Here is a 267,162-nt window from a genome sequence, read left to right as displayed (position 1 = left end):
AACCACCAGGAAAGTCACCTTTAAAAGTAGTTTTATTAGTTTTTCTTAACCTTTCATTGTCTCTCCAATAATTCATTCAATACTAACATGGTATCATTATGGGCCACACATACTGAGGAAGATAAATACCTTTGGACAATATTTTACCAAACAAGTTGTTGAGCTGTGTTGTCTATAGCCAGTCTTCAAAAACAAAAAAGGCAAGACTTTCTCCATTCTCCCCTCTCCCTTACCCTTTCTAGCAGTTTTTATTATGTAGATTGGCTCAGTCTCTTGGCTAAATTTAAATTCTTTTCTCCAGAGTATCTTTCTACCTCCTATTCCCCATTCTTAATCTGCATTGTAAGAATCCAACGAACAGCTCTGAGTAACTGCTGCTGCTGCTGCTGCTAAGTCGCTTCAGTCATGTCCGACGCTGTGTGACCCCATAGACGGTAGCCCACCAGGCTCCCCCGTCCCTGGGATTCTCTAGGCAAGAACACTGGAGTGGGTTGCCATTTCCTTCTCCAGTGTATGAAAGGGAAAAGTGAAAGTGAAGTCGCTCAGTCGTGTCCGACTCTTAGCGACCCCATGGACTGTAGCCTACCAGGCTCCTCCATCCATGGGATTTTCCAGGCACAAGTACTGGAGTGGGGTGCCATTGCCTTCTCCACTGAGTAACTGCATAACTCTTCAAATTGAGAGGAGTGGGTGAATGTCAGAAACCATGAGCACTCACATTAATCATTTTTTGTCTTTTTATAATTTAAGATTCTAATGCAGTCTGAAAATTCAGCCTATAAAAGAGCAAGTCACAGGGTCGGAGTATCGACATGCAGCTCTTGACTTCTAGAAGCCAGCCTTTGGGGCAGGTTTGCGGAAATGATACCAAATTTTGCAGATGAGTGGCTTGTTCCTGTGCATTCAGTAAGACAGCTGTTTAAAATCATCTTGCAGTGACTCAAAAACTGTCACTAAAGGAATGTCTGTGATGTGATGTGACTATAAGAGTGAAGAACAACAACAAAAAACCTCAGTTCTCCTGTCACTTGACATCAATACACATTATAAAAGGAACCATTTTCAATGACAAAGCTAGAATGCGATTGTCATATTTCAATATGGAGATTAAGGAGTTATCAAACACATTTTCTACCTAATTCTTAGTTTCATCAATTCAGTCTTAAATAAAGCCCTTCAAAACTGGAAATAATATGAATAATGAGACAAGTACTGTATTTAACCCTCAAACATGTTGTAAGGGAAGAGAATTACTCCTTATTTTACAAATGAGGGGAAGCCTAATGATATGGCTTGTCTCATATCACATATATAGAAAGTAATTTGTAAATTAAACCTAGATACTGTTTTGACACCAGCTTCCCCACTCTTTGAAGAATCTTTGCTGCTTTGTACAGTCTCAGTAGTGATATCTTTGAATAAAAAGACACATGTTGGATTTCCCTGGTGATCCAGTAACTAAGACTCCAGGCTCCCAATGCAGAGGGCCCAGGTTTGATTCTTGGCCAGGAAACTAGATCTCGCTTGCCACAACTAAGAGTTCGTATGCTGCAACTTAACATCCCACAGGCCTCAAGCCTCAACGAAGATCAAAGATCCCATGTAATACAACTAAGACCTGGCACAGCCAAATGAATAAAAATAAATATTTTTTTAAAAGACATGTATAATCAAAAAGTCCTCTGAAACTGGTTCATGAAATAAACCACATTATTGTTTATGGATACTAGCAATGGATTTAAAGAATCTTCTCTTTTAAAGACCTATGGGAACAGATCAGCTATGTGATTTGGAGTCAATCAATTACCACTGTGCCAAATTCTATTGTAAGAAGTGTATAATTTCAAGTAACACTAGTTTTCAGTACATTCTGATGATTGACTTAGAATTCCATATAGCCAGAAAATACATACAGGCAAGCACTATGCTAAGAATTTTTTTATGTATCCTTTTTCAGCTGAGCCCTGCAACAGCCTTGTAAAGAAGATAATTATGACATTTATGGGTAAGGAAATTGTGAGGTATGAAATAACTTTGCCAGGTTCACAGGTTATGAAGTTTCAGAGTGACACATAAGATTTAAGTCTATCAAACTCTGAAATCTATGCTCTTAAACACTGTGCTATAAAGGGGAAAACCAATTTAACCATTCAGGACAATCCCAAATCTAATTTAAACATTAAGGCCATTCCCACTCACACTTTGGCCTCTCTCAAAGGATGGAACCCCTTGACAGTTTTCCAAGTTTATGATTTGCAACCTCACTGGCCCTTAGTGTCATTATTGTAGTGTCTCCCTACAATAAAACATAAGCCTTTTACAACTTAGGGAGAAAATTTTCTCCCCAAAATGATAGGGCTAAAGAGACCAAGAAGCCACCATACTGATACAGATAGAGATTACTTCAATGTGAAAATATCTGAACATGCCTTATCTAATTAGTATGGAGCTTTAGAAGAATCACCTGCAACAGACCTCATTTGTACGGAGGTCTCCAATCAAAGGGGCACTGACCTTGAGCACTGAGACATTTCCAAATAATTGTATAAACAACTTTCATCGGAACCTTCTATCCTCTGAAGCTCTAAACCAAATCCCCTGTTGTATTAAGCCAGTATGTAAACCTTTCCCCACAGCTATTCCAGGAGTTAGTTTCTATGTAGGTTATTCCTATATGTGTAATAAAATTTCCCCCTGTTTACCTACTGTCAGTTAATTTATAGGTCTCCTTCCACCTCCAACAATCGGACCTAAGTTGGTAGAGGAGTTTTTCCTCCCATAAGCCTTCACAGTAAGTTCATTAAAAAAAAAAAATTAAAACTAATAAACAGGGAGAGATAATGTTGGAATAAAGGACAGTAGTTTAAATGGATGCATGTAGTTTTATATGTATCACTTGTCCTTATTTTACTCATTTTCTGCCCTCCTGTGATAACTTAGAGACAAGAGTCTTTTTGGATTGGCCTTAGAGAATAATTTCCTTAGTTAATTTCGTTTCCCCGGAGTGGTTTGTCTTTCTTCAAGTTCACTACTTCAGTGTGTTACCTTTTACTAATCAAGTTAGTAAAGAGGGAGACTGGGGCTTCCCAGAGGGCTCAGTGGTAAAGACTTCCTGCCAATACCCGAAGAGATGTGGGTTTGATCCCAGGGTGGAGAAGACCCCCTGAAGGAGGACATGGCAACCCGCTCCAGTATTCTGCCTGAAAAATCCCATGGACAGAGGAACCTGGTGTGCTACAGTCCAGAATTCACAGAGTCAGACAAGACTGAGCGACTGAGCACAAAGAGGGAGACTAGTCAAGAGGGAGATCTCAGAACTCCAGGCTGCCCCTCCCTAAATACAGGAAACCTTTTCTTTAGGGCTGCTGATACTTTGTACTGCTCTGTGACTTCAGTTCCTTTATTTTCTAAGCAGGCTTTCTATAGTAATACAGGTTTTTACTGCTGATCACTACAATAGGAAAAATAAACCAAAGCTACAGACATAGATAAGACAAAGACTTAATAGCTAGTCTTTGCATTTTTGATGTCCAGAAAGAGACAATTGCTCAAAGTCTCAGAGCTTCAAATGACCCTTTTCCTTAGAAATTATCCTGTCTACTAGAAAACGCAAAAATGACACATGTGGTGTTGATCTCTTAGTTTTCGAAATTCGGTGAGTTTGGTATTATTCCAGAAGAGGAGGTGAAGCTCACAGGGTAACTACCCAAAGGTAAGGTGGAGATGGAATCTGAATTCAGGCTTTTTTGACCTCAGAGCTCATGATCTTTCCCCTGTATTTCATGCCAATTGTTGTTCAGTAGCTCAGTCGTGTCTGACTCTGTGACCCCATTGACTGCAGCATGCCAGGCTTCCTTGTTCTTCACCATCTCCTGGAGCTTTCTCAAACTCATGTCCATTGAGTCAGTGATGCCATCCAGCCATCTTGTCTGCTGTCGTCCCTTTCTCCTGCCTTCAATCTTTCCCATGCCAACATAGCTAAAGAAACTTTACAAGGTTCTTAAAGAAATCCAACCGTGATCTAAAGAATCTTGACTATAGTTTTCTCATTTCATTTCAGAAGTTTAATTTCTTAAGACCTTCCAGTTTATCTGTTCCTACACTATCCTTCCCCTATTTTTCAGAGTTGTCAGGAAAAGGGAGAGGAATGTCAGCAAAGGCTCTCTAAAGAAAGTGAGGTCTCAGTGAAATCTAAAGGATTAATACGAATTACTTAGTAGGGAGAGGTAGCATGGACAACAATGAATGTGCCAAAGTACAAGTCTAGAACTGAAACAATTTCACTGTATGATGTTTAAATGAGAATGGAAGGTGAAATGAAAGTGTTAGTCACTTGTGTCCGACTCTTTGCAACCCCATGAACTATGAGGCTCTTCTGTCTATGGAATTCTCCAGGCAAGAGAAGATACTGGAGTGGATTGCCATTCCCTTCTCCAGGGAATCTTCCCAACCCAGGGATCAAACCCAGGTTTCCTGTATTGCAGGCAGAGTCTTTACTATCTGAGCCAGAATACTAATAATTTAAACCAGAGATACAACCAGGAGCCAGATCGTGAAGGATGATCTAAGCCATCCTAAGAAGTTTGGATTTTATTCTGAGGACAATGGGGAGACACGGAAGTGTTTTAAACTGGGGAGAAACATGATCAGATTTGTGTTTAGGTAGAATACTCATTTTAGGTGGGTAAAATATTGTTTGGGATGTGTCTGGTAATGGATCAGTCAGGAGCATAAAATAAATCATCAGAAATTATTAAATTGAAGTGGAAAACTGGAGAATAGGTAGGGGATGGACATAGAGGAGGTTAGGGGAGGAAGGACAAGAGGCACAGTTTATGACAAAAATTTGCTCCTTGCTAAGTAGCTGCAACCTTGCTTCTGATTTTGGAGACAAACTTCCTTTTACAGCTACAATTGATTTTTTCCAGGTAGCCATTTCACATTTTTTTTTTTTCGAACAAATATTACTGGCTACCTTCTGTATGTTAAATGTTGTTAGTCACCCAGTCGTGCTCGACTCTTTGTGACCCCATGGACTGTAGCCCACCAGGCTCTTCTGTCCATGAGATTTTCCAGTCAGGGATACTGGAGTGGGTTGCCATTTCCTTCTCCAGGGACCTTCTGTAAGTTAGGCACTATTGTTTTTAGTCACTAAGTTGTCTGACCTTTTGCGATCCCATGGACTGTAGCCCATCAGGCTCCTCTGTCCAAGGGATTTCCCAGGCAAGAACACTAGTTCAGTTCAGTTCATTTCAGTTGTTCAGCTGTGTCTGACTCTTTGCAACCCCATGGACCGCAGCACGTCAGGCTTCCCTGTCCATCACCAACTCCCGGAGCTTGCTCAAACTCATGTTCCATCGAGTAGGTGATGCCATCCAATCATCTCATCCTCTGTTGTTCCCTTCTCCTCCTGCCCTCAATCTTTCCCAGCATCAGGGTTCCTTCCAATGAGTCAGTTCTTCGCATCAGGTGGCCAAAGTATTGGAGTTTCAGCTTCAGCATCAGTCCTTCCAACGAATATTCAGGACTGATTTCCTTTAGGATGGACTGGTTGGATCTCCTTGCAGTCCAAGGGACTCTCAAGAGTCTTCTCCAACACCACAGTTCAAAAGCATCAATTCTTCGGCTCTCAGCTTTGTTTATAGTCCAATTCTCACATCCATACGTGACTATTGGAAAAACCATAGCTTTGACTAGATGGACCTTTGTTGGCAAAGTAATGTCTCTGCTTTTTAATATGCTGTCTAGGTTGATCATAGCTTTTCTTCCAAGGAGCAAGCGTCTTTTAATTTCATGGCTGCAGTCACCATCTGCAGTGATTTTGGATACCCCCCAAACAGACTGGGTTGCTATTTCCTTCTCTAGGGGATCTTCCTGACCCAGGGATCAAACTTGCATCTCCTGCATCACAGGTGAATTCTTTACCACTGAGCCACCAGGGAAATCCCTTGGCACTCTTTTATACCTGGGTATAACAAAGTCTCGGAGAAGGCAATGGCACCCTACTCCAGTACTCTTGCCTGGAAAATCCCATGGACGGAGGAGCCTGATAGGCTATAGTCCATGGGGTCGCTAAGAGTCAGACACGACTGAGCAACTTCACTTTCACTTTTCCCTTTCATGCATTGGAGAAGGAAATGGCAACCCACTCCAGTATTCTTGCCTGGAGAATCCCAGGGACGGGGGAGCCTGGTGGGCTGCCGTCTATGGGGTTGCACAGAGTCGGACATGACTGAAGTGACTTAGCAGTAGCATAACAAAGTCTTTTCCCTCATGTCAGTTCAGTTCAGTCGCTCAGGTTGTCTAGGTTGATCATAGTTTTTCTTCCAAGGAGCAAGCATCTTTTAATTTCATGGCTGCAGTCACCATCTGCAATGATTTTGGAGCCCAAGAAAATAAAGTCTATCACTGTTTCCATTGTTTCCCCATCTATTTGCCATGAAGTGATGGAATGTGATGCCATGATCTTATGTTTTCGAATTTTGAGTTTTAAGGCAGCTTTTTCACTCTCCTCTTTCACTTTCATCAAGAGACTCTTTAGTTCTTCTTAATTTTCTTCTTTCTTCATATGTGTGGTGTCATCTGCATATCTGATATTATTGATATTTCTCCCAGCAATCTTGATTCCAGCTTGTGCTTCATCCGTATGGCGTTTCACATGATGTACTCTGCATAAAAGTTAAATAAGCCTTACTAATAAGGCCAACATTTGAGCAAAAATTTGAAGGAAGTAAGAGAGATATCCATGAATATAACAAGCAGTCCAATGGTGCTGGAGTAGAATAAATAAAGGAGAGAGTGGCAGAAGATGAAGTAAGAGAAGGGCATGGAAAGAACAGATTATGTAGAACCTTGGAGAACACCATCCTTATGAATCTTTATATTCTGCCTGAGATGGGAAGCTATTGGAGGATTTGAGGTAGAGGATGACATGATGTTTAAACTGATCACTCTAGTTGCTATGTTGAGAGCAGATTTTAATGGAACAAGCCTGAAATCTGGGAAACCAGACAGGAGGATATTGTAAGAATCCAAGTTGTTTCTGACAGGGGCTTGGACCAGGATAGCAGGTAGAAGAGATAAGACATAGTCCTTGGATATATTTTGAAGACAGAGTCGATAGGATTTCCTAACAGATAGGATATTGGATATAAGAATAAGAGAGAAGTTAAAAATTATTTCCAAGGTTTTGTCACAAGCAACAGAAAGGAAGGAGTTGCCATATACTAAAACAGGAAAGACTGGCAGGAAAAGCAGATTAGGGTAAGGACAACAGGAGTTTACTTTTGGACACATTAGGCTATTTTGATAACCAGGTGTATATGTTGACTAGACCACCGAATGTATCAAGTTCAAAAGCAAGGTACAGTCTAGACATAAAACATGGATATATCAGCATATAAATTTCTTTTAAAGTTATGAAACTAGACAAAATTACCACAAGGAAGAGAGATTGGATAGGGAAGACGTATACAAGCACAGAGTCTTGGGGGTACATAAAGATTTAGAACTATGGGTGATGAGAAATCAAGAAGATGAGAAGGAGCAAAAATGAAGTAGGAGGAGAAGAGAAAGCAAGGCATGGGAGAGGAGGAGGAGGAGAAGATGCATCCTGGAAGCCAAATGGAGAAAGTATTTTAGGGAAGAAGAAATGATTACCTGGGGCAAATGCTGCTGAATAAATAAGATGAGAGAAGAGTGACAACTGAATTCAGCAACCTGGAAGTTCAGAAGAATGGTTAGTGGAGTGGCAGGGGTGAAAGAAAATGGTAAGAAAAAAATTGGAGACAGCATATACAGACCACGTTTTGGATAAGATTTGCACAAAAGGGTGAAGAGATATGAGGGCAAGAACTGAATAGGTATTAAGTACTAGAAATAAGGTCAAAAGAAGTGTTTTGTTTTTTTTTTCAATTATGGGAAAAGTATCAGCTGGTGGCAATGATCCAAGAAAGGGGAAAAAATAATTCAGGAGAAAGAAAGGATGTTGCTGGATGATGTCTTTGAATAAGCAAGAGATGAGACCTATTGCAGAAGCCCAGAACTAGCCAAATTGCCAATATCCACTGGATCATAGAAAAACAAGAGAATTCCAGAAAAACATCTGCTTCTGCTTCATTGACTACGTTAAAGCCTTTGACTGTGTGGATCACAACAAACTGTGGAAAATTCTTAGAGAGATCCGAATACCAGACCACCTTACCTGTCTCCTGAGAAACCTGTATGCAGGCCAAGAAGCAACAGTTAGAACCGGACATGGAACAATGGACTGGTTCCAAATTGGGAAAGGTGTATGTCAAGGCTATATATTGTCACCCTACTTATTTAAGTTATATGCAGAGTCCATCATGCGAAATCCCAGGCTGGATGAAGCACAAGCTGGAGTCAAGATTGCCAGGAGAAATATCAATAACTTCAGATATGCAGATGACACCACCCTTATGGCAGAAAGCAAAGAGGAATTAAAGAGCCTCTTGATAAAGGTGAAAGAAGAAAGTGAAAAAGCTGGCTTAAAATTCAACATTCAAAAATCTAAGATCAGGGACTTCCCTGGTGGTCCAGTGGCTAAGACTCCAGGCTCCCAACTCAGGGGCCCCAAGTTCAATCCCTAGTCAGGGAACTAGATCCCACATGCTGCAACTAAGACCTGGTGCAGTCAAATAAAGAAATAAATAAATATTAAAAAAAAAACAAAAACTAAGATCATGGCATAACTGGTTCCATCACTTCATGGCAAATAGATGGGGAAACAATGAAAACAGTGATAGACTTTATTTTCTTGGGCTCCAAAATCACTGCAGATGGTGACTGCAGCCATGAAATTAAAAGATGCTTGCTCCTTGGAAGAAAAACTATGACCAACCTAGACAGCATAGTAAAAAGAAAAGACATCACTTTTCCAGCAAAGGTCCATCTAGTCAAAGCTATGGTTTTTCCAGTAGTCATGTATGGATGTGAGAGTTGGATGATAAAGAAAGCTGAGCACCAAAGAATTGATGCTTTTGAACTGTGGTGTTGGAGAAGACTCTTGAGAGGCCCTTGGACTGAAAGGAGAACAGACCAGTCAATCCTGAAGGAAATCAGTCCTGAGTATTCATTGGAAGGACTGATGCTGAAGCTCCAACACTTGGGCCACCTGATGCGAAGAGCCGACTCCTTGGAAAAGAACTTGAGGTGGGAAAGATTGAAGGCAGGCGGAGAAGGGGACAACAGAGGATGAGATGGTTTGATGGCATCGCCAACTCAATGGAAATGAGTTTGAGCAAACTCTGGAGATACTGAAGGACAGGGGAGCCTGGCATACTGCAGCCCATGGGGCTGCAAAGTGTCAGACATGACTGAGTGACTGCACAACAACAAAGAGTATAAAGAGTTCATGGTAATAGAATAGAAAGCCTATAGTAGATGGGTAGACATAATGGTTGGAGCTTAGAATGTTTTTTTAAAAAAATTATTTATTTATTTGGCTGCTCCAGGTCTTAGTTGCTGCATGTAGGATCCAGTTCCCTGACCAGGGATCAAACCTTGGCCCCCTGCATTGTGAATGTGGAGTTTTAACCACTGGACCACGACAGAAGTCCCTAGAATGTTCTTTTTGATTCTATTTTTTTTTTTCAGTGAAAGAAGAAACTGATAGTATGATTAGGGGAAGAGGTGTTCAAGATTTGAGGACAGAAGTTATAAAATAGTCTTAAAAAATACTCCACTATAAAGTAAAAATTAAATAAAAAAGTACACCCGAAACTAACGCAACATTGTAAATCAACTATACTTCAATATGAGGCTTCCCAGGTGGCGCAGTGGCAAAGAATCTGCCTGCCAATGCAGGAGACGCTGGGTCAGGAAGATCGCCCGGAGAAGGGAGTGGCAACCCACTCCAGTATTCTTGCCTGGAGAATTCCAGGGACTGAGGAGCCTGGCAGGCTACAGTCCACGGGGTCACAAAGACTCGGGACACACCTGAGCGACTGAACAACAACAATCTAGGACTTGTTCTGTGTCAAGCATTTTCATGTGTTTTACATACATACTTTTTTTCTTTTTGTTGCGCAGTTTGCGGGATCTCACTTCCCCAACCAGGGACTGAACCTGGGACAAGGTCGTGAAAGCGTGGAATCATAACTGTTAGACCACCAGGGAGCTTGCTACATACACTATCTTATTTATAAGGCCTTCTTATCCCATTTTACTGATGAGGAAGTTGAGCTTTAGAGAAATTAAGAATCTTGTCCAAGAGCAGGCATTCCAATGCAGTATTCAAATTCAAGGCTCCCTACTCTTAACTATCCTTTTCCAAGACATACCTTCTGTTAATTTTACTAGTGTACTAACTTATTGCTCTCTTTCAGGGTTTCTTGGAGCAGATTATAAGGGTCTTCTTAATACTTTTAGGTCATAAGAAACAAGAGAGGTGCTATTGCCAGTTCTAAGAGAAAAGTCTTTTAAAAATATACTTTAAAATGTATGCAATCAGCCCTCAATATCCATGGGTTCTCTATCCCCGGATTCAACGTCTATGGAACATGTTCAGAAAAAAATTTTTCATGAGGTTTCAAAAAGCAAAATCTGAATTTGCTAGTACCAGCAAAATATATGTAAATACACAGAATTTACATTGTATTAGTTATACTAGTATGAGCAATCTAGAGGTCATTTAAAGTATAGAGGAGGAAGTGCGTACGTTATACCCAAATACTACTCCTTTTTATAAGGTACTTCAGTTTCATGGGATTTGGGTATGGTGGACCCTGAAACCAATGCCCCTGGGGACACAGAGGGACCGCCATATTCTGTTTCCCAACTCCACAGAGCTGGTCCGTGGGCGTGCCTTTGCGGGCAAAGGGAACGTGGTATTGAACCCTAGGGCGTAGGTTTTGTGAGAGACTTGGGCATAGACGTGTGGGCAGGAGTTGAGTGAGTGGTTGGTTTCTACGGCCTGAAAGAGGTGGAATGAGAACGGTTGGATCTTCACCGGATGGAGTGGTGGGTGGCCCCGGTGGGGGTGGTGAGGCCCGTCCTGGGGGCGGGGTCTACGGTGGGCGAGTGCGCGTCGCCGCGCCCGGCATTTCAAACCTCGCGGCTGGAGCGCTGAGTGTCTGCTCTCCGAGCGGGTGTTGCTCAGCTGCTTCCTGGCGCGGGTCGAATCCACCTCTCGCGGGATCCGGGCCCAGCTCGACGGCAGCTCGCTCCTCGACGCCTCGCCGTCGCCATGGTTCACTTCTTGCACTCGGGCCTTTCGCCCCGGACCATCGTCCCTCCGGACGCTCGGGAGGATTTACTAGGCAGCCTCGTGGTGCAGGTGAGCTCCGAGGACGGCAAGGGACGGGGGCAGGAAATGGAACGCGAACCTCGGCTGGAGGCCCAGCCCGGGGCGAGCACGGCAAGTTGTCGGGGACCGTGCGGAGACACTTTTGGCTCGTTTGACCGACGCGGGGGGTTAAAGTCTGAAGAGGCTGAGCCCGTTAGGCTTCTGTCTTCAGATGCTGGGAAGTGCTTATCGGAGAGGAGTTTTCCGCCCTGGGCGTCCCAGCCTCGGGGCCTAGCGCGCCGACCCTGCGCAGCCGAGGAGTGGCGGCGTATGTCCCACCTCCCGCTTGACCTTGGGCGGGTCCTCTCCTCTGGTCCCCTTGGTTCTCCTGTGCAAGTGAGTGCTTGCGTGCTAAGTCGCTTCAGTCGTGTGCGACTCTTTGCGACCCTATGGACTGTAGCCCACCAGGCTTCTCTGTCCATGGGATTCTCCAGTAAGAATACTGGAGTGGATTGCCATGCTCTCCTCCAGGAGTATCTTCCCTACGTAGGGATCGAACGCGGCTCTCCTGTCTCCTGCATTGGCAGGCGGATTGACTAGCGCCGCCTGGGAAGACTGTGTGCAAGCGCGGGCGACAGCTATTTTGCAAGGTGGTGTTAAGTTTAGACGTAAGCACGGGGCGTGGCTTTATGCTTGGCCCGTGGCATTTATTGTCATCCTGAGCCCAAACGCCTCAAACTTCGACTGTTCCCGAACATACGTTGGGGACTTGCTGTTTCCCAGAGTATAAGACCGGTCCGTCCTGGGATTGTTAACAGAAAGAGCCCGCCTGGAAGAACTGGAACCCCAAAGAATGAAATTCGTAAAATTCCATATGTTCGTTTCGGCCCCGCGCCCCGTTTCCCTCTGAATGCCTTTCAAACGAAATTGAGCAACATGCAAACCAAAAGAGTGTGTATTTCGAGCCTACTGTGTTTCAGTTATCCCATTTCTACAGTAAGCTCTCGGATTTTTTTGTAGGCATTGATGGTCTCCATTTTACTAGTGGGTAGGAAAATTGAGAACCCTTGACTTGCCCAAGATCTTGATTCTGACATCATTTCCGATGTGATTCCATATTCTACAAAACCCCAAGGGCCACTCTTCTTAGAAGTCAAAATCTAGTGAATGCTCAACCCACAGTTAGTATGGAGGAAAGGAAATATTCTGATTGAGGTTGCACTTTACACACTAACGCCTTGTTGGCCTTTGTGTCCTGCAGAGATCTAACCTGTAATCCTGTAGACCCTTTTGGACTCACTTTTAAAAGCTTCTTAAATAATGCATAAATTTGGTTGTTATTGTTCAGTTGCTAAGTCCTATCTGGCTCTTTAGCGATCCCATGGACAGCAACACTGCCACGCTTCCCTGTCCTTCACTATCTCCTGGAGTTTGCTCAAATTCACATCCATTGAGTTGGTGATGCTATCTCATCATCTCATCCTCTGCCTCTCCCTTCTCTTTTTGCCTTCAATCTTTCCCAGCACTGGGCTTCCCTGAAAGCTCAGTTGGTCAAGAATCCACCTGCAATGCAGGAGATTCCTCCATAGGGAAGATCCACTGGAGAAGGGATAGGCTACCCACTTCAGTATTGGGCTTCTCTTGTGGCTCAGCTGGTAAAGAATCCGCCTGCAATGTGGGAGACCTGGATTCTATCCCTGGGTTGAGATCCCCTGGAGAAGGGCAAGGCTACCCTCTCCAGTATTCTGGCGTGGAGAATTCCATGGACTGTATAGTCCATGAGGTCGCATCAGACAGGACTGAATGACTTCCACTTTCCCAGCATAAGAGTCTTTTCCAGTGAGTCAGCGTTTTGCCTCAGGTGGCCAAAATATTGGAGTTTCAGCATCAGTCCTTCCAATGAATATTTAGGGTTGATTTCCTTTAGGATTGACTGGTTTGATCTTACTGTCCAAGCGACGCTGAAGAGTCTTCTCTAGCACCACAATTTGAAAGCATCAGTTCTTTGGCGCTCAGCCTTCTTTATGGTCCAACTCTCACATCCATACATGACTGCTGGAAAAACCATAGCTTTGACTGTTTGGACCTTTGTCGGCAAAGTGATGGCTCTGCTTTTTGATACTCTGTCTGGTTTGTCATAGCTTTCCGTCCATGGCACAAGCGTCTTTTAATTTCATGACTGCAGTCACAGTCCACAGTGATTTTGGAGCCCAAGAAAATGAAGTTTGCCACTGCTTCCACTTTTTCTTTCTCTTTGTCATAAAGTGTTGGGACCAGATGCCATCATCTTAGTTTTTTGAATGTATACTGTTGGGGTATGAGGTTGAAAGAGGTGAGTGAAAAAAGCTGGCTTAAAATTTAGCATTTAAAAAACTAAGATCATGGCGTCTGGTCCCATCACTTCATGGCAAACAGGAGGAGAAAAAGTGGAAGCAGTGACAAAGACAGACTGGATGAAGCATAAGCTGGAATCAGGATTGCCAGGAGAAATATCAGTAACCTCGGATACACAGATGATACCACCCTTATGGCCAAAGTGAAGAGGAAGTAAAGAGCCTCTTTTTTTTAAAGAGCCTCTTGATGAAAATGAAAGAGGAGAATGAAAAAGCTGGCTTAAAACTCAGCATTCAAAATGGTAAATAGATGGGGAAAAGATGGAAACAGTGACAGACTTTATTTTCTTGAGCTCGAAAATCACTACAGATGGTGACTGCAGCCATGAGATTAAAGATGCTTGCTCCTTGGAAGAAAAGCTATGACAAACCTAGACAGTATATTAAAAAGCAGAGACTACTTTTCCAGCAAAGGTTGGTCTAGTCAGAGCTATGGTTTTTCCAGTAGTCATGTATGGATGTGAGAGTTGGACGATAAAGAAAGCTGAGCACCAAAGAATTGATGCTTTTGAACTGTGGTGTTGGAGAAGACTCTTGAGAGTCCCTTGGACTGCAAGATCCAACCAGTCAATCCTAAAGAAAATCAATCCTGAATATTCATTGGAAGGACTGATGCTGAAGCAGAAGCTCCAATACTTTAGCCACCTGATGCGAAGAACTGACTCATTTGAAAAGACCGTGATGCTGGTAAAGATTGAAGGCAGGAGGAGAGAAGGAGTCGACAGAGGATGAGATGGTTGGATAGCATCACCAACTCAATGGACATGAGTTTGAGCAAGCTCCGGGAGTTGGTAATGGATAGGGAAGCCTGGCATGCTGCAATGCATGGGGTCGCAAAGAGACTGAACAACTGAACTGAACTGAACTTTCACCCTTATCAAGAGGCTTTTCAGTTCCTCTTCACTTTCTGCTGTTAGAGTGGTATCGTCTGCATATCTGAGGTGGTTGTTGTTAGTCTGGCAATCTTGATTCCAGTTTGTGATTCATCCAGCCTGACATTTGTTTGTAGCTAACGGAAAAGCTGAGTTGTTAATGTATGTCCTAGCACAGCATGTCAAGTACATTTTTTGTTGCCACTGACTGTAATTGAAAAGCAAGGTTTTCTTTAGAAAAGTGATCAGACTAACTCATTTCTGTGTGGTTCCACACTGTACTGGGTACATTTGTCATTTGATTAAGATTTTATTTTTACTTAATTAAAAAAATTGTACAATTCATGAATACTTTTCCTTTAGATTTCTCTCTGTTGTTTTAAATTTTATTTAGCAGTGTTTTATAGTTTTTAGTGTAAATATCTGTTAAATTTATTCCTATTTTTGTTAGTACTGTAAATATATTTTAAAAGTTTGTAGTTTGGGAGGTATATTGATCTTGTATCTTATGACTTTGCTAAAGCTACTTTAAAAAAATAGAAAAAATTTAATCAAAAGTTGGTTCTTTGAAAAGATCAATAAAATTGATAGATCTTTAGCCAGGATAACCAAAGGAAGACTGAAATAACTAATATCAGAATGAAGTAGCTATTGTCACTACTGACGTAAAGCCACATATATTCTCTGGTTATTTTTTTTGTTTTCTTAAGACTTTCTTTATAATCTGTTGTCTGTAAATAAAGACAGCTTTACTTATTCCCTTTCAATCTGTGCTTTGTATTTCTTTTTCTAAAAAATGCAGTATATAGGACCTTTTGTAGAATGTAATGGTGAGAAGAGACATCTTTATATCGTTCTAGCCCTTTGGTTTTCCCACAGATGCTCTTTATCAAATTAAGGAAGTTTTCTTCTATTCTTAGTTTGCTGATTTTTTTTTTGTTTTTGTTTTTTTCAACCATGGAAATCATGAATGTGTTTTGAAATTTGTTGAAATACTTTCTCAGTGTATATTAAGGACATACGTTTTTGTTCTTAATTGTGTTAATGTGGTAGGTTTTATTGATTGTGAATTTAACTTTATATTGTTGGACCTTAGTTCCTGGACCAGGAATTGAGCTCTCACTTTTGACAGTGAAAGCTCAGAGTCCTAACCACTGGACTGCCAGGGAATTCCCTCAATAGAGTATTTTTTTTCCAAACTGATTATTTTTAAAGTTTCATTCTATCTTTTCTGTTGATTTACTAGTACTGTTCCTCTTCTCTGAATGGTCACACAAAGATAACAGTTTTTAAAATGTGAACTCAAGACCTTTGGGGTCTCTAAGACCCCATTCTCTTTCATTAAGCCTCACATTAATGAAATTTGCAAAGATGTAAAATAGTGCTGCCATTGTCACTAAACTTTTAAAAATTCTTTTTGAGAATATAGCTCTTTAAAAAAAAATGTTCTTTGTTGGGAATTTCCTGGTAATCCAGTGGTTAGGACTTGGTGCTTTCACTGCTACGGGTGCAGGCTCAGTCCTTGGTCTGGGAACTAAGATCCCACAAGCCGCGTGGTGCGACCAGAAAAAAAAAACTGTTCTTTGTGTGAACATGTGATTGGTTTAACTTTTATTATTTCTGAATGAGTTAATATATATTTTAAAGATTTGTTAGTTTTAACTTATAATACAGTAAATGTTGATAGATGTAATCCAGTTTTTAAGAGTACTGTTGATCCTAAGACCAAAAAGTTTGAGAGTCACAGCTCTAGGTTTTAAAATGTACATGTTTGACTTACTGCACTACTTTTAAATATATCACTTCAGCTTACAACAGTATTCTTTCATTTTCTCCCCTCTTTCCTGTCCTTTGTACTATTGAAATAATACATTTTACTTTTCTAAGTTGCACAGTATATTGTTTTTACTTTTTCTTTGATCAGTTATTAAAGAAATTAGGAAATAAGAAAAATAGTTTAATATTTATCCACATGCTCCTGTTTCCAGTACTCTTCCCTTTTCTCTTTTCTCTAGATCCCAAATATTCATCTTGTATAATGTTTCTTTACTTAAAGAACATTTTACCTTTCTTATAGTGTAGATCTGCTGATGATAGGTTCTTTCTACTTTGTCTGAAAATATCTTTATTTTACCTTTATTTTTGAACGATATTTTCAACGCAGTTAATTTTTCTTCCTACTGCACTTAAGTTTTTTAGAAAATTTGACTTATTTAGCTGGATCTTTGTTGCTGCATGGGCTTTTCTTTAGTTGTGGTGAGCAGGGGTATTCTCTAGTTGCAGTGCAGGGCCTTCTCGTTGCTGAGCACAGGCTCTAGGGTGTGCGGGCTTCAGTAGTTTCAGCTCGTAGGCTCAGTAGTTGTGGCTCTGGGGCTCTAGAGCACAGGCTCAGTAGTTGTGGCTCGTAGGCGTAGTTGCTCAGAGACATGTGGGATCTTCACGAATCAGGGATAGAATCCATGTCTCTTGCGCTGGCAGGTGGATTCTTTACCACTCAGTCACCAGGAAAGCCCTCTACAGCACTTTAAAAGTGTTATTTCATTGCTTCTGATGAAAATTCAGTGGTCATATTTTTTCATTTTAAACTGTCCTCAGTACTTCTAGTTCCCCCTGCCCCACCCCTAGCTTAGGTTTTTTTTTTATCATAGGTTTTTAGCCATTTGTCGTGTTATAGTGTCTTTTGTTTATTTCACTTTGGGTCCATTTTTGCTTCCGGGATCAGTTGGTTTATATTTTGTATCTAATTTCAATATTTTTTGACTTTTTAAAAAAGAAAGTTTATTGTTTTTTGTACCTGGTGAATTAGCTATGTAATTCAATAAATATTAAACTATAAAACAATTTCATAGATTTTCAAGATTCCTTTTTTATTTTTAAGTTTATTTATTTATTTTCTTGCTGCATGTGGGCTGTCTCTAGTCTCTGTTGAGATTCCACATTTATTCCCTCATTATATTCATATTCTCCTGTGTATCCATGAATTATAATACCTATTTTAAAGTTCTTGTTTGCTAATTATGTTATTTCTGGATCTGTTTTTTGCTCTGTTTTTTTTGGCTGCATCATGCAGTTTGTAGGATCTTAGTTCCCCATCCAGGGATTAAACCCAAACCCTCTGTAGTGAAATTGTGGAGCCCTAACCACTAGGCCTCCAGGGAGTTCCCTGGATCTATTTCTGGTGATTGATTTTATTTTCTTTCCTGCTTCTTACCATTTCTTATATTTTATTGTAAGCTAAACATTATGGATCCTAGTGTGTTTAGATTTTTGTTGTCTTTTTGAGTCAGGCCTATATTTGAGGTTTTTAAAACAGATTTTTTGTCTGTGTTCTGTGGCTCATGGGATCTTAGTTTCTGACCAGGGATGAAACTGGGGCCTTTGGCAGTGAAAGCTCAGTGTCCTTACCGCTGGACTGCCAGGGATTTCTTTGAGTTTTTTTTTGGCTGAGCTGGATGAAGATCTTTAGTTGCACCATTGTAACTCTTAGTTGCAGCATGTAGGATCTAGTGCCCTGATGAGGGATCAAACCTTGGCTCCCTGCATTAGAGTCCCAATTTGAAGTCTCAGTCACTGGACTACCAAGAAAGTCTCTCTGAGGTTTTTAAAGTGCTATTGAAGGGCCTTCTCTGGAGGTCCAGTGGTTAAGGAATGCAGGATTTGATCCCTGGTCTGGGAGTTAAGATCCTGCATGTGCAAGCCACATGGTGTGGCCAAAAATAATAACAGAACAAAAACAAAAAAAATGCCGTTGTAAACTTTTAAAGTTTAATTTTCTAATTGTTGGTTGTATATAAAATATAGCTTTTTGTTTGTTTGATTTTTTACCTTATACCCATTAAAACATGTTAATTAGGAGAGTTATATAGTAGTGCTTTGTATTTTAGAAATGATGAATCTAAACCCTAGGTTGAGATGGATTGGAAAAGGATTAAGAGTGGAAGTAGAGTAATTTGGAGTTTTTTAGTATTCTTGGAAAGATATGGTAGTGACTTGGGTTGGGAATTGGAAGTGGAGGTAGAAAGAAGGGGATGAACTAGAAATTTATTTGGGAGGTTTGATAGTCATACAGCAGGAAATAGATGACACAGTCAGAATAGGGCTAATTTAATGAGAGTTTAATTAAGGGATTACTTCCAAAGATAAGGGAGAGGTATGGAAAACCGCAATAATATACTACTTCATGCCTAGTGATAATAGCTCTTGCCACCCCTAGGCCCAGAGGACCTCTCAGAAGGAATGTCTTAGTTCATTTAGGCTGCTGTGACTAAAATTCTATAGACTGGGTGACTTATAAAAAACATAAATTTATTTCTCACAGTTCTGGAAAGTAGGTTCAAGATCAAGGTGCTGGAAGATTTGGTGTCTGGTGAGAGCCCGCTTCCTGGTTCATATACATCTTTTTGCTGTGTTCTCACATGGCAGAAGGGACAAGGGAACTCTCTGAGGTCACTCTTGTACAGGCACTAATTCCATTCAGTGAAGGCTTCACCCTCATGACCTAATGACTTCCCAAGGTTCCTCCCTCCAAACATCAAATTAGAAGTTAGATTGCAGCATAAGAATTTTGGAAGAATGCAGACATTTAGTCAATAGCAAGAAGAGAGGACTAATCTTAGAGGAGTGATCGGTGTGACATAGCCAGCCCAAGATACTTTAAATGAGAAAGAACAGGGGAAATGATCTATGTGGAGTTGTAACCCCCAAAACATATATCCAAGTCTTAACCCTTAGAACCTGTGAATTTGACCTTTGGAGTCAGGATGTTTTCAAATTTAATTAAGTTGAGGATCTTCCCCTGTTGCTTTTCTGCACCACCACCACGTGGCTTATGGGACTGGGGATTGAATTTGGGCCCTTGGCAGTGAAAGCACAGAGTCCTAACTACTTACCACCAGGGAATTCCCAGGTTGAGTATCTTGGTGAGAACATCTGATCCATCCTGAATTTTTAGACCAGACTCTAAATCTAATGTCTGGATTTATAGTGTTTATAAGATAAAGGGATAGAGATTTGAGACCTAGAGATACAGGGAAGAAGGCCATATGAAGATTAGAGTTGTGTCGCCATAAGCTGAGGGAAACCACAGCCTCCAGAAGCTGATAACGTAAGAATTCTTCCCTAGAGCCTTTAGAGGGACAGTGGTCCTGCTCATACCTTGATTTTTGGACTTCTGTCTTCCAGATCTGTGAGAGAATAGATATCTGTTGTTTTTAGCCACCACATTTCTGGTAATTTATTACAGAAAATTACCTAGGAAACTAGTACGTGTTCCGGTTTTTTGAGAGTTTCATGTCGGAACCAAACTAACAGCCAGAGGGTAAGGGAACCTATTCATGGGAACCTATTGATAGGATCTATACAAATCACCTCAGCAGTAGAGGTGGAGATTGAGTGGGTCTGAGTGGGAGGTAGTTAGCAAATAGAAGATGTCTGGCACAGGTAGAACCAGTAGGATTTGCTAATGTATTGGATCTGTGTGTTGTGTGGGATGTTGATTAAAGATAAGGAAATGTCAGTAAAGATTAAACAGCTGAATAGATGTTATACCATTTACTGAGTAGGGAAAGACTGGATAAATGTAGTTTCCTACATGGTAAGTTTGAAGTATTTGTCTGACATGGTTAAGTAGATATGTCAGGGAGGCAACTGGTTATCTAACACTGGCTTAAAGAGAGATCTGACCTGAAGATAATAATGTAGAATTCATTGGATTTATAGATAATATTTAGAATCATGTTATCAGTAATCAGACATTATAGAGTCAGAGTTATTAGTCATTAGTGGTCTTGATGGGAAGTCAGTCTTTAAAACATACTACTGATTTATAAAACAAAGACAAGTAACAAAATACTATGGTATAATTCTATGTATATAAAGTTCAAAAACATGTAGAACTAAATAATATTCAAGATAAAGGTTACCTCTGGGTGAAGGGATAAGTAGCATCAGGAAAGGGTATATAGGGACTTCAGAAATTTGATATATTCTATTTAAGCTGTGTCATGAATACAAAAATATTTTAAAATATATTGTTTTATATTTAAATATTTTATATATGTTCTAAACATCATTTATGTGGATTTAATCTTTATTGTATTTTAAAAATGAGACTGCCATGTCCAATAATTTGGCAAATAATGTCATAAAGCCTTAAAAGGCGATATTCTGGATAAAATGCAGCAAATTCAATTACAGAGTAAAGGAAATCCCCAGCATCCCCACCCAATTCATAGAAGCTGGAAATCATCACTGTAAGCAGGCCCTAAAATAACCAAAGATTAGAGACTAGACCTTTGCCAAAGCCAGGTGGGAAGTTTGAATGGAGACTGTGAATTGTAATATATATATATAAACATGAACTAACAAAAGCTGATCATACTTCAGGGAAATGGTAGATCTAAAACTCTGCTTATGGAAAAGAGAAACAGGGAAACTTGTCAGTTTTGGCTTGGATTTTTGAAGAAGAAAAATATCTCCTAAAAATGTGCAGTCACAGGTCTGTCTCCAATACAGACTCATGGTTTTAATTGACATTTCTTGCTTGGTTCAGGAAATGTGTAGCTGAGAAATTATCAAAATGGTCACTGATGATGCCCCTGGGTAAATAGCATTTAGCATAACCTCTCTGATGTGGCGTATCTTCTACCCAGGTTTCACAGGAGTCTAGTAAAATCTCACTGAAGATTAACTCACAGACTTAGATTAACTCACAGACTTAAAGTCATGGACTTCCCTTGTGGTTCAGTGGTTAAGACTCTCTAATCTCAATGCTAGGGGCATGGATTTGATCCCTGGTTGGGGAACTAATATCCTGCATACTGTGCCATGAGGCCTTAAAAAAAAGAAAAGATTAGCTCACATTCTTAAATTATAAAACATGAACCTCTCTGATTAAGAATCAACAGAATCAGGGGCTTTCCTGTTGGTCTAGTGGTTGGCAATCTGCCTGCCAATGCGGGAGATAACAGATTTGATCTCTGGTTTGGGAAGATCCCACATGCCATGGAGCATCTAAGCCTATGTGCCACAATACTGAGCCCCGTGCTCCAGAGCCCAGGAGCCACAACTACTGAAGCGTGTGCTCCATACCAAGAGAAGCCACCACAGTGAGAAGCCCATACAGTACAAGTTAAGACCCAGCGGAGTCAAAAACAAGTAAACAAATAAGTAAATCTTTTAAAAAAGAATCAACAGAATTAGATTCCCAGAGACTTCAGAAAATGGTATTATTGAAACACTATGAAACAAGTGTGTTTAAAATTTATTAAATAATGAAATTAAAAAAATGAAAAAAGGGCAATGTACAGTTAGACTATGAAGAACTAAATGCGACAGAATAAAGAAATAGTGACCTGGAAGATAGGTCTGTAGAAATTACCCACAGGAAGCATAATTTCCATTTTCACATGGGCACATGAACCAATTCTGGGTTTTGAGACCCAAGTAAAAGTCTTCTAAGACTGTTTCAGGGAATTTTTTTGCTTCCCTGAAATTGATACTTCTTTCTGACATGAATTCTGACATGGCCAGGACTTGAAGCAGTTGAAACTCTCATATGTTCTTTCGGGAATGCAAAATAATAGAGCCACATTGCAAGAACAGGTGAGTACTTTCTTATGTAAAGTTAAATACACATAACATTTAGGAAGTGTGGAATTCCAGGGACACAGAAATCCCATTTTTAGGTGACTACTCAAGAAAAATGAAAACTGTGTTCCCACAAAACTTTATGTGGGAAGCCCCACCAGGGACTTCCCTGGTAGTCTACTGGTTGGGAATTCAGCAGCCAGTGCAAGGGACACAGGTTCGATTCCTGGTCTGAAAAGACCGTACATGCCACAGAACAACTAAGCTCAGCTAAGCTCTAGAGCCTGCAAGCTGCAACTACTGAGCCCATGTGCTGCAACTGGAGAAAGCCTGAGCACAATAAATAACCAGCCCAACCAAAAATAAATAATTAAAAAAATTTTTATGTGAGTTGTTATAGCTTTATTCAAATTTGTCTAAAATGCAAATAATCCAAATGCTCTTCAGTTGGTAAAGAAAGAAATTCTAGTATATTCATTGCAGTGGAGTGCTTCTCAGCAATAAAAAGGAACAAATTGTAGAAGCATGCCACACCACCAATGAACCTGTGTTAAAATGCATTATGCAAAATGAAAGAAGTCAGATTTGAAAGGCCTAGTTACTTAATGATTCTGTTTATATGACATTTTGGAAAAGGCAAGACACTGGAGACAGAGCAAAGAGGAGTAGTTGCTTGGGATTGGTAAGAGGGATTGTCTACAAAGGGACACTGGACAATTTCTGGATTATGGAACTGTTCTATATCTTTATTATGGTGGTAGTACCCAACTGTATGGATTCATCAAAAGTCATTGAACTAACTGTATACCAAAATAATTTTTTTTGCCATGTATAAATTATACTACAATTAAAAGAAAAACAATGAATAAGAAGATAGTACAGTATTCAGAGTAAATCAGAGTAAACTTACTGGAGAAATTTGGTTATGAAGAAGAGTAACTGAAGAGGATATGGGAGTCAACAGAAGGTTTTTGTTTTTAAAGCAAATAATGGAGCATAAATTATATAAGAATGATCTATTTTATGGGAATTCGCTGGTGGCCTGTTGGTTAGCACTCGGTGCTTTCAGCGCACAGACTTAGGTTCGGTTCCTGGACGGGAAAGTAAAGATCCCGCAAGCTGCAGGGCACAGCCAGGAAAATAAAGAATTATCCATTTGAGAAGGATAGTTTGAAGATGTGCATAAATGAAGAAACAACAGGAGGAGCCAAGACAGGAGGGATGAAATCCAGCCAACACATGTGGAAGTGTTGGTCTGTGCAAGGATTTGCATGTTTTCCATAGAAGAGGAGACCAAGGAAAAGATGCATGCAGTTTTGAGCTAAATTTGATGGGGAGGTGGCTTCATTTATTTCACTGAAGTGGATCAGATTTTGATATCAGCGTGAGATGGGTTTGAGGAACAAGTAGAAGGCATGAAGTAATTGTTGCTTGATAGTGGGAGAGTGCCCTGTCTAAGGAGACTGAATGATTTCAGCTACTTAGGGCTCATTTGAAGTTAATGTTCATGAAGTTTCCATGACAGAGTATGTTGTGTGAATCTTCCCCTCTTCATAGAGGATTAGCTGCTGGGTGTTGCCATAAAAAAAGGTGAATAGCGAAGTTCTTCCAGGAGAATGTCTGAAGAGTATGATGGAGGAGAAGAAACAAGGAGTTGAGGATATTTATGAAGGACTAATCTGTACTTTGGACTATGGAGGGAATTTATTCAGTAAAAAGTGGTGTGGAGGTCATTGAATGTATTGCATGTTGAAACTTTTGACAAAGATGGCAATCCCTGGCTTATCGCTCTCTTTATGTCTGAATGCCATGCCTTCCAAATGTTTGTTGAATGAACAAATGTCAGTCTCTTAGAGAAGATGTCTTATATCTCTCAGTTTGTATTCTTCTACAGCCTCCTTATTACAACAGTCTTTTATAGTGTGAACACTTTTGAGGGTGGGAATGGGCAGACCTTCTTATCCTCTGGCATGTAGTAGTCACTGAATAAATATTTGCTGAATAAATAACTATATGATTTCTACTTGTTTAGTTCCTTGTGTTGTATTGAAATTATCAGATTTATTGTATGTATTCTCTACTAAACTGTTTGGTCCAAAAGGATTAGAGCTATATCTTACTCATCCCTGTATTCTCAGGGGCTGGCACAGAATAGGAGATAAGTGAAGGATTGAGAGAACTTATTTTTTTAAAAATATACAACAGAAGCTACAACAGGTAAAAATCTTCCACATGGTTGATAATTGGAATAAGGTGGTTTCATTACATATAAATCATTAGAATGGGAAGAATGTCTCTTAAGATATCCTCATGTATAACATGATCATTTTATGTTGAGTTTTTGTAGATGTGTTGTAACAAGTTTGTTTGTTTGGGGTTTGTTTGCTAGGAGGAGGCATCTCCCTACTCTTTGGTCAACATATGCCTGAAAGTCCTGGTTGCTAACCTGGGGAAATTGTGTTCTGAAAGATCTGATGGAACACTTTGTCTTCCGGAGCATTGGCGTTTCCCTCAGGAATTAGCTGATCGATTCGTTGGGATGATGACTTGGCAAGGTAATGATAAGACCACTTTACTGTGTACATTTATAGCACTTTACTGTTTGAAAAGCACTTTTGCATCTAATTCTGTTTTGTTCCTCTCAACAACCCGCTGAGAAATATAGAAATTTGTGTGGATGTTGATTCTCAGAATCTTTCTGGGATCCCTTGATGAAAATTATCTTCCTTCTAGGCTTGTTCTGCTATTGCTATAGTCTCATCTCCCATTCTTTTGATTGTGAATATGAACCTTTAAAATTTTTTCCTTTACTTCCTTCTGTAGTAGGGCTTTCAAAGGGCTGTGTTTGCTATGTTAGTGTTTTCTTAATGAAAAATTTTGGAGAGTAACACATGATTGAGATAAAATTCACATAGTGTATAATTCATCTGTTTAAAGTATATAGTTCAGTTATTTTTTTTAGCATATTCACAGATTTGTGCAGCCATCGTCACAGTCAGTTTTCATCACCTCAAAAAAAAAACCCCTTATTTATCCCCCTATAATTCTTAGCAGTCACTAATCTACTTTCTACCTCTATGGATTTGCCTTTTCTGAACATTTAGTGTTAAATGGAATCATTTAATATGTGACATATTGTGTCTTGCTTCTTTCATTTAGCATAATATTGTCAAGGTTCATCCATGTTGTAACATCAACTACTACTGAATCTTTATGGCTCTGTAATATTCCATTGTATTGATATTTTATTTGTTTCTCGGTTGATGAACATTAGGGTTTTTTTTTTAAGATTTTTTTTAACATGGGCCATTTTTAAAGTCTTTATTGAATTTGTTACAATATTGCTTCTGTTTTATGTTTTGCTTTTTCAACCACAAGATGTGTGGGATTGTAGCTCCCAGACCAGGGACTGAACCCTCACCCTTTGCACTGGAAGGCAGAATCTTAACTACTGGACTGCCAGGGAAGTCCCTGTGTTATTTTTATTATACATTTTGGCTGTTATGATTAATGCTTCTATAAACATTAGTGTACACATTTGTATGTGTGGATATATGCTTTTATATCTTTGGGTGTATACCCAGGAGTGGAATTGCTGGGTTAAGTGGTAGCTTTGTGTTTAACTTTTTGAAGAACTTCAAATTCTTTCCCAAAGTAGCTGTACCGTTTTATGTTCCCACCAGGAGTTGGAACAGAAGAGTTCAAATTTCTCCACATCCTTACCAAAACTTATTATCTAATGACTTTGATTATAGCTATTCTGCTGGGTATCTATTGTGATTTTTATGTGCATTTCCCTAATAGCTAATTGGTTTCCCTGGTGGCTCAGACAGTAAAGAATCTGCCTTCAATACAAGAGACCCGGATTTGATCCCTGGGTTGGGAAGATCCCTTGGAGAAGGGAATGGCTACCCATTCCAGTATTCTTGCTGAAAAATTCCATAGACAAGAGGAGCCTGGCGGGCTATAGTTCATGGAGTCACAAAGAGTCAGACGCGACTGAGCACAATATAAAATATAAATATAAAAAGTACACATATACCTCTTTTATCCATTCATCTGTTATTGATATGTATGTTCCTGTTGCCATTTTAAAAATTGTTTTTATAGGTCTTTTTCTTCTCTTGTGTTTTCCGCCTAGAGAATCTCCTTTAACATTCGTTGTATAGATGGTATCCATTCATCTGTTGCTGCACACTTACATTGCTTCCATTTCTTGGCAGTTGTAAATAATGCTCCTGTGAACATTAGGATGTATGTATCTTTTCAGATCAGTGTTTTGCTTTTTCTTTTATATATACCCAGGAGTGGAATTGCTGGTTATATGGTAGTTGAGTTTTCTTGAGAAAACTCCATACTGTTTTCCACAGTAGCTGCACCAATTTTTACATTCCCACCAACAGTACATGAGGTTTTCCTTTTCTCCACCTCCTCACCAGCATTTGTTATTTGAGTTCTATTTGATGATACCAATTCTGATGGGTGTGAGGTGATACCTCATTTTGGTTTTGATTTGGATTTCCCTGGTGATTAGGGATGTAACACACACATCTTGTCATGTGCCTGTTGGGCATATGCATGTCTTTGGAGAAATGTCTGTTTGGGTCTTCTTTCCATTTCTAAATAGAATTGTTTGTTTTCTTGATATTAAGTTACATGAGTTGTTTATGTATGCATTGTGAATGTTTTATTGGTTGTATTAAGTTGGTGAAAAAGTAATGGCAATTCTTCAGACTGAATTTTAAATCATTAGAACTAGGCTCTATAATAAACACATCTTTATTAATCAAAAAAGGAACCATTACAATCAACATATGTTTTTACAACAAGAAGTAAGTTTTTTTATTCCTGTAGAATACAAATCTGTGTTTTGGGATTCAGTGAGCTCTTGGAAGGCATTTTCTGCCTCTGTTGGTTGTGGAAGCATTTTCCCTGCAGAAAGTTGTCGAGATGCTTGAAGACGTGGTAGTTGGTTAGTGAGAAGTCAGGTGAATATGGTGGATGAGGCAAAACTTTGTAGCCCAGTTCGTTCAACTTTTGAAGCATTGGTTGTGTGACGTGGGGTTGGGAATTACAGTCAGAGAAATGGTTCATTGTTGTTGGGTGGAACAAGAGAAGGAAACACTTCAAAACAATTATTTTTTTTGATTTTCGGTCACCTCATGAGGCACCCACTTATCGAACTTTTCCACCTTTCCAATTTGCCTCAAATGCCAAATGACCGCAGAATGGTCAACATTGAGTTCTTCAGCCACTTCTCATGTAGTTTTAAGAGGATCAGCTTCAATGATTGCTCTCATTTGGTCATTGTCAACTTCTGATGGCCAGCTACTACACTCCTCATCTTCAAGGCACTTGTCTTCTTTGTAGAACTTCTTGAACCATCACTGCATTGTACGTTAGTTATCAGTTCCTGGGCCAAATGCGTTGTTGATGTTGCCTGAGTTGTCTCCACTGCTTTACAGTCCATTTTGAACTTGAATAAGAAAATTGCTCGTTTTGCTTTTTGTCTAACATCATTTCTGTAGTCTAAAATAAATAACAATAAACAGCATGAGAAATGCTGGGCTGGATGAAGCACAAGCTGGAATCAAGATTGCTGGGAGAAATATCAATAACCTCATATATGACACCACCCTTATAGCAGAAAGCAAAGAAGAACTAAAGAGTCGCTTGATGAAAGTGAAAGAGGAGAGTGAAAAAGTTGACTTAAAGCTCAGCATTTCTCTCTTGAGGAGAGTGAAAAAGTTGACTTAAAGCTCAGCATTCAGAAAACTAAGATCATGGCATCTGGTCCCATCACTTCACAGCAAATAAATGTGGAAACAGTGGGAACAGTGACAGACTTTATTTTTTTGGGCTCCAAAATCACTGCAGATGGTGACTGCAGCCATGAAATTAAAAGATGCTTGCTCCTTGGAAGAAAATTTATGACCAACCTAGATAGCATATTAAAAAGCAGAGACATTACTTTGCCAACAAAGGTCGTCTAGTCAAGGCTATAGTTTTTCCAGTAGTCATGTATGGATGTGAGAGTTGGATGATAAAGAAAGCTGAGCACTGCAGAATTGATGCTTTTGAACTGTGGTGTTGGAGAAGACTCTTGAGAGTCCCTTGGACTGCAAGGAGATCCAACCAGTCCATCCTAAAGGAAATCAGTCCTGAATATTCACTGGAAGGACTGATGTTGAAGCTGAAACTCCAATACTTTGGCCACCTGATGTGAAGAACTGACTCATTGGAAAAGACCCTAATACTGGGGAAGATTGAAGGCGGGAGGAGAAGGGGATGACAGAGAATGAGATGATTGGATGGCACCACCGACTCAATGGATGTGAGTTTGAGCAAGCTCCGGAAGTTGATGATGGACAGGGAAGCCTGATGTGCTGCCGTCCATGGGGTTGCAAAGAGTTGGACATGACTGAGCGACTGAACTGAACTGAACTGAATTGAACTGAAACAGCATGTAATAAGTCATTAGCAAAAAACATAAAGTGAGAAAGGCACATTAAAATGATGTAACCACATTTATTTAAGAATGTATCCCAATATCAAATGGCAAAGTTCAACAATGTAAAACCTCACTTTTTTTTTTTTAAGAAATATTCACCTTAGTTATTTGGCTTCACCAGATCTTAGTTGTGGCATGTGGAATCTAGTTCCCTGGCTAGGGATCGAACCCAGGCCTCCTGCATCAGGAGTGCAGAGTCTTAGCCACTGGACCACCAGGGAAGTTCGCCTCAATTACTTTTGCACCAACCTAATAGGTCGGAGCTGAGAGCTCCCAGTAGTGTTTCACTCTGCCATGTTGCTGATGTTACGCCTTCTGCTCTCATTCTTACTTCTTTTCTTCTGCTTACTTTGGATTTAATTTGTTCTTCTTTTTCTAGTTTCCTAAGGTGGGAACTTAGGTTATTGATTTTAGATCTTCTTTACTAATGTATGTATTCACAGCTATAACTTTCCCACCTAGCACTGCCTTTGCTGCGTCCCATAGATTTGGGTCATTTGTGTTCTTATTTCATTTAGTTCAAAATATTTTGTAGTTTCTCTTGGTTTTTTTCCCTTGATTCATCTGTTATTTAGAAGTATGTTTATCTTCATATATTTTGGGATTTCCAGTTATTTTCTTTCTTTAAAGAAACTGGTCGTTTGTTTTGTACAGTATCCTACAATCTGGACTTTTCCATTGTTTGTGCTATGATTTGACATATTTATCTGATTCTTGTAATTCCTGTACATTGAAAATTAGAGGTAGAGGCTTGATCAAATTCAAGTTTGATGTTTGGTAGTGATGTTTGTACTTCTTGTCCTCAGTTGCTTCAGTTGTGTCTGACTCTTCACAAACCCCATGGACTGGAGCCTGCCAGGCTCTTCTGTCCATGGCAGTTCTCCAGGTAAGAATACTGGAGTGGGTTGCCATTTCCTTCTGCATTATACTTCTTACGGGTGTTAATAAAGTCTGATTGTCTGGTTTTTCACTTTTGGTGACCATTGATGATAATTACCTACCTAGATTTATTAAATCATCAGGGTTTTTTTGTATGTTTGACTTAGTGTTTATTACTCTCAACCTTCCTGGTTTGGAGTAGCTTTGTTTTTCTGTTTTTTATCCTTGGTTACTGTTCCACACTTTCCTTTGTATGCTTTTCTTTATATATGTGTTGTTTTATGTTCCTCAAGTTTCCGTCTTGGGAAGCTTTGTATATTTTCTCACTTTGTATACTCCCTGGATAATCTTCTTTGGTTTAGCTACCACTGCTACTTGAATTTCCCAGAGTTTTCAGTGCAGGTCTTTATTCGAAGCTCCAGAACCATATAAAACATAGCCAGGTATCTTCTAACTCTTATCTAGGCTGTTGAATCATCCTGTTCTTTTGGTTTTCTTCTACTTCAGTATCTGCTGCTTATCTTTCTGCCCATCTAGCTTCCCTTGAAGGACAGTGCAGAAGCTATATGATCTTAATTGTAGATGCTTTTTGGTAGTTGGTCCTTGTTCCTTTTCTTCTTACATTCTTTGTTTTAAATGCCATTCTCTATTCTGATTAATTCCAAATGTTTATGCTTCACTCTTTTGGATTTAAAATATATAGAATCGAGAAGACCTTGGCTGATTTTGTGGAAGGTCCTAAAGGTAGAATAACTACTCAGATCTGTGTTTCGTTAAGGTGTAAGGGCTGGATCTTTGTACTTACCAACACAGTCTTTGGATGTGGGTTTCCATGAGAAAGTGATATGACCATGGGTGAAGCAACTCTTTTCAGCTGATGCATTCTGCATAGATGAGGGCCGTCCATTGGTGGCAATTCCAGCAGCTCAAGTAGTAAATCCTTTCTTTTTTTTTTTTTTAAGGCATTTATTTATTTATTTATGGCTGCATCAGGTCTTAGCTCTTCATTATGGGCTTTGGGCTTCTCTCTAGTCGTGATGTGTGGACTCCAGAGTGCAAGGGCTCTGTAGTTGTGGCATGCAGGCTCTCTAATTGGGGTGCATGGGATCAGTAGTTGGAGCTTGTGGGGTTAGTTGCCCCTCAACATTGACATCTTAGTTCACCGACCAGGGATCGAACCTGCATCCCCTGCATTCAAAGGCAGGTTCTTAGCTGCTGGAAGTCCCAGTCATTTATTTTTAAATGTGGGCTTGTGTCACGTCACAGCGTCTGCTACCCTGCCATTTCCTCCCATCTCAAGATGACTTGGCCATCTATCTAGTTGTTCAGTGACTTAGGAGTCATTTTTCATCCCCCCCCACCTCTATCCTTGATGCTTTTGACACATTTTCTGCCTTCAGAGTACATATCTCAAGTGTTCTTCTCCTCAATCAGGTCAAATGTTAGTGTCCGACTCTTTGCGACACCATGGACTGTAGCCTGCCAGGCTCCTCTGTCCGTGGAATTCTCCAAGCAAGAATACCACAGTGGGTATCCATTGTCTTCTCCAGGGGATCTTCCTGACCTAGGGATCAAACCCAGGCCTCCTGCATTGCAGGCAGATTCTTTACCATCTGTGCCACCTTTTCCTCTTAGCCCCTGTCAGTGACACCTTTCTCTTTCTTCTCCCCTGGTCTCCCAAGTGGTTTTCTTACCTTTAATTTTGCCCATCACCAAGCTCTGCCATATAGTGGAGAATAGTCCTCTATATTTTAATCAGATCTGTCTGCACTTTTGCCACTCTTTAAAGTCTTCTCTTTGTACTTAGGATAAAATGCCAGTTATTTACCCTGACCTACAAGGTCTGACTGACTCTTGCCTCTGTTGATAACCTATCAGAACTGTTTCTCTTATCAGGGCTTTAGCCTGCCCCTCTATCTGGAATGACAGCTACCTTTGCCTTTCACATCCTTTTTGTCTCAGCTTAAATGTCACCTCCTCATACTGCACCGAAAGAGAAGATTCTTGTCTTCCTTCTCATTTTCCCCACTCCTGTATTATAGTCTTGTTTGTTTCCTTTAGAACCCTTACTACATTTTTAATGTTAATAGTATTTTGCTTGTTTTATATTCTTTTGTATCTGTGTTCTTCTAGGATGTGAAAAAACCCCATTATGGCAGGAATCATGTCTGTCTCATTCACTATTCTTAGCATGTAGCATAGCACTTGATATTTCTTGAATAAGAAAGAAAGATAGCAGTAAGTCGTGTTCGACTCTGCAACACTATGGACTGTAGTCTGCCAGGCTCCTCTGTCCATGGCATTCTATAGGCAAGAATACTGGAGTGGGTTGCCATTTTCTTCTCCAGGAGATCTTCCTGACCCAGGAATAGAACCCAGGTCTCCACCATTGCAGGCAGATTCGTTACCAACTGAACTGCGTGGGAAGCAGTTCTTCCTGAAAGCCTTGAGTATTGAGGTTTCCTTTTTCCTATGTTGGTAGCATAGCCCAACTCAGACTGGGGACTTGTGAATCAGCTTATATACCTTTTCCCTCAGTTCTTAACCCTAATCCATTCAACTGCTGTGTTCTGTCAGTTTAAACTTTCATCTCTCATCATTAAAATCATTAATAATCTCTTGCCCCATCCTACTCCCATCAAACACCATCTTAATTCTTTTGTATCATCGCACATAATTGGTCTTTATAAAAATATATTATAACCATTCATTTTTTGCTTTAAAATTTTGAGTTTTTCATTTTTGTTTACAGAGTGCGTGAGTTTCCTGGCTTTGTTTACAGGCCCCATCTGCCTTTTACCTTCCTCTCCACTCATTTCCACCCAGGCCTCCCCTTGTACACTGTGGTCCAGTAGCACTGACCACATAGGGCCATTCTGAGTAATCTGACGTTCTGTGCCTCCATGTCTTTGTTGTGTTCTTCCACCCTTCCCCTTCCCCTTGGGTAACTGATATTCAGCCTTAAAAACCTGCCCTGATATTAATCTCACCTGTATTCAATATCTGGTACAAATCACCACTGAATATAATATATTATTATAATCACTTATTTGCCCAACATGCTTCTAGACTGAATTCTTTGTGGTCACAGGTGTCTTATTACCTTGTATGCCTATTACTTGATATGGAATCTGACACATAGAAGATGCTTAGTATTAATAAGTTGTTTCTAAATGAAATCTAATATAACCCATTCATTTTACAGATGAGGAAAATGAGGCATAGAGAGATAAGTTGCTTACCAAAGGTCATCCACTAGTTTGGTTAAAAGTAATCATTAGCGCTATTTGCATATTATAGGCCCTATACTTACATAACTCTTTTATTTTGTCTTTTTTTTTTTTCTGTAAACAAAGTTGAAGTGAAGTGAAGTAAAAGTCACTCATTTGCGACTCTTTGTGACCCCATGGACTGTAGCCTGCCAGGCTCCTCTGTCCATGGAATTCTCTAGGCCAGAGTACTGGAGTGGGTAGCTATTCCCTTCTCCAGGGGATCTTCCCAACCCAGGGATCCAACCCAGGGATCAAACCCAGGTCTCCCACATTGCAGGCAGATTCTTTACCATATGAGCCACCAGGGAAGCCCCTGAGTACTGGAGTGGGTAGCCTATCCTTTCTCCAGCAGATTTTTGCGAGCCAAGAATCAAACTGGGATCTCCTGCATTGCAGGCAGATTCTTTATCAGCTGAGCTACCAGGGAAGCCCAAGTGAACAAGGTTGCTGTGGTTAAAACTGTGGACGCTGTAGTCAAATTGGTTTTGATTCTTGATTCTGCCACACATTTTGACCTTGAGTAAGTTCTTTAACCTCTTTAAGCTTCAGTTTCCTCAACTGTAAGATGGTAATAATCATAATTCCTTAACAATATTATTTTAAAGAGTAAATGAGATAATCTGAGTAAAGGGTTTAGAACAATGCTCAGCACAGAATAAACAGTAAATGTAGTCATTATTGTTACTGTTAGCATCTATCAAAGTTTACTGGCCACAGTGCCTCCTGGAAAAGGCATGAGATTTAGTTATTACAAGCTGGTTCTGGTTCTCTTATAGGCAAGCTGACTGATAGAACAGCAAGCATTTTCCAAGGCAACCAAATGAAACTGAAGCTGGTCAACATTCAGAAAGCTAAGATATCCACAGCTGCATTCCTAAAAGCCTTCTGCCATCACAAACTCATTGAACTGGATGCTACTGCAATACACACTCACCTCTCAATCCCAGACATCCTAAGTGGACTCTGCAGCAATAGCTGGATCCGAGAAAACTTCCGACGTCTCATCTTGAACTCAGCAAGCATCCCTCGAGATTCAAGACTGTTGCTCTTTGGTCAGCTCACTGGTCTTCGCGTTTTAAGCGTTAGCAATGTTTGTTTTCATAGTGAAGACCTGGCTAATGTTTCACAGTTACCAAAACTAGAAAGCTTGGATATCTCTAATACTCCGGTCACTAACATCTCTGCACTCCTTACCTGTAAGGATCGACTCAGATCTCTTACAATGCACTATCTAAAATGTCTGACCATGACCAAACCACAGATTCTTGCAGTCATTAAAGAACTTAAATGTCTGCTTCACCTTGATATTTCTGATCACAGGCAACTCAAGTCAGATCTAGCTTTTCATTTGCTACAGCAGAAAGATATTCTGCCTAATATTGAGTCCCTGGACATTTCTGGGAATAGTTACATCACTGATGGAGCTGTGGAACTATTTATACAACAACGGCCTGCGATGCAATTTTTGGGACTGTTGGCTACAGATGCTGGTTATTCTGACTTCTTTTCTGCAAAGGAAGGCTTGAGGGTTCGTTCTTTTCTGAAATAAGTTTGTTTCATTTGTTCAGAACATTATTAAGCTTTCTTTGTGTATCAGAATCTGTACTAGGCATTCGGGTTACAAAGACAGATTAAAAATTCTTAAGGAGTTTAAGGATTAAGAATTATTGTGTAGCTACTATGTGGTATGAGGCTGTGAAAATATAACCTTAAACAAGATAGAGCCCTAGCCTCCAATGTCTTCCAGTCTAGCGTGATAACGACAAGCAGAGCTATTTATACATTACCTCTTACATGCCAGTTGTAATGTTTTGCACATTGCTTTCTATTTTAATCCTCCCATTTTACAGATGAGGAGGTTAAGCTATTTATCCACAGTCATACAACTATTAAATGGTGCTCTAGTGGTGCTGTTTTTAAAAGAGCATATATTTAAATATTTATGTCCTAGAATACATTTTAAAAACAGTGGCTTTCTACCTCAGTTGTACATCCTAATCACTTTGGAAGTTTTAAAATACACTGATGCTTGTGGCCTATTCCCTAGAGATTCCAATGTAACTGGTCTGGGGTTTGGCCTGGGCATTAAGTAATTCCATTGTGGAGCCAAAGTTCAGAATTACGACTTCAAAAGAACCCTTTAAAAACAATGATTTATGTAATTTTTACTAGGGTGAGAGTAAAGTGATTTGCAGTTATTAGTTGTTTTCACACTGTATTCTTTTGATTTAAAAATAGCAATTGTGTCTTAGAGTTTTTTAATTTTAAATGACTTTTTAATGAAGCCATGAAGCTATCAGTTGCATCATTAGACTACAAATAGAGAGATAATTTGAGCTTTCAGATTAAATGTGTATAGTAGAGAATTGTTTACCAAGAATGTACACCTAGGCCCGTTTCAGGTTAATGGCACTTAGTGTCACAATGATCAAAGGAACCACAGCAGTTTAAAAAAAAAAAGATTTTTAACACATCAGTTCATGATATATACAGTAGTATTGCCAAGTGCTAGAATATTCTGTAGAGAGATTATGCATGTAGTTAAGATACTATCAAAGCCAGTACACCAAAAGTAAATGAGACAAGTTTTCTTTCAGTAAACTTCATCTGGTACACATGTAAGGTTAGTTTATTTTGAAAATGTTAAATAATGCATTGTATACAGTGTTGGATATTTTGGGGGAGGGAGAGGAGAGACCACAATCTTCCCAGTACTAAGAAACTCTAAAGATCTTAATCCAGACTTAGTGGAATGTAAGGTATGGTAAGTTTAAAAGGTATGTTTCAGAAAATCTTACATTTAAGAGAAATATGTATTTTTCAAATCAGATGCAAAATATACTAAGTATTTTTGTTGTTTGGGTTCCTCAAAAGTTTACTTAAAATGGATAAAATTAAGTGTTAGTGAAAACCTTCTAACAGAACAGGTATGTGTTATTTTCTTGTACCTAATGTTAGAGTGATGGGACAGATGCCATGATCTTAGTTTTCTGAACGTTGAGCTTTAAGCCAACATTTTCACTCTCCTCTTTCACTTTCATCAAGAGGCTCTTTAGTTCTTCTTCACTTTCTGCCATAAGGGTGGTGTCATCTGCATATCTGAGGTTATTGATATTTGTCCCGGCAATCTTGATTCCAGCTTGTGTTTCTTCCAGCCCAGCGTTTCTCATGATGTACTCTGCATATAAGTTAAATAAGCAGGGTGACAATATACAGCCTTGACGTACTCCTTTTCCTATTTGGAACCAGTCTGTTGTTCCATGTCCAGTTCTAACTGTTGCTTCCTGACCTGCATACAGGTTTCTCAAGAGACAGGTCAGATGGTCTGGTATTCCCATCTCTTTCAGAATTTCCCACAGTTTATTGTGATCCACACAGTCAAAGGCTTTGGCATAGTCAATAAAGCAGAAATAGATGTTTTTCTGGAACTCTCTTGCTTTTTCGATGATCCAGCATATATTGGCAGTTTGATCTCTGGTTCCTCTGCCTTTTCTAAAACCAGCTTGAACATCTGGAAGTTCACGGTTCACGTATTGCTGAAGCCTGGCTTGGAGAATTTTGAGCATTACTTTACTAGCATGTGAGATGTGTGCAATTGTGCGGTAGTTTGAGCATTCTTTGGCATTGCCTTTCTTTGGGATTGGAACGAAGACTGACCTCTTCCAGTCCTGTGGCCGCTGCTGAGTTTTCCAGATTTGCTGGCATATCGAGTGCAGCACTTTCACAGCATCACCTTTGAGGATTTGAAATAGCTCAACTGGAATTCCATCACCTCCACTAGCTTTGTTCGTAGTGATGCTTTTTAAGGCCCACTTGACTTCATATTCCAGGATGTCTGGCTCTAGGTGAGTGATCACACCATCGTGATTATCTGGGTTGTGAAGATCTTTTTTGTACAGTTCCTCTGTGTATTCTTGCCACCTCTTCTTAATATCTTCTGCTTCTGTTAGGTCCATACCATTTCTGTCCTTTATCGAGCCTATCTTTGCACGAAATGTTCCTTGGGCATATCTCATTTTCTTGAAGAGATCTCTAGTTGTTTTCCTCTTATTTCTTTGCATTGATCGCTGAGGAAGGCTTTCTTATGTCTCCTTGCTATTCTTTGGAACTCTGCATTCAGATGGGAATATCTGTCCTTTTCTCCTTTGCTTTTCACTTCTCTTCTCTTCCCAGCTATCTGTAAGGCCTCCTCAGACAGCCATTTTGCTTTTCTGCATTTCTTTTCCATGGGGATTGTCTTGATCCCTGTCTCCTGTACAATGTCACAAACCTCTGTCCATAGTTCATTAGGCACTCTATCTATCAGATCTAGTCCCTTAAATCTGTTTGTCACTTCTACTGTATACTCATAAGGGATTTGATCTAGGTCATACCTGAATGGACTAGTGGTTTTCCCTGCTTTCTTCAATTTAAGTCTGAATTTGGCAATAAGCAGTTCATGATCTGAGCCACAGTCTGCTCCTGGTCTTGTTTTTGCTGACTGTATAGAGCTTCTCCATCTTTGGCTGCAAAGAATATAATCAATCTGATTTCGGTGTTGACCATCTGGTGATGTCCACGTGTAGAGTCTTCTCTTGTGTTGTTGGAAGAGGGTGTTTGCTATTACCATTGCGTTCTCTTGGCAAAACTCTATTAGCCTTTGCCCTGCTTCATTCTGTACTCCAAAGCCAAATTTGCCTGTTACGCCAGGTGTTTCTTGACTTCCTGCTTTTGCATTCCAGTCCCCTATTATGAAAAGGACATCTTTTTTGGGTGTTAGTTCTAGAAGGTCATGTAGGTCTTCATATTCATGGGAAATAGATGGGGAAACAGTGGAAACAGTGTCAGACTTTATTTTTTTGGGCTCCAAAATCACTGCAGATGGTGATTGCAGCCATGAAATTAAAAGATGCTTACTCCTTGGAAGGAAGGTTATGACCAACCTAGATAGCATATTTAAAAGCAGAGACATTACTTTGCCAACAAAAGTCCGTCTAGTCAAGGCTATGGTTTTTCCAGTGGTCATGTATGGATGTGAGAGTTGGACGGTGAAGAAAGCTGAGCGCCGCAGAATTGATGCTTTTGAACTGTGGTGTTGGAGAAGACTCTTGAGAGTCTCTTGGACTGCAAGGAGATCCAGTCAGTCCATTCTAAAGGAGATCAATCCTGGGTGTTCATTGGAAGGACTGATGTTGAAGCTGAAACTCCAATACTATGGTCACCTCATGTGAAGAGTTGACTCATTGGAAAAGACCCTAATGCTGGGTAGGATTGGGGGCGGGAGCAGAAGGGGACGACAGAGGATGAGATGGTTGGATGGCATCACTGACTCGATGGACATGGGTTTCGGTAGACTCCGGGAGTTGGTGATAGACAGAGAGGCCTGGCATGCTGCAGTTTATGGGGTCGCAAAGAGTTGGACACGACCGAGCGACTGAACTGAACTGAACGTTAGAGTGGGCAGCGTGTACTTAATTTCTTTAAAATGGGTGGAAAGGGCACCCACCATTAGTCCTAAGAACCATATAACATTTTCATTTGCTAGGAAATCCTTACTGATCCACTGGAGGGGTGTCTCAAGAATGAGATTTGTTTTGTACTGGCATCTGTAGGAAACCCTGGAGAGAGAGAGGGTGATGCAACAGCTATCTGGTCTTCTGCTTAGTCTTACAATGGCTTATCCTGTGTTTTTCTTTTAGCTCGTACATCTAGACTATCCCAAAACTTAAAAATCTAGACTATATCCATTGTTTAGATTGTTAATAATGTGTAGATCCTTGCGCAGTTGATCAGTACTTGAAAACCGTTTTGAAATAATTTTTAATGTGGCAGATCACTAACTTTAAACATCTTGCCAAATTTGTCTTACCCTTTTCTGTCTCTATACACACCATTTTTAATACACACACACACACACACACACACACACACGCACGCATATTTGGCTGTGCTAGGTCTTAGTTGTAGAATGTGGGATCTTTAGTTGTAGCATGTGGGATCTACTCCCCTGACCAGGGATCAAATCCAGGTTCCTTGCATTGCGAGTGCCAAGTCTAGCCACTGGACCACCAGGGAAGTCCCCACACACACTTTTTTTCTTGAGGGTGGGTTGCATACAACATGCCCCTCTGCCCATTAATGTACTTTAGTTTGTATTTCCTAGAGGAAAGATAGTCTCTTTGACTCTTCTGAAAGCAAAGGTAATCTCAAGGATGACCACAGTGCAGCTGTCAAATTTTAGGAAATTTAACATTGATACAATACTTTTATGTAAAAATCTACTGTACATGTTTCCAGTGTTGATTTTCCCAGTTTAACACTGTTTATAAAATATTTTTCCTTTTAGTCCATGATTATTTTTACCTTCAGTTGTCATATGTGTGCTTAGTCATGTCCAGCTCTTTATGACCCCATGAACTGTAGCCTGCCAAGCTCCTCTGTCCACAGAATCTTCCAGGCAGTAATAGTAGAGTGGGTTGCCATTTCCTACTCCAGGGAGCCTTTCTGACCCAGGGATCAAACTAGCGTCTCCTGCATTTCCAGGCTACCTGGAAAGCCTCAGTTGTCATTGTCCTTCCTTTTCTTCATTACATTGATGTTTTTGAAGAATACAAAGTTACACTGTTTGGTTTGCTTTTTTGAAGAATGTTCCTCATTTTGGGTTTGTCTGATGGTTCATCATAATTCAGATTCTTCTAGGTCTACCCAGAATACCACATAAGGGATATTGTGCCCTTCTCAAGTGTTCAGTTCAGTTCAGTCGCTCAGTCATGTCCGACCCTCTGCGACCCCATGAATTGCAGCACGCCAGGCCTCTCTGTCCATCACCAACTCCCGGAGTCTACCCAAACCCATGTTCATCGAGTCGGTGATGCCATCCAACCATCTCATCCTCTGTCGTCCCCTTCTCCTCCCGCCCCCAATCCTACCCAGCATTAGGGTCTTTTCCAATGAGTCAACCCTTCGCATGAGGTGGCCAAAGTATTGGAGTTTCAGCTTCAACATCAGACCTTCCAATGAACACCCAGGATTGATCTCCTTTAGGATGGATTGATTGGATCTCCTTGCAGTCCAAGGGACTCTCAAGAGTCTTCTCCAACACCACAGTTCAAAAGCATCAATTCTGCGGCGCTCAGCTTTCTTCACCGTCCAACTCTCACATCCATACATGACCACTGGAAAAACCATAGCCTTGACTAGACGGACTTTTGTTGGCAAAGTAATGTCTCTGCTTTTAGACATGCTATCTAGGTTGGCCATAACCTTCCTTCCAAGGAGTAAGCGTCTTTTAATTTCATGGCTGCAGTCACCATCAGCAGTGATTCTGGAGCCCAAAAAAGTAAAGTCTGACACTGTTTCCACTGTTTCCCCATCTATTTCCCATGGAGTGATGGGACCAGATGCCATGATCTTAGTTTTCTGAACGTTGAGCTTTAAGCCAACTTTTTCACTCTCCTCCTTCACCTTCATCAAGAGGCTCTTTAGTTCTTCTTCACTTTCTGCCATAAGGGTGGTGTCATCCGCATATCTGAGGTTATTGATATTTCTCCTGGCAATCTTGATTCCAGCTTGTGTTTCTTCCAGCCCAGCGTTTCTCATGATGTACTCTGCATATAAGTTAAAGAAGCAGGGGGACAATATACAGCCTTGACGTACTCCTTTTCCTATTTGGAACCAGTCTGTTGTTCCATGTCCAGTTCTAACTGTTGCTTCCTGACCTGCATACAGGTTTCTCAAGAGACAGGTCAGATGGTCTGGTATTCCCATCTCTCTCAGAATTTTCCACAGTTTATTGTGATCCACACAGTCAAAGGCTTTGGCATAGTCAATAAAGCAGAAATAGATGTTTTTCTGGAACTCTCTTGCTTTTTTGATGATCCAGCGGATATTGGCAATTTGATCTCTGGTTCCTCTGCCTTTTCTAAAACCAGCTTGAACATCTGGAAGTTCACAATTCACGTATTGCTGAAGCCTGGCTTGGAGAATTTTGAGCATTACTTTACTAGCATGTGAGATGAGTGCAATTGTGCGGTAGTTTGAGCATTCTTTGGCATTGCCTTTCTTTGGGATTGGAACGAAGACTGACCTCTTCCAGTCCTGTGGCCGCTGCTGAGTTTTCCAGATTTGCTGGCATATCGAGTGCAGCACTTTCACAGCATCACCTTTGAGGAATTGAAATAGCTCAACTGGAATTCCATCACCTCCACTAGCTTTGTTCGTAGTGATGCTTTCTAAGGCCCACTTGACTTCACATTCCAAGATGTCTGGCTCTAGGTGAGTGATCACACCATCGTGATTATCTGTGTCGTGAAGATCTTTTTTGTACAGTTCCTCTGTGTATTCTTGCCACCTCTTCTTAATATCTTCTGCTTCTGTTAGGTCCATACCATTTCTGTCCTTTATCGAGCCTATCTTTGCGTGAAATGTTCCCTTGGTATCTCTAATTTTCTTGAAGAGATCTCTAGTCTTTCCCAATCTGTTGTTTTCCTCTATTTGTTTGCACTGATCACTGAGGAAGGCTTTCTTATCTCTCCTTGCTATTCTTTGGAACTCTGCATTCAGATGAGAATATCTTTCCTTTTCTCCTTTGCTTTTCGCTTCTCTTCTCTTCCCAGCTATCTGTAAGGCCTCCTCAGACAGCCATTTTGCTTTTTTGCATTTCTTTTCCATGGGGATTTTCTTGATCCCTGTCTCCTGTACAATGTCATGAACCTCTGTCCATAGAGGTCAAGTGTATTACAGTATAAAGCACAGAGTGCTCCTCATTGATGATGTTAATTTTCATCACTTGGTCAAAGTATTGTTCAGGTACTAGGTAAAATATCCAGGTGCAGATAAAATATTATCTATATACTCTTGTACTGTTTCTACCCTACATAGATAATATTTTTCCTTTTGAAACTAATGAGGGATGTATAAGATATTAGAAGACTATGCCAGTATCCTGGCCCTCATCAGACTTTCTGATCTAGATTTAAATCCATTGATGATGCTTACCCGAACCATTCTTTACTGCAGTGGTTGCAAAGTGATGATTTTGCAACTCTAACTCTCCTTTTTTTTTTCCAGCTCTTCTTTTTATTCAAAACATTTAACAAGTCTAACATATCTTCAATATGAACTCATTGATTCCTGTTGTTTTCAATGATTTATAATTCATTGCTGTTGTTAATTATTTTGATGCTCAGTTTGTCAAAGGGTGGCCAATGAGAGCTCCTGTGTCTGTTTTTACATGCCCCTATTATTACTGTTATTATTTTGAGTCCTTCTTTACTTTCTAGGCTTCATATACTTCCCTGTTTTGGCCTTAGAGTTAGACATTTCTCCCAAGAGCACTGGTTCCTTTTAGTGGGAAACCACTATCTGAGTGCTAGATGTGTGTTTAAGCCATTTCATCAAACAGAGCTAAGAAACAGATAAAGTAAGTTTAAAAGTGATACTTACAAATGTCCATCTTTATATTGTTCTTTGCCTTTCCACATTCTGTGTTTGTATCTCTCTTTTCCACATGGAGAACCTTGGCTTCCAACAGCCTCAGCATGTTTTCCTTAATCCTATAACCCATATGAAATAGTTTCAGAGTTGCTTCACCTATACTACTTTGAAACACAAACCCACTAAAAAAGAGTTGAAGATATATTTGCAATTCTTTCTTTTCACTCTTGACTGAGAGTATAGTCGAAGTATTAAGCCGTATATATTTAGGTTTTTAAATTTCCATTCTTACACAGTAGGTAGCATAGTACATGTACTCTGTACTTTGCTTTTTTTACTTCGTGGTATGTCTTGGAAATCACCCCATGTCAGTTCATGTTCCCGTTTTTTGGGAGGTGATGGTAAAATACACATAAAATTTATCATTTTAATCTTTTTAAGTGTATAGTTCAGTAGTTTTAAATACATTAATAATAATTTTGTTCAACCATCACCATCATTCATATCCATAGCTCTTTTCACCTTGTAAAGCTGAAATTCTGTAGGCATGAAACACTGACTCCCATTACTCCTCCCCAGACCCTGGCAATGCCAACTTCTACTTTGTGTCTCTGTGATTTTGACCAACTCTCTCATGTAAGCGGAGTCGCACAGTACTTGTCCTTTTGTGACTGGCTCATTTTACTTTACATAGTGTCCCAAGGGTTTGTCCACGTGGCATACTGCCTTTTTCCGGTTGAATAATAACTATTATGTGCATACCACATTGTGCTTATCCAGTTGTCATTGATATGTACTTGGGTTGCTTCCAAGTTTTAGCTATTGTGTTGATTATTGTGAGTAATGTTGCTGCAGGTAGGAGTACACAAATATCTCTTTGAGACTCTTGCTTTTTTTTTTTTTTTTTTGATCACTCTGTGAAGCTTCTGGGATCTCAGTTCTTTGACCAGGGATTGAATCCAGGCTTCTGCAGTGAAAGCCCGGAATCCTGATGACTAGTCCACTGGGAAACTCCCAAGACTCTGCTTTTGGTTCTTTTGGTATATACCCAGAAGTATATACTAGAATGGACATGAGTTTGAGCAAGCTCTGGGAGATAGTGAAGGACAGGGAAGCCTGGTGTACTCCAGTCCATGGTGTCACAAAGAGTTGGACATGACTTAGTGACTGAACAATGAGCAATCCAGAAGTGGAATTGCTGGGTCATATGGTGTGAAAGTGAAAGTCTTAGCTCAGTTGTGTCTGACTCTTTGCAACCCCTTTGGAATTCTCCAGGCCAGAATACTGGAGTGGGTAGCCTTTCCCTTCTCCAGGGAATCTTCCCAACCCAGGGATCAAACCCAGGTCTCCCGCATTGCAGGTGGATCATATGGTAATTCTGTTAATTTTTTGAGGAACTCATAATGTTTTCTGCAGCAGTTGCACAGTTTTTACATTCTCACTAACAGTGCACAAGTGTTCGAATTTCTTCACACACTGGCCAACACGTATTTTTTTCTGTTTTTAATTTTTTTAATGGTAACCATTCTAATGGGTGTGAAGTGGTACCTCATTGCAGTTTTGATTTGCATTTCCATACTTATCAGCTATATTGGGCATCTTTTCAGAAGCTTATTGATCATTGGTGTGTCTTTGAAGAAATGTCTAGTGAAGTTGTTTGCCAAATTTTAAATTAGGTTACTTAGGTTTTATTTTTGTTATTTTTGAGATATAGGAGTTCTCTGTGTAGTCTGGATATTAACTCCTTATGATATAAGATTTTCAAATATTTTCTCCCCTTCTCTGGTTTGTCTTCATGAAGTTCAGTTTATATTTCTTTTGTTGCTTGTACCTTTGGTGTCATATCCAAGAAATCACTGCCAAATCCAGTATTGTGAAGCTTCTTCCTCATGTTCCTTATAGGACTCCTATAGTTTTAGTTCATAAATTTAAGTCTTTAATCTGTTTTGAGGTGATTTCTTTCATGTGGTATTATGTTAGATTTTATAACTTCATTCTTTTACATGTGGATATCTAGTTTTCTTAGGACAATTTCTTGAAAATACCAAATTGTCTTAGCACCCTTGTTAAAAATCATCTGACTGTAAATGCAAGGCATTGTTCTAGGGCTTTCTAGTCTATTCCATGGGCTTCCCTTTGGCTTAGATGGTAAAGAATCTGCCTGCAATGCAGGAGACCCGGGTTTGATGCCTGGGTTGGGAAGATCCCCTGCAGTAGAAGATGGCAACCCACTCCAGTATTCTTGCCTGGAGAATCCTGTGGACAGAAGAGCTGGGCAGGCTATAGTCCATTCAGCTGGTCTATATGCTAGTATTTATGCCAGTGCCACACTGTTTTGATTATTATAGCTTTGTATTGATAGTTTTGAAATCAGGATTTGTGACTCCCTTGGAATTCTGTATAAATTCAGGGTGTGTTTTTGTATTTCTGCTAAAAAGGTCATTGGGATTTTGGTAAGGATTATATAAATGTGTAGATAATTTTGGGTAGTATTGACATCTTATCTTAACTCTTCTAATACATGAACATAGGGTGTGTTTCCATTATTTATGTCATCTTTAATTTCTTTCATTAATGTGTTGTAGTTTTCATCATACAAGCCTTTCATCTCCTTTGTTAATTCCTAAGTACTTTATTGTATTATTGTAAACAGAACTATTTTCATGATTTCCTCTTCAGATTGTTCATTATTATTGTATAGAAATTGAACTGATTTTTGTGTGTATCCTGCAACTTTCTGGATTCATTTATTAGCTCTAACAGATAAGAGTTTTTTGTGTTTTTTGTGGTATATAAGATCATATAGTTTGCAAGTAGATTATTTTACTTCTACCTTTTCAATTTGGATACCTTTTATTTTTTTAATTTAACTTTTTATTTTATATTGGAGTAGAACTGATTAACAGTGTTGTGATCATTTCAGGTGAACAGCAAAGGGACTCAGCTATACATACACATGTATCCATTCTCCCCTAAGCTCCCCACCCATCTTGGATGCCTTTTATTTCTTTTTCTTACCTAATTGCTCTGTCTAGAATTTCCAGTGCTGTGTTCAATAGACGCTGTGAAAGGGGCTTTTGTCTTTTTCCTGATTTTAAAAGCTTTCGGTCTCTCACTATGGAGTATCATGTTCATTGTAGATTTTTCATGTATGGCTTTCATTAAGTTGAGGTAGCTTCCTTCTGGGCTTTTTGTGAGTGTTTGGGGGCTTCCCTGGTGCCTCAGACAGTAAAAAATCTGCCTGCAATGCAGGAGACCCAGGTTCAATCCTTGGGTCAGAAAGACCCTTGGAGAAGGGAATGGCCACCCACTCCAGTATTCTTACCTGGAGAATTCCATGGACAGAGGAGCCTGGCCAGCTACAGTCCATGGGATCACAGAGTTGGACGCTTTGCCAGGAAAGGGTGTTGAGTTATGTCAAATGCTTTATCTGCATTAGATGAGGTAATCATGTTCTCCTCTTTCATTCTAATACTGTTGTGTATTACATTGATTTTTAGTATACCATGGTATGTTGAACATTGCATTCTGGGAATAAATCCTACTTGGTCATGGTGCTGTGCTTAGTTGCTCAGTCTTGTCTGACTCTTTGTGATTCCAAGGACTGTAGCCCACCAGGCTCCTCTGTCCCTGGGGATTCTCCAGGCAGGAATACTAGAGTGGGTTGCCATGCCCTCCTCCATGGGATCTTCCCAACACAGGGATCAAACCTTCATCTCCCACTTTGCAGGCAGATTCTTTACCATCTGAGCCACCAGAGAAGCCCAAGAATACTGGAGTGGGTAGCCTATCCCTTCTCCAGGGGATCTTCCTGACCCAGGAATTGAACCAGTGTCTCCTGCATTGCAGGCAAATTCTTTACCACCTGAGCTACCAAGGAAGCCCTGGTCATGGTATATAATTCTTTTATTATGTGGCTGAGTTTGGTTTGCCTGTATTTTGTTGAGGATTTTTCCATCTCTATAATGACTGTTAAACTCTAGTTTCCTTTTCTTGTAGTGTCTTTGGCTTTGGTATCAAGGTAATGCTGGCTTCATAGAATGAGTTAGGAAATGTTCCATCTCCAGTTGTTAAACTGAAAAGTTTTAACATGAATTCTTCCTTAAGTGTTTGGTAAAATTTACTAGTGAACCCATTAGATCTAGGGCTTTTATTTTGGGGGAAGTTTTTGATTATTGATCCCATGTCCTATTTCAGTTTTCTGTGTCTTCATGATTTAGTCTTGTTAGGTCTTATGTCTAGAAATTTGCCCATTTCATCTAGGTTATTAAGTTTATTGGGATGTAATTTTTCATAATACTCTTATAATTCTTTTTTTTTTTCCTGTTGAATTGGTGGTGATGTCTTCTGTTTCATTTCAGATTTTAGTATTTTGAGTCTTTTCTTTTTTTCTTAGTCTCTTTTTTTTTTACCCCTAGTCCATCCATTTGTCAATTTTGGTGATGTGGTCGTAGAACCAATTTTTTGTTTCATTGCTTTTCTTACTATTTTTATATTCTCTATTTTTTTGCTCTTTGCTTTAATAATGATTATTTCCATCCTTCTGCCAGCTTTGGGTTTAGTTTGTTTGATCTTTTTATATTTAAAAAAGTTACTGATTAGGAAGGACTTCTTTCTGTCACTTTGCTCATTAGTTTCTATATGTTTTACAACTTTTTTTTTTATCCCTCATTTCCTTCATTACTGTTTTCTTTGTTCAACTGACTTTTTGATGTTTTTTTTTTTGGTTGGTATTATTCTTGTTTCCTTTTTTGTGTATTCTGTAGCTGTTTTCTTTGTAGTTATCATGGAGGTTATTTTTAACATCCTAACATTATGACACTCTAATGTGAATTTATACTAGCTTAATTTCAATAACAAACAAAAGCTGTTCCTTTGGATCTCTGTCTGTGCCCCTTTTAATTGATATTCCCAAATTATATTATACATTATCTGCCCCAAAGCACAAAATAATTCTTTTTAGTGTGTTCATCACAAGTTATGTAGAAAACAAAATTTGGAATTATAGACCAAATTTATAATAGCACTAGTTTTTAGATGAATAATGATCTTTTGAAGGAACTATTTATTAAATCATGTTGAAAAAAAGTGTAGTTACAGACCACTTAAAAAATACCACTAGCTTTTGTAATTGCTCATGTATTTACCTTTGTTGAGATTGTTATTTCTTCATATGGCTTCTTGTTACTGTGTGGTGTTCCTTCATTTCACCTTACAGGACTTCCTTTAGCATTTTTCATGGGGCGAGTTTAGTAGTAATGAACTTCCTTGGCTTTTCTTTACATGGAAATGTCTTGACTTCATCCTCACTTTTTAAAAAACTTACACTTTTTTATTGGGATATAGCTGATTAATAAACAATGTTGTGATAGTTTCAGGTGAATAGCAAAGGGACTCAGTCATAAATATACATATACCCATTCTACCCCAAACTCCCTTCCCATTCAGGCTGCCACATAACATTGTGCAGAGTTTCAGGTGCTATATAGTTAAGTCCTTGTTGTTGATCCATTTTAAATATTGCAGTGTGTACATGTCCATCCCAAACTCCTTAGCTAGTCCATCTGCCTATCCTTCCCCCCCCAGCACCCATAATTTAATTCTTTAAGTCTATGAGTCTCTTTTTATTTTGTAAGTAAGTTCACTTGTATTTCTTTTTAGATTCTACATTTAAGGGATGTCATCTGATATTTCTCATTCTCCGTTTGACTTACTTCACTCAGTATGACATTCTCTATTTGTGTTGCTGCAAATAGCATTATGTCATTCTTTTGTAACAACAGAATGATATTCCATTGTATTTATGTACCACATGTTTATCTGTTCCTCTGTCAATAGACATTTAGATTGCTTCCATGTTTTGGCTGTTGCAAACAGTGCTGCAATGAACATTGGGTTGCATGTATTCTTTTGGATCTTGTTTTTTTCTGGATATATGCCCAAGAGTGGGATTTCAATGTCATATGGTAGCTCTGGTTTTAGTTTTTTAAGGAACTTCCATACTGTTCTCCACAGTGGCTGTACCAATTTGCATTCCCACCAACAGTGTAGGAGGGTTCCCTTCTCTCCACACCCTCTCCAGCATTTGTTGTTTGTGGAATTTTTGTTGATAGTCATTCTGGCTTTCACTCTCACTTTTGAAGGGCAGTTTTGCAGGGCATAAGATTCTTGATTGACAGTTTTTTTCTTTTAACTCTTTGATCATATCAACCCATTGTCTTCTGGCTTCTAAGTTTTTGATGAGAAGTCTGTGGGTCTTACTGAGGATCCTTTGTATGTGATGATTTGCTTCTCTCTTGCTGCTTCTTAGAATCTTTGTCTTTGGCCTTGAAAATTTGATTATAACATGTCTCACTGTGAGTCTTCTTGAGTTCATCTTGCATGGAGTTCTTGAATTTCTTGGATGTTTATATTCATGTCTTTCATCAAATTTGGGACATTTGCAGCCATTTTCCCCCCAATATTCTTTGCTACTTTAAGTCTCTTCTAAGATTCCTACAGTGTGTGTGTTGGCCTGCCTAACGGTATTCCACAGGGTCCTTAGACTCTGCTCCTTTGTTTTCAATCTTTTTGCTTTCTGTTCCTCTGACACAATTTCCTTTGTCCTATCTTCAAGTTTGTTGATTGTTTTCATCTTCCTGCTCAAATCTGCCTTGAAAAACTCAAGTGAATTTTTATTTCAGTTATTATACCTTTCAGCTCCAGAATTTTTTTTTTATTCTTTTTAAGGTTTTTTGTTTTTTTCTTTAAATATCTCTTGAGTTTTCTCTTTTGTTCTTTTTCTTGACTTTATCTAATTTTCCTTTAGTTCTTTGAACATCTTTAAGGTGGATGTTTTGAAGTCTTGTTTGAGTTGACCTGCAAGCAGTTCTGTTACAGGGACAGTGTAATTTGATCTCAATTTTTTTGATTTGAATGGGCCATGCTTTCCTATTTCTTTATATGCTTTGTGATTTTTGTTTTTGAAAACTGGGCATTTGAAACTAATAATATGGCAACTCTGGAAATCAGATTCTTTTCCCTTCCCAGGGTTTGATGTCTATGTTATTGTTTTTGTGTTTGGGGTCTGTGTTGAGTATCAGCCTCAAGTATAAATTTTAAGATCTCTAGGTCTTTTATGAGCCTTTTCCTGGGTATGTGCAGTAACTTTGGGATTTTCTCTGTACATGTAGTTGTTTTGAATGTCATAGTCATTAATGTCTGTCTTCTAAAAGAGGAAAAAGCAAACAATGAAGGGGCAGCCCTTGAAATTTCCTGGAAGTCATTTTAGCTGGTAAGAGAAGGGCTTTGAACAGTTGGCTGGTGAGGGTGCAACAGCAGTGGCTGCCCACCTTTTTGTACCTATTATCAGAAGCAGTCAGAGCACAGATCCCTGATATTGGAGGGTCTTTTTCCCCACCTGGACTCTCACAGGCTAAGTGCAGGCAGCTCTAGGAGCATGTGCTCGTGGTTGGGGAGTGTGGTGGGGCATGGACAGCTATTGCGGAAAGAGCTGAAATTGATGGAAATGAGCCACAGTTTACTGTTGAAACATCCTCCAGAAGTTGCAAGCATGGATATAAACTCCTTTATTTACCCTTTTTAAAAATTTTATTTATTAAATTTTTATTATGCTGGGTCTGTGTTGCTACTCACAGGCTTTCTCTAGCTGTGGTGAGTAGGGACTACTCTCTAGTTGTGGTGTGTGGGCTTCTTGTGTGGTGGCTTCTCTTGTTGCGGAGCACGGGCTCTGGGTGTGTGGGGTCAGTAGTTGTGATACATGGGCTTAATTGCCCTGTGGTATGTGGGATCTTCCTGGACCAGGGATTGAACTGGTGTCCCCTGCATTGCTAGGCAGATTCTTGACACTGGGCTACCAGGGAAGCACCCTTTTCTTTCCTTATTTCTTGAAAATGCTTGTTCACTGTTGCATTACTTTGTGTGTTGCTTGTTAAGTCTGATGACAATCTAATTCTCTAATTTGTTTTGATCTTTTAATTATTTTTAAATGAAAGAGATGAATATTTTTAATGATAAAAGGTATAATTCACAAAGATAGACATCATAAACCATTAGACACCTAACAACAAAGAAATAAAGATACACAAAGCAAAAATCAGAACAGATCTAAGGGAAAAGAAAAATACAATCATAGTGACACATATTAACATTTCTCTGAGTATTTTATCAAGTGCAAAAAAAATAAGAATAGGAACATCTTGAACAATGTCATTAATAATTATAATAGATTTCTATTCATTATTAATAATTTGTTTGATCCTTTTTTAAGAAGGCCCTGAAGGTTGTTTTTCTTTATCATTAAATTTAATCTTTATACTGTGATATGTCTTGGACTTGATTTGGGTCAATTTTCCCAGGTGGTTGGTGGGAATTCTTTCAGTGTGTTGATTTAGGTCTTTCTTTTTATTTCTGGAAGGTTTTTGTTGGTAGTAATTTTAAAAATTAGTTCATTTCTTCAAGGAACTTCAAGTATATGTGTGTTGTATCTTCTTTTCTAAATCAGCACTCAATCTTAGATCCTTTTAACTTCTTTCTTTTAAAATTTCTTTCTCTTGTTTGTTTCTTGCATTGCTTCTCCTTACTAAATTTTATTCAATTCTATTATTCCTTGATACTTTGTACTTAGTTTTTATGTTTGATATGACTTGATCTTTTCTTTTCCTGAGTTTAATCATCCCTGTTTCATCTTTTTGTTGAATGTATTTTTTTCACATCAAATAATGCTTATTAAGAACATTTAATTCAGTTTAAAGTTCTATGTTACACTTTTGTTTTGATTTGTTTTTGGTTTATGAGAAGAATTTTTCTCAGCTGAAATGTGTAGTTTTGCTTTAATGTATAAAGCTGTGCCAGGTCTTAGTTGTGGCACATGCAGTCTTTGAGGCACGTGGGATCTTTAGTTCTGGCCTGTGGTATCTAGTTCTCTGACCAGGGATTGATTCCGGGCCCCCTTCATTGGGAGTGTGGAGTCTTAGCCACTGGACCACCAAGGAAATCCCTAGATTTGCTTTTTAAAAAAATTCTTACAGTAGCTTTATATGGAATTGGTTTGAATCTTTTTACTTCTTTGCATTTAACTGACAGGTGTCCTAATTCAAAAACATTCTTCTGTCACTTTAGTGATGTGATGTTTCTTCAATGAATGTTGTTACTGCTGATCATAGTGGAATGGAAAAGGGGTTGTTTTTCTTTTCATTTTTGTGAAATCCTGAATTTTACCCCCCCGTTTTTTTTCTTTTTCTTCACTACCCAGGAATGCTAAAAACTGGGTAAAATCTAGTTTTATATTTTTAAATAAATGTTTAAATAAATAAACATTTCTTTTTAGTTATGATTTGGGTAAGTTTACCATTATTCTCCAGACCCGAAGTCTATATATAGGCTTTTTGAAATTATTACTTCAGTGGTTGTTGTTGTTCAGTTGCCTGGTTGTGTCCGATTCTTTGCAACCCTATCAACTGTGGCATACTAGGCCTTCCTGTCCCTCACCATTCCATCTCCTGAAGTTTGCTCAAGTTCATGTTCATTGCATCAGTGACGTCGTCCAGCCATCTTATCTTCTGACACCCTCTTCTCCTTCTGACCTCGATCTTCCCCAGCATGAGGGACTTTTTCAGTAAGTTGGCTGTTTTCATCAGATGACCAAAATACTGGAGCTTCAGCTTCAGCATCAGTCCTTCCAATGTGTATTCAGGGTTATACTTGAGTGGTATCAAGGAAGAATTATATTAATATTAATGAACTAACTAGTTCTATAAAAGTTCAGCTCCTTTTGCATCTTATTTTATCTGTTTTTTTCCCCTATCTTTTTTTGCCTATTTTATATGAGTACTTAGAGGACATGCGTTCATGGTTATTGGTTGTTTAAGAATTTACATGCTATCCATTATTCAGTTGAGGTCTCAACTGTAACACAGCTGTAGGGAGATTGTGTTTGAGTCTGTCTCCACTGCTTAATTAGTTTGTTATATTTAGCAATGTACATCACCTCTCTGGACCCACCATGTAAAAATGAGGTTGAGGAGAACATTTACCTACTAGAATTACTGAATGAGATCAACATTGTAAAGCTCTTGAAACATTTAAGTGAATGTTTATTGTTTCAAACACTTCACACACTCTTAAAAAAAAGCCTTCCTTGTAGATGAATGGTGAAACCTGTTGGTAACATGCTTGTTTTCTAGGTTGCTGGAGGAGCCAATATAAGTCAGATTTCAGAAGCGCTGAGCTGCTATAGGAGTAGATCATGTTTTATGAAGGAAGCCCTCTATAGGCTCTTCACAGAGACTTTTTCAACGCAAGTAACCATGCCTGCTATTTTAAAGGTAACTACAACTCAGAAATGTAATTTTTTTAAATTAGTTTATCTATTTTTAAACTTTACAACATTGTATTTGTTTTGCAGTACATTGACATGAACCCACCATGGGTGTACATGTTTTCCCCTTCCAGAACCCCCCTCCCACCTCCCTCCCCATCCTGTCCCTCTGGGTCATCCCGGTACACCAGCCCCGAGCACCCTGTATCATGCATTGAACCTGGACTGGCGATTCGTTTCACATATGATAATTTACATGCTTCAGTGCCATTCTCCCATATCATCCTGCCCTCACCCTCTCCCATAGAGTCCATAATACTGTTCTATTTATCTGTGTCTCTTTTGATGTCTCGCATACAGGAGAAATGTAATTTTTATAACTACTTATTACTTGATTCAATTAAAGTTGTTTCAAATTTGGAAAAAACAGTGGCCACAGGACTGGAAAAGGTCAGTTTTCATTCCAATCCCTAAGAAAGGCAATGCCAAAGAATGCTCAAACTACCACACAATTGCACTCATCTCACATGCTAGTAGAATAATGCTCGAAATTCTCCAAGCCAGGCTTCAACAGTACGTGAACCGTGAACTTCCAGATGTTCAAGCTGGTTTTAGAAAAGGCAGAGGAACCAGAGATCAAATTGCCAACTTCCGTTGGATCATCGAAAAAGCAAAAGAGTTCCAGAAAAACATCTGTTTCTGCTTTATTGACTATGCCAAAGCCTTTGACTGTGTGGATCACAATAAACTGTGGAAAGTTCTGAAAGAGATGGGAATACCAGACCACCTGACCTGCCTCTTGAGAAATCTGTATGTGGGTCAGGAAGCAACAGATAGAACTGGACGTGGAACAACAGACTGGTTCCAAATAGGAAAAGGAGTACGTCAAGGCTGTATATTGTCACCCTGCTTATTTAACTTATATGCAGAGTACATCATGAGAAACGCTGGGCAGGATGAAGCACAAGCTGGAATGTGTTCTCTGAATGAAACTTTTGACTTCATACCAGAAATGATTGCTTGCTGTATGACCACCTTAGGCAGCACTTTATTTATATCTCTTTCATGGTGCTTTTTTCCAGTTTCATCTTTTGACATCTCTTACAATGTTATTTGTTTACATACCTTATTTCTTTCATAAGGCTTTATGCTAAGGAGTAGGATATAAGTGACTCCTGTTATATCCCCTATAGTGCTTATCATAATGCCTTGGAGGGACTGAGGCTCGATAAATGATTATGAAAGCACAGATGAGGAAACAGGGGTCCAGAGGAAGGAAGTGAGTTACCTAGAGTCACACAGCAAATTAATGACTATGTTTCAGTTAGAAGGTATTGCTGGTGTCCTAAAAAATAAATGGTGAGGATGGGAAAAAATCTTGTTACTTTTTGTCCTGATAAGCAAGTGTTTTTGATAACACAAAAATAAGACTGTGTAAAGAATGCTAATGTTGTCATATGCCACTTAAAACAAATTCATCTTCAGCTTGTGGCTGTAGGAATGAGAAATCATCCATTGGATTTGCCAGTGCAGTTCACAGCCAGTGCTTGTGCCCTCAACTTAACACGCCAGGGCCTGGCCAGGGGGATGCCTGTTCGTCTGTTGTCAGAGGTTACCTGTCTACTTTTCAAGGCTTTGAAAACTTTCCCCCATTATCAGCAGGTAATTTGATTTTAATATTTGACTGTGCTTCTTACTTGAGGACAAATACATGAAAAATATGTTTTATTTAGTTGTGATTTTTCATCCTGAGAGAGGAAGAGGGAGGGAGGGAGGGAGGGAGAGAGAAAAATAAATGCATGATTATTGTAGAAAAAATGAGAAATATAGATAAGTAATATGGTTTTAAAATTTTGCATTTATCAGAAAACAGCTACCCGGAAACATCTACTGTTAACACTTTGGTACACCCTATAGGCTTAGCAACATGTGTGAAAATTAAATTGAATTGAGTCATAGATCTAAATATAAAAGCTAAGTCATAGGTCTAAATATAAAAGCCATAAAACTAGAAGAAAACATCAGAGTAGGCAGTGTTTTCTTAGGATACAAGAAGCATACTTCATAAAAGAAAAATAATACATTAGACTTCATCAAATTAGAAGCTTCTGCTCAAACACGCACAGCGACATTAAAAAATGAAAAGATAATCCAGGACTGAGAAAAATGTCCACTTTATATATATGACAGAGGACTTTTATCCAGAATGTAAAGAACTATTAAATAGGTAACACAAGATAAACCGATTTTTTAAGAAGGCAGAAGGTTTGAACTATGGAAAAAGATAGTGCAGGTGACAAACGAGCACTTGAAAAGATGCTCAGTATCTTTATCTATCAGGGAAATGCAAATTAAAGGCATATTTGGATACCAGTGCCCACTTAGATGGGCTTCCTAGGTGGCACTAGTGGTAAGGAATCCGCCTACCATTGCAGGAGATGCAAGAGACACGGGTTCAATCCCTGGGTTGGGAAGATCTCCTGGAGTAGGAAATGGCAACCCACTCCAGTATTCTTGCCTAGAAAATTCCATGGACAGAGTAGCCTGGCAGGCTACAGTCCATGGGGCTGCAAAGAGTCAGACACTACTGAGTACACGTCACAGCCTCACAGCACACATAGATAACACTACACACCCCCTAGATTGATAGAAATTTACAAAGTGACAGTATCAGGTATTGACAAAAGTGCAGAGAAACTGAAATTCTCATATGTTGATGTTAAGAGTGAAAAATGATAAAACCGATCCAACAGTCTGGTAATTTCTTTGAAAGTTAGAGATATATCTTTCATAATACACAGTTATTTCACTCGGCGAAATGGAACTATATAGCCATATAATGACATACACAAATGCTCATAATGTCTTTATTCACTATCCCCCAAAACTGAAAACTTAATGTCCTGCAACAGGTGAATAGATAAGCCAATAATGATATATTCATATAAGGAAATACTACTTGGTGATAAAAAGAAGTGAAGTACTGATACATGCCACATGGATGAATCTCAAAAAACATTTTATGCTGAGCAAAATAAGCTAGACATGATAAAATAGATACCATATGACTTTATGTGAGAAATCTTAGAAAAGACGAATCTTTAATGACAGTATGATTTTCTGGGGTTGAAATATGCAAGCTGGGAATGGAGTGGAAAATGTCACAGTGGAACTTTGCGGGGTAATGGAAGTATTTTTTATGTTGACTGTGGTGGTGGGTAAAGTTATACATAATATATATAAATGTGTCAGATCTGATTGAAATGTATACTTAAAGTTAAAATGGGAATCAATCTATTAAAAATACAATAACACGATCTTTCCTCACTTAAAAGAAATCTGTATTTCCACTTTCTCTTGAAAAATTGGATGATCCTTCTCAATGCAGTCTGAATTCCTACATGGCCATCATTAGTTGGAGCCGATTAACAACTGCCCCTATAAAAGGGCGTGAATTGTCCAGTTTGCCATAATTCCTCCCGCTGCCCTATTGTTTTGCACTCTTCCTTCTTCACTTGTTTATGTTACTGCCTAGTTCCTGTTGGCTTTTCAGGTTTACTACCCCTGCCTCATATATTATACTGCTGTCATGGCAGTACATGCCACTGGCCTACTCATGGTCTTTAAAAGAGATGTTATAATTTTTTATTCCCATAGCTTTCCTAGAAGTCCTTTTCTCTCTCCTAGTTCAATTCCTACTAGTCATAGGTAGAAAGTAGAAGCTCTGTCACAGAGTTAGTTATGAGATCCGGTTCAGACATAGTCCTTCTTAGATGGGCCAGACTTAGAATTGATTTAGATTGACACATAGGCAGGCAGCTTTCCACATAGATCCTTTTAGGGTTCAGGGGAAAGGGAGACTCCCTCTTTTCCAGAAAAGAGAAAGATTACTCTTTAGGCAAAGGTGAATGTTAGAGTTTAATAGTAAGATTGATACCAGAAACTAATATAACATTGTAAACCAACTATACTTCAATAAAAAATAAATTTAAAAAACTATAAAAAAAGTAGTAAGACTGAATGAAGGACTTGGAAACGACCAGATATACAGCAGGCTTTCAATAAGAAAAGCTTAGAACCTTCCAGATGCTTAGAACCTTTGTTTAGAATGGGTGTACATTTGCTCAAAATTATTTTTCTTTATTCCCTTAAAGTTACAGAAGAATTGTCTTCTCTCCTTAACCAATTCCAGGATTCTTGTGGATGTTCCATTCAACAGGCAAGTATAAAATTGGATGATCTGATTTTAGGGTATTGACCAGTATTACTCTGAGCTTTGTTGTCTTTTGGTTATTAGCCTAGCAGTGGTCTGATTGAGGCTGGGATAAAGCGTTTGGGGAGAATGTTCTGTTCAGAAGTACTGTAGTTATAAATGTTGTCTCCCAAAGTGTGAGTCCATTTCAGGGCAGTGAGTGATAAGAACATGGGTACTAGAGGTTAAATATCGAATCAGGTTCTAGCTTGTCCATTATCTTTGTGGATAAGTTCCTCATTTGTAAAATAGTGACTCTTAGAATGTTTGTAAGGTACTTATCACAGTACCTACCTTATGAGTGCAGGCTGTCCTAAATATTACTCATTCTTTGTGTTATTATTTTATTGATAATGATTTTTTTTAAAAAGTTATCATTATAGATTCCAGAAGAATTTCTCTGGAGGCCATTATAATCTTGTTTCAAAACGTTAGTAATAGTTGCTGCCAACAGGAAAAATAAGCATAGTCTGATGGACAAAGTCCATGATTTATAGGTGTACGTTTGTAGGCTCCACCATTCTCAAATTTATTGAAAGTGTATACTTACAGTGAGAGTTGACTCTTAAAAATACAGTGGGGAAGGTGAACTTTTTCATTCTCAACTCAGTCTTCCTTCCTGTATAGCATCAGTTGGAGCTGAGTAAAAAACCATGGATAAAGTGATTTATTGTTTGCTGTGGCATTTTAGCACTGCCTGCAAGCTAGTTTATGAATTACTATTTCTTGGGGAACGTATTGCCCTTTTTATTACAGTAGAAACTGAGTGCTAAAAAAGAAGTCTTTTTAACTTTTGTCCATTTTTGAATCTTGTGTGTTTTGCCCTCATTTTTTAAAAAATAGTTTAGTTTATTTTTGTCTGTGCTGGGTCTTCATTGCTGCACAGGCTTTTCTCTAGTTTCAGAGAGTGGGGATTACTTTCTGCTTGTGCATGGGCAGCACTGTGCTGGCTGCTCTTGCTGTAGAGCATGGCTCTAGAGCACATGCTTAGTTGCTCTGCAGCATGTCAGATCTTCCTGGATCAGAGATCAGACCCGTGTCTTCTACACTGGCAGGTGGCTTCTTTACCACTGAGCCACCAGGGAAGCCTTGCTCTTCTTTTTTGCATACTCTCTTTTCGTCTCTTCTTTTTGCCAAATATTCTTGGTTTTCATAGCTGAGTCTTTACAAGTCCACAACTATTTTTAAACAGGATTTGCTGGGGAGGCCGAGTGATTTCTTAACTTCTCGTGTATAGTTTACAGAGTTTATTGTGAGAAAAATACTGTTTTTTAGGTTCGAGGCTGCCAAGTTTGTTATGAGATGGCTCTGTAAGCATGAAAACCCCAAGATGCAAGCCATGGCAGTGAGCATAATCTCTATTCTAGCCCTGCAGGTATGTGGTTGCTAAATGCAAGCCTTCTCTTTCCCTAGTCTTAGCGGAGCATTGATGGAGTTTGAAACATTTCACTTCCTGCTTTTTTGTTTCTAGCTCTCACCTGAGCAAACTGCACAACTTAAAGAGGAGGTTTTCATGGCAGTTAAGGTAGGTTGTCACTTTTAGAACTTTTTTCAATAAAAGTAACAGTTTAAAAAATTAAAAACAGTTTAAAAGTCTTATAAAATGAACAATCTGTAGGACGTGCTACCTAAAAGAAGCTATTCTTTACTTTTAAATAGCTGTTTTTTCTGGTATTTACCTCCTTATTTCTAAATAAAATGCTTATAACTGCAGCTGTGCTGTCTTCATTGCAGTGGGAGCATTCTCTAGTTGTGGCATGTGGGGGCTTCTCTTGTTACAGAGCTCAGCCTCAGGAGTTGGTGGAATTGGGGTCTAGAGCACTTGGCCTCTCTAGTTGCAGTGTGCAGACACTTCATGTTTGCAGTGAGATCTTAGTGTACTCACGCCTCTCCACCACCACCAGAGATTGAATCCATGTCCTCTGCATTGGAAGGTGGATTCTTAAGCACTGTACTGCCAAGGAAGTACTGCAGTTTCTTGATTTATCAGTTTTAGATGTTACCTCCTGATTCTACTGCTGTCAGTTCAGTTCAGTTCAGTTCAGTCCCTCAGTCGTGTCCAACTCTTTGTGACCCCATGGACTGCAGCACACCAGGCTGCTTGTCCATCACCAACACCCGGAGCTTGCTCAGACTCATGTCCATTGAGTCAGTGATGCCATCCAACCATCTCATCCTCTGTCACCCCTTTCTCCTCCTGCCTTCCATCTTTCCCAGCATCAGCATCTTTTCCAATGAGTCAGTTCTTCGCATCAGGTGGCCAAAGTATTGGAGCTTCAGCTTCATCATTAGTCCTTCCCATGCATATTCAGGACTGATTTCCTTTAGGATTGACTGGTTTGATCTCCTTGCAGTCCAAGGGACTCTCAAGAGTCTTCTCTAACACTACAGTTCAAAAGCATCAATTCTCGGTGGTTAGTTGTTGCAAACTTCTTGGTGTCAGATCCTTTGTTCTTGAGGTCAGGTCATGGTGAGGAAGCGATGTTTCTGTAAATCTCCACCAACAAATGTTATTCTGTTTTACAAGAAAGGGCAAGGTCCCTAGGCAAAAATTTCACCCTCCAAGATCCAAGTCCTAGCTATGAGGCGGGTGTCCCTGCAGGGGTCAGTTACCCTGCCACAAAGCATTCATCCAGCACCCAATCTGGGTTCTCTTCCCAGTGTCCAGGCCTGGCTGAACAGGTGCATCTCAGTTGGCATCTCCCTCAGGGCCAGGTCTCCAGACCCTGCCCAGTTGTCATCTCAGGGAGCCAGGTGCCCTGGACCCAGCCGTTCCTCAGGCTCCTCAGGCTGTCCCAAGTGGTAGGGGCCAGGTCCCACCAACTGCATCCTAGATAGACTGCCACTGCTATTAGGTCACAGAGGCAGGGGTGGAGGAGAGAGTCCGCACCACCTCAGGGCCTGGCTCTGCCAGTGTGTGGCCTTGGCAAGGGTTCTTTGTCCCTATAGGACACAGGCCTCAGCCTGTGCTCTGGGCCCCCCACTGATCCATGGCTGGGTGAGCTGGAGGCTCCAGGGAGGAGGCAGAGATCCACCTCTTACCTTACTCTGCACAGGAGGACCACCACTCCGCCTACCATTGGTTGAATAGTTGCTCATTGGCAGTTGCTTGCTTGTGGGAGGGGCCTATTGCCCTGCCGACCAGTAACCGAGCAGGATCACTAATGGTCACTCATTGACAGTTGCTGAGTTTACGGAGGGGCCCACTTCACCACCAGCCCATGGCTGAGCAACCATTAATAGTCTTTTGGTAGCCATTGTCTGGTAAGGGGGAAAGTGGCGGCTAATGGCTGCAGCACTGGCTGCATGTTAAGGGCTGCATGTGTTGGAGAAGACTCTTGAGAGTCCCTTGGACTGCAAGGAGATCAAACTAGTCAATCCTAAAAGAAATCAGTCCTGAATATGCATTGGAAGGACTAATGATGAAGCTGAAGCTCCAATACTTTGGCCACCTGATGCATAGGCACAGCCATGCTGTATTACACTTTGGGTTCTTGCAGCTTTATTTTTGTGAATTCTCTTGATATATTCTCTCTGGCTGTGTAAAATATTTGAGGTGGAATTATAACACAGTGCTGCCAAGCACAGATCTTAGCACATGGCCATCACTGTGTACTATTACTATGCACCCTGTTACCAGCCATTGATTGGTGCTGCGGTGAGCCCTCCCACAAGCGGCCAGCTGTCAATGAGTGACCATTAATGGTCCTGCTCAGCTGTTGGTTGGCACCAGGTCCCTCCCACAGGCAACCAGCTCTCAATGAGTGACCATTAGTGATCCTGCTCAACCATTGGTTGGCACCAGGCCCCTCCCACAAGCAACCAACTGTCAGTGAGTGACTGTTAACAGGCCCATTCAGCAAACAGTCAGTGGAGTGGTGGTCATCAGGGGGAGAGTGAGGTAAAAGGTGGATCGGGGTCTTCTCCCTGGGGACCTCCAGCTCACCCGGCCTTGGGCCCTTGGGTGAGCTGGGAGGCTCAGGGAACAGGCTGGGGGCTGTGTCCTGCAAGGCTCCAGAACCCTCGTCAAGGCCACCCACTTGCCTTGGCCAAGGCCTTGAGGCAGCGGTGAACCTCTCCCCTGTCTCTACCTCTTGACCTAGTGGCGGTGGCAGTCAGCATAGGATGCAGTTGGTGGGACCTGGCCCCCACCATACAGGTGGCCTCAGGAGCCTGAAGGCCAGTTGGGCACCTGGCTCCTCAGCGATGACAGTCGGACAGGGTCTGGGGACATGGCCCCGAGGGAGTTGCCAACTGAGATCTACCTCTTCAGCCAGGATCTGGACCTCAAAGGGTGAAATTTTTGCCTAGGGACCTAGCCCTTTCTTGTCAGGACAGAGAATAATATTTGTTGGTGGAGATTTACAGAAATACCTTACCTCACCATAACCTGACCTCAAGAACAAAGGGTCTGATACTAGGTCCTTTGTGGAAATGGCTGTCTCTTTCCTTTTACATGATAGTCTAGCATGTTTGAAAGAAAGCATGAATACTAGCTTAACTTTGATCTAGAAATATTCTAATATGAAATGGTGTGTTGGAATCTGTTAAAGTAGTCTTTTTGCATATGCGAGACAGAATAAGAGACACAGATGCATAGAACAATTTTATGGACTCGGAGGGAGAAGGTGAGGGTGGGACGTTCTGGGAGAATAGCATTGAAACATGTATATTATCATATGTGAAACAGAACACCATTCCATGTTCGATGCATGAGACAAGGGCTCAGGGCCAGGGCAATGGGATGACCCAGAGGGATGGGATGGGGAGGGAGATGGGTGGGGGGTCCAGGAAGGGGAACTCATGTAAACCCATGGCTGATTCATGTCAATGTATGGCAAAAACTATTACAATATTGTAAAGTAATTAGCCCCCAACTAAAATAAATAAATTTATTAAAAAAAAAAAAATTTCTTGACTATACTAGCTAAACATTTTTAAAATTTTTAAAATATGCTAACTGCACATTGGTTTTCATTTGTTATCTAATTGTAAGAAATCTTAAAAAAAAGCTTGCATTTTCATTCAGTGCTTCAGTTACCATGAACTCTTACGGATAATTAAAATTTTTCTGATGATACAATTATACAGCTACTTTTAAATAGATTTAATGACTTGTTGAAATCTTTGAATGTATCACATTATGTTAATTTTTCTCAGAAAATCTCCTTATATCCTTCAATTGTATTTAATATTTGTTCTATTAATGCATTATAAATTCTTTTATCTGTGACATCTGACTATGAATAAAGGGAATACTTGCTTCAAAAAAAAAAAAAAGTAGTTTTTTCAAGCTGTAAGGACATAAGATTATAATACTAGTGTTATCCTCTAGCCATACTAACCTGCTCAGTGGCACAGAATAGACGTTTTTTCCCCTAGAATATCTCCCTGCGCCCCTCCTCCCATTCCCTGTGTCCTCATTCCTTGCTTAGCTGCCTTATCCTCTTTTTCTTCTGTTCTCAGTTTAGATGTTACCTTTGTATGTGTTGCTGAGTGCAAGCACAAGCTTATTCTGTTTGCCACACAACAGGCCAATCAGGAGATGAGTTGATGGAACAGGAAATAGTGATTTTAATCAGATAACTAGCAGACCAAGAAGATGGCAGACTAGTGTCTCAGAAACCATCTTGCCTCAGGGACTCCCCTGGTGGTCCAGTGGTTAAGAATCCTCCATGCAATGCAGAGGAAGTGGGTTCAATCCCTGCTCTGGGAACTAAGATCCTACATGCCTTGGAGCAACTAAGCCAGCATATGGCAACCACTGAGGCCTGGCACCACTTACAAGGTCCTTGTGCCTCAATGAAAGAGCCCAAAAGTCCAGCATGCAGCGACTAAGACTTGATATTGCCAAATAAATAAATATTAAGAAAATTGTTTTTAAAAGAACCAAACCCATCTCACCCAATCTTAACTGAGGTAAGATTTGGACTCCTTTTATATACAGGAGGGGAGAGGGGCTCACTTGGCACTGACCAGTGGCTGAGCAGGATCACTAATGGTCGCAGGTTGACAGTTGCTCTCTTCAGGAGAGGGGCCCACGTTGTGCCAACTGATGGCTGAGCAGGGCTGCTGTAGCTTGCACCTGCCTTGCTGCCATTACACTCTGAGCAGAACAATGCGACATCAGAAAGCGGCCAGGTCTGAAGAACTGCCAGATCACTCCAGCATGTTAGAACTCTGGGTGGGGCGAAGCACAAGGCACACAGGCAGTGGAGACTACAGTGGCCACGTGGAGGCAGTTGACATGCCCATCCCTGGGGTCGCTGTCTGAGGCAGGGGCGCTGTGGGTTCAGCCCGTACTGACTTCACTGGTCAGCTCATGACCGATGAGGCGGCCTAGGTGCAAATGTCCCCAGAGTGGAGCTCTGGCCCACCCACCGGTGCAGTAGGTAGGCGGCAGGCATGGCCCAGTGGGGTCTGTGTTGCTGTATGCAGAGAGGTGCAGTGTGGTGCAGCAGCCCCTCCCTAGATGGCTGGTGCCGGGGATGGGAGAGGAAAGGGCCCATCACACTTTGGGAAGGCTGCTATTACATTTGGTACATTTGGAGGTTTCTCACGCCTTTTCTAAAGAAAATTCTTAGGCTTTTATGTGTTTCCTTCAGAGCATTTACCAAATCTTAAAATTCTTTTATTTAGCTGAGAAAAACCAATTATCTTTTTTTTAAATCTGTCTCTCTTACCTGAATATGTGCCTGCCTTGCAGAAGATGTTGACTAGATACTCTTAATACATGAATAATGGAATAGCTAATATGTACTTGATTATGAGGTTTATTAACAAGCACGACAAACTAGATTAAGTGATTATTAAACTTTAATATTTTTTTCTTTTGAGCCTCACAAAAACCCTGGGAAATAAGTGTAACTCATTTTACAGAGAGAAGGTAGGAACCAAAGCTATTAAGTGGTCAAACTGGGTTTAGAACCTCGGTTTGATTCTAAAGCTTTTCTTAACCATTGCTTTCCTTATATTGGAAATATATGAGTCAGTCACCAGAGTATCTAACTCTTTTTCTTTTTTAGGAACTTCTAGCAATAGTAAAACAAAAGACTGCTGAGAATCTAGATGATGTCACTCTCTTGTTTACTTTGAAAGCGCTTTGGAATCTTACAGAACAATCTCCAGATGCTTGTAGGCACTTCATTGAAAATCAAGGATTGGCAATCTTCATCCAAGTCTTGGAGGTGGGAAGACAGGATTGAGTTTATCTGTAAAGTTGCTTTCTTCATGATAAAATAACCTGTATATTCTTTTCACAGACTTTTTCAGAGACAGCAATACAAAGCAAAGTACTTGGTCTTTTGGTAAGATGAATTGTTTTGAGTTAATTATAATTAACTAAACAATAAGACAACTAACAGTTATGTGTTACCTACTATGTGCTAGGCACTTTTGTAAGCAGTTTACATTAACTTGTTTGATCTTCATACCATCTCTATAAAGTAAATACCGTTATATATGAGTCAGCTATTGCTGTAAACAAACTACAGCTTAAAACAGCATCCATTTTATTTACTTGTGAACCTGTGGGTCAGCAGTTTGAACTCAGCTCAGCTGTGCAGTTCTGCTGGCCTTCTGTGGTTGCTCATGTCACTGCAGTCACCGGTGGCTGAGCTAGACCTAGGTGCTCTAGGATGATCTGACTCTCATCTCTGACAGTTGGTGCAGGTTGTTAGCTGGGCTTTACGTCTCTATGAGCTTCCTCACTTGGCGGTTTCAGGGCAGCGGTAGAAAGCAAGTCCACTGCACAAGTGCTTCTTCAGCTTCTTCTTATGTCAGATTTTCTAATGTCTCACTGGTCAGAAGCAGGTTATACAATATGGGGTGTTTTCCAACAACCACTTCTCCAGTTCTCTGACACCAGCTGGATGTCCTACAGTTCGATTCAGTTAAATTCTGTCACTGACTATTGGGCATTAGCATCAGATCCTAAAAAGCTCAGTTCCACAAGTCTGCCTCCACTTTAGTTGCCAACTGTTAGGTCCAGAGCTATCCCTACTTCTGACTGAACTTTAAGTTGAGAGATTCCACAACCCCTTCCTCAGGTTGGTAATTTGCTAGAATGGCTCACAGAACTTGGGAAGGCACTTTATTTGATATTTTTTAAAAATACATATTTATTTGACCATGCTCTGTCTTACTTATGGCACGTGGGATCTTCATTGCTGCATGCAAGATCTTTAGTTGTGGCATTGCAGAATCTAGTTGCAGTATGCAAACTCTTAGTTGCAGCATGTAGGATCTAATTCTCTGACCAGGAATCAAAACTGGGCCCCATGCATTGCGAGTGCGGAGTCTTAGCCACTGGACCACCAGGGAAGTCCCAAAGGAAAGTTTTTTTTTTTTGGCTGTGCCCCACATGGCATGGGGGAATCTTTGTTTCCCAGCCAGGGATTGAATCACTGCCCTCTGCAGTGAAAGTGCTGAGTCCTAACCACTGTGTGTTCGTGCTAAGTCGCTTCAGTCATGTCTGACTCTTTTTGACCCTATGGACTAGTCCACCGGACTCCTGTCCATGGGATTCTCCAGGGAAGAATACTGGAGTGGGTTGCTGTGCCCTCCTCCAGGGGATCTTACCAACCCAGGGATCGAACCCACCTCTCTTACTTGTACAATGGCTTGCGGGTTCTTTACCACCGGTGCCACCTGGGAAGCCCCCCTAACCACTGTACTACCAGGTAAAGTCCCCTGCTATTTTTAATTTATAATAGATACAACTCAGAAAAAGTCAAATGAAAGAGATATGTTGTCTCCAGCAAGAAACTCATATTCCTGCAGCCACAAGGAAATGAATCCTACCAACAGTCTGAGTGAGCTTGGAAGTAGTCTCCCCACCCCCACCTCACTCATTGGAGCCTCCAGATGCGAGCATGCAGCCCAGCCAGCACTTTGACTGCAGGCTTGTGAAACCCAGCTAAGCAAGGCCCATAGAAACTGTGAGAGGAAAAATGTGTGTTGTTTTAAGCCATCGAGTTTGTGTTAAATTTGTTACACAGCATTGAAAACTAATATAGTACATAAAATAATGAAACTACTACCTGCCTTTCATTGTTACCGTTAAAACTGATGTAACATATAGTGGGCCCCCAGGAATGTTAAGTCTTTGAGTCAGACCTGGACTTGTAATCTACTCCAACCAGTTGTTAGCGATGTGAAGCTGACAAGTTAGTCTTTCTGAGTGTCAGACTTCTTTGTAGGACTATCAAAGATTAAATGAGATGAGGCAGATAAAAAAGAAATAAGATAAGGCAGATAAAAAAGACATTTCAGTCTATCTAAGTTCAGTGCCTGGCACTTAGTAAGCGCTTCCTCAATGATTTGTTCTTACTAATCATCTTTATCATCAAGGGGATGGGTTTGTAGTAGATGTGAAGCTCAATCAGAGGGAAGAGGGGGGACTGAGTATTTTTACATGTATCTGAGCTGAGCAGTAAGAGAGGAAGAGGAACCAGTTCCTGATATTCTCTACTCCATCTGCCCCATAGAACAACATAGCTGAAGTCAGAGAACTCTTTTCCAAGCTGATTACTGAAGATCTGGTAAAGCATGTCAGCAGCTTGCTCCATAGCAAGGAATTGGAAGTCAGCTATTTAGCTGCAGGCATCATAGCCCACCTGACATCTGACAGACAGCCCTGGATGTCCTGTGACCTGCAGAGGAGAGCGCTTCTCCAGGATCTGGTATAAGGACTGTCCTCTTTACAAAATCTAGAGTCATCTCTTCTTGCAGAAAACTTACTTTTCTAGATCATAAGAGTTTTTGAAATATGTGTTAATTGTGGAAAATGGGAAAGATAGAGAAAAATATAAACAAAACATTATAAATCACCCACATTTTACCACCCAAAGCTAACCTCTATTAACATTTTTTGCATTCCTTCTCATACTTTCCTTTTATAAAGTTAAGCATGCAAACAGTTTATATAGCTTATTCCACTTCTGTTTCCCACTTTCAGCTCTTTTTAAAGCTGTTTCTTTTGGTGTTTACCTTCTTATTGCTAACATATGTTGTTATGCCTTGACTTTGTAGTTTTATACATTGTCAGTTTATTTCCCACTTTGGAAAATGAAAACTCCCAGTGTACACCCTTTCTTATACTCCAAGTATATGTCTCCTTTCAGTACATTCAAACATATTCTGTCCACATCAACTTCCTTCCCAAGCCTCTGTTTTTGTTCCATCTGTTAGATATATCTGTTAGATATATTTTGTTACCACGGTCGTCCCAGGAAGTTCCTTTACTGTCATCCTGAAGATTCTCTTTGCGCTCTCATGTTGGATTCCCTGTTTCCTGGATTGCAGACCTTACTGTTCTTTGGTATACTCCCTCATTCTGTTGGGTCATATCCTCCAGTAGCTTCCTAAGAGATGTATGAAAAAATTTGAAACCTTTTATATTTGAAAGACCTTTATTTTACATTCACCTTTAGTTGATCGAATGGCTGGATATAAAACTCAAGTACTGAAATATTTTCCTTTCACATTTCTAGGTCATTGCTCCATTGTCTGTTATTTCTTGGTATCACTGTTCAGAAGTCCTGTGCCATTTTTCTTTGGAAGCTTTAAGATCTTTGTCTTTATTGTTTGGAAATCTCAGTGATATGCCTTGATATAAGTTTATTTTCATCTGTTCCATTGGCTACTTAACTGCTCTGGAATCTTGTTTTCCTTCAGTTCTAGGAGATTTCTTTCTATCCCTTTCATCCCTCCATCCCTTCTTCCTCTTTTACTTTTACTTCCTTCCTTCCTTCTTTCCCCTTTTTCTCCCTGCCTCCCTCCCTTCCTTAATTCCTAGTCTCCCGATTGAAAATTATAAGCTTGGCTTCCAACAGTCTAAACACCCATAGAAGGGTAGGGTTGAGAGCAGGGGCACCTCAGCATTTAATATTTAGATTTTTCACTTTAGCTCCCTGTTTTTAGCGTGGTACTTCCAACCTCAATTGTTCATGGGGTTGCCCAGTCCAGAAATTTTTGTAAGGGGTGGTAGAGGAGATCTGGGAGTCTTGATTCTTTGGTATTTTCAACCAGTCCTCCTATTTTTAGCCCTACCTGTAATCTCACTTCCTGAAGTACTTTGTATCTGTTACGGGTTCTGTCCTAAATGGTTTGTTTTTTTTAACCTTCCCCAGTGCTGCATCTATTAAATCACTTACCATTTTTCTTCTGCTTTGTTCCCTGTGTGTTCCTCTTCCTGTAAACCATGTGTGCGGTTCCATTCATGCTCAGTCTTCTATCTTTAGACAGAGGTCCCTTTCTGATGTATTGTTTCTCACATGACTGTCTTCATATTCTACATACGCAATGGCTGTCTGATTGATGGTCGGTTAGGTATACCTAAATTTGAGGAATCAATCCTCGATTTTGAAAATTTATATTGTTTCATATGTATATAATTATAAATGACATGAAACAATACTAGAATCTTGATTTCTCTTTTTGTATAGTATGCAACCATCCAGAATTGGCCAAGTTCAAGTTGTAAGATGACAACTTTGATCACTTACAGGTAATTTCATGATGGTGTAGTGCTTCTCTTAAAGCTTGTGCTTGGTCTACTCACTATGTAGAGGCCATGGTACAGGGATAAAATATTAGAATCAAATAGCCTTTTATTCAAATCTGATTTCTTTGTGATACTGGTAAAATCACTTTAAGAAAATCTCTCAGACTTAGTTTCTGTCATCTGTAAAATGAAGTTGGCAGTGTGCAATATTGAGGGTGGAATCAGTTATTGAATGCATAGTGTCTAACACAGAATATAATTTCTTAAATGCTAGTTCCAATTATATGCTCAGCAATACATCTGTCTTAATGAAGAATTGACTCTGGGGGTGGTGGTGGGGATGTTGAAAATTATTATTATATCCCTGATGTTAGCCTGAGTTCTGAAGAAACATCTTCTTTGTACTTACTTAGATCCTTCAAGGCATTTTTCCCGCTCCTTGGCAACTTCTCTCAACCAGAGGTTCAGCTCTGGGCACTATGGGCCATGTATCATGTCTGCAGTAAAAACCGTATGTATTTAAAAATAATCGTTTTTTAGCTATTTTTTTGTGTAAGGATTAAGTTCAAGATGGAATTTTGAAAAATTGTTCCCTTATGTCCTGATTTTAACACGTTTTAAGAAGAAACTAAAGAGCTTTTGAATTAGTATAAAAATGCTACAGAATTATAATTTATTTGGGGATGGATGATAAGCAATATAGAAAGGGAAAGTGTGCTCCCACTCTTATTCCCCACAGGCAAGCACTGTTCATTAGCTAACTATAACTATCCTTTCAGGTAATTTTCTGTATATATGCTATAGTTATTATATACTGTACATGCATATGTTTTTAGACAAAATGGGCTCATTCTGTGCATGGTATTCTATAGCTTTCTCTTTTTCTCTGAATAGTTTATCATAATACTATCTTTCCTGTAAGTAATACATAGATTTGCCTCTTTGTAGTGGTTTGTGGGAGACTAGGGGGCCAGATGTCAGGAGTTGTTTCTCAGGCAAATTAAATGTTTCTCCACATTTGCTGCTTTAAATTCCTCTTGGGAATTCTTGGCTTTTTTTCTTTGCTAAGGATTATTACTAAAATTTTTGCTTTATTATAAAAGAATTATAGACTTTAATTCTGTATAAAAGAATTAAAGAATTTGTATTATAAAAAGAACTATAGACTATAATTTTATGCTGAAAAATCTAAAGGTATAACTTTTAGAATTAATGAAATGTGTAACTATCAAAAGCATAAGCTATCTTAAAATAGCTTTGACAAGTATTGGGGCCTATGTGCAAAAAACTCTAGGAAATAATTTATAGACAAATAATTATGGACATACTATACTCCTCAGTTCTTTTCTATTCACATATATAATACAGTTCAAACGAATGAGTAAGTGATGAGGCATCTGAAGATTATTCTAAAGCTAAAGTGGCAGAATAATTAGGAAAGAACTGATAGAGAAAAATGGTTTTTAGGAGCTTGCCCTAACACTTCTCTTTATTTGTTTTTGGCTACACCCACATCATGTGAGATCTTAATTCCCCCAGAAGGTATTGAGCCTGGGTCCCTACAGTGGAATCTTGGAGTCCTAACCAGTGGACCACTGGGGGAAAAAACACACACACACACTGTATAAATTTAGGAAAGATGCATATGTCTGGTGATTAAGAGAACAGACCCCAGAACCAGACTATTTGAACTTTACTCCCTGTTTCTCCATTTACTAACTGTGGGAGCTTGAGCAAGTTATTTAACCTTTCTGTGCCCCAGTTTCCTCATCTGTAAAATGGTGATCCAAGTACCTGTTTTATAGGACTGTTATGAGAATTAAATGAGTTAACATTTGCAAAGCATTTAAACATTGCTTGGCTTATAGTATTAGCATTTGCACACAGCATAGTATTAGTACAAGCATAGTACATAGTATTTGTTAAATACATCACTTTGCAAGTATAATCTGCAGAACTGAGTCAAAATATTATGAATGTTTATAATTTTGGTGGGTATTGCTAAACTGTCTTCCAGAAAGTTGATTACCAGTTTGCATTCCCATCAACAATATATGAGAGCTTGCAGTTTCTTGTAAAAACTTTTAGTTGAATTTTTGATCTTTGCCAATCTAAGGTGAAAGTGATTCTCACTTGACATTTATTTTAAGTAAGGTTAACTGTCTTTTCACATTTGGATTGTCTGTTGGTTTCCTTTGCTTACTTTTTGTTTACTGTTTTTTTGATCTTTTTCTTTTTAATTTGAAGGAACTCTTGCAAATATTTTTTTCCAGTTTATTGTCTTGATTTTATTCATTGTTATTGCTAGTCATTATTTTGTTCTGTGGCCTCTGGATTTCAGGTCATGGTTATACCTTACAAAAGCGATGAACATTTTCAGAAATTTTCTTTTAAAATATTACCCTCCAGCTATTCTCTCTATTCCTTTCTTATAACATTTATCAGAAATATCTTATACCTTCTCTCAATCAGGCCTACATATCTTGTAACCATTACAAAAAAAAGTATCCCTGTCTTTGTTTCTTTTTATTGCAGTCTTGGTTGTCTTAGTTGTGTGTTTTTTTCTTTTGAAGATTTTTATTGATGTGGACCATTTTAAACTCTTTATTGAATTTGTTACAATACTGCTTCTGTTTTGTTTGTTTGTTTGTTTGGCCATGAGGCATGTGGGATCTTAGCTCCCCAACCAGGGATCGAACCCACGTCCCCTGCATTGGAAGGCAAAGTCTTAACCACTAGTCTACCAGGGAAGTCCTTTAAATGTGTTTTGGATCACGGTTTCTGTGTTTAATTGACTGTTGCACTGATTAAGAGACTCCTTTTCAGACTGAGTTGTGGACATGTCCCTTTAGTACAGTTTTGTATTTGCTTCTGTCATGTGTTCTGGAGGTTTTCCTGGGATTGGTCTAATCCTTATATTAATTTCTCAGCTCAAGGATTCCAAGAACATTTAGGCTAGTATAAATTCAAACCCTGTACCAACTTGGGACTCAGGAAAGACCTCTCCCCAGAGCCCAGGCCAAGATAGAGATGTTTCGTTGTCTTATCCCTTGTCTTGTCTGGCCTCTTGAGCAGCCAAATTTATGCATTATTTTTGCTTCTGACTTCCTAAGTTAAAATCGAAATTCCTAGATTACTGAAACTGACAGTCCGTTTCTACTCCAGAAAAGTTACAGGTGAGGTTACATGAGCTTTAAGTGCTTTTTGTTTTGCTCTTTGTGTCTGACTCCTTGACAGTTCCTTTACTTTGTACACTCAACCATGAATTAAAATTTTTTTCAATTATATTTTATCCAGCCTCTGGTGTTTTTAGGTTGTCTAGCTCAGCATACTGCCTGAATGTGAAATTTGTATTATTTTTGTAATAAAAGAAGTGTTGATCCTTTTAGCTAGAGATATTTGAAGCATAGAGGTGTCTGGAAATAAACTTAATAAAATAATCATCCGTTATCAAATTGCACAAGCCAAGCATTCTTGGCATCTTTAAAATGATGAATGTGGTAATTGGGAATATTTAAAACACCAACTTGAACATCAGGTTTCTTTGCTTGATTTTCTTTCAGCCAGCAAATACTGCAAAATGTTAGTTGAAGAAGAAGGACTGCAGCTTTTGTGTGACATCCGGGAGCACAGTGAGGCAGACCCCCAAGCACAGCAGATTGCAGCCTCCATTGTAGATGACTTCAGAATGCATTTTATGAATTACCAGAGACCCTCTGTCTGTTGAAGGCCCTTCTTAACTTCAGGGCGTCAGAGGTGCTGCGCCCTCAGGATCAAGCCTTCTGCTGTATCAGCAATCAAGTGTTGGATTGAAACAACTTGTCATTGGAGTTTGTGAGCTGACCGCCTTGTTGGCGTTTTTTGGGATGATTTTCTGTAAGTTATAAGAAGTTTGGATTTGTGTGATAGCCATTATCTCTAATCAAGCTGGAATCATTCTTGGAATACCTTTTCAGTAGTTTTGAAAAATCAAGCCCTGTACTCTGTGGGAAGACCTGTAAGCTTTTATTAGAACAGCTATGCCAGTTAATTTTCTCTGGCCCTGACCAATTCCTTAACTGAGTATTCGTCAGAGGAAAGAAAAAAAGAAATACCTTTGAGGGACCTCGGTATTTATGTTAAATTTTATGGTTGAAAGAATCTCCTGAGTTGTTATTCCTGGTTATATGAGGCCTTTGGAAAAGAAATACATGAAAGAGTTCTAGGAAACATGTGTGTTTAAATGTCTTGTTTGGAAGGCAGAACCTCTATTGGAGGGGAGGGAAAAGAAATTTTTAATACACACCAAATTACCTTCCGCTTGTTGGGTAGAGGGAAGAGAAATACATTTTTATGATTTTTGGATAGTCTACCTTTGACCTCTTTTCCTCTGGCTTTACACATTAGACTGAATGAGCATAATAACATTGTGGGTAATTGGGTGTGCTGGTGGGGCATGGTCACAGGACTGAGAAGTGTTTAGATGAAAGATTATATAGCGAGTATAAATCTCAATCCCTCAGATTTTTAATTTGCGTGGGACTTTGACCAAAACTGAGAGGAAAAGGAAGGACTGTGCCAAAGGTTTAAAGAGATGCTCTTTACCGATTGACTAAATACCATATATATGTGTTAGTATACTGTATTGGTGTTTTTGTTTCTGGCTTACTTCACTCTGTGTAATAGGCTCCAGTTTCATCCACCTCATTAGAACTGATTCGAATGTATTATTTTTAATGGTTGAGTCATATGGTGGATTCATGTCAATGTATTGCAGAACAAATAAAAAAACAAATAAAAAATAAATAAAAAAACAAAAAATAAAGAGATGCTGTTACCTTACTTGGATGAGAAAAATAACGAGCTTTTCTGAGAACCAACCTCAACCCCAGTGTAAGCTATGAGAGGCTTTTGTTTGTGTCCTTTGCAAACCTGCTCTATGGAATAAAGCTCTTCCTCAGCTTATTATTGGCAACCGATGACACATGTTATGCCATTCATCTAAATTTTTCGAAGAAAACTTTTTAAATTGGCAGCTTATTTTAGGACTAGATTTTTATACTGTAAGCTGGCCAGATTCTTAACCGGAATGCCCCATATCGTCTTTTGAAATCAAATGAGGTTTATTCTTATTCTAAATTGTTTTTTCAAACTATTGCTCACTGGTGTCCCACTGGATAAGGGAAATTTGTGACCTGCTTCCTTCAACAGCCCTGAAACGCCACAGATTTTCTCATTCACTCTTCTGCATGATTCTACAAGTATGTCTTAGTTTCCTGACCTGGATTCCGTATGTCAGAACGTGCTGTTACCAGGTACTAGCTTGGGCTGATGTGAGGAGGATGAGTGGGAAACAGTGCCTGTTGAGGTCCAACAGTTCAGCACTGGGCCACCTCTGTACGTTTTCTCTGATTTTCAACAGTCCTCTGGGATAGTTTTATTCTCCCCATTTAACAGATAAGAAGAAGGAAGTACAGCAAGATGGTTACTTTCTTGAGTAGACAAATACTTCTCATGTGGTTGCGCTGATTCCCAAGACTTGGGTTCTTGTCTTACTTTCCCTTCCAGGAAATGAGTACCACTTTGAGGCACATTTGTTTTTAACAGCAAGTCAACAGCGACTTCACTTTCACTTTTCACTTTCATGCATTGGAGAAGGAAATGGCAACCCACTCCAGTGTTCTTGCCTGGAGAATCCCAGGGACGGGAGAGCCTGGTGGGCTGCCGTCTATGGGGTTGTACAGAGTCGGACACGACTGAAGTGACTTAGCAGCAGCAGCAGCAGCAGCAGCAACAATGTTACTGGTCTGCGTCCATGCCCATGCCCATGGTTCAGTAACTCCTGAGCCTGCCCAGGCACAGGCTTAGGAAGCTCAGATCAGTTAAAGAATGACCACATGACTGTCTCTTGCCCTGCCTTGGTATAGGAGGAGGGCTGCTGAGGCTAGTGTGCACATGTGTATATCAGCCCCCCCTTATTTCAAAGTGCCATCATCTTGCTCACTTTTTTGCTCATGCTATTCCCCTCAGTTTTCCTCTTCTTTGCCTCCATTGCCTGTTTGATCGTTCAGCCTTCAACTGCAGTATTACCTGTCCATTTCTTAATCTTCCATGTTGTCCACTTGAGTTAATCATTCCCTTAGGGCTCCTGAAAGTTATTAAATGCACCATCAAAGATTTGCCTGCCACTCTGTAGTTTACAAAAGGTTTTCACAGCAGTGATTCCATCTGGTTCTTAAAAGCACTGTACATTAATCATAACTCATGTTTATGGAACATCAGGTATTTTATTATTATTAGTTTTTAATCCTCACAACAGGTTCATTGTAGATGAGGAGGCTGAGGCAAACAGTGAGTAACTGGCAGAGAGCTGAGTCTATTCGACTGCAACCAAGGTTTCCTTATTATCTCTGTTGTACTGAGGGAGAAACAGGGCTGTTGTGGGGTGGTTCTTACAGCCTCTTGCCATCTCTGGTGAGCACCTAATAACTGAGACGCAGAGGTCAGGCTTGAGTGCCAGTGCTATAAAGGCCCAGAGGGGTCCGCTTTATCCTTAGTTTATCGTTCTATTAGGGAAAGACAGGTATGCTCCAAAGCAAACCCGACTCCGGTGACAAGCTCGCCTGGATGAGGAGTAATGAAGGGAGCAGTAGGTGGCATAGTCAGCACCCTAGTAGCGGGCACCATGCCAGTCATTTCCTATCCATCATTGTCCTTGTGAGGAAACTGGAGCCCAGAGAGGTGAAATGATGCGGGCAGAGGTCTGCACTTCTTCCTTCTGGATCGTGTTCTGTAAGGTGCGCATCTCCCTTGCTTCAGGTTAAATGGAGGTCACTTGCCAACAAATCTGGGGAGGCGCTTCTCCCTGAAGGCAGCCATGCCTTCCAGCCGATCCCGGGTTGGGATGTTCTGAAACAACATAACAGAGTATCAATTTGCAGAGACAGGTCCAGAAGCCAGTCAAGACTTGCTCAAGGTTGTTCAGCCCATGGTGAGGCCAGAATCCAAGTCTTTCACTGTCTCTGGACTCTGTTGTTGGGTCATGCAAACGTGTGGGCCTTGGTGGCCCACACACCAGCCTATATTTGTGCACAGTGTGCTGCCCCTGAGAGCTCACAGTCTCGTGCAGCAGTCTGAAATGAGGCTACTCGGTAGAAAACAAAGACTAGGCTTTGTGGTAAGAGCTCTGACTTGGAATCCTGGTATGCAGTTGGTTCACATCAGGTTCTACAAGTTCCCAAACCCCCGTTTAGGAGGATTTTGTTACTTGTTAGCCTGGAGATTAACGTTTTTGACTCACTAATGAGAAAGGGCTAAATAGGTCAGCCACAGTTTATTGTCCCACCATCGAGCATACACAACCTATAGGCAATAATCAAGGCCTTAGCATCCTCCAGCCTGGGCTCTAGGCCAGTACAGCCTGGCCTGTACCAGTAGCCACTGGTACAGAGAACTCAGAAGCTGCTATTCTTCTGTCAGGTTCCTCTGTGATTCTCTGGGCAGCAAAGTAGGGCAGGGTACAGCCCATTAGATGGCTGAGGAAACAGTCCCAGAGAGTGCTCTGTGGCTCCCCTGGGATCAGTGCAGGCTGACTGTGAGGAAAAGAGTGCCCCAAAGACCAACTGTGTGGGTTAGGAGGAACCTGTTCAATTGGTCATGTACTAATAGTACCCAAGGACCCCACTCTGGCCTGGCCTCTGCTTTCAAGCATGCAGGACTGGCAGCAGACACATACCTGGGCATAGCATATCCCTTCAATGGCCATCCCTGATGCAATGTCCACCTGCAAGAAAGAAGTGGTGCCTGGATCAGCCTTGCCCACCTCCCTGTGCACTGGATGCCAGCTTGCCCTGCTCTCTATACCACTTCCTACTGTTTCCTGGATTCTTCCAGCAAAGAATTACCCAGGCTTACTGTATGCCAGCCCATATGAAGAGAGATGATGTGATAAGGAATCCTCTACCTGGAGAGGGAACATCATTCATTACAGAGGTGAAGCAGTGCTAGGATGAATGGGGGCTGTGAGAACAACAGGGAGGATTACAAACAGCCTTAGAGATGAGGAGGGAGTGTGTGAGCTGTGCTTGCACAGCCATTGTTCCCTTCTTCCCCACTTGGCTGCCTCACCATGCCTCCTGTCACCCCCATTAATGAACTTTGCTGGCTTTCCCTTGCCCTCAGAACTAAGGCCTGCATGACTTGGCCCCTGGCAGCTTCCCAGTCTCTACTGTCCACTGCTTGCTATTACTCACTTAAAGGCACTATTGTAAGAGAAGTACCGTTCACAGCAGCAGTTATTTTCCCTACTACACAGCTGAGAAATCTGAGGCATAGAAAGGTGGAGTGATTTGTGTAAGGACACAATAGTGTGTGGAAAAACAGGTCTTGGAACCCAGATGGTCCAGCACCAGGGCCCATGCCCCTAACCTCACTGCTGTGCTGACTCACTCATCCCTTCCTCCTGTTCAGTTGAGTTGCTTATTTATACACCTCTGTGTTTTCTCTCATACTTTCCAATTTTTCTGGAATTCTTATCCAACCTAAACCCCAGTTCTAGAAAACATTCTCCAACCCAGCACTGTCCAGCCCTGTACCCAGTAGCCCCGTGGATGGTGCACCTCTACCCTCTCCAGGCTGTCTGCTTGATACTCTTGACTTTTTATTAGTGATTTGTGTCAATCCCTCTCCCCACCATTCCAGTGTCCCAGTTCAGATCTAGGTTTAGTGTGTAATGAATGAATAAGTCGATGTGTAGGATGAGTTAGCTGCAGCCAAGTTAGCATGCCTGAGCCCCGTCTGTGAAGCCACATTACTGATCACCAACATAATCCCGAGAACATGGACTGATAGCCATGCAGACCTGGGTTCTTGTAACTCATTTGCTCTGTGACCCTGGATAAGTCATTTACCCTTTCTGCACTTCAGTTACCTTCTCTCTCCAAGGGAGAGAAATGAGGATAAAATATAATTTGGAATATCACCTGGCCAAACTTCATTTTGCAGATGAGTAAAACTAAGGCACAAAGAGAGAGGTTCAGGCTCCAAGTCTATTAGAAGTGTCCGATTCCTGAGTTCTTCACAGCTGTGCTGTCCACCTGTGTGCCCTGAAAGCACTGCCTCCCAGCCAGCCTACTGATCTTAGCAGACTCAAGTTCCAACCCAGAACCCTCTCACCTCTATTCCTCGGTCAATGGCTACTTTGCTCAGCCGCACAGCAATGGGGGCCTAGGGAAAAGCAAATGCTTGATTGAGGAGGGGATCAGTCGGTGCTCACAGTTAGGCACACAAGCTCCATGATGGGGGAAGAGGTCTGGGTAGAAATCCAGCTATTCTAGTGACAGTGTTTACTTTTGTTAGTGTTATACCTACTAATTAGCTGATGTTCCTTTTCAATAATAAAGGAAGCCTAACTGATCCCTAACCCTCCTAGTCCTGACCATCTGGAATTCTTGTCATTTAATACACCCCTCCAGCATGTACAACATACTCCATTGTACAAATGCTTTGCCACCCACAGACTTGTCTAATGGTCACATGCTGTTCCCTATCCTTCCATAATGGGTTTAACTGAGGCTCAGGGTGGTGAAGCACTTGGCCACGTTTGTCCAGTGAGTCAGCGGTGAAGCTTAGATTTGATTCGCAGTCACCTTTCCCACTGCTGCTCCCTTCCTCTACCCCTATCATCTCAACAAATGCAAACCTCCACTGCAAGCACATTTTATCCCAGTAGGGTGAAAAAAGGTCAGTATTAGGAACTTGGACTTCGGAATCTGACAGGCCTGGGTTGAAATCCTGAGGGGCATTTTGTAGGGCCACTTGGAAGCAAGAGCACCAAAGTGACCATTTTTGCCTCATTGGTCTTGCTTCTAGTTATTTTGTGCCACTGCAGGTCTGGCTCTCCATCCCCCACCACACTTCCAGGCAAGGAGTGCATTTGCCTCCTATTTTGTTCATATTGTATTATTTGAAGGTTTTGTAAGACTTTATCAGGAAAAGAACAATTTAAAAAGTCTGTTAATGTTGAAGGCATAAATGAAAAACTAGCTACATAAGATAAAAGAACTTCAGACTGGGAAAGATACCACTGATTCAAGCAAAAATCAAGATCTGGGAGAATATATTTGTGATACTGTGACAGAAGCATTTCCTTTACAAAAAGCTGGTATAATTTTTTTTTTTTTTTTGGCATTCACACAGTATGGAAAGCTAGTTCACAAAAAAGAAAGATACAAGGTGTGCTCAGCTTTACTTTTAAAGAAACATAAATCAGAACAGTTAGGTGCTCCTTTTCACCTCACGCTTGGAAACTGTAAAAGGTTGGTAATGCCCATTATTGTTGAGAAGTATTTGTACACATAATTGAATGGAGAGTAAACTGGTACAGTGATTCAGGAGGACAATTTGACAAGAACTGGCAAATTAGATAGATGCCCATGTTCTTTCATGTTGTAACTCCATGTACACATCTACCCTATAGATTCACTTCCAAGAGTACACTAAGATGTACAAAGTTAATCACTCCAGCTATTTTTCAGGAGCATAAAGATGTCAGTAATGTGATGTTCCTCATTAGAGTACTGGTTAAATGATGGCACATCCATACCATGAATGAAAAAGTGTGCAGTTTAAATGAATGAGGTTGATAAGTATGTGCTGAAATGAGTAACTCTCCAAGACATTAGGTGAAAAAAAGAAGCTGCATAGTGTTGTGTATATTATTCGATTTGTGTAGAAGGTGTTGGTATGATGTGTCTGGGGAGAAGGGTCAAGAGAATGGAGAACTTCACTTTTTGTTTTATACTTTTCCATACTGTTTGAATTCTTTTCTGTGCATAGTTTATGTTTTTAAACGTCAGTTAGAACTGGACTAGTCTTTAAAGGTGTGTTCCTTGTCCCCTAAATTGTCCTAAAGGAACTTAGAATTAGATGTGTGAGTATATGTGCATATTTTACATGTACAATGAAAATTTCTGGAAGAGTATGCAAACTGTTAACAGTGGTCATCTCTGGGGAGAGTGACTGGGGAATTGAGGAATGTTTTCATGACCCAAAACATTCTTTTTGCCAGTGACTGAAGTGTTGTTTAAGGATGTGGGACGTTTCACTTATCCTGGACAGTCCCAGGATAACAGGATCACCCTACTTTTGATTTTTACTCTATTCTATCCTATTTGATTTGTTTGTCATGAATATATATTATTTAACTACTGATTTCTCATCTCTGTGTTGAAAACACACATGTTTCTGTGTGTGTGTGTGTACATATATGTAGTTGACCCTTGAACCCAGAGCTTGGATGAACCGACCATCCATCCAGTAAAAAATCTGCACAGAACTTAACAGCCAACCCTCCCTATAAAGAGTTCTACATCCACAAATTCAACCAACCTTGGATTGTGTAGTACTGTCGTATGTATTTAGTGAAAAAAAATCCATGTATAAGGGAACCTTCACAGTTCCAACTTGTGTTGTTCAATGGAACACTGTGTGAAGTAGGTCAGTTAGAAATATGATGGATCATTTTACGTTATTTGGAAATGAGGACAGTGAGTCACAGTTGCCACAGGATGTTCCATTCCTTTGATGCGCAAGTGGAAAATGTATTCAAATCCATATTCAAAGGGTAAAGTATATTTACTGTTTAAATCTGGGAAAATCTGAGTGTTAATTTGTGGACCTTGTGTTTATTGATAGGCTCTTTGGGGCTGTAATCTCTGGAGCAATTTGACTGGCCCGGTCTTGGTAATTTGTCCACTAGAGGGCAGCTGTCTACAACAGCATCTCTTGCACTCAACCCATAGGGAATCTTTTCATATTTGGCACTCAGTAACTCACCTGGAAGTTAAACAGGTTGCATCAGAATGTCCCAGCATTTGCATTAGTGACTCTAATACTAGTTTTTGGTAGGCTGTTGTTTTGGTATAGAAAGCTACTTTTAAATACTGAAATAGTAGTAATTAGTAAAATACCATTATTTCAATATATTGAAAAGTCAGAAGTCTGAATCATCTTGAGACCAAGCTCAAAGACCTAGTTATTTATTTTATGCAAAAAGACAAACCCTAGAGTCTACAAATAGGCCCCTCAATCTGTGGAAGTGTAATCAGCTACTACCCTGAGTCACTCAGAGTTTTGTTATCAGTTCAGACTTTCTGACCAAGTATAAGAGAAACATGACAGCATTAAAATGAACAGCATCAGACTCTCCATTTATATGTGATGAAACTATAAACAAGAGATGAAGACAAAACAAATGCTTTTAAACCAAACTTACCATCAGTTTTTTATAGTCCTTGTCCTCAAGTAACTAAGCAAGTAGTAAGTAAAGATCTCAAAGTTACAAAAAGAGGCAGGATTATTTGAGGGAGATTTTTTTTCCCCCTAAATAAGATAACTCTTTTTTACTTTTCATGATTAATTCAAATACTTTTCTATGTTAATAATATTAAAATGATAGAGTATGGTTAACAGTATTTGACTTTTGTAACGTGTCTTTAATTTTTTGTATTTGAAATCCAGTAAAGATTTAGTTTGTTCTTTAAAAATTTTGTACATGTTCTGTACTCTTTAAAATACTAGTTATTATATGTATTTCTGTATTATGCAGGATGAATGCCAAAATAGTGTCTGTCTTTGTGGTATTATTGCAGTCACTTTCTTTGACTTTAATGAGCAGTCACTTAACCTTGTTGGGTCTGTTATAGCACAGACACGACAGGAATAATCACCTCAATTGTTTGGATTGTTCTAACATTGGGACACTATTAAAGTACCCAGGATTGTTTGTGTCTGAAGGATGAGGGTGCACCATGTGGGCTCAGTGAGTATTACAACTTGACAGAACCTGGCTCCATTTCAGCTGCTTGCCTGTCTTTGTGGAAGCTTGGACCTCCCTCTGGCTCTCTTAGAGAAGTGAGAAGCCAGTGGAGCCTCTCAGATACTTGGTGATTACATGTAGGCAGGGCCTAACCCACTCCCTGGGTATCTAAACTTTTGGGGAGACTATGCTAATAGGCTCTTTGAGGATTAAAAAAAAATGTATGGGTCTTAACACATATCCTACATCATGTATTTCAAGTGCTTTCCTACCACGTAGTATGGTCGAAAGATGGGCTGGTGGTTCTTTATCTGTTTTAAAGAAACTTGAGTTTTCAATTTGGGGACACATTAATGCTCTACTGTCCAATACAATAGCCAATAGCCACATGTGTCTATTAGCATTCAAATATGGGACGTATAGTTGAGAAATTAAGATTTTAGTTTAAGTAATGTGGCTAGTGGGGCTTCCCAGGTGGCTCAATGGTAAAAAAAACTGCTTGGCAAGCAGAAGCCTCGGGTTCAGTCCCTGGATTGGGACGATCCGCTGAAGAAGGAAATGGTAGCCCACTGCAGTATATTTGCCTGTAAAATACCATGGACAAGAGGAGTCTGGTGGGCTACAGTCTGTGGGGTCGCACAGAGTCAGACATAGCAACAAAACGTGGCTACTGACTGCCTTAGTGGATGGCACAGATAGAGATCATTTGCATCATCTCAGGAAGTTCTGTTTTACAGGCTGTTCTGAGGATTTTCAAGCTTAATTGATCCCAGCCCCTCGGAACTTGATTTTCGTTTTAACTTAAAACCTGATTTAGTATTATTTACTAGATGGCTGAATGGAAGCAAAACTGCCAAAGACGGTTAATTTTATAAATCTGGGAAAATGGATCTTGTGTGGTTGCATGAGACAGCCTTGCCCCCTGGCCTCCCCACCTGTGATCCCCAATGGCACAGGCCTGCCCGTGCTGAGCAGCAGTCACACCTGGGGCAGGATCTCCTGGGCCAGTGCTCGTGCCCGGTGGTAGGCGGCGTTGCCCTCCTCATTCTGGGCCACGGCGTGGTTCACCAGCCCTAGAGCCTGGGCCTGCGCCCCACTCAGTCGTCGGCCTGTGAAGATGAGCTCCTTCGCCAGGGCCACCCCCAGGCATCGAGGCAGCCTCTGAGTCCCTCCTGCCAGGATGGAGTAGGGGTGGTGAATCCTCATGGAACATGCAAGCCCAGAGGAGGCCCTGGCTGGGAGTCAGCCAAGACCTCTCAGAGGATGAGATTGGGTTAGGCTGGCAGGGAAGAGCCCAGAACATAGGGCAAAAAAGGAAAGTAGGGAATTATGCCGGAGTTGAACAGATAAGAGGATGGATGGTGTGTGTTGAGATTACCTGCTCCTGGGAGGAGCCCTCGGGTGGTCTCGATCAGCCCCATGACAGCCGAGGAAGCTGCTTAGACAAAAGAGAGTGAAGCCCCCACCCTGTCTTCCAGCTCCAATCCCTGAGGAGAGGAGACACTGTGGGCTCTGCTCACCCCTCCAGCCAATCCCTTCCCTCATGGTGCAGCCACAGCCAGACTCCTCCAGTCACTGCCTTTGGAAGAGCCCTAACCTGGAAGTCAGGAGGCCCAGCACTCACCCTACCTCCACAACTCACTGAGCAACTCTCTTAGCCTTTCTGAGCCTCGTGGATGGGGGAAAAAAAAAAAGACGTCTCTTTTACCTGCTTTATAGAGTTGCTAAGGATCAAGTGAGGTCATGGTGCTTAGAACAAGGAAGGGTTCCTGGATGGTGCCTGGTACCTAATTGTAAATTAATGGATTCTCTGTCTCATGCATCCTTAGCTCAGGTCTGGCCTAGAGTGTCAGTGACTCCTGCTTCCACCAGTTTTTCCTCCCAGCTTTTTGTCAGCCTGAAATTTTCCTGTATTCTGATCCACACCCTCCTTTCCCAGTTGCATTTCCTGTGAGAAGCCCTCCTTGAGTGTCCCACCCCACAGGCTTCTCCTGAATTCCCTCAACACAGTCCCTCTGAACCATGCAGTATGGGAGGGAGGGGTTTATATTCACCCTCCTATTCATCAAACCCTGCAAGTTAGCTTCCCTGAACACAGGCAGGTAGAACCAGAGTTGGTGCTATGACCTGACCTGGTATTTTGATGGCTTCTCTTTGCTATGTATCATGTGGATATAAAGTCCCTCTGCCTGGGGCTACATGTTAAAAAAAAAAAGTTCTTGGTGGCAGGAGAAGGAGTAGTACCATTATGACACTCAGATCTTCTCTAAAGTAAGTGTTAGTCGCTCAGTTGTGTTCCACTCTACCACCCCATGAACTGTAGCCCTCCAGGCTTCTCTGTCTGTGGGGTTCTCCAAGCAAGAATACTGGAGTGAATTGCCATTCCCTTCTCCAGAGGATCTTCCTGACCCAGGGATCAAATTCAGGTCTCCTGCATTACAAGCAGATTCTTTACCGTTTGAGCTATAGGGAAGTCTCATGTCTTCTCTGATCAGCTCTAAAAAGGGCACACCTAACCACCAAGTCAGCAAGGTTAAAAAGCAATCAATTATCTTCATCCTTTCTGCCCTCCACATTTCAAAGTTCAATTTCTCTGAGCTACTAATGCAAACCTTTGTGGATTCTGATAGAACTACTACAGGGCACTGTTCCTGCCCACTCATGTTTGTGACTAACTGGGCATGTAACAGACTGTCCCCATGGCTTACCTTTGTTCACAATATGATCGATAAAGCTGACTTGGACAGAATTGGAAGACTGAATAGATACCTTTGTTCCCAACCTTTGCTCTCTGTGTTCTTTCTAGTTGTGTCAGCAGTTGCTTTGGGGTTGGTACAAGCAGTCCTGAGCTGAGGGCAGCTGACTCTGAGAAGGGACATGTCCTGTAGCAGTCAGGGGCTGGGCGGTGGGTGGGGAGCCACTACTGCCTGAATTCCTTGGTTCCCACTTTACCTTTAGTTCTGGAGTTTGTTGGAAAGCTGAGAGCAGTGGCTGACTGCAGAGTCTCCAGAATTGGCTTGTTTCATTCACTCTTCCCTCCCACCCTACCACACCTCTCCCTGTACCCAGTACCTGCCACTCGGAGGTCACAGGCCAGGGCAAGTTCCAGACCTCCACCCAAGGCAAACCCATCCATAGCTGCAATGGTGGGTGCAGGGAAGGCTGCTGTGGAGACAAAGGAGGGCTCAGGCTGCGAGGCCCTGGTAGGACCAGGACAGTGTCTCAGGGTAGGAGACGGTCTAGCTGGTTGTGATAGAAGGCTTCATTGGCCCCAAGTTTGGGGACCTTACCTGGTACCTCAGCCAGGTTATCTTAGCCGTCAGTTTTCCCACTGTGGAAAGTTGTGGGATCAGCTGGGGAATAGGAGTGGGGGGATCAGGCCTGACCAGTGATGCCTGGTCAGGCCCACCCTCCTGTGGGCCTCCCCGGGACCAGCCTTTTTGCTTTCCCTTCTCATTCTGTGTGCTGGGGACAAAATTGAATCCGACACGGGGAAGGCAGATGGGCAAACAGGTGATGATGACCCAGAGTGATCAGTGATCTGAGAAAGGAAGGTTGGATGATGGGCCAGGGATGGCTTCCTGGAGGAGGCGGCACTGGTGGTTTTAAAAAATGCATAAACAGTTCAGATGGCCTAGGAGGGATATTCCAGGCAAAAGGGACAACCAGTTATCAAAGCCTGCAAGCATGCTTGCTGGAAGTTGACTCTGGAATGGCCAGGCTTGTACCCTGAGGGCACAGGGGCTGGGAGTCAGAACTAGCAGGGCACTAATGCTGGGGAGCCAGTGCTCCCTTTGGACCCTCATGACACCTTCCTCCTTGTAGAATTCCTTGTCCCTGCCCCACTCCCTGGGAGAATCATCTCTCCACAGAGCTCACAACAGAAACCATTCTCTCTTGAGAGTATGGTGGATTGGGTGAGGCTGGGATCAGCAGGACCCCTGAATGCCCTCCTCCTCCCCACTCCAGAACCCTCACCAATCTCAGTCATCAGGCCTCGGAGCCGCTGGACAAAGACCCCCACTTCTGCCTCACTCATCTGCTCCCGCTCCTTCAGGTCTGCACCTGCAGATGCAAGGGTGACAGCCTTTGGGAAATGACCTGGCACCGAATCCCAGGCTGTCAAAGGATCCAGCAATGGGAACCTGAAGAGAAGCAGCCAGAGAGGAAAGAGAGACACCAGGAAAACTCAGTCAGGGAAGCCAGGGAGGGAGGAGGTGTTCAAAACAGGATAGATGCAAAAGCAACAAAAATAAATTGGATTTCATCACAATTAAAAACTATTGCATCAAAGGAGACTATAAAGAGAGCAAAGAAAGCCCATGAATGGAAGGAAATAACTTGCAAATCATACATCTGGTAAGGAACTGATATCTAGGATATATAAAGATTTCCTACAACTAAAACAAATACAAAGGACTTCCCTGGTAGTCCAGTGGTTAAGACTCCATACTACCACTGCAGGGGGCACGGTTTGATCCCTGGTTGGGGAACTAAGATCATGCAAGTTTTGCAGAGTGGCCAAAAACAAAGGACTTGAATAGGCATTTCTCCAAGGAAAATAAGCCAGTGGGATTTTCCCACTAGTCCAATGGCTAAGATTGGTCTTCTAATGCAGGTGGCCCAAGTTCGATCCCTAGTTGGGGAACTAGAGCTCTCATGCCAGAACTAAGAGGTGGCATGTCACAATGAAGATTGAAGATCCCGTGTCCCTCAACTAAGACCCAGTGCAGCCAAATACTTTAAAAAAGATAAGGCAGTAAGCACTGGAAAGTGTTAAAAAGGATAGAAATTCTGCAATATGTTACAACATGGATGAACATGAAGTACATGATGCTACATGAAATAAGCTAGCCATGAAAGGACAAATGTATGATTCTACTTGTATTAAATACTTAGAGTAAGCAAATTCATAAAGATAGAAAGTAAGATGGCAGTTACTGGGTGTTACAGAAATGGGGAGGAATTGCTTAATGAGTATATAGTTTATTGAGATGATGAAATTTTTCTGGAAATGGATAGTGGTGATTGTTGAATAACCTTGTGACTGTACTTAATGCCAGTGAATTTTACACTTAAAAGTGATTAAAATGTAAATTTTGTGATTAAAAGTAAAGTTGGTATATATTTGTGACAACTCAAAAAACACATTAAATAGTAATAAAAATTTATTATTTTTTCCTGTTTTATTGAGAAATAATTGACATACATCAGGTATAATTATTTTTTAAAAGAAGGGCTTGGTGGGGGAGGCTGAGAGGTCAAGTGAGATGAGTGAGTGCAGGGGACAGTGGCATGGAGGTGGGCAGGGTCCTAGGTGAGAGTAGTGACAGTGGAGGGTCATCGAAGGCCAGATGGCAGGAGCCTGAGGCAGTAGTAAGAGGTGAACATAGTGTCTGCAAGTCGTAGATTGTGTGAAAGGCAGTTGGGAGAGCCCTTGGGAGTCTGATTAGTCCTAGCCCCTCAGTGACAGATGGGGAAACTGAGGCCCAGAGAGAGATGGGGACTAGCCCAGGATTCCAGAGCAAATCGGGGGCAGATTCAGACCTCCTGCATCCCCCCCTACTTTCCTGTTCTTTGCTGGGAGGGTGAGGAGCGGGGCTAACAGTCATGAAGTGACCGTGATGGAAGACATCAGACCATGGGGGAGCCAAAGGAAGGGGCTGGAGTAGGAGGAGGGCCTCGATCAGGGCAGTGGGGTCAGGCAGACTGGTCTGCATACTTCCCTTGCCACGGCAGACCCCAAGCTGCTCACCGTGATCCTGACAGTTGAGGCCTGGGGCCTGGTCCTTGAAACCGCCCGAGAATCACTCGCCTCCCACCCTCGCCCTCCGCAGCCTCTTCCCGTCTCCCCAGTGCCCCCTCCACAGCCACCCCAGAGTCAATTCTTAGCTCAACTCTCATTCGCTTGCTCCTTGTGGGCCTGGGATGCAGCATTTCTCATCTTTGAAAGGAAGTGCGTTGTGCTTGCCCTGTTGTGAGGACCAAATGGTGCAGAGACATGGAAGAGTTTCGTTGACAGGGATTGAAATCTTGTAGGTGGACAAAGGGGCAGAAAGTCAGTCCTATCTTGGCCACAGACCTGGTGAGTGTCTTTGAACCCAGTTTTCTCATTTCCTCAATGAAGGGTCAGAACACAACAAGGATTGAGGGGTCAGAGAGGTCAAGTTCTAACTGAATTCTCACTAGCTGTGTTGCTCTAAGCAAGGAATTTCACCTCTGAGTTCACATCTTTAAAATGGGAATGAGCCCTGTGCTGTGTGCTAAGTCGCTTCAGTCATGTACAACTCTTGGCAACCCTGTGGACTGTAGCCCACCAGGTTCCTCTGTCCATGGGGATTCTCCAGGCAAGAATACTGGAGTGGGTTGCCATTTCTTCTCACAGGGAATCGTCCCATCCCAGGGATCAAACCCGTCTCCTGTGTCCACAAGTGGATTCTTTACCACTAGTGCCACCTGGGAAGCCTGAGTCCTGTGCGCTAGAACAACCTAAGTATCCCCTAAATGCAGGCTGGTGGGAGCCCTGCTGAACCCCAGGTTGGGGGCAAAGAAGGAAACCTACCTGCACAGAACACACCCTTCACTCCACTCCTGAAGATCAGGACACGTACTTGCCGGTCCTCCCGAAGCTGGGCCAGAGCTTCCAGCAGCTGCAGAGGACACCCTATCAGATACCTCCCAGCTCAGCCCCAGCCCACCCTGGTGCCTGCCCTTACTCACCTGACTGACGAAGATGTTCCCCAGGGCATTGCGGGCACTTGGTCTGTTCATCAGAATCTCAGCAATTCCTGCAGGGGACAGGGCAGCCTCGGGTGAGCCAGCTGCCCTGCTCACTCCTGGGCTGGGGCCTGGGATCTAAGCAGCCTCTACCCTTGATGAGCAGCGTGACCTGGGGTAAGTCACACACACTCAGGGCTCAGTTTTCCTACCCATAAAATCAGGAGAATAACCCTTGCCCTTTCTGCCTCATAGAAGTGGAAGGGCTTGACAACCTCGGAGCACCATGGGGAGAGGGACAAGAATGACTGCCTCAGTGGTTTCTCCCTGCTTTTGCCATTGTGAGACATACACATACACATGCACGCCCCTTCTTCAGTTTCATGTATCTCTCTCCATGTGATTCTTCTCTCTACAGCCAGACTTCTTCCTCTCGAGCTGAATGAGTTACAATAACACCACCACCCAGAAACCTCATGTGCCCTGAGCCATTCACTGCTCCCACCTCCCCTCAAAAGTCACAACTCTCCTGACTTTTTTTTTCTCCTGACTTTTTATGGTGATCACTTCCTTGCGTTTCTTTACAATTTTATCACACAGATGGTCATCTCTAGACAATATAGTTTAGACTTGCTAATTAAAAAAAGAAAACTCTTAAAAGCTTGTTAAAATCCTTAGGTTCTGCCTCTAGCCCTGTCTTTTGCTCAAAGTTATGTATTAAAGAACCTGGGGTGGGACTTTCCTGGTGGTCCAGTGGCTAAGACTCCCTTAATGCAGGAAGCATGGGTTCAATCCCTGGTCAGAGAACTAGATCCCACATGCTACAACTAAGATCCCAAATACTGCAACAAAGACTGGCACAGCCAAAGAGAAAAAAAGAACCTGGGGCATTTGACTTTTAAGGTTTCCTGCAGCATGGAATTTACTGATTGCACACTCATGGGGCAAGTGAGCAGACGCCTCTGTCATAGGAATTTAGCAACTAATCCAGAGGCTCGAGCACATTCACATTCTGTCCTCTTTGGCAAGAGAATACTTTTGCCCTACTCATGTGATATTCTTTCAAGAGTACCAGTGAAACTTCTTGAAAGGGTTTTCTGTATTCAGTTAATAATTTTCTTGCCTTCACTTAAGTCTTCTCCAGTCTAGCTCCCTCCCTGTCGCTAAGTGAGACTAGTGTAACCAGTGTAATCACATCACTAACCGAGGGACATGTTTCCATTCTGGTCCCAGGCTCAGCAACAATTAACTCTCCAGACCACACACCTGCTCCTCCTTGAACATTTTCTGCTGTGGCTTTTTTTTTTTTTTAGCAGACATTTTTTTTTCAGAACAGTTTTGGGTTGACAGCAAAATGGAGTAGAAAGTGCTTCCCTGATAGCTCAGAAGGTAGAGAATATGCCTGCAATGCAGGAGACCTGGGTTCAGTCCCTGGGTTTGGAAGATCCCCTGAAGAAGGAAGTGGCAACCCACTCCAGTATTCTTGTGTGGAGAATTCCACGGACAGGGGAGACTGGCAGGCTACAGTCCATGGAATTAAAAAGAGTCGGATATGACTGAGAAAGTGTGGAGATTCCCATAAATCCTCTGCCCAATGCATATGCATGGCCTCCCACCAGAGTGGGACATTTGTTACCGAAGATTAACTTCCATGCATGTGTCATTATCACCCCAACTTCCATGTTTACATTAGAGTTCACTCTCAGTGTTCCATATGCTATGGGTTTTGACAAATGTATAACAACATGTACCTGCCTGTGGCCCCACATTTTCCCGGCCTTCCTACCTCTCAGATGATGCCTCTGCACTTCTTTTCTAGATTTTCTTCTACCCAATTAAAAAATTCTTAATTCATTTATTCAACATATAGCTGTAATAAATAAGTCTTGAGGATATAATGTACAGCCTGGTGACTAGAGTTAACAATATTTGAAAGTTGCTAAGACTGTACATCTTATAAGTTCCCCTCACACACACAAAAATATGTAAGTGTGTGGTGATGGATCTTAGCTACATTTACTGTGGGGATTATCTCATAATATATACAAATACTGAACTGTTACATTGTACATGTGAAACAAATGAAACAAAGCAAAGGCTAACAGAGTTTTGCCAAGAGAATGCACTGGTCATAACAAACACCCTCTTCCAACAACACAAGAGAAGACTCTACAAATAGACATCAGCAGATGGTCAATACTGAAATCAGATTGATTAATATTCTTTGCAGCCAGATGGAGCAGCTCTATACAGTCAGCAAAAACAAGACCAGGAGCTGACTGTGGCTCAGATCATGAACTTATTCCAAAATTGAGACTTAAATTGAAGAAAGTAGGGAAAACCACTAGACCATTCAGGTATGACATAAATCAAATCCCTTACCGTTATACAGTGGAAGTGACAGTTAGATTCAAAGGATTAGATTTGATAGACAGAGTGCCTGAAGAACTATGGATGGAGGTTCGTGACAACTGTATAGAAGGCAGTGATAAAGACCATCCCCAAGAAAAAGAAGTGCAAAAAGGCAAAATGGTTGTCTGATGAGGCCTTACAAATAGCTGAAGAAAGAAGAGAAGCTAACGGCAAAGGAGAAAAGGAAAGATAAACCCATTTGAATGCAGTGTTCCCAAGAATAGCAAGGTGAGATAAGAAAGCCTTCCTCAGGGACCAGTGCAAAGAAATAGAGGAAAACAATAGAATGGGAATGATTAGAGATCTCTTCAAGAAAATCAGAGATACCAAGGGAACATTTCATGCAAAGATGGGCACATTAAAGGACAGAAGTGTATGCTATTTTAAGCAACAGTGTGTGGTAATTTGTTATGTGGCAATAGAAAACAAATATAGTCATAACATCCTGGGGTTGACAGGAACTTTCCTCTCTCTTCTTCACTTTCCTGTTCTGTCTTTCCTTTTTCTCTGGCTAACTCTCTCCCATATTTCATCTCTAGCTCCCTCTTACAGAATGCAAATACGGTGCTCGGCTGAAGTCACAGCTCAGTCACATACCAGCTCCATGGCCTTGGACAAGTTACTTTATCCTTCTGACCTTCACTTTCCTGATCTATAAATAGAAATACTAAAAAGGTTGTAATAATGATTAAAAGAGATAATGTCCATAAGTGCATAACCAGAGTTTGTGTGCACTTTGAGCAGGGAAAATACACAGAAGCTGGTGAAAGTCTAGGACTCAATATGAGGTGTGAGCTCTAGGATGGGAGACCTAAGGAGCCAGACAGGGTGTCTTTGGCTTTCATTCATTCACCTGACAATGTTCAACTTGTACTACCACATTCCAGGCCCCAGAGAAATAGAGGACTCAGCCGTGGTCCCTGACTTCTTAGTTGACACCCTATTCTGGGAACATTGCCCTTGCTGGACCCCAGTAATAATGATGGGTTTGCATTGCACCCTCTCTACTCTTATCAGACTCCTGTGATGGTTTGATTTGCTTAGCAGATGACCTAGCGCCACATCTATCTGGATGGTCTGGATCACAGAGTGATGTGGGTGGGAGTCGATAGAAACCACTGGAAGGTCGTGTGTGTGTGTGTGCTCAGTTGCTCAGTAGTGTCTGACTCTTTGTAACCCCTGTGGGCTGTAGCCTGCAAGGCTCCTCTGTCCATGGGATTCTCGAGGGAAGAATACTGGAGTGGCATTGCCATTCCCTTCTCCAGGGGATCTTCCTGACCCGGGGATCAAACCCAAGTCTCCTGCGTCTCCTGCATTGGTAGATGCTTTTACCACTGAGCCGTGTGGGAAGCCTTAGTAATCCCTTAGTATATAGAGGGGGAATCTGAGGCTCAGAAAAGAAGAGAATGTGCCAAATAGGTGGACACAGCTAGCAATCCTCACTCTCAGAGTTAACATGTGATGAGGAAGACAAGTCCAGACAGAAGGAATGTAAAAGGACAAGGGTGGGGGAAGAGGGTGTAATTCCTAAGTGGTTTACAAAGGTAGAGAGGGAGGACAGGACCCAAGTCAGGGGCATAATTAGAAGAAAACACTTAAGTGGGATGGCTTAAAATGAACAAACCCATGGTAGAAGAGATAAGGTGACATGGTCAGGTTGTGGTGGAGAACCTTGAATATTCAGCTGAGGAGCTGGAGTAAAGCCATGAAAGTGAGGAGCGGTTAATGAGCTAATCTCATTTTCAAAGACAACAGGCACAGTGTGACAATGCTCTGGTGCTATCATGCCAAGTGGAAGACAGAACTGGTGACTTCTAAGGAGGACAGTGGGATGGTTCTCCTGTGCGTGGGTCTCCTCCTCATGCCTTCTCCACTGCCTCTTCTTGGTTTCCTTATCTCCTTCCCTATAGGACATTCTATATGCCCTATGGCAGGGGCAGAAGCTTAATCTCCTGATGCTTATACTTTTGTTCAGTGGTTCAGTCATTTCTGACTCTGTGACCCTATTGACTGCAGCACACCAGGCTTCCCTGTCCTTCATCATCTAGAATTTGCTCAAACTCATGTCCATTGAGTTGATCATACCATCCAACCATCTTATCCTCTGTCTCCCCTTCTCCTGCATCTTTCCCAGCATCAAGATCTTTTCCAAAGAGCCAGCTCTTTGCATCAGGTGGCTGAAGTATTGGAGCTTCAGGTTCAGCATCAGTCCTTCCAATGAGTATTCCAGGTTGATTTCCTTTAGGATGGACTGGTTTGATCTCCTTGCTGTCCAAGGGACTCTCAAGAGTCTTCTCCAGCCTCACAGTTCAAAAGCATCAATTCTTCAGCACTCAGACTTCTTCAAGGGCTTCCCTGGTGGTTCAGGGGCTTCCCTGGTGGTTCAGATGGTTAAGAATCTGCCTGCAATGAGGGAGACCTGGGTTCGATCCATGGGTTGGGAAGATCCTGGAGAAGGGCATGGCAACCTACTCCATTGTTCTTGGCTGGGAAATCCTACGGACAGAGGAGCTTGGTGGGCTACAGTCCATGGGGATGAAAAGAGTCAGACACGACCGAGAGACTAAGCACAGCACAGCACAGCTGGTGGTTCAGACAGTAAAGAATCTGCCTGCAATGAAGGAGACTTTGGATCGATCCTGGGTCAGGAAGATCCACTGGCGAAAGAAATGGCAACCCACTCCAGTTATCTTGCCTGGAAAACTCCATGGACAGAGGAGCCTGGTGGGCTACAGACCTTGGAGTCACAAAGAGTCAGACATGACGGAGTGACTAACACATTGCAGCCTTCTTTATGGTCCAATTCTCATATCCATACGTGACTACTGGAAAAACCATAGCTTTGATTATGCGGACTTTTCTCAGCAAAGTGATGTCTCTGCTTTTTAATATGCTGTCTAGGTTGGTCATAGCTTTTCTTCCAAGGAGCAAGCATCTTTTAATTTCAGGGTTGCAGTCACCCTCTGCAGTGATTTTGGAGCCCAAGAAAATAAAGTCTGTCACTGTTTCCATTGTTTCCCCATCTATTTGCCATGAAGTGATGGGACCAGGTGCCATGATCTCAGTTGCTTGAATGTTGAGTTTTAAGCCAGCTTTTTCACCCTCCTCTTTCACTTTCATCAAGAGGGTCTTTAGTTCCTCTTCACTTTCTGCCATAAGAGTGGTATCATCTGCATATCCCAGGTTGTTGATACTTCTCCCGGCAATCTTGAATTCAGCTTGTGCTTCATCCAGCCTGGCATTTCACATCTGTACTCTGCATATATGGTAAATAAACAAGGTGACAATATACAGCCTTGATATACTCCTTTCCCAATTTGGAACCAGTCCAGCTCCATGTCCAGTTCTAACTGTTGCTTCTTGACCTGCATACAGATTTCTCAGGAGGCAGGTCAGATGGTCTGGTATTCCCACCTCTTTAAGAATTTTCCACAGTTTGCTGTGATCCACACAGTCAAAGGCTTTGGCTTAGTCAATAAAGCAGAAGTAGATGGTTTTCTGGCACTCTCTTGCTTTTTCGATGATCCAGTGGATATTGGCAATTTGATCTCTGGTTCCTCTCCCTTTTCTAAATCCAGCTTGAACATCTGGAAGTTCTCGGTTCACATACTGTTGAAGTCTTGCTTGGAGAATTTTGAGCATTACTTTGCTAGCGTGTGAAATGAGTGCAATTGTGTGGTAGTTTGAACATTCTTTGGTATTGCCCTTCTTTGGGATTGGAATGAAAGCTGTCCTTTTCCAGTCCTGTGGCCACTGCTGAGTTTTCCAAATTTGCTGGCATCTTCAGTGCAGCACTTTCACAACATCATCCTTTAGGATTTGAAATAGCTCAGCTGGAATTCCATCACCTCTACTAGCTTTGTTCGTAGTGATGCTTCCTAAGGCCCACTTGACTTCACATCCCAGGATGTCTGGCTCTAGGTGAGTGATCACACCATCGTGATTATCTGGGTCATTAAGACCTTGTACAGTTCTTCTGTGTATTCTTGCCGCCTCTCCTTAATATCTTCTGCTTCTGTTAGGTCCTTACCGTTTCTGTCCTTTATTGTGCCCATCTTCGCATGAAATGTTCCCTTGGAACCTCTAATTTTCTTGAAGAGATCTCTAGTTTTTCCTGTTCTATTGTTTTCCTCTATTTCTCTGCATTGTTAACTTAAGAAGGCTTTCTTATCTCTCCTTGCTATTCTGTGGAACTCTGCATCCAGATGGGTATATCTTTCCTTTTCTCCTTTGCCTTTTGCTTCGCTTCTTTTCTCAGCTACTTGTAAGGCGTCCTCAGACAACCATTTTACCTTTTTGTATTTCTTTTTCCTGGGGATGGTTTTGATTATCACTTCCTGTACTGTGTTACAAACCTCCATCCATAGTTCTCCAGGCACTCTGCCTATCAGATCTAATCCCTTGAATCTATTTCTCTCTTCCAGTGTATAATCATAAGGGATTTGATTTAGGTTATACCTGAATGGCCTAGTGGTTTTCCCTACTTTCTTCAATTTAATTCTGAATTTTGCAATAAGCAGTTCATGATCTGATTCAAGGTCAGCTCTTGTCTATCTTTTTTTTTTTTGCTGACTGTATAGAGCTTCTTCATCTTTGATTGCAAAGAATATAATCAGTCTGATTTCTGTATTGGCCATCTGGTGATTTCCATGTGAAGAGTCAGCTTTTGTGTTGTTGGAATAGGGTGTTTGCTATGACCAGTGCATTCTCTTGGCAAAACTCTGTTAGCCTTTGTGCTGCTTCATTTTGTACTCCAAGGTCAAACCTGCCTGTTACTCCGGGTATCTCTTGACTTCCTACTTCAGTCCTCTATAAGGAAAAGGACATCTTTTTTGGTGTTAGTTCTAGAAGGTCATGTAGGTCTTCATAGAACTGTTCAGCTTCTTTGGCATTAGTGGTTGGGTCACAGACTTGGATTACTGTGATACTTGTTATTTCTGGATAAAAAATTCTCCTATCTACAAGTGAGCCATGATAATTTTTCAACTAACGTACAAGTCTGTGTTCTGTGTCCCCGAATTACTAGAAGAATAGCGATGTGCATTAATAGTTGAGAACACAGGTTTTAAAATCAGACCTGGTTCATGTTGCTTAAACTCCCTGTTCCTCGGTTTATTGATCTGTAAGGTTGGAAGGATAGTTATAGCTATTTCAAGGCAAACACTGTTGCCTGTTTGGCAGTGAACAAAGAATGAGAGCAACTGGGGTATTCTCTAACACTAGCCATCCCACATGGCCAGAGAATTCTCACCAAGTGAGGAAGTTGGACGCCAGAAGCCCCTTCATGTCCATCAAAAGTGGGGGATGTTCGTAGGGAACAGTATGCAATATCACAGAGCAAGGAACAGTTCTTCAACAGCTCTTCAACTTAGTATCAAACAATAAAAAAAGAAGAAATATGAGATGCCTAGAACAATACAATCTGTGTAAACTAAAACTTGGACACAAACAGTGCTACTTTAAATGCGGGGAAGGTTAGAGGGGTTGGACCTGGGGAGAAAGTAAAGACAAGTCACCAGCTGATGACACACAGCAGACAGGGAAACGCCACTGAATGCAAAGTCCAATCATTGCCCTTCACCCGCCTTCGCAAGTAACACTACCCCCAGACAGAAACAAAACAAAATATAACACAACCAAGAAAACACAAGGCTCAATCAATGTGTTCTTGCCAGTGACTGCTGTGAACTTTCCCTTGAGTCAGCAGGACTCCAAACTCCACCAGCAGCTGCAGGGCAATGCACAGGGGGGCACCAAGCCCTCCTCTTGGCCTCTCTTCTTTCCCCTCCCCTCCTCTGTACCGCCCCCCCCCCCAGCTCCTCCTTTCCAGGAGGCAGGACACCCTAAGCCAAATTGGAACTGGCTCAGCTGCCCCAGCCCACTGAAACCTTGCCAGGACGCTCAGCCTGGGAGGAAAATCAGGCATTTTAAAGCTGTATTCGGGGGTGGGCTTGCTGGCATTTAGTTCTACCCTTGAATGAGTCCCTTTTCTTTCCTCACAGCCGCAGGCCACTAAATCTGGGGCTGAGGGGACCAATATTGACGCAGAATCCCTTCACAATTACGGTAGGGGCAGCAGGTAAGGTGGTCACCTACTAAATGATTTAGGCTTGGGGAGCCTCTACTGGGATGCAGGAACTTTGGGGTCCAATTCTCAAACACACTGAGCAACCTGCCTCCCCCTTACTGGTTTTGGGGTAGGGGATAGACGGGCCCCTGGGCCAGAGAGCTGGTGTTTGTCAGTGGAGTAAAACTGAAGCTTCTCACCCAGACCCGCCAAGGACAAAGCTAGTGTCAGTAACTGAGCTCTGCTGGAATAAAGAGGTAAGATAATCACCCCTGCGGTCAAGAAAAATGCCCTTGTCTACACATGTGCAGGAAGGCTTTTTAGGGATCAAAAAGGGTGGGGTTGCCACCCCATAGTAAGCATGGACACACCCTCATAGGTTTCTGCAGTGGGATCCATCTTAGCAGAAAGTTGCCCAGGCATGTTGGGGAGGTCCTAGGACCAGTCAGATGTGAAGAAACAAGATAATTTGCCATATATAAACACCCAAAGGCTGTCCTTTATAAGTGATTTAACTCACTTCTTTCCTGGCCTCCTCCTCGTTAGAGAGGCCACCGATGCCCTTTCTCTCTGTGTGTGTATTTCTGCCTAGCTCTTCTGACTTAAATATAACTGCTTCTCTGTGTGCTCTCCCATATATTGTGCTGTGTCTGTAATTGAAGGAGGAAACAGAAAGCTGGACTCCGTCTTAGGCCAGGCTGCGAACATTAGGCTACACGCACGGTCACCTTCCCAATGGACTCTGAACTTTGTGCCCAGTGTCTATACAAATGGCATACCAATGGAAAACCAGACCCCCACCCCCACCCCCCGCCCCGATAAAACAGCCTTAGGACTTGGACTTGGACTCTCCGTTGCCTAAAAGAATATGCTAATTATCTCTGTAACAGAACAAAGTCATAAATTCCATTACGTTTATCAGGATATGACCACAGGCCTATTGATAAATGTCCACTGTTTATCTAGTCTTATAACACATGAATGATGGGGTTATTGTGATTGTATTTACCCTTCCTTTGTTTATGTAAGTCTCAAGGAATTTGGGGTGGTGGGTTCAGACACATACACATGAGGTATAAAAGATTTTCACAAATGCTGGTCGGGGTCCTTGGCTAAGAGAAGACTCTGCTTTGGGCCCGCCGGTGTAATAAACTGCACTCCACTACCTGCATTGTCCTTCTGAGTGGGTTTGTTTCCCAGAATGCATGGCTACAACATAATAATAAGCTTTGTACCTGTTTTTACAGTCTTTGCCTCCTTGAAACATTCTTGTTTTCAAATGCCTGCTTTCCTTCTAGCCTCTCCCTGCTGGTGGTCTAGCGGCTACGATTCCTGGTTTTCATCCAGGCTACCCAGGTTCAATTTCTGAGTAGGGAACTAAGATCTCTCTCAGGACCACTCACTGCTTTCTCTCTCTGAGATCAGTTCCAGTCTGCCTCCCTGTAGTGGGAGTACTGGCCATGGGTCCCTACCGGGCAACACACCAGGCATGCCAGGCCTGCCTCTCAGCCAGCCAGAGCTCACCCCAGCCGCCTTCCGGGCTCTCAGCACTTACCCTGGTCTGGACCCGCCAGAGCGCACATCTGGATCTCCCGGCCTGCAGCCCCGGGGTTGGAGGAGCAGCCGCGGGTCTCAAGCGGCCTCCAGGGGCGCGGAAAGCGCAGGGTGCTGGTCAGGGCGCGCAGCATTGGGGTCTACTCTGGGAACGGGCTACTCGGCCCTCCACCACCGCCTCCCACTGAAAGCTCGCCGCTCTGCTCCAGGCCTTCACAAACAGCTCCTCCTATGGGCCGAGAGCCCTGCGCGGCTCCCTGAGCCTGTAGGAAACACAAAGACATGGGTAAGGAGAAAGCCCGGCTCTGCTGTGTGCTTTTGGACAAGGCTGCCAATCTCTCTAAGTGCCAAAATTTTAATCTGTAAAGCGCGGGTAATAAAAGTGATAAGTGCCAAAGATAAAGAAAGCTGAAAGCTAAAGTAGTGAGAACAGATTTTAATCAGTAATGTATTGTTGCAAAAGAGACATGTCCAGCATAAACTGAACTCTTAGCATAGTTTCTAACAGCTCAAGGACACATCACATGTTTCTGATGAATTAATTCAGGTTATGGATCACCAGGCCATCTCTCCCTGTCCCTTTTCCCCACATTACTGGACACGACTCCAATTCTGCCACTCCTTAAAGAATCACAGACACAAGGCTGCATAGAAAGATTTTTACAGGAGGTTGGGAAACAATTGTGGGACTTCACTTCTCATACTTAGAGAGGTTAAGGCTAACTGTTATGGACTGAATTGTGTTGCCCCAAATATATGTGTTGAAGTCCTATCCCTCAGTACCTCACAATGTATTTGTAGACAGAGTCTTTAAAGAGGTAATTAAGTTAAAATGAGGTCATTAGAGTTGGCCTTAAATAAAAATGACTGATCTCATTAGAAGAAGAAAAAATTTTAAACACAGATGAGTATAGGGGAAGACAAAGGGGAAGATGGCCCTTTAGAAGTCAAGGAGAAGCCAAGGCCTCAGACAGAATGAACCCTGCCATTACCTTGATCCTAGACCTCTAGCCCCCAGAACTGTGCAGAAATACATTGCTGCTGTTTAAATTATCCAGTTTGTGACTTTGTTATGGCAACCCTAGCAAACTAATACAACAAGTAAAGAAACTTCTTTTCCTAAGAGGAAATCTGGTGCCTGGTTTTTAAAATAAAAACAGGCTCCACCTCCTCTCTACATTATGATTATTTCTGGGATTCCAAGGAAGCTTAGCAAAGGAGCAATGGAGGTAGAATTAGGGTGGTAGTAACAATATGACCATAGTAATAACATTTCTTTTCTCCTTTTAAGTCCTGCCAGTTTTAAGCCAAACTCCCTCAATAATCTCTTCTGAATTTATAATATGAAGTAAAAATTATTGTTTTAGTTATTTTATTTGTTTTAGTTTCTTGACTCTTTGTTGCTGTGCACGGGTTTTCTCTAGTTGTGGTGCAAGGGCTTCTCATTGTAATGGCTTCTCTTGTTGCAGAGCATGGGCCCTAGGGTGTGCGGTTCAGTCGTTGTGGCGCATGTGCTTAGTTGCCCCACAGTATGTGGAATCTTCCTGGACCAGGGATTGAACCCGTGTCCCCTACATTGGCAGATGGATTCTTAACTACTGGACCACCAGGGAAGTCCTGTTTTAGTTATTAAGGGATATACGTAGAGCACTCTAACAATGATGATAGGAATGTCTTTAATGGAGACCAATTGACAGTTTATGTTTAGAGGTATATATTACCTCTATTTTTTTACTATGAAATTCCAATTTTAAGAATTTAGCTTACAGATATACCCACACAGGTGTGAAATATCATATATATAAAGTTATTCATTGCAGAATTGCCTGTAACAGTAAAAGACTGGAAATCATGTTAATATCCTACAGGGATTGCTTAAATAAATTATGGTTTACTTTGTCAACAAAGGTCCGTCTAGTCAAGGCTATTGTTTTTCCAGTAGTCATGTATGGATGTGAGAGTTGGACTATAAAAAAAGCTGAGCACCGAAGAATTGATGCTTTTGAGCTGTGGTGTTGAAGACTCTTGAGAGTCCCTTGGGCTGCAAGGAGACCCAAACAGTCCATCCTAAGGGAGATCAGTCCTGGGTGTTCATTGGAAGGACTGATGCTGAAGCTGAAACTCCAATACTTTGGCCACCTGATGCGAAGAGCTGACTCACTGGAAAAGACCCTGATGCTGGGAGGGATTGAGGGCAGGAAGAGAAGGGGACAACAGAGGATGAGATGGTTGGATGGCATCACCGACTCAACGGACATGAGTTTGGGTCAACTCCAGGAGTTGGTGATGGACTGGGAGGCCTGGTGTGCTGCACTTCATGGGGTCGCAAAGAGTCAGACACAACTGAACAACTGAAATGAACTGATACATTGAATAGTATGCAGTTATGAAAAAAAAACACAGGAAGCTCTGATGTGAGCTTCAAAATCTATTGTATGAAAAAAATCAACATTGGAATAGTGTGTGATTTTTAATTTAATTAATTGAAGGTCGCTCAGTCCTGTCCGATTCTTTGTGACCCCGTAGACTGTACAGTCCATAGAATTCTCCAGGCCAGAATACTGGAGTGGGTAGCCTTTCCCTTCTCCAGAGGATCTTCCCAACCCAGTGATTGAACCCAGGTCTCCTGCATTGCAGGCGGATTCTTTACTAGCTGAGCCACAAGGCAAGCCCAAGAATACTGGCGTGGGTAGCTATCCCTTCTCCAGAGGATCTTCCCAACCCAGGAATTGAACTGGGGTCTCCTGCATTGCAGGCGGATTCTTTACCAACTGAGCTATCAGAGTGTGTGAAGAAAACTAAAATTTGTGTTATAGAGAAGGACAGCATTATTTAGATGTGCATATATACACTTGTGTGGCTTCCCAAGTGGTGCAGTGGTAAAGAATCCACCTGCCAATGCAGGAGACACAATAGAAGCAAGTTTGATCTCTGGGTTGGGACGATTTCCTGGAGCAGGAAATGATGACATGCTCCAGAATTCTTGCCTGGAAAACGGCCTGGACAGAGGAGCCTGGTGGGCTGTAGTCCATGGGGTCGCAGAGTCAGACATGAGTGAGTGACTGAGCACACAAGGTGTTTCCACTCCTTTCATAAGGTAGCTACATAAAATATTTCTAGGACAGGGAAGAAGAACTGGGGAACTGGCAATAGGGGTAGGAGAGAGCAATTTTACACTTTGACTTTTTAAAATTTTTGAATCTTGATTCATGTTTCAAGTATTATCTACTCAAAAATAGTTAGTTAAAATTAAAATGAACACGATGACAAAAGTTAAAATAAGACATACTACAGTAATGACAAAAAAAGTAATACATATGTAGGATCAAAACATTCAAACAGTACAGAGGGCTATAAAATTAAAACAAAAAACTTCTCTCTCCTATATGGTATGCTTTTAAAAGAACATTTGTTGTACTTTATGCAGCATTTCTAGATATTTTGTGGTAGGAGAATTTTTGGATTATCTAGTCTTCCACATGGAGAAGGCAATGGCACCCCACTCCAGTACTCTTGCCTGGAAAATCCCATGGATGGAGGAGCCTGGCAGGCTACAGTCCATGGGGTTGCTAAGAGTCAGACACGACTGAGCGACTTCACTTTCACTTTTCACTTTCATGCATTGGAGAAGGAAATGGCAACCCACTCCAGTGTTCTTGCCTGGAGAATTCCAGGGACGGCAGAGCCTGGTGGGCTGCCGTCTATGGGGTCGCACAGAGTCGGACACGACTGAGGTGACTTAGCAGCAGTACCAGTAGCAGCAGTCTTCCACAATGGAAAGGAAAATGTCCCTTTCTAACGTTTTCAGCATTAACTGGAATGTTTATTATTTCGTCTCCACATCTATGGGCTCCTATTTTGAAACCAATATCCAATGGACAGGGAGCATTTGTTGCATGATAATTAACCTGGACCCTGTGACTTCTTGCTCTATTGGGTTGTCTTATCCACCAATCATAATGCTCTCTTTATCAGCCAATCAGAGTTTCAAGAAACAACTCTCCTCTTAATGACCTCTTCAGTGCCTGCCTTATGGTAGGCTCTAGGGATAGGGATGAAAAGGGGAGATTCTTTGCCCCTTGTCTGATCAGGTGAAGATTTTACTAAGCTGACCCATTCTTAACCCAGGAATTCTTTACCTAGCCTAGTGGAGGCTCCTTAGAATCACCTGGGAGAAACTCTAAACATTGATGCCTAGGCTTTACTCCCAGATGCTCTGATTCAGTAGAAAGTGGGCTCTGAATAATGATGTTCTGAACCTTTGGTGATTTTTATTGGGGGGTGGCACAGTATATATAAAAGTGCAATTTCTATAAGGCCTTTTGAAATCATAAAAATGGCCTATGAACTGAGAGTCCACTTGATTCAGTTTCCCTTCAGGGCTAAGTGTGTCTGTCTTTTGCAACCCCCTTGAGGCCAGTCAGCCTCAGTTTGAACATGTCCCTACCCACCCACCCCCGCCCCCAGACAGGTTACTCAGTCCCCACAGAGATAGCTTGTTCAGTCTCAGAAACACCTCAGCTTGTCCCAACTCCTCTGTCTTTTCACCTCCTGCCCAGTAACTCCTCAGCAGCCAAGTGGAGTTTCTGCTAAACTGGCCTTAAATTCTACCAGTCCTAAGAACAACTGGAGGAGGTAACCTTCCAACATTTGATGCTTTATGCCATGAAAAATCTATGAGGGGCTCTTATCATACACCCTTAGGACTGGAAGGGGCCTCAGAAATTTTACAAACACACACACACACACACACACACAGAGTCAGTTCTCAGGTTTTGGTGTTAGTTATGTTCCAAATGTTGCTATGAACACAAATTAGTGAATATTGAACAATTGCTCCTAAGGAAAATACAGGATTAGGCACCTGCAAGTCTCTGCCCACAACATATTTTGTCAGTTGATCAATAAATAAGCTGGTTTTATGTGTTTCTGTTTAAAGACATCCTGTTATTCGTATTTGAACTAAGGGCCAATAACACTATATAACTCATGTATAAGCCAAGTTCAGTATTTTCTTCACAGTGCACCTGACACCCTTCTTGTATCTAGGTATACCAGGTAGTACTTCAGGCACCATGGTTGCCGGAGATTTTTAAATGGTGAAATCAAAACAAAAAGCACAAAAATGTGAAAAACATGGCACTAAATCATGAGAAGCACATTTGTTTACAGCATGAACTGGACAGGGTCCTGTGTAACCTCAACTGAGAACAGACACGTGGGGCAAGTCACATTTTTCCCCCCACCTCCAGAGCTCTTGGAGTATTGATTTTGGGGTTACAGATACATTCTTTTTTTTTTTTTTTTTTATAATCAAAATTAGAAGTCACGTTATGTCCATAGTTAAAGTACAAAGTGTTGCATCAGTCCATTTTAGGGTTGTTAGATGTCATCAGTTTAAGAAGAGGCATCACATGCGATTGTTGTTGAAGGTATTTGCAGACTTGGAGAAAGTCTTTTCCTTGAGGTGGAGATGTTCACCACGGGAAGCCTTCCACTGATGAAGAGGGGAGCGCTCCACAGACCCAGCGGTTAGACTGATTGTGAAATGCTGCGTAGGAGTGAGCCCAGGGCAAGAAGGCATTGTCTTGAGGATCAAACAGCAGACTCAGGATCTTTGGCGTCAGCAGAAGTAGGTTCACATAGATTATCAGGCCCATCTTGTCCTGAAGAATCCCAGACGAGCCCTCAAGATAAAGGTTGTTTGGTGAATCACGAAAAGACGGCCGGGATTCTTGGCCTCTGGAGGAGAGGAATTCAATCCGGGGCCAGAGACGAGGCTTGATCGCTCAGAGCTTTTGTGCAATAGAGTTTATTAAAGTATAAAAGGGATAGAGAAAGCTTCTGACATAGGCATCAGAAGGGGGCAGAAAGAGTACCCCCAGATACATTCTTATCAGTAGGAAAATCTGCAAATTCAGAATCAGCCAATAAAAATCATCCCCTAAATATATATCCACAACATACCTACATATATATATTCCCTGTATCAAGTGCTAAAGGCTTTGCTTCTATCACCTCGCTTAATCCTCACAAGACAAAAGATCACACAGCGGACTTTCCTGGTGGCACAGAGGATAAGAATCCGTCTGCCAATGCAGGGGACACGGGTTTGCTCAAATTCCTGGTCTGGGAAGATCCCACAAGTCCCTGAGCAACTAAGCCCCAGGTTACCACAACTACCGAGCGCAGGTGCTGCAACTACTGAAGCCCGGGCATCTAGAACCTGTGCTCCCCAACAAGAGAAGCCACCACCTTGAGAAGCCCGTGTACCGCAAGGAAGACTAGCCCCTGCTCCTTACAACTAGAGAAAGTGCACAAAGCAAGGAACATCCAGCAAAGCCAAAAATACATAAATAATGAATAAACCATATTATAAACACTAAAAAAAAAAAAAAAGTCACACAGCTAGTGACAGGACTTTGGTTTTATTTTAGACATTCTTATAATAAAATCCGCCCCCCTTCCCCGTAGTGTATCTGTTCTAACTACTAAGACCGATAGGATACAGAGCAACTGCCAACCTTTCAAAATTTTTCCTCAGGCTACCCTTTCGTGAATCCGGTCTTGCCCTCAACCTCAGGCCCAGGCCTTGCTGCAGGCCACAATCGCCCTGAGTATAGAGAACCTAAACCTGAAGGACTGGTACTATGCTGTAGAGCCTTTTTCAAGGGCTGAAAGGGACTGAGTTTCCAACCAACCGGTGAATTCTCGCCTTGAACTTCGTCCACTTAAGTCCCCTAGCACTTCCCTCCCTACACCGAGGGCGCGTCGCCGTGGACTCCGCGCACGCGCACTTTCCCAGTTCTGCCCGCCCCGCCCCCCGGCCGCCTCCTTCCGCGGGCCTCCCCGCCCCGCCCCTAGGCCGCCTCCTGTCGCGTCCTTGACCCCAAGAGCTCAGGCGGAGCTGCGGCTTCAGTCTGCGCCAACCTCAGACCTGCAAGCTCTACGTCCGCTGCGCCCGCCTGTGCACATAGTGGTTCGAACAATGTCTTTGGCCGCTGCACAGTCTCTGCTCCGGAACCGGGTGTTTGTGGTGGGGGTTGGGATGACCAAGGTAAACAGAGCCGTGGGTCCCCGGAGGTGGGCTCCCTGCTCGGCTCAGCCTGGGTGAGGCCGCGGGAGCCCTGAGTGACCAGGAAACGGGGGTTGGGGTGGGGTGTGAGGTGTCAGGACTTGACGCCGTCCGTCTGTCTGCCCTTCCTACCTGAGGGCGCCACTGGCTTCCCACCGACCAGCTCGGCTCCTTGTCTGTGAGGCATCAGAGTGGCGATTCGGATGGGTTGTGATGTTGATATCTCTGCGGAATCATAATGTCGCGGTGTTTTTCTGCGGCTATATTTTCCTCCTTCTTCCCTTTTCTTCCTGGGGCGCAGTTTGTGAAGAAGACCTCAAGATGACCCAAACTCCGCACCTCCTTTGAATATGTATGGAATCCTAAGTTGTGTGGACTTGTAACTGAGGCAAGGTTTGCCCCATACCCAAAAGGAAAGCAGGTCGTGAATGTCGCCAGCCCTGCACTTCCAGGAATACTTCCTGTTGGATCCCTTCTCAGTTCCAAGTATAGGAGTAGAAATCTTAGTGATTCTCAGCGTCTTGGCACAAGTGGCAGGTTTTCTGCATCCTCCGACCTTTGCGTTTCTCACATGGTACTCTGCTTGGTACTCAGGAGGCCAGAGGCAGCTGCAATCTCATTTCTTGATATGTTCACTACCTCTGTGCTCCAGTGATGCCAAAGTACTGATAGTTTCATCCCAAACTTTTTTATGCCTCTGTTGCTTTGCTTTCTGTTGTTTTCTCTACTTAAGACCATTTGTCTTCACTTGGTTAACTTGTTTGCATTTTTAAAAGATCAGTTCAGATCTTCTAGGAGAAGTTCTGATTCTCCTGACTGTCCCATAGAGCCCTGTACTTAACCTCTGTCGTAGTACTTTATATTTTATCCTGAAATTCTGTTTATGTGTCTATATTCTTCTTTTGCATATAGCCATCTCCCAGGTTAATTAATTGCTATACCTCTAGGACTTTGAAAATACCTTCTGCCTGAAGAGCTCAGTAAGTGTTAGTTGAACACTATTCAATGGATATGCTTTGTGACAGAGAGTTCCTATGGGGAGTTCTCTTTCCACTAAAACAGCCTTAAACTTTTAAGGTCCTGCTCTGTGTTTCATAGACAGCTATGTATAGCAGAAGGGGCAAGGGAAATCTAGGGGATCTTTTTATAAGGGAAATAATCTCACTCCTTTTAAAAAATATTTATTTATTTGGCTGTGTCAGGTCTTAGTTGCATCACACAGGATCTTTAGTTCTGGCATGTTAGATCTAGCTCCCCAGCCAGGGATCGACCCAGGGCATCATGCATTGGAAGCTCAGATTCTAAGCCACTAGACAACCAGTTCAGTTCAGTCACTCAGTCGTGTCCGACTCTTTGTGACCCCATGAACCACAGCACGCCAGGCCTCCCTGTCCATCACCAACTCCCAGAGTCCGCTCAAACTCATGTCCATTGAGTCGGTGATGCCATCCAACCAGCTCATCCTCTGTCGTCCCCTTCTCCTCCTGCCCTCAATCTTTCCCAGCATCAGGGTCTTTTCCAGTGAGTCAGCTCTTCGCATCAGGCGGCGAAAGTATTGGAGTTTCAGCTTCAGCATTAGTCCTTACAATGATTATTCAGGACTGATTTCCTTTAGGATGGACTGGTTGGATCTCCTTGCAGTCCAAGGGACTCTCAAGAGTCTTCTCCAACACCACAGCTCAAAAGCATCAATTCTTCGGCGCTCAGCTTTTTTTATAGTCCAACTCTCACATCCATACATGACTACTGGGAAAACCATAGCCTTGACTAGACGGACCTTTGTTGACAAAGTAATGTGTCTGCTTTTCAGTATGCTGTCTAGGTTGGTTGTAACTTTCCTTCCAAGGAGTAAGCGTCTTTTAATTTCATGGCTGCAGTCACCATCTGCAGTGATTTTGGAGCCCCCCCAAAATAAAGTCAGCCACTGTTCCCCATCTATTTGCCATGAAGTGATGGGACTGGATGCCATGATCTTAGTTTTCTGAATGTTGAGCTTTAAGCCAAATTTTCTACTCTCTTCTTTCACTTTTATCAAGAGGCTCTTTAGTTCTTCACTTACTGCCATAAGGGGGGTGTTATCTGCATATCTGAGATTATTGATATTTCTCCTGGCAATCTTGATTCCAGCTTGTGCTTCACCCAGCCCAGCATTTCTCATGATGTACTCTGCATATAAGTTAGATAAGCAGGGTGACAATATACAGCCTTGACGTGCTCCTTTTCTTATTTGGAACCAGTCTGTTGTTCCATGTCCAGTTCTAACTGTTGCTTCCTGACCTGCATACAGGTTTCTCAAGAGGCAGATCAGGTGGTCTGGTATTCCCATCTCTCTCAGAATTTTCCACAGTTTATTATGATCCACACAGTCAAAGGCTTTGGCATAGTTAATAAAGCAGAAATAGATGTTTTTCTGGAACTCTCTTCCTCTGCCTTTTCTAAAACCAGCTTGAACATCTGGAAGTTCACGGTTCACATATTGCTGAAGCCTGGCTTGGAGAATTTTGAGCATTATTTTACTAGCGTGTGAGATGAGTGCAATTGTGCGGTAGTTTGAGCATTCTTTGGCATTGCCTATCTTTGGGAAAGGGTAAACCATTTAAATATGATGTGTTAGGACATTTGGTTAAGTATCAGTTCAGTTCAGTCGCTCAGTCGTGTCCGACTCTTTGCGACTCCGTGAATCGCAGCACGCCAGGCCTCCCTGTCCGTCACCAAGTCCCAGAGTTTACCCAAACCCATGTCCATCGAGTCAGTGATGCCATCCAACCATCTCATCCTCTGTTGTCCCCTTCTCCTCCTTCCCCCAATCCTTCCCAGCATTAGGGTCTTTTCCAATGAGTCAACTCTTCGCATGAGGTGGCCAAAGAACCCCATTCTTGCCTTGGTTAAGTATAGTAGATTGGAAATATGAGTTTGGAAATATCATATTGGAAATATCACTATTGGTGCTTTCCAAATCTCACAAAAATGACAGTAAAGAAATTAAAGTATTAACCCATCACGATGAAGTGACTAGGAGAGGAAACAGCAGAACGATGCAGAAAAACACTGGATGATTAGAAGCTGATGGAAGTGTGGTTATTGACTCAAAACAGAGAAACTCAGAGCCCAGGTTCTTGAAGAAGGGTTATATTGGCTGAGTCTTCCTGTAGAACTCGAGAAGGCTTAGGATCTGCGTATACTAGATGTCGAGTAAGGTGGGGATGAGAGGAGGGAAGAAAAACAATTCCCTGGTATAATTGGATTCCAAGATCCTTTTTACCACTAGGTGACTATCTGTTCCTTGTCAAGGTATAGGAGGCTTGTTCCCTGGAGAAACTGAACTGATGCATCTCTAGAATCATCTGACCTTTAGGTTTAGTGGAAGACAGGGGTGAGGCCCAAGTTTAAAAAAGGGAATTAAATGGAATTCTGTATAGGATTAAATGATAGTAATTACCAGCCCTGTTCCCAGAGCATTGTTGATCAGGTACATGCCAGCTTCATGGCAAATTTTAGAAATCATGTGAAAAGGCTCCAGAGAAAAGTCAGATTATCACTCTACTCAAAGGGCAAGATTTTAATGGACTTGAGTGTAGCAAGAGTATGAAAAGTTCATTGATATTCTTTTAATTTTCAACATTGCCTTTAGCCTGTCAGAAACTCCCACTTGTCACATTTTAATCTAGTATTAAGAAAGATTATCCACAACTATCTTAAAAGGTTATTAAAGTGTTTCTCCCTTTTCTAACCGCATATCTGTGTGAGGTCAGATTTTCTTCATAGACTTCAACCTAAAAAATAATGCCAAAGGTTGAATGTAGAATCAGCTGTGTCAGATGTAAGAATTCACCTGCCTCTTATGAAAGCAGATATTAAAGAGAATTGCTGAAGTGCAAAACAATGCCCCTCATCAGTTTTTCTTGGGGGGAATATAATACTTTTTCATAAAATTATTTATGTTAACATGTAATGGGTTTTTTTTTTGAGTGAATTGTTATTTTAAATGTCTTGTTATACGTGCTAATAGGGTAAATATTGGTAACTATAACCCTCATGATCAAAGTTCTGGCATCTTCAGTGATTTTTAGGAATGTAAAGCAGTCTTGAGACTAAAAAGTTTTGAGAATTACTGGTTCTAATCATTGGAGAAGGCAATGGCACCCCACTCCAGTACTCTTTTGCCTTGAAAATCCCATGGACGGAGGAGCCTGGCAGGCTTCAGTCCATGGGGTTGCTGAGTCGGAGACGACTGAGCAACTTCACTTTCACTTTTCACTTTCATGCATTGGAGAAGGAAATGGCAACCCACTCCAGTGTTCTTGCCTGGAGAATCCCAGGGACGGCGGAGCCTGGTGGCCTGCCGTCTATGGGGTCACACAGAGTGGGACACGACTGAAGCAACTCATTGAACACTAAAAGCTGCTAACAACACAAAGAGAGAAAATCATATGCTTCCAGATGAAAGAATATACCACAACTGATAATTTTGCTATAGAGATAGAGTGAGTCTGCAAGATTCTGGATCCGGCTGCCAATTTGTGGGACAGAGAACAGAGGAACAGATTGAACTGCATGAGTATGCAATCTATAAAGTCCAGACTGAGAAACTACAGTCCCAGCAGTCTGGGTTCTTTAACAGATGTGTTGAGAGGAAAAAAATGTAGTGGAGGGGAACCTGTAAAGTAAAAGAGAATTTAAAAGACCCATAATTTTTTTTTAAAGGCAAGGCTGAAATATAGTGTCCAAGACACTTGGGTGATAGAACTACGAAATACTACAAGGAAGCGATAATTATAAGGATCAGGATAATAATTACTTTGGGGGTGAGGCAGGGTTGAGGTAAGGGACAGCATGTTTAGAAGAGTATGTGGAGTGGCAGGGAAAGTTCTGTTCTGTAGTTTGCATGGTTGTTGTCAAAAATAAAGGTAGACACTAGGTTAAGTGTTAGGGCAGATTTTAATCAATAGTATGCTATTGCAAAAGTCCAATGTGAAGTAACTTTATCACAAGTGAATAGAGAAGAGGAATCAGAGAAGCTTGAATAGAATTTGGTGAAGGAGAGAATCTTTGTCAATGATTACAAGAGAGTTTGCTTAAACTTTAAAAAATGAGGCAGTTAACTCCAGGAAAAACAAAGCAAAACAAATTGCTCAATGAAGCACATATAATCATAATATACAACCTGGCCCAATAATAAGCAACATTATCTTAATAAGGTAAGCACTACATACTGATTTAATTTAAAACTTGTGTTTCTACTTTATAAGGAGGATGGAGAACTGTAAATATATAAGTGAGGTGGTCTAAGAGACCTAATTCTCATTGTCCCTTATTGGAGACTATGATATAATTTCTTAAATTGATAAGTCAAGAAATAATAGTATCAGAATATTTAGAAATGTGACATTTTATAAAATAAATATCTAAAAGGATTGAAAATGGATGTTTTGGGAGCAAGTAAGACTAGTGAGTGGAGGGTAACAGATTGCTATTTTTATTATAAGTTTTAGGATAGGTTTTTATTTATTTTTTGCATTTCTTAGCTGTGGACTTTCCTTTTCTTTCATTTACCTAGCTCCTACTCATCCTTAAATACCTTATTTAAATAAATATCTGTTCCTATGGGAAGCCATTCTAGTCCGCTGAGGCTGGGTAGTTGTCGCTCACAAATCATTCTGTAGTTAGGACCCTGTTGTGTAATTGCCTGTCTTTCCAGTAAATAAGTTCCCTGCGGGTACAAACTGTATATTATTTATTATCAGAGTCCAGCAACACTGATAGGTACTCAGTTTGTTTTCATTTAAATGACTGCTGCTATGTCGCTTCAGTCGTGTCTGACTCTGTGTGACCCCATAGATGGCAGCCCACCAGGCTCCCCCCATCCCTGGGATTCTCTAGGCAAGAATGCTGGAGTGAGTTGCCATTTCCTTCTTCAATGCATGAAAGTGAAAAGTGAAAGTGAAGTCGCTCAGTCATGACTCTTAGCGACCCCATGGACTGCAGCCTACCAGGCTCCTCCATCCATGGGATTTTCCAGGCAAGAGTACTGGAGTGGGTTGCCATAAATGACTAGATGAATGTATTTCTGTGGTTCTCTCTTGTGAGAGACTGTAACCATACTGTTTCCTTTTATTATCTTCTATATTTCTAGTTCACAAAGCCTGAAGTCGAGAACTCGAGAGACTACCCTGACTTGGCAAAGGAAGCAGGTAAAATAGAACATTTAGATCTTTGAACATTGTAGTTTATTGTGTTGTCTGTCTTGATTGTGGAGTAGCCTTGCAATTTTCATAGGAAGCTTTTTCAGGGCCAAGCAGTCTAAGCTTAGGTATCAGTTTAAGGGAAATTCTGGCTTCCAGAGATCAAATTGCCAACATTCAATGGATCATAGAGAAAGCAAAGGAATTCCAGGAAAACATCCACTTCTGCATCATTGACTATGTGAAAGCCTCTGACTGTGTGAATCACAACAATCTGTGGAAAATTCTTCAAGAGATAGGAATACCAGACCACCTTACCAATCTCCTGAGAAACCTGTATGTGGGTCAAGAAGCAACAGTTAGCACCTTACATGGAACAATGGACTGGTTCAAATTGGGAAAGGAGCATGACAAGGCTATTTATTGTCACCCTGTTTATTTAACTTATATGAAGAGTATATCATGGGAAATGCCAGGCTGATTGAATCATAAGCTGAAATCAACACTGCCAGGAGAAATATCAACAACCTCAGATATGCAGATGATACCACTCTAATGGCAGAAAATGAAGAGGAACTAAAGAGCCTCTTGATGAGGGTGAAAGAGGTGAGTGAAAAAGCTGGCTTAAAACTCAGCATTCAAAAACTAAGATCAAGGAATCCGATCCTATCACTTCATGGCAAATAGAAGGGGAAAAAGTACAAGCAGTGACAGATTTTACTTTCTTGGGCTCCAAAAATCACTGAGGATGGTCACTGCAGCCATGAAATTAAAAGACGCTTGCTCCCTGGAAGGAAAGCTATGACAAACGTAGACAGCGTATTAAAAAGCAGACACATTGCTTTGCCGACAAAGGTCTGTACAGACAAAGCTATGATTTTTTCCAGTAGTCATGTACGGATGTGAGTGTTAGATCATAAAGAAGGCTCAGCACTGAAGAATTGATGCTTTCAAATTGTGGTGCTGGAGAAGACTCTTGAGAGTCCCTTCCTTGGACAGCAAGGAGATCAAACTAGTCAATCCTAAAAGAAATCAACCCTGAATGTTCATTGGAAGGACTGATACTGAAGCTCAAGTGCCAAAACTTTGGCCGCCTGATGTGAAGAGCTGACTCATTGGAAAAGACCCTGATGCTGGGAAAGATTGAAGGCAAGTGGAGAAGAGGGTGGCAGAGGATGAGATGGTTAGATAGCATCACCAACTCAAGCGACATGAATTTGAGCAAACTCTGGGAGATAGTGAGGGACAGGGAATCCTGGTGTAGTGCAGTCCATGGGGTCACAGTGTCGGACGTGACTTCGCGACTGAACAACAAAGCCTTCCCACACGTGGAGACCTTGGAAACTTCTTGGTCCCATGAAGTTGTTTAGGTACAGTCCTTCTCCTGTGAAGCCTTCCCCTTCCTCCTTTCCCTGGCAGATTGTTGCCAGGCAACCCAGAAAAGAGTATTGTCATTTTTCATTAAACACTCCTTGTCTCTCCAGGTACCTTGTGCACTCGGTGTTCATAAATTAGATTTCATTTCAACTCCGTTACACAGGTCTGTGTTTACTCTACAGGGAATAATAGCATCTCTGCCCCCCAAAAGGAAGGTTCGTGAGATTGATTAGCTGATGTTGATTCTCTAGGTGTACAGTATTCAGTGTTTATCATTTGGTTGTTAAATCTTCTCCTCTTGACTGTTGTCTCCAAACAGCTTCTACTTTTCTTTGAAATAGGAAATGTTTTAATCAATTTTTCTATGTATTTTTTGTTCTATTTCTTTTAGTTAGTTAAAAGTGGTTACTATAATAATATATGGATAGAATATTTTGATTATAAGATGGTAATGTTGAGATGAAGTTATTAAGTTTGAATTTACCTCTGGAATTGTGTAATAACAAGAAATTCAGCTTGATTGCCTGTTTACTGATTACAATTTTCTTCTTTTGCAGACGTTATTAGGAAAATGAACTCAAGTTAAAAAAGGAATTTTTAAACTCAATAAAAAAGGAATTTTTATGTAGAATATACTTTTAAAACTTAGCTTTGTTTTTAATAAAACCCCTTGGTTCCAATTATGAGAAGTGAGAGGGAGGTGAGAAGTGCAAAAGGGTGACTCTGTTCATATATCTGATGTAGTTCTAGGCGAGTATGTTCACCTTCAGCCTACGTCAGTCATGTTTAGTTGAACATGTATCTAAGCATGACTTGGCGGGGAAACCCCTGAGATACTATAAATGATTTTGTACTCAGCCCTTTGGACTTACTTGTCAGCTGTGGTGCTGAGGCAAGAGAATTGGTTTAACGGAAGTCTTACCCTCTAATTCTCCAAACTGGTTTTAGGAGGAGGTTCTGCCACCTTCCCTGCCCTCATTATTTCCTAAATGCATACTGTGGAGGGAAGCACAACCAGCGGAATTGTGTCCTGTCACATTATTTAGAGACTTCTTACTCTTTACACAGTCCTGCCCATCTTCTTTCCCTCAGAGAAAGGTTAGGAATCCCTCTACAGCTAAATGCAAAGTGGTAAAGCAACACCATGTAACTCTCTGAAACTGTTTCAGATATTAATAGTTACTTCTGTGCTTCATTTATTTTCTAATACCTTTAACATTTTTACTTAATAATGATTTAAATCTGAAAATATATGAAGACAACCTGGTGTTAGGAGAAAATGTTCAACAAATACTAAGGAGTGCATCCCGGTCACTTGGAAGATTCAGTCAAATTCTGGTATACAGATCTCAGAGCCTTTGCCCTGTAGTATGGAAAATAAGGCAAGTTCCCATATATGGTGATAGACCATGGGAGGTGCAAGATGCTTTGGCCACTTAGAGGGGGGTCAGAGCACAGGCTCAAACTTATACCTTTTCACCATAACTCATTCTCTCCTACTGATTATAAGAGCAATGCATGTTATTTATTGGAACATAGAAATATATAATAATGAAAACAAAATTTGTAAGCCAAGCCTAGCTACTGTTAACATCTTGGTGTGTTCTATTTTAATATATTTTTTCTATGGCTATCCGGGATCATATTCTAAATGTAGTTTTGTATCATGATTTCTAAAACTTATTATTATAAGCATTTCTCCTGTCACTTAAAACTGAAATAAATTAAATTTACATGTTTCTTTGTATATTTATGCCATGATTAGAAATTTTTAAAAAATTGTTTATTTTTAATTGAAGGATAATTGCTTTACAATGTTGTGTTGGTTTCTGTCACACATCAGCATGAATCAGCCATAGGTATACACATGTCCCCTCCCTCTTGAACTTCCCTTCCCCCTCCATTCCATCCCACTTGGCTAGGCTGTCGCAGAATACCAGGCTGAACTCCCTGTGCTATACAGCAGCTTCCTGTTAGCTATCTGTTTTACACACAGTTACATACATATTTCAATGCTACTCTCAATTTGTCTGACCCTCTCCTTCCCCCACTGTGTCCATAAGTCTACTCTCTATGTTTGAGTCTCTATTCCTGTCCTGCAAATAGGTTCATCAGTATCGTTTTTCTAAATTCCATATATACACATTTATACATGATATTTGTTTTTCTGACTTACTTCACTCTGTATAACAGTATGCTATCATTTTTGTTGTATATTTGCTTTACAGCTTTTTGATATTTTAGAAGAATTATAGTGAACATCTTGCTGAACACAAATATTTGTTCTCATCACTGGTTATTTTTGAGGACAAAGCCTAAAAGTAGACTCATTGGAGCAATGAATATAAACAGTTTTATCAGTCTTGCCAGATTATTTTTCAGACCATTATTAGTTTTACTGGGAGCATATGAGAATGCTCTTTTTTTTTTTTGCTCATACATGAAGCAGGAAAAGAAAGCTGATCTGACTAAACCAATCCCATGGTCAATCATGCATGTATCTTCTTAAGTTAAAAAATCTTTAAAGTGATACATTCATTGGGTTAGAACACACACACACACACAAACACACACACACACACACACAGATGGTTTATACTTTCCAGACCTCTTCTGTGGCAACTTCTTTTAACTGTCTTGGCTTTAGTTCTTCTGGTGGTTATCTCCCTATCTCTAAATACTCTTTCCACCACAGTTGTTTTCGTTTTCGATTTATCGGTTTTAAGTATCTGTTTGCTTCTCACTACGGTAGATGAGGATTTAAGTCAACCTTTTCTCTAGCTTCCACTCTCCTCTTCTTAGTTTATTTTCATAATTTTTCTCAATTCCTCCAGTGGTCATTTCCACACCTTTGGAAAGCTTCCTTGAAGCTTCTTTTCTTGTTCCATAGACAGAGTCATCTCTTGATAGTGGCTTTGTAAAATGACCGTGAGTGCTCCCACAGTTCCCCTCCTCAGCACTGACGTTCTATCTTATTTTGCCCTCTGGATGAGTGATAGAGTGACAGAAATGAATAAGACACCTTGCCATTAAGGAGCTTTAAGACTCTTGGGGTTTAATATAGTTAGGTGTACAGTTAGAATAGAAAATGTTAAATATCAAAAAGGTGGTGTGAAAAAGTGTTCCAATAGCTTAGAGGAAGAAATGATAACTTTTTAAAAAATTATTTTTTATTGAAGGATAATTGCTTTACAGAATTTTGCTGTTTTCTGTCAAATCTCAACATGAATCAGCCATAGGTATACATATATCCCCTCCCTCTTGAAGCTCCCCCTAAATGATAACTTTTGAAAGGTAAAATAACTTCTGAAGGCTGAGATGATTTGATGAAGGATTTTCATTTGAATCAATCCCTGGGTTGGGAAGATCCTCTGGAGGAGGAAATGGCAACCCACTCCAGATTATTGCCTGGAAAATCCCATAGAGAGGTGTTGGGAGGATCCTGGCAGGCTATAGTACTTGGGGTCACAGAGAGTTGGACACAAACAGCAACTAAACAAACCAGAGTTAGAGACGACTAAACAGCAACAACACACTAGAGTTAGGTTTACTCTGGGAAAACTCTAAACTTATTTTTACTCACTTAAAGCACTATGTGATAAAACTTTTTTTTTTTATAGGCCAGAAGGCTTTAGCGGATGCACAGATCCCTTATTCTGCAGTGGAGCAAGCATGTATTGGCTATGTTTATGGTACGTGGAGACTATATATTCTAAAAGTTGTTCACTTAAGTCTGTCATCAACTACATAAACAATACAGAGGAATTTGTGAATTTTACCACTCAAATCTCAGAATTCAGGGTCTTATTTTCATTATTTTTAGAATTTCCTTATGTGTCAGCCTAGTTTAGTACACATATATATTTTGCCATTATTGTGTTGCCAGTAAAGGGGACAAATTTAAAACACTTATCTTTAAGAAAGAAAAAAATACTCATGTAAAAATTACTACCATTAAAAAGTTATTATTTTTCAGATGAGAAATTTTTGTTTTTTGTTGTCTTGAAATTTGTTTTTACTGATTTTTGTGTCTAATAAAATGTTTTCCATATGTCTTTTTTTCTGATTAGAAATATGTTGCATGTAAAAGCACAAGAAAAAATAAGTTACCTGTAATCTCATTATCCATATGTTATTACCATTAATTTTTTGGTGTAAATCCTTCAGTGAGTATGAATGTATGTGAATGCATTATGAATAAATTATGTATACACACATAATTGCCTTTTAAATCTAGGTCCTAGTTACATACATTTTGGTGACCTGTTTTTCTCATTTTTTTGTGTCCGGTATTTCCCACGTGGTTCAGTTTTCTTTCACCGTATCATTAATGTTTTTCAGTTTTTTTTCTGGAATAGATTAAATATTCACATGGTATAAAAATACAAAAAAAAGGTGGATGGTTATATAGTGGAAAGTTGCACTCTGAATCCTGTCTCCTTGTCTTATGGTTCCCTTTGCTGACTATTTCACTGATTTCTTTTTTGTTTTGTTTTTAATTGAAGTGTATTTGATTTAAAATATTGTGTTAGTTTGACATGTATAGGAAAGTCATTCAATTATATATATTTTTTTCAGATTATTTTACTTTATAGGTTATTATAGATGTTGAATATTGTTCCCTGTGTTACACAGTAAATACTTGTTACTTATCTATTTTGTGGAGAAGGCAATGGCACCCCACTCCAGTACTCTTGCCTGGGAAACCCCATGGACGGAGGAGCCTGGCAGGCAGCAGCCCATGGGGTGGCGAAGAGTCGGACACGACTGAGCGACTTCACTTTCACTTTTCACTTTCATGCACTGGAGAAGGAAATGGCAACCCACTCCAATATTCTTGCCTGGAGAATCCCAGAGATGAAGGAGCCTGGTGGGCTGCCGTCTATGGGGTTGCACAGAGTCGGACACGACTGAAGCGACTTAGCAGTAGCAGTAGCAGTAGCAGTGCCGTGTACATTAATTTTTAGTCTACCTTTTCATAGGTAATTTATGCATATAAAAGTAAATATATGTGAGTGTATAAATACCCTTCCCTTTCTTTTGTTGGACAGATGGTAGCGTAAATGCATACTATTTTGTATTTTACTTTTTTTTTTAACTTAGTAGTTCTTGGTGACTATTCCAGTTATTTAATAAAGAGTTTCCTTGGTCTCTTTTAATGATAGCATAGTGTTCCACTGAATAGATATATCATGGTTTGTTTAATCGACCCTCTTTTAATAGCCATTTAGAATGTTCTTAGGCTTTTTACACATTTTTAATTATTTCATGATATTTCTAGTCTTGGGGATTTACTACAGTTTATTTAGCAGTAGAAATGATATCCTATTCATTGACATTTTAAATTATTTAGTTATAAAAGAATATAGTAAGCATTCCTGTAGATCTTATTATCTGTGATTATTTCTTTGAGATTTCAAGATATCAAAAGAATTCTTAAAGGGAAATTTACTAGTCCAAAGAGATGCACAGTGTATTTATGAACAGGAGGTCCTGAATCTTGCTGTTTTCCTTGAAGACTTCTAGAGTATCTGTATCTTCAGGTGTTTCCATCATGCTGCTCCAGCATGTCTGCTTTGGTGGCCATGTTCCTTGGGAAAAAGAATCAAATGTGTATTCCACTTGGATTATTATTTCCTGAAATACCCTGGCATGCAGAATCTTTCAACTTTTTGAAATTTTGATATGAAGAGAAGAATCATGGCCTTTTGATCAGTTAGTTTTAAAAGATTTATTAAGGTCAGTTCAGTTTAGTCGCTCACTCGTGTCCGATTCTTTGCTACCCCATGAACCGCAGCATGCCAGGCCTGCCTGTCCATCACCAACTCCTGGACTTTACTCAAACTCATGTCCATTGAGTCGGTGATGCCATCCAACCATCTAATCCTCTGTTGTCCCCTTCTCCTCCCACCTTCAATCTTTCCCAGCATCAGGGTCTTTTCAGTGAGTCAGTTCTTCGCATCAGGTGGCCAATGTATTAGAGTTTCAGCTTCACCATCAGTCCTTCCAGTGAATACTCAGGATTGATTTCCTTTAGGATGGACTGGTTGGATGTCCTTGCAGTCCAAGGGACTCTCAAGATTGTCTTCTCCAACACCACAGTTCAAAAGCATCAATTCTTCGGCACTCAGCTTTCTTTATAGTCCAACTCTCACATCCATACGTGTCTACTGGAAAAACCATAGCTTTGGCTAGATGGACCTTTGCTGGCAAAGTGATGTGTGTGCTTTTTAATATGCTGTCTAGGTTGGTCATAACATTTCTTCCAAGGAGCAAGTGTCTTTTAATTTATGGCTGCAGTCACCATCTGTAGTGATTTAGGAGCCCCTGAAAATAAAGTCTGTCACTGTTTCCATTGTTTCCCCATCTATTTGCCATGAAGTGATGGGACCAGATGCCATGATCTTAGTTTTCTGAATGTTGAGTTTTAAGCCAGCTTTTTCACTCTCCTCTTTCACTTTCATCAAGAGGCTTTTTAGTTCCTCTTCGCTTTCTGCCATAAGGGTGGTGTCATCTTCGTATCTGAGGCTATTGACATTTCTCCTGGCAATCTTGTTTCCAGCTTGTGCTTCCTCCAGCCCAGCATTTCTCATGATGTACCCTGCATAGAAGTTAAATAAGCAGAGTGACAATATACAGCCTTGACATACTCCTTTTCTTATTCGGAACCAGTCTGTTGTTCCATGTCCAGTTCTAACGTTGCTTCCTGACCTGCATACAGATTTCTCAGGAGGCAGGTCAGGTGGTCTGGTATTCCCATCTCTTGAAGAATTTTCCATAGTTTGTTGTGATCCATACAAAGACTTTGGCATAATCAGTAAAGCAGAAGTAGATATTTTTCTGGAACTCTCTTGCTTTTTTGATGATCCAGTGGATGTTGGCAATTTGATCTCTGGTTCCTCTGCCTTTTCTAAATCCAGATTGAACATCTGGAACTTCATGGTTCACATACTGTTGAAGCCTGGCTTGGGGAATTTTGAGCATTATTTTGCTAGCGTGTGGGATGAGTGAAATGTGCGGTAGTTTGAGCATTCTTGGGCATTGCCTTTCTTTGGGGTTGGAATGAAACTGACCTTTTCCAGTCCTGTGGCCACTGCTGCGTTTTCCAAGTTTGCTGGCATATTGAGTGCAGCACTTTCACAGCATCGTCTTTTAGGATTTGAAATAGCTCAACTGGAATTCCATCACCTTCACTAGCTTTGTTTGTAGTGATGCTTCCTAAGGTCCCTTGACTTCGCATTCCACGATGTCTGGTTCTCGGTGAGTGATCATACCATTGTGATTATCTGGGTTGTGAAGATCTTTTTTGTGTAGTTCTTCTGTGTATTCTTGCCACCTCTTCTTAATATCATCTGCTTCTGTTAGGTCCATACCATTTCTGTCCTTTATTGTGCCCATCTTTGCATGAAATGTTCCCTTGGTACCTCTAATTTTCTTGAAGAGATCTCTAGTCTTTCCCATTCTATTGTTTTCCTCTATTTCTTTGCATTGATCACTGAGGAAGGCTTTCTTAACTCCTTGCTATTCTTTGGAACTCTGCATTCAAATGGGTATATCTTTCCTTTTCTCCTTTGCCTTTTGCTTCTCTTCTTTTCATAGCTATTTGTAAGGCCTCCTCAGGCAACCATTTTGCCTTTTTGCATTTCTTTTTCTGGGGATGGTCTAGATCACTGCCTCCTGTACAGTGTCACGAACCTCTGTCCATAGTTCATCAGGCACTCTGTCTATCAGATCTAATCCCTTGAATCTTATTTCTCACTTCCATTGTATAATCATGAGGGATTTGATTTAGGTCATACCTGAATGGTCTAGTGGTTTTTCCTACTTTCTTCAATTTAAGTTTGAATTTGGTAATAAGGAGTTCATGATCTGAGCTATAATGACCTCCTGGTCTTGTTTTTTCTGACTGTATAGAGCTCCGTTGTTGGCGGCAAAGAATATAATCAGTCTGATTTCGGTATTGACAATCTGGTGATGTCAGTGTGTAGAGTCTTCTCTTGTGTTTTTGGAAGAGAGTGTTTGCTATTACCAGTGCATTCTCTTGGCAAAACTCTATTAGCCTTTGCCTTGCTTCATTCTGTATTCTAAGGCCAAATTTGCCTGTTACTCCAGAGATTTATATCTGATAATATACATGAAATATTGCTTCCTTTATCACATAACCTTACCCAGATTGAGTTGTTTGCTATTACTTGGTCATTTCTCTACTTTCCTACCTCTGTGTTATGTAAATAAAGTGTATATATATTCTGTGTTTTGAGAATTTTTGTATTTGCAGAATAAGTGATGCTTCATGCTGAAACTGTTTCTGAGTAAGATGTCCATGTTTTATGTTAGACAAAGGCATAATACTGGAAAAATATAATGTAGTGTTATATTGCTTTGCAACTCCATAATTCTCATGTTGCATAGATAATTTTCTTTTTTCTATATAGGTGACTCTTGCAGTGGGCAGAGGGCTATCTATCATGGTTTGGGACTGACTGGAATTCCGATAATCAACATCAACAATAACTGTTCTACTGGCTCAAGTGCTTTGTTTGTGGCCCGGCAACTGGTTCAGGGTGGTGAGAAGTGCCTATTTGTCGAGTGTACTTAAATAGATGTGGGGTTATTGCCCTTCTTTTATGATGTTTCCATATGACCATCAGAGGGGTTGCTTTCTAATGTGTTTTTTTTAATAAAAATTTTATTGAGATATACTTTATATAGACAAAAGTGTAGAATTCAGTGTTTTTAGTATGTTCCCAGGTTTATGCAACTATCAGCACTGTCTAATCTTAGAACATTTGTATCACCCACAGAAGAGAGCTGTACCCATTAACGGTCACTTCCCATTTCTACCTCCCACAACCCTTGGCAACCACTAATTTACTTTCTGTCTCTATGGATTTACCTATTCTGAACATTATATAAATGGAATCATATAATATATGACCTTTTATGGCTTTTTTCACTTACCAGAATATTTTCACAGTTCATTCATGTTTTAGCATGTATCAGTACTGCATTCTTTTTTGTGGGCAAATAGTAATCCATTGTATGAATATACTGCGCTTTATTTACCCATTTATCAGTTGATGTACACTGTACTATTTCTACTTTTTGGCTATTATGACTAACCCTGCTATAGACATTTGTGTACAACTTTTTTGTGGCCATATGTTTTCAGTTCTCTTGGGTATATATCATAGTCTGTATTTCCAAATGTTCTAGGCTCCTTCATTAGGCCTTTTATTTTTTCTTCTGATTGTTGATTATTGCTCTGCTACTTGGTATTTTAATTGTTGGAGCTTTATAATATCTCATTGTTGGATAATACTAGTAGCCCTTGTGTCCCCTACCTTGTTATTTTTTTTCTTTGTTTTAAAGAAAAATTTTGGCAGTCCTGCTTGTTTTGCTGTTTATTTGAACTTTAATATCATTTTTAGATGCCCCCTCTTTCCAAAAATAATTCTGTTGAGATTTTGATCAAAATTCTTTAAAATTTTTTAAAATTTTATTTAATATTGAAAAATTCACAATTAGCTATTTGTATTTGTTCTTCACTGGAACATATTTCTACATTAATAAAAAGTTTTATTAACACTCAAAAATCAAAGGAAGAAGTATATGCTTTATTGATTTTTCCTTTCATCTAGAGGTGTATAAGAATTTTCTCTGTAATTTTTCACTTATTACAAATTTTATAGGACTGCACTGTTTTTACATTTTGTATACATCGACATACTTGTTTAAATAGAAGTATTTAAGGATATTTTGTTCAAGTCTAGAAATTTAATGTTTCAAGATGATTACATTTTCTTTCAAGGTCTGGCAGATTGTGTCTTGGCTCTTGGGTTTGAGAAGATGGAAAAGGGATCCATTGGAATGAGTGTGAGTCTCATTTATTCTTATTTTGGAATTGTTATAACACTATGAGAGAACTTTGCCCATCTGACTGCCATAAATAGAGCTTGCAAAAGTTGAAAAATGAGATTGTATATGTATGCATGCGTGTGTGCTGAGTCACTCAGTTGTGTCCAACTCTGTGACCCCATGAATTGTAGCCTGCCTGTCAGGCTCCTCTGTCCATGGAATTTTCCAGGCAAGAATACTGGAGTGGCTTGCCACTTCCTCCTCCAGGGAATCTTCCTGACCCAAAGATCAAACCCTCATCTCCTGTGTCTTCTGCATTGGCAGGCGGATTCTTAACCACTGCGCCACCTGAGAAGCCCATATGTATGCATAGATCCTGGTCATTGAGACAGTAAAGAATCTTAGAGATAATTTTGCTCAACACCTTTATTTTGTGAAACTTATGTTCAGACAGGTTAGATGATTGAATCTGAGATGGACCTATGTATTTAATTTGAAACATTCAAATTTTATTCATTCATTGAAAAATTAATTCCGTTTAACAAACTGAAGAGTGTCAATAAAGTTTGGGACTTCTGTTTTCCATAATGGCAAGTCAAGTTTTTAAATAATTTCTCCTAATGATCACAACTAAAATATTTGAATGGAATAGAAATAAGATACCCTGAAGACACTGAAGAACTAATAGGAGAGGAACTGCAGGTGAATGCCAGAAAATTAAGATCAGCATTAGAAGTTGTTTTTGCCTCAGAGGTCTTTGATCAGGAAGCCTTGAGCTTCCATTTTGATGGCCCCCTAGGATGAAGGGGAAAGTAGTCGAAGCTCAGGTGCACCAAAGATCAGAAATTTAATATCCACTCTCCACATTTAACTGGGTGGACTCTGTAGGGGTAAACCTTTTAGGTAAGCATGAACACAAAGTAAAACTGCCCCCCTCCCCTACATCCTCTTTTCCCCACCATCAGGAGATTACAGGGAGAATTGCCTTGGCACTGAGTAGAGCTAGGAAGAAGAAAAGAGGACAAAATAACCAGAAAACCTTTCACTGAGAATTAAGAAACCAAAGGCTATTTTCATGTGGGACTGCTGCCAAGATGCTCATTTATCTGGGTGGTGAAAGAAACATCAGGCTATGAATTGAGTCTGGACTTAGGCTCAGTCGGTAAAGAATCCGCCTGCAATGTGAGAGACCTGGGTTCAATCCCTGTGTTGGGAAGATCCCCTGGAGGAGGGCATGACAACCCACTCCAGTATTCTTGCCTGGAGAATCCCCATGGACAGAGGAGCTTGGTGGGTTACAGTCCATGTGGTCGCATGGAGTTGGACACAGCTGAGCAACTAAGTACAGCACAGCACATGAATTGAGTCTAAGTTGGTTCCAGATTGGTACCAATTACTTTCTCCCATTAAGTGCACTTAACAGAAGCAACTGCAAATTTTCTTTTGGAGGAAAGCATCTTCCTTCTAGGCTTTGAGAACTCTTCAAGTAAGTTTTCAAGGACCTGCAATTAAAGATAACCAAGTGTTAAAGAAAAAAGGTACCATAATTGAGGACCAGGAGAAAGAAGGAACAGTAAAAAGTGATCTTTGCAGACCTCTAAAGCCAGATACATTGGATACAGATTTAGGCATGCTTACTATGTTTAAAAAAAGACAAGCTTGAAAATACCTCAGGGGTATAAGAAACTGCAAAAAGGGATATTGTAGGCTTTGGAAAAATACCAGATAGGATTTAAAGAAGATAAAAATGAAATATTTAAAATTAAAAATTCAAAAGATAAGTTTGATAGCCAATTATACATGATTAAAAGAAAATTTCTAGTGAAATGGGACTAGAAGTAATTATTTAGAGTGCACTGTAGAAAGAAAAAAGATTGAAAATAGGCAAGAAGTTATGATATACAGAGAATAATGTGATAAGTTATAATAAATGGGTAATTGGAATTAATGGGGAGAAGTGGTGAGAGAGAAAATAGGGCATCGGCATTTTGTCTATCTTTACAGAAAATTAGCTGTTAGTTTCATTTATCTTTTTAATTTTCTTTTTAGCCTCTATTTCATTTATTTCCTCTCTAATCTTTGTTATTTTCTTCCTTCTAATGATTTTAGGCTTCGGTTATTCTTTTTTTCTAGTTCCTTGAGTGAAAAGTTAGATTGTTTATTTGAGATCTTTCTTGTTCTTAATGTAAGCATTTATTGTTATGAATATCCCTCTTAGAACTGCTTTTACTGCATCCCACAAATTCTGATGTACTGTATTTCCATTTTTGTTTGTCTCAAGATACTTTATGATTTCTTCTTTGACTTATTGGTTGTACAGTAGCATGTTGTTTAATATCCACATATTTGAATTTTATAGTTTTCTTCTTGTAATTGTTTTCTACTTTTAAACCACAGTGGTTGAAAAAGATGCTTTCTATGATTTCAGTCTTAAATTTATTAAGACTTGTTTGTGGCCTAACATATGATCTATCCTGGAGAACATTTTGTGTGTGCTTTAGAAGAATGTATATTCTGTTGATTTTGATCAGAATGTTCTGCAAGTCTCTGTTAAGTCTATCTGGTGTAGTATCTTGTTTAAGGCTGGTGTTCCCTTATTGATTTTCTGTCTAAATGATCTGTTTATTGATGAAAGTGGAGTATTAAAATCTCCTACTAATATTGTATTGGTATCTAGTTCCCTCTTTAGATCTGTTAATATTTGCTTTATCATTGTATAATGACCTTCTTTGTCTCTTAGTACAGTCTTTGTCCTAAAGTCTATTTTGTCTGATGTAAGTACAGTCAACCCTTGAACAATACAAGTTTAAACTGCATGGGTCTACTTTTACATGGATTATTTTCCAGTAGCAAATACTACAGTACTACAGTTGGTTGAACTTACTGATGTGGAACTGAAGATATGGAAGAGCCATGGTATGGAGGAATTGCACATATAAATTGTATATTATATGCAGACTGTAAATTATATGCAGCTTTTCAATTGCATGGAGGGGCAGTGCCCCACACTTGTGTTGTTCAAAGTTCATCAGTATATATCTACTATAGCTTGGTTTTGGTTTACAGTTGCATGGAATATCATTTTCCATCTCTTCACTTTTAGTCAGTGTGTATCCTTACATCTGAAGTGAGTCTCTTACAGGCTGCATATAGTTAGGTGTTTTTAAAAAATCTATTATTAACTGTGTGTCTTTTGATTGGAGAATTTAGTCCATTTACATTTAAGGTATTATTCTTAAGTATAGACTTACTGCCATGTTGTTAATAGTTTTCCGGCTATTTTGTAGGGTATAGGTATTATTTGAAGAGATAATGGTTAGCATATAACTTGAACTGGCAAAGGACACTAATCTATAGATTGAAATTCCAGTGACTCCAAAGTAGAATAAATAAAAAGAAACTTATACATAGACATGTCACAGTGAACTGCAGAACAAAAGAAAAAAAAAAGCAACGCAAAAGCAAAGAGAATAGTGGGGTTTAATATCTTTGTTTTGGGGCCACACTGCATGGCTTGTGGTATCTTAGTTCTCCAACCAAAGATTGAACTTGGGTCATCAGCAGTAAAACACAGATTCCTAACCACTGGACTGCCGGGGGATTCTCTTTTATTATCTCCTTTGTATGGAGACTGTTAGTACAACACAGGTTATAGACATTCGTTTTGTGTATCTATGGATATTGAGTTTGGACTCATTAGCTTTAGAATAATTTTACCTTCTATTTGTGAAAAAGTAATTAGAAAATTATTAAATGAGTGTTTTAAGCAATTTGAAGCAACTTGTAAATAAATTTTTTGATAATTTAAAGACTAAGGGTCTATAAGTTTGGTTATTGACATAATTTTAAAGAGTTATATTTTAGTTAAGAGTTTCCTTGGTGGCTCAGTGGTAGAGAATCTGCCTGCCAATGTAGGAGATGTGGGTTCAATCCCTGGTACAGAAGATCCCCTGAAGAAGGAAATGGCAATACACTCTGGTATTTTTCCCTGGGAATTCCCACAGACAGAGCCTGGTGGGCTACAGTCCTCTTCACGACACCCGCCCACCACCATTTTAGTTAAACCGTAGTCTCTTCATCTTAAAAGTAGTCTTAATTTTAGTAATAATCATTTGGTAATGGTTTCTACTTTTTAGTTTTGTTTCTCCAGTGTTAAGTGTATAATTTCATATATATATATATATATATATTTTTTTTTTCCCAAGAGGAAAGTTGTTTCTTTAATTATATACTTGATGATTCTTTAAAATATGAATATCTAGGAATTGATCTCTCTGGTAAATTCAGATTTTCTTGTAGAAGGTGCTACAATATAAAAATAGAATCATTGTTAGAAAATGAGTTGAAGATGACTTTCAGCCTTTCACTTGGGATTATATTGTACCTAATGCATCAGGTCAATCTCATTCAATTTTCTGTGTTCAAACATTAAAGGACCTTACCCCATATTAATTTAAATCCATGTAATATTATCTCTTAGAATCAAGAGAGTAGTTGGCACATCACAGGCCTTCCAATCAACAGAAGCTATTTATCATTTTCTCTTAGAGAGCACTTTCTTAAATATAATTAAGGTGTAGTAACAATTTTTTTTTGTTTTTGGTGGTGTGGTGTAGGTTTTGGGTTGTTAATTCCCCAACCAGGGATTGAACCCAGGCCCTTGGCAGTGAAAACGTGGAGTCCTAACCACTGGACCGAGAGGGAATTCCCTAAAATTGCTATATAATAAATAAGAATAATAATAAAATAAAGGTAATTAATGATCCCCCTGGAGGAGGAAATGGCAACCCGTTCAAGTATTCTTACCTGGAGAATTCCATGGACAGAGGAGCCTGCAGGCTACAGTCCATGGGGTCGCAAAAAATTGGACACGACTGAGCACATACACATACAGTTAAAGATCAAGGAAGACAGTTGTTTCTGGTTATGGGATAAAACATCATAAGCCAAGTCATGAATGTTGGGATGAGTATAGTACGTTCAGGGGACAGTTTGAAAAACTGGATTGCAGGGTGGCCACTGGAAAAGATGCAAAATAAGATGGTTAGGTGATTGCCTAACAGAGGTACTTAATATTTATGACACATGATAAATAGATGTTTTTCTTTCGTAGTTAATGGTAGGTACCTTGATAACTTGTATTAAAACTAGAAAATAGTAAAATTCATCCACAGTCCAGTGATTTTGAGAAGTGTATATGTTAAAAGTCATTTTCTGCTTGTTTAATATTGTTCAAAAGTATATATGTTAAAAGTCATTTTCTGCTTGTTTAATCCTGTTCTTCAGAGGTAACCAGTGTATTTATATGTCCTTTCTTTTTTTCATATTTATACAGATATCTAAATATATTCATATACTATACTACACACACATACATATTAACAATGTTAAAAAAATTTGACATGTTTGTGAAGAAGATGACAAATTTTATACATATTGCTTTTCCACGTTACAAATGGACAGCTTTCCTGGTTCGAACATATTGATAAACTTCCTTATTTTTTTAAGAAATTATTATATTTTTTAATTGAAGGATAATTGCTTCACAGAATTTTGTTGTTTTCTGTCAGACATCAAACAAATGATAAACTTCCTTATTTTTAACAGCTGCCTAGTATCCCTTTTCATGGCTATAAGGTTTTCAATTGATCCCCTCTGCTTTTCTGGTTAGATTGTTACTTTTAGTTTTACATGTGTTTTGTTTTTTGTTTTGCTGTTACAGTGCTCCAGTCAACATTCTTGTACATAATATCTTTTCTTTCTCAAGCAGTTCTGTCTTTTTTTTATCCTTTTTTTCCCTCCCACCATCCTCAAGCTAGTATTTCTGTAGGATAGAAATAATTTAGACAATGTTTTAGTTAGAGATGGCCCTGAAGATGTTGTGCAGCTACAGTGAAGCCATGAAGCCCAGAGTGAAGTAATTACCCAGTGCCGTAGGACCAAGTTAGCAGTTAGTGATACAACTGAGACCAGTTCTTTTGATCCAGATGTGCTTAGCTGAAACTGATGCCTACTGGCTTGTACCAGCTTGCAAGATCTGATTATGCATGTCTTTTTTTTTTTTTTCTATCTTTGCTTTCAGTGACATCATGCTAGCGTATTCAAATTGATCACTGTGGTATTATTTACACCCTCAAAATCGACAAATGCTATCAGTAAGACCTCTTTCACCCAACATGAGCCTATTAAATATTTACTAGGAAACCACTGATTTAAATCTACCATCTTTCTACTTGTTTTCTTTTGTTTAATATCTTCTTTATTCCTTTTTTCCTCTGTCTTCTTTTTAGTTCGTTGAGAATTCTTTATAATTTTATTTTGTCTGTTTTATGATCATATTAACTATACCTCTGGAGCTTTGCTTTTAGTGGTTTCTGTAGGGTTTACATTCATCTTTAACTTATTCACAAACCCCCTTTAAATAATGTTATGACTGTTCACTGTAGTATGTTACATGAATCTTATAAATTATTTTTTTGGTTGCCTCTTCCTAGAAGCACATTTTACTATACATGTTATAGGCCCCACGTCAGTTATTGATTTTGTCTTAAATAGTTAATTGTTTTTAATTTTAATTAAAAAAATTTATTTATAGCTGCACTGGGTCTTTGTTGCTGCACATGGGCTTTCTGTAGTTGCAGAGAGCAGGGGCTATTCTCTAGTATGTGGGCTTCTCATTGCAGTGACTTCTTTTGTTGCAGAGCATGGACTCTAGAGCCCAGGTTCAGTAGTTGTGGTGCATGGGCCCAGTTACCCCAAGGCACGTGGAATCCTCCCAGACCAGGGATCAAACCCCTGTTCCTTGCATTGGTGGGCAAATTCTCAGCCACTGCACCATCAGGAAAGTCCCTCATCAATTGTTTTTTTGAAAGAATTCTTAAAGTAAAAAAAGAACCCTTATATTTTTTCCCACATGTTTATCATTTTCAGTGCTCCTTATTCCTTTATTATTGATCCAGAATTTCCTCTAGGATTATTTTCCTTCTGCCTGAAGAATCTGCTTACCATTTCATATAGTACTGATTTGCTGGTGATATAATCTCTCAATGTCTGTATGTTCTACTAAGTCCTTATTTACCTTTTTTTTTTGAAAGATATATTTGCTGAGTACAGAATTCTCGGTCAGCTTTACTTTTTTTTGGTTCACTGTCTTTTTGGCTTTCATTGTTTTCAATTTAAAATCTGTTATCATTCTTATTTTTTGTTCCCCTATACTTAATGCCTATTTTACTTTGGTTACTTTAGTATTTTTCTTTCTCACTCGTTTCAAACAGTTTTATTATGATGTACCTTGGTGTAGTTTTATCATGTTTTGTGTTACTAGGGTTTGTTGAGGCTCTTGGCTATATGAGTTATAGTTTTCATCAGATTTGAAAATTTTTCATCCATTATGGCTTAAAATATTTTTTTCTGACTTTTGTCTCTCTCCATCTTCTCTTTTCCTGACTCCAATTATAATATCTCTAAACTTCTTGATTGTTGTTCCACAATTCACTAGTCTTGTTCATTTTTTTCAAGTTTTGTTTCTTCCTCATGTTTTAATTTGTTACTTGCTCAGGTTTGCTAATCTGTGCTGCATTATTTAATCTGTTAATTTCACTGAGTTTACTTTTCAGACAATGTATATTTTATCTCTAAAAAAATTTTGACTCTTTTTTGTATCTTCCATATTTTTCTTTGTCATGTTCACGCTTTCTTCTACCTTCTTGAACAAATGGAGTATGTTTGTAGTAATATTGCAGGAAGAGGGACCCCTTCCAGGGCCCAAGAGTGGGCTCTTGTCTAACACTTGGAAATGAATTATCTGAGGAGACACACCTGTTGACAAAGCAATAAGACTTTATTGGGAAGAGGTGCCCAGGTAGAGAGCAGTAGGGTAAAGGAACCCAGGAGAACTGCTCTGCCATGTGGCTCACAGTCTCGAGTTTTATGGTGATGGGATTAGTTTCCGGGTTGTCTTTGGCCAATCCTTCTTTGATTGGCCAAAGACTCAGAGTCTTTCCTGGTGGCGCACACATTGCTCAGCCAAGATGTATGCCACTGAAAAGGATTCTAGGAGGTGGTCAGACACGTGGTATCTCCTTTTGACTTTTCCCAAACTCTTCCTGTTAGTGGTGGCTTATTAGTTCTGTGTTCCTTACCAGGACCTCCTGTCGTAAAATAACTCACACAAATGATTACTGTGGTGCCTGGCCAGAGTGTGTGGTTTCAGTCAGTGTGCTTCCCCAACAGTAATTGTTTTAATGGAGTTTATTTATAGTAATTGTTTAACATTAAAACAATTTTATCATCTGTATCATTTCTCAGTTCAGTTCAGTCGCTCAGTCGTGTCCGACTCTTTGCGACCCCATGAATTGCAGCACGCCAGGCCTCTCTGTCCATCACCAACTCCCGGAGTCTACCCAAACCCATATCCATCGAGTCGGTGATGCCATCCAACCATCTCATCCTCTATCGTCTCCTTCTCCTCCTGCCCCCAATCCTACCCAGCATTACGGTCTTTTCCAATGAGTCAGCTCTTCGCATGAGGTGGCCAAAGTATTGGAGTTTCAGCTTCAACATCAGTCCTTCCAGTGAACACCCAGGATTGATCTCTTTTAGGATGGATTGATTGGATCTCCTTGCAGTCCAAGGGACTCTCAAGAGTCTTCTCCAACACCACGGTTCAAAAGCATCAATTCTGCGGTGCTCAGCTTTCTTCACTGTCCAACTCTCACATCCATACATGACCACTGGAAAAACCATAGCCTTGACTAGACGGACTTTTGTTGGCAGAGTAATGTCTCTGCTTTTAAATATGCTATCTAGGTTGGTCATAACCTTCCTTCCAAGGAGTAAGCGTCTTTTAATTTCATGGCTGCAATCACCATCAGCAGTGATTTTGGAGCCCAAAAAAATAAAGTCTGACACTGTTTCCACTGTTTCCCCATCTGTTTCCCATGAAGTGATGGGACCAGATGCCATGATCTTAGTTTTCTGAACGTTGAGCTTTAAGCCAACTTTTTCACCCTCCTCTTTCACTTTCATCAAGAGGCTCGTAAGTTCTTCTTCACATTCTGCCATAAGGGTGTCATCATCTGCATATCTGAGGTTATTGATATTTCTCCCGGCAATCTTGATTCCAGCTTGTGTTTCTTCCAGCCCAACGTTTCTCATGATGTTCTCTGCATATAAGTTAAATAAGCAGGGGGACAATATGCAGCCTTGACATACTCCTTTTCCTATTTGGAACCAGTCTGTTGTTCCATGTCCAGTTCTAACTGTTGCTTCCTGACCTGCATACAGGTTTCTCAAGAGACAGGTCAGATGGTCTGGTATTCCCATCTCTTTCAGAATTTTCCACAGTTTATTGTGATCCACACAGTCAAAGGTTTTGGCATAGTCAATAAAGCAGAAATAGATGTTTTTCTGGAACTCTCTTGCTTTTTCAGTGATCCAGCAGAGGTTGGCAATTTGATCTCTGGTTCCTCTGCCTTTTCTAAAACCAGCTTGAACATCTGGAAGTTCACGGTTCACGTATTGCTGAAGCCTGGCTTAGAGAATTTTGAGCTTTACTTTACTAGCATGTGAGATGAGTGCAATTGTGCGGTAGTTTGAGCATTCTTTGGCATTGCCTTTCTTTGGGATTGGAATGAAAACTGACCTTTTCCAATCCTGTGGCCACTGCTGAGTTTTCCAGATTTGTTGGCATATAGAGTGCAGCACTTTCACAGCATCATCTTTCAGGATTTGAAATAGCTCAATTGGAATTCCATCACCTCCACTAGCTTTGTTCATAGTGATGCTTTCTAAGGCCCACTTGACTTCACATTCCAGGATGTCTGGCTCTAGGTGAGTGATCACACCATCGTGATTATCTGGGTCATGAAGATCTTTTTTGTACAGTTCCTCTGTGTATTCTTGCCACCTCTTCTTAATATCTTCTGCTTCTGTTAGGTCCATACCATTTCTGTCTTTTATCGAGCCTATCTTTCTATTGATTGATTAATCCACTCAAATTGTACTCTTCTGTTTCATTGCATGCGTCATAACTTGTGATTGAATGTTAGACATGAATTTTACTTTGTTAGGTGTTAACGGAATTTTTATATTCCATTAAGTATTTAGGAGTTTGTTTTGGGATAGCTGTTTTTTAGAAGTGGTTTGATCCTTTTGAGATTTGCTTTTATGTTTTGTTAGGCAGAATCCAGAACAGTCTTTATTATTCCAAGGCTAAACTGATGAAAGTGAAAGAGGAGAATGAAAAAGTTGGCTTAAAGCTCAACATTCAGAAAACTAAGATCATGGCATCCAGTCCCATCACTTCATGGCAAATAGATGGGGAAACAGTGGAAACAGTGTCAGACTTTATTTTTTTGGGCTCCAAAATCACTGCTGATGGTGATTGCAGCCATGAAATTAAGACGCTTACTCCTTGGAAGGAAGGTTATGACCAACCTAGATAGCATATTTAAAAGCAGAGACATTACTTTGCCAACAAAGGTCCGTCTAGTCAAGCCTATGGTTTTTCCAGTAGTCATGTATGGATGTGAGAGTTGGATGGTGAAGAAAGCTGAGCACCGAAGAATTGATGCTTTTGAACTGTGATGTTGGAGAAGACTCTTGAGAGTCCCTTGGACTGCAAGGAGATCCAACCAGTCCATCCTAAAGGAGATCAGTCCTGGATGTTCACTGGAAGGACTGATGTTGAAGCTGAAACTTCAATACTTTGGCCACCTGATGTGAAGAGTTGACTCATTGGAAAAGACCCTGATGCTGCAAAGGATTGGGGGCAGGAGGAGAAGGGGACGATAGAGGATGAGATGGCTGGATGGCATCACCAACTCGATGGACATGGGTTTGGGTAGACTCTGGGAGTTGGTGAGGGACAGGGAGGCCTGGTGTGCTGCGGTTCATGGGGTTGCAAAGAGTCGGACATGACTGAGCGACTGAACTGAACTGAACTGAACTGAACTGATGCTGCTCTTCAAGCAGTAAACTCAGGATTCCATTGATGCTCTTTGTGTTAGGATATCTTTCCATTGTGGTTTTGAGAATAAAACTATTCCTGGCCGTATGGGAGCATTGGGAATTATTCTGCCTGCTCCTTTTCAGTGACTCTTTCCCTGGTCTTAGTAGTTTCCTCATATTCATGTGTTGATTAGATTCACTAAAGACTCAAGGGGAGCTCTCTTCAGATTTTCAGAGAGCTCTCCCTCTCTTCTCTCCATTACTCTTCTCTGTGAGTTCTTTCAGAGATCCCTGTACTAAGCTTTATGTTGTCCATTGTTTGAAAACAGTCACTTTGTATATTTTGCTCAGGTTTTTAAATGTTTAAGATAGAGAGATAAATCTGGTTTCTGTAGTCCATCGTAGTTAGAAGCAGAAGTGTATATAATTGTTTTCATTAACATTCCTTTCAACTTAGATATGAACATTTTCCGTAATAAAAAAAATTCTTTTTAGATTTCTTTTCACAGAAAAACTTTCCACTGATGGAAATCCAAACATAATTTTATATATTTATTTTAAAGATTTTGGTGTTCACAGATTCCATGGGACCCATGTATCAACTCATTTTATATTTATCCTTTGGATTGACAAGTTGCTTATCATATCTAACTAATTAATTTTCCTTGTGTAAGCCTATTCTTTCTTAATCTTATTTTTTATGTTTATTCATTTGTTTGGCTGCACCGGGTCTTAGACCCTGCACACAGGATCTTCGATCTTCATTATGGTGTATGGGCTCTTGTCATTAAGGCATGTGGGGTTTAGTTCCCTGACTAGGGGTTGTTGACTAAAAAAATGCACAATATGAGAGTTTTGAGTTAAGTTTTATTTGAGGCAAAATTAGGACTGCAGCCCAGGAGGAGGTACCTCAGATAGCTCTGAGAGACTGCTCCTAAAAGGCAGTCGGACAAGGTCAATATATGATTTCGGTGAAGTGGGAGTTCAGTGAAGTCAAGCTCTTACTCTTCGAAAGGTTTTCTGCTAGTCAGGAGGAGTTGATGTCACCCTGAAGGGATTTAGTGCTTTTCTAGATATGAAGATATGCAAAGATTGGGATCATCTGAAAACATCTAAGTATCTAAACATCTGTTCTGCCAGGTTCTCTGGAGCACAAAGTGCCTCACTCCACCCTGAACCCCCTCTAGGGAAAGTGTTAAAGGTCAACAGATGCAGCAGCACAGGTTCAGTCTCCACAGAGACAGATGGCAAATGCCTTTGTTACTGTTGTTCAGTTGCTGGCAAATATTTTTGGCAAGTGCCAGTTTGTAGTTGACAGGATGAAAGTTGGTGCCCCTGCATTGGGAGTGTGGGGTCTTAGCCACTAGACCACCAGAGAAGTCCCTCTTGATCTTTTTTGTTTGTTTGAGTTTTTTTAAATTGGAGAATTGGGAAGACCCCCGGAGATGGCCATGACAACCCAGTCCAGTATTCTTGCCTGGAGAATTCCATGGACAGAGGAGCCTGGCAGGCTACAGTCCATGGGGTCACAAAGAGTCGGATATGACTGAGCAACTAACACACACACATAGTTGATTATAATATTTTGCCAATCGCTGCTGTGCAGCAAAGTGACTCAATTATGCACATATATGCACTCTATTTTATGTTATCTTCCATTATGGTTGATCACAGGATATTGAATATAGTTCTGTCTGCCATGGCACCCCATTCCAGTACTCTTGCCTGGGAAACCCCATGGACGGAGGAGCCTGGTAGGCTGCAGCCCATGGGGTCGCGAAGAGTCGGACACGACTGAGCGACATCACTTTCACTTTTCACTTTCATGCACTGGAGGAGGAAATGGCAACCCACTCCAGTATTGTTGCCTGGAGAATCCCAGGGACGGAGGAGCCTGGTGGGCTGCCGTCTGTGGGGTCGCACAGAGTCGAACACGACTGACGCGACTTAGCAGCAGCAGCAGCAGCAGCCATACATTAGGATCTTGTTATAAACGTAACATCTACCAGCCCCAAACTCCTAGTCCATCCCCCTCCCTCCCCGCCTCCCCTTTGGCAACCATAAATCTGTTCTCTAGTTCTTTGAATCTGTTTCTGTTTTGTAGATAGGTTCATTGCACCATATTTTTGATTCCAGATATAAGTGGAATCATAGTATTTGTCTTTTCTTTCTGATTTACCTCAGTTGGTATGATAATCTGTAGTTACATCCATGTTGCTGCTGCAAATAGCATTATTTCACACATTTTTGTGGCTGAGTAGTATTCCACTGTACATATGTACCACATCTTCCTTATTCATTCATCTGTTGATGGATATTTAGGTTGTTTCCATGTTTTCTCTATTCTGAGCAGTGCTGCTATGAACATAGGAGTGCATGTATCTGTTTGAATTATATATATTATATATACTGGTATATTCCCAGTAGTGGAATTGCTGGATTATGTGGTAGTTCTGTTTTTAGTTTTCTGAGAAGCCTCCATAGTGTTTTTCATAGTGGCTGTACCAAGTTACATCTTTACCAACAGGGGATAGGTATGAGGGTACCCTTTTCTTCACAGCCTCTTCAGCATTTGTTATTTGTAGACTTTTTAATGATGGCCATTCTGACCAGTGTGAGGTGGTACCTCGTTGTAGTTTTGATTTGCATTTCTCTAAGCTGAAGTTGAACGATTCTATGAAGACCTACAAGACCTTTTAGAACTAACACCCAAAAAAGATGTCCTTTTCATTATAGGGGACTGGAATGCAAGAGTAGGAAGTCAAGAAACACCTGACGTAACAGGCAAGTTTGGCCTTGGAGTACAGAATGAAGCAGGGCAAAGGCTAATAGAGTTTTGCCACGAGAACGCACTGGTAATAGCAAACACCCTATTCCAACAACACAAGAGAAGACTCTACACGTGGACATCACCAGATGGTCAACACCGAAATCAGATTGATTATATTCTTTGCAGCCAAAGATGGAGAAGCTCTATACAGTCAGCAAAAACAAGACCGGGAGCAGACTGTGGCTCAGATCATGAACTGCTTATTGCCAAATTCAGACTTAAATTGAAGAAAGTAGGGAAAACCACTAGACCATTCAGGTATGACCTAGATCAAATCCCTTATGAGTATACCATGGAAGTGACAAATAGATTTAAGGGTCTAGACCTGATAGACAGAGTGCCTGATGAACTATGGACAGAGGTTCGTGACATTGTACAGGAGACAGGGATCAAGACAATCCCCATGGAAAAGAAATGCAAAAAAGCGAAATAGCTGTCTGAGGAGGCCTTACAGATAGCTTGGAAGAGAAGAGAAGCAAAAAGCAAAGGAGAAAAGGAAAGATATTCCCATCTGAATGCAGAGTTCCAAAGAATAGCAAGGAGAGATAAGAAAGCCTTCCTCAGCGATCAGTGCAAAGAAATAGAGGAAAACAACAGATTGGGAAAGACTAGAGATCTCTTCAAGAAAATTAGAGATACCAAAGGAACATTTCATGCAAAGATGGGCTCGATAAAGGACAGAAATGGTATAGACCTAACAGAAGCAGAAGATATTAAGAAGAGTTGGCAAGAATACACAGAAGAACTGTACAAAAAAGATCTTCATGACCCAGATAATCACGATGGTGTGATCACTCACCTAGAGCCAGACATCCTGGAATGTGAAGTCAAGTGGGCCTTAGAAAGCATCACTACGAACAAAGCTAGTGGAGGTGATGGAATTCCAATTGAGCTATTTCAATTCCTCAAAGGTGATGCTGTGAAAGTGCTGCACTCGATATGCCAGCAAATCTGGAAAACTCAGCAGTGGCCACAGGACTGGAAGAGGTCAGTCTTCGTTCCAATCCCAAAGAAAGGCAATGCCAAAGAATGCTCAAACTACTGCACAATTGCACTCATCTCACATGCTAGTAAAGTAATGCTCAAAATTCTTCAAGTCAGGCTTCAGCAATATGTGAACCGTGAACTTCCAGATGTTCAAGCTGGTTTTAGAAAAGGCAGAGGGACCAGAGATCAAATTGCCAATATCCGCTGGATCATTGAAAAAGCAAGAGAGTTCCAGAAAAACATCTATTTCTGCTTTATTGACTATGCCAAAGCCTTTGACTGTGTGGATCACAATAAACTGTGGAAAGTTCTGAAAGAGATGGGAATACCAGACCATCTGACCTGTCTCTTGAGAAACCTGTATGCAGGTCAGGAAGCAACAGTTAGAACTGGACATGGAACAACAGACTGGTTCCAAATAGGAAAAGGAGTACGTCAAGGCTGTATATTGTCACCCTGCTTATTTAACTTATATGCAGAGTACATCATGAGAAATGCTGGGCTGGAAGAAACACAAGCTGGAATCAAGATTGCCGGGAGAAATATCAATAACCTCAGATATGCGGATGACACCACCCTTATGGCAGAAAGTGAAGAAGAACTAAAGAGCCTCTTGATGAAGGTGAAAGAGGAGAGTGAAAAAGTTGGCTTAAAGCCCAACGTTCAGAAAACTAAGATCATGGCATCTGGTCCCATCACTTCATGGGAAACAGATGGGGAAACAGTGGAAACAGTGTCAGACTTTATTTTTTTGGGCTCCAAAATCACTGCTGATGGTGATTGCAGCCATGAAATTAAAAGACGCTTACTCCTTGGAAGGAAGGTTATGGCCAACCTAGATAGCATATTTAAAAGCAGAGACATTACTTTCCCAACAAAGGTCCGTCTAGTCAAGGCTATGGTTTTTCCAGTGGTCATGTATGGATGTGAGAGTTGGACAGTGAAGAAAGCTGAGCGCCGCAGAATTGATGCTTTTGAACTGTGGTGTTGGAGAAGACTCTTGAGAGTCCCTTGGACTGCAAGGAGATCCAGTCAATCCATCCTAAAAGAGATCAATCCTGGGTGTTCATTGGAAGGTCTGATGTTGAAGCTGAAGCTCCAATACTTTGGCCACCTCATGCGAAGAGTTGACTCATTGGAAAAGACCGTAATGCTGGGTAGGATTGGGGGCAGGAGGAGAAGGGGACGACAGAGGATGAGATGGCTGGATGGCATCACCGACTCGATGGACGTGGATTTGGGTAGACTCCAGGAGTTGGTGATGGACAGAGAGGCCTGGCGTGCTGCAATTCATGGGGTCGCAAAGAGTCGGACACGACTGAGCGACTGAACTGAACTGAATAATTAGTGGTGTTATTACTAATTATAATTAGTAATACATAATTAGTAGTTATTAATAATTACTTAGTAAGTAGACATATGAAAAGATGTCTTTTCATATGTCTACTTAATTTTTTCATAGCATTTGCTTTAGAACCTCATTGTGGACCTCAAGAAAAGTTCATTAATTTCATTCAACAGTTATTTATGGAATGTTAACTATATAGCAGGGCATATGCTAGGCACTGGATACATATACAGAAGTATATGAAGAATTCATATCTTCTGGGTGTTCATAGTCTAGTAGTTAAATTGGCAAGAAACAGCCTGCCCTTTGTAAAATATTTGCAGTGGGAACTGTGTTTCTCTGTTCTAGAGCCATGGAAACAGATGTGATTGCACTCTGAGTGTCACTTTATACTAATTGTAATTCACTTTTTCTCAAATACCCAAACCTGCTCCTGCCTTAGGGACTTTGTTCTTGCTGTTCTGTCTGCCTAGAATGCTCCTCTCCCCTACTTATCCAAATGACTTACTCGTACTCCTTCACATCCCTGGTGAAATGTCACTTTATCGATGTTATCTCCTTAGACTATTTTCTATAACATACCACTTCCCACTGCCAATCTTTATCCCTTTATTTGAGTTTGTTATACTATTATTATTTACATTTTAATCATTTTCATCCTCATTACTTTCTGTCCCCTCTTCCTTCAAATATGAATGCTAGATGAGCAGGGAATTTATCTGTTTTGTTTATTGTTTTATCCCCAGCACATTGAGCAGTTATTTGCACATAATGGGATTCATTATACATGTTTCTTTTTTTTTTTTACTTAAAAATTATTTATTTTTAATTGAATGACTGATTTTAGTCATACTGTCAATTTTTGGCTTGCTGCACACTTCTAATTAACAAATGTCTTAAACACTGTAATAGTTGAAAGAGATAGATACCTATCATGTCAAGTACTTATTAAATTTTTTTTTCTCCTCTCTTAGATTCTAAATAGGACTAGTCCACTTGATAAACATATTGAAGTCCTGACCAATAAGTATGGATTATCTGCCCACCCAGTTACTGCTCAGATGTTTGGGTCTGCTGGAAAAGAGCACATGGAAAAATATGGTATGTTAAAAAACTTTAAGGCTTATTTGTATTTATATACATGTATTTATTAAGGAACTGTGGAGGAAGCCAGTTTGTATAAAATATGAAATGGTTTTTCAATTAAGTTGAAATAGTCTTTGTTGAATTTAGTTGTAAAGTATTTTTGCAAATGACATCATATGGGAAATACCTAGGATGTTCCAAAACAAGACACTGAAATAGGAAAAATAACATAAATCTTCAACCATGGACTATAAATTGCAGCTTATCAGTTCTGAGTACAGTATTCTCAGTACTTGAATCCATCAGGAGTCTATCATCATTTGCCAATTCATAGTGTTTTATTTTAAATTTAATTAAATTAATTAATTTATTTTTGGCTACACTGTGTCTTCTTTGCTGCATGGGCTTTCTCTTGTTTTGGCAAGTAGGGGCTTCTCTCTAGTTCAGTGCACAGGGTTCTTACTGAGATGGCTTCTCTTGTTTTGTGAAGTGTCGGTTCTGGGGCATGTGAATCTTCAGTAGTTGTGGCACATGGGCTGCCCCATGCCATGTTGACTCTTCCCAGACCAGGGTTTGAGCCCACGTCCTTTGCATTGCGTGAATTTTTAACCGCTGAACTACCAGGGAAGTCACATAATGTTTTGGGAAAATTAAATTGCATAGCTGATTTTTATTTTGTAGGTGAGCATCCTAGCTTTTTGACTGATGATCAGTGATTGATCTGTATTAGCCAGTTAGTTAAAGCATGAGGTAGTGCAGAAAGAGTTGTGTTTTTTTTTTTTAATTTTTATCATATGACCCTGTGTTCTGTGAGATGAGAAAGAAAATAGTTGTGCTTGAAAGTACAACATTCCTATTCTTTGCAGGAAAACTATCCCAGGTTTGATAACCAAGATCAAGTAATCAGAAAGGAAAGAAGTCTTCAAGGAAGAATGGTAGAATGGCATAGAAGAGACTGACAGTTTGGGGCATTGGGAATTTTCTTCCTTGTAGCTATTTGTTACCATTTTAAACTCCCTTCATTCCAGTCTGGCTTCCCCTCTTTCTCAGTGCTACCACTGATGGCCACATTGCCATAGGAAGTAAATACTTCTCAGTACTATTTTAATAGACCTCAGCACCATTAGTCCCTTTTGATCACTTCTTTCTTAAAACGTATTCTTCTCTTGGCATTTGTGACACCTCATTCTTCTGATTTTCCTTACCTCTTTGGCTATTCCTTGTCCATTTCCTTTTGAATTAAATAATTTCTTTAAAATATTTGCTCTTACTGTATTGCAAGCATTGTTCTAGGCACTGAAATATAGAAGTACTGTTGTTCAGTTGCTCAGTCATGTCTGATACTTTGCAACTCCATGGACTGCAGCATGCCAGGCTTGCTTGTCCACCACAGTTCGAAACATCAGTTCTTCAGTGCTCAGCCTTCTTTATGGTCCCACTCTCACATCTGTACCTGACTACTGGAAAAACCATAGCTTTAAATATGTGGACCTTTTCGGCAAAGCAATGCCTCTGCTTTTTAATACACTATCTAGGTTCTTCAAAGCTTTTCTTCCAAGGAACAGTTGTCTTTTAATTTCATGGCTGCAGTCACCGTCCACAGTGATTTTGGAGTCCAAGAAAATAAAACCTATAACTGCTTCTTCATTTTTCCCATCTATTTGCCATGAAGTGATGGGACCAGATGCCATGATTTTTGCTTTTTTAATGTTGAATTTTAAGCCAAATTCAACTCTCTTCTTCACTCTCTTTTACCTTCATCAAAAGGCTCTTGAATTCCTCTTCACTTTCTGTCATTAGGGTGGTGTCATCTGCATATTTGAGGTTTTTGATATTTCTCCTGGCAGTCTTGATTCCAGCTTGTGCTTCATCCAGCTCCTCATTTTGCATGACGTACTCTGCTGCTGCTGCTAAGTCACTTCAGTCGTGTCCGACTCTGTGTGACCCCACAGACGGCAGCCTACCAGGCTCCCACGTCCCTGGGATTCTCCAGGCAAGAACACTGGAGTGGGTTGCCATTTCCTTCTCCAATGCAGGAAAGTGAAAAGTGAAAGTGAATTCGCTCAGTCATGCCCGACTTAGCAACCCCATGGACTGTAGCCTGCCAGGCTCCTCCATCCATGGGATTTTCCAGGCAAGAGTACTGGAGTGGGGTGCCATTGCCTTCTCCGCAAATAAGTTAAAAGGCAGGGTGACAGTATAGAACCTTGATGTACTCCTTTCCCAGTTCTGAACCAATCTGTTGTTCCATGTCCAGTTCTAACTGTTGCTTCTTGAGCTGCATACAGATTTTTGAGGAGACAGGTAAGGTGTTCTGGTATTCCCATATCTTTAAGAATTTTCCACAGTTTTTTGTGATCCATACAGTCAAAGGCTTTAGCATAGTCAGTGAAGCATAAGTAGATGTTTTTCTGGAATTCTCTTGCTTTTCTCATGATCCAGTGGATGTTGGCAATTTGATCTCTGGTTCCTCTGCCTTTTCTAAATCCAACTTCTATGTCTGGAAGTTTTCAGTTCACATATAGGTGAAGCCTAGCTTGAGGGATTTTGAGCATTACCTTGCTAGTATGTGGAATGAGTGTAATTTTGGTTTATTTTGAAAGTTTTTTGGCATTTCCCTTTTTTACGACTGGAATGAAACTGATCTTTTCCAGTTCTGTGGCCACTGCTGAGTTTTCCGAATTTGCTGGCAATGAGTGCAGCACTTTTGCAGCATCATCTTTAGGATATGAAATAGCTCAGCTGGAATTCCATCACCTCCATTAGCTTTGTTCATAGTTTTGCTTCCTAATGCCTGCTTGACTTCACACTCTAGGATATCTGGCTCTAGGTGAGTGACCACACCACTGTGGTTATCCAGGTCATTAACACCTTTTTGTAATGCAGTTCCTATGTATAATCTTGTCACCTCTTCTTAATCTCTTCTGCTTCTATTAGGTCCTTATCATTTCTGTGCTTATTGTGCCCATCTTTGCATGAAATAGTCCCTTGGTATCTCTAATTTTCTTGAAGAGATCTCTAGTCTTTCCCATTCTATTGTTTTCCTATATTTCTTTACAGTGTTCACTTAAGAAGGGTTTCTATTTCTCCTTGCTATTCTTTGGAACTCTGCATATCAGTTAATTGTTGCTGTGTAACAAACTATTCCCAAATTCAGTTATTTTTAAATAATGATTATTATCAAAGTTTACAAGTTTGTAGATTGACTGGGAATCAGTGGATCTAAGTCATGCTCAGTTCTTTTTGTCTGGGTTGATCATATGAGTGTAGGTTGGTTGGAGGCTCCATTTTACTCCCATTTGGCTGGGTGTCTCATCCTCTTCTTGGGACCAGAGGGCCGCCTCTGGCATGTCCTTTTCATAGTCACAGCAGAAGCAGAAGAGAGTAATCTGCAACATGCAAGGCATTTTGAGACTTGACCAAAGCAAGTCATATGAAAAACTTGGAATCAAGGGAGAAGGAAATATACTCTACTTTTTTAAAGGTAGGAAACTGCAAAGTCACGTCATAGAGGGAAAAAGAATTAGGGATATCAATGAAATCATTCACAAGCAACAAATAAGCAGGTGAGATGTGTGGTATTTGCTTAAATTTCTAGTAGGGGGAGACAGTAGCATATGAACAAAATAAAGATAATTTCAAATAATGATTAGTAGCTGTGAAGAAAATAAAACAAAGTAATGCATTTGTTGGGGGTGGGGGCAAACTTAAGATAGTCAATGATGGAGTCTATACCTGTATATCCAGTTTTCATCTTCACATCTCTGCTTGTGTATGTAACAGATGTCTCAAATTTCACATGTTCATATGCAGACTCAAAGAATCAAGGAATCACGGTGGTGACTGAACCCAGCATTTTTTAAAAATATGAAATTTGTTGTTGTGTATTATAACTCAAGTCAGAGAAATGCACACAGCATAAATACACAGCTTAGTGAATTCTCCCAAAGCCCATATCTGTAACCTAATTTACCTCCCAGGTCAAAAATAGAATGCTAACACCTAAGAATCCTCTCTGTAGATAATTTTTATCTTAAAAACTTTGTGGCTTTCCTTTTTATCGTAAAAACTTGTTTGATCCTCCCATCTACAAATTACACCTGCAGATCTCTTTGGGTCCTTTCTGAGATGGCTGAGGGGCAACCTTCTTAAACTTCTTAGCAGTCCTTTGGGAGGAATTGTGAGGCACAGCTCTTTTCTCTTTAGAGAGCTTTTTGTCTGTACGAAAAGTATTCTGAGCCTTCATCTTTTGATTTTTCTGAGTCTTAACAAAAGATTTGTCACAACCTGGGCTTCATTTTTGGACCATATTTTTCTGGCAGTGCACTGGCTTTGATCTTCGCTCGAAGACTATTTGTTAATTTTAGCATCTTTTACCACTTTGAGAGGCTGAGAATTTTCAAAACTATGAAGTCCTGGATAGTTTTTGTTTACTAGTCCTTTCTGCAATATAGCATTATATAGAATTTTACTATAAGCAGCAAGAATCAATCATGTGGCAGTTTCAACATTTTGTTTATTATCTAGTTTCTACATAACTTTTGGTAATAGTATTATTATAATTTCTGCTTCTATTGTAACAGGGGTCTCCTTTTCCCCAGTTTTCAGGAAGATTTTGTCCTTTTGTAAACTGTCATCTGCAGCATCCCAAAGTTTCTTTTGTTTCTTCAAGGCACTTCAGTCTTTTTCACTAGCAATGTTCCAAACTTTGGAATTAGAATGGTTCCAAAGCCACTCACATGTTTTACATTTTTATTCAGTATAACTCCATTTCCACTGTATTAGTCTGCTTGGGCTGATACAGAAAATACCATAGACTGGGTAGCTCAAACAAGGAAATTTATTTCTCATAGTTCTAGAGGCTGATAAGTATAAAATCAAGATGTATGATAGGGTTTATATTATACTGAAGCCTCTTTTCTTGGGTCATAGGTGACCTCCATCTCACTGTGTATTCCCATGACGTGTTCTTTTGTGTGGGTGCAGAGACAGAGGGAGAGAGAAAATTCTTTGTGTTCTCTTTTTAAGGATTCTTATAAGGGCACTAATCCTGTCTGGAGAGTCTCACCCTCGTGACCTCATATACCATAATTATTATACCTCTGCAAATACCCATCTCCAAATACCATCACATTGGGTGTTAGGACATCAACAAATGAATTCTGAGGGGACACAATTAAGTGTATAGCATTCAGGTACCAAAACATGTATTCAGTTCAGTTCAGTTCAGTCGCTCAGTCGTGTCCGACTCTTTGCGACCCCATGAAGCTGCAGCACGCCAGGCCTCCCTGTCCAGCACAAACTCCAGGAGTCCACCCAAATCCATGTCCATTGAGTCGGTGATGCCATCCAGCCATCTAATCCTCTGTCATCCCCTTCTCCTCCTACCCTCAATCTTACCCAGCATCAGGGTCTTTTCAAATGAGTCAGCTCTTCGCATCAGGTGGCCAAAGTATTGGAGTCTCAGCTTCAACATCAGACCTTCCAGTGAACACCAGGACTGATCTCCTTTAGGATGGACTGGTTGGATCTCCTTGCAGTCCAAGGGACTCTCAAGAGTCTTCTCCAACACCACGATTCAAAAGCATCAATTCTTTGGCGCAAAATATGTATTAATATTATAAATTACTGTGTTACAGTGAGACTGGTTAAAAACCATTTCTTGTTTTGATTCCTACTGTCTAATCTTCCCATATGTAAGCTCACTAGCCTTTCAGTGAGTTCAATAAGCCAAATTTATTCCTTGTACCACAGTCTTATATTTTCTTTGGCTACAGTGCTCTTTATTCTTTCAATGTCAACTCTTTTCACGGTTTAGGTCTTAAAAAAAAAATCTTATATCTACAACGCTTTACAGAAGTATTTCTGCTTGGATGTCTAATAGGTCTTTCAAATTTAATAGGGCTGAAACTGAAATGCTAATTGTCTCCTTGAACTTCCACCTTCCCCATCATTTCATCCTGAAGTTTTTCCTATCCAGAAAATGGTAACTCCATCTTTCTAGGACCTATGACCAAAAATCTTAGAGCCAGTTTTGATTTTTCTTGTACTCAATATTCAATATATCAGCAAATCTTTTTACTAATTTCTCAGAATATCTATAGATATGAGAAATAGAAATGTTTCTCTACATTTCCCCCACTTCTACTGTAGTGCAGACTATCATAATTTCTCACCTGTAGTATAGGAGTCTCCTAAATGGTTTTTCTGCTTCTGCACATGCACCTGTACAGTCAATTTTTTCTTTTGTCTAGATCAGTGCTTTTCAAATATAAACTAGATCATTTCATTCCTCTGCTCAAAACTCTATTGTGATCTTACCACACTCAGATTGAAACCTTCAGGTCTTATTATGGCCTACAAACTTCGATATGATCTGACCTTCCACCCTCATTATCTCTTTGACTTCATCTCCTACCATTTTTTTTCTTTCACCTCTCTGCCCCAGCCTCAAACACAGTAAGCACATTGTTACTTCAAGCAGGGCCTTAGCCTTGCTATTTCAACTTCTGGAACACTCTACCCTAAGATATCAGTGCTAACTTTATTACTTCCATCAGGTCTTTGCTCAAATGTCATCTGCTTTCTTTCATCACCCTCATTCCCAGAATTGCCTATCCTCTATCTTCTGCTTTATCATTTTATATAGCACTTATAAAAATCTGGCTATATATATTTTCTTATTTCTTGAATGTCTCTTCCAAACCAGAATTAAAGTCCACAGTTCAGTCAGTTCAGTCACTCAGTCTTGTTTGACTCTTTGCGGCCCCATGGACTGCAGCACGCCAGGCTTCCCTGTCCATCACCAACACCTGGAGCTTGCTCAAACTCATGTCCATCAACTCGGTGAAGCCACCCAACCATCTCATCCTCTATTGTCCCCTTCTCCTCCTGCCTTCAATCTTCCCCAGCATCAGGGTCTTTTCCAGTGAGTCAGCTCTTCCCATCAGCTGGCCAAAGTATTGGAGCTTCAGCTTTAGCATCAGTCCATCCAATGAATATTCAGGACTGTTTTCCTTTATGATTGACTGGTTTGATCTCCTTGCAGTTCAAGGGACTCTTCTCCAACAACATAGTTCAAAAGCGTCAATTATTTGGTTCTCAGCTTTCTTTATGGTCCAACTCTCACATCCATACATGACTATTGGAAAAACTATAGATTTGACTAGGCAGATCTTTGTCGTCAAAGTAATGTCTCTGCTTTTTAATATGCTCTTTAGACTTGTTATAGCTTTTCTTCCAAGGAGCAAGTGTCTTTTAATTTCATGGCTGTAGTCACCATCTGTAGTGATTTTGGAGCCCAAGAAAATAAAGTCTGTCACTGTTTCCACTGTTTCCCCATCTATTTCCCATGAAGTGATGGGACCAGATGTCATGATCTTCATTTTTTGAATGTTGGATTTTAAGCCAGCTTTTTCACTCTCCTCTTTCACTTTCATCAAGAGGCTCTTTAGTTCTTCTTCACTTTCTGCCATAAGGGTGGTGTCATCTACATACCTGAGGTTATTGATATTTCTCCTGGCATTCTTGACTCCTGCTTGTGCTTCATCCAGCCCAGCATTTCACATGATGTACTCTGCATATAAATTAAATAAGCAAAGTGACAGTATACAACCTTGACGTACTCCTTGCCCAACTTGGAACCAGTCTGTTGTTCCATCTCCAGTTCTAACTGTTGCTTCTTGACCTGCTTACATATTTCTCAGGAGGCAGGTCAGGTGGTCTGGTATTCCCATCTCTTGAAGAATTTTTCACAGTCCCTTGTGATCCACACAGTCAGAGGCTTTTGTGTAGTCAATAAAGCAGAAGTAAATGTTTTTCTGGAACTCTGTTGCTTTTTCTACGATGCAATGGATGTTGGCAGTTTGATCTCTGGTTCTCTGCCTTTTCTAAAACCAGCTTGAACATCTGAAAGTTCTCAGTTCACATACTGTTGAAGCCTTTCTTGGAGAATTTTGTGCATTACTTTGCTAGCATGTGAGATGAGTGCAATTGTCCAGTGTTTGAACATTCTTTGGCATTGCCTTATTGGGATTGGAATGAAAATTGACCTTTTTCAGTCTTGTGGCCACTGCTGAGTTTTCCAAATATGCTGGCATATTGAGTGCAGCACTTTCATAGCATCATCTTTTAGGATTTGAAATAGCTCAACTGGAATTCCATCACCTCCACTACCTTTGTTCATAGTGATGCTTCCTAAGGGTTACTTGACTTCACATTCCAGGATGTCTGGCTCTAGGTGAGTGATCACACTATCATGGTTATCTGGGTCATGAAGATCTTTTTTGTATAGTTCTTCTGTGTATCCTTGCCACCTCTTCTTAATACCTTCTGCTTCTGTTAGGTCCTTACCGTTTCTGTCCTTTATTGTGCCCATCTTTGCATGAAATGTTCCCTTGGAATCGCTAATTTTCTTGAAGAGCTCTCTAGTCTTTCCCATTCTATTGTTTTCCTCTATTTCTTTTTATTGATCGCTGAGAAATGCTTTCTTATCTCTCCTTACTGTTCTTGGAACTCTGCATTCAGATGGGTATAACTTTCCTCTTCTCCTTTGCCTTTAGCTTCTCTTCTTTTGTCAACTCTTTGTAAGGGCTCCACTGATTTTTGTTTGTTTTATTCTCCGCTCTTTGACTGTTACTTAGAAGTGTGCCTGGCATAGAACAGGTATTCTGTAATTAATTAATCTTAGAGCCCCTTTTCTTCATCATTCTAATTAAAGTGGATCCCTTCTGTTATTCTTTTTCATAAATAGCTTCCTATTGCTTTCCTTCATAGCACTCAGCACTATTTATATTCATATATTTATTGTGTGTGGTTTTACTTGTTTAATTTTTGTCTTTCTTATTTCTCTTATAAACTTGCTTGAAAGTAGAAATTATGTTTATTTTGTTTACCTTCAATCATCCAGCCTAGCAACAGTGGTTGGCATATAATCTGGCCAGAAGAAAGGGTTTTTCCCCTCTTTTTTTCTACAGTCTCTAGGATATTTAAATGTTCAATAAATGTTTTTTTTAATGAATGAATGAATAAATTTCCATACCCATATTATCTCATTCAATTCTCACAGCAATCCATTGTAGGAGATGTTATTATACTATTAAGTACAATTCTGTCTTCAGGATTTCATAGATATATTTAATATATATCTCTCATATATATGTATTTTTTTCTTTCTCTTTCATTCTTTCCTTCCTTCCTTTCTTTCTCTCTCTCTCCCCCGTTTGTTTTTTCCTTCGTTTGTCTTTGTTCCTTCCTTCCTTTCTTTCTTTAAATGGTGTTGAGAAAGTGTCCTTTAATCCTTTCAAAAGATTACCACCATGGATCTCCTGTACTTTTCTCACCCTTCCCTATAGTCATGACTTGATCTATTGCAATTTTTTTTCACTTTTTGCCGCAACATTTCAACATTTTTCTACAAGTGTTTCACTCTTGGGGGGAATCTTTCTGTTCTGGGTGGTAGTTTCAGAGCAATTGTAAGCCCGCCACTAACTCCCCACTCCTTTCCTCTGCAGTATTTTCAGATTGCCCTTCTTCCGTAGGAGGCTTACTGTGGAAGTGTGAGCTGTTACTGTGGAAGTTACTGGCAGATATTTGGTTACTTTTCCCCTTTATCTTTTTTTTCCACTTATAGGTAATTTGAAGTTCTGTGTTTTCTTTTGTCTAGTTATGCTGAGGGTATGATTTTGTGCAGTTTTATTCTTCTTGTTTATTGGTATTGTTTTTGAGGATATGGAGATTTAGGCTGCTTCCATTGCCCTCAGCTAGCTGGAAATCCTGTGTTTGGTGTGTTTTCAATCTTTTCTAAAGTTTTACATTACTCAGAGTAGTTGGACAGTTTTTTTCTAGTCTAAAATTTGAAGTATAAATGTACAGCATTTTAGTTGAAATGTTATTCTTCATCCAGTAGATTTCTAGTGAATTGTAGAATTTCATAGAGTTTTAAGTTGTCACTTGAAATTGCCATTTTTGAATGTGTCCTAGAAATGAATATGGAAGAATGTTTGTAGTAGCTTACATTCTGCCATAGAATCAGGAGATTTTTGTGGCTTCAAAGTTTGATTCCAGGAGATTGAGATCTTCTTATACCATGCATGTTCTTAAAACAACCAAAAATGTGAATTGGCAGTTCAGAATCAGGAGTCAGCAAGCCCTCTCGGTGTCCTGGCTTCATAAATACATGGTAAGTAATTGGCAGAATATTTTTCAAAGGGTTGCTACCTCATATAGATTAATTTGATCCCATAGTAAGGAAACAAGAAGGAAAGACATAATACCTACTGAGTATCTCCTATTTCAGACACTATGCCAGGTGCTATTATGTAGTTTAGCTGTCCTTCTTCCTATAAATCCATGTATGAATTACTTATAAATCTTCTAATGGATGATAGTAAAGCATTTGTACTTCCTATGATAAGAAACTTGCCACAGACACTACTCATTCCATTTTTCTGGGTGATTCCAATTGTTACAGTGCCCTTTTTCATGTTGAACTCAAATCGCTCTCCCTATAGTTTCTGTCTTCTGAGACTCATATTAATAGGACAAGCCTCTTTCACCTTATAGCCTGTCAAATATCTGAAGCCAGCCAGATCTTGTTCCTTTAACTGTTTCTCATTATGTTACCAAAAGGCACGTCCATGTGCCTGATGCACAGAGAGGCCAAACAATTCTGGAATTTTAGAGTTTGGAACAGAGAAAGGTTTATGGAGGAAATGCAAGATGGATGGTTCATGCCTTAAAACCCCAAAAGCTTTCATCAAATCTCTTTTATAGGAAAGGTGAGAAGGGATGTGGTTAGTTATTGCAAACTTCTTGGGGTCACATCCTTTGTTCTAGAAGTCAGGTCATAGTCAGTTAATGAAGTTCCTGTAAATCTCTACCAGCAAATGTTATTTTCTAATAAGAACAGGCAAGGTCCCAAGGCTCAGTTTCACCCTCTGAGGTCCTAGTCCTGGCTAAGAGGAGGTAGATCTCAGTTGGTCCCCAGACCCTGCCCAGCTGTCATGGCTGAGGGAGCCAGGCACCCAACCCAACTGGCCCTGAGGCTCCTCAGGTCTCCCAAATGGGGAGGGGGAAGTGGGTAGGGACAGGTCCCACAGACTGTGACCCATGCAGACTGCCATTGCTATTAGGTCTCAGAGAGAGGAATTGGGGAGAGGTTCACTGTTGCTTCAAGGCCTGGCCCTTCCAGTGTGTGACCTTGGGGAGGGTTCTAGAGCCCTGCAGGACATAGCCCCTACCTGTTCCCTGGGCCCTCCAGCTCATCCACTGGCCCAAGGCCAGGTGAGCTAGAAGGCCCCTGGAAGAACGCCAGGATTTGCCTTTTAATTCACTCTACACCTGACGACCACCACTCCAACGGGCTCATTGACAGTTGGCTGTTTATGGGAGGGGCCCACTGTGGTGCTGACCAATGACTGAACAGGACCACTAATGATATTGCAGTAACCTTTGCCTCCTAATGACTGCATGCTAATGTCTGCACTTGTCTGGGCTCTATTACAGTTGTTTTATTACCCATCATCACCAGACTAATTCCTATACTGTGATCGCATGTAAGCTTTTCTGGTAATCGCATCACACTGGTGATTCACATTGAGTTTATAGTGGAACAGAACCTCAGAGCTTTGCTCATGGTTGCTGCTCCTTTTCTTAGGCAGTTTTGGGTATTCAAGAATAGAACTGGGCATTTAATTAATTATATTCTGAGCCATCTCATTGATAAATCTCTTCGAAGTCTATTTGGATCCAACATTGTAGCAGTCTCTCCCAGTTTCAGATTTGATGAGCATAACTTTAATTTTCCAATCCAATTTTTATAAATATACCCAGATCATGGCTGAAATTAGAGGTTAGTAGTAGAGACTTTTCTCTAAGTTACTACATTGATCAGTGCCTTTCGTTGATCAGCGATTCTGTGTTCTGTTGGCTCTTAAAATGCTCTTATGATGTGGGTCAGTTAAGTTGGAAAATGCTTCATACTTTAACTCCCTTTTGGACAGTCATAATACACATGCAATGGTAAAGGCTCTGAATGTTTTGCCATAAAGAAATTTGTTTAACTTTGTTTAAGCAAGTGTTATGTAAACTTGACAGAAGAACCTGCATATTTGTAATAACACCTCCAAACCCCTGAAAACCAAAAGGAAATAAACCTCACATTACAGTATTTCCTCATCTTGTCCCAAAAGATGATCTTAAAGATTTTGTCCATTGTTGGGACTTCCCTGGTGGTCCACCTGGCTAAGACTTCATGTTGCCAATGCTGGGGGACTTAGGTTCAATCCCTGTTTGGGGAACTAGATCCTGCATGCCGCAACAGAAAGCTCCCGCATGCTGCAGCTAAGACCTGGCACAGTAAAATAAGCAAAAAATGAAATAAATACTAAATAAGAAACTTCAGGTATTAAAAAAAAGATTTTGTCTTTTTTATCTAGATTCTATGTTTCTTTTGATCTACTCAGTTCAGTTGTTTAGTTGTGTCTGACTCTTTGCGACCCCATGAACAGCAGCACGCCAGGCCTGCCTGTCCATCACCAACTCCCGGAGTCCACCCAAACCCATGTCCATCGAGTTGGTGATGCCATCCAGCCATCTCATCCTCTGTCATCCCCTTCTCCTCCTGCCCCCAATCCTTCCCAGCATCAGGGTCTTTTCCAATGAGTCAACTCTTCGCATCAGGTGGCCAAAGTATTGGAGTTTCAGCTTAAATATCAGTCCTTCCAATGAATATTCAGGACTGATTTCCTTTAGGGTGGACTGGTTGGATCTCCTTGCAGTCCAAGGGACTCTTACGAGTCTTCTCCAACACCACAGTTCAAAAGCATCAATTCTTCAGTGCTCAGCTTTCTTTATAGTCCAACTCTCACATCCATACATGACTACTGGAAAAACCATAGCCTTGACTAGATGGACCTTTGTTGGCAAAGTAATGTCTCTGCTTTTTAATATGCTGTCTAGGCTGGTCATAACTTTCCTTCCAAGGAGTAAGCGTCTTTTAATTTCATGGCTGCAATCACCATCTGCAGTGATTTTGGAGCCCCCAAAAATAGTCAGCCACTGTTTCCACTGTTTGCCCATCTATTTGCCATGAAGTGATGGGACCGGATGCCATGATCTTAGGTTTCTGAATGTTGAGCTTTAAGCCAACTTTTTCGCTCTCCTCTTTGACTTTCATCAAGAGGCTCTTTAGTTCTTCTTCACTTTCTGCCATAAGGGTGGTGTCATCTGCATATCTGAGGTTATTGATATTTCTCCCATCAATCTTGATTCCAGCTTGTGCTTCACCCAGCCCAGCATTTCTCATGATGTACTCTGCATATAAGTTAAATAAGCAGGGGGACAATATGCAGCCTTGACGTACTCCTTTTCCTATTTGGAACCAGTCTATTGTTCCATGTCCAGTTCTAACAGTTGCTTCCTGAACTACATACAGGTTTCTCAGGAGGCAGGTCAGGTGATCTGGTATTCCCATCTCTTTCAGAATTTTCCACAGTTTATTGTGATCCACACAGTCAAAGGCTTTGGCATAGTCAATAAAGCAGAAATAGATGTTTTTCTGGAACTCTCTTGCTTTTTCGATGATCCAGCGGATATTGGCAATTTGATCTCTGGTTCCTCTGCCTTTTCTAAAACCAGCTTGAACATCTGGAAGTTCATGGTTCACGTATTGCTGAAGCCTGGCTTGGAGAATTTTGAGCATTACTAGCATGTGAGATGAGTGCAATTATGCGGTAGTTTGAGCATTCTTTGGCATTGCCTTTCTTTGGGATTGAAATGAAAACTGACCTTTTCCAGTCCTGTGGCCACTGCTGAGTTTTCCAAATTTGCTGACGTATTGAGTGCAGCACTTTCACAGCATCATCTTTTAGGATTTGAAATAGCTCAACTGGAATTCCATCACTTCCACTAGCTTTGTTCGTGATGATACTTCCTAAGGCCCACTTGACTTCACATTCCAGGATGTCTGGCTCTAGGTGAGTGATCACACCATCGTGATTATCTGGGTTGTGAAGATCTTTTTTGTATAGTTCTTCTGTGTATTCTTGCCACCTCTTCTTAATATCTTCTGCAGAAGATATTTGATCTACTAGCCAATATGAAAAAGATATTATTAATAACTTGATATGGCTTGTTCTTACTGAACTCATACCATCTGCTTCTGGAGCACTCACTACTGTTACTGGTATGAAATAACCAGTGTAATCTCTACCTTCTTCCATTTTTATTAGAATTGAGAGAATATTTGCTCAATTATATGTGTCATTTCTGCTCTGAAGATTACCCTCTTTGATAGAGAGAAAACAGTAGTGGGAACTCTCCACATTATCGTGCTGTCTGTGAACATAATATTATCAGCTCCAATCAGTGGACTTTTTCCTTCCTCCGTCTTTCTGCTCCAATGGAGGATTCAAAATCTATTTTATTCTGTTTTGTCTCCTTAAAAGTAGTAAAAAGGATTTTTGCAGATCATGTTTCATTAGTGTGCTTGCTTTTGTTTTCTGATAGTAATCTCTAAACTTCCTGTTAATTTAAAAAGCACACACTTTTTCATTAGACTGTAACTTTTCTATAGACCCTCCTGCCTTATTATAAGGAAAAAGAAGATCAGGCTCTGGAAGTTATGAATTGTAAAATTCACTTTGTCCAGGGAATTGGGATCTTTTGGCATTGGGATTGAACTTCTTGAAGAATTGCTGGCAGTGCTTTCCTGCTTTATAACCACTGCAGTCCTAAGCTGTATTTTCTGGTTTTTGAAACTAGACCCTAGTTGTATTAGGTAGAATAGGCCAGTTTGAACTATTTTCATATCATATACTTATTAGTTGATACAATTCATTAAATATACCCATTTAATTATAAAGAAATGTTTATCTGAATGGTCTGTGCTGAAGTTTTCAGTGCTAATATCTGTGCATGGGAACATGTGGAAATATTTAGCAGGATACTGAGTTCCATTGCAACATTTGTTAATAAGCAACAGGAAGTTATTAACTTGCTAATAGAAGTTTGCTTTCTTTACAGGAACAACACCTGAACACTTTGCAAAAATTGCATGGAAAAATCATAAACATTCAGTTAATAACCCGTAAGTGTTTCAGAGACAAGTAGTGAAAATATGAGTTATGCTCCTATGTAATATGCAACTTTATAGTTGAAAAGCAAATGTAAGAACTCAAAGATGTTATTAATAACTTGAATTTTCTTAATGTTTAGTGCAGAGTCTGGAACATAATAGGTACTCAGTAAATTGTTTCTGAACTATTAAATTTTACCATGTTTAATAAACATAAAACTATGATAAGGAACATTTTATATCACAAGTGGATCATTACCACATGTGTCTAATACTTCATGCTACTTCTCATTCATGTTCTTCTCATTCTTCTGATTTTAAATTGATGTTTGAATTCAAGGCATATCTAACTAACAAATAATATCTAATCCCTTGCCCTAAATCTAAGAGTATTTTGTGAAACAAAGGGTATTTTGGAAGCCTTGGTTAATTCCCTTGCTTATCTAATAAATGGAAATTCCTTCTTTTAAGATAACAAACCTGTTATAATTTGGCCTGATTCTACTTTATTGGCCTTATTTCCTTCTTCCCTGATTATTCTCAATCTCACCCTTCACCAGATTACTTGGTATTTCCTAAGTGTACTATGTAGTGCTTGTTTCTGTGTTTTTAATTATGTGTTAGCTCTCCCCAGAATGTCCTTCTGTCTTTCTTTTGTTTGATGAATATCTACTTATTCATCAAGTCCCATTCCAAGTATCATTGCTTCTCCTAATACTTTCTTAGAACTTCTGGTCATAATTATTTTTTCTCATAAGCTTCACTGTACCATCTGTATACCTCTATTATAACATATCACACTGTATCTTATTTATAAATCTTTCTTCTCTGAGGATGATGGTTCTTGAGCAGAGATTATATCTCTGTATCTTTTTTGTATCTTTAGTACCCATTAGAGTATTGCAACATAGTATGTGCTCAACAAACTTTGCTGTTACTGAATAGTAGTTAGGATGAGCTGTCTTAAGCTCATAAATATGATCTATAACTGACTTCTTTGTCCTCAGAATTTGGAGAACCATTAAAAGTCCTTGTCACTTCCCAAAACAGGTAAGGAACTGTACGGACATATTGAGGAATTGACGGTACTGTAGTTCCTGGCTTTGAGGCTCCAAAGCTCAGCTCTTGACTTTCCCCAGAGAAGCAAAGCTTCTAAGTCTTTCTTTTACTTAATTCCCTGCCTAACCAGGCAGTCATTTATCCACTCATTACAGCATTCTTCTAAAGGAATTTCATTCACTCAGCTAATATGTATTCAGTAGCTTGCTATATGCAAGACACTCCTTAAGCTGCTAGTGATATAGTAGTGAGCAAGAAGGATAAGTTCCATGTCCTCATGGATCCTCTGCTATGTATTATAAGTTCTTAATTCTGTTGAATAGGCAAATATTATCTCAAATTTCAGCTTCATCATTTAGAACTCATTGAAACAGCCCAAGAATAGCCTTCTATTTCAGTTGCTAACTTCTTACACTAGATTTTGCTTGGCTAGTGAAGAAAGATAATTCTGTGTTTGCTAATCAGTCATTAGATATACCTTGTAATGTATTTCTAAGAAGGTTGAGTTAAGAACTATTCTCGAGTGCTTCCTCACAAATTATAAGAACACCTAAAGGCAGTGAGAATCTGTGATCAGTAAATAATAGGGTTAGGGGTAGCTTCTGCCACTTGAGCCTTCAGACTTGTGTCTGTAATTCTCTCCTAGTTGTCTTCGTTTAGATGTCCCATAGGTGCCTCACAGTCAACATGTCCACACAGAATTTCCTATTTCCCCTCCACAGTGTTTTTCCTTCAGCATTCTTCCTCTTGGTGAATCACATCGACATATATCCAGTGATTTAAGGTAGAAAACTAGAAGTCATCCTTCTTCCTCACTGTCCCATATGAGATGCAGATGAGCAGAGAAGAAGGGAATCCTAGTGATTCTGTCCCTTTACTATCTCTTGAATTCATTGGTTCACTTCATATTTCACTTCTAATTTCCTATTTTAAACCCTTGTCATTTCTTGCCTTATTTATTGCTCTAATTTCTTAGTTGATTTACCTGCTTTTGGTAATGCCTTTTAACTGTCTCTTTCCCATACCACAGCCTTCTTACTGATACGCAAATCTGGTCATGTCACTCCCCAGCTTAATATCCTTTATAAGTTCTTCACTGTTTTCAGTATCAAATGTAAACGCTATATACTGGACTTTCATGATCTGATCCTGTTCATGTCTCCTGCCCCATGTGCTGACCTTTTTGCCAGGAATTCTCTGTCTCCCACTTCCTCTTATTTGCAACCTTGGAAAGGAAGCCCCTTGGTATCTGGGTTTGATGTGTATCCTGATGCTCCCATGGCACCTTGTATAACATTTCTATCATGGCATTTATCATACTAGAATGGTGTTTTTATTGCTGTGGGTTCAGACTATAAGCTCCTTGAGAGTAGGGACTGTGTCCATATCCCCATTGTCTAGTACAGGATCTGGCTTGAATAAAGTCCTTTTTTGAAAGTTGGTGATGGACAAAGTTAACTTTAGAAGCAAAGGTATAGACAGTAGCATGCAGATCTGAGTTACATGGGCTTTGTTTCTAAACACTGGAATTGCTTGTTAACTTTCACAACAGTTGGATTTTGCTTTTGGAAACTCCCCTACTGTGTCTGTTTGTTTTTGCCAGAGCAATTTCTGAAACCATTTTATTATATTGTTAGATGCATCAAACGGGGTAAAAATAAGTTTCTTCTTTGCAGTAATCAGAAAGGAAATATGTTTTGAAAAATGTAGACATTTTATTAAAGACCCTGTACATTTATTTAGGAACTCCATTAGCCTTTATTAAATGTAGTTATATAATGTCATTACCACAAAAGTTGACTGAATTGCAAGTCATTTAGTTTTACTTTTAAGGAACTAGTATTTTTGTAATTCTCCAACTGGTCTGACGTCGGCTGGATGTATTACAATTTAATTTTGGTACTAACCACCTGGAGTTAATACACACACAACTATGAATTAAGACTTCACAAGACTGCCTTCATGTTAGATGGCAGTCTGAATAGGGCCCCCAGGCCACCTGCCATTTTGACCACGTGACTATTAATTCAGGGATTCCCATGATCCTCTCATGTCTGATAATTCAGTAGAATGACTCACAGAACCCAGAAAAGTACTGTGAAGTGAAAGTCGCTCAGTCGTGTTGACTCTTTGTGACTCCATGGACTGTGTAGTGGGTAGCTTTTCTCTTCTCCAGGGGATCTTCCCAGCCCAGGATCGAACCCAGATCTCCCGCATTGTAGGTGGATTCTTTACCCACTGAGCCACAAGGGAACCCAGGGATCGAACCCCAGGTCTCTCACATTGTAGGTGGATTCTTTACCAGATGAGCCACAAGGGAAGCCACAAGGGAAGAAAAGTACTGTATGTACTTACAGTTAGAGTATTATCATAAAGGGATTTCCCTGTTAGCTCAGCTGATAAAGAATCTGCCTTCAATGCAGGAGATGCCGATTTGATTCCTGGGTCAGGAAGATCCCCTGGAGAAAGGGATAGGCTACCCACTATCCCTTGGGTTTCCCTGGTGGCTCAGCTGGTAAAGAATCCACCTGCAATGAGGAAGACCTGGGTGTGATCCCTGGGTTGGGATGAGCCCCTGGAGAAGGGAAAGGCTACCCACTCCAATATTCTGGTCTGGAGAATTCAATGGACAGTATAGTCCATGGCATCGCAAAGTTGGACATGACTGAACGACTTTCACTTCACTTCACTTAACTGAGGAACAGCCAAAAGAAGAGGCACGTAAGGTGAGGTCTGGGAAGGTTCCTAGTGCAGAGCTTCCATGCCCTCTTCCCGTGGTGTCAGAGCACATCACCATCCTGGTATATGAAGGTACTCACCAACCAGAGGGCTTCACCAAGCTTCAGTGTCCAGAGTTTTCATTTGTTGTTGTTCAGTCGCTGTCATGTCTTACTCTTTGTGACCCCATGGACTGCAGCACTCCAGGCTTCCCTGTCCTTCCCTATCTCTTGGAGTTTGCTCAAATTCATGTCCATTGAGTTTTCATTGGGGTTTCATTATATAGGCATACTCCATTAAATCATTGGCCACTTTATGAACTTGATCTCTAACTGTCCCTTTTTTGCCTAGGGGTCACACTGGCTCAAAAGTCCAAATCCTGTGTTGGCATGGGTGGTCTTTCTGGTGACCAGGCCTCTGCCTCATCCCTTTCTTATCCCCCAGCTAACAAGGGGACCCATGAAAGTCACCTAATTAGCATAACAAACGCACTCCTTGTTACTTAGGAAATTCCAAGGGTTTCAGAATTTCCATGCTAAAAATCCAGGACAGAAATTAGACATAATTTTTATTATATAACGTGGTATTTTGGAGTTAGGAATTTTAAAAATTAATTCAAATTACTTATTTAGAAATGATTGATGAAAGCCTGTTTTTCTTTTTTGAAAAGAATATTTCCATATTAATCTCTCCTTAACTTCTAAACCAGAACATTTTCAACAAAAATTGAAATTGCTACCCCGCATTCTGTAACTATTTATTTTATATATTTAGGTATTCCCAATTCCAAAAGGAGTACAGCTTAGATGAAGTGATGACGTCTCGAAAAATTTTTGACTTTTTGACTATCCTACAATGTTGGTAAGAAAAACACATTTTAATATTCAATAGAAATACTATCCCTTCTCCCTCACTCCCACCCCTTGGTAACCTTAGGCTCTGTATCTGGATATATCTGTGTCTGTATGTGCTTTTATAGAACTCCTATGTATAGAACTCCTAAGTATAGTCCTTACACTGGAATTAGCACCCTTACTTTCTGTTCTTGTCTAGAGACAGGCTGTCTTTTCTCTTTGAAAATTATATATCTTACTTCCTTCTCTCATGCCTTCTACCTACTCTGTTCTAATAGTGTTTATTTATTTAAATGAGGCTTGTGATGCCTGTGGAATACAAAGATTTTTCCCTTGATCATTTCATTTCCTCTGTTGTATATTTCTACTGTAGGAAATTTTACTCAATTATAGTAAATAAGAATAAAGGTAAAACAAGACAAAAATCGTAGCTCTAATAATGATAGTAGCCCCATCTTGAAAATTGCTTGACATTATCTGTCTCCTAGAAAACTGAGTTAGTATTGCATAGCTCCTACCTGTGTTTGATAATCAGCTGGCTGTGTGCTCGCTTCGGCAGCACATATACTAAAATTGGAATGATACAGAGAAGATTAGCATGGCCTCTGCGCAAGGATGACACACAAATTCGTGAAGCATTCCATATTTTTGCAAAAACCACTACAATATTGAAAAGTAATTAGCCTCCAACTAAAATAAATAAATTAAAAAAAAAAAAAGAAAAAATGAGAAGCACTTTTTCACACACACACAAAAAAATCACCTGGATGTGTCCTGGAGATCCTGGCTGGGATGCAAGTAAACAAGTGGTGTTCATTTCGATCTATTGCAGTATAAGGATCTGCCCATTTTTTTTTTTTTTATATCCTTTCTTTTTATTTAATTTTTATATTCTTCTCCCATATAGGGCATTACAGAGTATTGAGTAGAATTGCCTATGCTATACAGCAGGTTGTTACTAGTTATATACTTTATTTTTTTTTTTTTATAAATTTATTTATTTTAGTTGGGGGCTAATTACTTTACAATATTGTAATAGTTTTTGCCATACATTGACATGAATCAGCCATGGGTTTACATGTGTTCCCCTTCCTGGACCCCCCACCCACCTCCCTCCCCATCCCATCCCTCTGGGTCATCCCATTGCCCCGGCCCTGAGCCCTTGTCTCATGCCCATTTTTAAAGTACAGCTCAACTCAGAGAAGGCTTCCCTGATAGCTCAGTTGGTAAAGAATCCACATGCAATGCAGGAGTCCCTGGTTCGATTCCTGGGTCGGGAAGTTCTGCTGGAGAAGGGAAAGGCTACCCATTCCAGTATTCTGGCCTGGAGAATTCCATGGACTGTATAGCCCATAGGGTCGCAAAGAGTTGGACACGACTGAGTGATGTTCACTTTCACTTTCAACTCAGAGAAAGCTTCTTGTATTTGCTACCTTCCTTCACAGCCTGCTGTAAGGAGAAGGCCTATTTTGAGATCAGTTCAGTTGCTCTGTCATGTCTGACTCTTTGCAACCCCATGGACTGCAGCATGCCAGGCTTCCCTGTCCATCACCAACTTCCAGAGCTTACTAAAACTCAGGTCCATCAAGTTGGTGATGCTATCCAACCATCTCATTTTCTGTCATTCCCTTCTCCCGCCTTCAATCTTTGCCAGCGTCAGGGAGGGTCTTTTCCAATGAGTCAGTTCTTCATATCAAAGTATTTGATCTTTGGCCACTTCACATCAAAGTGGCCAAAGTACTGGAGTTTCAGCTTCAGCATCAGCCTTTCCAGTGAATATTCAGGACTGATTTCCTTTACGATTGACTAGTTGGATCTCCTTGCAGTCTAAGGGACTCTCAAGAGTCTTCTCCAACACCACAGTTCAAAAACATCAGTTCCGAAGAACTTTATACATTCACCTTCCTTTATAGTCCAATTCTCACATCCGTACATGACTACTGGAAAAACCATAGCTTTGACTAGATGGACCTTTGTTGGCAAAGTAATGTCTCTGCTTTTTAATATGCTGTCTAGGTTGGTCATAGCTTTTCTTCCAAGGAGCAGGCATCTTTTAATTTCATGGCTGCAGTCACCATCTGTAGTGATTTTGGAGCCCAAGAAAGTAAAGTTTCTCACTGTTTCCATTATTTCCCCATCTATTTGCCATGAAGTGATGGGACTGGATGCCATGATCCTAGTTTTCTGAATGTTGAGTTTTAAGCCAGCTTTTTCACTTTCCTCTTTCACTTTCATCAAGAGGCTCTTTAGTTCCTCTTTGCTTTCTGCCATAAGGGTGGTGTCATCTGCATATCTGAGGTTATTGATATTTCTCCCAGCAATCTTAATTCCAGCTTGTGCTTCATCCAGCCCAGCATTTCGCATGATGTACTCTGCAAATAATTTAAATAAGCAAGGTGACAATATACAGCCTTGACATACTCCTTTCCCGATGGAACCAGTCTGTTGTTCCAGCTCCAGTTCTAACTGTTGCTTCTTGACCTGCTTACAGATTTCTCAGGAGGCAGGTCAGGTGCTCTGGTATTCCCATCTCTTGAAGAATTTTCCACAGTCTGTTGTGATCCACACAGTAAAAGGCTTGGCATAGTAAATACAGCAGAAGGAAATGGCACCCCACTCCAGTACTCTTTGCCTGGAAAATCCCATGGACGGAGGAGCCTGGTAGGCTGCAGTCCATGGGGTCGCGAAGAGTCGGACGCGACTGAGCGACTTTACTTTCACTTTTCACTTTCGTGCATTGGAAAAGGAAATGGCAACCCACTCCAGTGTTCTTGCCTGGAGAATCCCAGGGACGGGGGAGCCTGGTGGGCTGCCGTCTATGGGGTCCCACAGAGTCAGACACGACTGAAGCGACTTAGTAGCAGCAGCAGATGTTTTTCTGCAACTCTTGCTTTTTCGATGATCCAGGAGAGGTTGGCAATTTGATTTCTAGTTCCTCTGCCTTTTCTAAATCCAGGTTGAACATCTGGAATTTCATGGTTTATGAACTGTTGAAGCCTGGCTTGGAAAATCTTGAACATTACTTTGCTAGTGTGTGAGATGTGTGCGATTGTGTGGTAGTTTGGGCATTCTTTGGTATTGCCTTTCTTTGGGATTGGAATGAAAACTGACCTTTTCCAGTTCTGTGGCCACTGCTGAGTTTTCCAAATATGCTGGCATATTGAGTGCAGCACTCTCACAGCATCATCTTTTAGGATTGAAATAGCTCAACTGGAATTCCATCACCTCCACTAGCTTTGTTTGTGGTGATGCTTTCTAAGGCCCACTTGACTTCACATTCCAGGATGTCTGGCTCTAGGTGAATGATCACATCATTGTGATTATCTGGGTCATGAAGATGTTTTTTGTATAGTTCTTCTGTGTATTCTTGCCACCTCTTCTTAATATCATCTGCTTCTGTTAGGTCCATACCATTTCTGTCCTTTATTGTGCCCAACTTTGTATGAGATGTTCCCTTGGTATCTCTAATTTTCTTGAAGGAATCTTTAGTCTTTTCCATTCTATTATTTTCCTGTATTTCTTTGCATTGATCACTGAGGAAGTCTTTCTTATCTCTCCTTAAGGAGATCACAAAAGTCTTAACCAAACCATGCATTTTCTGGTATCTTCTATCCATCATTTCCCATTTTTCTAAAGGATTTCAGGACCGATTATTTGAGAGATAACAAAGTTGGAGCTAGTTAGGCCTAGAGTAAAATCTTTATTATATTAGTTTAGAAATAACTTTGTGGACTCCTCAGAAGTCATCAGAAAATACCTTATGTATCTGCAAAGGCAAATCTGGAATTCTTTGGAATATGAACTTTTGGAGAGAGACCCATCGAGTCTAAGCAGTGATCGGCAGCCTTTAAATTCTTGCTAGAAGTTCAATCTTCAGGTGGGAAGCATGTGTAATTTTTAACTACAGGTATTATTAGGACAGTCCAGTGACCAGCAAGCATACCCTCCCTGCCTGTCTTTCCATATTGTAAGAACTCCTAGTCTGAAATCCTAGGACTGAAGTGAACAGGATATCAGTAACTGTTTTTACCTCCTCTTAGTCCCACTTCAGATGGCGCTGCCGCAGCAGTTTTGGCTAGTGAAGCATTTGTAAAGAAGCATGACCTGAAGTCCAGAGCTGTGGAAATTTTGGTTCAAGAGATGGTGACTGATACGCCAAGCTCATTTGAAGGAAAAAGCATTATTAAAATGGTGTGTCTGAGATTCTGTTTTATTAATCAGTTGGATTTCTTTTTAAAAATTTCAAAGTGACATCATGTCATCAGCTCTGAAAGTTTATTTACTTGAAAAAAATTGGTCTAGAAAATTCAGTATTGTAACCTATCATTTAAGAATCTAAGGGAAAATCACTTATGAGAACACATGCACTTCTAACTAACTAGTGTTCTATTTTTAAAAATTTTGGAATGATTAAATATGCCCAGAACTCTAGTCTTATAGAATTAAAAAAAAAACCAAAAAACCAAGGATGTTTTGAGGAACTTTTTGACCCTTAGCACTTTGAAAATTCTGACTGCAGATTGAGTACAAAAATGGAGGAAGTAAAAGAAAATGAGAATTCTGACCTAGAACTCTAGGTTGAGTATTTGAAAATACGTACATATATACATATAAACATATAAAAATATGCATTATGAACACACATGTATATAAGCATATGGTTTACATTAGAGTTTATAAAACGACTTTATAATAATGCCTTGAAGTTTGAAATGTTTCTGTAAGTTGCCCAAGATAGGGTGTGGTAGAGGTAGGACTTAGGTTTTCCAATTGCAGTACATTTTCCATTATATTACAATTTTATTGGTTGGGAAAGTTGAGTTTGCATGTTAAGGGGTGTTAAGAGCATGAATATTGGAAAAATGATTTGAATCCTACATGATCTTCTGTTGATAAAAGAAGATTGTTTATTTTCATGTAGAAATTCACCCATATTTTTCAGTGAATCATAATAGTCTCTTGATAAATCTCTTCAATCTACCACGACTATATATTGTGGTTTGACAGAGTTTTGTAACAGCACTGGATATGGCATGAGGAATTATAAATCCTTTTTATATACCTGATTTAAAATTCTGTTCTTTATACTACAGAATTTAGTGTGTATGTCCATTGTCTCTCCTGGATATTTTATTTGGACTTTCTGTATAATACAGAATTAACTGAGATTTCAATATTTATGGACAATCCTCAACTGTAAAGGTTATACATGTATTAATCTTTTATAATCCTTACATGAAAGTCCAAGTTTTGATACCTTTAATTTATTTATATATGATTTTGGTTTTAGATTGGTTTTGATATGAGTAAAGAAGCTGCCAGAAAGTGCTATGAGAAATCTGGCCTGAGACCAAGTGACATTGACGTAATAGAACTTCATGATTGCTTTTCTAGCAATGAACTTATTACTTATGAAGCACTGGGGCTGTGTCCAGAAGGTAATATCTCTGAGTTGCAGATTAACTTACTACGTTTCACTGAGAAAATTTCACTTTCATCATTGAAGCAAAATAATTCACTAATTGATTTCTCTTCTCTGTTGGCTCTGCTACACTATGCTGAGTGACTGTAGTGTCTCTTAATGCTGGACTTTTAGAATTGTAGTCTTGGACAGTACCAGATGAGATGACAGAATATATAAATGATTTGATTTATGTAATCAAGGATACTTATAATACACTGTTAAGTAAAAAAAAAAAGATTAAAAAATCACTTATGTACTTATAGGTATTTCAGATGTGTTTGAACAAAGACCTGCAGAACGGAAAATGAGAAGACTAGTTGGGATCTGGAGGTTTTTTTCTTTTTGTTTCTAAAGTGGTTGTACCATTTTCTACTGCTACTAGCACTATGTGAGATTTTATTTGCTTCATGTTCTTGTCAACACTTGATGTGGTCAGTTTTTAAAATCTGAACCATTCAGGAGACTATATAGTGATATTTTTATTTTCGTTTTAATTTGCTTATCCCTGATTACTAATGATGTTGAGCATCTTTTCTTGTGTTTGTTGATATTTCATGTATCTTTTGTGAAGTGTTTGTTCAGATCTTTTGCCCTTTGATTATTGGGTTAGGTTTCTTCTTTATTGTGGTGTAAAATTTATATAAATGTATATTCTGGATACAAGTAATGTGTCTGACATATCTGGGCTGTGAACTTTTTCTCCCAGTCTGTGGCTTGTCTATTGTTTTATTTTACATTTTTGGCTGTTCTAGGTCTTTGTTACTGCACTGGCTGCCTTTTTGTTTTATTAATTATGTCTCTTGCAGGACAAATTTTAAAAGTTTTGATTATCAGTTACATATATTTTAATCAATTTTTAAAGATTTATTTATTTTTTAATTGAAGGATAATTGCTTTATAGAATTTTATTGTTTTCTGTCAAACATCAACATGAATCAGCCATAGGTATACATATATCCCCTCCCTCTTGAACCTCCCTCCCATCTCCCTTCTCATCCCACCCCTCTAGGTTGATACAGAGCCCCTGTTTGAGTTCCCTGAGACATATAGCAAATTCTCATGGGCTATCTATTTTACATATGGTAAGGTAAGTTTCCATGTTACTCTCTCCATGCATCTCACCCTCTCCTCCCTTCTCCCTGTGTTCATAAATCTGTTCTCTATGTCTGTTTCTCCATTGCTGCCTTGTAAATAAATTCACTGGTACCATCTTTCTAGATTCGCTTGTGGCTCAGATGGTAAAGCATCTGCCTATAATGCGGGAGACCTGGGTTCAATCCCTGGATCGGGAAGATCTCCTGGAGAAGGAAATGGCAATCCACTCCAGTATTCTTGCCTGGAAAATTCCATGGATGGAGGAACCTGGTAGGCTACAGTCCATGGGGTCGCAAAGAGTCGGACACGACTGAGTGACTTCACTTTCACTTTTCACTTCTGGATTCCACATACATGCGTTAGTATACCATAGTTATCTTTCTCTTTCTGAATTACTTCACTCTAGGCTCTAGGTTCATCCACCGATTAGAACTGACTCAAATGCATTCCTTTTTATGGCTGAGTAATATTCCATTGTGTATATGTACCACAACTTCTTTATCCATTCATCTGTCGATGGACATCTAGGTTGCTTCCATGTTCTAGCTATTGTAAATAGTGCTGCAGTGAATATTGGGTACCTGTGTCTTTTTCGATTTTAATTTCCTCAGGGTATATGCCTAGGAGTGTGATTACTGGGTCATATGGTGGTTTTATGCCTAGTTTTTTAAGGAATCTGCATACCGTCTTCCAAAGTGACTATATCAGTTTATATTCCCATCAACAGTGCAAGAGGGTTCCCTTTTCTCCACACCCTCTCCAGCATTTATTGTTTGTAGGCTTTTTGATGATGGCCATTGAGGATGAGATGGTTGGATGGCATCACCGACTCGATGGACATGGGTTTGGGTAAACTCTGGGAGTTGCTGTTGGACAGGGAGGCCTGGCGTGCTGCGATTCATGGGGTCGCAGAGAGTCAGACATGACTGAGCGACTGAACTGATTCTGACTGGTGTGAGGTGATATCTTATTGTGGGTTTGATTTGCACTTCTCAAATAATGAGCGATGTTGAGCATCTTTTCATGTGTTTGTTAGCCATCTGTATGTCTTCTTTGGAGAAATGTCTATTTAGGTCTTCTCCCACTTTTTGATTAGGTTGTTTGTTTTCCTGGTGTTGAGTTGTATGCTGCTGCTAAGTCGCTTCAGTCATGACTGACTCTTTGTGACCCCACAGATGGCAGCCCACCAGGCTCTGCCATCCCTGGGATTCTCCAGGCAAGAATACTGGAATGGGTTGCCATTTCCTTCTCCAGTGCATGAAAGTGAAAAGTGAAAGTGAAGTCGCTCAGTCGTGTCCAACTCTTCGCAACCCCATGGACTGCAGCCTACCAGGCTCCTCCGTCCATGGGATTCTCCAGGCAAGAGGACTGGAGTGGGGTGCCATTGCCTTTTCCGAGTTGTATGAGCTGTTTGTATATTTTGAAAATTAATCCTTTGTCAGTTGTTTCATTTGCTATTATTTTCTCCCATTCTGAAGGTTGTCTTTTCACCTTGCTTATAGTTTCCTTTGCTGTGCAAAAGCTTTTGAGTTTAAGCAGGTCCCACTTGTTTACTTTTGTTTTTATTTCCATTACTGTAGGAGGTGGGTCATAGAAGATCTTGCTTTGATTTATGTCAAGTGTTCTGCCTATGTTTTCTGTTTTTACATTTAGGTCTTTAATCCATTTTGAGTTTATCTTTGTGTATGGTGTTAGGAAGAGTTCTAATTTCATTCTTTTACATGTAACTGTCCAGTTTTCCCAGCACCATTTATTGAAGAGGCTGTCTTTGCCCCATTGTATATTCTTGCCTCTTTTGTGAAAAATAAGGTACTTATAGGTGCATGGGTTTATTTCTGGGCTTTCCATCTTGTTCCATTGGTCTATATTTCTGTTTTTGTGCCAGTACCATACTGTCTTGATGACTGTAGCTTTGTAGTATAATCTGAAGTCGGGAAGGCTGATTCTTCCAGCTCCATTCTTCTTTCTCAAGATTGCTTTGGCTATTTGGGATCTTTCGTGTTTCCATATGAATTGTGAAAGTTTTTGTTCTAGTTCTGTGAAAAATGCCGTTGGTAATTTGATAGGGATCGCATTGAATCTATGGATTGTGTTTGGTAGTATAGTCATTTTCACAAGATTGATTCTTCCTATCCAGGAACGTGGAAATATCTCCATCTGTTTATGTTGTCTTTAATTTCTTTCATCAGTGTTTTATAACTTTCTGTGTACAGTTCTTTTGTCTCCTTAGGTAGGTTTATTCTTAGATATTTTATTCTTTTGTTGCAATGGTGAATGGGATTGATTCATTAATTTCTCTTTCTTATTTTTCATTGTTAGTATATGGGAATGCAAGTAATTTCTGTGTCTTGATTTTGTATCCTGTGACTTTGCTAAATTCACTTTAATCAATTTTTTAATGGTTCAGGCTTTTTATATTCTAAGAAACTTGTCTACCTCAAGATTGTAAATATTGTCTTCTGTTTTTATTCTAGGGTTTCTATAGTTTTCAATTTTACTTTGAAGTATATGACCTATTTTGAGTCAGTTCTTATGTTTGGTATAAGTTAAAGGTTGATACTATTCTTTTTATTCCTATACTCATATTCAGCACCATTTATTGGAATGACTTTTCTCTCCGTTGAATTGCTTTGGCACCTTTGTCAAAAATTGCCATATACATGAGGATCCATTTTTGGATTCTATCTTCTGTTCCATTGATCTTCATGTCTATCTTTCACCAATATCAAATTATTTTTGGCTACTGTGTTTATTCTACTCTATTAGATAGGATAAGTTCTCCATCTTTGTTCTTTTTAGAAATCATTTTAGGTCCTTTGCTTATTTTAGGTCCTTTGCATCACCATGTACATATCAGAATTAGTTTGTCAATTTCTATAAAGTAAAAAGCTTGCTGGAATTTTCATTGTGATTTTATTGAGTCTTGCATCTGTTCCCATCACTTCATGGCAAATAGATGGGAAACAATGGAAACCATGACAGACTTTATTTTCTTGGGCTCCAAAATCACTGTAGATGGTGACTGCAGCCATGAAATTAAAAGATGCTTGCTCCTTGGAAGAAAGCTATGACAAACCTAGACAGCATATTAAAAAGCAGAGATATTACTTTGCTGACAAAGGTCTGTCTAGTCAAAGCTATGGTTTTTCTAGTAGTCATATGTGGATGTGAGAGCTGGACAATAAAAAAGGCTGAGTGCCAAAGAAATGATGCTTTTGAACTGTGGTGTTGGAGAAGACTCCTGAAGTTCCTTGGACTGCAAGGAGATAAAACCAGTCAATCCTAAAGGAAATCAGTCCTGAATATTCTTTAGAAGGACTGATGCTGAAGCTGAAGCTCCAATACCTTGATCATCTCATGTGAAGAACTGACTCATTGGAAAAGACCCTGATGCTGGCAAAGATTGACGGCAGGAGGAGAAGGGGACAACAGAGGATGAGATGGTTGGATGTCATCACTGACTTGATGGAAATGAGTTTGAGCAAGCTCTGGGAGTTGGTGATAGACAGGGAAGCCTGGCGTGCTGCAGTCCATTGGGTCGCAAAGAGTCGGACACGACTGAGCGACTGAACTGAACTGAACTAGATTCATTTAGAGAGAATTGTCATCTTAATAGTGTTAACTCTTCTAAACCATTATATGTGTTTATGTTTCCATTCATTTAGCTCTCCTTTAGCTTCTAACAGGATACTTCTTGTTTTCAGTATGGGTCTTTTGTTAGGTTTATTCCTTGGAATTAAAATTCCAATGATTTTTGGTGTGATTTTAACTTTCATTTTCCAATATTTGCTGATAGTATGAGAGAATGCAATTGACTGGAAAAAAGCTTGTAAACTGTGACTTTGCTAAATCCATTTATTCTAGTAGTTATTTTGCAGATTATGAGTGATTTTTCTATGTAAACAATCATGCCATTTGCCAGTGACAGTTTTGCATCTTCCTTTCTGATATTTTTATTTTTTCTTACCTTATTGCAATGACTGTGAGCTTTAGTATCACATTGAATAGAAGTAGTGAAAGTGGGCATCATTACCTTGGTCCTGATCTCAGCAGATACAGTTTAACCTTTTACCATTATGTATGTTAGCCACAGTTTTTTTTTTGTTGTTGTTGTTGTTGTTTTGTTTTTGTTTTTTGGCTGTTGTTGATGCCATATACGGAGAAGGCAATGGCACCCCACTCCAGTACTCTTGCCTGGAAAATCCCATGGACGGAGGGGCCTGGTGGGCTGCAGTCCAGGGGGTCGCTAAGAGTCGGACACGACTGAGCGACTTCACTTTCACTTTCACTTTTCACTTTCATGCATTGGAGAAGGAAATGGCAACCCACTCCAGCGTTCTTGCCTGGAGAATCCCAGGGACGGGGGAGCCTGGTGGGCTGCCGTCTATGGTGTCGCACAGAGTCGGACACGACTGAAGCGGCTTAGCAGTAGCAGATGCCATGTATCATATTGAGAAAGTTACCTACTGTTCTTAGTTTGCTGAGTTTTTTTTTTTTTTTAATCATGAAGGGGTGTTGGATTTAAAAAAATTCTTCTGCATCTATTAAAATGATCATATGGGTTTTGTCCTTTATTTTGTTGACATGAATTACATTGATTGATTTCAAATGTTAAATTAACCTTGTGTTTCTGGGGTTAATCCTACTTGGTTATATTATTTAACCTTTTAATATATTGTTAGATTCAGTTTACTAGTATTTTGTGAATAATAGTTGCTTATACATTCATGAAGTATATTTATCTGTAGTTTTCTTTTCCAAGTTGTTTTATGCTGATCTCGGAAAATAAATTGAGCAGTGGTCACTCATTCTGTATTTTCTGAAATTGTTTGTGTAAGATTAATGTTAGTTCTTCTTTGACTATTTCATAAGAATTTACTGGTATAATCAAGCAGTTTAAAGTTTTCTTTGGCAGTATGTTTTCAACAAATTAATATTTATTAATAGAGACAGGCATATTTATATTTTTTGTTTCTTCCTGTGTCTACTAATTTTGGTAAGATACATTTTTTTTCAAAAAAGTTGTTTATTTCATTTAAGTAGTCAGATTTGTCAGCTGAAGTTGTTCAAAGTGTTCTGTTATTATCCTTTTAATTTCTATAGAATCCATGGTTACTTTTTTTTATTCCTGATGTTGATGTTTTTTGTTCTTTCTCTTTTTTTTCCTTCATCTGCCTACCTAGAGGTTTGCCAATTTTGTTGAGCTTTAGAAAGGTTTGGCTTTTGACTTTGTTGTTGTCTTTTTCTCCCCTCTATTTCACTGATCTCTGCTTTTCATTATTTCCCTCCTTTAATTTACCTTGGGTTTACTTTGACTTTTTAAATTTTTTTAAGTTTCTTATGACAGATGATTTATTTTCAATCTTTCTCCATTTCTAATGTAGTATGTAAAGCTATGTGTTTTTCTCTGAGCAGTATTTTAGCTACATTCCACAGGTATTTAAAAAATTTTATTTATTTATTTTAATTGGAGGCTAATTATAGTATTATAGTGGTTTTTGCCATACATTGACATGAATCAACCATGGGTGTACATGTATCCCACATCCTGAACCCCTCCCATCTCCCTCTGCATCCCATCCCTCAGGGTCATCCCAATGCCCTGGCCCTGAGTGCCCTGTCTCATGCATTGAACCTGGACTGGCATTCCATTTCACATATAGTAATATATATGTTTCAATGCTTTTCTCTCAAATCATCCCACCCTCACCTTCTCCCACAGAGTCCAAACGTCTGTTCTTTACATCTGTGTCTCTTTTGCTGTCTCACATATAGAGTCATCATTACCATCTTCCTAAATTCCACATATATGCGTTAATATAATGTATTGGTGTTTTTCTTTCTGACTACTTCACTCCATATAATAGGCTCCAGTTTCATCCACCTCATTAGAACTGATTCAAATGCTTTCTTTTTAATAGCTGAGTAATATTCCATCATGTATATGTACCACAGCTTTCTTATCCATTCATATGCTGATGGACATCTAGGTTGCTTCCATGTCCTAGCTATTGTAAACAGTGCTGCAAGGAACATTGGGGTACACATGTCTCTTTCATTTCTGGTTTCCTTGGTGTGTATGCCCAGCAGTGGGATTGCTGGGTCATATGGCAGTTCTATTTTCAGTTTTTTAGGAAATCTCCACACTGTTCTCTATAGTGGCTATACTAGTTTGCATTCCCACCAACAGTGTAAGAGTGTTCCCTTTTCTCCGCACCCTCTTCAGCATTTATTGTTTCTACAAAAAGTCCACAGATTTTTCATATCCATTGTCATTTAGTTCAAAATATTTAAAATGTCTCTTTAATGTCTAATTTTGTCCTTGACCTGTAAACTATTTAGAGATGAGTTGTTTAGTATCTAAGGATTTTGAATTTTCATAGGTATCATGTTGCTTTCTATTATAATTTTGTTGTAGTCAGAGATTATGCTTTATTTGGTTTTGATCCTTTTAAACTAATTGAAATTTATTTTATGGCTCAGTACATGGTATGTATTGGTGAACTTACATGCACTTGAAAAATAATGGTGACTTCGAGATTGTTAGATATAGTGTTCTATATATGTCAGTTAAATCAAGATGATTTGTAGGACTTTTCAGATCTTCTATGTCTCCACTAATTTATTAGACTTGCTCTATCACTTGCTGAGAGAGGGGTGTTAGAATCTCCTACTATAGTTGTACTACAATTGTAGAGCTATCTCTTTTTTTAATTTTATCAATATTTGCTTTTTTTATTTTGAGGCTCTGTTATTTATGGTTTTTACGTCTTCCTGTTGAGGTTTTTTTTTTTTTCATTATCGAGTATTCTACTTTATCTCTGGTTATATTCTTTGTCTATAAGTCTCTTTTATCTGATTAAGATAGCCATGCTGGCCTTCTTATGCAGCAACCAGAGAAAAAGCTGTGCAGCAGCAAAGACCCAGCACAACCAAAAATAAATATATAAATAAATGATTGTGTGTATGTTAGTCGCTTGGTCATGTCCGACTCTTTGTGACCCCATGGACTGTGGCCTACTAGGCTCCTCTCTCCATGGAATTCTCCAGGCGTACTGGAGTGGGTTGCTGTTTCCTTCTTCAGGAAATCTTCCCAACCCAGGGACTGAACCCAGCTCTTCTGCGCTGCAGGCAGATTCTTTACGGTCTGAACTACCATCAAAAGCTATTAGATGCCTCTGGTAGCATCACCATTATCATCATTATTTGGACATGTTTCACCTCTCATTACCAGAAATATCATCTGGAAGAATATTTTATATTATACATGCATTTTTGTTTACTTCTTAACCACCTGGATGAATGACCACAGAATTGATAAGAATGTTGAGGCTGCCAAGCATGTGATGTAATTTTTTTCTTTTAAGCTTGTATTATGCTTAACAGTGTTTTCAGCCATTTTATTTCATGAAAGTGCTCTTTTTTTTTCTCTCTCTCTCCTCTCTCCTCACTGTTGTTTACTAAGAATATTTATATAGCATGTAATGTACAGTTGAAAATGGGAATGAATACATTTTGGCAAAATTATGAACTTTTAAACCTAGTATTATTTTATAGTTATTGTATCTATTTCAGTGTTTGTCTTATGGTTCTCTGAATCTCTGTTTTATTAAGAGCAATTTTGGAAGCAGAGAGCTCTTAGGAACTAACAGAAGCTTTGTTTCATGCAGGAAATGTTCTGAAAATATAAGCGTTTATTACTCAATATTTATTACCTCACTTTTAGAAGTGCTTATGTCAATTTGATGTTAGTTTGAGCCATCAAGAAATGTTTGGTCCAAGAAATTCTTGGCTATCCATAAGTTAAAAAAACCCAAACATATCATTTATCCCAGTGTTAGTTTTCACATTTGTGAATATTATTTTTCCTTCTGTAGGTCAAGGTGGAAAACTGGTTGAAAGAGAAGATAATACTTATGGAGGAAAATGGGTCATAAATCCTAGCGGTGGATTAATTTCAAAGGGGCACCCACTTGGAGCTACAGGTAATGATACACATAGATTTCATAATTTTTAAATCATTTTTAACATAAGTGTGAATGGTTTGGTCATTGATTTAAGTGAATGATTTTATTCTCTGAGTTTGGTATGCAGTGTTTTAAATGATTATTTAACTATAATATTTTCAATTTTTGTTAAGTATAGTATAGTTCAAAAATCTTGATTAATTGTTGAGAATTTGAATTAGTTGAAACTCTAAGTTCAACAAAAGGCATTTTTTAAAAGTCTGATTATTTTAAAGTAGATGTACAACTTAATTAACAAGGTGTTTCCAAATAGGGATACTGCTAAATCTGCTAGATAGGATCATCTGAAATAAGCACATTATTTACATATAGTTGCATATGTGGTTGGTGTTGTATAGAAATTTTTTTCTCTTGAGAGAACTGGTCTAAAAGTTATAAGAATTTTACTATGGCTCTACTACTAACTGGCCATGTGACTCTTTTGATTAATTTTCAATTGTTAATGATTAGTCAGTCACTCTGACTCTTAGTTTCCTTAATTGTGAAATGAAGAAATTGTACAAAGTGTTTTCCGAAATAGCTTAGCACTAAAATTCTGAGATTTATTTTATGAAGACAAGTAAGTTTTATATTTTTTATACTGTCTTATGTATTAAGTAAAATTTTATAAATTATCAGAAATTCCAAAATAGAGAAGAATTAGAATTTATAGTGTATTTATTTCAGCAATTAATTTTGGTTTATTTCTATTTATCACTCAAGTTAGGTAATCTTATAAAATAGTAACAAAAATTAGTATACATAGAGTGTAAGAGAGAAATATGTAGACAGGCACATACAATTGTAGTATAATGCACCACTTACTATTTGTTTTCTGTTCTGTCTGTTCTTTGCTTCTTTTCTCTCTTTCATACTATCTTGTTATTAACTGAATATTTTTTAGTATTTTATTTTCTCTCTTCTATTGAATTATTTCCTTTTCTCATTTTTTTAGTGTTTGCTCTAGGATTTACAACATGCATCTTTAATTTACCATGGTATACCTTCAAATAATGTCATACAATTTTACTTACAGGAATTTTTCTAACAGCATATTTCCATATACCCTGATACTCTGCGCTATTATTGTCATACATGTACTTCTGAATATATTATAAACCCCACACTATACTATTACTATTATTATTGCTTTAAATAGTTTAATATGTTTAAAATATCTTTAAAAGTAATCTAAAAAGGAGGTGAACAAGAGTGATGTTACTAAGAGTGGCAGAATAACAACATCTGAAAATACTCTCTGTTACAAAATTACCAAGAACACTTGCAAAAATTGTCAAGATCAATTTTTTCAGATCTTTGGTAATTAATCAAAGGCTTACAACAATCTGGAGCAACATTTATTAAAAAGAAGTCAACAGCTCTATCTCTGTAAGAACAGCAAGCTTTGTGGCACTTTTCACTTGCTCTGATATCAGTCCTTTTCTCCAGCTCCATGGTAGCCTTGCAAACAAGAGCCTGCAGTCATGGTGAAAACTAGCATATTACCCAGCACCGGAGAAGTCAAAACTGAGTTGAAGTTCTTTCAAAGCCCCATACTTAGTGGCTTGTCATTATTTGACCTGTCTGGAAGTTCTCTGGTAAACCATTCTCAAAAAGTTTGTCTTTGTGTAACCCAAAGAGAATATGCCCAATGCAAACAGTATTTTCCTCAGAGTGATTGGTCAAAAACAATCAGCAACAACTGTTTAACAATGTAGTTGCTTAAGATGGCAAAAACAGATGGAGCAAACAAGAAATTAACTGCCCCCCTTCCACAAAAAAGCTTAAAAGGAAAAGCTGGTGAATGAGTTGTCCATTTTGTTGTTGTTCAGTTGCGTCCAACTCTTTGTGACCTCATGGACTGCAGCATGCCAGGCTTCCCTGTACTTCACTCTCTCTTGGAGTTTGCTCAGACTCATTTCCATTGACTCAATGATGCCATCCAACCATCTCATCTTCTGTTGCCCCCTTCTCTTCATGCCCCCAGTCTTTCCCAGCCTCAGGGTCTTTTCCAATGAGTTGGCACTTGGCATCAGGTGGCCAAAGCATTGGAGCCTCAGCTTCAGCATCAGTCCTTCCATTGAATATTCATGATTGATTTCCTTTATGATTCATTGGTTTGATCTCCTTGCAGTCCGAGGGACTCTCAAGACTCTTCTCCATTAATATAGTTTGAAACCATAAATTCTTTGGCACTCAGCCTTCTTTATCATCCCATTCACACATCCATACATGATTACTGGAAAACCATATCTTTGACTATACGGACCTTTGTTGGCAAAATGATGTCTCTACATTTTTTTAAAATTTTTTTTTTATTGAAGGATAATAGCTTTACAGAATTTTGTTGTTTTCTGTCAAACCTTTTGAACCTCCCTCCCGTACCCCTCCCCATCTCACCCCTCTAGGTTGATATAGAGCCCCTGTTTGAGTTCCCTGAGCCATATGGCAAATTCCCATTGGCTATCTTTTTTACATATGTTAATATAAGTTTCCATGTTACTCTTTCCATACATCTCACCCTCTCCTCCCCTCTCCCCATGTCCGTAAGTCTATTCTCTATGTCTGTTTCTCCATCACTGCCCTGTAAATAAATTCTTCAGTACCATTTTTCTAGATTCCGTATATGTGTGTTAGAATACAATATTTATCTTTCTCTTTCTGACTCACTTCACTCTGTATAATAGTTTCTGGGTTCATCCACCTCATCAGAACTGACTCAAATGCGTTCCTTTTTATGGCTGAGTAATATTGCATTGTGTATATGTACCACAACTTCTTTATCCATTCATCTGTCAGTGGACATCTAGGTTGCTTCCATGTTCTAGCTATTGTAAATAGCGCTGCAGTGAACATTGGGTACCTGTGTCTTTTTCGATTTTGATTTCCTCAGGGTATATGCCTAGGAGTGGGATTACTGGGTCATATGGTGTTTTTTATGCCTAGTTTTTTAAGGAATCTCCATACCGTCTTCCAAAGTGACTGTATCAGTTTATATTCCCATTAACAGTGCAAGAGGGTTCCCTTTTCTCCACACCTTCTCCAGCATTTATTGTTTGTAGACTTTTTGATGATGGCCATTCTGACTGGTGTGAGGTGATATCTCATTGTGGTTTTGATTTGGACTTCTCAAATAATGAACGATGTTGAGCATCTTTTCATGTGTTTGTTAGCCATCTGTATGTCTTTGGAGAAATGTCTATTTAGGTCTTCTCCCACTTTTTGATTAGGTTGTTTGTTTTCCTGGTGTTGAGTTGTATGAGCTGCTTGTATATTTTGAAAATTAATCCTTTGTCAGTTGTTTCATTTGCTATTATTTTCTCCCATTCTGAAGGTTGTCTTTTCACCTTGCTTATAGTTTCCTTTGCTGTGCAAAAGCTTTTGAGTTTAAGCAGGTCCCACTTGTTTACTTTTGTTTTTATTTCCATTACTGTAGGAGGTGGGTCATAGAAGATCTTGCTTTGATTTATGTCAAGTGTTCTGCCTATGTTTTCTGTTTTTACATTTAGGTCTTTAATCCATTTTGAGTTTATCTTTGTGTATGGTGTTAGGAAGAGTTCTAATTTCATTCTTTTACATGTAACTGTCCAGTTTTCCCAGCACCATTTATTGAAGAGGCTGTCTTTGCCCCATTGTATATTCTTGCCTCTTTTGTGAAAAATAAGGTACTTATAGGTGCATGGGTTTATTTCTGGGCTTTCCATCTTGTTCCATTGGTCTATATTTCTGTTTTTGTGCCAGTACCATACTGTCTTGATGACTGTAGCTTTGTAGTATAATCTGAAGTCAGGAAGGCTGATTCTTCCAGCTCCATTCTTCTTTCTCAAGATTGCTTTGGCTATTTGGGATCTTTCATGTTTCCATATGAATTGTGAAAGTTTTTGTTCTAGTTCTGTGAAAAATGCCGTTGGTAATTTGATAGGGATCGCATTGAATCTATGAATTGTGTTTGGTAGTATAGTCATTTTCACAAGATTGATTCTTCCTACCCAGGAATGTGGAATATCTCTCCATCTGTTTATGTCATCTTTGATTTCTTTCATCAGTGTTTTATAATTTTCTGTGTACAGTTCTTTTGTCTCCTTAGGTAAGTTTATTCCTAGATATGTAATTCTTTTTGTTGCGATGGTGAATGGGATTGATGCTTTAATTTCTCTCTGATTTTTCATTGTTAGTATATAGAAATGCAAGTGATTTCTGTGTATTGATTGTGTATCCTGCAACTTTGCTAAATTCACTGATTAGCTCTAGTAATATTCTGATACTATCTTTAGGGTTTTCTATGTACAGTGTCATGTCATCTGCAAACTGAGAGCTTTACTTCTTCTTTTCCAACCTGGATTCCTTTTATTTGTTTTTGTTCTTTGATTGCTGTAGCTAGGACTTCCAGAACTATGTTGAATAATAGTGGTGAAAATGAACACCCTTGTCTTGTTCCTGATTTTAGGGGGAATGCTTTCAGTCTCACCATTGAGAATAATGTTTGCTGTAGGCTTATCATATATAGCCTTTAATATGTTGAGGTAGTTTCCTTCTGTGCCCATTTTTTGAAGAGTTTTAGTCATAAATGGGTGCTGAATTTTGTCAAAGGCTTTTTCTGCATCTATTGAGATGATCATATGGTTTTTATCTTTCAGTTGGTTAATATGGTGTATCACACTGATTGATATGCATATATTGAAGAATCCTTACATTCCTGAAATAAACCAAACTTGATCATGGTGTATGAGCTTTTGGATGTGTTGCTGAATTCTGTTTGCTAAAATTTTGTTGAGGATTTTTGCATCTATATTCATCAGTGATATTGGCCAGTAGTTTTCTTTTTTTGTGTTGTCTTTGGTTTTGGTATCAGGGTGATGGTGGCCTCATAGAATAAGTTTGGAAGTGTTCCTTCCTCTGAAATTTTTTGAAAGAGTTTTAGAAGGATAGGCATTAGCTCTTCTCTAAATGTTTAATTGAATTCTCCTGTGAAGCCATCTGGTCCTGGGCTTTTGTTTTTTGGGAGATTTTTGATCACAGCTTCAATTTCCGGGCTTGTAATTAGGTTGTTCATAATTTCTGTTTTTTCCTGGTTCAGCCTTGGAAGACTGAACTTTTCTAAGAATCTGTCCATTTCTTCCAGGTTATCCATTTTATTGCCATATAGTTGCTGATAATAGTCTCTTATAATCCTTTATATTTCTGCATGGTCTGTTGTAACCTCTCCTTTTTCATTTGTAATTTTGTTGATTCAGTTCTTCTCTTTTTTTCTTGATGAGTCTGGCTAAAGGCTTGTCAATTTTGTTTTTCTTCTCAAAGAACCAGCTTTTAGTTTTATTAATCATTACTATTGTTTCTTTCATTTCTTTTTCATTTATTTCTGCTCGGATCTCTATGATTTCTTTCCTTCTACTTATTTTGTTGTTGTTGTTGTTCTTCTTCTTTTTCCAATTGTTTTAGTTGTCAAGTTATGCTATCTATTTGATGCTTTTCTTGTTTCTTGAGGTAGGATTGTATTGCTATAAACTTCCCTCCTAGAACTGCTTTTGCTGCATCCCATAGGTTTTGAGTAGTTGTGTTTTCACTGTCATTTGTTTCTAGAAATTTTTTGATTTCCCTTTTGATTTCTTCAGTAGCCTGTTGATTATTTAGAAATGTGTTGTTTAATCTCCACGTGTTTGTGTTTCTTACAGTTTTTTTCTTGTAATTGATATCTAGTCTCATATCATTGTGGTCAGAGAGGATGCTTGATACCATTTCAGTTTTGTTAACTTTACTGAGGTTTGATTTGTGACCCAAGATGCGGTCTATCCTGGAGAATGTTCCATGTGCACTTGATAAGAAGAAGTATTCTTCTGCATTTGGATGGAATGCCCTGAAGATATCAATGAGATCCATCTCATCTAATGTATCATTTAAGACTTGTGTTTCCTTATTGATTTTCTGTTTTGATGATCTGTCCATTGGTGTGAATGGAGTGTTAAAGTCTTCTACTATTATTATGTTACTGTCAATTTCTCCTTTTCGGTCTGTTAGTATTTGTCTTTTGTATTGAGGTGCTCCTATGTTGGGTGCATAGTTATTTACAATTGTTATGTCTTCCTCTTGGATTGATCCCTTGATCATTATGTAGTGTCCTTCCTTATCTCTTGTGATCTTCTTTATTTTAAGGTCTATTTTGTCTGATATGAGGATTGCTACTTCAGCTTTGTTTTGCTTCCCATTTGCATGGAATATATTTTTCCATCCTCTCACTTTCAGTCTGTATGTGTCTTGAGGTCTAAAGTGGGTTTCTTGTAGACAGCATATATATAGGTCTTGTTTTTGTATCCATTCAGCCAGTCTGTGTCTTTTGGTTGGAGTATTTAATCTATTTACATTTAAGGATTTAAAGTAATTATTGATATTTATGTTCCTATTGCCATTTTCTTAATTGTTTGGGGTTGATTTTATAGATCTTTTTTCTTCTCTTGTATTTCTTGACTATATAACTCTGTTTAACATTTGTTGTAAAGCTGGTTTGGTGGTACTGAATTCTCTTAACCTTTGCTTGTCTGAAAAGCTTTTGATTTCTCCATCAGTTTTGAATGAGATCCTTGCCAGGTACAGGAATCTTGGTTGTAGATTTTTCCCTTTCAGTACTTTAAATATATCCTGCCATTCCTTTCTGGCCTGCAGGGTTTCTGCTGAAAGATCAGCCATTAAGCGTAAGAGGTTTCCCTTGTATGTTACTTGTTGCTTCTCCCTTGCTGCTTTTAATATTCTTTCTTTGTGTTTAGTCTTTGTTAGTTTGATTAGTATGTGTGTTGGCATGTTTCTCCTTGGGTTTATCCTGTATGGGACTCTGTGCCTCTTGAGCTTGATTGACTATTTCCTTTTCCATGATGGGGAAATTTTCAACTATAATCTCTTCAAAAATTTTCTCATACCCTTTCTTATTCTTTTCTTCTTTTGGGACCCCTATTATTCAAATGTAGGTGTGGTTGATATTGTCCCAGAGGTCTCTGAGACTGTCCTCAGTTCTTTTCATTCTTTTTACTTTATTCTGCTCTTCAGAAGTTATTTCCACCATTGTATCTTCCATTTCACTGATTCGTTCTTCTGCTTCAGATATTCTGCTATTGATTCCTTCTAGAGTATTTTTAATTTCAGTAATTGTGTTGTTTGTCTCTGCATGTTTATTCTTTAATTGTTCTAGGTCTTTGTTAATTGATTCTTGCATTTTCTCCATTTTGCTTTCAAGGTTTTTAATCATCTTTACTCTCATTCTGAATTCTTTTTCAGGTAGTTTGCCTATTTCCTCTTTATTCATTTGGACTTCTGTGTTTCTAGTGTGTTCCTTCATTTGTGTACTGTTTCTCTGCCTTTTCATTATTATTATTTTTTAACTTATTGTGTTTGAGGTCTCCTTTTCCCAGGCTTCAAGGTTGAATTCTTTCTTCCTTTTGGTTTCTGCTCTCTAAGTTTGGTCTAGTGGTTTGTATAAGCTTCTTATAGGTGAGATTTGTGCTGAGTTTTTGTTTGTTTTTCCTCTTGTGGGCAAGACTGAGTGAGGTAGTAATCCTGTCTGCTGATGATTGGGCTCGTATTTTTGTTTTGTTTGTTGTTTAGATGAGGTGTCTAGCACGGGGTGCTGTTGGTGGTTGGGTGATGCTGGGTCTTGTATTACAGTGGTTTCCTTTGTGTGAGTTCTCACTATATAATACCTTCTAGGGTTAGTTCTCTGGTAGTCTAGGGTGTTGGAGTCAGTGCTCCCACTCCAAAGTCTCAGGGCTTGATATCTCTTCTCAGTCTCTCCACCAGCCCCCTCTGCATCCAGATAACCAGCCTCTTCTTTTTAATACACTGCCTATATTCGTCATAGCTTTTCTTTCAAGGAACAAGTGTCTTTTAATTTCGTGGCTGCAGTCACTGACTGCGGTGATTTTGGAGCCCAAGAAAATAAAGTCTGTTACTGTTTCCATTGTTTTCCCACCTATTTGCCATGAAGTGATGGAACCAGATGTATCTTAGTTTTTTGAATGTTGCGTTTTAAGCTAGTTTTTTCACTCTCCTCTTTGATCTTCATCAAGAGGCTCCTTAGTTCTTCTTTGCTTTCTGCCATTAGGGTGGTGTGATCTGCATATCTGAGATTATTGATATTTCACCCAGCAATCTTGATTCCAGCTTATGATTCATCCAGCCTGGCATTTTGCATGATGTACTCTGCATATAAATTAAATAAGCAGAGTGACAATATACAGTCTTGATATACTCCTTTCTCAATTTTGAACCAGTCCATTGCTCCATGCCTAGTTTTCACTGTTGCTTCTTAACCTGCATACAGGTTTCTCAGGAGGTAGGTAAGGTGATCTGGTATTCCTATCTCTTTCAGAATTTTCCAGTTTGTTGTGATCCACACAGTCAAAGGCTTTAGCATATTCACTGAAGTTGAAGTAGATATTTTTCTGGAATTCCTTTGCTTTTCCTGTAATTAATGGATATTGACAATTTGATCTCTGGTTCCTCTGCCTTTTCTAAATCCAGCTTGTACATCTGGAATTTCTCAGCTCACTTACTGTTGAAGCCTAGCTTGAAGGATTTTGAGCATTACCTTGCTAGCATGGGAAAGATTGAAGGCAAGAGGAGAAGGGGATGACCAAAGATGAAATGGTTGGATGAGTTGGTTGGATGGCATCACTGATTCAATGGACATAAGTTTGAGCAAACTCTGGGAGATAGTGAAGGACAGGGTAGGCTGGCATGCTGCAGTCTATAGGGTTTCAAAGAGGTGAACACAACTGAGCAACTGAACAACAACAACGTGGGAAATGAGTGCCATTGTGCAGTAGTTTGAACATTCTTTGGCATTGCCCCTGTTTGGGATTGAAATGAAAACTGGCCTTTTCCAGTCCTATGACCACTGCTGAGTTTTCCAAATTTGCTGGCATCTGAGTGCAGCACTTTCACAGCATCATCTTTTAGTATTTGAAATAGCTCAGCTGTAATTTTGTCACCTCCACTAGCTTTGTTCATAGTAATGCTTCCTAAGGCCCACTTGACTTCATGCTCCAAGATGTTTGGTATAGTTGAGTGATCACCCCATTGTGGTTATCTGGGTCATTAAGACACAATTCTTCTGTGTATTCTTTTCACTTCTTTTAAATATCTTCTGTTTCTGTTAGGTCCATACCATTTCTTTCCTTTATTGTGCCCATCTTTGCATGAAATGTTCCCTTGGTATCTCTGATTTTCTTGAAGAGATATCTAGTCTTTCCCATTCTATTGTTTTCCTGTATTTCTTTGCCTTGATCACTTAAGAAGGCTTTTATCTCTTTGCTATTCTTTGGAACACTGCATTCAGATGGGTATTTCTTTCCTTTTCTCCTTTGCCTTTCACTTCTCTTCCTTTCTCAGCTACTTGTAAGGCCTTCTCAGACATCCATTTTGCTTGCTGCATTTCTTTTTCTTCGGGATGATTTTGGTCACTGTCTCCTGTACAGTGTTGCAAACTTCTGTCCAAAGTCTTCAGGAACTCTGTCTATGAGATCTAATCCCTTGAATCTATTTGTCACTTCTACTGTATAGTCATAAAGTATTTGATTTAGGTCATACCTTAATGACCTAGTGGTTTTCCCTACTTTCTTCATTTTAAGTCTGAATTTTACAATAAGGAGCTCATGATCTGAGCCAAAGTCAGATCATATGCCAGTTGTGTGCTTAACGTTTAAGAAACTGTCAAACTGATTTCCAAAGAGGTCATGACATTTTACCTTCCCACCAGCAATGTTTGAGAGTTCTAGTTTGACCACAGCCCTGTCAGCACTTGGAATGGTCAGCTTTAAAAATTTTAGCCATTCTAATCAGTATGACTTATTGGAAAAGACCCTGATGCTGGGTAAGATTGAAGGCAGGAGAGAAGGGGACAGCAGAGGAGTTGGTTGGATGGCATCAGTGACTCAATGGACATGAGTTTGAGCAAACTCTGGGAAATAGTAAAAGACAGGGAATCTTGGCATGCTGCAGTCAGACACAACTGAGCAATTGAACAACAACAATCAGTATGTAGTGGCATCTTTTTGTGACTTTAATTTGCATTTTCCTACTGGCTAATGATGTTAAACAACTTCTTAGGTGCTTATTTGCTGTATATCTTCTTCTTCTTCTGCTTCTGCTGCTGCTAAGTCACTTCAGTCGTGTCCGACGCTGTGCGACCCCATAGATGGCAGCCCACCAGGTTCCACCATCCCTGGGATTCTCCAGGGAAGAACACTGGAGTGGGTTGCCATTTCCTTCTCCAATGCATGAAAGTGAAAAGTGAAAGTGAAGTCGCTCAGTTGTGTCTGACTCTTAGCGACCCCATGGACTGTAGCCTACCAGGCTCCTCCATCCATGGGGTCTTCCAGGCAAGAGTACTGGAGTGGGGTGCCATTGCCTTCTCCGATATCTTCTTCTATGGAGTGTCTATTCAAACTTTTTGCCCATTTTGGCTACAAAATTTATTTTTCTTTTTGTTGAATTTTAAGAGTTCTTTGTATTCCTGTGTAAAAGTTCTTTACAAAATATATGCTTTGCAAAGATTTTTCTCCCAGTCTGTGACTTTCCTTTTCATTCTCTTACTAGTGTCTTTAAAGAGCAGAAGTTTTTACTTTTGACGAAGTCCTGTCTAAGAAATCTTTTTCTAACCCTGGGTCACAAAGATCTTTTCCTATGTTTTTTTCCTACATGTTTTATGCTTTCAGCCTTACATTTAGATTTGTAACCCATTTTTAATTAATTTTTATGTATGATACAAAGTATTAATTTGAGTCCATTTTTTACATAGTGATTTCTAGTTGTTGGAGTGCCATTTATTGGAAACTCTACTTTATCCATTGTATTGCCTTTGTCAAAGATCTACTGATTTAGTTCCTAAATATGTGGGTGTTATTTCTGGTTTCTCTTTTCTTTCCAGTTAACCAGTTTGTCTGTCTTTACTGTCTTTACATGAGTACTGTACTGTTTTGATTACTGTACCTTTATAACAGTTCTTGAAATTAGGTAGCTTTAGCCCTCAACTTTATTCTTTTTCAGAGTTGTTTGGCTGTTCTAGGTTGTTTGCATTTCTATAGAAATTTAGAATCAGCTTGTTGATTTCTACAGAAAACCTTCCTGTAATTTTTATTAGGGTTAAGTTGAATGTATAGATTTTTGGGGGAGCAAATTGAGACTCAAACAATAGTGAATTTTCTGACCCATAAACAAAATATATATCCCCATTTATTTAGGGCTTTAACTTTTTTCAGAAATATAGTTTTCACCATATAGGTCTTGCACATCTTTGTCAGATTTATCCCTAAGCATTTCATATTTTTGGTGCTGTTGTGAATGGTGTTTTTTCAGTTTCAAATTTTTATTACTAGTATGTAGAAATATAATCATTTTTTTGTATATTCATCTTGTAGCCTTGCTTAAAACTCACTTATTAATTTTAGTAGTTGTTTAAAAACGCCATCAGGTTTTCTGCATAGATAATAATATCATCTGTGGATAAAGACAGTTTTACATTTTCCCCTGTATCTTCATGAAATGGCCTTCTTTGCTCTGGCAAGTCTTTGCACTGAGATCTACTTTGGCTGATTTAATATGGCCACTCTAGCTTTCAATTTTTAACCAGTGCTAACGTGGTATACCTTTTTCTATCTTTTAAGCTTTAACCTATTTGTGATTTTATATTTTAAGTGCATTGGCAGCATTTAATTAGTTCTTGTTTTTCTGCTCTGCACTGGCAATGTCTGCTTTTGATTGGGGTATTTAGACTGTTTGCATTTGATGTGATTATTAGTATAGCTGTTTATGTTCTCTTTGTCCTTGCTGTTCTTTATTCCTGTTTCTCTTTTTTTCAGCCTAGTTTTGGATTGCTTTTTGTTTCTCCATCTTGTCTTTATTATTATAGCCTGTCTTCAAGTGTTATTATACTGCTTCACTAATAGTAAAAGAACATTACAAGAGTGTATTTCCGTTTCTCCTGTCCAGGCTTTACAATACTGTAGTTGTGAATTTTTCTTTTACATATGTTATAAAGCCCACAAGAAATTATTATTTTTGTTTAAATAATCAATTATCTTTTAAAGAAATTAAACAATAAGAAAACCTTATCTGTTTAAGGTTAATGTAGTTGCCACTTAATTCCTTTGTGTAAATTCATATTTCCACCTGCTGTCATCACATAGAATATGCTTTTTCAGTGTATGCTGAGTCCATTAAAGCTTTTTGCCCTTTGAAGCTCAACAAATCTTTGCTTTCTCAAAAAGCCAGGCTCCAACAATAGAAAAACGTGCTTTTTTTATGTTGTTATGCCAAGACTTTTAGATGTCTAATTTGAAACTAAAGCTAAATTATTACTTTTTTGTACTTGGCTGTCTTAATGGCATACGAAGAGTTACGGGTTCAAGGAGGCAGGAGGAACAAAAGAGTTCAGATAATATCTCAAGATATTATTTCCTGTAATTTTTTTCATTCTGTAGATTTCCATAGCATTTAGTACTCATCTTAATAGCACTTCATATTACACTGTGAATCCTCTGTATCTTCAGTACTTAGTGGATTGGTTGATACATGTTTGAATAGTTTATTTTCGGTAGCAACCAGACTTTATGCCTATGTAGCTGAGTCCTAAGCTATTTATTTTTATATAAAAAGATTTTCCAACATCTTCTGAGGAAATTTTTGAAGCAAGATGGTAGTAAAATGAGGTAATAAGGTTAAAAAAAAATTTTATCCTTCACAAGAGATTTTAAGAAGTAGGTTACCATTTGAATATACTTCTTTGACAGGATGCCTATTCCTGTGCCCATTCACAGTTTATAAATGTATCATGTTCATGTTTGATAGTCTATTTTTTTCCAAGGAGAGGGAAAGTATGGTTTTCAATTCAGTGCCAGAAATTATCCAAGGAAGGAAAATTAAAAAGAAAAAATGTTACTCATGTAAATGCTTTTGTAACTGTCTGCTGTGCCTTCTTGGCAAATGGATTTCTGAGGCCAGCTTTTGACTTCCACCCTTTACAGATCTATTATAGATTCTAGAAGTATAAGAAGTGCCAGTTTATTCTGAAACAGATAACCAGAAAGCTCATATAATTAGTATGTTTTCTCAGTGTCAGTCATCTTTTGTTAAAAGCAAATAAATAAGTTAACATCAATCTTTATTCCCTTCCTTCCTTCTTTTCTTGCCACACGTGAGTTAAGCAAATCATGAGTAGAGATTTAATGCAGTGTACCACATCTTCTAAAATATCAGTGGTATGGTGTGACTGAGATGACTGCAAAATCTGGTGCTTCCGGTACATTCATGTTCTCTCTCTCTCTGTCCCTCCCCAACCCCTCCACGCTCTTCTCTCTCATTCTCATTGGCTGTCTTGAATACCCTCTAGCCTCATTGCTTAACTTTCTATTTCTTAAATAGGCTGTGTTGCTTTATTAGATCTTCTGAGCCTTGAGCAGTATCAGCACATAATAGGCATTCTGTAAATACTTGTTGGATGAATGGGTAGATGAATATCTAATTGGTTCCTTGCATTTTTTACTAAGATTATATCATAAGCATTTTCCTAAATTATTAAAATTTTTGTAAACTCATTTCAAATAGGAATCTAGTACTTTGTCATATGACTAGATCATACTTTATATAACTATGCCACAGTTATTTCACTTGTATATATCTAGTTTTTCACTGTTCTAAGAGTATTAGTGCCTACTAGTGTGGTGATTTATTTTTGTTATTATGGGATTCCCTGGTGGCTCAGACAGTAAAGTGTCTGCCCGCAGTGCGGGAGACCTGGGTTCGATCCCCAGGTCAGGAAGATCCCCTGCAGAAGGAAATGGCAACCCACTCCAATACTCTTGCCTAGAAGATTCCATGGATGGAGGAGCCTGGTGGGCTACAGTCCATGGGGTCACAAAGAGTCAGACACGACTGAACGACTTCACTTCCAAGAATTTGATGAACGGATAGCTTTGTGTGTAAGACTTTTCCTGTGCTTGATTATTTTCATAGAATGGTTTTCAAGGCATTTTAAATGCTCTTAATAATTTTGTACTTTGCTTTCTAAAAAGATTGTGCCAGTTTAAACTATTATCCATAGTGTATGAAGGTGACTGTGTTGCCATAGTCTCCACAGTGTTGATAAGCTCCATTTTGTAAACATCCTGACTAAGGAGATTGGTTAAAGTGGTATCTTTCTATCTGATCATGGTGAAGTTGAGTATTTTTCTCAAATATTTGTAAAGTATGTATATTTGTTCTTTTGGAACAAGGACTCGCCCTATTTCCCCACCTGTGTATTCATAAGACCAGTTTGAATGCTGTTTTTTATCTTACGTATTCATGAATGTTTAAGCTTTTTATTTGGCAGATTTCAAGTAAAATTGATTGCTCCAAAGTTTGGATATATTAGAATTATTCACTTTGACCTTAATATTCAAAATGTTCACAATTCAAAAAAAATCATTCCAAGATATAGAATTACCTATTTTAAAACAGTGTTTAAAATATATATTCTGTAAAGATACGTAGACATTGCCTACAAAGGAGAAATGGCAGTTAAATTTCCTGAGGAGGTTGAAGTTATATAGAAAACTGTCTTATGTTTTCCAATTTCCCCATCTCTTTTTTTTTTTTTTGATGTTCTTTCTCAAGACTTTGTCAAGCATAGTAGAAAACCTCTTGTATACATATACATAAATAATATGTATAATATATATATTTTAGAAAACATGAATTTTTGCCTAACATTTTGATTCCACTTGTTTGACTTAGTATGAATAGAATGCTAGATTTCTAATTTAAAAAAATAGATATGCAACAAGCATTAGAGGTTTACTGTATAGCACAGGGAACTATAGTCAATATCTTGTAATAACCTATAATGGAAGATAAAACTAATGTGTATGTGTGTAACTGAATCACACACAAAAAAATTCTACTTTTTAAAATTTAGTAATGTTTATCTTTTTGCCAGTTTTTCTAAATGTCCTATGGACATCTATTAACAATATATTAGATACAAAATTTTAAATATATTTGTGTAGGATATAAGATTAATATAAATTAATATAAATAGAAATCTATTGTATTTAAACTATTAATGACATCATTCAAGATGCTCTTATTACTTTTTCTGCACTTGATAAAATATTCTCAGAGAAATGTTGATATGTGTCACTATGATTATATATATTTTTCTTTTCCCTTCTATTTCTTCTGACTTTTGCTTTATGTATCTTTGTTTCTTTGTTGTTAGGTGTCTAATGGTTTATGATGTCTGTCTTCTTTGTGAATTGTACCTTTTATCATTAAAAATGCTCTTCTTTGTTTTTATTTAAAAATAAATAAACTTAATTAAAAAAAAAAGAAAACTGTCATAGGTACTTGGGAATCAGATGCTGTGATTGGGGATGGGTGTAAGAACAGATGTTACAGGTAGACCTATTTGCTGTGCCTTCAGGACAATGAAACCAGTCTTTCCTGATAGAACATTCTTAAGCTGTCCTTAAATAGCTGGTATGGGAGAAAAACAAATGTAAATCAGGAGACCTGGATTCTAATCTCAACTCTGGAATTAGCCTGCTTTGTCTCCATTCACAAATTACTTAATCTTACAGTTCTCTTACAGTTTCTCATTGCTAATGTTTTGACTAAACAAGGGCCACATGCCCATCATTTGGCGTATAAAGCCAAATTCTAACAGTGGGTGTTTGCAGCAAAGCAGCCATGAAAGAGAGTGAGAAACAAGTCTCAGATCCACTCCATTTTAGTCTTTGAATTAGGGATGTTTTAAAGCGGAAGGACAAAGGCTGGAATTAATCATCATCTTGTGACATTTATGTGACATTATTCAATCATGGTATTGGGAGTCAGAATGTGTTTGGTTTATGATTCTCAGGGCAGGTGGTCCATGGCTTGGGGGTCTGTGCATTCATCTGGCCAGGAAAAATAACCTGAGTTTGTATGTTAATAATGGTATATACAACAGCAATTTTAGTACAGTAACTATGTTATCAACAACAGTAATCTTCATCATCTGACTCTAATTAGTGTTCAGTTAGCAGAGGATTGAGGGGACAAGAAAGGGATTGAGGGCAAAGGAGACAAGTTTTGGATAAAGAGATTAATCATAAACTCAGAAAGGGAACTCACTTTTAGGGGGGGCTTGTAAGTTCTCTCCAACTCTAAAAATCTGATTTTATTATCCAGTGGACAAAATACAGTTTTTATGAATCCAGTGCTATTCTTGTGAATAGGTCTGTACAACAACTCATTCTTTCTAGGAACATTTTGAGAAGAGTAATAGGAAAATTTCCTATACTAGCTAAATTTTTTAGGTAAAGCCAATTCCCAATCCTAGATTATATTCTTTTGATATATTAAGAATGGTAAAATTAAATTATTTTTATGCTCTTTTGCCTCAGCCAGAGAACTGTATATTCAGTGTTTTCTCTTTCAACATTGCCAAAAAATGACAGGTTGGGTAAATTTAAAGAGCACAGGGAATTTCTTTGTTGTTGTTGTTTAGTCACTCAGTCATGTCCAAGTCTTTGCGAGCCCACGGACTGCAGCACGCCAGCCTTCCCTGTATTTCACCATCCCCTGGACCTTGCTCAAATTCATGTCTATATGGACCTTTGTTGGCAAAGTGATGTCTCTGATTTTTAATATGCTGTCTAGGTTGGTCATAGCTTTTCTTCCAAGGAGCAACCATCTTTTAATTTTATGGCTACAGTCACCACCTGCAGTGATTTTGGAGCCCAATAGTCTCTCACTGTTTCTACTGTTTCCCAGTCTATTTGCCATGAAGTGATGGGACTGGATGCCATGATCTTCGTTTTTTGAACATTGAGTTTTAAGCCAGCTTTTTCAGTATCCTCTTTCACCTTCATCAAGAGGCTCTTTAGTTCTTCTTCACTTTATGCCATAAGGGTGGTGTCATCTGCACACCTGAGGTTATTGATATTTCTCCCGGCAATCTTGATTCCAGCTTGTGCTTCATCCAGCCCAGCGTTTCTCATGATGTACTCTGCATATAAGTTAAATAAGCAGGGTGACAGTATACAACCTTGACATGCTCCTTTCCGAATTCGGAACCAGTCTGTTGTTCCATGTCCAGTTCTAACTGTTGCTTTTTGACCTGCATACAGGTTTCTCAGGAGGCAGGTAAGGTAGTCTGGTATTCCCATCTCTTTTTTAAGAATTTTCCAGTTTGTTGTGATGCACATAGTCAAAGGCTTTAGCGTAGTCAACGAAACAGAAGTTGATGTTTTTCTGGAATTCTCTTGCTGTTTCTATGATCCAGTGGATGTTGGCAATTTGATCTCTGGTTCCTTTGCTTTTTCTAAATCCAGCTTGAACATCTGTAAGTTCTCGGTTCACATACTGTTGAAGCCTAGCTTGAAGAATTTTGAGCATTACTTTGCTAGCGTGTGAAATGAGTACAATTGTGCAGTAGTTTGAACATTCTTTGGCATTGCATTGCATTGGGATTGGAATGAAAACTGACCTTTTCCATTCCTGTGGCCACTGCTTTTTCCAAATGTCTTAAGCCTGCATACCTTCTAAATACAGAGATTATTCAGGGAGAAAAAATGACTAGCTGCAAAAACCCTCCAGGCTTTTAAGAGAAGTTATTTTTTAGGTAATCATGATCTTGGCTGAATAAATTGGGTTAGTTAAAAGTCACACTTAAATGTTAGCCGTTCCTTTACTTGAGAAAGATGACTGGGGCTTGGAACTTCCCTGGTGGCTTAGACGGTAAAGAATCCACCTGCATTGCGATCCCTGGGTTGGGAGGATTCCCTGGAGAAGGGAACAGCTACCTACTCCAGAATTCTGGCTTGGAGAATTCCGTGGACAGAGGAGCTTGGCAGGCTACAGTCCATGGGATTGCGAAGAGTCCGAGGAGACTAAGGGACTTTCACTTTCTTTCACGTTTCTAAACCAAAGGAATCTGACTGTTCTGTGTTCGATTTGTTAGGTCTGGCTCAGTGCGCTGAACTCTGCTGGCAGCTGAGAGGGGAAGCCGGAAAAAGGCAAGTTCCTGGTGCAAAGGTTGCCCTGCAGCATAACTTAGGCGTTGGAGGAGCTGCCGTTGTCACGCTGTACAAGATGGGCTTTCCTGAAGCTGCCAGGTAAGTGGCATTCTGGATTTAGTTTGGTTATGAACCCTTCTGACTTTTCGCAACGGTTACGTTGTACATGTAAAAAAAAAGTCCCAGTTTTATTGTGTTAGTACTTAAAAGAGACCAAGTATCTCATTACTTTGCTTTAATAACTTGGCTTTAAAATGTTAAAGCTGGTAATTAACTTTCAACGTTAACCAGCCTTAGGAAAATTTTGTTCAAAAAGGAGGCAGCATAGTGAAAAGAGAGAGAATGCTAAACCAGAAGCCAGAGCTAGCTGGGAATATTTTTAACAGCTTTATTGGGACGTAGTTCACATGGCACAAATCCACCATTTTAAGTATACATTCAGTGGTTTTTAGTATATCATAGAATTGTGCATTCTTCACCACAATTAGCTTTAGAACATTTTTAATACGCCCAAAGAAGAGGAACCACGTACCCATTAGTAGTCATTCCCCATCCTCACTTTTTGCAGGCTCTGGCAACCACTAATCTATTTTCTGTCTCTAAGGCTTTGCCTATTCTGGACATTTTATATAAATGAAATCATAAAATATATGGCCTTTTGTGATTGCTGCTTTCATTTAGCATAATGTTTCAAGGTTCCTCTGTGTTATAAAAAGGAATGTAGTACTTCATTCCTTTTAATGGCTGAATAATATTCCATTATAAGGGTTCTGATTTCTTCACATTCTCATTGACACTTGTTATTGTCTGTTTTTTTATTTTAGCTATCCTAGTGGGTATGAAGTCATATCTCGTTGTTGTTTTGATTTGCATTCCCTTAATGGATACTGATGTTGAGCATCTTGTCATGTGCTCACTGGCCATTTGTATATCTTAGGAGAAATACCTATTCAGATATTTTGGGTGTTTTAAAATTGGGTTGTCTTTTTGTTATTGAGTTGTAATAGTTCTTTAACAACCACTTTTTGAGGGCCTGATATGAGCACTGAGACTAAAATAGGTGTTTTGTCTGCATGTCTTTGTTTAATCCGCATAAAAGGCACAGATGGTAAGTTTTGTACCTTGTTTATAGGTAAGAAAATTGATAGTCAAAGTTAAAATAATTTATCTAAAGAGTCTTAAGTGATAGCAGACAGGACTCTAACCTTCATCTATCTGAGTACAAAGTTCCTGGTTTTTGGCTATCTGTGCTTCTGATCTTTGACATTGTTGAAAAGTGCCTGTATTCTAGGCCTTAGAATAAAAATTTCAGGAAGCATAGAAGGAATTCATATACTAAACAGTCTTCAGAGTCCCTTCTAACATTTTATATACTAGATTTCTTCCAGAAAACTTATGTATAAACCAAGTAAAAAAATATAGTCAGACTTCAGTTTCTACTAAAAAAACTTTGAATATTAAGACATCATGAGGAGCATCCTTTTGTAAGATGAGTAATCTCTTTTCTGAGTTTGTGTAAGTTCAACTTCCCTAAAGCAAGGCACATATCAAATAAATAGGAATTTTCAGAAAACATTGTTATAATTTCATATATTTTTTTCCTAATCTGGATGAAAAGTTGGTTAATCATTATTAGCTTGATGAGCTTTCAACACAAGCAAGATAATTATCTGTGACTTGTTGGAACTAGTCTGGACTCTGCCCCAATGAAGTATCAAGATACTTTGTACGTACACTGAAAAGTGTTCATTATTATTTTATCACATACAATTAGGAAGAAGTGGCAAGCTTGCAGAAGGGCGCAGTGATGGTTATGAGTAAAGGCTGAAAAATTAGACTATTAATAAAATGAAATTGGCTTGTGGAGGATTTTAAGCCACTCATTCAGACTTTTGACTGAGAAGATGATGTACCATAGCTAACTCTGCTCTCAGTGGAACAGGAAAAAATTAGAATTTGGTTAAGCAAGAATTCAGTGTAATTCAGTTCCATTCATTCATGATTTACTGAATACCTATTGTGCCAAGAATTGGAGATATAAATAAGATTTTTTTTTTTTAGATTTTCTTTTTTTAAGCTGTAGTATCTGATTCTTGAGAAGCTGACATTTAGTAGGGTTTCATAGAAAGAGAGTTTCCTGGCCTGGATCCTGAAGGGTAAAATGCAGTTTGCTAAGAGAGGGATATTCCAGACACAGGAAGTGGCAAGGGCAAATGGATGGAAGTATGAAGTAGCCTAGGGCTTCCCAGGTGGTGCCAGTGATAAAGAACCCCCCTGCCAATGCAAGAGATAGAAGAGACGAAGATTCTATCCCTGGGTCTGGAAGATCTCCTGGAGGGGAGGGCACGGCAACCCACTCCAGTATATTTGCCTGGAGAATCCCATGGACAGAGGAGCCTGGCAGGCTACAGTCCATAGGGTCGCAAACAGTTGGACATGACAGAAGCGACTTCTCACGCATGCAGGCACGCATTAGGTAGCCTGCCAGGGTCTGAGAGCTGTGTGCATTTCAGCTTTGGTGGGAGCGTACCTCCACTCCTCATTGTGATGTTAATATGACTCCTCTAGTAGGTTCACTTTTCAACCCCTTAGACTTTCCAAGGGCTTCCTAGGTGGTGCAGTGGTAAAGAATCCACCTGCCAGTGCAGGAGACACAGGAGACTTGGGTTCAATCACTGAATTGGGAAGATCCCCTGAGGAAGGGGATGGCAACCCCCTCCAGTATTCTTGCCTGGAAAATCCCATGGACAGAAGAGCTAGGTGGGCTACAGTCCATGGGGTTGCAAAGAGTCGGACATGAATGAGCACACACACACACAGGCCTTCCAAAACCATCTTTGACCCTCCTTCTTAGCTGGTTACTTTTCCTTGTACCTTGTTGAAAAAACAGATGCTATTAGACCCAAACTCCCTCATCGTCCATCCCAAGGCTTACTGACCTATCTAGAATTCAGTTCAGTTCAGTTCAGTCGCTCAGTTGAGTCTAACTCTCTGTGACCTCATGGACTGTATGTAGCATGCCAGGCTTCCCTGTCCATCACCAACTCCCAGGGCTTGCTCAGACTCATGTCCATTGAGTTGATGATGCCATCCAACCATTTTATCCTCTGTTGTCCCCTTCTCCTCCTGCCTTCAGTCTTTCCCAGCATCAGGTTCTTTTCAAATGAGTCAGTTCTTCACGTCAGGTGGTCAAAGTATTGGACCTTCAGCATCTGTCCTTCCAATGAATATTCAAGACTGATTTCCTTTATGATTGACTGGTTGGATCTCCTTGCAGTCCAAGGGACTCTCAAGAGTCTTCTCCAACACCACGGTTCAAAAGCATCAGTTCTTCAGCACTCAGCTTTCTTTATAGTCCAACTCTTACATCCACACATGACTACTAGAAAAGCCATAGCTTTGACTACACAGACCTTTGTTGGCAAAGTAATGTCTCTGCTTTTTAATATGCTGTCTAGGTTGGTCATAACTTTTCTTCCAAGGAGCAAGTGTCTTTTAATTTCATGGCTACAGTCACCATCTCCAGTGATTTTGGAGCCCAAGAAAATAAAATCTCTCACTGTTTCCATTGTTTCCCCATCTATTTGCCATGAAGTGATGGGACCGGATGCCATGATCTTCGTTTTTTGATTGTCGAGTTTTAAGCCAGCTTTTTCACTCTCCTCTTTCACTTTCATCAAGAGGCTCTTTAGTTCTCCGCTTTCTGCCATAAGGGTGATGTCATCTGCACATCTGAGGTTATTGATATTTCTCCTGGCAGTCTTAATTCCAACTTGTGCTTCATCCAGCCCACCATTTTGCATGATGTACTCTGCATATAAGTTAAATAAGCAGGGTGACAATATACAGCCTTGATGTACTCCTTTCCCAATTTGCAATCAGTCTGTTGTTCCATGTCTGGTTCTAACTGTTGCTTCTTGACCTGCATATCTAGAATTACACCCATCTAATCTCTTCTTCTATGAGTCTCCTCTTTCACAGGCTCCTAGATCTCATCCCCCTTCACCTTCTCAAGACTTCTCTTTTCCCCTGGTTCATCACCATCATCAGGCAAACATGCTGTGATATGTTCATCTAAAAACAAAAACAAATCTTCCTTAATGCCACCCTCCCCCTCCAGAGACCACTCCATTTCACTCTTCCCCTAAAAGTAATGTCTCAAAAGAGCCACACTGTCTGTATTTCCCTCTCCTATTCACTCTTTAATTTACTATCTTCTGCCTTCTGCCTTCCAGCACTCACTTAAAATTGATTTTGTCAAAGTCACCTGAAAAGTCATGTTGCCAATCCAGTGGGAGTTTGCCCTTTGACATAGTTTCCTCCTGCTTCCCTCCTCCCTCCCTTTGGAATTCTTTCTCACCTCTGTTACACCGTGCTCTTCTAGTTCTCCTCTTGCATCACTGGCTGCTGCCACCTCTTCTCTCCCACACTTGTAAATAATCAAGTCCTAGCCTTTCATCTTTCTCTATAATGCCCTTAAGATGAGCTTGTTTGTTCACATGGATTTAAATACCTTCATTATGCTAATGACTACCCACTTTGTCTCAGCCTAGACCTCTTCTGGCTCCAGACTCTCATACCCAGCTGCCTTCTTATCTCACATACTGACTGTGCTTGAGATGGAACTTTGATCCCCTTTACTCCCACTACATTCTTTGTTTTGTCAATAAATGGCACTGCTATCCCCTCAGTTATTCAGGCCAAACACTTAAATCATCCTTGGTCTTTCCCCTCCCCCTTAGATCTCCCTCATTCCCAGCAGCAAGGCCTTTGAAAATCTATTTTGAATCCATTTCCTTCTCTTCATTTCCTCTGGCAGACTGCTTCCACTGTAGTCCAGACCACCACCACTTCCTATCTGGACCACTTCAGCAGCCTCATAACTCTCTCCCCACCTAAGTTCTTGCATCCCAGCCTGGCCACTGCACACTGTTGTAAGAATAATCACAGATCAAACTATTTCACTTTCCTGTTGAATCATTTCAGTGAGTTCTCGAATTCCCTGCTTTGGCCTACATGGTCTGGTCCCTGCCCAATTCTCCCCCCACCTTACTGTACTCTAGTGACTGGTCCTGTTTTACTTTCTTTTAACATAACAAACTCTTTTTCTCTCTCAGGATCTTTGCAGTTTCCTCGTTGAATGGCTAGTTCTTTTTCTTTATTTTATTGGGTCTTAGCTTAAATTCAGTTGGTCAGAGACATCATTCCTTGACTGCTTTACCTAAAGTAGGTTTCTGTTTTTGTTTGCTTTCTAATATTTTCAGTTATTTTTGTGTGTTTATTTCTTTTTACCCTGGAAAAATATAAACTCAGTGAGGACTGGGACTGGGTCTGACTTGTTTGCCTTTATATTCCCAGTGCCTTGAACAAGGCTTGGCATGTGGCAAGCAGTTTCATACATTAAACATGTATGAAATGATAGAAAGAAGGGAAGAGAACGGAGAAATGGGTGGGATGAGTGGGGAGAGAGAAAGAGAGAAGGAAGGAGAGAGGATAGAGAAATGAGAGAAAGGCTTTGCTTACTGAGAAGCTGCTACGCTCTTGACTCCTTCAAGTATATATTTCTTGTGTTTATTGTCCCAGCCCAACCACAACCAGAATGCTTGTGTTATTTCAGAGGAGTTACTTAAAATGCTAAGGCACCCTCACCTTCCACAGTCTTTGAGTTTACTTCAGCGTCTAACACTTGAGCCTCTGCAGCCTGTAATAGTTGTGGCTGTCATTTTTTACCATGGGCCAGGATCTGTGCTACATACCTTCCACACAGGATTCCATTTAATTCTGCAAAGTCATTGGCACTGACCACCTTCTTGCCTGCCTCCCCGCAAGAGGTTGCACAGAGATGAAGTAGCTTGCTCAGTATCATACAGCTACCGAGTGGAGGAGCCTTGAGATTCTAACCCACGCCTTTGTACCTGTAGGAACTATGTTCCTTCTGCCATATCAGGTCATTTATCTGTAGTTGTTCCCTAAGTAACAAACAACCAATAGGCAGATGGTTGTTAAATTCATGTCTTATAGCTAACAAATATTGAGTTCAGCCTCTGCTTACTCCTCACTTCCTTATACCCTGTTTAATCACCATCGTCTCTTGCCTGGGGGACTGTAGCCTCTAAATTGGTCTCCCTGCCTCCCCACTTGCCTTCTTGTAGTCCATTTTCCAGGTGGCAGTCAGATTTATTTTTTTAGACATGTAAATTGGATTGTGCTACTCTCCAGGTTATACCCTACATTTCTTCTCATGGTACTTAAAATAAAACCCTCACTCTGAACTATGCCTTATAAAGCCCCTTGTTATCTTGCCCTGTGTGTTCCTGTGACCTTAGATCCTTCTTCTCTGCCCTGCTCCATCCATGCTGGCCTTCTTATACTTCCTTTAACTGCCAAGCTAGTTTCTATATCCCATTCTTTACACTGAAAATGTAGAACTGACTTTCCTGCCTAAATCTTTACATGGTGGGCTCATTTACAAAATTTAAGACCTAATTTAAATATCGCCTCCCCAGACAGGCCTATCTGATTAGGCTTTCTAAAACAAGCCACCCAACACACATAAATATACTTTCATTATATCCTCGTAACTTGCCTCATTTTCTTCATAGTAACTATATTCTTTACTTTTTTGCATGTTCATTGTCTCCCTCACTGGCATAAAAGCTTCATGAGGGTAGATTCGTTGGTTTACCCTTTTTTTCAGGACAGTGCTTACCACTTGGGGAGCAATCAGTATTTGTTGAACAAAGAGAAGAAAAGGTTAATTGTTTTATTGGCTTAAAAACAATTTCCTTTGGGTGAAAGTCCCAACATCTCTGTTAGAGTTTTTGAAAATTACTACATTTATACAGCATTTACTATATAAATGTTGAAAAACGTAGTACCTAGTACCTATGTGGCACCATGGATTGAAATCGATTATTTTCCTCAGTTCTTTTAGAACTCATCAAATTGAGGCTGCTCCAACCAGCTCTGCAGCTGATGGATTTAAGGCAAATCTTGTCTTTAAGGAGATTGAGAAGAAGCTTGAAGATGTAAGTACAATTTATGTAAAATACTACCAGGAGAACCATGGGCTAGAGGAAGCAGATACAGATTTCGTGTGTTGCCATGAAGTGGTATAAGTTGAAAATTTATATCATATTGTCAAGTATCGAGTGTATTTTAGATTTCTCAGTGTCTGTTATGGCTTCCTTGTAATTCTGGTAAAAGTGCATTCAGAGATATGTAAATCTCCAGATTTGAGTTATATAAAGGGATTAAAATCTGTTTTGATGTAATTTCTTTCTGTTTAAAAAGATCTTACTTAGAATCATTCAAAAGAATAATATTTAAGGAGCCTTAAAAGCATCTAATATTAAAAGTCCTTCTAAAAAGAAATTTTTTGCGTTTGAGTTTTTCAGAGTTTTCAAATCTGTTTTTCCTGTTGTAAAAATGAGCTCATCAAGAGAATTATACAGAATCATACAAATAAGAAAAATTTAAATTCTCCTTAAATGCCATTACTGAGAGCTCCCTAAAGGGTTAACAGTAGTTGATATTCTTTCAGACATCTCTCTGTGTATATGAATATACAGTTTTACATAACTAGGATCATACAATACATGTTGAATTTTTAAATTTATATTTGTGGACCTATGTCTATGTATGGTAATTAGTTCTTGATAGATAATAATCATACTAAAGCAACCTAATAATAACTCTTTCTCCAAAAAGAGAGTTGTTCCCTTGGGTAAAATTAGACATTTACATCGTTGTTTCATTAAAGACATCTTGGGATTTCATAATTGATTTTAATTTTACACATCTATGAAACTGACCAGTGGGCTGAAGTAAAAAGATTCAAAATATTTAAAGTGTGCAGTTCACTCATGTTAGAGGCACAGTGTGAAGACAAACATTGTGCATATCTTGTAACTCCCTTATTGTAGCACAAAGGATTTCTTAACATCTTAAGGTGATTGTGCTATGGGTGTGATTGCACTGAATAGCTAATGTAACTGACATGTCTTGACAAAGTACCCTGCATTTCTAGAATTTTCATAATGATCACCAGTCTTCCTGAGGTGGAGAGGGCCAGGGCTGATTGTTGCCAGCTGGCAGACACTGGCCCAGCAGCTTGCAGACCTATTTTGCCACCGTCTTGCAAGGATACACCTGCATTGGTCTATCTGTTATTTTATAACCAGCTTCTTATTTCTTGATAGTAAGTTCCCTACCCATAAATATAAACCCTTACCATCAGTTTTAATGACCCCAAATACACGTTTGATTATAAATATCATAATCTTATTTACCTAGCCTCTTGTGATGAACATCAGGTTGTATTTAAATCTTACAAAAAATAAAGGTATAAGAAATTTCCTTTTGCACTCATCTTTAGGTACTTAATGCCATGATACATATTGCCAGACTATCCACCAAAAAGAGGGTACTAATTTATAGACTCAATGATAGTTCATGAGATTGACTGTTTTTTCTTCACCCTATCTCCAGTGCTTTGTTGACTGGTTTTTTAAAAAACCTTTCCCGAGAGTAGAAAAGTATATCTGCTTATTGTTTTTGAAATTTCTTTCATTACAAGTATCCACTAAAATGAAGTTGGACTTGCTAAGGCCTGAAAAAAATTTTTTTAATGACATCAATATTTGCCTGCAGAGTATCCCATAGGATAGTTACTTCTGCCAGGTTGTCCCAATTTTTAACATTATTCTGTCAAAAAAAAGTTTAGAGAGTATCTGGTATGTCTGTATGTCAACCATTAAATACTTCATTATTGGGATTAACAAAACAGTGGTGTTTTTATGTCACAGTATTCTTTTAACTTTGCAGATGTTTGCCTCTTTCTCCCATTTTAATTCTTCTCTCTCTTGTGTGGACCTTGTCCCCTTATTTTTTCTCTCCTTCTCACGATTGTCAGTTTTCTAAATGTTTGCTATGCGTGGAATCTTTTGTCAATTCATGCATTTTCTGCATTAGGAAAAAAGAGGTTTTATTTCCACTTTTGTCTTTGTTAGCAGTACCCCGTTGCCCTTCTTTGAATTCTGTCTTAATTTTTTGTTCCTATTCAGTTTACCACAGGACCTACTCCTTGACCTTTTGCTACTCAAAAAGAAGTACCTTTCTTCAAGTAAGGAGGCACTTAGAACTATTTGTGATCTCCAGTTTCACAAAAGATGTGTAGTTTCTTTACCCTTTTAACTCTCTCCTTGTCCATTTTCTTACCCTCTCTCATTCCCTCTTCAATTGAAAATGTCTTATTGGTTAAAGGATTTGATTTTATAAGAGGATCAGTTGGTTCTCAAAAGTAACAGCAGATGCAAAGTTAATCTACATCTGTCTTAAGGAAGTGGGAGGAATTTCCAAGTAGTCGGGTAGAGTTTCTAAACATTTGCTGTGCTTTCCTGCTCTAGCTTGATGTCTGCCATAACTATTCCTGAGGCATTGTGCAAGCAGGTGTCATAGATGCAGCTGGAAGTGTTTGTTCATGGGCCATTGGCTCCAGAGGAGGCCTGGCTCTTTGGGTGGCCCAGACGCCAGCATTACTAATCTACTTTTCTAGGTTACCTCCGCAGACCCTTGAAGAATAAAAGATTTTAAGGAATGTGGAAAAGACTTTGAACTTTCCTTTAATTTATGCATGGTGACAGAAACTACTTTTATAGGCTAAAGTTTGGAAGTATTGATGTAACCAACTTTGCCATATGGTATGAACAGATGGAAAGAGCATTGAATTTGAAGTTAAACCGGCCTGAATTTGAGTTATGGTTGTATTACTTACTTGTCATATGTCACCTCCCCTCAGGGAACATTAGAGTTTAGTGGCAAGACAGACATGGAAAAAATTTCCTAGGAAAAAAAAAAAAAAACGGCTTTGACAAGAAACCTGCATGTGGGTTATGTGCAAAGGGCTATCAAAGTGTCCAGTAGAGACAGAAAAGCCTTTCCAGAGGAGTTAGCATGTGAACTGAGACTTGAATTGGTGAAGTTGGGTAGGAATGGAGAATAGGAGGAGGTGGGTGAACACAGACAGGGCATAAGTAAGGGCACAGAAGCACATATGTTCATGGCATTCAAAATAGTCAGAACGAAAAAGCCCTGAGGAGGATGAAAAAGGGGCTGAAGGTAAGAACATACAAATATCCTTCAGGTTGCAAAGACTCTAGACTGATATATAAAGACAGACTTTATTCTGTAGGCTGTGGGGAGCCATCTAAATTCAAATCTGAAAGTGGTATTTATGTCAGTGTTAGGTGGGTTTGTATTAGGTGGATTAGTTGGCAGCAGGCTAGAGAATAGTCAAAAGGGTTCTTAACCTTTTAGAACCCTAGTTGTTGTTTCTACCTAATGAGCTAATATTCATACCTGTCCAGCTACTTACAGGGTTTTATGAAAATTAAAGAAAAAATGTATATAAAAAGCACTTTAAAAAAAAAAGCACTTGAAAACTTTATAGCTGCCCAAAGATTGTTATTGTTGTTAATAATTTTTCCTAGAGTTAGCTTAAAATAATTTGAGATCTTTTAATGGAACCAAAATAAGAGAATTTGTCTCCTTCACTTTAAAAAAATCTGACAGTCATTTTGGTTTCTTGATTTAACTAGAAAATGTGGGTAGTTGGTCTCAGGACACTCACGTGTGAGATTTGCCTCCATGGAGGTTGAAGTAGGCCTAGACTCAATAATTTTAGAATAGCTTCTTTGGAATCCTAAGACCCATGGTTGATTCCAGATAGATTCGGGTTTATTATCTGTGTACAGGAAGAAGATTGACACACCCACTAGGATGACTAAAATAAAAAAGACAGACAAAAGTGCTGATAAGGATATGGAGAAATTGGAACCTTCATTTTTTGCTAGTAGGATGTAACACGATAACAGCCACTTTAGAAAACAGTTTGATAGTTCCTCAAAAAGTTACACATCACCTTATAACATGAATTTTAACTTCTAAATGTAAACCTAAGAGGAATTAGAGCCTATCTATGTTCATGTAAAAACTTGGACACAAATGTCCATAGCAGTATTACTCATAATAGTTAAAAAGGGGAAACAGCTATCAATTGATGAATGCTAAACAAAATGTGCTGCCTGGATACAATGGAATGTTACTTGGTCATGAAAAAGAATTAATTTCTGATACATGCTACAGCATGGTTGAACCTTAAAAGCATTATGATAAGTGAAAGAAGCCAGCCAAAAGATCATATATTGTATAATTCTGTTTGTATGAAACATCCAGAATAAGCAAATTCACCAAGACAGAAAGTAGATAAGTGGTTGGTAGGGGTTGGTGGAAGGAGAGAATGGTGAGGTAGAGGGTGACTGCTAATGGGTGTTGGCTTCTTTTGGGGGCGATGAGAATGTTTTAAAGTTAGATACTGGTGTTGGTTGCACAACTTCGAATATACTAAAATACCACTAAACTATATACTTTAACAGGATAAATTTTATGGTATATAAATTATATCTCAGTGAATTTGTTAAAAAAAACGAGGTACAACAAAAAGAAAAAACTTAGGTCAGTATATCTGCCTATGTAGAAACAGAGGTGAGTATCCAGTGATAATTATTTGAGTATTTCAGGTAGTTAGCACCGTGCCTGAGCATAGTAAACACTGAAATCTTTGTTAGAAGAACAAATACTATGTTCGTCTAACCAAAAGAATCTTGGATATAAATTATTGCGGGGATGTAAGGCTAAAAAAAAAGTGGGAAGGAAAAGCTATTAGAAATTGTAAGAAGACTCAAAAGGTAGTCAATTCTAAAATAAATATAAAAGATCAACATATTTTCTATATATTTGCAATAATTCAGTAAAAACATAAAAATATATTACTAACAAGAGCAATATAAAATAAATAAGAATAAACTTAGCAAGAAATGTACAAAAGCTTATGTGGGGGGAAATGACAGAATATTGCCAAGGGACATCAAGGAAAACTTGAAGATATAACATGTTCATGAATGGGAGGACTTAATATTGTAAGGTAATTATTCTCCATCAAACAGATCCATGTATTTTAGGTAACCCTGTTTAAATCCAACAGCATTTTTGGGTGAAGAACTAACTAAATGATTATAATGTACATCTAGAAGAAAAAAAAGGTTCAAACAAATCCAAGAATAGTGAAGAATATTTGAAAGATTATGGAAATTTTGGGATTCCCTGTAGCTCAGATGATACAGAATCCTCCTGCAATGCAGGAGACCCAGGTTCGATCCTTAGGTCAGGAAGATCCCCTGGAGAAGGAAATGGCAACCCACTCTAGTATTCTTGCCTGGAGAATCCCAGGGACAGAGGAGCCTGGTGGGCTGCAGTCCACTGGGTTGCAAAGAATCAGACACGACTGAGTGACTAACACACACACATATGGAAATTTACTATATTAAAGAGTAAAGTAGATTTATAAAGCTATACTACTGGCACAGGAATAGCAGACAGATCATAGAGTGAAATAATGGGAAAAAATACTAATATTTATTGAGCATTTACTCTGTGTTTTGTGGGTACTTAAGTACTGTACAACTTTATGAGGATAGCTACCATTATTAACTCAGAAAAGAAAACAGATTGAGAGAGGTTTATTAACTTGCTCAGGGTTATATAATACATGGCAGAGCAAGAATTCAAACTTATGCTGTTTCAAATTCATTGTTATTAATTAACAAAGTTGAATTCTTGGAGTTTAACTGTATGTAAATGAGTTTATTGGAGAAGGAAATGGCAACCCACTCCAATATTCTTGCCTGGAGAATCCCAGAGACGAAAGAGCCTGTTGGGCTGCCGTCTATGGGGTCGCACAGAGTCGGACACGACTCAAGCGACTTAGCAGCAAATGAGTTTATATAAAAATACTTAGATACAAGAATGTTATTTACAGCATTGTTTTAAGAGCCAGAAGTTAGGACTAATAACCTAAATATCAAGCAACAGCTGTGCTGTGCTGAGTCTCTCAGTTGCATCCGATTCTTTGTGACCCCATGGACTGTAGCCCACCAGGCTCCTCTGTCCATGGGTATTCTCCAGGCAAGAATACTAGAGTGGGTTGCCATGTCCTCTTCCAGGGACCTTTCTAACCCAGGGATTGAACCCAGGTCTTCTGCATTGCAGGTGTTTTTTTTTTTTACCAGCTGAGCCACCAGGGAAGCCCATGAATACTGGAGTGGTAGCCTATCCCTTCTCCAAGGGATCTTCCCCACCCAGGAATTGAATCAGGTTCTCCAGCATTGCAGGCGGATTCTTAACCAGCTGAGCCACCAGGGAAGCCCATCAAGCAACAGAGAATAAAATATAGTGAACTTCTACAATTAAAGACTATGTATAGTCATTTAAAATTATGTAGAAAAATTCTTAATGACGCAGTAGTAAGGATAAATATATTAAACTGAAAGGTGGATTACAGAACAGTATAGTATACGCTGTGATCCCATTTAAAAAGTATATATGCAGAGAAAAAAGATAGAGGGGATTTATTTCAAAATGTTATTTTCTTGAGTGGTGATGAAATTGTGAATGATTTCTATTTTCTTTTTCTTTATCAATATTTTCTATTTTTCTGCAGTATGATATATTTAATTGCAATGAAGTTATTGTGTCTGTGTGCTTTTTCAGGGGGAGGTGTGTGAGTTATTCACCCTGCCAGCTGGCTTAGGGTGTCCTCTGTGCTCCCCTTCCTCATAGAGATCATAGTGTGTTATCATTTACCCTTCTAACTCTATAGAGCCTGAAACAAAGTTTGGTGACAGTCACAGTTTCAGTCAATCAGTATTTCATTAAGAAAAGAGGAAACAGAGCGGGAATGAAGGGAAGAAGGAAGGAGAAAGGAAACCACCCTACAGAGATATGGATCTGAGGTTATTTTTTCAGCCTCATTCCCCAAGATCCAACAGTAGGTGGTGGATGGCATATTAGTCATATAATTCTTTATACTAATCCAGGAAATGAGTTGAACCACTTATCTTTAAATTCTGATTGTGGAACACCAAACATATATGTGAAGGAATTTACCTGCTAGAAAAAAAGAGGGGATAGAGTTCCTATGTTTTGAGAGGCCAGAGTGAATCTTCCAGAAATTATTAAGACAAATGAAGCCTATTTCAATAGAAAGTGCTGCTGTGCCACCCACTCCCCAATTCCCCTTGTCCTTCCACTGGTTGTATGAAAGCCATTTTCATCAGAAGATCTGGCAGACGGGGGAGTTGCTGCCTGGCTACCTTTTGGATTTTCTGGGTTAAAGATCCTAAGGGAGCCTGGGGACTGCCTGCTGCCCAGCAGCTCATGTCATATATCTGCTTAAACATTTAACTTGGGGGCAAAGCCAGAGGAATGAACTTAATATAACTCTGTGTTATTTTTCTTTCCAGGAAGGAGAGCAGTTTGTGAAGAAAATCGGTGGTATTTTTGCCTTTAAGGTGAAGGATGGCCCTGGGGGTAAAGAAGCCACCTGGGTGGTGGACATGAAGAACGGCAAAGGATCAGTGCTCCCTAACTCAGGTCAGTGCAGTGATGACTTCATTGATAAAGCACTGACAAGTTCACAAAGGAAAATAGGGGCCTGCTTTGGTGTCCCCAAAAGGGCTGGCTTTAGAGTTATAGAACCTTGTCAAGGACTGTGGAATCTTTGGGACTAGGAATAGGTCCTAGCTGTTTCCTCCCAAAGATTGAGAGGCTCCATCACTGTTGCTAGCGTTAGGCTTTGGAATTAGACAAGCTTGGGTTTAGAGTCTTGGTCCTGCCACTCGCAGATTCTGGCCTTAAATTATTTCACTTCTCCGAGCTTTGTTTTTTTTTTCATTTGTAAATGGGAATAATAAATGGTTCCTATTTCATAGGATTCGTGTGGGGATTAAGAGAATTGTCTACTAATTAACCTGTGAAGCACATGGGTCAGGGTATGGCTACATGTCCTGAAAAGACCTGTCTCTACTCACTATCTCCACTTCCTGTCATCTCAGTGTTTCTTGAACCTACTCCAGTCAGCCTTTGTCAGCTCATCGTTATTCCAAAACTGTTCTTGTCAGGGTCACAAGTGACCACCATATTGTTAACATCAGTGGTTAATTCCCGGTTCTTATAATATTACTCTTCTAGGCTTTCTTCCTACCTATTGAGTGTTCCTTCTTGGCCTCTCCCTGTTATTTCCTCATCACTAAGAGTATAAATGTTGGTGTGCTCTAAGGCTCAGTTCTATCTACATTCACTCCCTGGGGCTCTCATCTAATCTCATGCTTTTCAAGCCATCTCGACACTGATGACTCCCAGATATCTTAGTGTGAACTCAGACATTGAACTCCAAGGTGTATATCCAGCTGCTTAACTAACAGATTTACCTGGATACTTACTAAGTGTCCGCTGATATTCCATTTTGATAAATTGCCCCTTTGTTTAACCAGTTCCTCCATCTAAAATCCTTGAAGTCATGCTTGGCTCTTCTTCTTTTTTTTATTGAAATATCATTGACTTACAGTGTTGTTCCAGTCTCTGCTGTACTTACCATGTGATTGGCCGTAGTCTTCTCTTTCTTACTACATCTTCCTCACTTTGCTCCAGTCACAGTGGCTTCCTTGCTGTGGCTTGAATGTAAGGTATTCCCAGTTCAGGAACTTTCTACTGCCTAGGATCATCATCCCTCAGATACCGTCATGGCTGGTCCTTGGATTTGCTTTGGATTTTTGCCCAAATGTCACCTTCTCAGTGAGACTTTCCCCAGCCACACTTCTAAATCACACCTCATTACCATTCCCTGTTGTCCTTTTCTGCCTTACTTTTCTTTTTAGCACTTACCTCCATCTGATATACTGTATCTTATTTATTTGCTTATTGTCCATCCCCACTTGAGTTGTAAGCTGCATGAAGGCAGAGCTTTTGCCTCTTAGGTTCACTGCTGCATTCACAGTGCCTAAAGAAGGCAATGGCACCCCACTCCAGTACTCTTGCCTGGAAAATCCCATGGACGGAGGAGCCTGGTAGGCTGCAGTCCATGAGGTCGCTAAAGAGTCGGACACGACTGAGCGACTTCACTTTCGCTTTTCACTTTCATGCATTGGAGAAGGAAATGGCAACCCACTCCAGTGTTCTTGCCTGGAGAATCCCAGGGACGGCGGAGCCTGGTGGGCTGCCATCTATGGGGTCGCACAGAGTCAGACACGACTGAAGCGACTTAGCAGCAGCAGCGGCAGAATAATATCTGATACCTGGTAGGCCTTCAATAAAATAATAAAAATGAACAGCAGAGTGAATGAGGGATGCTTAGTAAGCATTCAGTAAATGGTGGCTATATTGTATGTTATGTTTCTCTCTTTGGAGAGAACCTGGTGCAATTGAGAGAAGTGATCGAGGGACACTAGCTTTTTTGAAAAAAAAATGGAAGTCACAGCTATGTTTTAGAGGATGAAGCTGCTGCATTAGACCTGATGAATTAGGAAGGAAGAAATCAGAGGCAGAGAGCGCAATTAGGAGAATGGATGATACCACCATCTAAGTAAGCAGAAAGGATAGCTTGAGTGTTGGCAGTGAGAAAAGTGTTTGTTAGGTGGTTGTCACCAGGAGTGTTTGGGGTGAAATTGATGGTACCTGGACTGTGAAGGAGGAGGAGCTCTATCAATACTCGTAGGGTTATTAAGATCAAATAAAGTCCAGGTATGTGAAGCTCTCAGCATAGAGAGAGCTCAGTAAGTGCTGGTATAGTAACAGCAGCAGCAGCACTTTATTTCCTAAAGTCACTAGGAGTCCTTTCTTGGAATATTAGGATCTAATCCAGCTATGAATCAAGTCCAGCTATCTCAATTTGCTAACTTTTTTTCTCTCTGCTCTTTGATGTTATCTATCTACGAGAGAATTTTTTCTGAATTATAAATACCTTAATGTTTTTTAAAACAAAATAGTATTAATATTATTAGTTTTCTACAAAAAATTAAATACTTAGATTTACACTTAAAAAACATGTACAGAATCTATATGCTGAAAATTATAAAACATTAACAAAGAAAATCAAAGAAAACCTAATTGAATGGAGGGAAATAACATATTCTTAGATTGGGAGACTCAGTTGAATAAAGGTGTCACTTCTCAAATTCATCTATGGACTAAATACAATTTCTGCCAAAATTCCAGCAAGACTTTTCTTAGTCATAATCAAGCTTATTTAAAAATTTATATGGAAAATCATAGGCCCTAGGATAGTTTAAAAATCATTACAAAAAAATAATAAAGTGGGAAGACTTACTCTACCTGGTATTAAGGCTTATTGTTATTATTTTTTTATTATTGGAGTGTACTTATGTTACACTACCATATCAGTTTCTGCTGTGTAGCAAAGTGAATCAGCCTTATGTAAACATGTTAGTGTTAGTTGCTCAGTTGTATCTGACTCTGTGACCCCATGGACTATATATAGCCTACCAGACTCCTCTGTCCATGGAATTCTCCAGGCAAGAATACTGGAGTGGGTTGCCATTCCCTTCTCCAGGGGATCTTCCCAACCCAGGAATTGAACTCGGGTGTCCCACATTGCAGTCAGATTCTTTACCATCTGAGCCACCAGGGAAGCCCTATACATATACATACATCCCTTCTTGTTTGAATTTCCATCCATTTAGGTCACCAGAGGGCACAGAGTAGAGGTCTCTGTGCTACAGTAGATTGTCATTAGTTCTCTATTTTATACATAGTAATGTGTATATGTTAATCCCAATCTCTCAATCCACCCTACCCCTCCTCCCCATAAATAACCTTAATTTTTAAGACTTTAGACCTTTTTTCATGTAATGAGAAAATTTTGTTACAGGCAAAGATGGAATGGCCATTAAATCACAGTCCTTTTAAGGGTTACCCCTGCATTCTAAGACATACAAAAATTTTTAATTTCCAAAATTGTTTTAGTTAATAATACGGGCATCATATGCTTTAATAGTTTATCCCCATCCTAGTCCATTTGAGCTGCTGTATTGAACATACCACAGCCTGGGTGACTCATAAACAACAGGAATTTATCTGTCATAGTTCTGGTGACTGGAAGTCCATGATCAGAACATTGCTATGGTCACATTTAGTGAGGCCCCTCTTCCTGGTTCATAGCCAGTGCTTTCTTATGTGGGCTCACATCGTGGAAGGGCTCGGAGTCTCTCTGAAGCGTCTTGATAAGGCATAAATCCCATTCATAAGGGCTCTACCGTCATGACCCCTGAAGGCCCTCCATACTAATACTATAGCATCAAGCATTAGGATTTCAACATACGAGTTTTGGGGGATACAGACATTCAGACCATAGCAACTGCTATTTTTTTTTTTTTTTAATTAAGGCAAAGATTAGCTAACTGTTGGGCCATAATTTGATATTATTAGTTATCAGTTGTAGTGCTATTAGAGTACTGTTGTTATACTGATTACCTAAAACACTGACTGCTGAAAATTTTAATTTCTTGGTGAATTTTTCCTTTTGCACTTGAAACCTCTCATTTGTCCAAAGTAAACATGGCTGATTTTGCAAGAAGAATTTATAGAGTCTTTGTGATATGGCCTTTTTGCCGTTATATTTTGATTATAGTATTAAAATTACTATTTTAAAAACTTTGTTTTTATATAAGTAATACATAATCAAGTGTGAAAAATTTGGAAAAGATAGAGAAATAAAATGAAAAAATTACTCTCCTATAATCTTACCGTCTATATCAAGAGTTGACAAATGATGGCCTGTGGGCCAAATTCACCCCGCCACCTCATTTTTTGTTTTGTGTAAAATTTTTTTGAGGTCTAGCCCATAAAGAAGGGCGTAAATCTGAGTGTACAGGCAAATAAATGTTAACAAATGAATACATTTCCCAGCTCAAGATGTAGAATGTTGCCAGCACTCTAGAAACCTCCCGCATATCATCTCCCATCTCTAATCATTCCCCAAAGGAACCACTATTCCAAGTTCTATCACCGTAAGTTGAATTTTATTTATTTTGGAAATTCATATAGATGGAGCCATACAATATTTACTATTTGAGGTGTGGCTTCTTTCATTATTGTAAGATTCATTATATTATTGCATGTAGTGTTAGTTCATTTTTACTGTGTGAATGCATCAGAATTTATTTATTCAGTTCATGGTTGATAGATCTTTACATGTTTCCATTTTGGAGTGTTAATGAATAAAGCCATTACAGACATTCTCATGTGTGTCTTTTAGTGGACATACGTACTGATCTCCATTTGGCATATAACCAGGAATAGAAATATTAACTCATGAGCTACACATAGCCAAGTTTCCTTGTGGACATACTGTTTTAATTCTCCTCTGTATTACTCTTCAGTGTTATATGAGAGTTTTATTTGCTCCACATTTTTGGCAGTACTTTGGTAATTTAGTTTTTTTTTTAAAGTCAAGCTCTTTAAGGTATAATTTATGTACAACAAAATCTACCTTTTTTAGATTACAATTCTATGAATTTAGACAAATGCCTACAGTTGTGTAGCCACTACCAAAAATCAAGATACAGAATATTTCAAAAAAAAATGTCCTCGTCTCCTTTTGTAGTCAATCCCCTTCTCTCATGCTCAAGCCCTGGCAACCCCTGATCTGATATCTGTCCCTGTGGTTTCAGTTTTTCCAGAATGTCATAAACTGCAAATGGAATCATAATAGCCTGCAGCTTTTTGAGCCCACTTATTTGACGTACTGTCAGTAGTTTGTTCCTTTTTGTTGCTGAGTAGTTTATCCAGTCACTGGCTGCTGTATATTTGTCTTTTTTCTAGGTTTTGGCAATTTGAATAAAGCCACTATGAACATTCACATACAGGTTTTTGTGTGGATTTATGTTTTCATTTCTCTTGAGTAAACACTTAAGAGTGGGATTACTAGCTAGTGTTTTTAGCTTTCTAAGAAACTTCCAGGCTGTTTTCTAAGGTGACTATAACATTTTACAGTCCCTCTAGCATTATATTGACCTTTTAGCTGTTCATCTTTACCAGCACTAGGTATTTTTGAAGCTATTCATTGTAGTAGGTATGTTGTAGTATCTCATCTATACTTTCAATTTGCATTTTCCTGATGACTAGTGGAACTGAGCACTGTTTTGTGTGCTATCTTTGGCCGTTTGGAGATCTTTTGTATGTGCCTGTTTATTTGACCATTTTTGTATAATTGACAAATCATTAGAAATCACCCTTTTCTAATTGAGTGATAGGAGTTTTTTTATATTTTCTGGCTACAAGTTCTTTGTTAGATATATGAATTGCAAGTATCTTCTCCCTGTTGGTCTGCAACTGTTTTGAAAATAGTTTGGTTGGAATACAGCTGCATCCATTTGTTTATGTATTATCTGTGGCTGCTCTTGTGCTATAGGTGCAGGGATGAGTCATTGTGGTAGAGACCCAATGGCTCACAAAGCCTAAAATATATAATGTCTGATCCTTTGCAGAAAAATTTTGTTAAGCCCGGATATCGCTAGGTATACATCTTCTATTACCGCATGACAAATGACCACAAACTTAGTGGTTTAAAACAACACACACATTTATTACCTCACAGCTTCCATGGGTAAGTTGGCTGAGGACAGCTTAGCTGGGTCCTCTGCATAAGGTCTTGCAGGCTGCAGTCAGGGTGTTGTCCAGGGCTGGGTTATCATCTGGAGACTTGGCTGGAGAAGGGGTTTATATCCAAGCTCAACCATGTTGCTGCAAAAGTAACTTCCTTACAACTGTAAGAATGATAGCTTTAGGTTTTTTGTTTTTTTTTTTTACTGGTTATAGACCAGAATCTACCCTCAGCTCCTAAAGGCCAGTACCCTGCCATGTAACTCTCTCCCTGTGCAGTATATAGTTCACAGTATAGCAGCTAGCTTATTCAAGGCCAGCAGGAGAGTGAGACAAAGTTGGCCAGCAAAAGAGCGTCTTATATAATGTAATACAACACAAGAATGACAGACCATCACCTTTCTCACATTCTGCAGGCTAGAAGCAAGTCACAGGTCCTGACCATACTCGAGGGTAGAGGATTATACGAAGGCATGAATGAAAACCAGAAGGCAACGATCACAGGGGTCACCTTAGAGTCTGTGTGCCACAGTAGCTATTATTATTATATTGGTCTCCAAGTTTACAGATGTTTTTCCTATACATATATAATTGAATATCTGATTTTAAGCAAAACATGGGTTCCTGCTTACAGTTCGCTTTGTAACTGGCTTGTATAACAGTATCATGAACAGTATAGTATGAATATCTTTTCAGGTCAGTGAAATGTAGATCCTCATCATCTAATGGCTGCATTGTACCCCACTATATGAATATACCATGATTATTTAATGTGTTCCCTCTTGCTAAATCTTGAGATTGCTTGTGATTTATGCCACATTTTACCAGGCTGCTGTAGAGTGTATGTGAGTGCCCATACTAACACTGGGTGTGATTCTGTTGCAGTCAGTGACTTTTGACTAAAATGTACACATGAAACTGAACACTCCCCTTTTCTCCTTCTTTCTGCATGTCTGTTTTAGATAAGAAGGCTGACTGCACAATCACAATGGCTGACTCGGACTTCCTGGCTTTGATGACTGGTAAAATGAATCCTCAGACGGTAAGTATGATGGTGCTTATATCCTTGTATTAGGTGTGTTTTGGTTTTTCCCTGATGGCTCAGTTGGTAAAGAATCTGCCTGCAATATAGGAGACCTGGATTTGATCCCTGGGCTGGGAAGATCCCCTGGAGGGGGGCACTCTAATATTCTTGCCTGGTGAATCCCCATGGACAGAGGAGCCTGGCCGGCTACAGTTCATGGGGTTGCAAAGAGTTGGACATGACTGAGCGACTAAGCACAAACACACACACAGGTGGGTTTTAGCCCATTTGATTTCATCACCTGTCTCGGCCTCATCCCATAAAACCTAAAGAGGTCAAACCCACAAAACTCGGTGTTCCCCAAATGTCCACTTAATGAATGACAAACAGTTGTGGATCTAACCATGTGCCAGCCACTGCCTTGTGTGCTAGAAATGTCCAGATGAATAAGAAATAGTTCACTTGTTCAGGGCATCCACAATTTGGTACAAGACAGGTTTGCAGAAGAAGAAGTGCACCAAATAGCCATGGTGCCCTGTCTGGCTTGTGGTTGGGGAGGGTGGAAGAAGAGAAGCCGTATCTTCCTGGGCTGTCAAAGAAGGCTTCACAGAGGAAACAACACTTGGCTTTGTCCTGGGGGTGATCAGGAGTCAGCAGTGTACAGGTGGAGAATAGGAGTCACTCAGATAGAAGGAGGGGCTGGTGGTCACAAAGGCAAGACCTTCTACTTCCGTATCTTTGCTTGTGCTGTTTTTTTTTTTTTTTTTTGGTCTGAGCTGCAACTTCCTTGACAAACTCCTTGTCTTTCAAAATGAACTTAAGGACTTCCCTGGTGGTCCACTGGTTAAGGCTCTGCACTCCCAATTCATGGAGCTTGTGTTCAATCCCTGGTCAGGGAACTAGATACCACATGCTACAACTAAGAGTTCACATTCTGCCACTAAAGGTCCCTTATGCTGCATGTGAGACCCGACACAACCAAATAAATAAATATTAATATAACAAAACAAAATGAATTTAGATGTTATGTTTAAAGACTTCCTACCACACTGTTGGGGAGCTATAGTCAGTCCCTCTTCTGGGCCACTTACTGGACTGCTAGCCTAGCACTTGTCTCATTATGCTAGTCATAATGTGCCTCTCTCTTCCCATTAGGTCTAGATTGTGTTTGTCTCAAGGAAACAAACCACATCTTGTTCATCCTTGTGTCTTTAGAACTTAACATGGTGCCTGGTGTGCATGCATGCTAAGTTGCGTCAGTCGTGTCCGACCCTTTGTGACCCTGTGGACTGTAGCCTGATGGGCTCCTCTGTCCATGAGATTCTCCAGGCAAGAATACTGGAGTAGGTTGCCATGCCCTCCTCCAGGGTCTTCCCGATCCAGGGATCGAACCTGCGTCTGTGTCTCCTGCTTTGGCAGGCAGGTTCTTCACCACTAGCACCACCATTTGTATTTGTCTAAAATGTATTCATGGCCTGTATAGATTTTTCAGGCCCCCAGATTGTCTGGGGTCTTCTTATACTCTTTAGTTGCACAATGTTGAGTAAACTTGATATATGTTATCCATAGATAATACAAAGGAAACTAGGATGCTGCTTCCATTATAACCTCTTTTTGTTGTTTTCGACTCAGCCTGATTTGTTTCAGGTCTTGTTCCTGTGGTACCCTCATAATTCGAAAGACTGGATAAAACAACTAAATCTGACTCCTACTTGTATTCCTTTAAAAAATGCTTATACTAAGCACATTTCAGCTGATGCATTGACAAGTGAGAGACTTACATCTATGACGTTTCAACTGAATACATACATTGACACTGACATTTCCACCCACTGCGCCCTCTTCAAAATCTGGAAAGAACAGAGGCCACCAGTCTCAGCTGGCACGTGCCCCTTCCCACCCACCACCGCTCATGCCACTGTGCACTCCATACCCTTCCTTGGCAGCGTGGTCAGGCTTCACACTCAGCTGCCCTTGTTCTCTCAGTTTATCTGGTTACCACCCATTTGGAGAGTGAAGTGTTAGCTTGCTTTTCCTGAACACCTGTTAGCACCCAGAGGAATTAAAGATAAATGTGGGAGACCTTTGCGTTAATGTGCTAATGGTCGTATCTTCTCTAGAGTGCACAGGCTTTAGTAGTTGTGGTGCACAGACTTAAATTTGCCCTGCAGCATGTGGAATCTACCTGGACCAGGGTTCAAACTCATGTCCTCTGCATTGGAAGGCAGATTTTTAACCACTGGACTACCAGGAAAATCCTCCCAGGCAATTGTTAATGGAACAAGTTGTGTCTCTGCACTTGGGACTGGTTTGAGTCTCCTTATTGAGCCAAAGATTCACACAGGTGTCTCAGTCTCAGCAACCTGCTCTGCCTCCCTCTGTAGGGAATACAAAAAAGGGAGAAAAATGGTGGCATTTCATTGCCTAGATGCATCTGTAATCGAATCCCAAGTTTCTAAGTGTGTTACACATGTGCTTTTCCTCCCTGCTGGCAGACCCACTGAATGTGTAATGTTTTAAAATAAAATCAGTCTAGTATGAACCCACTCTGCCTAATATGTGGGAAATGTACCTCCTTTGAGGAAGACAGGTAATGGCAGACTCAATTTCTAAGAGAACAGACTTTGGAAAAGTGTTTCTTTTCACTGCTCTGTGTAAAGCATGACTTTTACAAATTTACCCTTGTGATGAATCAGGTGCTAAATCTATTACGGAGAGCCAAGTTTCATATTTTGAAGAAAGTTTGAGACCTGGATAAATAAATCATCTTGGGGCTGGATAGTTTAGTGCGTGTGTGCTAAGGCATTTCAGTCATGTCCAATTCTTTGCGACCCTATGGATAATCTAGAAATATCAGTGATCTCAAAACAAAAAAAGCAAATAATAAATGTTATTTTTTCTTCCTCACAGGCCTTCTTTCAAGGCAAATTGAAAATCAATGGCAACATGGGTCTGGCTATGAAGTTACAAAATCTCCAGCTTCAGCCTGGCAAAGCTAAGCTGTGAACTCCCTTTGCCTCCTTTGAAAATCAAGATGAGATATATAGATATATATCCATATATTTCATTGTCAGAACTTAGATTGAAATTATACATTGGGAGGTAGCATGAGATTTGTTTTTAAATGAGTGTGATCAATTCTGTTTTTTCTAAGCTCTGGGTGAATAGAACCTGATGGTTTTGCTGAGTTGCAAACAACTGTGCATTACAAAGTTAATATGGTATTATGGTTTGGGGTAAAATTGAGTTTTAGAATAAAGTTAGGAATAGCAAAATACAAAAAGTATGTAAACAGAAGCTCTCATTTTGCTAATAATGTATATTTGAAGATTATTCTGCTGAAATTTCAAGTTTTCCTTGGGAGAATGAGGGAAGAAACAGAATACCATTATTAGCTGACCAGTAATTAATGTTGTGCATTTAATGACCTTAATATATTTCCCAGTGATAATTTTAAAAATTCTGTACTGGGATTTTTGTTTTTAAAAAAATAAACTTTAAAATTTTGAATTTCAGGCCATCAAAGTTGCATTTTCTTCCCAAATCAAAGAGATGTGATCAAAGCTTGGGAGTAAAAATCTATCACTGAACCCAGGCCTATTTTTTAAAATAAAAATATTTTTAAATGAGATTTGTTCTTGAAAAAATCAGTGTATAAGAATCACAAAATGCTGTTTTAAAAGTAATTCAATGAATGGAGTTTGCTTTGAGATGCACAGTTTTCAAATTATAATCTTGTATTAATTTAAATTTGTAACATTCTTAATTATAACTTTCCTTTTTCGTATGTTAGTTTAACCACATTTATCTTCCTAGTTTTTCTAATGCTAATGTTATTTCTAATAACTTAGTAAAATGTGGAGTAAAATAATGTTTTTGGAAGAATATTTAATATCAAAATTAAAATAGCTCTTCCTCATTGCCTTTGTTTTTATTGTGTATATTATTTTTGTTCAAAGTTTTCCAAATGATGGCGAGTAAGAGAAAAATTTGAGATTGACAATCTGTGTTACCTAGACTACTGTCTACTGATACTTTGGCATAATCAATCACTAGTTCTTGATTAGGGAGTTGCTGTGTTGTGGTGAAAAGAGCACTTGACTAGAAGTTAGGAGTCTTGTTTCTCTTAGGCAAATAAGTAACTGTCTATCTGAGCCTATTTTCTAACCTGTTAAAAGAGAGAATTTAAGATGGTCTCTAAGGCTCCTTCTGCTCTGATAATCTTGTGAGTCTCTTAGTAGAACCTTTGGGAGTCATCTAGACCCCACCTTTCTTCTGTTAAGATGGTTACTTCACCCAAAGGTGGTTTGAGGTAAAAAGCCAGGTGGTTTCATTTGTTTGTTTAAATGCTTGGAGTCTCTAATAATGAAATCAGGACTGTGGATTCAATCCCTCTAGACCATTTAACTGCATGTTCTGCAACCAGCAGAACAGTGTTTGGGGCTAGGGAAAGGTGGTAAATTAAGCCAGTATAAGTTGACCTCAGGTCCTGCAAAATGAATTCAGAACACAGACTTACTTCCTAATCATGGCGGCTTTTTACTCTCTGAAGAAATAAAGAGTTCAAGAAAATTGTTCCAACAAAATGTGTGACTTATTTGTAGTTTGGATTTGCTGCTGCATTCTGCCTTCACTTATTCCATGTAGCAGGAGATATTTGTTACAGCCTTTAGGAGGAACCTGAAAAAAAAAAAAGCACAAATAAAAAAACAACAGGTTCTTGGGGTAGAGATAGATTCATGTGTAAATACAATTTATATGTATACTAGAAAAGTACTTCATGATAAAAATACAGCAGCAGTTTAATTTCTAGGGAAGCATCATGGTTTGGAGCAAAGAGGTTAACAAATCTGGGGTAAAACTGATGCTGTTACGTGTTTTGCTACTTGAGCAGATTGAGCTTCAGTTACCTGATCTAGAAAGTGGAGATATTAATATTGACCTCCTACTATTATTGAGAATCTAGAAACAGAACATATGTAAAATACCTAAATTAGCGTTAGGTGTACATCCTAGTCATTCTTAGTTCCCGTACTGAAGTGTGAGTTCCCTTATTCTCTCCGCCTTTTGTCTCTGTGATGTGTGATATGATGTCTGTAGCGTTTTTTTTTTTTTTTTTATGTTCCACTTTTTGAGTCTTTTCTCATTTGTTGATTCACTGAACAAATATATCTTGAGTGCCTACTGTCTGTAGGGTACCATATTGAGGGTAATGCTAGGCACTGGAGATAGCAGTGAGCTCCTCCCCTAATAGTGCTTACAGCCTAGTGGGAGAGACAGTCAGTCACAGAATCATTACCACTTCCATCTGTGCCTCTTTCCTGCACTGCTCACTTGTCTCAGTCACGGTTTTGGTAAGTCCACATGCTTAATCCTAGTCAAAATGAATAACGAACCTTGCTGGAGAACTTCTTTGAAAACAGGGAAAAATCCAATGATGAGCCAGCAGAAGACCCTTTAGATTGCCAACAAAAAGGAAGCTGCATTTAAAAGAAAATACCAAGAATCCTACTTAAATGATGGGTTCATCGCAGAGGTGATTCAGATTCTCCAAGCCCACTTTGTTTAATATGTGGTGACTGGCTATCCAACAAAGCCATGAAACATTAATACTGCTTCACCACATAAAGACCAAGCACTCTGTGTTAAAACACAAGCCTTTGGAGTTTTTCAAAAGAAAAAAATGTGAACACGAAGAACTGAAGCAATTATTGAAGGCCACCACTTCATCAAATGTATCTGCCCTGAGAGCATCATTTTTAGTGGCTAATTGCATTGCTAAAACTAAGAAGCTCTTTACTATTGGTGAAGAGTTGATCCTGCCTGCTGCTATGGACATTTGTCATGAACTTTTATTAGAGACTGCAGTTCAAAAGGTGGCATGTGTTCCTCTTTGGGCTAACACTGTAACGAGATGACTTGATGAAATAACAGAAGATATTGAGGCACAATTGTTAGTATTAATGAGTCACCATGGTATGCAATCCAGGTTGACGAGTCCACCAATGTTGACAACAAGGCAACAATTCTTGTTTTTGTGTTATATTTTTCAGGAGGATATGCATGAGGATATGTTATGTGCATTCTTGTTGCCAACCAACACCGCAGCTGCAGAGCTATTCAAGTCTTTGATTATATATGAGGAAAACTGAATTGGTCATTTTATGTCAGTATATGCATGGATTGAGTGTCTGCTGAGACTGGATAGCTTTCTGGTTTCACTACTTGGGTCAAAGAGGTTGATTCTGAATGTGAGGCTATGTACTGGGTCATCCATAGAGAAATGCTGGCTAGGCGAAAAATGTCACCTGAACTTAACATTTTGCAGGATGTGATTAAAATTATAAACCACATTGAAGTACATGCCTTTAACTCGCTTCTGCTCACGCAGCTCTATGAGGAGGTTGACGCAGAGCACACACGTCTTTTCTTATACACGAAAGTGAAATGGCTTTCTAAAGGTAGATCACTGGCCAGAGTTTTTTTGAAAATTAGATTATAATTACCTTACAATGTTGTGTTAGTTTCTGCTATACCACAACATGAATCAACTGTGAGTGTACATGTATCCCCTCCCTTGTGAGCCTCCCTCCCACTGCACCCCCACCGGTCTAGGTAGTCACTGAACATCAAGCTGAGCTCCCTGTGCTACCCAGCATCTTCCCAGTAGCTATCTGTTTTACACATGGTAGTGTATATATGCTAGTCCCACCCTCTCCTTTGCCCCTCTGTCCACATGTCTGTTCTCTGCATCTGTGTCTCTATTCCTGCCCTGCAGATAGGTTCATCTGTACCATTTTTCTATGGCCAGATATTGTAAAGTAATTAGCTTCCAATTAAAAAAACAAACAAGAGCCACTCCAGAGATTTCTTTCAGAAAAATAGTCACTAGTGGCAGCACATTTTGGTGACATAGAATGGGTTGCAAAACTTGCTTACTTGTGTGACATATTCAACCTGCTTAACAAACTGTATCTGTCACTTCAGGGAAGAACAACAATTGTGTTCAAGTCAGCAAATAAAGTAGCTGCATTCAAAGCCAAACTGAAATTATAGGGACAATGAGTGAACGTTGGGGTTTTTGACATGTTTAAAACATTAGGAGAGATTTTGAAAGAGACTGAGCTAGGGCCGTCTTTCTCCCAGCTGGTGCATGATCACCTATCTCAGCTTTCAAGAGAGTTTGAGCATGACTTCACAACCACAAACCACCCTCATACTGGGAAGGAATGGATCTGTGGCCCACTTGTGAATAAGCCAGGTTAATTGACCTTGTCCGTGCTAAAAGAGGATCAACTGGTTGAGATCGAAAATAATGGTGGCCATAAAGTATGTTTGAGATAACTTCAAGTTTCCATACTTTCTGGATTAAAGTCAAGGCACAACGTCCTGAGATAGCCACAAATGCACTGAAAAGCCTGCTTGCATTTCCAACATCTTATCTTTGTGAAGCAGGGTTTTCTGCAGTGACAGCAGTCAAAAGGAGATTATGGGGTAGACTGTGTGTGTGGTAAGTCGCTTCAGTTGTGTCCGACTCTGTGCAACCCTATGGACTGTAGCCTGCCAGGCTCTTCTGTCCATGGGATTCTCCAGGCAAGAATGCTGGAGTGGGTTCATGCCCTCCTTCAGGGGATCTTCTTGACCTAGGGATAGAACCCAGGTCTCCCACATTGCAGGCAGATTCTTTATCGTCTGAGCCACCAGGGAAGCCATGGAGTAGACTGGATGTAAGCAACACATTTCGGGTGTTACTGTCTCCCATCATCCCCAGATGGGACTGTCTAGTTGCAGGAAGACAAGTTGAGGGGTCTCACAGATTGTGCATTATAGTGAGTTGACTAGATTTTTGTGTTGTTAGTTAACCAGACTCTGGAATGCTATTTTTTTTTTTTTTTTGAGTCACTCCATCTTGTCCGACTCTTTGTGACCCCATGGACTGTATAGAATCCCCCTGGAATTCTCCAGGCCAGAATACTGGAGTGGGTAGCTGTTCCCTTCTCCAGGGGATCTTGGGTTGGCTAAAAGGTTTGTCTGGGTTTTTTAATTCTCCTCATTTAACAGATGAGAGAAAGAAGTTCAGCAAGGTGGTTACTGTCCTGAGTAGGTAGATAACTGCTTATGCGGTTGGTGCTGATTCCTAAAATTTGGGCTCTTCTGTGTTACTCTCCCAGGAAATGACCACAACTATGGGGCACATTTGTATTTAGCAGCGGATCGACAATGTTACTGGTCTGTGTCCATGCCCATGGCTCAGTGACTCCTGAGCCTGGCCGGGCATAGACTTAGGAAGCTCAGATCAGTTAGAGTGACCACATGGGGACTTCCATGATGGTCCTGTGGTTAAGAATCTGCCTTGCAATGCAGGGGACGTGGATTTGATTTCTGGTCAGGGAACCAAGATCCCACATGCTGCAGAGCAACTAAGCCCTCACACCGAAACTACTTAAGCCTGCCCGCTCCAGAACCTGTGTGCCGCAACAAGACAGTCTGTGTGCAACACTGAAAGATCCTGCGTGCCCCAACCAAGACCCAATGCAGCCAAATTAAAGCCCAAAAAGAGTGATAGCACGGCTGTGTCTTGCCCTGCCTTGGTACAGGAGGGGGGCTGCTGATGTGCGTATCAGCCCCACTTTATTTCTAAGTGTTGTCATCTTGCTCACTTTTGCTCATGCTGTTCACTTCAGGCTTCCTCTTCTTTGCCTCCAATGCCTATTGATCCTTCAGCCTTAACTCCAGTGTTACCTGTCCATTTCTTAACCCTCCATGTTATCCATCTGAGTTAATCGTTCCCTTCTCAGGGCTTCTGAAAGCTGTTTAATGCACCATCAAAGATTTGCCTGCCAACCTACAGTTTACAAAAGGTCTTTCACAGCAGTGATTTCACCTGGTTCTTAAAAGAACACTGTACTTGAATAATAACTCATGTTTATGGAACATCAGGTATTTTATTATTATTATTTTTTAATCCTCACAACAGGTTCATTGTAGTTGAGGAGGCTGAGGCAAACAGTGAGTAACTGGCAGAGAGCTGAGTCTATTCAACCACAACCAGGGTTTCCTTATTATCTCTATTGTACTGAGGAAGAAATGGCCGTTGCAGGGTGGTTCTTACACCCTCTTGCCATCTCTGGTGAGCACCTAATAACTGAGACGCAGCAATCAGACTTGAGTGCCAGCACTATAAATGCCCAGAGGGGTCTGTTTTATCCTTAGTTTATCATTCTATTAGGGAGAGACAAGTATGCTCCAAAGCAAACCTGACCCCAGTGATGAGCTCACCTGGGTGAGGAGTAATGAAGGGATCAGTAGGTGGCATAGTCCACACCCTAGTACCAGGCACCATGCCGGTCATTTCCTATCCATCATTGTCCTTGTGAGGAAACGAACCCAGAGAGGTGAAATGATGAGGGCAGAGGTGCTGCATTTCTTCCTTCTGGATCCTGCCCTGTAAGGTGTGCATCTACCTTGTTTCAGGGTTAAATGGAGGTCACTTGCTAACAAATCTGGGTGGGGGCAGTGCTTCTCCCCAAAGGCAGCCATGCCTTCCAGCCTATCCCGGGTTGGGATGTTCTGAAACAACATACAGAGTATCAGTTTGCAGGGGCAGGACCAGAGGCCAGTAAAGACTCAAGCAAGCTTGTTCATCCCATGACGAGTCTAGCACCCAAGACTTTCACTGCCTCTGGACTCTGGGACTGGGCCTTGCAAATGTGTGGGCCTTGGTGGCTCCTTGGTTTCCTCACACCAGCCTCTATTTGTGCACAGTGTGCATGCCTCTGAGAGCTCACAGTCTCATGCAGCAGTCTGAAATGAGGCTACTCAGTAGAAAACAAAGACTACGCTTCGCAGTAAGAACTCTGGTGTGTAGTTGGTTCATATTAGGTCCTACAAGTCCCCAAATCCCCTATTTAGGAGGATTTTCATTATTTGTTAATTAATATTTTTGACTAATATTATAGAGATTAATATTTTTGACTCACCTGGGAGTAAGAAGCTAAATAGGTCAGCCCCAGTTGATGGCGCCACCATTGAGCATATACAGTCTATAGGCAATAATCAAGGCCTTGTCACCCCGCTCCTGCCTGGCCTCTACAGTAGCCACTGGTACAGAGATCTCAGAAGCTGCTATTCTTCTCTGTCAGGTTCCTCCGTGATTCTCTGGAGACCAAAATAGGGCACGATCAGTTCAGTTCAGTCATTCAGTCATATCCAACTCTTTGTGACCCCATGCAGTACAGCATGCCAGGCCTGCCTGTCCATCACCAACTCCCAGAGTTTACTCAAACTCCTGTCCGTTGAGTCGGTGATGCCATCCAACCATCTCATCCTCTGTCGTCCCCTTCTCCTGCCTTCAATCTTTCCCAGCATCAGGGTCTTTTCCAATGAGTCAGTTTTTCACATCAGGTGGCCAAAATGTTGGAGTTTCAGCTTCAGCATCAATCCTTCCAATGAATATTCAGGACTGGTTTCCTTTAGGATAGACTGGTTGGATCTCCTTGCAATCCAAGGGACTCTCAAGATTGTCTTCTCCAACACCACAGTTCAAAAGCTTCAATTCTTCGGCACTCAGCTTTCTTTATAGTCCAACTCTCACATCCACACATGACTACTGGAAAAACCATAGCTTTGACTAGATGGGCCTTTGTCGGCAAAGTAATGTCTCTGCTTTTTAATATGCTGTCTAGGTTGGTCATAGCTTTTCTTCCAAGGAGCAATCATCTTTTAATTTCATGGCTGCAGTCACCATCTACAGTGATTTTGGAGCCCAAGAAAATAAAATCTGTCTCTGTTTCCATTGTTTCCCCATCTATTTGCCATGAAGTGATGGGACTGGATGCCATGATCTTCATTTTTTGAATGCTGAATTTTAAGCCAACTTTTTCACTCTCCTCTTTTACTTTCATCAAGAGGCTCTTTAGTTCTTTGCTTTTTGCCATAACAGTAGTATCATCTTTGTATCTGAGGTTATTGATATTTCTCCCAGCAATCTTGGTTCCAGCTTGTGTTTCAACCAACTCAGCATTTCACATGGTGTACTCTGCATATAAGTTAAATAAACAAAGTGACATGATACAGCCTTGACATACTCCTTCCCCAATTTGAAACCAGTCTGTTTTTCCATGTCCGGTTCTAACTGTTGCTTCTTTACCTGCATACAGATTTCTCAGGAGGTAGGTAAGATGGTCTGGTACTCTGACCTCTTGAAGAATTTTCCACAGTTTGTTGTGATCTACACAGTCAAAGGCTTTGGTGTAGTCAGTAAAGCAGAAGTAGATGTTTTTCGGGAACTCTCTTGCTTTTTCTATGATCTAACAGGTGTAGCAATTTGATCTTTGGTTCCTACCTTTTCTAAATCCAGCTTGAATATCTCTGGAAGTTCTCCATTCACATACTGTTGAAGCCTGGCTTGGAGAATTTTGAGCATTACTTTGCTAGCGTGTGAGATGAGTGCAACTGTGCGGTAGTTTGAACATTCTTTAGCATTGCCTTTCTTTGGGATTGGAATGAAAACTGATTCTATCACTTCATGGCAAATAGAAGGGGAAAAGGTGGAAGCAGTGATAGATTTCCTCTTGGGCTCTAAATCACTGTGGTGGTGACAGTAGCCATGAAATGAGAAGACATTAGCTTCTTGGCAGGAAAGCTATGACAAATGTAGACATTGAGTTAAAAAGCAAAAACATCACTTTGCCGACAAAGGTCCATAAAATCAAGGCTATGGTCTTTTCAGTATTCATGTATGGATGTGAGGGCAGGACAGTAAAGAAGGCAGAGTGCCAAAGAACTGATGCTTTCGAACTGTGATGCTAGAGAAGACTCTTGAGAGTCCCTTGGACAGCAAGGAGATCAGATCAGTCACACTTAAAAGAAATCAACCCTGAATACTCTTTGGAAGGACCAATGCTGAAGCTGAAGCTCCAATACTTTGATTACCTGATATGAACAGCTGACTTATTGGAAAAGAGCCTGATGCTGGGAAAGGTTGAAGGCAGAAAGAGAAGAGGGTGACAGAGGATGAGGTTGGATGGCATCACCAGTTCAATGTCCATGAACTTGGGCAAACTCCTGGGGATGGTGAGGGTCAAGGAAGCCTGGTGTGCTGCAGTCCATGGGGTCACAAAGAATTGGACATGACTTGGCAACTGAACAACAACAATAACCCAACAACTTAGATGGAAGTGAAAGATTTATTTTTCTGGGTGCATCAGAATGTCCCAGCATTTCCATTAGTGATTTTAGTACTAGTTTTTGATATTCTGGTGTTTTGGTATGAAAAGCTACTTCTAAATACTGAAATACTAGTAATTATATTAGTAGACTTCTATTATTTCAAGTATGAAAAATCTGAAGCCTGAATCATCTTGAGATCAAGTTCAAAGACCCAGTATTTATTTTATGCAAAAAGTGAAGCCCTAGAGGCTACAAGTCTTGCTGGATAGGCCCCTCTGTGGAAGTGCAATCAGCTACTACCTTGGATCACTCAAGTATAAGAGAAACATGACAGCATTAAAATTAACAGCATTAGGTTCTTCATTTATGTGGAATGAAAGCAAGAGGAAGAAATGAAAACAAAACAAATGCTTTCTTTTAAACCAAACTTACTATCGGTTTTTTACAGTCCTTGACCTCAAAAAGCAAGAGAGTTCCAGAAAAACATCTATTTCTGCTTTATTGACTATGCCAAAGCCTTTGACTGTGTGGATCACAATAAACTGTGGAAAATTCTGAAAGAGATGGGAATACCAGACCATCTGACCTGTCTCTTGAGAAACCTGTATGCAGGTCAGGAAGCAACAGTTAGAACTGGACATGGAACAACAGACTGGTTCCAAATAGGAAAAGGAGTACGTCAAGGCTGTATATTGTCCCTCTGCTTCTTTAACTTATATGCAGAATACATTGTGAGAAACGCTGGGCTGGAAGAAACACAAGCTGGAATCAAGATTGATGGGAGAAATATCAATAACCTCAGATATGCGGATGACACCACCCTTATGGCAGAAAGTGAAGAAGAACTAAAGAGTCTCTTGATGAAGGTGAAAGAGGAGAGTGAAAAAGTTGGCTTAAAGCTCAACGTTCAGAAAACTAAGATCATAGCGTCTGGTCCCATCACTTCTTGGGAAGTAGATGGGGAAACAGTGGAAACAGTGTCAGACTTTATTTTTTTGGGCTCCAGAATCACTGCTGATGGTGATTGCAGCCATGAAATTAAAAGACGCTTACTCCTTGGAAGGAAGGTTATGGCCAACCTAGATAGCATATTTAAAAGCAGAGACATTACTTTGCCAACAAAAGTCCGTCTAGTCAAGGCTATGGTTTTTCTAGTGGTCATGTGTGGATGTGAGAGTTGGACGGTGAAGAAAGCTGAGCGCCGAAGAATTGATGCTTTTGAACTGTGGTGTTGGAGAAGACTCTTGAGAGTCCCTTGGACTGCAAGGAGATCCAATCAATCCATCCTAAAGGAGATCAATCCTGGGTGTTCATTGGAAGGTCTGATGTTTAAGCTGAAACTTCAATACTTTGGCCACCTCATGAGAAGGGTTGACTCATTGGAAAAGACCCTAATGCTGGGTAGGATTGGGGGTGGGAGGAGAAGGGGACGACAGAGGATGAGATGGTTGGATGGCATAACCGACTCGATGGACATGGGTTTGGGTAGACTCCAGGAGTTGGTGATGGACAGAGAGGCCTGGCGTGCTGCAATTCATGGGGTCGCAAAGAGTCGGACACAACTGAGCGACTGAACTGAACTGAACTGACATCAAAGAAGGCCTCAAAGTTATAAAACAGGCAGGATTATTTAAAGGAGATAGACTTTTTCTTTCCAAATTAAAATACTTCTTTTTTACTTTTCATTATTATTTCAGATACTTTTATCTGTTAATGATATTAAAATGATAGAGTGTGGTTAACATTTTTATAGGCTTATATTTTAACTTAGTTTTGTAACATGTCTGTATTTTTTGTATTTGAAATGCATTAAATATTGTTTATATTAAAAAAGATCTTAATGACCCAGATAACCTTGATGGTGTGGTCACTCACCTAGAGCCAGACATCCTGAAGTGTGAAGTAAAGTGGGCCTTAGGAAGCATTACTACCAACAATGCTAGTGGAGGAGATGGAATTCCAGCTGAGCTAATCCTAAAATGTGATGCTGTTAAAGTGCAGTGCTCAGTATATCAGCAACTTTGGAAAACTCACCAATGGCCACAGGACCGGAAAAGTTTAGTTTACACTGCAATCTCAAAGAAGGGCAAGCCAAAGAATGTTCAAACTCCCACAGAGTTGTGCTTATTCCACATGCTAGCAAGGTAATACTCAAAATCCTTCAAGCTAGGCTTCAACAGTACATGAACTAAGAACATTCAGATGTACAAGCTGGATTTAGAAAAGGCAGAGGAACCAGAGATCAAATTGCAAACATCTTTTGGATCATAGAAAAAGAAGAGAATTCCAGAAAAACATCTACTTCTGCTTCATTGAAGACGCTAAAGCCTTTGTGTGGATCACAACAAACTGTGGAAAATTCTTAAAGAGATGGGAATACCAGATCACCTTACCTGCATCCTGAGAAATGTGTATGCAGGTCAAGAAGCAATAGTTAGAACCAGATGTGGAACAGTGGACTGGTTTCAAACCAGGAAAGGAGTATGCCAAGGCTGTATATTGTCACCCTGCTTATTTAACTTATATGCAGAGTCCATCACGCAAAATGCCCAGCTAGATGAAGCACAAGCTGGAATCAAGATTGCCGGGAGAAGTATCAATAACCTCAGCTATGCAGATGACACCACCCTTATGGTAGAAAGCTAAGAGGAACTAAAGAGCCTCTTGATGAGGGTGAAAGAGGGGAGTGTAAATGCTGGCTTAAAACTCAACATTCAAAAAACAAAGATCATGGCATCCATTCCCATCATTTCATGGTAAATAGATGGAGAAACAATGGAAACAGTGACAGACTTTATTTTAGGGGGCTCCAAAATCACTGCAGCCATGAAATTAAAAGATGCTTGCTCCTTGGAAGAAAAGCTATGACCAACCTGGACAGCATATTAAAAAGCAGAGACATTACTTTGCTGACAAAAGTCTGTATAGGAAAGCTATGGTTTTCCGTTAGTCATGTGTCAATGTGAGAGTTGGACCATAAAGAAGGCTGAGCACCCAAAGATTGATGCTTTTGAACTGTGGAGTTGGAGAAGACTCTTGAGAGTCCCTTGGACTGCATGGAGATCCAACCAGTCGATCATAAAGAAAATCAGTCCTGAATATTCATTGGAAGGACTGATGCTGAAGCTGAAGCTCCAATGCTTTGGCCACCTGATGTGAAGAACTGATCATTTGAAAAGACCCTGATGCTGGGAAAGATTGAGGGCAGGAGGAAAGGGGGACGACAGAGGATGAGATGGTTGGATGGCATCACTGGCTCCATGGACATGAGTTTGAGCAAGCTCTGGGAAATGGACAAGGACAGGGAAGCCTGGCGTGCTGCAGTCCATGGGATCGCAAAGAGTCAGACATGACAACAACAACAACACATGGAATTTCTTAAGCCTGAATATTGTCTAAATAAAGAGATTACCCAGGGAGAAAAATTAGCTAGCTGCAAAAATTTTCCAGGGTTTTAAGAGAGGTTATTAGGCAATCATAGTCTTGAGCGAATAAACTGGGTTAGTTAAAAGTCACAACTGAATGTTAGCCCTTGTCTTGCTTGAGAAAGCTGGTAGGGGCAGTTTCTAAACCAAGGGAATCTGACTGTTCTGTGTTTGATTTGTTAGGTCTGGCTCAGTGTGCTGAACTCTGCTGCCAGCTGAGAGGGGAAGCAGGAAAAAGGAAAGTTCCTGGTGCAAAGGTGCTCTGCATCATAATACAGGCATTGGAGGAGCTGCCGGTGTCACGCTGTACAAGATGGGCTTTCCTGAAGGTGCCAGGTAAGTGGCATTCTAGGTTTTGTCTGGCAATGAGCCCTTCTGATTTTTCATAACCAATGACGTACACATTAAAAAAAAAAAAAATCCTAATTTTGTTGTCTTAGTACTCAAAGAACAAGTATCTCATTACCTTGCTTTAATAGCATGGCTTTAAAACTTTAAAGATGGCAATTAACTTACAAACTTAACCAGCCTTAGGAAAATTTTATTCAAAAAGGAGGCAGCATAGTCAAAAGAGAATGTTGAAGCAGAAGCCAAAGCTGGCTGGACGCTTGTCCCAGCCTTGCCAACCTGAGTCATTGTAATTTACGCAAGTCATTTTTGGTTTCCTTTCCCGCAACTTATTTTCTCCCCATAGTGTCCCAGGCTTCTGAGGTTGTTTGGAGATAGTCCTCAAATATGCTGATTGTATCTCTGCAGATTTATGTTTATGAATCCAGCTAAGCCCTCGCTGCTGCTAGACTCCTGCTAGACTCCTTTCTATTCACCTCTTGCTGCTTTACTTCCTGCCCTTGTCAAAAGCCTGTGCTCCTCAAATCTCCAAACACTTTCTTTTCCAAGCCTTTTCAGGATCCCTCAACTTCCTTACTCTTCTCTCAGAGAAGTGCTCATCCTTTTACAGAAGGAAAAAGCCCCCTTTCCTTTCCAAGGCACAGCTTTTCTTTGCTTCCTTTTGTTTCCAATCCTTTTTTGTAACTTTGTTCCAAATACTAAGTATACCCTCCTTCTTTTGACTCTTTTCCTTGTTGCCTTTCTATTGACTCCTTTCCCTCTGTGAGCAAGCATGTTCAGATCTTCAGATCTTCCCTATCTAAAACTCTGTTTTTCTCCCTACCTTAATTTTTTTTTTTTTCATGATGAGCCTTTTATATTGAGCCACTTTTGTTTCTACTCTGAAATGTCTTTAGTTTCTTATCTCACCATTGAGATCAGGTAAGGCCACCAATGGTCTGATTATGATATGTTCTTGTTTTTATTTTCCATCTTCATTCTCTTTAACCTTGTTGTAACTTTCAATACTAATTGGGAAATTCCTTAGCTAAGGCTCTTAAGTGCTGCCCAAGTCCAGAGACAGAGTGCTAGTAGACTTTTATAATTTATAAGCTTCTAGAAAGGAATGCTTATTTTGATTGGAATCTGCTGCTGCTGCTACTGAAGCGACTTAGCAGCAGCAGCAGCAGCTTACAATCAAAAGAAGCATTCCTTTCAGTCTGTTTGATCTTACTGTTAGGGGAAGCACACTGATTGAAACCGCCCACCCTGGCCAGGCACCATAGTAACCATTCGCATGAGTTGTTTTATGACAGGAGATCCTGTTAAGGAATATGGAACTAATAAGCCACCACCAACCAGAAGAGTTCCGGAGAAGGCAATGGCACCCCACTCCAGTCCTCTTGCCTGGAAAATCCCACGGACAGAGGAGCCTGGAGGGTTGCAGTCCATGGGGTCGCTAAGAGTCGGGCGACTGAGCGACTTCCCTTTCGGGCGACTGAGCGACTTCCCTTTCACTTTTCACTTTCATGCATTGGAGAAGGACGACTGAGCGACTTCCCTTTCACTTTTCACTTTCATGCATTGGAGAAGGAAATGGCAACCCACTCCAGTGTTCTTGCCTGGAGAATCCCAGGGACGGGGGAGCCTGGTGGGCTGCCATCTATGGGGTCGCACAGAGTCGGACACGACTGAGGTGGCTTAGCAGCAACCAGAAGAGTTCGGGAAGGGTCAAAAAGAGACACCGCGTGTCCGTCCACTTCCCAGAATCCCTCTTGCTAGCATCCATCTTGGCTGAGGGATGCGTGCGCCACCAGGAAAGACTCTGAATTGGAATGATTGGCCAAAGACAACACGGAAACTAATCCCATCACCATAAAACCCGAGACTGTGAGCCACGCGGCAGAGCTGTTCTCTTGGGTTCCCTTACCCTACTGCTCTCCACCCGGGTGCCCTTTCCCAATAAAATCTCTTGCTTTGTCAGCACATGTGTCTCCTGGGACAATTCATTTCCGAGTGTTAGACAAGAGCCCAGTTTTGAGCCCTGGAAGGGGTCCCCCTTCCTGCAACATTACCACTGGGTTTTTCTAAGAGTGTACACAAAAATAGCAGTTTTGAAATATCAGAAGAACCCCGATTTGGCCATTTTAGATTGATATCTCCTTTCGTATAGTTTTCCTCATTAAGTACTCGCAAACATGAGCTCCGTATGTATTGTACATGACTGTGGCTGGGGGTGTTCGTGGGAGGTTTAGCTAGCACAAAACCCGATACCACTCTGTCTCTGATTCTGAACATTGGCTTCCTTTTACAGAGAAGCTAAAGGCATTTAGGACTATTATTAATGAAAATTCTTGGTGTTATGCTCTTTATAAGAAAGCAAATGTTTTTAGAAATTATTACAGGTATTTATGTTCACCAATCTAAATAATACTAACATAAAAGACAATTCATAGTTGCTTATACCTTCAGTTTCATAAGAAATCAAAGTTTTAAGAGCTGAAACCTCTAATTTAAACATGTAATTAAAGCTGACAAAAATAATAAAGGGAACATTTCAATATACAGTAGGAAAGTAGAATGTTTTCAGTAAAGAAGGTATGAGGAATGGAATTGCATTTTATTAAGGGAAAAGGAGGTAACCAGCCCAGTGGCTCAGTGGGTGAAGAATCTGCCTGCATTGCAGGAGACACAGGAGATGGGAATTTGATCCCCGGGTTGGGAAGATTCTCCTGGAAGAGGAAATGGCAACCCACTACAGTATTCTTGTCTGAAAACTCCCATAGACAGAGTAGCCTGGCAGGGTACAATCCAAAAGGATCATAGAGTCGGACAGAACTGAGCGACTAAGCACATATAAGCACATGTGCACTGTAGCATAAGGGAAAAGGAGGTCGGTCTGACTTAGAGCTGGCTATCTCTGGATGGATAGAGAAAGTGATACGGTGATACACTGATGGATACAGAAAGTGATAAAAAGTTTGTGGAAAGTAGACCCTGAGAAAAGTTTTGTGTATGATCAGGACTGACTAAGTTTAAAATAAATTTAATTGAGTAAATGAATTTTAAAAGTAAGTTGGTGAAAAACTTGAATCCAGCGTTTTCTCTCTGGTAAGAAAATAAGTTTTCTTAAGATGTTGAACTGCCTTTGATAACAGATTTTAAGTTTCCCTACCTTTTAAGTGATCTGTTCTGTATTTGCCTTTGAAATCTTTTACTGTTACGCTGATTAAGTGAGTAGCTATTGTTTCACAGTGACCTGTGATCCTGTCTATCTGAGTGTTCTAAACCCTCTTGATATTTATTGACAAAACTTCCTACATCAAATTCTAATGAAGTCCTTTTGATGTCTAGTCAACTTTAGGATGCTTCAGAGGCTCCCTGAAACATCCCAAAGAGAGATATTCAACTAATTAGGTTCATTTGATAATATTCAATTACATGGGAAGTATTATCAAATGAGTAATAAATCTTCTTAGGTTATTTTGTATGGTGAATGTTACTAATATAGATATTCTATAAATTTTATGAAATTCCTAAAGCTTGTATATGTCCTAGTAAAATGTTGTCCATCATAAATCTAGTCATTATCTTAAAGTGTTATATGTCACAGCAGTAACCAAGTTCTTTGTCAACTGCATCATAATCAGATTTTAAACATACCTTCTTAAGTCCTTTATCATTATAGACAGTTATGGTTTTATTCTAATACCTTTGCAAAAATGCTCCCTTTATAATAAGATGTATAAAATGGACTTCTGGATAATTAGAGCATTCTGATTTTCAGACCATAATGCTGAACTGGGTAAGAAATTAAAGAATTCTAATGGAAAACCTGATGACTTCATAAAATTGTTAGCAAAAAGGATTAGTTACATAAGACATAGTGAACTGATGAATATGGTTATAATTTTTATGGTTTATATCAGAAAAATTACTGGCTTGAATATATATTTTCCAGGTAAAAGGAAAACCTTCCCCTCAAAATAATTATGACTTACAGCAATTTGGTAAATTATACCTTTGTAAGCAGAATTTAAACATTTATCTTTTCTCTCTATCTGCTCTCTCCAGAGACTGGAAACTCTTGGGTTCCCAGCAGCCTCATCAGATAAATTAGAAAGGCTACCTAACTAGCAGGTATAGAAACCTCCAGGTATTTTGGGAACCATGGAGAGGAAGGAATTCACCTAGATCTGTTGGATAAAATCTGTGACAAGCTCTTGTCGTGACTTTCCTAGCCCTGAGAAGCTTTTTAAAAATTCAGTCTGGGACTCCTTTTAAAAATTTAGGCAAAGCACCTCCTTGAGGAAAACTTGGTTGCCACTCCAGCAGAGCCCCATGCCACCCACTCCTGTTCCTGCCTCACCGCTGTTCACTCTCCCTGAAGAACAAGTCGGTCAGGAAGCCATGCTGCAGCCATGGCCTTTAAAGACACCAGCGAGACTCTCATGGAGCCAGAGGTGGCCATTCACCAGATTAGGATCACCTTCACCAGCCACAATGTGAGGTCTCTGGAGAAGCTATGTGCTGATCAGCGGTGCAAAGGAAAAGAATCTCAAAGTGAAAGGACCTGTTCAGATGCCTACCAAGACTCTGAGAATAACTATAAGGAAAACTCCTTGTGGTGAAGGTTCTAAGACGTGGGATTGATTCCAGATGAAGATCCATAAGTGACTCATTGACCTACACAGTCCTTCTGAGATTGTCGAGCAGATCACTTCCATCAGTATTAAGCCAGGAGTCAAGGTAGATGTCACCACTGCCAATGCCTAAATCAACTTTTTAGTAAGTTGATAATCAGTTGTTTAAAAAAAAAAGCTTCAGCAAAGCAAAAAATATTCCACTTGATCAATTAGAGTTATATAAATCATAAATCAGATCAAGTTTATTCAGACCAGATTTATTTTGCAAACAGATTAGTCTTAATTTGGTTATATTTGGTAGAAATGAGGGTAATTTTAGAAAGAAAAAGATTATGTTTCAGTGAATGTTAAATCCAAATTTTATTAATGGAGGTCTATATTTACTAAGATTCACTTCCTGGATATTCCTTATTGTTATGTTATATTAATATAAAGGTTAATTGAATTATTAAAAGGATACTCTAAATTTTTTCTGAGCTTATCTCAGTAATTTGTCTTTGAATGAACGTCAGATGCCCCACAACCTATGACCAGGGATTGTGCATAGAGAGTTTAAAGGACTATCTCCAACCTAGATGGAAGGACACTTATCAGGTCCTCTTAACTAGCTCATGCACAATGAAACTGAAGGGAATTAACTTTTGGATTAATTCCCACTTACAAAGACCCTTACAATGGACTAGCCTATAGAGAAGATGGCCACACTCAATAACACCTTAAAACATACTCAAATGAAGAGAAACTATACTCACACTAGGATGAAAAGAAGACATTAGAAGTAGACAGCTAGCCCAAGATCCTGGACCTGACTCATATGATCATTTATAATGTTTTCTTGACTTCTTGGTACTTTGTATATGAATCAAATGTTTTCCTATCATGAGCATGATCATATGCTAATTTTAAAAATCAATCCAGTTGTTGAGTTTGCTGCTAGTTAGCTATGTTAGTACTTTTGTGTTACCGTGGTGGATTTCTCTCCTCCAAAGTTCTGATTGAATAGCCCTTAGGAAATTATTTTAGAAGAAAGAAAGTTCAGTCCTATTCAGGCTACTCTTTGTATTACTAGATGGGATCCCCTCACCTAGCCAATTAATAATACTTGCTCTGACCCTGGCCATAAAAGTTATTTTTCTGGACTTCTCTGATGTTCCATTGGTTAAGACTCTACACTTCCAGTGCTGGGGTCATGAGTTCTATCCTTGGTCGGGGAACTAAGATCCCACAGATGAGCACAGGCAAAAAAGAAATAAAAAAATTTTTTTTCCTCTAAAGTTACTCAAGCTTAATCAGAGTAACAAGCAAAATTTCAGCCAAGGAATAAAACCTGCCACAATTATGGAATGGATTTATGAGGTTAACACCAGGCTATGCTCATTTAAGTTTTAAGGTTCCTATTTTCTTGGGAACAATTAAATTATACTAAGGATAACCAGCCTAATGATACTAGGAAATTGGGCTGGGAACCTTATGGACAGTGCCAATATATCATTTCCCTCAAAGATAAGGCTTGGAACAGAGCAGAATAAGTCAGATGACCCGGAGATATACTGGACTACACCTAATGAAAGGTCTTGGCTTATGACTTTAATAATACTGCTGTTGTGTGTTAGTCACTCAGTCCTGTCTGACTCTTTGTGATCCCATGGACTGTAGCCTGCCAGGCTCCTCTATCCATGGAATTCTCTAGGCAAGAATACTGGAGTGGGTTGCCATTCCCTTCTCCAGGGGATCTTACTGGCCCAGGGATTGAACCTGGGTCTCCTGCATTGAAGGCAGATTCTTTACTGTGTGAACCACCAACCCAATAGTACTGCTATCTGTGTTATGCTATGTTATTTGTATTTGCCTGTTTTACAAGATTATTGTTTCTTGCATTACCAGATGTGTGACTGAGCCTCTGACAAAATGTATAGTTCTGTATGTGACCAATGATTGTAATAGTATAACTCTACATGTGGGAAGATACAATAAGAGGGTTTTATTTTTCCTGGATCATTGATTAGTAAGACAGGTGGTCTGGAGACCTTTGACTATTGTTAAATAAGACTTAGTCCAATAGTAGCACATTGAGTGGACTATTAGCAAAATCTTCACCAGACCTAGGAATGAGCCTTTCTAGCACCATGGGATGAAATGGTCATGAAATGCCTCCCAAAACATGGTCAAATTGATAACCATGAGGGGGCCCTGTAACCTACAAATTGGCATTTGTCATGGGCACTTGCCATCTACCTCTACAAGGATTAAATCATGTGCTACTGCAGCAGCTGATTTTCAACACCCCCTGAAAGGAATTCGGGGTAGAGTAAAGATGAAGCATTCTGTGCTCTGGGAAAAATTGGCAGAACAGGTCTTCAGATAAGTATTTTCAGAAGTCACTTTTATGAGCCCAATTCTGGTATCTCCTCATATCTAGAAAAGCACAAAAATTCTTAATAGTGATGACTGCTCTTTCATGGGTAGCAGAAACCTTCTGCAAAAAATAAGTGTTTGATTGCATGTACTTCCCCTTCACCAAAATCACATATATACTGACCTTCCCCCCTTTGGAGCAGTTTCTCAAAGCTATCTGAAATGCTCTCTCTCAGGCTATAGTCCTCATTTTGCTGCAAATAAAAATTAATCACAGCTTTCAAATTGTGCATTTTTAAGTTGGCAAATCTTTGAGATCTAAGACTTTGATTCTCCCCTTGTGTTTGAAGATCTCCCTCATACTGAGTAAATGTTTATTGAGTTGAAACAAATAAAAAGATGTTATGATGTTGAATTTTGTTTCTGCTTTAATCTGATTCATTTGTTCTGTATCATCTTCTGGAATTCCATCTAGTTCATATTTGGAGTTGAAATCCCTGAGTAAAAGCCAAACTATAAAGAGCTACCAGAGTCAGCACATTAGTATAGCCATCTAATTTGCTCAGAATAGAAGATTATGCATTTAGGGCAATAAATTCTGTTTTAAACATGGAATTCTCATATTTCTTTTATTTTCAGGAGACTAAATAATTGGGAGATAGAATTGTTCACAAAACTCCAGTTGATATTTCTGAAAAGGTAGAAGGATGAAAAAATCCAGATGATATATTCATGACTGAAAGAAATTGGCTTGAAGTACTAAAGATAGTTTTGATAGTTTTAGTGATAGAACACAAACCATTCAAAGGCCAAAGTTGGGAAAATAATTCTAACTCTGATGGTGCAAATTAAATTTTCAAGTGAGGATTTAAGTACTCATTGTACATCATCTGATTTCCTTAGTTTCTTGTTTGGCTAACTTTGATGGAGCAGCTGCTTCATGCCTAGGCCCCTAAGTATGATCCTCTGAGTATATATGGAAAGGCAGACATACCTTTTTCAAAATGCTACAGAAGCCCAGAGGAAGAAATTAGTATGAAGAACCTAACTTTGAACTGGGATGACTAGGACTGTCCAGCAGAAGGGTAGAGGAAGGGCATCCCAGGCCTGTACACAGGTGTGGAGATTTGAAAATGCAAGATTTGGTGAGTGGTGGTTCTGTGTGGGTTGAGGGTAGATTATTTTGTGCCTGAGTAGAGGGGCCGGAGAAGGCAATGGCACCCCACTCCAGTACTCTTGCCTGGAAAATCCCATGGACGGAGGAGCCTGGTAGGCTACAGTCCATGGGGTCGCTAAGAGTCGGACACGACTGAGCGACTTCACTTTCACTTTCACTTTCATGCACTGGAGAAGGAAATGGCAACCCACTCCAGTATTCTTGCCTGGAGAATCCCAGGGATGGTGGAGCCTGGTGGGCTGCCGTCTATGGGGTCGCACAGAGTCGGACACGACTGAAGCGACTTAGCAGCAGCAGCAGAGTAGAGGGGCAGAGTCAGTACACAGGTGACAGTAGATTGGATCAAAGTTTTGAAACACTTCCAATGCTGTGCTCAGGAGTTTGAAATTTATCCTGCCGAATATGAGTTTTAGCCAAAGATTATATGACTATATTGCACTTTAGATAGATCATTCTGGTATTACTTTGAGTTGAGTAATGGAGGGACCAGAGGTGAGGAATCCTTAGGAAACAGTTGTAGTAGTGTGGGTAAGAGATGTTTAGTGCTGCAACAGGGACCATGAAAATGAATAGGAGAGGTCATATTCAAGAGCTGTGACCAATTTAACTTACAGTTTTAATTAATTGTGCATTTAATTTACAGTTAAACTTTCCTTTAGTTTAGACCACTTCTGAATATGAGCATTAACTTTGTATTATAACATCATATTCATTTTATGCAAGACACAGGCTGAGAATAGATTTGCTGCCTTCTTGTCTCACAAGCATCACATGCTGACTGTACCTGAGATGGAACTTTGATTTTACTTCACTCCCACTGTATTCTTCCTTTTGGCACTACCATCCCCTCAGTTATTCAGGCCAAACACTTAAATCATCCTTGGTCTTTCCCCTCCCCCTTAGATCTCCCTCATTCCCAGCAGCAAGGCATATGGGTCCTATGTCCAAAACATATTTTGAATCCACTTCCTTCTCTCCATCTCCACTGGCAGACTGCCTCCACTGTAGTCCAGACCACTACCACTTCCTATCTGGACCACTTCAGCAGCATCATAACTCTCTCCCCACCTAAGTTCTTGCATCCCAGCCTGGCCACTGCACACTGTTGTAAGGATAATCACAAATCAAACTATTTCACTTTCCTGTTTAATCATTTCAGCGTGTTCCCGAATTCCCTACTTTGGCCTGCATGGTCTTCTCCATGCCCAGTTCTCCAATTTCATTTCATGCCATTCTCCCCCCATTAACTGTACTCTAGTAACTGGTCCTGTCTTACTTTCTTTTAACATAACAAACTGTTTTCTCCCTTATGATCTTTGCAGTTTCCTCTTTGAATGGCTAGCTCTTTTTCTTCCGTTAATTGGGTCTTAGCGTAAATTCACTTGCTCAGAGACATCATTCCTTGTCTGCTTTACCTAGAGTAGGTTTCTCCTTTTGTTTGTTTTCTAATACTTTCAATTATTTTTGTGTGTTTACTTCTTTTTCTTTTATAAACCCAGTGAGGACTGGGACTGGGTCTCACTTGTTCACCGTTAGACTCCCAGTACCTTGAACAAGGCTTGGCATGTGGCGAGCAGTCATTAAACATGTATGAAATGATAGAAGGGAAGGGAAAGGAAGGGAGAAATGGATGGGATGTGTGGGAAGAGAGGAAGAGAAAAGGAAAGAGAGGGGGTAGGGAAAGAAGGAAAGAAAGGCTTTGCTTACTGAGCAGCTGCTAGGCTCTTGACTCCTTCGAGTATGTCCATCTGGTGTTTGTTGTTCCAATCCTAGGCCAACCGCTACCAGCATGCTTGTATTATTTCAGAGGAATTACAAATCCTAAGGTGCCTCCATCTTTCACAAGTCTTTGATTCATCTAACACTTGATCCTCTGCAGCTTGTGGTAGTCATGGTTGTCATTTTTTATCAGGGGCTAGGGTCTCTGCTAGGTACCTTCTCCAGGGGATCTTCCCAACCCAGGGATCGAGCCCAGGTCTCCTGCATTGCAGGCAGATTTTTTATCAGCTGAGCCACAAGAGAAACCCATCTGACTGACTAGGCTATCTAAAATAAACCACCCAACTCACACAAATATGCTTTCTTTATATTCCCTTAACGTGCTTTATTTTCTTTATAGTAACTATATTCTTCATTTTTTTGCATATTCATTGTCTTGCCCACTGGCACAGAGGCTTCATGAGGGTAAGTTTGTGGGCTGTTTTGTATTTTTTAAGACAATACCTACCACCTAGTGAGCCACCCAGTATATGTTGAAAAAATAGGAAGAAAATCTTGTGGGGCTTTTTTTTTAACCTTTTTTTTTTTGACAATACCAGTTTCCTTTGGGTAAGAGTCACAACATCTCTCTTAGAGTTTTTGAAAATTACTACATTTATACAACATTTACTGTATAAATATTAAAAAAGCCTAGTACCTATGTGACTCCATGGATTGAAAACAATTATTTTCCACAGTTCTTTTAGAACTCATCAAATTAAGGCTGTTCCAAACAGCTCTGCACTTGATTAATTTAAAGTAGGTCTTGTCTTTACAGAGAATGAAAAGAAGCTTGAAGATATAAGTGTGATTTATGTAAAATACTACCAGGAGGGCCCTGGGCTAGAGGAAGCAGACATAGATTTCAGGTGTTGCCATTAAGTGATACAAATTAAAAATTTATATCATACTGTCAGAAGACATAAGTACAATTTATGTAAAATACTACCAGGAGGACCCTGGGCTAGAGGAAGCAGAAATAGATTTTGGGTATTTCCATGAAGTGGTATAAGTTGAAAATTTATATCATATTGTCAAGTATTGAGTGTATTTTACATTTCTCAGTGTCTGTTACAGCTCCTTGTAATTCTGGTAACAGTGTATTTCAGAAATTTATAAATCTCCGGGTTTCAGTTATGTAAAGTGATTCTAATTTATTTTGGTGTAATTTGTTTCTGAATAAAAAGATCTTACCTAGAACCATTCAAAAGAGTAATACTTAAACGAGCCTTAAAAGTGCTTAATGGGTCTTCCCATGTGACTCGGTAAAGAATCCACCTGCCAAACAGGGGATGCAAGTTTGATCCCTGGGTTGGGAAGACCGCCTGGAGGAGGAAATGGCAACCCACTTCAGTATTCTTAGCTGGATAACCCCATGAACAGAGGAGCCTGGTGGGCTACAGTCCACAGGGTCACAAAGAGTCAGGTAGGACTGAGCACATGTGTATGCAAAGGTACCTAACATGAAAAGTCCTTTTAAAAATAAATATTTTGTGCTTGAGTCTCAAAGTTTTAAAATCTGTTTTTCTTGTTTTAAAAATGAGCTGATCATACAGAAACATACAAAGAAGAAAAATTTTAAATCTCCTGAAATGCCATTAGTCAGTTCAGTTCAGTCGCTCAGTCGTGTCCGACTCTTTGCAACCCCATGAATTGCAGCACGCCAGGCCTCTCTGTCCATCACCAACTCCCGGAGTCTACCCAAACCCATGTCCATCGAGTCGGTGATGCCACCCAACCATCTCATCCTCTGTCGTCCCCTTCTCCTCCCGCCCCCAATCCTACCCAGCATTAAGGTCTTTTCCAATGAGTCAACCCTTTGCATGAGGTGCCCAAAGTATTGGAGTTTCAGCTTCAACATCAGACCTTCCAATGAACACCCAGGATTGATCTCTTTTAGGATGGATTGATTGGATCTCCTTGCAGTCCAAGGGACTCTCAAGAGTCTTCTCCAACACCACAGTTCAAAAGCATCAATTCTGCGGTGCTCAGCTTTCTTCACCATCCAACTCTCACATCCATACATGACCACTGGAAAAACCATAGCTTTGACTAGACAGACTTTTGTTGGCAAAGTAATGTCTCTGCTTTTAAATATGCTATCTAGGTTGGCCATAACCTTCCTTCCAAGGAGTAAGCGTCTTTTAATTTCATGGCTGCAGTCACCATCAGCAGTGATTCTAGAGCCCAAAAAAATAAAGTCAGCCACTGTTTCCACTGTTTCCCCATCTATTTCCCATGGAGTGATGGGACCAGATGCCATGATCTTAGTTTTTTGAACGTTGAGCTTTTTTTTTTTTTAATAAATTTATTTATTTTAGTTGGGGGCTAATTACTTTACAATATTGTAATAGTTTTTGCCATACATTGACATGAATCAGCCATGAGTTTACATGTGTTCCCCTTCCTGGACCCGACACCCACCTCCCTCCCCATCCCATCCCTCTGGGTCATCCCATTGCCCCGGCCCTGAGCCTTTGTCTCATGCATCGAACATGGAATGGTGTTCTGTTTCACATATGATAATATACATGTTTCAATGCTATTCTCCCAGAACGTCCCACCCTCACCTTCTCCCTCAGAGTCCATAAAATTGTTCTATGCATCTGTGTCTCTTATTCTGTCTCGCATATAGGGTTATCGTTACCATCTTTCAAATTCCATATATATATGCATTAGTATACTGTATTGTTGTTTTTCTTTCTGGCTTACTTCACTCTGTATAATGGGCTCCAGTTTCATCCATCTCAGTAGAACCGATTCAAATGTATTTTTTTTAATGGCTGAGTAATATTCCATTGTGTATATGTACCACAGCTTCCTTATCCAACTTTTTCCTTATCCAACTTCCTTTAAGCCAACTTTTTCACTCTCCTCCTTCACCTTCATCAAGAGGCTCTTTAGTTCTTCTTCACTTTCTGCCATAAGGGTGGTATCATCCGCATATCTGAGGTTATTGATATTTCTCCCGGCAATCTTGATTCCAGCTTGTGTTTCTTCCAGCCCAGCGTTTCTCATGATGTACTCTGCATATAAGTTAAAGAAGCAGGGGGACAATATACAGCCTTGACGTACTCCTTTTCCTATTTGGAACCAGTCTGTTGTTCCATGTCCAGTTCTAACTGTTGCTTCCTGACCTGCATACAGGTTTCTCAAGAGACAGGTCAGATGGTCTGGTATTCCCATCTCTCTCAGAATTTTCCACAGTTTATTGTGATCCACACAGTCAAAGGCTTTGGCACAGTCAATAAAGCAGAAATAGATGTTTTTCTGGAACTCTCTTGCTTTTTCGATGATCCAGCAGATATTGGCAATTTGATCTCTGGTTCCTCTGCCTTTTCTAAAACCAGCTTGAACATCTGGAAGTTCACGGTTCATGTATTGCTGAAGCCTGGCTTGGAGAATTTTGAGCATTACTTTACTAGCATGTACAATGTGACATTGTACAGGAGACAGGGATCAAGAAAATCCCCATGGAAAAGAAATGCAAAAAAGCAAAATGGCTGTCTGAGGAGGGCTTACAGATAGCTGGGAAGAGAAGAGAAGTGAAAAGCAAAGGAGAAAAGGAAAGATATTCCCATCTGAATGCAGAGTTCCAAAGAATAGCAAGGAGAGATAAGAAAGCCTTCCTCAGCGATCAGTGCAAATAAATAGAGGAAAACAACAGATTGGGAAAGACTAGAGATCTCTTCAAGAAAATTAGAGATACCAAAGGAATATTTCATGCAAAGATAGGCTTGATAAAGGACAGAAATGGTATGGCTCTAACAGAAGCAGAAGATATTAAGAAGAGAGGGCAAGAATACACAGAAGAACTGTACAAAAAAGATCTTCACAACCCAGATAATCATGATGGTGTGATCACTCACCTAGAGCCAGACATCCTGGAATGTGAAGTCAAGTGGGCCTTAGAAAGCATCACTACGAACAAAGCTAGTGGAGGTGATGGAATTCCAGTTGAGCTATTTCAAATCCTGAAAGATGATGCTGTGCAAGTGCTGCGCTCGATATGCCAGCAAATTTGGAAAACTCAGCAGTGGCCACAGGACTGGAAAAGGTCAGTTTTCGTTCCAATCCCAAAGAAAGGCAATGCCAAAGAATGCTCAAACTACCGCACAATTGCACTCATCTCACATGCTAGTAAAGTAATGCCATTACTAAGAGGTCACTAAAATGTTAACAGTGGTTGATATTCTTTCAGACAGCTCTTTGTGTATATGAACATACAATTTTACATAACTAGGATCATACAATACATGTTGGGTTTTTAAATTTATATTACATGTGTGGACCTGTTTTTATGTACAGTAATTAGTTCTTGGTAGATAATAATCATACTAGAGCAATCTAACAGTAACTCTTTCTCCAAAAAGAGAGTTGTTCTCTTCAGGCAAAATTAGACATCTACTTCATTGCTTCAAACTTAAAGGCATCTTGGAATTTCATAATTGATTTTAATTTTGCAACCAACAAGGCACAGTTACAGCAAGAGTCATGTAATTCCAGTTACCCATCTATGACGCTAACTAGTGGGCTGAAATAAAGAAAATGATTCAAAACATTTAAGGTGTGCATTTCACTTATGTTAGGGGAGCAGTGTGAAGAAACCATTGTGCATATCTCGAAACTCCCTTATTGTAACACAAAGGATTTCTTAACATCTTAAGGTGATTGTGCTGTGGGTATGATTGTACTGAATAGCCAATGTGACTGACGTGTCTTGACAAAGTACCCTGCACTTCTAGAATTTTCATATTGATCACCAGTCTTCCTGAGGTGGAGAGGGCCAGGGTGGATTGTCCCCAGCAGGCAGGCACTGGCCCAGCAGCTTGCAGACCTATCCCGCTGCCATCTTGCAAGGATATAATTGCATTGGTCAACCTGTTTTTTTAATAACCAGCTTTTATTTCTTGATAGTCTATTCCCTGCCCATAAATGTAAAACCTTACCATTGGTTTTAATGACCCCGTAGTACACGTTTGAATATAGGTATCATAATCTGTTTAACTAGCCTCCTCTGATGAACATCAGGTTGTATTTAAAATCTTGCAAAAAATAAAGGTATAATAAATTCCCTTTTGCACTCATCTTTAAATACTTAATGCCCTGATCAGCTTAGCACAAATAATTAGAGGGGGAATTGTTGGGTTGTGGGATAGGTATGTCTAGCTTTTTGATACAAATTGCCAGTATATCCACCAAAAAAAAAGGGATACTAATTTACAAACTCAATGACAACTCATGAGAGTTAGTTTTTTCTACCTCCAGTGCTTTGTTGGCTGGTTTTTTTTGGTTTTTTTTTTTAATCTTTCTCAATAGTAGGAAATTATATCACTTTATTGTTTTTTAAATTTCTGTCATTACAAGTGTCCATTAAAATGCAGTTGGACTCTCTAAGGCCTGAAAAAAGTATTTTTCATGCCACCAATATTTGCCTGCAGAGTAACCCATAGAATAGTTACTTCTGCCAGGTTGTCCCATTTTTTCAACATTATTCTGTCCAAAAAAAAAGTTTAGAGAGTATCTGGTATGGCTGTATGTCAGTGATTGAGTACTTCATTACTAGAATTAACAAAACAGTGTTGATTTTATTTCAGTCTTTTTTAGCTTTGCAAATGTATGCCTCTTGCTCCCATTTGAGTTCTTCTCCCTCTATAACCTCTCTTGTGGGGACCTTGTCCCCTTATTGTTTCTCTCCTTCCCACGATTGTCAGTTTCCTAAATGTTTGCAGCACTAGAACGTGAAAGTATTGGAAACTTTTGTCCATTCATACATTCTCTGCTTTAGCAAAAGAAGCCTGGCAAGAGATTTTATTTCCACTTTTGTCTTCATTAGCAGTACTCCATTGCCCTTCTTTGAATTCTGTCTTAATTTTTTGTTCCCGTTAAGTTTTAGTACAGGACCTACTCCTTGACCTTTTGCTACTCAGAAAGAAGTGCTTTTCTTCAAGCAAGGAGGCACTTAGAACTTTCTTAGTATTCGTGATCTCCGGTTTCACAAGAGATGTGCAGTTTCTTTACCCTTTTAACTCTGTCCTCCTTGTCCTTTTCCTTACCCTCTCTCATTTCTCTTCAAATGAAAATGTCTTATTGACCAAAGGATATGATTTTTTAAGAGGATCTGTTGGTTCTCAAAAGTAACAGCAACTGCAAAATTAATCTACATCCATCTTAAGGAAGTGGGAGGAATTTCCAAGTATTCAGGTAGTATTCCTAAATGTTTGCCGTGTTTTTCTGCTCTAATTTGCTGATGTCTGCCATAACTATTCCTGAGGCATTGTGCAAACAGATGGCATAGATGCAGCTGGAAGTTCATGGGTCATTGGCTTCCAGAGGAGGTCTAGCTCTTTGGGTGGTCCAGCATACCAGTATTACTCATCTACTTTTCTAGATTACCTCCACAGAACCTTGAAGGATAAAGGATTTCAATGAACGTGGAAAAGACTTTGAACTTTCTTCTAATTTATGTATGGTGACAGAAACTACTTTTATAGGCTAAAGTTTGGAAGTATTGATGTAACCTAGTTTGCCTTTGGTATGAAAAAATAGAAATAGCATTGAATTTGAAGTTAAACCAACCTGAGACTGAGTTCTGGTTGTATTGCGTTACTTGTCATATGTCCCTGTCTCTCAGGGAATGTAGAGTTAAATGGGAAAGCAGACAAGAAAAAGTTTTCCCAGAAAAAAGAAACAAACTGTTTTAACAAGAACCTTGCACATGGGTGTATGTGCAAAGAGCTATTAAAGAGTCCAGTAGAGACAGAAAAGCCTTTCCAGAGGACTTAGCATGGGAACTGAGACTTGAGTTTATGAAGTTGGGTGGGAATGAAGAATATTAATACCTGTCCAACTACTTACAGGATTTCATGAAAAGTAAAGAAATAATGTTTATAAAAAAGTGCTTGAGACTTTATAGCCCCCAAAAGATTATTATTGTTATTAATTTTTCTTAATGTTAACTTAAAATAATTTGAGTGAGATCTTTTAAGGGAAGCCCAAATAAGAGAATTTCTCTTCTTCACTTTAAAAATCTGACAGTCATTTTGGTTTCTTGGTTTAACTAGAAAATGTTGGTAGTTGATTTCAGAACACTCACTTGTAAGATTTGCCTCAATGGCTGTTGAGATAAGTAGGCCTACACTAAATATTTTTATAATAGCTTCTTTGAAGTCCTAAGACTCAGGGTTGATTCTAGGTTCAGGAGTGTTATCTATGTAGAAGAAAAAGATTTACACACCCACTAAGATGACTAAAATAAAATAGACATAAATTTGGTAAGGATGTAGAGGAATTGGAACCTTCATTGATTGCTGGTAGGATTGCAATGTGGTGTAACCACTTTAGAAAACAGTTTGATAGTTCCTCAAAAAGTTAAACATCACCTTACGATCCAAATTTCACTTCTAAATATATGCCCAAGAGGAATTAGAACTTATGTCCATGTCAAAACTTACACACAAAAGTCCATAGCAGTATTATTTATAGTAGCTAAAAAGGGGAAACAGCTATCAAAGATGAAAGGCTAAACAAAATGTACTGTGTCCATACGATGGAATATTCTCTGGTCATGAAAAGTAATTAATTACTGATACATGCTTCAATGTGGATGAAGCTTCAAAGCATTATGCTAAATGAAAGAAGCCAGTCACAAAAGAACATATATGTTTGATTGCATTTGTGTGAAATATTCAGAATAAGCAAATCAATGAAGACAGAAAGTAGATTAGTGGTTGCCAGGGGCTAGAAGGAGGAGGGAATGGCAATGGTAGATGGTGACTGTTAATGGATATGGGTTTTTTGGGGGGCTGATAAGTGTGTTCTAAAATTAGATAGTGATGTTGGAAGGAGAAGGAAGGAGAAAGGAAACCACCCTACAGAGATATGGATCTGAGGTTATTTTTCCAGCTTTATTTCCCAAGATCCAAAAGTAGTTGATGGATGGGATATTACTTGTATAATTCTTCATACAAACCCAGGAAATCAGTTAAACCACTTATCTTTAAATTCTGATTGTGAAACACCAAAAATATATGTGAAATTTACTTGCACAAACAAAAAATAAACAAAAGAGTTAGGATTCCTACATTTTGAGAGGCCAGAGTGAATTTTTCAGACATTATTGAGACGAATGAAGCCTATTTCAATAGAAAGTGCTGCTGTGCCACCCACTCCCTCATTCCCCCTGTCCTTCCACCGGTTGTATCCAGAAAGCCATTTTCATCAGAAGATCTGGCAGATGAAGGAGTTGCTGCCTAGTTGCCTTTCGGATTTTTCTGGGTGAAAGATCCTAAGAGAGCCTGGGAACTGCATGCTGATACAGCCGCTCACGTCATGTATCTATTTAAACATTTAATTTGGGGAGAAAGCCAGAGGAATGAACTTAATATAACTCTGTGTTGTTTTTCTTTCCAGGAAGGAGAGCAGTTTGTGAAGAAAATTGGTGGTATTTTTGCCTTCAAGGTGAAGGATGGCCCTGGGGGTAAAGAAGCCACATGGGTGGTGGACATCACGACCAACAAAGGATCAGTGCTCCCTAACTCAGGTCAGTGCAGTGATGACTTCATTGATAAAGTACTGACAAGTTCACAGAGGAAAATAGGGGCCTGCCTTGGTGTCCCCGAAAGGGCTGGCTTTAGAGTTATAGAACCTTGTCAAAGGACTGGGGAATCTTTGGGAATAGGACTAGGTCCCAGCTGCTTCTTCCCAAAGATTGAGAGGCTCCATCACTGTGTCTAGTCTTATGCTTTGGAATTAGACAAGCTTGGGTTTAGAGTCCTGGTCCTGCCACTCACAGATTTTGGCCTTGAAAAATTATTTCACTTCTCTGAGCTTTGTTTTTTACATTTGTAAATGGAAATAATAAATGGTACCTATTTCACAGGATTCATTGGTAGATTAAGAGAAATAATGATCTCCTAATTAACCTGTGAAGTGCATGGTTCAGTGTATGGCTACATGTCCTCAGAAGACCTAACTGTACCCACTGTCTCCACTTCATCTCATCCCAGGCTTTCTTGAACCTACTCCAGTCAGCCTTTGTCAGCTCATCATTATCCCATAACTGTTCTTGTCAAGGTCACAAGTAACCACCATATTGTTAACTTCAGTGGTTAATTCCCAGCTCTTATAGTATTACTCTTCTAGGCTTTCTTCCTACCTATTGGCTGTTCTTCTTGGCCTCTCTTCCCATTTTTTTTTTTCTCATCTCTAAGTGTGTAAATGTTGGTGTGCTCTAGGGCTCAGTTCCATCTACGTTCATTCCCTGGGGCTCTCATCTAATGTCTTGCTTTTCAAACCGTGTCTACACTGATGACTCCCAGGTATCTTCAGTGTGAACTCAAACATTGAACTCCAGGTATATATTCAGCTGCTTAACTAACGAGTTTACCTGTATACTTAATAGGTTTCTCAAAGCTAATATGTCTGAACCAAAACTGTTGATCTTCCTCCCACTCCCCTTTAATTGTGTTCTCCTTCTACTGTCTTATCCATCTTGGTAAATTGCTCTTCTGTCTTACCAGTTCCTGAGTCTAAAATCCTTGTGGTCATGCTTGGCTCTTCTTTTTGTTTTTTTAAATTGAAGTATAGTTGATTTACAATGTTGTGCCAATCTCTGCTATATAGCAAAGTGACTCATTTTACCTATATACATATATATATATTTTACATATATACCTTCTTTAAATGTTCTTTTCCATTACAGTTTATCCCAGAATTGGATATGGTTCTCTGTGCTATACAATAGGAACTTGTTGTTTATATATTCTAAATGTAATAGTTTGCATCTTTGTTGAGTCTTCTTTTTCTCACACTCCACAGCCTAATCCACCAGCAAATTCTTTCCTCTACTGCTGCCACCTTGGTCCTCCATCATTTTTGCCTGATCTCCATTTCTAACCTTGCCCCCTATAGGTTCTTCTTCACACACACCAGTTGGAGTGATCATTTTAAAACTCAAAGTCAGATTCTGACCCTTCTCAGCTCAAAACCATTCAGTGACTTTCAACTCACAGAGTAAAAGTTAGAGTTCTTACTATCACAGCACATAACTGGCCCTAGTCTTCTCTTTCTCACTACATCTTCCTCACTTTGCTCCAGTCACACTGGCCTCCTTGCTATTGCTTGAACGTGGGGTGTTCCCAGTTCAGGAGCTTTCTACTGCCTGGGATTATCATCCCTCAGATACCGTCATGGCTGGTCCTTTTATTTCCTTTGGATTTTCGCCCAAATGTCACCTTCTCAGTGAGACTTTCCCCACCACACTTCTAAATCACACCTCATTACCATTCCCTATTGTCCTTTTCTGACATATTTTTCTTTTTAGCACTTACCTCCATCTTATATACTGTATCTTATTTATTTGCTTATTGTCCATCCCCACTTGAGTTGTAAGCTGCATGAAGGCAGAGCTTTTGCCTCTTAGGTTCACTGCTGTATTCACAGTGCCTAGAATAATACCTGATACCTGGTAGGCCTTCAATAAAATAGATAATAAAAATGAACAGCAGAATGAATGAGTGATGCTTAGTAAGCATTCAGTAAATGGTAGCTATATTGTATTCTATGTTTCTATCCTTGGAGAGAGCCTGATACAGTTAAGAGATGTGAGGGATAAGAACTAGCTTTTTAGAGGGCTATACTATGAACTTTGAAAGTGATTTGATATATAATCTATCCATTAAAACTTTTTGAGTAGAAAAAAAAAAGTCAGAACTGTGTTTTAGAGGATGAAGTTGCTGCATTAGACCTGATGAATTAGAAAGGAAGAAATCAGAGGCAGAGAGAGCAATTAGGAGGATAGATGATACCACCATCTAAGTTAAGCAAAAAGGATAGCCCAAGTGTTGGCAGTAAGAAAAAAGGATGTTGTTACATGGCAGTTGCCAGGAGTGTTTGGAGTGAAATTGATGGTACCTGGAAACTGTGAAGTAGTAGGAAGTCTGTCAAAGATGGTAGAGTTCATCGGTGGTGGTAGTTAAGTCCCCGTGAACAATATCCCACCAGGCTCCTCTGTACTTGGGATCTCCCAGGCAAGAGTACTGGAGTGGGTTGCCATTTCCTTCTCCAGGGGATATTCCTGACCCAGGGATCAAACACAGGTCTCCCGCATTGCTGGTAGTCTCCTGCATTTCAGGCAGATTCTTTACCAACTGAGCCACTGGGGAAGCCCGGAGTTCGTTACCACAACATAATTGAAGAAGGTCCTGGAGGAGAGGATGACATCATGAACACAGGTGGAAGGAGGGTTAGCCTTAGCAAGGAGGGATGGATACTTCTTTCTTTGAGAGGGTAGATAAATACTCAGGGGCATTTTGAGGTACAGAGGAGGTTGACAGAGTTCTTAGAACAGAGTTCAGAGCTTGGAGAAAACATTAAGAGCAGTGTTATGTGCACTGTTGAATAAGGAATTAACTAGAGATTAATGAAGGAAAAGCTGAGCAGCAGCGAGGGCATCTGGTATGGGCAGTATTTTTAGTTTTCTCAAAATGAGTGGGCAGAAAAATAATTATGTTTGCACTCTACGAGCTTCCATCTAACACAATGTAGGAAGAAAACCTAATGTTTCATCTAGATTCTAGCTTCAAGAAATAAAAATGACTTTTGGGAAATAGTGCCAATTTTTAAAATGACTGAAGGTTAATGGTTACTTCAGGATTATAGATTGATATGCCTAGACAGATGTGGTTTTTAGAGAAAATTTTTCCTGCTTTGTTATTAGTGTTTGTTTTGAAAGGGTATATGCTTATGGAAACGTATGAAAAATTTCAGAAAAACCATGTTCTCTGTATATGGACTTTAGCAGTGAACTCTCCCCACATTAGGTGCCCCATACCAAACCTGCAGGAATTTTACTCTGAATTTCTGCTGAAACTGATACTTGTTGGCAGCCGGGAGTGGTGCTGAAATATGGACTTACCAGTAAAAGCTGCCACGGGAAATTGCCAGCTCTTTTTACATCATCAAACAAATGACCATTTGTTAGAGATCAGCTATGTTAAAGCACTAATAACCTGTCCTAGCTTGAACTGACATCTGAAAGAGAATTGTTAATTCTTTTGACATGCACATACTATTGAGAGGTTTACTTTCTGCAAACATAGTAAGATTTGTTTAACTGTATTTCACTTGCTTATATTCTAAGAGTTTGGTAAAGTCCTTGGTTGTATCAAGGACTTTTAGATTTTGTACATTTTCCATATTCTTTTCTTGCTGCCTGGGTGCTTCTCTGTCAGTTCTGCCCCTCCCTCCTCTCCTTTAAAACAACTCACATAGCATGACTCCAGGAAGCCAACATTGATTAATTTAACATGACATATTATTCTTTCATTCCTATAGTCTGCTCCCTCAGCACCTACTTGAGTTCTCAACCCTGCCCCTTTGTGGGGAACATGATATAGAAAGCCTCAGAGTCTCCCATCCCCAAGGTACAGGAGAAAGAGCATAGTCTTTGGAGATACCCAAACCTGGGTTCAGACCTTGGCTTTGTCATTCATTAGATATAAACTTTTCTTGAGTCCAGTTGTCTCACCTAGAAAATGGTGAGAATACTGTCTGTCCGTGGAGCAGTTGTGGGGGTTAAATGAGATAAGGTATGTAAAGCCCCTAGCATGGTAAGTGCTCAGTAAGTCATTACTTCCTTCCCAACCTATAAATTAAACATTAATTTTGCTTAAACACATTGGAATTGCCTGTGATTCTTTAAAAGGACACAAGGAGCTGAGAAAGCATCTGGGATGCATCAGATGCTGATGAATTGGTGAAGGCCCAGTGAAAACTGAGCTGTTGAATGTTTCTATTTTTTCTGTAACAAGAGGAGCCATATAACTTAGGAGCTGGGAGTGTAGGCTTTGACAGCAGGAATCTGCTTGCCTACCTAGCTCAGCCACTTACTAGCTGTGTGACCTTGAGCAAGTTGTTTGACCTCTTTTACCCTTATAGGGTAATTACTGAGATCAAACGAGTCCAGGTGTGTAAAGTTCTCAGCATAGTGAGAGCTCAGTAAGTGCTGGTATAGTAACAGCAGCAGCAGCACTTTATTTCCTAAAGTCACTAGGAGTTCATTCTTGGAATATTAAAATCTAATCCAACTGTAAATCAAGTCCAGCTATCTCAATTTGCTAGCTTTTTTTTCTCCCTGCTCTTTGATGTTATATATCTACAAGAGAACTGGTTTTTCTCGACTGGAAATACTTGAATTTTTAAGACTTCAGACCTTTTTTTCAAGTAATAAGAGAAAATTTAGATTGAGGCAGAGATGGAATGGCCATTGAGACACAGTCTTTTTAGAGGTTATTTCTGCATCCTAAGACATAAAAGAAAAATGTTTAGTTTTGAATATTGTTTTAGTTACTTAATAAAAGGATATGCTATGCTTTAATAGTTTGCCCCCATCCTAGTCTGTTTGTACTGCTGTTTGAACATACCACACCTGGGTGGCTCAAAAACAACAGGAATTTATTTGTCACAGTTCTGGTGACTGGAAGTCCAAGATCAAGGCATCAGCATGGTCACCTTTTTTGAGTATCCTCTGCCTGATTCATAGCCAGTGCTTTCTTGCTGTGGGCCCACATCGTGGAAGGGCTCAGAGTCTCCCTGGAGCCTCTTTATAAGGCATAAATCCCGTTCATAAAGGCTCTACCCTTATGACACCTGAAGGCCCTCCCTACTTATACTATCACATTGTTGTTGTTCATCGCTAAGTTGTGTCTAATTCTTTGTTACCCCATGGACTGCAGCATGCCAGGTCTCCCTGTCCCTGACTATCTCCTGGAGTTTGCCCAAGTTCATGTCCATTGAATCCATGATGCTATCTAACCATCTCATCTTCTACTTTTGCTTTCAATCTTTCCCAGCATCAGAGTCTTTTCCAGTAAGTCAGCTCTTTGCACCAGGTGGCCAAAAGTTCAGATTCAGCTTGATTCCTTCCTGTGAATATTCAGAGTTGATTTCCTTCAAGATTGACTGGTTTGATCTCCTTGCAGTCCAAGGGATTCTCAAGAGTCTTCTCCAGCACCACAATTTGAAAGCATCCATTCTTAGCACTCAGCCTTCTTTATGGTTCAACACTCGCATCTGTACATGACTACTGGAAAGACAATAGCTATACGGACCTTTGTCAGCAAAGTGATATGTTTGCTTTTTAATATGCTGTCTAGGTTTGTCATAGTTTTCCTTCTGTGAAGCAAATGTCTTCTAATTTCATGGCTGCAGTCACCATCCACAGTGATTTTGGAGCCCAAGAAGAAAAAAATCTGTCACAGCTTCCACCTTTCCCATTCTATTTGCCATGAAGTGATGGGACTGGTTACCATGAACTTCGTTTTTTGAATGTTGAATTTTAAGCCAGCTTTTTCACTTTCCTCTTTCACCTTCATCAGGTAACTCTTTAGTTCCTCTTTTCTTTCTGCCATTAGAGTGGTATCATCTGCATATCTGAGGTTGTTGCTATTTCTCCCAACAATCTTAATTCCAGTTTGTGATTCATTCAGTCCAGCATTTTGCATGATGTACTCTGCATATAAGTTAAATAAACAGGGTGACAATATACAGCCTTGTTGTACTCCTTTCCCAATTTTGATGCAGTCAGTTGTTACAGATAAGGTTCTAACTGTTATTTTTGGCCCACATACAGGTTTCTCAGGAGACAGGTAAGATGGTCTCGTATTCCCATCTCTTTAAGAAATTTCCACCGCTTGTTGTGATCCACAGTCAAAGGCTTTCACGTAGTCGATGAAACGGAAGTAGTTTTTGTGAAATTCCCTTCCTTTCTCTATGATCCAACAAATGTTGGCAATTTGGTCTCTGGTTCCTCTGCCTTTCCTAAACTCAGCTTATACATCTGGAAGTTCTCAATTCAAATACTGCTGAAGCTTAACTTGAAGGATTTTGAGCATAACCTTCTAGCATGGGAAGTTAGTGCAATTGTCCAGTAGTTTGAACATTCTTTAGCACTGCCCTTCTTTGGAATTGGGATGAAAACTGACCTTTTCCAGTCCTTTGGCCACTGCTGGGTTTTCCAAATTTGCTGACATCTTGAGTACAGCACTTTAACATCATCCTTTAGGATTTGAAATAGCTCAGCTGGAATTCCATCCTTCACTAGATTTGTTGGTAGTAATGCTTCCTAAGACCCACTTGACTTCACACTCTAGGATGTCAGGCTCTAGGTGAGTGACCACACCATTGTGGTTATATGCATCATTAAGACCTTTTTAGTACAGTTCTTCTGTGTATTCTTGCCACCTCTTCTTAATTTCTTCTGCCTCTGTTGTGTCCTTACTGTTTCTGTCCTTTATCATGCCCATCCTTGCGTGACATGTTCCTTTGATATCTCCAATTTTTTTGTAGAGAGCCCTAGTCTTACCCATTCTATGGTTTTCCTCTATTTATTTGAGTCGTTTATTGAAGAAGGCCTTCTTATCTTTTCTTACTTTTCTCTGGAACTCTCCATTCACTTGGTTATATCTTCCCCTTCCTCCTTTGCCTTTTGCTTCTCTTCTTTCCTCAGCTATTTGTAAAGCCTCCTCAGACAACCACTTTTCTTTCTTGCATTTCTTTTTCTTGGGGATGGTTTTGGTCACCACCTCCTATACAATGTTATGAACCTCTTTCTATAGTTCTTCAGACACTTTGTCTCCCAGATCTAATCCCTTGAATCTTTTCATCACCTCTACTGTATAACCATAAGGAATTTGATTTAGGTCATACCTGAATGGCTTAGTGGTTTTTCCTACTTTCTTTAGTTTAAGCCTGAATTTTGCTGTAAGGAGCTGATGATCTGAGCCACAGTCATCTCCAGGTCTTGTTTTTGCTGACTGTATAGAGCTTTTCCATCTTCAGCTGCAAAGAATGTAATCAATCCGATTTTAGTTAGGGCATAGGCTTGGATTACTGTGATGTTGAGTGGTTGGCATTGGAAATAAACCAATATTATTCTACTGTTTTTGATATTGCACCCATGTGTTGCATTTCAGACTCTTTTGTTGGTTATGAGAGCTACTCCGTTTCTTCTAAGGAATCCCTGCCCACAGTGAAAGAAAAGAAAGAAAGAAAGAAAGTGTTAGTCAGTCATGTCCGGCTCTTTGTGACCCCATAGACTGTAGCCTGCCAGGCTTCTCTGTCCATGGAATTCTCCAGGCAAGAAAATTGGAGTGGGTTGCCATTTCCTTCTCCAGGGGATCTTCCCGACCCAGGGATCAAACCCAGGTCTCTTGCACTGCAGGCAGACTATCTGAGTTACCAGGAGTAGATATAATGGTTATCTAAATTAAATTGGCCTACAAAATGGACTCCAGTCCATTTTAGTTCACTGATTCCTAAGATGTCAATGTCTACTCTTTCCATCTCCTGTTTGACCACTTCCAATTTACCTTGATTCATGGACCTAACATTCCAGGTTCCTATGCAATATTTTTCTTTACAGCATCGGATTTTACTTTCACCACTAGACATATCCACAACTGAGCATCTTTTCTACTTTGGCCCAGCTGCTTCATTCTTTCTGGAGCTGTTAATAATTGCCCTCCACTCTTCCAGAATAGCATGTTGGACACCTTCTATCCTGGGGGGCTCATCTTATGTTGTAATATCTTTTTGCCTTTTTTATTGTCATGGGGTTCTTGTGGCAAGAACACTGGAGTGGTTTGCCATTCCCTCCTCCAGTGGACCACGTTTTGTCAGATCTATGACCCATCTGTCTTGAGTGGCCCTGCATGGCATGGCTCATAACTTCATTGAGTTATGCAAGCACCTTCACCTCAACAAGGCAGTGATCCATGTAGGGGACTATAACATTAGGTGTTAGGATTTCAAAATAAGAGTTTTGGTGTATACAAGCATTCAGACCATATATAGTAAGTCGTATCTTTTTTTTTTTAATTAAGGCACAGATTAACTATTGTGCCATGATTTGATATTATTACAATTATTGGTAGTAATACTATTAGAGTACTATTGTTATATAGATTACCCAAAGAGCTGACTGCTGGAAATTCTGATTTCTTGGTGAAATTTTTCTTTTGCATTTGAAACTTCTCTTTTGTCCAAAGAAGACATGGCTGGTTTAGCAATGAGGTTAGTCTTTGTGGTATGGCCTTTTTTCTTTGATTATACTATTAAAATTGATATTTTTAAAACTTTGTTTCTATACAAGTAATATATACTCAAGTGCAAAAAAAAGTAGAACAGATAGAGAAACAAATGAAAAATTACTCTCCTGTAATCCCACTCATCTATAGCATGAGTACACAAATGATGGCCTATGCGCCAGATTCATCCCACCACCTGTTTTTTTTTATTTTGTTTTGTGTAAAAATTTTCTGAAGTCTAGCCCAAAAGGAAGGGAATAAATCTAAGTGTTTAGCCTAATAAATGTTAACAAATGAATTTATCTCCCAGATCAAGATGCAGAATGTTGCCAGCACTCTAGAAATCTCCTCACACCACCTCCCATCACTATTCACTCCCAAAAGGAACCACTATTCTGAATTCTGCCACCATCAGTTGATTTTATCTATTTTAGAAATTCATATAGATGGAGCCATACAATATTTACTGTTTGAGGTGTGGCTTCTTTTGCTCATCATTGTAAGATTTATTATATTTTTGCATGTAGCATTAGTTCATTTTTACTATGTGAATGCACCAGAATTTATTTATTCAGTTAATGTTGATATATCTTTGCAGTGTTTCCATTATGGGGCCTTATAAATAAAGCTGCTGTGAACATTCTCATGTGTGTCTGTTAGTGGACATACATACTTATCTCTATTTGTTATATAACCTGGAGTAGGCTTCCCTCATAGCTCAGTTGGTAAAGAATCTGCCTGCAATACAGGAGACCAAAGTTCGATTCCTGGGTCAAGAAGATCCCCTGGAGAAGGAACTGGCAACCCACTCCAGTATTCTTGCCTAGAGAATCCCCATGGACAGAGGAGGCTGGCAGGCTACAGTCCATGGGGTTGCAAGAGTTGGACATGACTTAGCAACTAAACCACCACTACCACCACCACCAGAAATACTAAGTCATGAGCTACCATATAGCCAGGTTTTTGATATGGATATACTATTTACATTCTCCTCCATATTATATGAGAGTTTCATTTGCTCTATATTTTTGACAATACTTGGTAATGTCATTTTTTGTTTGTTTGTTTTTAAGTTGGGTACACTGAGGTATTATTTACGTACAATAGACTCTACCTTTTTAAGGTGTATAATTATATGAATTCAGACAAATGCATATAGTATTATAGTCACTACCAAAAATCAAGATACAGAAGATTTCCAAAAAATATCCTTGTGTCCTTTTGTTCTCAATCCCCTACTCTCACCCTTAGGTGCTGGCCACCACTGATCTGATTTCTGTCCCTATAGTTTCACTTTTCCCAGAATGTCATAAGCTTCAAATGGAATCATATTGTTTGCAGCTTTTTGAGCCTGCTTCTTTCATGTATTATCAATAGTTTCTTCCTTTTTGTTGATAATTAATTTATCCATTCATCAACTGGAGTATATTAAGTTTTTTTCCCAGGTTTTGGCAATTTGAGTAAAGCCCCTAATGAACATTTATGAACAGGTGTGGATTTATGTCTTCATTTCTCTTGGGTAAACACCTATCAGTAGGATTTCTAGGTCATATGGCATGTGTGTGTGTAGCTTTCTAAGAAACTTCCAGGCTGTTTTCTAAGGTGGCTGTATCATTTTAAAGTCCCTCCAGCATTGTGTTGACTTTTCAACTGCTCATCCTCACCAGCACTGGGTATTATTTTTTTGAAGCCATTCATGCTCGTAGGTATGTTGTAGTATCTCATCTATACTTCCAATTTGCACTTTCCTGATGACTAATGGAATTGAACACCATTTCATGTCCTCTTTTTTGGCTATTTGGAGATCTTTTGTATGTACCTGTTTGCTTGCCCATTTTTGTAATGGACTATCCAACCTTTTCTAATTGAGTGATAGGAGTTTTTTTATATTTTCTGGCTACAAGTTCTTTGCTAGATATATGAGTTGCAAATATCTTCTCCCTCTTGGTCTGCTACTGTTTTGAAAATAGTTTTATTGGAATACGGCTGCATGCATTTGTTTATGTATTTTCTGTGGCTATTCTTGTGGTACAAGTACAGGGTTGAGTCATTGCAATAGAGGTCTAGTAGTTCACAACACCTAAAATATTTAGTGTCTGATCATTTACAAAAAAGTTTTCTGAGCCCTGCTATAGATAGCTATTCATCTTCTATTACCACACACTTAATGGTTTAAAACAACACACACATTTTTTACCTCACAGCTTCCGTAGGTAAATTGGCTGAGGACAGCTTAGCTGGGTTCTCTTCATAAGGTCTCGCAGCTTGCAGTCAGGGTGTTGTCCAGGGCTGGATTGTTATCTGGAGACTTGGCTGGGAAAGGGGTTTATGTCCAAGCTCAATCATGTTGCTGCAAAAGGAACTTCCTTGCATCTAAGAGAATGACAGCTTAGTTTTTACTGGTTACAGGCCACAGTCTGTCCTCAGATCCTAAAGGCCAGTACTCTGCCATGTAGTCCTCTCCATATGCAGTATGCAATTCACAGGATGCAGCTAGCTTGAATTCAAGGCCAGCAGGAGAGTGAGACAAATAACAAACCCTCAACTTTCTCACATTTTGCAGACTAGAAGCAAGTCACAGGTCCTGACCACACTCGAGGGTAGGGGATTATCAGTTCAGTTCAGTCGTACAGTTGTGTCCGACTATTTGTAATCCCATGGACTGAAGCATGGCAGGCTTCCCTGTCCATCACCAACTCCCAGAGCTTGCTCAAACTCATGTCCATCAAGTTGTGATGCCATCCAACTATCTCATTCTCTGTCGTCCCCTTCTCCTCCTGACTTCAATCTTTCCCAGCATCAGGGTCTTTTCTAAGGAGTCAGTTCTTTGCATCAGGTGGCCAAATTATTGGAGTTTCAGCTTCAGCATCAGTCCTTCTAATGAATATTCAGGACTGATTTCCTTTAGGATGGACTGGTTGGATCTCCTTTCAGTCCAAGGGACTCTCAGGAGTCTTCTCCAACATCACAGTTCAAGAGCATCAGTTCTTCAGTGGTCAGCCTTCTTTATGGTCCAACTCTCACATCCATACATGACTCCTGGAAAAACCATAGCTTTCACTAGACTGACCTTTGTCAGCAAAGTAATGTCTCTGCTTTCTATATGCTGTCTAGGTTGGTCATAGCTTTTCTTCCAAGGAGCAAGCACCTTTTAATTTCATGGTTACAGTCACCATCTGTAGTGATTTTGGAGCCCAAGAAAATAGTCTGTCACTGTTTCCATTTTTTCCCCATCTATTTGCCACAAAGTGATGGGACCAGATGCCATGATCTTTGTTATTTGAATGTTGAATTTTAAGCTAGCTTTTTCACTGTCCTTCCTAGGGGAATATACAAAGGCATGAATGAAAAAGCAGCGATCACAGGGGTCACCTTAGAGCCTGTGTGCCACAGTAGCTATTATTAAATATTGGTCTCCAAGTTTGCAAGTTGGAATCTACACATTTATAAGCTTCTTCCTATATGTCTATCAGGGCTTCCCTGATAGCTCAGTTGGTAAAGACTCCACCTGCAATGCAGGAGACCCCAGTTCAATTCTTAGGTCGGGAAGATCCATTGGAGAAGGGATATGCTACCCACTCCAGTATTCTTGGGCTTCCCTTGTGGCTCAACTGGTAAAGAATCCTCCTGCAATGTGGGAGACATGGGTTCGATCCCTGGGTTGGGAAGATCCCCTGGAGAAGGGAAAGGCTACCCCCTCCAGTATTCTGGCCTAGAGAATTCCATGGACTGCATAGTCCATGGGGTTGCAAAGAGTTGGACATGACTGAGCAACTTTCACTTTCACGTCATACATATATAGTTGAATATCTGTTTTTAAGCAAAACATGGGTTCATGCCTACAGTTTGTTTTGAAACTGGTTTATATAACAATCTCTTTAAGAATTTCCCATATCTTTAAGAATTCTTAAAGAGATGGGAATACCAGACCACCTTACCTGCCTCCTGAGAAATCTGTATGCACGTCAAGAAGCAACAGTTAAAATTGGACATGGAACAACAGACTGGTTCCAAATAGGAAAAGGAGTACGTCAAGGCAGTATATTGTCACTCTGCTTATTTAACTTATAAGCAGAGTACATCATGAGAAATGCTGGCCTAGATGAAACACAAGCTGGAATCAAGATTGCCGGGGGAAATATCAATAACCTCAGATACACAGATGACACCACTCTTACGGCAGAAAGTGAAGAAGAACCAAAGAGCCTCTTGATGAAAGTGAAAAGAGGAGAGTGAAAAAGTTGGCTTAAAACTCAGCATTCAGAAAACTAAGATTATGGCATCCGGTCCCATCATTTCATGGCAAATAGATGGGGAAAAAATGGAAACAGTGACAGACTTTATTTTGGGGGGCTCCAAAATCACTGCTGATGGTGACTGCAGCCATGAAATTAAAAGATGCTTGCTCCTTGGAAGAAAAGCTATGACCAACCTAGACAGCATATAGAAAAGCAGAGACATTACTTTGCTGACAAAGGTCAGTCTAGTGAAAGCTATGGTTTTTCCAGGAGTCATGTATGGATGTGAGAGTTGGACCATAAAGAAGGCTGACCACCGAAGAACTGATGCTCTTGAACTGTGATGTTGGAGAAGACTCCTAAGAGTCCCTTGGGCTGCAAGGAGATCCAACCAGTCCATCCTAAAGGAAATCAGTCCTGAATATTCATTGGAAGGACTGATGCTAAAGCTGAAACTCCAATACTTTGGCTACCTGATTTGAAGAACTGACTGGTAAAGACCCTGATGCTGGGGAAGATTGAAGTCAGGAGGAGAAGGGGACAACAGAAGATGAGATGGCTTGATGGCATCACCAACTCAATGGACATGAGTTTGAGCAAGCTCCCAGAGTTGGTGATAGACAGGGAAGCCTGGCATGCTATAGTTCATGGGATTGCAAATAGTCGGGCATGACTGAGCAACTGAACTGAACTATATAACAATATCATGAACTGTATAACATGAATATATCTTTTCAGGTTGTGAAATGTCGATCCTCATCATCTAATGGCTGTATTGTACCCCACTATATGAATATACCATGATTATTTAATGAATCCCCTCTTCTTAAATATTGCAGTTGCTTGTGATTTATGCCATATTTTATCAGGCTGCTGTAGAGTGTATTTGAGTGCCCATGTGCCTACAGTAACACTGGGTGTAATTCTGTTACAATCAGTGGCTTTTGACTAAAATGTACACATGAAACTGAACACTCCCCTTTTCTCCTTCCTTCTGCATGTCTCTTCTTTAGATAAGAAGGCCGACTGCACAATCACAATGACTGACTCAGACTTACTGGCTCTGATGACTGGTAAAATGAATGACAGTACATATATCCTTGTATTAGGTGGATTTTAACCTGTTTCACTTCATCACCCGTCTCAGCCTCATCCCATAAAGTGTAAAGTGGTCAAACCCACAAAACTCAGTGTTCCCCAAATATTCACTTAACAAATGACAAATAGTTGTGGAGCTAGCCATGTGTCAGCCACTGTCCTGTTTGTGCTGAAAATGTCCAGATGAATAAGAAATAGTTCACATGCTCAGGGCATCCACAGTTTGGTACGAGACAGGTCTGCAGAAGAATAAATGCAACCAAATAGCTGTGGTGCCGTGTCTGGCTTTGGTTGGGGAGGATGGAAGAAGGAGAAGCCATATCTTCCTTGGCTTCACAGAGGAAATAATGCTTGGCTTTGTCCTGGGGGTGATCAGGAGTCATCAGTGCACAGGTGGAGAGTAGGAGTCATCCAGATAGAAGAAAGGACTCAAAGCCACAGAGACAAGACGTTTACCTTTCATATCTTTGCCTGTGCTCCATTTTTGTCTGAGCTGTGATGTTTACCTTTCATATCTTTGCCTGTGCTCCATTTTTGTCTGAGCTGTGATTTCCTTGACAAATTTCTTATCTTTTAAAATGATCTTAGGGACTTCCCTGGTGGTCCAGTGGCTAAGACTGTGCTCCCAATTAATGGGGCTTGTGTTCAATCCTTGATCAGGGAACTAGATCTCACATGCCTCAACTAAGAGTTTGCATTCTGCAGTTAAAGATCCCTTATGCTGTAGGTAAGACTCAGCACAGCCAAATGAAATAAATGAGTATTAATATAACAAAACAAAATGAACTTAGTTGTTAAGTTTAAAGACCTCCTACCACACTGTTGGGGAGCTATAGTCAGTCCCTCTTCTGGGCCACTTACTAGACTGCTGGCCTAGCGCTTGTCTCATTACACTGCTTGTGATGTGCCTGTCTCTTCTCCCAGTAGAGTGGGCATGTCTCAAGGGAGCAAACCACATCTTGTTCATCTTTGTGTCTCCAGAACTTAGCATGATGCCTGGCATTTTTAAATTTTCACAGTCACTGGATTAATTTGTATTTCTCTAAAATGTATTCATGGCTTGTATAGATTTTTCAGGCCCCCAGTTTGTCAAGGGTCTTCTTATATTCTTTAGTGGCACAATGTTGAGCAGACTTGATATATATTATCCATAGATAACACAAAGGAAGCTAAGATGCTGCTTTCCATTGTAACCTTATTTTTTGTTGTTGTTACCTCAACCTTATTTGGGCTTCCCTGAGCGCCACAGAATTGATGCTTTTGAACTGTGGTGTTGGAGAGGACTCTTGAGAGTCCCTTGGACTGCAAGGAGATCCAATCAATCCATCCTAAAGGAGATCAATCCTGGGTGTTCATTGGAAGGACTGATGTTGAAGCTGAAACTCCAATACTTTGGCCACCTCATGCAAAGAGTTGACTCATTGGAAAAGACCCTAATGCTGGGTAGGATTGGGGGCAGGAGGAGAAGGGGATGACAGAGGATGAGATGGTTGGGTGGCATCACTGACTCGATGGACATGGGTTTGGGTAGACTCCGGGAGTTGGTGATGGACAGAGAGGCCTGGCATGCTGTAATTCATGGAGTCGCAAAGAGTCGGACACGACTGAGCGACTGAACGGAACTGAACTGAACTGATGGCTCAGATGGTAAAGAATCTGCCTATAATTTGGGAGACCTGGATTCAATCCCTGGGTCAGAAAAATCCCCGAGAAGGGAACGGCTACCCACTCCAGTATTCTTTCCTGGAGAATCCCATGGACAGAGGAGCCTGGCAGGCTATAGTCCATGAGATCACAGAGAGACAGGACTGAAGTGGCTAACACTTTCAGCCTGATTTGTTTCAGGTCTTGTTCCTGTGGTACCCTCATAATTTGAAAGATTGGATAAAACAACTAAATCTGACTCCTACTTGTATTCCTTTTAAAAATGTTTATTCTAAGCAACTAAGCACATTTCAAGTGATGCATTGACAAGTAAGAGACTTGCATCTATGATGTTTCAGTTGAATACACACCATTGACACCGACATTTGCACCCACTGAGCCTTCTTCAAAATCTGGAAAGAACAGAGGCCATCAGTCTCGGAGCTGGCACGTTCCCCTTCCCACCCACCACTGCTCGTGCTGCTGTGCACTCCATACAGTTCCTTGGTAGCGTGGTCAAGCTTCACACTCAGCTGCCCTTGTTCTCTCAGTTTATCTGTTTGCCACCCATTTGGAGAGTAAAGTGTCAGCTTACTTTTCCTGACCTGTTAGCACCCAGAGGAGTTAAAAATAAAAATGGAAGACCTTTGTGTTAATGTGCTAATGGTCTTCCCTTATGCTCAGAAGAGGATTTGACTGGAAACCGTTAAATGCAGTGGAAATTATAATTTATATGTTTGGCTACAGTTGAAGCAAAGCAATATGCTCTCTAGCAGAAAGCACACATGAAAAGCACCGTAGGGCCCAGATTTAAATGATTCTTTTGTTTGGAGTCTCTAAACGGTGAAGACTCATTTTTTCTCTGTAATCATTATTAAATAAGATGTCATTTCCTCTTTTAATTAAGAAGAGGGAAATATGGTGAGTTTCTCTGGTAGGAACTACTGGTCCATATTTTTAAAAAACATATGTTAAATATATTGTGTTCTGAGACACTTGACCTTTAAGTCATCAGACAGAAGGCTGTGTGCCATATAGAAAGGAAATATTTAGTTTGTCCAGACGGGGGGGGGGGGGGGGGGGGGCGGCGGGTGGAGAAAAAGGAATTAGTCACCCTCACCAGAAGGTGTAGAGAAAGCAGAGCTCTGCGCTTTCCTACTAGTGAGGCAGAACAGCTCCTCGCTTCTTAATATACTTGTTAGGAAGTGAAGACTACCAGCAACTTTTCCTCTATTTTAAGAATTGAGTAAGAAGACTGAGATCATAGCAGAGAAATCATGCGATGTTCCCAATTTTGCTATTTCTTCAAAGTTTTCCTGGGATTTTGTTACATGATAAATTTAGCAAACATCATGTGATCTAATCCCAGGCAGTTGTTAAGTGGAACAACTTGTGGCTCTGCACTTGGGACTGGTTTAAGTCTCCTTATTGAGCCAAAGATTCACACAGGCACCTCAGTCTCAGCAGGCTGCCTGGCCTCCCCCTGTAGGGAATACATCTTTATCATGTAGACCAAAAAAGGGAGAAAAATGGTGACATTTCATTGCCTAGATGCATCTGTAATCGAATCCCAAGTTTCTAAGTGTGTTACGCATGTGCTTTTCCTCCCTGCTGGCACACCCACTGAATGTGTAATGTTTTTAAACAAAATCAGTCTAGTATGAACCCACTCTGCCTAATATTTGGAAAATGTACCACCTTTGAGGAAGACAGGTAATGGCAGACTCAATTTCTAAGAGAACAGATTTGGGAAAGCTGTGTCTTTTAACTGCTCTGTGTAAAGCGTGACTTTTACAAATTTACTCTTGTGAGGAATCTGGTGCCAAATCTATTCCTGAAAGCCAAGTTTCATATTTTGAAGAAAGTTTAAGAGACTTGGATAAATAAATCATCTTGGGGCTGGACAGTCTAGAAATATTAGCAATCTCAAAACAACAAATAATAAATTTTCTCTCTTCTTCCTCACAGGACTTCTTTCAAGGCAAACTGAAAATCACTGGTAATGTGAGTCTGGCTATGAAATGACAAAATCTCCAGCTTCAGCCACGGGCAAATCTAAGCTGTAAAGAACACCCTTTGCCTACCTTTGAAAATCAAGTTGAGATATATAGACATACATATGTTTCATTTTCAGAACTTAGATTGAAACTGCATATTGGGAAATAGCATGAAATTTGTTTTTAAATGGGTGTGACCAATCTTGTTTTTCCTAAGCCCTGGGTGAATAGAACCTGATGGTTTACTACTGCTTTGCTGAATTGCATACAACTGTGCATTGCAAAGTTAATATGGTAATTATGGTTTGGGGTAAAATTGAATTTTACAATAAAGTTAGGAACAGCAAAATCCAAAAACTATGTAAACAAAAGCTCTCATTTTGGTTATCAAGTATATTTGAGGATTATTCTGCTGAAGATTCAATTTAAGTTTTCTTTGGGAGAACTAGGGAAGAAACAGGACATCAGTAGCTGGCCAGTATTTAGCGTCATGCACTTAATGACCTCAACCTATTTCCCAGTGACAATCTTTTAAATTCTGTATTGGGATTTAAAAAAAAAAAAAAAAAAACTTTAAAATTTTGCATTTCATGCCATCAAAGCAGTATTTTTTCTTCCCACATTAAAGAAATATGATCAAAGTTTGGCAGTAAATATCAATTTTTAAATGAGTTTCTTTCTTGAAAAAATTCAGTGTATTAAAATCATAAAATGTTGTGAAAAATAATTTAACAAATAAAGTTTGCTTTGAGATGCACAATTTTCAAATTACACTCTTGTATTACTTTAATTAAATTTGTAAAACTCTCTTTTCTTTGTTATAATTTTCCTTTTCCATATATTTGGTTTACTAGCCACATTTATCTTCCTAGACTTTCTGATGCTAATGCTGTTTCTAATAATTCAGTAAGATATGGGGTAAAATAATGCTTTAATAGAAATGTTTAATAGAAAATTAAAATAGCTCTTCCTCATCTCCTTTTTTTTTAATTGTGTATGTTCTTTTTGTTCAGAGTTCTCTAAATGATAGAGAGTAAGAGAAACATTGGAGATTTACAATCTGTATTATCTAGACTACTGTTTACTGCTACTTTCCAATAATCAGTCACTACTAGTCTTGGTTAGGGATGTGCTGTGTTGTGGTGGAAAGGGCACTTGACTAGGAGTCAGGAGTCTTGTTTCTCTTAGGCAATAAGTAATGTCTGACAGTTTCTAACCTGTTAAAATAGGGCATTTAAGATGGTCCCTAAGGCTCCTTCTGCCCTGATAATCCTGTGAGTCTACTCAGAGCCCAGCAGAACTGTTTGGGAGTTATTCAGGCCACACCTTTCTGCTGTTAACACGATTACTTTACCCAAAGATGCTGCTGCTGCTGCTAAGTCGCTTCAGTCGTGTCCGACTCTGAGCGACCCCATAGACGGCAGCCCACTAGGCTCCCCCGTCCCTGGGATTCTCCAGGCAAGAACACTGGAGTCGGTTGCTATTTCCTTCTCCAATGCATGAAAGTGAAAAGTGAAAGTGAAGTCGCTCAGTCGTGTCTGACTCTTAGCGACCCCCTAGACTGCAGCCTACCAGGCTCCGCCGTTCATGGGATTTTCCAGGCAAGAGTACTGGAGTGGGGTGCCATTGCCTTCTCTGACCCAAAGATGGGTCAGAGGCAAAAAGCTGGGTGGTTTCAGTTGTTTGTTTAGATGTTTGGCATCTCTACTAATCAAATCAGGACTGTAGACCCCATAGCCCTTGGCCATTTAACTTTGCATGTTCTGCAACAAGCAGAACAGTGTCTGGGAACGGGGCAATATGGTAAATTAAGCCAGTATAAGTTGATTTCAGGTTTCCCAGGTAGCTCAACAATAAAGAATTCACCTGCCAATGCCAGAGCTGCAGGAGATGTGGGTTTGATCCCTGGGCCAGG

At 39.8% G+C, this 267,162-nt stretch overlaps 4 protein-coding genes, 1 long non-coding RNA gene, 2 other non-coding genes and 1 pseudogene across 24 annotated transcripts; 5 read left to right on the top strand and 3 right to left on the bottom strand.

Annotated features, from left to right (window-relative positions):
* The first annotated feature begins 10,682 nt into the window (after nucleotides 1–10,682).
* Nucleotides 10,683–73,056, top strand: ZYG11A (zyg-11 family member A, cell cycle regulator). 2 transcript variants are annotated; one of them, XM_081485272.1, is made up of 14 exons: nucleotides 10,683–11,299; nucleotides 24,490–24,655; nucleotides 33,539–34,290; nucleotides 52,361–52,501; nucleotides 53,980–54,156; nucleotides 56,649–56,713; nucleotides 58,022–58,121; nucleotides 58,218–58,271; nucleotides 63,772–63,933; nucleotides 64,009–64,053; nucleotides 66,235–66,429; nucleotides 68,194–68,255; nucleotides 68,666–68,763; nucleotides 71,816–73,056. In XM_081485272.1, exons 1-14 carry the CDS (start codon nucleotides 11,210–11,212, stop codon nucleotides 71,977–71,979), a joined length of 2,271 nt encoding a protein of 756 aa, XP_081341398.1. In that variant the 5' UTR covers nucleotides 10,683–11,209; the 3' UTR covers nucleotides 71,980–73,056. The 2 variants fall into 2 exon arrangements, with proteins under 2 accessions (XP_081341398.1, XP_081341400.1); XM_081485274.1 differs by lacking the exon at nucleotides 68,194–68,255 and having other exon boundaries at nucleotides 10,684–11,299.
* On the bottom strand, nucleotides 28,760–28,832 carry TRNAR-CCU (transfer RNA arginine (anticodon CCU)). The gene has a single exon. It is a non-coding gene; the product is annotated as a tRNA-Arg (tRNA).
* LOC145504469 (uncharacterized) lies at nucleotides 54,161–60,150 on the bottom strand. The gene is made up of 2 exons (XR_014052222.1): nucleotides 59,789–60,150; nucleotides 54,161–57,385 (listed from the first exon to the last, which is right to left on the bottom strand). It is a non-coding gene; the product is annotated as an uncharacterized LOC145504469 (long non-coding RNA).
* Nucleotides 73,057–74,498: 1,442 nt separating the features above from the next.
* Nucleotides 74,499–97,984, bottom strand: ECHDC2 (enoyl-CoA hydratase domain containing 2). Of its 12 annotated transcripts, none has more exons than XR_014052216.1 (10): nucleotides 97,800–97,984; nucleotides 87,769–87,836; nucleotides 87,611–87,698; nucleotides 85,027–85,113; nucleotides 84,121–84,213; nucleotides 82,427–82,483; nucleotides 81,984–82,220; nucleotides 77,406–77,456; nucleotides 75,967–76,014; nucleotides 74,499–75,140 (listed from the first exon to the last, which is right to left on the bottom strand). XR_014052216.1 is itself a non-coding variant. In XM_081485294.1 (10 exons), exons 2-10 carry the CDS (start codon nucleotides 87,795–87,797, stop codon nucleotides 75,063–75,065), a joined length of 816 nt encoding a protein of 271 aa, XP_081341420.1. In that variant the 5' UTR covers nucleotides 87,798–87,836; nucleotides 97,800–97,984; the 3' UTR covers nucleotides 74,499–75,062. The 12 variants fall into 12 exon arrangements, 11 of the variants coding, with proteins under 11 accessions (XP_081341420.1, XP_081341421.1, XP_081341413.1 ...); XM_081485294.1 differs by having other exon boundaries at nucleotides 82,033–82,220; nucleotides 82,427–82,486; nucleotides 85,027–85,193; nucleotides 87,611–87,712; XM_081485295.1 differs by having other exon boundaries at nucleotides 82,033–82,220; nucleotides 85,027–85,193; nucleotides 87,611–87,712.
* A 6,725-nt stretch (nucleotides 97,985–104,709) lies between these two features.
* LOC145504461 (sterol carrier protein 2) lies at nucleotides 104,710–217,243 on the top strand. 6 transcript variants are annotated; one of them, XM_081485280.1, is made up of 16 exons: nucleotides 104,710–104,855; nucleotides 111,007–111,064; nucleotides 116,053–116,124; nucleotides 120,868–120,999; nucleotides 122,244–122,308; nucleotides 139,380–139,506; nucleotides 154,516–154,579; nucleotides 159,119–159,205; nucleotides 163,239–163,389; nucleotides 164,489–164,636; nucleotides 173,635–173,742; nucleotides 191,732–191,885; nucleotides 198,712–198,814; nucleotides 206,147–206,276; nucleotides 213,263–213,342; nucleotides 216,235–217,243. In XM_081485280.1, exons 1-16 carry the CDS (start codon nucleotides 104,787–104,789, stop codon nucleotides 216,328–216,330), a joined length of 1,644 nt encoding a protein of 547 aa, XP_081341406.1. In that variant the 5' UTR covers nucleotides 104,710–104,786; the 3' UTR covers nucleotides 216,331–217,243. The 6 variants fall into 6 exon arrangements, with proteins under 6 accessions (XP_081341406.1, XP_081341411.1, XP_081341410.1 ...); XM_081485285.1 differs by having other exon boundaries at nucleotides 120,868–121,006; nucleotides 122,253–122,308; XM_081485284.1 differs by having other exon boundaries at nucleotides 116,053–116,167; nucleotides 120,845–120,999.
* Nucleotides 159,742–159,848, top strand: LOC145508024 (U6 spliceosomal RNA). The gene has a single exon (XR_014055294.1). It is a non-coding gene; the product is annotated as a U6 spliceosomal RNA (small nuclear RNA).
* A 2,382-nt stretch (nucleotides 217,244–219,625) lies between the features above and the next one.
* SCP2 (sterol carrier protein 2) lies at nucleotides 219,626–265,500 on the top strand. The gene is given in 7 exon segments (XM_081487017.1): nucleotides 219,626–219,785; nucleotides 229,104–229,175; nucleotides 229,178–229,256; nucleotides 239,882–239,990; nucleotides 247,596–247,725; nucleotides 261,522–261,604; nucleotides 265,222–265,500. Coding segments are annotated over 7 exon segments (828 nt in total). The 3' UTR covers nucleotides 265,417–265,500.
* LOC145504466 (small ribosomal subunit protein uS10 pseudogene) lies at nucleotides 233,586–234,221 on the top strand (annotated as a pseudogene).
* Nucleotides 265,501–267,162: the final 1,662 nt, after the last annotated feature.

This window comes from Giraffa tippelskirchi, chromosome 5 (genome assembly GCF_054371585.1).
Source record: "Giraffa tippelskirchi isolate mGirTip1 chromosome 5, T2T-mGirTip1v1.2.pri, whole genome shotgun sequence".
In the NCBI taxonomy this organism is placed as follows: Eukaryota; Metazoa; Chordata; class Mammalia; order Artiodactyla; family Giraffidae; genus Giraffa; species Giraffa tippelskirchi.
Note: the sequence above shows the minus strand (reverse complement) of the source record. Positions and strands in the feature narration are given on the sequence as shown.

Coding starts and splice junctions, on each gene's coding strand:
- ZYG11A (XM_081485272.1), top strand. CDS start 11,210: ATGGTTCACTTCTTGCACTCGGGCCTTTCGCCCCGGACCATCGTCCCT. Junction 11,300..24,489: donor TAGGCAGCCTCGTGGTGCAG/GTGAGCTCCGAG, acceptor TTTGTTTGCTAG/GAGGAGGCATCTCCCTACTC. Junction 34,291..52,360: donor CTGCAAAGGAAGGCTTGAGG/GTTCGTTCTTTT, acceptor CTTGTTTTCTAG/GTTGCTGGAGGAGCCAATAT.
- LOC145504461 (XM_081485280.1), top strand. CDS start 104,787: ATGTCTTTGGCCGCTGCACAGTCTCTGCTCCGGAACCGGGTGTTTGTG. Junction 116,125..120,867: donor ATGTATTGGCTATGTTTATG/GTACGTGGAGAC, acceptor TTTTCTATATAG/GTGACTCTTGCAGTGGGCAG. Junction 121,000..122,243: donor CCGGCAACTGGTTCAGGGTG/GTGAGAAGTGCC, acceptor TTTTCTTTCAAG/GTCTGGCAGATTGTGTCTTG.
- ECHDC2 (XM_081485287.1), bottom strand. CDS start 97,932: ATGCTGCGCGCCCTGACCAGCACCCTGCGCTTTCCGCGCCCCTGGAGG. Junction 85,114..87,610: donor GAAGGGTGTGTTCTGTGCAG/GTAGGTTTCCTT, acceptor TTGCATCTGCAG/GTGCAGACCTGAAGGAGCGG. Junction 75,141..75,966: donor AAGGGATATGCTATGCCCAG/GTATGTGTCTGC, acceptor ATGTTGTTTCAG/AACATCCCAACCCGGGATCG.